This window comes from Chiroxiphia lanceolata, chromosome 12 (genome assembly GCF_009829145.1).
Source record: "Chiroxiphia lanceolata isolate bChiLan1 chromosome 12, bChiLan1.pri, whole genome shotgun sequence".
Taxonomy (NCBI): Eukaryota; Metazoa; Chordata; class Aves; order Passeriformes; family Pipridae; genus Chiroxiphia; species Chiroxiphia lanceolata.
Genome location: NC_045648.1, coordinates 17630836 through 17838578, shown reverse-complemented (window position 1 = coordinate 17838578; position 207743 = coordinate 17630836). Strand labels below are relative to the sequence as shown.

The following is a 207743-nucleotide window of genomic DNA, read 5'->3' as shown; positions in this document are numbered from 1 at the left end:
ACTGAATGTTCTTGTCAGGAGCAAGAAAGCTGCTCTCTGGGGATTTGCTTGTTGCTTCATTTCAGCTGTTCTTTGGTTCCATGGCATGTTCTCAGCACTGACAACACTCCCGTGTAGGAGCACAGTGAATTAAGCAGCTCTGTTTTCCCCTGTCTCTGTCCCAGGGCACTGCCTCTCTTGGCAGTGGCAGAAGCAGCCACTGGCATTTTTTGCTTAGAAAGCACTCTCGATGCACAAATCTCTGCTTATGATGTGCAGAGGGGCCACTACCTCATGTTTGCAGTTGGCTGGACCCATGAAAAGGGCCTGAAGGAAGTGAAGAGGCTAAACCCCATGTATTCAGCATGGATTGCCGGGGAAATATCAGCCTGGCCCTCCCAGAAAGATTTTCCCCTTGGAGAGAAGCCAAAAGGCAGCTTCCCCTGGGGATGCCAGGCACGAGCCAGTGACCTGCATACAGGAATCTTCCTTCAAAGTGTGTGCAGTCTTTGTAGGCACAGCTTCCTAAACCTTGCCATGGTGACAGTTTATGGAAGGATAAAGCCAAGTCAGATAATAACTGGTGTTTTCTTGGCATTGCATTGTAGATCTTAGTGTTGCAGGAAATTAAAAATCACACCCACAGGTACTCGATGTTTCCTGGATGAAGGGTCCTTTCCCCTGGATCTTGCAGGTGGCAGGTCTGGGTCTGGCTGGAGCCCAGAGAGTGGGGACTCTTCAGGAAGGACAGGAACCTTTGGGGTGTGGTAGGAGACTCTCCAAGGTGGGAAGGACACATGGAGAATGGGGTTGCATTGGTGCTGCACTTAAGCAAATCACTGTGTGGATCAGTGGGACTGGAAGAAATGTGTTGAGGAGCCAGTGGACTGATGTACTGTATTAGCAAACCCTAAGGGAAAAGAAAGAGATGGCTAAACCTTGGGAAAAGATGACCTTGATCCACTGCCCTTTAAAGCCACAAAGGCATCTGTTTACTGGAAGAGACAGCTGCCATTTTATGTGGGAGCACTTGAGTCAACATGTGCTAAGAGGTCAGCACATGCTGAGCTCTTCCTGATGCTGTGTTTGGGTGGCTTTAGGCCAGTGTCAGCTCAAAGCCAACTTCCCCCAGGAGGAACCTGCTGTGATTCTCTTGCCCTTGCCCAGAGGGACACTTTTCTCTCCACTTTCTTCCTGAATGCAGCAGAGAACCCTGGTGGCCATCAGGATACCTGATCCCTCCCAGGGGAGTGTTGTCCCTGCTGGGAACACAACAGGACATCCCATTTGCTCCAGCTGTTCCTATACCCTGTAGTCAGGAGCCCTGCATGATCCTGGCATGGACCAGCAGTTTGACCTTTGGGCAGTCTCCGAGGAAAGCAGCATTTTACTGACTGGCCTTAAACTTATATAATATGTGCCATATCACCTCTTCCCTCTCTCTCTGTTCCTTGATACCAGCATGCTGTTTAATCTTGCTCCCTCTCTCTGCATTTCTCCTTCTTCTATAGCTTTGCTTCCGATTCTCCCCCCTCTTCCCATTTTTTTCCCCTCTTCTGTGTCCTGCTGGCCCCGACTCTGCTTACCTGCCAGCCAGCCGTGCTGGGGCCAGCTCCTGGCCTGCCCTCTGTGAGGATTTGTTTTCTTGCCTTGCACCCAAGTGACAGCAGATGAGAGAGTAGGGTGCTGCCACAAGATTTCTGTGCTTGCTTCCATCAGTGCTTCCTGCAGAGTCTGGGCGATTATTATCTCTGTAAATGACTGAAAGAAGTATAGCGATAAAAGGATTAAGCTAGACGTATTTTATTTTATTTATTTATATCTTGCTGCTCCTCCTCCCATCCCCCTTGACAAGCTGTGGAGCATATTGTGCTGCAGCTGTTCCAGGGAGGAGTGGTGACACGGGGACCGAGGGGTTCTGGAGCAGGCAGAGAGCACAGATGGGTGCTTGGGCAGGGGGTGCAAGGGGCTGCTGCAGGAGGCCAATAGACCCCACTGTGAAGGGGCTGGGGATGCAGCGAGGCAGCTTGTTTGCTTTTTTTGTTTCCTCTGAGTTCTTCTTTTCAAATACAGAGCCCATAAAAATGGGGTCATGGAGCTGGACCTGGAGTGGCTCAGAGCCAGAGTTTCAGTGGGTTATGAACCAGGAGGGCAGGCAGTATGTCTCTGGAGAGGAATTGTTGCACAGAAATCCCACAAATTACTGCTTGCCTGAGGCCCCTGAGGGCAAGCCGCAGTGGCACAGCACCGTTCCCATGAGCAGCGCTCGCCAAGCTGTTCCTGCAGCAGATCCCTGCAGATGCTTCTGGAAGCAGGCTATTCCCAGCTGAAGTTTATTTCAGGTCTCCATGTGTGTCTGCTAAATGGCTGACAACCTACAGACTCGTACAGACAACCTGGTCCTGTCTGGGAACTCGCAGAGCCCTGCCTGCATCTGTGGGCTCTCCGATGTCCCTTGTAAGGCTTCCCAGAGTGGGAAGCTGGAGTGACTTCCCGCCCTGCTGGTGGCATCACTGTTGGATGGGGCTTTACCCAAGGTGGGGGCTCAGAGTTATACAAAGCAATTTACTCTGAATGTTCAGGTTTTGGTATTGCACCCCCTCCCAGCTCCTTGGCACGGAGGGAGCAGTACATGATTGCAAACTCTCCTTGGATTGAGCCCTAGAGGAACAAAGCTGGAGATTATATTGCTGGCAAAGACTCCTCTCTAAAGCTCATCTGTACCAAGGCTGTATATGTTCTAGTAAATGTGATGAGCCAGGATCCAGTCTGGTTCTTTGGGGGTGTGATGTGGTATGGTTTGTGCTGATACAACCAAACTTTGGCCTCTCCGATGCAGTTCACTGGTGACAGTCCCTGGCTCATGCCATCCCCTGAACTGCATCCAGGATCATCTGGGAGAGTGCTGGCTGGTGCATGCCAAGGAAGCGTGTCATGGCTTGGATGGCCATGACAGTGCCTGAAGCCTGTGCCCTGGCCCTGGTTTAGTTACCAATATAGATCTCTCCCGAGACACTTTGACGGAGTAAAAGGAGTTTTGCAGACCTACTTGTTGGAGCCAGGCATGTGGGCTTTCTCACTGGCAGCACAGGGTCGTCATGGAGGGAGCAGAAGCAAGGGTGAGGTTGGAAGGAAGTGGGAGAATTTGGATGGAGAGGTAAGAGTGATTTGTGGCATGCAGAGAAGCCTCAGCAAGCAGGAGTGGAGGCAGGAGGACCCTCTCAGTCTTCTCCCTGTAGTCTCAGTGCTGGCATGATTGCACTGCCTGTATCAGTGGGAAGAACTTGGCACCCGCCATCTCGCTGAGTGCTGCATGGAGACAAATCAGCTGCTGTGTTTGTATGACTAAAGAGACCCAGGAGCACAATCGTTCAGGAAGTGAAACAAAAGGATGGCAGCTTTTGGGCCAATACCTTCAGCACTCCCCAGGATATGGGAGCAATTCAGGCAGGTGAAGAAACAGCTAAAACTGTGTGGAACAGCTAAAACTATTGCACATTCCCCTGGCCCCCTGGGACCATGAACTAGCCCTTAAAGGGGCAACAGCTGCACCGAGATATTCCCTTAGGAAATCCTATCCCTGAGGTGGCATCGCAGGTATTTGTCTGGTAGGCGTGTGGGGACAGCAGCACCCCCTGAGCAGCTCTTGCCATTTGTTCTGCCTCGTGCTGCAGCTGCAGAGCAGCTGATGTTCGCTGGGCTGTTGGTGCTTCTGGACCTCGGCCTCCACCTCTGCGCCCAGAGTTAAAGGACCTCTCTGGGTTCATGGTCAGCCGCAGAGGCTGCAGGTGGGACGTGACCTACCAGCTGTCACCTCTGAGAGGCAGCAGAGAGGCTCAAGGCCGGGGTTAATGTGCTGCCTTCGCAGCCTGAGGCCAGACCCACGGGTCTAAGCAGAAGGAACAATTTTGTCTTTTGGGGAGATGAAGCTACATCAGAACAGTCTCCCATGGACTCCTGTCCATCCTCGGAAAATACAAGCTGGGTGAGATGGGCAGCTGTCACGAGAAGGTCACCTGAGGGGTGGACAACTCACAGCCTGACACAACTCCACCTAAACTCAGAGTGATTCCCCTGGACTGACTCTTGCTATGATGGCTTCTCCCCACAAATCCTTGCTGGCATTTGCTTTTCTCTGCTCTGCCATTTCTACCTTGCCTTCCACCAGCGTCCACAACGGGCAGAGCGAGCAGCCCAGCATGGCCCAGTTTAATATTCCACAGATCCTCACACACTGATAAATGAGAACAAGAGAGGGAAGGAGGGGGTGGGAGCCCGGTGCATGGGGGGGATATAAAACCCTGAGCCTGTATTCAGAGCAGCAGAGATAACAATAAGCGAGAATAATAGTCTAACAAGTCGGAAATGTCACACGCGATCTGGTGCCATTAACACAACATGGATCTGAAATATCACATAATTAGTTTTGTGCCTGTTGTTCTGATTCGGAGAGAAAAAATATTAAAGGGAAGAGATTTGGGGAGGGGGGGGGTGTCAGAAAAGGGAGTGCCAGCAAAGTGAACTCATAAAAGGGCGAAGCCTACAGCATCTAGTGTTTTTGGAATAGTATAATAAAGCTCTATCTCCTTGCCCATGTTTGAGGCAGAGATTTTTATCTGGCAGTACGGGATAAAAAGAAATGAGAACTTGAAAAGGGTAGATAAAATTGCGATTGATCTCTCTAGGGCTGCCTTTCCTCCTTTCAGGGAAGCTTGTGGGCCTCATGAATTGCTGCACCACTGAGACACACGATCCCCACCCCTTCCCATGCCACCTTGCTAAAAGATGAAAAAACCCAATGTTTTCAAGACTTCTTTCCCCATCTTTTTATAGCCCAGTGCACAAAGCCCGTGTTTGAAGGCTGTGAAATGACTCAGGAGCTGTTTGTCCCCTGAGAGCAGGCTAATGCATGGGTGTTTGGGGGACCCCCACTGCTGCCAAGGCATGTGAGTCCCCGTGACTTCAGAGAAGCTGCTCAGAACGTTTGGCCTTGCGGGCTGGTGAGTGCTACCAGCTGCTGAGAGCAAAGCTCCTGCCTCTGCCTGCAGAGCCTGCTTCGTGCCGAGGGTGTTTCGTGTCCTTCTGAGGGATACAGGCACTATCAGAAGAGACAGAAATGCCCAGATCTCAGTGGGGTGAGCACTGCTTGGGGACAGTTGTATAAGGATTGGAACACAACTCTTCCTTTTCTCGAAGGTGTTAGGAAAAGGGAAGATTGCAAATATCACAGGAGGCAAACACTGTCAGTCCCTTCCTGCCCTGCAGCCTGTTGGGGTTTAGGAACCTGGTGTACATGCCAAACCCCTGTGAGACTGTGGCTGTGTTAATTGTACACCTGACTTTTAGGTGGCTATATTAGGTGACTATATTAGATGACTAATTAGTCTATTAGGTGACTGTATAATCCTTTTCTTCTGGCAGGAGCTGCCCCTTTCTGCAGGCCCCACATCTCAAACACACTTCTTTGCTGCAAGAGCGCTTGAACTGGTGGAGATTGCAAACTTACCCACCCCTCTTTCCTAGAACAGCTCCAAGGCTAGGTTGGATGGGGCTTAGAGCAACCTGGTCTAGTGGAAGGTGTCCCTGTCCATGGCAGGAGGTTGGAACTAGATGAGCTTTAAGGTCCCTTCCAATCCAAACAGTTCTATTGTTCTATGAACTTGGTATTTTCACCATCAACGTGGTCGTGACAGGGGTGGGAAAGGATTTCTTATGCATGCTTCATTTTAAGCATTCCTCTTTCCCCATGCCAAAAAGCCCTTTAACTCTGGTGCTCAATGGGACATGAACTGTAAACTTGTTGCCTCTTACTCCAATGTGAAAGCTGGAGCTGCTTGTACCAAATCAGGAGTGGATTTTGTTATCTCCTCTAGCAGAGGTGTCCCCTTCTCCATCCCTGGCTGTGCACTGGCTCATGGGAGGTTGATGGGAGCCTCAGTCCTGCTCCTGTAGGCACACACTAATTGTCCATCGCTGCTTTTCCAGGCTGAAGGACCAGAGCTGGATTTGCCAGGTCATTCCAGGGACTGTATTTTGGAGGGCAGATGAGGAGGATGTTTGCTCCTGCTGCTTGCTCTTGTCTTGTCACTGCAGAGCAGCTTCACCCAGGCCCGTGTCCAGCCCCTTTCTCTGGTCTCTCCCAGAGTGGGTGAAGGGAGAGCAGCAGAGATGTGCTAACCACACATTTGAATTACAATGCATAACAAAGCTTTCGGTCATTTGTTTATGCGCCAATTGCTAATCACTTTTAAACATATTCTGGGAAAGAGGTGCTTTCAAACAAAAGCGGGCGTTCCTGTGCCAAAGGCACGGCTCGCTGTGTCCAACTCCTGTCTCTGGAGGATGCCTGTAGGATTGGGATTCAATTAATTCAGCCCCAGCGGATCCATCGCTCTGCACTTTAAGGGCCGGGCGCTGACAGCAGCGTGACAGCAGCGCTGATCTATTGCCCGCTGCTCTGGCCGGTCGGGACAGGAGGCTGCTGTCACCGCGGGGCTGCCACCTCCAGAGTCAAAGCCTTTCCCGCGGAACGAGGGATTTGCACAGGGCTGAAGTGCAGCCGCCTCTAGGCTGACGTGCAGCAGCTATTTAACAGAGATCTGCTCCCTGCATTCACACGGCAAGCGAAAAGTATTCCTGCATTTTGTTAACACCGAGCAGAAGTGATAAATATTAGGACTGGGGAAGAAGCGAGTTTTCCTCTTGACAAGAAAGTCTGTGGTGTCAGTTTTTCTCTCGACTCCGAAATGAATGTTAAAAATTCTGATGAAGCATATGTTCTTCCAAAATTAAACATTTCATTTCTATTTCAGCCTTTGCAGATTGCCAGTATTTTTAAAATACAAACACAATGATTTTGTTTGGAAAAATCATTTTGAACAGGGCATTTTAGACTTATCAAAGTGCTTTGTTTCATTTTTTAAAATGGAAAGGCTATTGAACAGTCTGTGTGACATTAGTATTTTCTGAGATGTGTTGATTTAAATGAATAAAATTGATTATTTTTTTTTTTTTGGTGGTAAGCAATGCTTTGATGAAAAATTTCTAATCTGCTCCAGTAAGATGGGCAAGGCTTGTTTTATATATTGGTCTCCATCCAGAGAGTGAGACATTGACTATTGCAAGAAGTAAAGGGGAGCTTACGTGAGCAATGCTATCAAAAAACCCCTAAATGCATAACCCCTCTGCGTCATACATCAGTGTAAAAAATTAAATTTCTTCTAGAATCTGCAGGGAATTTTATCAGAATGGTGGAAGAAAGAAATAGGCTGCAAGATGATCTTGACAGTGCTAGTTCTCCCATCCATTTTAGTCTGCTTGAGTTCTCAGCAGATCAGCTCAGCCCTGACTCATTATGAAGGTTCAGACAGACCCCTAACATGAAGTCGAGTGTCTGCTGAGAGTGTGGGCCCCAGGGAACTGGGCAAACCTCACCACTTCTGTGAATTTGGAACACCAGGCTGAAATCCAGTCATGCCCCAGGCAGGAGGCTTGGAAAGGAGAGGCAGCTGAAATCAGAGATATGTTAATACCAAAATTTCAGGTGGTAGAAAGGCCAGGGTGGGGGTAGCCCACCAACACAGTCCCTTGCTCAGTCCAGGGATAATTGAAAACAGGTGGCACTGGCAGGGACGATCTCCAAGGAATTCTGATGCCAGGTGAGCATTGCAGCACCTGGAACTGGTAATGAGGCAATAAACCCTGTTGATGGGAGGAGCTGAGGTAGTTGGGGTGCTGGGGAGAGGTGTGCAAGCAAGGAGAAATTTGGGGAGTTCTGGTATGTTATTTCAGCTTCAGGGGGAGAAGCCTCTGGTGAGGCTCCTCCTAAGGCCTTCTGAGAAGGACCATGAATGGTTGATCATTTGAACAGGAGCAGCTTGGAACTGAAGGTATGCTTTGCTGGAAGTGTTTTGGTGGTGGTTGTGGCTGGAGAGGAGGGTTCCCCTAGTCCTCGTTCCTCCCCTCTCTCTCAAGTTGGATTGTGATGGTGGATGGATCCACACTGTCCACCTGTAAGCAGGGGCAGGCTGGTGGTGTTCAGTGAGGGGCTGCCCTGACCTGGTGCCAGGGGACAGGAGCTCCCTGTCCTCAGGGGTGGTTCTGCCTGTGCTTGGCTTCAGAGGGCAAGGAAAGCTTAACTGCCTGGGGCAGTAGGCTGTGGGACTGGCTTCTTCCTGGGCTCAGGGGAGCAAATGTACCTGTTTATCCACATTTGTGGAAGTTATATTACTAACTCCTTCCTGGGAAATGGCCTGCAAATGGTGTGAGTCACAGAATAAAGAGAATATAACAAGTGAGCTTGCTCCCTCTGGCTTGCAGCCCTTTGAGGACTATTCTTCCCCCCTGTAGCTGTGAGGGTTAGAGGCATCCCATCTCCTTCAGTTGATTCAGAAAGTGAGGTTAAGTGCAGAGCCAGAGACTCCAGGACCTGAGGGTATGCAATTCCCTGAACTCATAAAATCATGACTTGGCAAAACTGTGCTAGCTGCAGAGCTGTTCGTGCTCTTAACCTGTATTTCTCCTAAGCCAATTAGGCCGAGTTTCTAGTGAGGGCAATAATGGCTGGGCACACTCTTTTGAACCAATAATGTAGGTGGCTGGAGCAGACGAGTGGCCTGCTAATGAAGGAGCTGCCTGCTAGCCGTGCATAGCTAATGACATTGGCTCCAGCAGTCCATGGCCAGGCAGAACAGAAAATCTATTTCCACCAAGTGCTTCATTACCATCCAGCTACACTGAAATGAGCAGCTTGGTCTGGTGGGGAGAGGGGTCAGCGGTGTGGCTGGGATGTGTCTCTGTGGGGGGAAAGGTAGTTGTGTTTTCCCTCTGTCACTGTGGATCAGCCTTGATGCCTCTCTGGGCATTGCTGCTCTTTCCCCTCCCTGCCTTTGCAGTAATGCTGCTCCAGGGATAGTGTTGGGAGTGAAATGGGTTGGGATACATGCTGTAGGTTATGGTGGAGAGGAGTGCCAAAATCTAGTGGGTTTAGTGCCACAGTTTGGAGGTGAGTGCCTGGTTAGTGTCTGTCACCTCTTCAACCTCTTCTCAGGGGCTAACACCCTTCTGAACTCGGGGAGGGAGCTCTGGAAGCAGGCAAGCCTCAGATGAAAGGTTTATAGTCCCTGTGAAACACTGATTCCTCCAGGATTCATCCTTGTCTGTTGAAGCCAGCACCAAAAATACAGGCAGGCCTGGGCTCTCATGCCTGGGCTGGGTCTGCTGCATCTCTGCCCTGGGAGAAGTGTGTGCCTCCAGAGCTGGGATGCTGTGGTGTAGTGCCCGGGGGGGCACTGCTATCAGGAGCCAGGCTCCAAGCACCTCTGTGCCAAAGCATGAGGGAGGCTGTGTCAGCATCCTCGGAAGGGCTGGGCTTGCTGTGTGCAACTCTGTTTCCTGATGTGTGATGGCAGGGAGGGTGGTAGGTGGGCAGGGTACAAAAATCTGCTGAAAGAATCCTTCCTTTCAACAGACTAAATTCTTCTTGCAGAGCTCCTGTGCATCTCCTCTCCCACTTGAAATTATAAATACATTTTTCAGTGAGTTAGTGAAAAATTCAAGCTTTCTGCTGTAAAGATCCCCATCTTCAAATCAGGCCCTGCAAGATCTATGTGTGGCAGTTGATTTGGCCTCATTGGGTGGCTGTGATTGGTAAAATGTATTGAGATGCCTCCAAGATGCTAAAGAAATATAAATGATTGCTTTTAGGCTAATTTATTACTATTTAGCAGAGAACAAATACATTTTTAAAGGGAAAATGGCAAATTAGAAATCCTATTAAGCAAATTTGCTTACCTAATACTTGGTAACAACTTGGTCTTGGATCCCACAGTTGCTTAAATGCACACACAACCTTACTCAAGTGTGCGGGCCCAAAGAAATCTTAAATCTCTGTGGGATCAAGAGCATGGATATTAAATGCAAAATAATTAAAAATAGAAAAAACCCCACCAAATTAGTCTTTTGCTCTTGGAAAAGACTAGTCTCCTCCTTACTCACTGCCTTTGCTTGGAAAATGAAAATCGATGAGGTCAGTTTTACTTCTGCTTCCAGTCAGTGTCAAATCGTTGGCCTCAACACTGGTTTTAGCAGGAGTGTGGTATTGATCCCACCTCTCATCCAGAGCACTTGACATTGGCAGCAGAAAAACACAGAGGCAATGCCTGTGTGTTGGGTTGGGCGGGCTGTGCTCTCCCTGGGAGATCCTCTGGGGATCCACGGGATACAATGCTGTGCCCTCAGTTAGATAAGGAAGGGTCTGGGGAGCTGGGCACTGCTGTCCACTGCAGATGGGCTGTGCTGCCAAGGGCCAGCTAGCCAGGCCAGCCCAAGGCAGGATTCACTAATGAATGGGCTGCTGGATGGGTACAGTCAACCTTCTTCGGGTGTTTCTTGACTTACCTGCCACACCTGTGCAGCAGCTACAGCTCGTGTTCTGCTCGGTGTGATTCCCACATCTCTGTTGAATGAACTAAAAGGAGAATTTTGGTGAGGCACTGCCACAGTTGTCCAGAGCAGCTGTGTCTGCCACATCCCTGGAAGTGTTCAAGGCCAGGTTGGATGGGGCTTGGAGCAACCTGGGATAGTGGAAGATGTCCCTGCCCATGGCAGGGGGGTGGAATGATATGACCTATAAGGTGCCTTCCAACACAAACCAGTCTGTGATTCTATGATTCTAATTAGTAGAAATCAGTCTTGCTTTTCTTCAAATTGTAGTTTATACTGTGAATCAAAGCAATAATCTTTCTGCACTTCTAGGTTAGAGACTGGTATTTATTTATTTTGTTATCTACAGTTTTTCATGTGTCCTGGTGCAGATAATGGGATGTCCTCTCACCGACAGGGCTTGCAGTTCAATTGACAGGCTGCTTCTTGGGCTGGGGTAAGTGTCTCTGTCCTTCAAAGGACTGGGTGAGGTGTGTTGTGGCAGAGAGAAGCCACAGCCATGGGGCTTCCATACAGGTCTGTGCAGGTATGAGCAGTGCAAAGCTGGAATGAAGCCTCAGTTCCTCAGCTAAAATATTGCTGAGGCTGGTAGTCCTCAGACAGGGAGCATGTATGGAAGTGTTTTGAGCAGGGATGTGTGCCTGGGGTGGTTTGCGGAGGCGGCTTGAGAAGGTCCTACAGGATTCCCTTGGTTCCACTGATGGAGCTGTTTCTGAGGCTTCACTCGATATTTCATCATGTCTGTTTGTAAAACACAGCTCCTGAGAGCTGTACGAGCACAGAGGGCTGTGCAAGCATGTTGTGAGGGCAGGAATGAGCTGCTGGAGGGGCTGGCATGGAAAAGGGTGGTTGTGAGAGGAATTTTAGTGGGCTTTGTGTGGCCGAAAATGGTACTTTCTGGACCTGTGCCCTGGGATTTCTAGTCCATGGTTGGCAAGAGCTCTTGGGATCCAGCTTTTAGGTGATGGCCTAAAACCAAAATGTGTAGAGCCATCCTTATTTCCATTGCTTGGAATATGAAATTGTGGAGTCAGTGTGAATAAGCACTCACCCAAACCAGCCATTTAGGGCAGGGCTGGGCACTCGTGGTCACCAGCACGTTGCTTTTCTCCACGCAAGTCTTATCCCTCACAGATCTTGGTGCTTTGCAGGAGCCTCCCCTCTCCTGGTCCCACTGTGTCTGTCAGTCCAGGTGACAGTCTGTGGTAGGGTCTGTCCTGCCCACGGGGCGTGTGGGGGCTGCTCCCCCAAGACTGGTTGCTGTGAGTCTTCATTAGTGGTTGACTTGATGAGGAAGGCCTGAGGGGAGGCCGGAGGCGATTCTTGCTCCAGGCACCCACTTTTTTGTGCCTGCTCCGTCCATATCTCACATTCGAGATGTTAGTGACTCCTAGTGCATGTTCTGGTTGGAAATGACATGTGCTATAATCCCCATAGCAAAAAATATACTTGTGGATGCGTTCCTGGGAAGAAGTGGTGAGTTCAGATGATGGCTTTCAAAAATCCTTCCTCGCTGTTTGTACAGTGACTTTTTTATTTGTGTGAAAGTACAGCTCCTGTGAGCACCCTAAATTTGAGATGAGTTTGGTAAAAGGTTTTTTTCAGCTGAGAGATGAATTTCTCATAGTCAAAACACTTTGTTTTGGATCTGTGAAGCAGTTTTACATTACTTTTTGTCCAGATTTCCCTGGAATGAATCCTTTCTCTTGGATATGATACAGTTTAGAAAAGTACTTGGATGCTTTGATACAGAAAGGGTTTTTTGGTTGGGAACAGCCTGAGGTGCTTTTGGGAAGGGAAGCATACTCATTCAGCAGTCTAGGATTAATACATCTCTTCCTGCATCCCTCTTAGGTTCCAGCTGGTCACTGCTTTACAATTCCATAGCAGTGGTCATCCAGGCAAGGAAAAGAAATCATGTGAAGTGACCCACTGCAGAGTGTGAGTAACTACCAAAACCAGGGGAATTGGGCCCAGCTTCCTCAGTGTGATCCTTACCCAGCTGCAGAGATGTTGGGAGGCCCCTCATGGCCCTGGTCAGTCTGACTGTACCTTAAATGTCAATGCACTGTGATTAAATTTGATAAAAATCAAACCAGGAGATATTTCAATGCAAAAGTAACACCTTCCAGTGAAAAAGGAATCCTTCTTTCAATCTGTAGCGTGCGACAGCGTTATTGCCTTGTGACTCTTGTGTTGTAGATTATCTGGGCAAATATACTTCAAAACAGGTTTTTTATCTTCTGTGCCGCAGGCAGGTGTTAGCCCTGGTGTGCAGGAGAGCAAAGAGAGCTCTTGTGGGGAAAGGTGGAGCCTGTTGGGGTATCAGTGTCCTCACCAGGCTCGCAGGATGGGTTGTTTTCTGGGATGTGGGAGTGGGGTGGGTGTGAGTCATGCCTTGCCCTTGTCATTCCTTTGTTTCCTGAGCTATGCTCGCTTGTCTTTCCGAGCGCAGGATGTGGCTGGCTTTATTTGGAATGTTACAAGCATCCCCGTCTGAGTTAATTGACCAAGACAAATTTTGTTAAAAAACCTTGACATTAATAATGAGAAATAAGAGCTGGGAGGTAAAACACATGCTCTCTAGACATGCATTAGCAGTACCCCCACCCTTCCAGACTCCTCCTGAGGTACTGTGGCAGAGAGCTTAGGTCAGTTTTAAAATTAACTTCTAGTCCTCGAGGCAGCCTTTAAATAGAGTATTTGAGCTGTGACTATCACCAGTCTTTTTAGGCTGTATAAGGGAGGAGTGGAAGAGCTCAAGCCCAGAGAATTCTGTGACTCTTGGTGACCAATCTAATGATTGATGCTGGGCAGACCCTTCACCTCAAACCCCCAGGTCCTGCAAGCTGAGCTGGGATATGGTGCACTAGCTGGCACCAGGAGTGGGAATACTCCTGAAGCTCTCAGTACAGGGGGAAAGGGAACATCTTCATTTGCTTCTGGAAACGGGCAGAAGCCTGATGTTTGGGATGGCTCCTGCCCAAAGTCGTGGTGCTGTCCTGGCCTCTCTTGGGACGCTGTGCTCCCTCACCTTCTCCTGGTGGTGTGGGCCTTGCAGGTGATCCATCAGCCCCCATCTTTCCTGAAGTGGCAGGACTGCAGCTGCACATCTGATCGATAGCACCCAACCTTGACATGGAATCAGTCACTCGTGGCCAGCTCATTACTGCTGGCTGACCGTTTGCCTGCAGCAGCCTCTTAATAGCCTTGCCCGGCTGCTGCCGAGTCACAACAGGAGTGTTTAGTAGTCTTATTTACATGCAGCATTTCACCAGTCCCTCCTTCCCTTGCTCACAGCTTGCCATCTGCTCCGGAGCCTCGGAGGAGACGGAGGCTGTGGAGTGGGGACAGACGGAGGTTTCAGAGTGGGGACAGAAGCATCGTGCCTGTGCTCTGTCTCTATGGTGACCGAGTGCCTTTCCTCGTAGTGGCTGGGGGGGAAGGGGGAGCTGGTGCCAGGCCTACCCATTTTAGGCCTTCTCTGCTAAAAACCTTTCTTTCTCCAGAAGATTTTGGCATTGTGCTTGGCTTTTATTCTGGCTTTGGAGCTGATTTTAGTTACAGCTATTTTAATCCGCTGTGTTTCAGTCATCTTGTCTCTGTGTTTGCACTCTCCAAGGGGCGGGGAAGGTTCAGGATGCTCTTCCTAGAGAGCAGCTTTAAAATGGCAATTTATTATTTATAAATTGGGGGATTGGAGGTCTGGGAGTGAAGTTCCTGTGAGTCTATTAGCTGGGCAGGTTGTGCCCTGTGTCACTGCAAAATGCTGCTCTCATTTTTATCAGCAGCAAAGTCTTAGACTTGACTCCTGACCTTGGTTGTGAGCCATTAATGATCTCTGAAGGAAGAAATGCACTGACACATGCACTTTGGGGGATATTTGGTACATCTGTTAGCATGCCATTGATTTCCATGAGCAAACTCACGAGTATATAGAAGTTTTTTAAAATAGCTTTTACTTAAACTGGAGTCTGAGTTTCAACCTTGGCCTCTGATTTTCATGCAAAGCAACAATTTCACCCTTGGGAGTGAGGATGAGGATGATGGTGACAAATGTGTGTGTGCAGGCAGCAGGGCTGGAGAAGCAGCTGACCTGGGATGGATGGTCAGCAAGAATGGAATGGGGAAAAGGACTGGAAAGCAGGGGAGGGGGCATTTGAGACAAGTGCTGTTGATTATGTGGCAGTACCAGGGACCTCTCCTCCTCTTCCTCCTCATGCAGTCTCTTACAAGGCAGTGTCACTGGCCAAGGCAGCTGTGGCAGAAAACCCAGGCAGTATTTGTGTGTTTGCTGCTTTGCTGGTGGTTGTGATCCTTGTTTGTGGTACGGGAACCCCCGTCTGTGGCACTGCAGTGGCACAGAACAGAGATGCAGCCCTGCCCTCAAGACTCCTGGCATGGGCACTGAGGGTCAGATTGATGTATGTGCCATCCTGCCAAATGAAGTTGATGTTTTTGTGAATCTTAACTAGTTCACTAAATTACTTCAAGTGATTATCCTGTTTCTTTCCTGATTAGGGAAAAATCTTTAAATACATACAGGGAGGAACCAGCAGTGCTCTGGAATGAGTTGTGTTTAAGATATCTTTACTCTGGTGTGAAAAGATGGGAAGGCTTGCTCCAGGAAGGTTATGGTCAAGGAATGTTTTCTAATCTTGTGTCTGGAACTACTACCTTAGGGCCCTACTTTATTTTCAGTGGTGAGAAAGAAATGAGTGGTTTAATTTCCTTCTTTCAGTGTGTCATGGTTTAACTCCAGCCATCAACCAAACAGTGCAAGCAGTGTTTTGAGTACTGAGGTGCCCTGTCCACTGTGTTTGATGCCAGGAAGGGAGAAGCCCTTTGCCCAGATCTTGAGCTTGGTGGGGATTGGAAACTGGAGAAAGCTGGCAGCCAAGTGTTTTCCTTCTTGTCAGGGTCTGTGCTCAAGCAGCTGGCAGGCTTTCGGAGCTTTGCCTTTATAAAGGATCAGGGGCAGATTTGTCCCTTATGGTGTGGGACAGCACATCTGCACTGCACTCTGTGTGCACAACAGGGACAGGAGGTACCTGACTCAGTGAACTAAGGTTTTCATGCCTGTGCCTTTCCACGTGGAAGTAGATACAGTGTTCCTGGGAAAGCTGGGTCTCTTGGCATGTCTCACAGAATACTGCCAGCCTCTGGGGATAGGGCTGAACCTTGCTGCTTGCCTGGTACAAAGACCAGGCTTGTGCAGGTGCACAAGCTCTCTCTGCAGCTGCAGACCCCGTGGAGTCACCAGTGCTCCCACCAAGGGAGAGGCTGCGGCGTGGTGCTGTGTTAGCTCACAGGATTACAGAGAGGATTATGGAGGAGAGACTCTGAATGCTGAAATCACAGCACTTCAGTCAGCATTTGTGCTTCCCACCAGGGCAGTCAGTTGCTGATGTCTGAGGCACAGCTGTAGGAGGTTGGGCTCAGCACAGCCCCTGCACTCGCCTTGGCCCTTGGGCCTCTTCTGTTACTTGTCTGCCCTGCACTGAAGGACTCTGTCCTCACAGCATTTGCTAAAGAAGGAGAGTTTTGTGTTTCAGGATAAGATTTGTAGGCTTCTGTTTCCCCTCTTGATTTCAAGTGCTGGATATATGGTTTCAGAGGTGAGGACTTTGTGCTGGCTTCTCTTGTGTACAAATGTAGCTCCAGAGACCTGGAGGACAAAGGCAGCCTGCAATGGCTTTGCAAACCAACTTCTATGCAGCACAGACCACCTGTGATGCAACTAAAGATATTTATTGTGTTTCCTTCCAAAAAGTTTCCCCTGTCCAAGCTGGAATTCTCTGTGGGGTGAAATAAAAATAGATCATCTTGACTTGTTGCATCTTGCATAATTTCCTGTATTTTGTTCCCCTTGGAAAGGTTTTTGGGATAATAAAATACTCCTCCTTGTCTGGAAGGATGGCATGAAGATAGGATGGCTGGGCTGGGTGTAGAGAAAGCCAGGCTAAAAACTCCTCTCACTTCCCATGAGGCCAGCTGAAGTTTGGCATCTTCTGGGGGTGCCAGCAACCTGACTGGTGGGCAGAAAATGGATGGAGATGGTTGGAATATACATATTTTTTTTATTCCAGAATCAGAAATTGAACAACCAGGTTATTAGGCTTCTGATCTTTGTGGTTCCAGCAGCTGGGATGGTGCATTTTACCTGTAGGCTGGGCACTCTGGAGCCAGTGGGGCTACACCAACACATGTAACACAGCACTGGGATGTAGTGCTCCTCCTCTGACTGAGGCTGGGAAGGTGTGTGCAGTCCTGGTGGTGCAGGGTGATACACAACATTAGGTCTGAGCAGCTGTCTAGTCCATCTCCTCCTCAGCCAGCCCTGAGCCCCCTCTGCAGCAGGAATCCAGATGCAATCAATCTGGCGCTTTCAAATATTTATAAATCATTGATGGATTTTTTTGAAGTTTGAAGTTGTAGCTTTCATGGAATTTGGTTTGATTAGCTGGAAAGTCAATATTTTCACTGCTCTGTGGCTGAGCAGCATTAATTCCAGCCCAGGCAGCAGCAATAACAGCACTGCAGTGCTAATGGCTCTCTGCCTGCACCGGCTGGCATTTAAGCAGTCTGAGATGAGCTTGGAGCATGAGGATGAACCTTTAGAGAGGTGATAATAATGTAGTACAGCTCATGGTGAAAATTGGCAGAGGCAGGTAGAGAAAAGGCCTATAGCAATGTTTGGGAGTCTGCAAGGTGAGGTGTTGAGGCTGCCTTTCTTCATAAGTCATCTCTTCCAGCACATCCAGACAAGGTGGATTGCTCTGTATCACAGCTCCCATTAACTTGTCTTAAAAGAATAAGGCACCTTCAGCAGAGTGAATCAGAACCTCATGGGACTAGACCTTTATTCTTTTTAGGTGATGTAAATAGGAATTTGATAGGTGAGCCAAGTTATCCTTGTCTTTACAGATGATGGAGGGAAGCCTTAAGAGAACTGTATGAGCTCAGCAGAGGCTCAAACACCATATCTTTGTGTCACTTCATGCCACGATAATCACTGCTTGCAGTGCAGAGCTCACCTCTCTCTTTCATGTCTGTAATACCTGTCCTGTTCCAAATAACCTGTCCCAGTCCTGTTCCAAAGGAACCAAACAACTCCCATGCTAATTTGATATGGCTGAGCAGGCTGACTGAGAATTCATAAACTCTCCACCATTAGCGTGGGCTGCAGACAGAGCTTCCTGTGCTCTGAGGGTGTATAACTGAGATATTTGAGTCATGCATGACAGTGAATGTGTCTGCATCTCTCAGGGTCTGGATATTTCAGTGTCATCCGCGGGGTTAAATGCCTGCAGTGGAAAGTCATGTTCTAGAGTATTTCCTTTAAATTCACATATCGTGGTGCATTTCTGTCAGACCAGGTAGCACAAAGAAACCCAGCTGTTTTTGCGGGAAATCTGTCTGATAACCTGTGCTCCCTGGGCAGTGACAGCACCAGGTGGGATGAGGAGGTTCCAGTGCGGATGGATGGGATCAGCCCTCGGGATCTGCTGGTGCTCTGCGGTGATCCATGTGTCATGCCCAGGACTCCACTCTGGGGAGCAGCCTTAGTTCTGCTGCTGAAGCTGCAGGGCCATGAGGGCCAAGGCCTTGAGCCAGGTTTCTCCTGGATCTCTGGATCAGGAGCTGGGAGGCAGGGGACCAGCTTGGTGTGGGTGTGGTAACGGGATTACAGAGCACTTGGGGTGCAGAGCATATTTTGGATAGAGCTTCTTACATGCTGCAGGGCTGTCATGTTGTTATGGTCTAGCTGAGAGGTGACAAAAGGCATGAATAACTGTGCTGCTGTTCTCAGGCGGGGATGAGCTGACATCCTGGTGTTAATAGTGTGGATCACAGGTGCCCTGACATAGTATCTTAATGGCAGCAAGGGGTGTGAGGAACCTAAGAACTGAACAGACTTGCCAGTGGCACACTAACCCCTGACTTCCAGTGCTCAGGGCCATTTCTGAGGTGAATTTACACAGCCTGTGTCTTCTATTCAGCTCCCAGCTGACCTTGTCTAAATTCTAGGGCACCCTTGTGGCATTGGCATCTGTGTGACTGACAGAAGCGATGACAGTCCTGCTTTAAACTTCAGAGGCTTTTTAGCAGTGTTAATGATGCCCAAGCTCTTCTGAAGGGAAAATGCAATGGCAGGCCTGTGGAGCCTCACCTCACTGCTCCAAGGCTGTCAGATGCTGTGAGCTCTTAGTTTGAAGGAGTGTGTACAGGTGTACCTGTATAGCCCATCCTTCAGGAGAGAAACTGCAGTAAGTGCTGCTGAGAGAGATGGCAGATCCTCACAGATTTATGCTGATTAGAGAGGTGCTAATGCCTTGCTTTTACAGCTTGATCTTCCTCCTGTCTTTTGTGCTGGCTCATAAATACACGCCAGTTCATCCTTTTTGTCTCTTCTCATGACCTTTCTTTAAATTTGGTTAAGTTCCTGATGCATGGGTTGTCTTGCCCCTCACCATGAAGAGACCTGCCTCGGGATGACCCCAAGTCTCACTATAATTCCTGCTGCAACGTTTTATTTCAGACTTTATTTTGGGGGGATAAGACTGCATTCAGTCATGCTCCACAGGGTGCTAAAAGCCTGCGGTCTGGGTGATGCTCTGTGTAATCTCCCTTGTCAATACCCATTGCTCACATCCACACCAGTGGAGAGGATTTTGCCAGCTGACTGGGTGCTTCTGAACCTGAAGTGTGATGCTGACTTTCCTTCCATGACCTGATTCTCCTGCTTTCATTTCAAGTGTTTGCTTCCCATCCTGGGTTCTTAGAGCACATGGTAAAAATATGTCCCTGGGAGATGTAGACAGAGTGAGTGTGGTACAAGGATTCCCTCATTACATGTGAGGGAGGTGTCTCTGCAAAGGCAGCTGTGGGGGGCAATGCCATCTAGTCATCTGCAGTAGCTGTTGGATCATCTTGCCATTAGTCACCTCCATAGGAGCCTGATCAATCCACTGCTACTTCGCACTCTTCCTTGCAATTGGCTGCCAAAGGAAGAGAAATGTCACTTATTTGGAAACTCTGCTTTCTTATTCTGGCAGTGAATGAACTTATCTGGAACATCAGAGTTCCTAAGGCTGCAAGGTCCAGTTCCCCACCAGCTCACATCGAGATAAACCAAATATATGGTCAAAGGGGAAAGCCCTCTCATGTTGAGAATGGCTTCAAGTGTTCTCTTCCCTGCAGGCCACAAATGTAGCTCATTGCAGGGGCTTGACCATGGTTTTCCATAAAAAGAGCCACGTCTGGAGATGCTGGCTCATTATTTTTGCAGGCACCTGTGCTTTGCTTGCTTCTAGTGACAAACTGAACTGGAGATGGGAAGTCCTTGTCTTGTGGAGGGTACAGTGTGAGTTGTCACAGGGGAAGAGGAAGGTTGCTTGACAGCAGAATCAGGTGCAGCTGGTTATGGGGAGAGTCTGAGCAGGCAGTTGAGACAACTTTATGAAACATATATGGTGTGCACAGCAGTGAGATGTAGCATGTGCTTGGCTGTCAGCATTAGCATGATGTGCTGCTGGCACAGGAACGCCTTTCCTGCTGAAAGCAGCTCTCGGAAGAGGCAGTCGATGTGCCAGTTGCAACAAGGTGACAGTGATGCAGTAGATAAAGAGCAGCCTGGGAATGGGAATTCATGTTTTCTGATCCTGTTCAGGGCCTTTGGGCTTGATGCTGATTCTGTTTGCAAGCTGCTAGGAAAGAGATCTCTGAGTAGATGTCTGCCTAATGCAACATGCTGCTAGTCTGTCTTGAACCCTACACAGTACTGTCATAAGGTTAAGAGCAAGAGGCCACAGGTCCTTGTAGCATCAGTAGCCCTTGATAGGCAAGAGTAGTGAAGCGAGTCCCTGAAAACTTGTTCTTTCTATTTGGACACTTGTTCTTGGACAGCTGATTATTCGTGCTGGAGAGAAAAACCTGGCCATTGTATCTGCCTGGGAAAAAAAGAGGATGATTCCTTGAGATACTAGCATCTTTTAGCCCTATTTTCTAAAAGAACCTGCAGTGCTTTCCACCCTCATGCTGCCTGTGAATTTAATAAGTTTCCTTTTTGCTCCTTCATCCGGGCCAGTAGCAGAGGCTCTGAAGATGGTGGGTATGTGACAGGCACCTACAAAATCCTGTTTGTCAACATGCTCTTCCTTTGTAGCAGAGGACACCACTTATACCTGCGCTCTACCCCTCTCTCTGAGCAGTTTTATGCCTGCCTTGTTGCTGCTTCTCTTCAGCCCACATCCTCCTTGCTTGTGGGAACGGCAGACTGGGCAGCACCAAAAGCCTTGCTGGAGTGGAGGTGTCTGACAGGGAGTGCTCTGCTGGAAGCCTCTTGTACAGGCAGGAGATAGATGGGCTTGATGTGATTTGCTCTTGACAAATCCATATTGGCTGCAACTCATCTCCTTGTTATCTCATTGATTTTTGGAGGGCTTGGAATTGGGTCTTCAGGGAAACAGGGCAGTGTGTATGAAGGCACGACAGCTCCCTATCTGCAGTACGTGCCTTGTGTTGTTGGCCACTGTCCCTGAAGTGTCTCTCCTGGACCCCAAATGGCTTGTTGCTCCTCAGCACCCCCGTGGTGATGGGGTGGGTGTTTGTTCACGTCCCCTTGGTGGTGTTTTGTCACACCCTAGTGGCTTGATTGCACGGTGGCCATGGATGTGGTGCTGTCACAGGGGCTTCAGGGGGCTTGCTTTTCACTCTTCTTTTGGAAGAGTGATCTGGGGTTCAGTCCCCCCTTGCTCACAACATCCTGGTTGTCTCCTTGCAGGCAATGACAGCATTCAGTCCCAGATTATCACACACTACAGCAGCCCTTGGGGTGCTGACCAGCTGTGCTGAGTGGAAGGTGAGCTTTTTGTGTTGCTGTAGCAGCAATTACTTTCTCCTGTGTTAAAAATGATGATGCTTCTTTTTCCCTTCTCTCATGATGAGACTTGGCTATGGAAAGGCAGGATGAGATGCCATTTCCTTAGTCCCTTTCCTCTAAGATCTCATAAAAAACATTACAGTGCTGGCATGACAACGCCAGCAAAAATGGCAGCACCAATTCCTGCCTACCTGGAGGAAGGTTTAGCTAAGACAGGTTATTAACTTACTCTTCTGTGGCTGCTATGGGATCATATGTGTGATGCTGGGTGAGATTCTCACAGAGGGGATCTGCTGAAGGGTTGAGAGTCTGAACCTGAAGCCTGGTGCTGGCTCAGGACTGTTGGGGGGGGGTGTGGTTTGAAGGGGATGGGTGCACTTGTAGATGATACTTTTGACAGCTGAGGAGTGGTACCTGCTGGTGGTTGTGCTTTACCAGTCCTGGCCTCTCCAGGTCACAAAGCAGCAGAGGGATGCACAAAGCCAGCTTTGTAATGAGGGTGTTGATAGCAGATGTGCTGACTGGCAGTGGGGCCCATCTCTGAGAGCTGGAAGTGACTGGATCCAGGGGCATGGGGGCAGCAGGACAGAGGAGAAGGTCATTCCTCTGTTCTTTAGAGCCTCAGAACTGCAGCTGAATCTGGGGCAAAACATCTGAGCTGTGCTTGCTTTATTTATGTTTTTTCCTACCCATATCTCTAATCAGAAGCAAATCATGTGCTTGAGTAGAAATTCAAGTGGTTCAGATTCCCCCAGAGAAGGCTGAGGTGACCTGGTAGATTTGCTTTGCAATGGTGCTCAAAAGAAATGTCAGCAGCTTCATTCAGGGTCACTGAAGCTTCTTGTTGTCCACTGTGGGGTCACTTTGTGGATGCTCAGTTCCTGGGCTTGGTCTTCTCATACACTCTGGGTTTTCCTCTCCTCCTTAGTCATTGGAGAGCGAGCAGAAACTCTGCAGCCACTGGGGAAGGAAAGCACTGGAATACTTGAAAAGCAATTAATGTTTGCCAGCACAGATCTAGCAGTGCATTGCTCCTTCCAGTCACATTCCCTGCCTCTGGCCCCCTCACCACCTGCTGCACTTTGTGGGTTTTCCTTTATCAGTTGCTTTTCATTTTCACTTGAGCTGTCGGTGAGAGCTGAAGTAGAAGTTCAGATTAAGTTGCAGCTGAGATGTGCTTTGCTGGGGATTATGGAGCTGGCTGTGTGTGTAGCTGTCAGGTAGGGCAGGAGGAACACAGCTTTTTAGCAGGCTGTGAGCAGGCAGAAGTCTCTGATTTCCAGGGCTGAAAATTGTGCTCCTAGGCTCCAGTCTGCGCTGGTGTAACCAATACCACTTCCTTTATGGAACTGGTTGATTCAGTCTAAATAGGATAGCTGGGCTGTGCTGACTTCCTTGGTGAATTGGAGCTTCTGGGCTAGCCCAGAGAGCTGTCAGCATGGGTGGAGGCTCAGGCAGCACCTGGAGAAAGGGTAAAGTCTGCTCCCACTGGTGCATTTTGGTCTGATGCAGGTTCTAGGTGTAGTAGAGGGAAAACCTGAAGCTTTGACATATATCTCAGCTTTTTTAATTGTTTGGGTGAGCTCAATTTCTGTAATTGCTTCCTTCAGGAAGCTCTCTGGCTGTGCCTGGCGAGGAGATGCATCACCTGAGAATTAAAATGCAACTGCTGTGAGCTGGGAGGCAAAACCAGGCCAGAGCCAGCAGTTGCTGTGGAAGGAGGGCTTGGGCACCAGCAAATGGACATGTAGGGCTGGCCTGAATGTGTGGACTGTACTGAGTTAAAATAACCAACACTGTGCGGCTGTTTCTTTCAAAATGTTAAAAATATCCCACTTCTCCATAAATCCAGGAGATGCAACTGCTATTGCCTAGCACAAGTGTGGATGACTGTCCTCCCTCAGAGCCTGGTGGGAGCTGTAATGCTTGTGCTGAATTGATATTTTAAGGACCCTTACAGAGCAAATTGTCTGAGTCTTTAGTTTGTCAGCTGGGCTGACCCAGGCGGGATGTAAACCAGTGGTTCAGGGTGCTCTGCTCCTTTTGGTGACAGGGTGGTGATCAGATCACACTTATTGCTCTCATGGGGCAGAAGGTCCAGCCCAGGAACTTGTATGTGACTGACATTGCGTATTTTGAGCAGACTGTCGTGTTGTACAAAGGGTCCTCCAGAGGTGTGAGAGAATCCCCCATCCTGGGGACCTGAGGCCCTGCTCTCAGGCTGGGCTAAGGCATCCTACTGTCCCCATCTCTGGAGCTCTCTGGGCTGCAGGGTTGCCCTGCCACGATGCCACAGCACTGGGGTTATGTTGCTGCTGCTGTATAACACGGGCACAAAGAGCACAGCAATGCTGTACCTTCACTCTGTGCACGTTGTGTCAGTGCAGCCTATTGCCAGGTACCAGTGGCATCCTCTCCCTCTGAGCCCTGGCTGATGGAAGCCTGATTTCCATCACGCCACCTCCTGAGCTTTCTTTCCCTGCTGCTCTCATTTCCCTGAGTTTCTCCAGGAGGAATTCAACAAGGAAGCCTGCTGCTGCTGGAAGTACTGCTATTTTCAGAGCTATAATCTCCCACCTTACCTGTTCCGAGCTCCCAGTGTCACAGGCACAGCCTTGTTTGCCACATGCTCCCAACTCGGGGATGCACTTGGCAGGAATGCTGCACAGCTTAGCAGTGGCCAAGGTGATCTCTAATAGCATCTGTGTGTTGTTGAGATAGTGCTTATCTGTTGGGAGGGAGTAAAGGAGCGAGCAGGCCTGACCTCCAGAGCACAAATGAGACTAAAACCTCGTACCTGAATCTCTCAGATGATCTATCAGATCTCCCTCCACCTACAGAAACATGAAAAAAAAAATCAGTAAACGTGATAGCAAGGTACTAGAAGATGCTTGGTGGAGAGATGATTGTACTAATGGAGGGCAGTGAGAGGGAGTGTGGTACTTTCAACCACGAAAGACGCTATAAATTGTGTCCTGTGTGATGATGAGCCACTGTCGCAACATATGGCAGCCAGTGTGGGTTGTGAAGTCTGAGCCCCTCGGCGGGTGCCTACTGCCACCCAAAATGGCTCACAGCCATCTGCTGTGACTACCCCTCCTCCCACCTCCTGCTGTAGGCAAGGCCTGAGCCTGTGATTCCTGCTCGGAGCCTTCCCAGAGCAGCCCCATCGTTCTCTTGGAAGAGTTTGGAAAGCTGTAAACCCAAATGTTTCATGTAAACCCAAATGTTTCATGTAAACCCAAATGTTTCATGTAAACCTTCATGTCAACAGCATGTCCATGTGTTGGAGGTATTACAGATGCTTCCTGCCCTCCTCAGCTGTTTGCTCCCTCTGGAAAGGGATTGGGGTGCTGCAAGAGCAGCAGTCCCAAGAGTTGTGTCCAGGCTGAAATTCCTCAAACAAGGAATGACAGTGAATGTTTGTTTAAAGTTCCCTTCCATCTAATCTCCACAGATGCTAGTGAGATAACAACATTTTTTTTGTGGGGTTACCCAGCAACGAAAAAATATTTGGGTCAAGTTGAGCTGTTTACATTCGTCTTGGTTTATCCATCTTGTAGGGAACGAAACAAGTTTCTTGTTAAGTTTTTCCCTCTTCGTTTTATTTTTATCTTGATGCTTTGTATAAAAAGTGTTCCATGTGAATCATGGATATTATGATTCCAGTCATGATGAAGGCGTTGTGACATCTCTCTGCTGTGGTGCTGGTACATGAGGGATGAGTAAGCTGTGTTCAGTGCAGTGAGACCCAACCTGGTGTCTGTCTCCTGCACTTCCTTGGCCTTCTGCTTTTGAATGGAGAGGCCTCAGTTTGTGAACTAGGGATGGTAATAGGAGTACAATTAAACTCCTACCTTCTAATGAGGTGCCCAGTGCCCCAGAGTTTCACACACGATTCTCCAGTCTCTGTGCTCTCAAGGGACCAGACCTTTTCTTTATGCTCATATTATGTTCTCGTGACTCCTCACTTTCTGATTCAAAGTGAAGGTGTAAATAACAGTGTCCTTCAAAAGTCAGTTTCTGCTTTTTGTATGATCACGAAGTCATGATAAAGAGACTTACTGAAGGATTGGTTGTGCTGGCCCTGGTCTTGTGGAAGGCTTAGTTGTCTGTGGAGATTTATCCACCCTAAAAAGCTTCATTTGATTGAAGATTGTCCCACAGCTATAGAGGAATATCCTATGCCTATCCCAATGAATTGGCCTCTCTGGTCTGTGATTTGGGCTCTGTTGGTCTCATTGAATTAAAATGATGGAGTCTGGAAAGGCAGAAATGATCAACCACCACTGAAGGAGAGCATCCTGCCTGTGAGCCCTCTGCGCTCACCCCTCTCTCCCTTTGGGCCTCTTTGGAAGTGCTGCCATGGGAAAGGAACGGACTGGAGACAGATGATGCTGCACCAGTCCAAGGAAGCATCAGGCCTGGTTGAATAATCTGAAAGCCTTATCTGTAATTAATTTGAGAATGTTCTCCTAACAACCAGGGGCCTGCCCCATGCACAGGGCTCTTGGTGTTGTCACAGGGCTCTGTGTGGATGGCTGCTTCCAGGGATACCTGGGGCTGCCATGGGAGGCCAGTGTGTTGAATGCACATGAATGGAAAGTAGGTCAGCAGTGGGGAGCAGGTCTTTGGGGGCATTAACATTTTGGGGTGTGTGTGTGTGTGTGTGTGTGTGTGTGTGTAAAACTTAGGGAACTAAAAAAACTGCAACCAAAGCTGTGTTTTATCCTCTCCTTCCCAGTGTGTGCTGTGAAGGGAAGAAGGGGTCTTCAGGGACAGCAGGATAGATCCTTCTCTGGAGCAAATCTTTGTAGCTCCGTTGATTTAGCTGGCACTTCACTGATTAATACCAGTTGAGAATCCAAGCTGGAGTGTTCTGTATGCTTGTAAATAATTGAACGCCATGTGAATACAATGATGTAAGGGAGGATGGGAATAAAGCAGAGACTCTGAGAAATTTTAGGTTTTTTGGAACGAGGCTTTTATGTGGAAACATATTGGCATCTTGGCTGCGAGGCACTATGGTTGAGTGTGAGGGGTTTTTCATCGTAATTATAAGGACTAGAGCTGGAGAGCTGTTGAAACTGCGAAAAATGGCAAGCACATGTCAGATGGGGAGAGGGAGGCTGCTGCCAGCTGTTCCCCCCCCTGCTGCCTGACTGGGTTTGATAAATATGCATTATTTTTTAATACTAAAAATGAGTCCTAGTACTGGCAAGGTGCTAAGTTGACAAACCTGAGATTAAAACCCTTGTTATCCAGGGTGAAGTAGCAACAACAGCACAAGCTTCCCCTGTGTGCCGAGGGATCCAGTTAATGTGCTGCTGCCTTGGTGGAGGCCAAGAGATGCAACTTGTGATGATGGTATTTTGTGATGTGGGCTACAGGCTCTTTTTACACACTGGCTGCCAAATCCCTGCCTGTAAGAGTTGGCTTTTGATGGCATGGGTTGGTGGGAGCTGATGTTGACCTGTCCCTCCTCGCTGGTCTGGGAGCAGTTCCCAAATCCATGCCTCTCCTGTTTGCCCCTGTGTAACATGGCCGTTCCAGCCCCTGCTCACAGGGAGATGTGAGGTTAGGAAATCAATTGATATGTTTAAACCCATCTGCATGTGTGATTTAGGGACAAGACACGAGCCAAGTCAGTGGCCAGTGAGCTGGTGACTGCCCTTGGCTGCTAGGCAGGCGCTCCAGGGAGCCTGGATGGAGAACTGCTGATATGTGGATGTGAGCTTCAAAGCTGGAGGCTTCCCAGGAGCTCCCAGGGGAGGAGATGAAGCTGTGAAGTCTGAAAGCAGGCCTTCAGATCATGGATGAGATTCCTAGAGCTGTGTGTTATGCATGATCTGGTCACCTGGCAGAGAGGGACCGTACCTGCCTGCTATCTCCTCACAAACCGGGGAGAGTAAAATGTGGATATTTGGAGAGACTTAGTCATCTTTTTATAGATTAACACCTGAATTCCAGAAAGATCCAGATTTGATTAGAACCTGTGGGCTTGTCTTTTTGCCCATCACAGAGTAGGAATTTATGTCCCTAATTTCTTGTCCCCTTCCTGAGCCAGGGCTGAGGCACCTGTGCAGCACAGAGGCAGGAGCTGGCTCTGCCATTTTGTGTCTCACTCCACTCAGACTGTGTGATGAATTGCTGTATTTTACCTCTTGGAGAGGCTTTAAAATCTTCTTTTCTTTGTCACTGTCTTTAACTCGAAAAAAAAGTCACTCAGGGACGAATGAGGGGTTTGTGCTGAGTGTGGGGCAGTGTAACAGTGGTGACAGGTGCCCTCCATTTCTTGGACAATGGGCACAGTTTCACACCATAAGCCATTTTTATCCAAGGCTTGGACTTTTCTTGCTGTAGTATTTATCAGTTACCTGTTTGCTACATTGCAAATCCCTTTCTTCTGCAAGATACTTTTCTGTGCTGCCAGATCTCTCCTCTGCCAACCTCTCGGTTGGGGCAGCTTGCTGAGAGCCTGCACATACCATGGTTGGCCCCCAACCTTTGCCCAAGAGGGACTCAGGTGGGAATGGAGTAACACAGAGTGTTGAAGTCAAGATTAAGATGTACTGGGTGACAGATACATCCTGAAATCACATGGATGTGTCCCTTAGGACAGTGGTGCAGTGGGAGATGGCAGGAGCAGGAGGGATGGTGCTCTGAGGGCAGAGTGCAGAGCCCTCCAAAACCCCAGGTGTGGCACTCAGGACTGCTGGGGGTCAGGTGCTTTGCCTTGTGTTTTGGGGTGAGGTGACACTTTGCACTGTTCCCTGTAGCATATAGAGAATGCTGTGTAAAACAGCAGTGCTGTCCCAGGCAGGCAAGTGGCAGGAGAGCAGAATTTAGGGGACTGCAGAGATGGCCTGACCTGGAGCTTATCTGAACACTCCCTCCAGGGATAAAACTAAAACCTCTGGGGAAATGTCAAACAGCAGTTGCTAGAGAACACGATGCTGGGAAAAAATTCAACCCTTGCCCCACAGACTCATTCCAAAACATATATTAAAGGTTACCCAGACAACCTTAATACCTCTAGAAATGTGACCTTGAAAACCACCTAGAGAGCAAGGAACTAGCAGATGGTCTCAGCTGCTGGCTGCGAGTGGTGCCCACAGAGTAACGTGCTTTAGCCCTCACTTGGTTTCATTCACTCAACTGGCATCATATTCAGCTCAGAGACTTATTGCCCCTGGGGGGGGTGGTGGTGTTTCTGTTGAGCCACTGATGCAGCATTGAAATATTTATTTCATAAGCAGACACCAGGGAAACTAAATTTCCAAGCAAGCCAGCCCTGTGGGGGTACTCCTGAAAGAACACTTGAAGCAAAAATGTTGAGGTCCATGAAAAGCATTTTTTTGGTGATTATTTTATTGCACTGGGATCCAGGATGCAAAGCTGCCTGTTGCAGGAGTGCCTGCCTTCCTCTGGAAGGCAACAGCTAGTCCCTGGGCCAGGGGCTTGCAATCTAATTTAAATATATGGAAGTGGAACTGGGAAACTAAATTATCCCCACAACATTCCTCAAACAGCAAAGACCTGAATTCTTTCTAGGGACCAGACTGAAACACCTGTGAGAATTCTATGCCTAAAACATTATTGTTTAGGGCATTGCCTTCACAAGGAAGGAAAACAGTAGCAAAATAGCACCACTTTCAAACCCTCCTTTGTCACTTGTGGTTCATCTGCCTCAGGCTTCCCAGAGGTCTGCCCTGTTCTGTGAGCTCCTTTGGGGCTCATCCAGGGTCTGGGAACACCCTGTTTGTGGTCTGTCTTTGTGGCTTCATCAATGAGAATCTCTTAGGAGTCCCTGGGACCAACCCCACATCATCATTCCTCCATGAGAGGGATAATGGGGTCCCTCCACCCAGTTTGGTCTTGTATTAAAAAAACAGGTTAAAGCAGGAGTCAGATTGCAGGGGCTGCTCAGGGCTGACTGATGACAGTGCCATGGACAGCCAGGAGGGCTGAGGTCTGTCCTTGTGCTCTTGCTCATCTCTGAGGCCTTGGCAACCCATTAACCATGGCTTGCTTACTGCTGAGACATGGTGAAAAGGGTTGGAAGCTGTTGGAAAGCAAAGCTGCTATTGAAATAGGCAACTGAAATGCTCAAGTGGTGACTTTTTCATGCCTACATCTTTCAGGGGCATTTGTAAGAGCACTATTTAAATGTAAAAGAAAGAAGAGTGAGATTTCTAATCTATTATTCATTCATGAAACATTATTTCAGTGTAAAATAAAATATTTTCCTTTTCCACCTCATTCTTAATATACTCTCTCCTCTCTTTCTCTCTCCCACCCCCTTCCCTCCACTTCACAGTGCTCCAGGGAACAGTATGTATGAAATTATTTTGTAAAATCCAATAAAAATTTTAATCAGGTCAACATCATGACAGGAAAGGAAAGTGATGGAGCTTTCCTGATGCACTAAAAAAAAAAAAAAAAAGGCATGTAAAGGAAAAAAAAAAGATGTAAACATGCAGTTGTAAAAAGAGGAGCACAGAGCTGCACACCCAGACACCATGCAGTGCCTCCTGCTCATCCTGTCTCCATGGAGCACAGTCTCACTTTCAGCCACACACACGGCAAGTGCATGCACGTGTCTCTCATCCCCTTGCACGTACACCAAACATATTCCAAAGTAGGGAATCATAGGCTATCCTGAGTGGGAAGGCACCCACAAGGATCACTGAAGTCCAAGTCCTGGCCCTGAATAGGACATCCCAACAATCCCACCATGTGCCTGAGAGCGTTGTCCAAACACTCCTTGAGATCTGGCAGCCTTGGGGCTGTGACCACTGCCCTGGGGAACCCACTGCAGTGCCTGACCACTCTCTGGGTGAAAAACCTTTTCCTAATATCCAAACTAAACCTTCCCTGACACAGCTCCAGCTGTTCCCTCGGGTCCTGTTTATGGTCACACAGAGCAGAGATCCGTGCCTTCCCCTCTGCTGCCCTTGTGCTGAAGCTGCAGACCCTGATGAGGTCTGACCTCAAATCTCCTCTTTTCCAGGCTGAACAAACCCAGTGACCTCAGGTACTCCTCATATGGCTTCACCTCTAGACCCTTCACCATCTTTGTCGCCCTCCTTTGGACACTTTCTAATAGCTTTAGGCATGTAAAATTCTTTGGCTAGCACCCTTTAGGAGAGCACCCACCTCTGTCTGGAGGTCTTTGTGGATCCTTAGGCCCATATGTCCCAATATGGTTGGTAAAGCAGAGGGACTGGCTAGTTGTGTGGTGACTCCCTTTTTTAATCCCTGTCTTTCTGATTACCACAGAGGGGAATAAAAAGCCCTGGTAGCACACGGTCATGCTCCGAGGATTTGCATAGTGTATTAAGGCTTGCTAAGATCTCCTTTCTAGCCTGACATTTACAGAAACTGCAGCTGCTGAGGCTCCTCTCCATCTTCCCTCTTTCAGATTAAATGTGAACTTCTAAATCTGCCAGGAGGAGCGGAGGGAAGGGTGGGGAATGTAACTGCCTAGCTCCGACCTTGGTTTGTTGCCATCGTCCGAAACACAGAGCCAGGCCAAGTGATAGGAGTGATTGATGTGTGTGCAGGTCAGAACCCCTGCAGGAGAGGAGCAGACATACCAAGCCCTTAAAGTAATATACTGTTGACTTCAAGGGATTTGCAAGAGCCTCCAGGAGTGAATGCTTGGAATAATGTATTTTTGCCATCGAGTTCCTTGGAAGAGTGCAGGAGGGGCTGGCTGCCCATCACACCCTTCCCCACCAAGGTCAAGGTGGTGGTTGTGGATGAGAATGGAGCTCTGGAGATGAGCACCATCCTCTGAGGAGCCCACCCATGGAGGGGGGAACATAATTCCTGAGATCAACACAGCTGCTGGTAGGGATGCCCATCTCTCCAATGGTGGGACTTCTCCCACGGAGTGCTTCCTTCCTTGGGGAAGCAGGAACCAGTGGAGCAACTGTGGATCCTTGTGCTTTTCTAATTCTGCTGGGACATAGATTTGTCCTGGAGGGCTGGGAATGTTTTTGATACAGTTCAGAGAAGCAGGGATGGGGGCTTTACCTCTTGGGGAGGAGGGTGCCCTATGTTTTCAAGCTGGAGACAATTGAGGTTGAGTGGTGGTTGAGCTTACTGAGAGGGTGGCAGGAGTAGAGCAGTGACTGGCAGGGCCACAAGCTGCCCTAAAAAAGATGAATGAATCCTACCCTGGGGCACAAGGTGCCTGTGGGGACTATCCCCAGCAAGGGTAAATCACAGAAATTTTTCTAGTGACAGCACTGATTTACACCAGGCTTGGAGCATGGAAGTGTTCAAGGCCAGGCTGGACAGGGCTTGGAGCAACCTGGCCTAGTAGAAGGTGGGGAGTTGGAATGAGGTGGTGTTTAAGGTCCTTTACAACCCAAACCAGCCTGTGATTTTATGTGTTGCAATTCATCACCTCAGCTGTCCCCTCTGTGCAGTGGTGTCCCTCTGCATGGGGGTGTCCTGTGCGCCTTGTGGGAACGTGTGGCTGGGCCCACGAGCTGGAGCCTCCACTCTCTGCTGGCAGATGGGTTAAAATAGGAGTTGAAACATTCAGTGCTTTGGAAGGAAAAATAAACTCCTAGGCAAGTGCCAACTGCAGCAGCCATTTTGGCAGAGTACCGTGGTGCAGGGGGATGGGGTGACGGCCTCATGGTCCATGGGAACATCCATAAGTGGAAGCAGCCCTGGCCCAGGCTGTCTGCACTCGCAGCCCACCCAGCAGTGCCCGGGCTGTGTGGTTGGAGGCAGGCAGAAGGCGCCCTGCCCACGGCACACGGGCTGGCACCTCTCCTCCTCCCTGTGATATTTCTTTGCCACCCTCTGAGTACACACGCACACGCATCATACGGCTCTGACGTTATTCTCCTTTGGTTGTTGCGAAGGACTCAAAAATGTCCATTTTAGGTTTTTTGTATTTTGGGAGCCAGACTGAAAAATCTTTTCGTGGTCAGTGACAAGCAGCTTATGGGAAAGAGATGAACAATGCTGCCAGGAATTTCTCTTATTGCTGCCTGTGTTTAAAATATAAAGTTAGAAAGGGAAGGGGGGAAAAAATAAAGTTTTTTAGGCTGAATTCCAGTTGAGTGCTGAGATGATCTCTGCAGCTCTCCCTGTAAGGATGCAGAACTCAGATGGTAGGAGTGGGCATAGAAAGCTTGGCCGGGTACATATCTGATTTGGAGTGAGGCCCTGCTTCCCTGCTGGGAAGTTGCTGATCCTCTCAAAGGGTTTGGTTGTTCCTGGAGCCCAGAAAGAAATGACAAGTGCACCCTGAGGCCAGTGGCTGTGGGAATCTCTTCATGGTGGACCCAGCCAGGCCTCGTGGCTCTTTGCAGAGGGGACCGTGTCCCTCTGATCTTCCCACTGTGGAGATCTGATCAGCTTCCAGGCAGGCTGGTGGGGATGGAGGACTTGGTGAGCACCCTCAGCCACCACTGCTGCCTGCAGCAGGGCTGTCCTGCCTGGCTGTCACCTTTCCCAGAGTTATAGATGTGACTCCGTAGGTCCTACAGGATCAGTGCCTGTACCTGCCTGGCCCCAGCAGCTGGATCTGATTCTGAAGCCCTGTGCTGCTGCCTGCAGGTCTGTGCTGGTTGTGTCCGTAGGCAAAAGCCATGCCCGAAGGTGGGAAGGGAGAGCTGCAGCTCCCTGTAATAGATGGCAAGAGGGACTGATGGCCCAAGTGGTAAATAAATCTTGTGGGCTGGGTGATATAACAAAGCACTTGACCTTTGCCCTGGTGGTTTATTTTGTAATCAGTGCCCGGCGATTGATTTATGGGATAATCAATCTTTCTCCCTTCCTCTGGCCTCGGCGTTGCCTGCGCCATGGTCCTTGCTTCTGAGTGATGACTCCAGGCTACAAACAGCGCCCAGGGATGAGGCTGCCTACCCCTGCCCCCTTCACTTCCCCCTGCCCACCCTGGGAGCAGATGTGCTGTTTACAGCCCCACCTTCCCAATGAATGTTTATTAAGTTGCTCTTTGGCAGGGGCAGTCCTCTCTGCCTTGCCAATCTGCAGCGCTCCTGGTCTGACAATTGGCTTCCCAGCACCTCAGTTTATAACTCCTGCAACAAATTGTCCTGAATGAAAGGCTTTCGTGCCTCGTGATGGATTTCCCTCACATAAATTGAGGCTGTGAGCATCCTTGCTCTTCCCAGGGATGCTCTGCCCTGGGAAGCTGCAGTTGGAGCAGTGAGGCCTGTGTGGGGGTAGAATTCATGCCCAGGAGATGCTCGTTCCTGGTGTGTTTGTAGCATGGCTGTGAGTTCCAGGGCTTCGGGCACAGGGCAAAGCCAAAAGCTGCTCAGTAACGTGCAAGTAACTTCCTCCCCAGCTATAATGCCAAATTTTTCATGTTTGTGTTGTAATTCTTCTTTCTCTTGCACTGGCTCGTGTCTTCTCTACTCGGCACTGTCCTACCTGACACCTGGATGCAGCTGAGCTGTGGGTTGTGGGGGCAGGCAGAGGGGAAGGACCATGGTGTTCCTTGGGACGAGGCTACTGAGGATGGGGGCTACATCCTCCTCTGCCCCCCAGTCAACATGTTCTTGTTGGGCCCTGGTTCCCCTCTGCTGCCTGCCTGAGGGGCTGGCAGGATCCTCACTGCTCTGGTAGCTGCTGTGTGGCCAAGGCTGCCCGAGCGATTGACAGAGACCTTGGAGGGATCTCATAAATATGGTATTGGAAGGAAAGAACAAGTGAGGGAGCTCAGCATGTAGCGGGTCTGTGATGGGGAGCAGGTTCACCCAGTCAGCGATAGCCTGAGGAAGGCATCCAAGTGTCAATTCCAGCAGCACAGTGTCTGTGATAAGCCAGGGAGACACAAGCAGAGGAGGAAAGCTCTGAACCTCACCAGGCTTTACTGGGGCAAAGACAGCAGAGCCAAGGCTCTGAGTTCCTGAAAAGCTCTGGGAAATGCTTCCCAATTTGGATAGCATTAAATTTGGGCTCAGATTTCTATCAGAGGCCCATCCTAGCAATGTGTGCTTACTGGGACCTGCATGTCCCCCACCTGCCCCGAGGATATGATGTCATGTACCTTGCTTTGGGCAACCATGGTGATGTGGTGGTGCCAGGAGAGCTGCCTACGCTGATGGGGACCCATGGGACAGACCAAGGGGAGCTCTGGTAGATATAAAAGTGCTCTGAGCAGGAAGATGCTGGGAAAACAGAGCCCCAGCCCCTTGGAATGTAGGGCCAGCTCTGTGTGTGATTACCTCCACAATCTTGAGGTGATTCTGTGAGGGATGTGGGGCTGGACTGGCTGTGATCATTCTAGTGATGGCACCTTTTCTCTAAGGTGTTTTTAAACATCTCCCTCTTCCTTATGGAACGTCTTTACTTATATCTGTTCTTGCCCTTATCTTATTTAAGTCCATTCCTTCTTGTAATGCATCATCCTTGGTCAGCCTTAAAGGTTGGCAAGCCCTGAGGGAAGAAAGGAAAGAGTTATAACATCTGAGGGACTAAAGGTTTGATTTGGATGCAACCATATTTATTCAGTGGCAAATTACATCTTCAATCAAACCAATGCAAATCAGGCTCCCAGTTCAGTCTATTTGTTTGGACTTAGTGAGTGCAGGGGGATTCATTATTTCTCGTGCTTCCTTCCATCCCACTAAGTTCATTTGCGCATGTACGCACTCGCACTCGCTTGTCTGTAAAACCCTCTTCCCCCAGGGTGATGTGCTGTTGGGAATATGTACCCGATGATCTCTGGGTGTGGGTAGAGCCTGTACCCCTTGGGAAAGCAGGAGAAAAACACCAGTTTGTGCCCTCGATGTGGGCAGTTTGTGCACCAGGATGGTGCACAAGGAGGGGAAGTGCTCCTCAGAGCTGCAATTAGAGCTCTGAATAATTCAGTTTTTCAATGTGGTGTCTGAAGTAGAACAGTTAAAATAATGTCTCTAGGAGACTGACAGTGATCCCTTTCTCTTCATACACACCCCGAGGAAGAAACAAACCATGAAAATCCATTTGATTTGTTTGGGGTCATTTCATTTTGCTTCTTGTTTGTGCATGCTGCTTGCTTCCTCAGTGAAAAGTGTTCTCTTTCAGAAATGTCTAGGAAAAAAAAGTCAGGTCTAAAATTTTCATTTTCGCTTCTTTTTCTGAGGTTTGTCTCCAAATTTGACCTGTACGTCTTTGGGTTGAAACCTGCATTTTAGGGGCGAGAGGTAAGAATTGGAAAGATAAATCCATCGCTTTTATAAACAATTTCCCTTGCCTTCATCCTAGTCTGCCCCGGACATCTCTGTGTTTGTCCCTGGCTGAGCCTGCTGTGAAATCCCTGTAGGTCCCTCTCCTGCACCTCATTCCCTATGAGAGGGCTGGGGACTTGTCCAAGCCCTGAGCTGTGCCATGGGCAAGCCATCCATCCCGTGCTGCGGCCACGCTGAGCTGGAACACGCCGGCTCAGAAGAAGTCTGCAAGGTGTGGGCTGAAGGTGGTAAACTCTTCGAGTCTGGAGGTGCCTTTATGCTGTATGTGTGTCGTGAGGGATTTTTGTTCCTGCTTGCAGCCTCCTGTTATCCTTGCCTACCAAGTCCAATCTGGATTCACTGCACAGAACATTTTGAGCTGAAAACAGCTCAAAGCACCTCCTGGAAATGGTAGGAAAAATTTCCATGCTAAGAATAATGAGCGGTGAGTGCAGAGGATAGATGCGGCGGGAATTCCTTGCTCCTAGAAAGTTGCTCTGAGCCTCCAGAAACCTTGGAGGATTTAATACATGGGTCTGGGTTTGTTGTTTTTGTTCAATCTTGAATTGGGTCAAAAAGCTTTGCATTTTTTTATGGATCCAAAACTGTGCACGGTATTATCTCAGAAACTCTGCAGCTGCTGTGTGCCTGGTGCTTCCCCAGCTGCCAGGGCTGCTCACGTTTTTGGGACTGTCTCCTTGGGGTTGGTGTTGTCTGGCAACGATGCATCTCTCAAAGATAGGTTGAAGCAGTGCCAGGGAGGACGGCAGGGAGGGCTGGAGGCAGGGAGACTCATAACCAGTACAACACACACGAGGCTGAGATGTTTGCCCTGGTGAAGAACCTGCTGGTATGGGCAGGGTGGTGGGTTAGACAAGCCTGGCTTTCATGGATGGGCACAGATCTCCAGCTGCTGGACCCTGGCTCCTCCATCATCCCCAGGTTGTCTCCTGGCAGAAGCAGAGCTGAGAGATTGCAGCCTTTCCCCTGACTGTCAGCAAAACTTACCATGAACACCAGGTCCTGCACACAACCAGCTCTGAGCTGGCCTGTGGCAGCAGAGAAAAGATCTCTCAAGCATCAAATGACTGCCTGTGTTTTCAGAGAGGCACGTGGCCCTTGGTGCCAGCTAGTTGTCCAGATCCCTGGACCCATCTCTCTTTTCCAGGGACCTTGCTTACTTTAGGCAAGAGGAGCTCATTTCCAAGCTCCTTGTCTCTGTCCCAAGTAGCCCAGAAGTTGTTTATCTTTTGTAGATTCTCTGCCTTGTAAATATTTGCATGTAAAGCCAGAGTTATAGGCCATGTTATTTATGTGGAGGAAATGGATATTTAAGGCTTCTCCACTTTGTTGTTGCCCACATTATTTTTGGGAGGCCAGACCCCTTTTTATAGGGGAGCCGCTGCCGTTACCAGGGTTTCGGAGCTGGCTGGTTTAGGGCTTTAGCTCCTGATGCCTCTCATCTGGTGCCTGTGGGAGGCTTGGCTGAGCTTGCAGGTGGGGGTGCAGTGAATTTTTCCATGCACTGCGATTCCCTACCTCTTTCCCCTTTGATCTTCCCTTCCCAGACAGATCTGTTTTTCTTCCCTTCTACCTTAGACCCCATCAGCTCTCACCCACTCCTTTCTTGCCCCCAGTTCCCAAAGCTTTTTGGACATGCTGTCGATGACTGCTGGCTGTTTCTGGTCCTCTGGTTCAAGCACAGGGCTGGCCCTGTGCCCTGCTTTCCCTGATGCTGATAAGCTCTCCTTGGCAACAGCAGAACATTTCCCTCCTCCTGCTCCCTCCTCCCGCAGACCTCTTGGAGACCTGTCCTCCCTTGGCAGCCCAAATCACCTTTCCTGGTTTTCTGTCTACCTCTTCATTTGTCTTGTCCGTCTGAAGATCTTTATCATGCCAGCAGATGATTGGGTTCAGGAACAGCTCCCCAAGCCTTGTCCTCTGCCTGGGCCTGGATCTCAGCATCCATGTGCAAGCACCCCGTGGTTGCCTGAAGGTTACTGCTCCAAGGGCCAGCACGGTGTTGCCTGTGGAGGTGCCTGTGCTGCCCTGCCTCGTTCCCCCGCCTCGGGTTGCTAAGGTACAGCTGAAACTCTCATCTGGAGAGTCATCGTCTCACGGCTCAGTTCCTTCAACATCCTTTTCTCTGGTCTTGACAAATGCAATCTTCTCCCACTCCTGCCTGTTCAGAGCTGCGCTGCAAGGATCATTTTCTGTGCCTGTCATTTTGCTTGTGTCACCCATGCTTTACTTGCTTTTGCTGGTTCCTGCTGGCAAACAGCAGTTACCTGTCTCTGCTCTCCAGCCCTTTCACAGTTTTGTTTGCTGTTAACCTTGTAGTCCCTCTCCACACGTGGTTTCTCACTGTCAGTCAGCCTCCGGTGACAGCCTCTGCCAGCGCTCACCGTGTCTCCCAGCTCTCTGCTTTCTGCTCCAGCACCTCCTGCTCAAAGATCAGCTCCTAGATGCACCCTGCAGAAATGTGTCCCTGCCCTTCATCACTCCTGTGTCAGCCTCTGTGCCAGATTGGTGATGAGGGCTTGGGCACAATGTGGGAACTGCCTGTCTGTCAGGCAGGGACCCTGTTTTCTCCTGCTGGTTCTTCTCAACTTCTGCTTAGGGTGAAGACCTTCAGGGCAGGGCTTTTTCTTAACAGTGGTTGCCTAAAGAAATACAGGTATGTGAGACCCTCTTGGCTCCATGCCTGTGTGATGTGTGATGCCATGCTTTAGGAAAGCAGTGGTGAATTCAAGCTGAATTTGGCAGGCTGGGCGGAGAAGTTATGTCCCTCCAACTTTAGTGAAAAGCGGTGTCTGAATATCATAAAGGGACCTTCTCTGGCACCAGAGATGGAGGCTGGCTTTGCACTGGGTTTGTACAGCTCAGTTCTGATGGGGGGCAGATTGAGCCCCTGCCCCACCTCGCTTGCTGCCTGCTCCATCATGCCTGGAGCTGGCCCAGGGGAGCTTCCCTGGCCCTGAACCTTGCCGGTGAACCTCCCTGGACACCCCAGGGCAACATCTGCTGTTGCAGACCAAGTCTGGCCCTAGACACAACCTGCCTGGACTAATCTAGAGCAGGGACAGGATTGAGGTGATCCTGAGCAGCATGTGGAGCCCCGCTCTTTACTGCAATTGCAGGAGGAAGAGAAAAACGCATCAATGCCTTCATCTGCCCTTATGGATTTTTCCACCATATTTTATAAGCGTTCATTTTTATTTATGTGAGGTTAAAGTCAGTCCAATTTGGAAATCAACTTGTCTAAGGAGCTCCCCTCAGATCCTATTAGTCTCATGTAGTATTTATATTCATTTTTGCTAATGCCATTCACCAGGCTGGCTGTGGTGGCAGCCACAGGAGCTGCTAACCCTCTCCTTGCCAGGCCACTGGGGCCATGAGCCCGGGGGCTGTGGGGATGGCAGGATCTGGCCATGTGGTGAAGCGCTGGGGCTCCCAACTTTCCACCTTCCAACAGCATGGGAGGTCAGTTTGTGACCTCTGCTCCCACATATCCCCCCTTGCTGCACCCAGCATCGCTGGCAGCCCACATATCACTGCAGGCACAGCAGGCACCTCTACCTGGAGATCAGTTGCTGGTTTGGACAGAGAACAGTTAAGAAGTGCTCAGGCTATCCTGCTAATTAGAGAAATTCCTAGAAGAAAATAAAAATAAATGCATTGAGGGCTTTCAAGAGAGAGATAGGATACCTGACTCAGGAAGTCCTTCAGCAGCAGATTGCCAGCGGCTGGAGGAGTGTCCTGGGGATGTATCAGTGCATGCTTGGCTGGCTTTCACACCATCCCCTGGCTTTTGCTGCTGGCCCCTGCCAGAGAGGGTATTGGCAGGATGGACCTCTGCACTGGAGCTGGATAAGCACCATGTCCCTTCCTGAGTTGTCATTTCAGTAACCCAAATCAGCTGCCAGGATTGCAGCATTAAAGTCAGGGTCAGCTGTAAGCACCAAGCAGTAGGTGACAGTGGCTGCCAGCGTGGGATGCATCCCTCCCCTGCATCCCTCCCCTCCATCCCTACCTCTCCATGCAGGTAGCACCACACGCCTCTCCTGAAGCATCCTGGCTGCCCTGTCTCTCCCCTGCCTTTGATTATTTATTGAAGTGGTTTGATACTAGGTGACTGTAATTAAAAGAAGAAAAATATACACAATAAAATGATTTCTAAAATGGTAACATGCTGGATGCAGTCAAGCAAGGAATGTATTAAATATTTATTGCCACTGGTCTGCTGGGGGGGAAATTAAAATTATTTAGCCTGAGAAAAACATTTTAATTATTTAATTTGAGGGGAAACCTCCCCCACAGCCCTCCTTGGTACTAAGCCCCCAACAAATGACAGCATAATGTAAGGTTTGACTAAAACCTGAATGGGATGAAGGCCTGGAGATTGGAACAAGGGATGGGGAGCCATGTGGCTGCCACCTGAGCCAGAGGTCCCCTTGCTGTGCTGCAGTGGGTCTGTGCGTGATCTTGAATCTTGCAGGTGAATTCTTCCTCTCCAGGTGAGGTTCATGCTTGGCAGCAGTCAGCTGGGGGTTTCCTCTGCACATGGGAGCCTGGGAGTTGGACAGGAGTTGCTGGGTGCACCAGTCATGGCAGTGAATGACCCAGCACCTGCAGCAGGAACTCTCTGTGCCCACGGGTTATTCTGACATGCTTTAGTGGGTCAGGAGCCCTGGTGTGTCTGTCCCAGCAGCACAGCTCCACCACACAGGCTCTGCTGGGCTCACCCCACACCAGGCATTTATCCTGTGCGTGGCACAGGGCTGCTTGAATCCCTGGGTCGCATGGCATTTATACACTGCATCCATGAGGCTTTTCCTAGGAGTTTCTGTGCCCCTCTGCAGGAACGGCAGTGGGGCTGGCATCCAATTGGCACCTCCACTTGAGGCTGGAGCAAAGGATCTCCCAGCTGCATATCAAAGACTGAGAAGAGCAAAGCGTGGGGTCTGGCAGCGGCTGATTGTTTGCTGAGAGAGGAGGGGCTGTGATCTTTTCCCTCGTGCCTCCAGACTGACAGTCTCTCATTATTAGCCCCCTGGAAACAGGCACTTTGACTGAAAGAGCCATCCCAGCCTTCACTGTAACAATCAAAGCAGCTCAAGAATAAACATGGCTTGGCAAGAATAAACACAAATTGCAGTGCTTGCTGTGAACAGCGATATCCAAGGGAGCAAACATCAAATGAAGGATTATCCCTGTTTGCAAGGAAGCTCCTCTAGAAAGAGATTGAATAAGGACCATCTGCAGCCCAGAGCAAAGAGGCTACCAGGAGGACCTGCTCATGCCATCAGGAGCTCTCCCCTTTGAAGCTCACATGGCCTCCTTTAGGCACTGTCTGGTTTAACTTCATATGCTCTGTCAGCTGCTGAAGCCCTGAGCTCTTTGCAGCTACCCCCAGCTTGCAGACAGTGTGGGCAAGGCCAGAAAGCACAAGGAGGGGAGTTATGAGGGTCAGAGAGGGTGAGAAGAGCTTCCCTGAGGTGGGCGGGGGGGGGGGGGGCAGGTACTGGACTGCACTGGGGTGGGCACTGGGAAAAACACTGAGCACCTGCAGGAGCCAAAGGAAGATCACATCACCCAAATCCTGTGGGAAGCTCTGCTCTCTGCTCCTGCACTAATACTGCCAGTCTTAGGGTAGGAGCCCTAAAGGCAGCTCTTAATCAGCAACTGGCCCCTCACTGCCCACAGAAGTGAGCACGGGCAAGCTCTCCTCCCCAGACCATCGCCAAGAGGCAGCCCCCATGGCATAAATCAAATTTGGAGGTGCAAAGGTTCCATAAAGAAGCTTATTTTCTGAAGCCAGGTCCCATTATGTTATCTGTCACTTTATTGGGGTTTCTGAGCCATTTATTTTTATGTATATACATCAGAGCTGGTGAGCTGGCATTGGCCTGAGAGTATAAAGCTGACAAGACACAGTAGCACCGTGTGAAACCTGTCAGCGGAGCAGCCGCCTGTGAAATGAACACGAGAGCCAATGCTGATAATTTTATTTATAGGGAATCTTGGGTAGTGCGTGACAGAGCAGTGGGTGCAGTCCCTGGCCATCTGAGAGGGACCAGTACCAGAACCATCACCAGGGATAATGGCTCCAGGCAGCTGGAAATTAGATTTTCTTCTTAAGGAATATCTTAAGCTGCTGAAATACTTTGGTCACCCAGAATCTGTATAAAAGGACAAATTTTCTTTGGGGGTGGAAGGTTTTGCTGGAAGGTTCTGCAACACTTTGCTTTCTGGTGTTGATCATCTTGGTAATTGTTCTCTTAATGTTTTGTTTGCTTCTTTGTGTTTAAAATAAACTCAGATTCAGTGTAAGGATTTGTTCTGAAATGGGAAAACTGAAGTTTCCTTATCTAAAAAAAAAAACACTAGAGCTTTTAAACGTTTTTGAAACTTTTTTTCAGGTTATTTTGCCCCTGGAGCGACATTTTGCCAAACTCAATAGTCTTTACAAAAGCCTAAGTGAATAATTGTTTCTGTCGTGTTCCAGGAGAAAAGTATTGAGATCAGCAATTTTTCCTCTCAGTTGGAAGACACATTTTGGGTGTGAGATAGTTTTACGGGTCATTGAAAACCCCAAAGAATTATTTCTATTGTTATCAGGGTTGATGGTACAAAAAACAGACCCTGCTCTTACCCTGTTGTGACCTTGCTCTTAGTCCTCTGGTTTAGCACAGAGAGGATGTTTGCTGTCATGTTTTTGTCCTTCTGCAGGCAAAAAGTGCTTGGTGCACTTTCAAAAGGCAGTTGGAGGTTGTCAGTGGCCGTGTTGCATGTGGAGGTTGGTGCTCCCTGACTACTCTTGCCAAATTTCCATCCTGCATGAATGCCTTTGGGAATGCACCGTGCCACGTGCCAGCCCCACTGTTGCAGAAAGAGCAGGGCCCCTGCCAGGCTGGTCCTGCCTGAGGTGCATAAAACCTGGGAATGTTCCATTTGGCAGGAATAATAGGTATAATCTTAATTTAGACCTCCAGTCTGTCTTCGTGGTTCATGAGCAGTAGCAATGTGTCATCTTCCTGAAGCCATTCAGGGAAATGCCTCTGAATCAGCTGTGTGTGTCCTGTGGGTGCCCATGGAGAGCTGAAGGCATGGGTTTGATGGTGGCACGTTCCTCCTCAAAGCTACAAGCCCTGACCCATCAGTAGGAAGTTTCTGGTACTGCCGTACTGCCTGCTGAAAAGCAAGTGGTATTATTTTAATTCTCATCTTTCTCTCTAGTTTGTGTGAGGAGCATGTTGCCTTTCCCTGCTTTCACTCAAAGCCTGTTCCACCAGCACACCTCGTGCCAGCCAGCTGCAGGAAAGGCCTCTTCACCCCTCTCCATGAGCAAGACAGGCAGCTCTGCCTGATTGATCTGCTGCCTTCCAGTTTGGATCATTCCTCTGCAGGTCTGTCTCTCACCTGCTTGGGCACTGCTAAATCTTCCCTGGAAGGAACAGCTATTTGTCAAGTGAAATAGGAAAGTCTGAGTCTCGTGTTCCCCAAGGCCACTTAGCAGGGCTCTGGCTGCTCTCTGGACACTCACTTTGCTGTGCTGGTGTGGTACGAGCAAGAAAGAGGGCCAGGGGGCTTTTCTGCCCCTTGTCAGCACCGCTGCCGTGAGCCCTCAGGGCAAGCACTGTCTGTGTCTCGCGTTCCCCAGCCTGGAAAGGTGTAACATGCCTCGGGTTTATCCACCGTGGAGCAACGTCTGTGGTCGCATGCCACCGCCCTGCTCCTTTGTGCTTCCCTGCACCAGCCCCCTTGTTGACGAGGAGTGTAATTGTGCTGCATCATGTCTAATTGGTTTGCTCTGTCGCTCTCCATTTGCTTTCCCTGGCTGCACCCCCCTCTCCCCACCGTCAGCGCGCCGAGCTGCGAGTGTGAGCAGGGCACGAGGCCACTCTCCTGATTGCTGCAGGAAAATAAGGCGCCCGACTTCCTCCTTTCTTCTCCTAAATTCAAATGACAAGAAACAGAGGAAAACAATTTTGCAAACCCTTGGCAGAGGGCCAACGCTGATAAAGAGCCGTAATTAATCTCCCTAGCTTTATTAGAATATCATTACAATTAACTCAGCAATCTTCTGTTGATCAAAGCCATTCTTCCCTGCAGAGCAGAAGAAGCCAGCGTGAGCCTGGATTGTGCAGTGCTTAAAAGCACCTAGAGCCGGATCATTCCTGCCAGCCCAACAGCAGCTCCATCCCTCTGGCTGGCAGCACAAGGGCTGGCAGAGCTGTGGTCACAGACCTCTGTCCTCACAGGGTCTCTTGAGCCACTTGAAGCTTTGATTTTTTTTTTCCCAGCTCCTCTTCTTTGTTGAGCTATTATAGCCCAGATCCTTTGCAGGCACCTGTGAGTCCCTCATTCCCCGTGTAGATGCCTTTGGGTCCAGCCTTCTAAGCACTGACTTGATTCCTTTGTGTGTGTTCACACAGCTCTTAGCATGCCTGCTTCTTCTGCTCAGCTGGAGACAGTGATTGCTGCAATAATTCGGTTAACGGAGGCAGAGCGGGGAAAGAAACCAGGGGAAACATTTGTGGAAGCCCCATCTGAAAGAAAAGAGAGCTGTCAGAATGAAGATCCACAAGCTCTACAGTTCAATAGCCCAAGATGTGTGCTATAGAAAAGCAGAGAAAATAAGCACTGTTAAACTACCCCTTTCCTCTTTTTCAAACTGTTCTTTTAATATTGGGTATTTATCTGTAATTTAAGCCTGTGATTAGTTTTATCAAAAATATAGTTCTGAGGCAGAGATCTTAAAAATGATTAGGTGTCTGTTTGAAAGACAAGAACAGCCCCACTTGTACTGCAGGATAAAGATGTCTGTCTGTTTGCTGCCTTAAGCATCCATCTGTGAGGGCCTTGTGACAGAAGGAACCTCCAGTTCCACACAGATCACAAACCACCCCAGACTTTCAGGGAGCTTCTCATTCTCCTTGGAAGATGCCAGAGCAGAACCCTCTTGTCACTGAGCAAGATGGTTTGTCTGAGGTGATTTTGACTATCTCACAGAGAGAGAGAGAGAGAAACACGGGAATATAAAATGCTGTGGATCTCTTCCCCCATGGTTTGAGGAGCAGGTCACAATGGGCTGGTGAGCTGCTGCAGAGCAGGCAATGTTAAGCTGCCTTGCCAGCCTACCTGGGAGGGGTTGTTACATGAAGGTGTTTGAAGCTCTCACTCTTGTGTTTTGTCCTGAATTCTCATTCTGTTTGAATTGTCAACACCTGTGAGCCCCAGGAGACAGAAAAGAGAAAGAAAAGGCAGGCCCAGGCTTGGGGTCTAATTGACCTTGGCATTGTCCCTTTAAGTGGCCACCTAGGAGAAGGGAGCAGCTGCTCCAGTCCATTTTCGGGTGCAGATCCAGCAGATCCAGCCCTGTCTGTTCTGCCTAGCTTCACCTGGTCTCTGTAAATCCTTAACCCTTCAGAGCTGGAAAAAAGGGAGCTGCACTCGCAGTGTAATTTCATATGCGCAGTGCAGGGTGCACTGAGCAAATGCACCTCTTTGGCAGCAGAGAGCAGGATCCGGGTGTGGCACCCACTGCTACAATTCCAGCTGTGGGCCAGGGGCATGAGTACATTACAAAAGGAAATCAGATGACTTTGAGGAAGAAAGATTTGTTAAGGACTAAAAAAAAAATAAATGGTGCAGATACTGCGTGGCTCAGCAGCTCTATAACCTCGGGTTGCCCGAGACTGGGAGGGATTGCACAGAAGGAGGGTTGCTGGGGTTCCTTGTACTCACCTGGGCTTTCCCTCTGCCTTAGACCCCTGCCTGGGGACATGCTCCTGAGGCTCACGGCCCTGGGGCTGGCTCAGTGTGGCCCTTCTCAGGGTATGGACCTTCCCTGTATCCCAAATCCTCATACAAAAAGCTGAAGATTTTCATCTTCCACAAGCCTGTGTCTTTAGGTATGGGAAGGGAACCTCCTGTGGGTGTCTGAGGAGGAGTTGTGGCTAGATGGGGGTCAGTTTGATGTAGGCTGTCACATTAGGACCCCCTTCCCACTGCTCCTTCCCTGCCACTTTTGTGGCTGGGGATCTGAGGCAATAAAACCCCTGAGAAAAAACTAAATCCTAAAGGCCGTAAGGCCTCTGATGGAAGGGGTTGAGGCTCTATGTGAAGTACCATGGGGTCCATGAGGTCCTTTGGTGGTTGGTCCCTAAGGTGAGAACCTGTCCTTTCCCACTGTGGCCACCAGTATTCCTCACCACAGGGGTGGGCTGAGGGCAGGAGGGGATGCTCAGCATGGAGACCAGGCTCAGAGGGAATAGGAGCTGGAGCAATTCTTCTGCAGGGCCTAAAGTAGGGCTTGTCTGCCCGCGCCCCATCACATTTTCCCTGGGAGGCAGCAGGCACTGCTCCTCCACAAATGGCTGAGGACATTATCAGGCTGCCTCAGATCTCTGGGTGAGACACAGGGGCTGAGTATCAGGTTGCTATTAAATATCGTTAGTAAGTGCCAAAACTGTGTGGACCCCTTCAGGCACAGACAGTGGCTGGAGGAGGAATTGTTCACAGCACGGGGAGATGAGTGAGTGGTGAAGGTCAGAGATGCCTCATTCTGGGCTGCCTCCAACTCTGTCTCCTGCTCATTACCTGGTGGAGGCAGGAGGGAGGGGGATTTCCGCAGTGGGAGGTACAGGATTACAGGGGACCCCTGTGTGTCACCAGGGGCTTCCACATGCTCAGATGGGGAGTGCCCAGCATGGTCTGTGCTTGAGGAAGTAGGACCTGTGCAGCCCCCAAATCCTCCTCCTCTATCACCCTGTCTTTAGGGACTCCAGTATGGGGCAGGGCAGACTCCTGCCCAACACAGTGGAACTGCCCAGGGGAAAGGCTGTTTTGGCCTCTCTTCTACCCAGCAGAGGCAACTGGAAAAGAAGTTTTGCAAATGTTTTTCTTGCTATTTTCAACGCTTGGTTCTAGCTTTCCCCCGAGAGAGATGGAGATGATGATCCGCTGAGCAGGCAGCACCCAAACCTGCAGCACCAGCGTCTCCAGGAATGCTGCCTGCTTGCTTTGGTGCCTGGCAAGCTGTGGAGCTCTGAGGAGGAGCCGGCTTTAGGTGCAGGGACATAAGCCAAAAAACCCAGAAAGCACCTGTCTAAAGGGTGAGATGAAGGCAGAGGCACCTCTGGCGAACATGCCTGGAGTGGGAGCTGAGGGACAGTGAGTCGTGTAATCGTCTGCCTGAAGCAATCGCAGGCCGTCAGCAGAGCGCAGAGACACTCGCTTGCATTTATTTAAGGCAAGATGCCCTAGTTTTGTGCCTTCAGTGGAGTCCCTAATTATTCCTCAATCTTTGTAGTGAGCTAATTAGTTTCGCAGCACTCAAGGCTGGGGAACACTGATAGGCTTGGAAGCACAAGCTGAAGGGATGAGGAGGAGAGGAGGGATAGTGGGAAATGGCTGACTGGCAGAAGGGAATGGCTGGGAACAGGGCAGGGTCTGGAGAGCTGATGGATGACGGTCTGGGAGGATGATGGAGGAGGGAAGAGCCATAATCTCATGTCAGGCAAGGTGCTGGAGTGTGATGATATGGGAAACAGCGATGAAGTAGCAAGCGGTAATTGAGGGGGATGGAGGTGGGGAGGGAGTGAGAGGGATGGCCCATGGGAAAGCACTACAGAGCCCAGTGCAGGGCTCAGGGGGTGGGATCTGCATGGAGGAGTGCACAGCACTGGGTAGAGCAGCAACTGTCCCTTTACATGGACACTTCCTTAGGCAGGTGCCTTTCCCAGGGTGCTGCTGCCCCTCGGGCTTGTAGGACCAGCAGCCTTTCCTCACTGTCCTCTCTCTTTTCTAGCTTAGTGGTGGCACCAAGGAGCTTTGCTGAGAGAGGCCAGCCTGGTCCCCACCACGTGGAGTGTCTGGTGCCCAAGCTGTGTTGCTCAGTGTTCCACCTGATCAGAGCTGCTTCTTTCAGAGAGAGCCACAACAGATAAGGTTGCCTGCACTGATAACCAGGTTCACAATGTTCCCATGTAGGCATTCCACCCTGGCTGGTCTGTGTGCATGGATGCCTCGTTGCTCTGATGACACAGGGCTGTGCTCCAGAGCCCACACTCCCTACATCTGCACCGTGAGCCCCAGGAGCAGAGCTCTCATTCTAGTTCTCACTGTCATGGGGAAGTTCTCAGTGGCCACAAAGTGCAGTGTGTGACAACTCTGAAGTGCCCAGGTGGCCATGGATTTATTAGGATATTATCCTACTAGTGCTGCAAATGGTGTCATCTGTCTTCTAAACTTTGCACTTTATTTCAGGGAGAAAATTTAGTATATCCAGGCAATATGCTGTAGTTTTAGCATATGATAAAGCCCTGCTGGGAAGTGTACTTTTATTGATTTTGTTATTAAAGTGCCACTGGAATAAATTTGCTCATTTGAATGAAATGTCTTATTATCTGGATCGTTACAGGCACATGATGAAACCTCTGGAGAGGCTGGAGCTACCCACTGCCTGGTGATGGGAGCTGAGATGAGGCAGCTGACAGGGACCCACACCTGCCACCCTGTTCACCCCAGGCTGGTCACCCTGAGACCCTCAGCACCTACCTAAATCCACAGGGAAACTCTGCTTAGAAACCTCAGGACGGGAACAAAGCACAGTGGTGGGGGACACTGTGTTTCAGTCAAGGTTTGTATTGTTCCTCTGATCCTTTGCTCAGGTAAGGATGTTGTTTTCAAGAGAATTGAGGGAAAACCTCTTTCACGGGAAAATATTTCTTTAGTACCACCAGTAATGGGGGTGGATTGGGAAATGAACCATTCCACATTACACTGGGACCTGACTGCACAGCCCATGCTTCCCAGTTAAAATTTGAATTGCCTCAAATACTGCGGATTATGGAAAACAAGAAGGCGGCCTAGTAAAATTTATGGGTTTTGATCACAAACTGATAGAATCACAGTAAACCTATCATAACTGTGCAGATACAGATCCAGGAAAAAGAGAGGAAAGCAATAGGCCTATTTTCCTGGGGGAGCCAGGGCAAGGGAGAGGGGGAGCAGGGCTGCTGTCCCAGCCCTGTCCTCCAGGACATTGAACCCCTGCATCTGAAATCCCTTCTCCACTACCACGTCCTGCAAAAACCTGGTAGAAGGCATTGCACTGCCAAGTCCCTGCCCTGTCTCGTGGAAAACCAGCTAGGCAGGGCTGGAGAGCATGTGGGGAGTGAGGAAGGGGGAGATAGGAAAAAGAGGAGGGGGGGAAGGGAGAAAGGAGAAAAGGAATCAAAGCCCAAAGGTCTTTGCCCCTCCATGCCACTGTGCTGCTCACCATGGTGGGAGCATGATGAGACCCCTACCAGGGGAGCAGAGAGAGGCAGAGACTGGGGGAGAAACCTGTGTGTGGAAGGGACTGTGGGAAGCACAGCCGTGGTAGAGAGAGAAGAGCTCTTGATAGAGAGAAATGGCAGGAGAGCAAGGGAGAAGCACAGAAGGCAGAAAATAACAAAAAAAAAAAAAAGAGAGAGTGATAAGGAGGAAAAAAGGGAGGGAGTAAAATATTGGCTTTGAAGGAGAGATAAGAGAGAGAGGGCAGTTAGTGAGAGAAGGAGGAAAATTAAGTGTGATAAGGCCTGATAGAAGCAGGGGAAGGCAGCAAGCCCAGGCAGAGAGCTGGGGAGCTGCAGGCAGAAAACCCAGGGGCTGCAGGCAGGGAGCTGGGGGGCTGCAGGTCTTTTGTGCTGCTCTTATGTGCCTCTGGTGATCCATGGAGAGGAGCTGAGAGGGTACAGGGGTTGATGAGGAGGGTCAGGGAGTTGGTGGGTGTAAATGTCTGTCTCACAGGGTGCTCATAACACTGTTCCTGCCTGGGAGGCAGAGGGGAGAGCTGACACCTGCCAGCCATGGGCCATGGCAGGGGAAGGACCTGGGGAGCTGGTGGGGAGGGAAGGGCCTGGGGCAGGTGATGTTCTCAGGCTGGAAGTGCTGATGAATGCCTAACTCTCCTCCCTGCTGCAGCCCTGCCGCTCATGGAGATCCCCATGGGGCTCCCAGTCTGGGAAGCAGAGGAGGTAAGGCATGTTTGCCCTCCATGCCCTAAACACATCTCTTCCTGCGTTTTTTTGCTACCTCTTTTAAGCTCTTTTATAAAGTGCTTTGTATTTGTCCTTATTCAAAAGAAACAAGTGGAAAGTGCTGTCTGGTTCTGACACAGGGGCCACGGTTCCCTGAAGAACAGTGCTGGAACCCAGCCTCTGCTCTCTCACCTCTGATTAAACTGCAGTAGAAACAGACTGTAAATCTCAGCAAAGGAGAGAAAGAGGGTTTATTCTTTGGACTTGTTTTTTTTCTCATCTTTACCAGCCATGAAAATGGCTGAGCTGAGTTACTGGCCACTCCGAGACGCTTTTCTTCTGCTCCATCCATCTGCTTCAATCACACGGTGACCGGAAAAAAAAATTATCCAGTTCACAAAGCATCAAAGATTTAAAAAATCAGTGTGGGTAACAAAGTGTGTGGCAGGCAGCAGTGCCACAGAGCGTGGGGCACACTTGCTAATGTGGGATTTGAGCTGCAGCTTGGGTGTAGGGCAGCAGTGTGGCCTCATCCAGGAGGATTTTGGGCAGCAGAGGTGGTGGGGCTGGGGAATGTGTGGGGCTGTGTGGCAGGGCTGGGCTGGGAAAAATCCTGAGACGTTCCATGGAAAAGAAATCATTTCCCCCTCCCCTTTTGTTTTTCTCAAGCTTTTTTTGACAGTGAAAGACTTGATTTCCCTCTTTGATTGCTGGGGCCCTGTATTGTACTGCAAATACCTCATTGGACTTGGCTATTAGTATTCCTTTAAATCTATGTGTGTTGGATTAACTGTTTTCATTACAGCATTAAAAGGGATAACTGGAGCCACCTAAGTAAGCAGCTCTTTTGGACAGTGTCCAGGGTCATGGAGACCCCCCCTTCACCTCTTTCCTGTCTCCTGAACCACTGGTTGTCAGTCCTGGTAACCAGGCTCAGACTGAGATTTCTCTTCCCAATGTGCTTGCTCAGCTGTGCTCAGCTTGGCATTGTCCTCTGAGGGCTGAGACCTCCGTGCATCCCTGCCTCTCCTGGGGGAGCACTGCTCCCAGGCTCTGCAGTGGGATCTGCAGTCCCTGGAGCGTGCCTTGCCTTCAACTTCATCCTTTTTGTTTGTACCTTATTTGTCTGTGGTTTCATGTTTAGCTCGCTGAAAATGTTGGTTAAACACTGGTGGGAGGGGAAGCTCATAAAGAGCATTTTGCTTTGGCTATCTTAAAAAGGAAAGCAAAAGCAAAAGGCTTTTAAAAAATGTTTTTGTTTCAAAGTTATAAAGGAAAGCTGGGTTAGAGATGAGAAAAGAACAAATCAATGCTTGTGAAACCTGCTGTGGAGAAAGAAACACAAGATCTTTTGTTTGAAGATGAACAGAAAGCTGAAACCAGCAAAAATTTCCCTCCTCCCCACCTGCACAGATGCTTCAGGTTGGTTCTTCTAGATTGGCACACTGCTGGAAAAAAAGCAAATTCATTCTTTTCTCTGTTGGGGCTCCAGGTTCCTGTTCCTTACATATTACCATCTTGTAGTGACTTTGATCCCTGAAGACTCCTTAGGTGCTTTACAAATCAGGCATGCAAATCTTGGCTCATCTGCCTCAGAGATGCCACCAGGGCTGGGTGAGCCAGGAGGCTGCTGGTCAGTGTGGTGCCACCCTCCCAGTAGCAGCTGGGAAGGATGGGAAGCACCTGCTCATTCAGTAAGGCTTATAAAAGCTTCTAGTGGCCGTATCACCACCATTTGTGGAACCCCAGCTGTGGAACCCCAGTGGCCAATTTAACCCCCATTTCTCCCTCTTCCTTGAGGAGATGAGATGATCTTTGAGGTCCCTTCCAACCCAACCCATTTTATGGTTCTGTGAGACAGCACAGACCTTCCAGACCTCCTGATCCAAGTCCCAGAGCTGAGCAAAGGTGGGTTGCTGCTGATGACCAGACCCCACAGTGATGGGCACACTGGAGCCAGACCAGGGCAGACAGTGTGTTACAGCCTGTGCCTGTTGTCTGGCTCAGCCTGTGTGTCCGTTTATTGACCTATGCAATTTTATTTTTTTTCAGACAAAGTCTCCTGTGAGCCTGGAAGCTGAATTCCCTTCCATGTGCCTGAGGGTGCTTGAGAGTCTGGCTGCCGGCGATCAGGTCCCAAAGCCACCGTGAGAGTCATTGCAGGCAGGTGGGGAGCAGCACTGGAGCTCCTCTGGCCGTGGGGTACCAGGTGCTGGAGACACCTACGGGGGTGCTGCCAATGGAAGTGCTGCCTCCCTGCCCACGGGGACAGCTGCCCAGAGCACAGGAGCCAGCTTGTCCCCTGTTGGAGAGGAGACACCCCGGTACTGCAGGTAAAGGCCAGCAGAAAAACCTCTCCCCATGTAAGGAGCAGATCCCCCAGCCCTGCCCTGGCAAAGCTGGCTCTCAGCCTGGAGGCCACAGGCACAGCCAGCTGCCACCTGCCCTGTGATGGGCTCTGCATCCCTCTCCCAACACAAAGGCCTGGAAAACACAGCCCTGCTCCATTGCTGCTTATGGACATCAGTGTCACAGCCCTGCTCTCTGGGTTCTGGGGACGGGCAGGGGAACTGGCTATAAAACCACAACTGGTCCTTGAGAAGAAAAGTCAAAACTCCTCTTGTTGCCATGCAGGGCCTAGGACATTGCAGGAGGTGCATTTGGTGTTGGTGGGAGACTCACCCTGGCTTGGGGCTGCTCTTGGCAAGGCGTCTGGGAAGTGCCTCTATGGTGAGAAAGTGAGCGCTTGCCAGGTACAGAACTGGACAGATCAAGAAGTCAAGATTTTGCATTCCAACTATCTATAGGAAATAGGGTTTTTTATTATTTCAAGTTTTCATAAAAATCCATAATTATTGAAATCAAAGTTACAGAAGAAAGTTCGTAACTTTTTATTGATTTTATTTCTTTTTACTTTCTTTTTCCCCCCCACCCTGTTGTTTTTCCCCTCTCAGAGTTATATCTGACACTAGAGTCCATCAGACAAAGTCCTTACAAACACAGGAGTCCTGAAGACATCGGATGAATGTTTTCCTGGTATAAAGAAGAAGAGGAGGAGAAAGAAGTGGTGACAGTGTGGGTGCAGTGGGTTTGGACAAGGGGCGGAGGGCATGGTGGAAGGAGAGAGGTCGGTATGTTTGTAGCACTGTTTGTTAATTATTTTTTATTTGTTCATTTTTTTTCTTTAAAAAAACCCAACAAAACAACACCATTATTATTTGCAAATTGTTGCCTGGCTAAATCATTTTCATATTGAACTTGCGCGGCGCGTCGGCAGAGCTGATGCCCGCGTCAGACTTCCGTGGCACGTACTCGATTTCAATATTGTGCTTGGTGTTGCCTTTCCCCCGGCTCCACAGGAAGAGGAGCACCAGACAGAAGAGCACGACACCCAGGAAGGAGATGAAGCCCATGGTGGTGGCGATGATGAGAGTCTTGATGTCAAAGGGGAAAGGCACGGTGGCGCGCGTGCTGTTGGCATCGCTCTCGTTGGGCTGGTTGGAGATGAATGCAAAGGTCTTGTTGGGCTGGTGGGGCCAGTCTGGGGAGTAGCTGCGCACGTGCAGGTGGGCCAGCATGGTGTCGTTGCCACCCGCGTTGCTGGCGATGCATAGGTAGGTGCCATTGTCCTGGATCTGGGCGTAGCGCACCTCCAGCGTGCCGTCAGGGAAGACAGTGAGCCGCCCGTTGGTTTTGGTAGAGATGAGGTGCTTCCGGGGGGAGAGCCACATGATGGTGGGCGGCGGGTCCCCATCTGCCCGGCAGACAAAGTGAACCGTGTGGCCTTCGTCCACGAAGATCTGCTGAGGTTTGCGGTCCCGTATCCGTGCTCGGCGGCAGGTGAAGTAGTTGGGCAGGAGGACATCAGGGAAGTCTTTGAACTCCTTGCCCTGGACAAACTCAGGGGTGGAGCAGGTGGGCTGCTGCTTGTTGAAGTTCAACCTCCATCGCCGCCGGAAAACCCAGAGCAGCCGACAGTCGCAGGCTAAGGGGTTGTTGTCGAGGATGAGCGTCTCCAGGTTGCCCACTGAATGGAAAGCTGACTCCTCCAGGGTGGTCAGCAGGTTCCCTGACACATTCAGGATGCGCAGGTAATTGAGGCCACGGAAGGCGAAGGGCTCGACTGTGGTGAGCTGCCCTCCCACCAGCTGGATCTCCTGGAGCCTGAGCAGGTCGTGGAGCATTGAGCCCTCGATGGTGACGATGGGATTGTAGGACAGGTTCAGGAATCGGAGGTAAACCAAGTGCCTCACTGACACATACGGGATGGACGTCAGGTTGCAGTGGGTGATGGACAAGGAGGTCAGGTTCAACCCGTAGAGGCAGTTGGATGTCATAGTATCCAGGTAGGGCCAGTGTGAGATCTCGAGGACCTTGAGCCGGTACAGCCTCTTGAATGAGTAATCCCGGATGGTGTTGATGTTCAGATGGCGCAGCCGCAGCACAATCAAGCCATGAAGGTGAGACAGTGCCTCCGTGGGGATGGAGGTTAGGTTGCATTTCTCCAGGGTCAGCTGCTCCAGGCTGTTGAGGCCACTGAAGGCCCGGTGGGAGATGTAGACAAGGTCGTTGTCCCCCACCTCCAAAGACTTCAGGTTGTACAAGTCCTGGAACATGTAGTCTAGGAGGATCACAATTTTGTTCTCACTAATGTCTAGCTTGGTAAGGTTGCTGAGTCCAGTAAACACCCCCAAGGGGATCAGCTTGAGTCTGTTACTCCTGAGCCCCAGCGTCCTGAGGTTGAAGAGGTTGTTGAAAGCCCCAGGTTCAATGGCACTGATAATGTTCTCGTTTAGCTCTAGCTCCTCCAGGTGAGGGTAGTTGGCAAATTCATCCTGGTTGAGTGTCTTGATGCGGTTCTTGCCCAAGTCCAGCAGCCTGGTCTCGGTCGGGATCCCTTCTGGCACAACCATGAACCGCTTCCGGTGGCACAGGACAGCGCGCTCCTGGGCAGAGCACTCGCAGCGCGGCGGGCAGCCCGTGGCGGAGCCGGACAGGATGGATCCCAGCATCAGGAGGAGAATCGGCTGCCAGCAGGCCAGGATTGGGCTGCGCATACTCGCCTCCCCAGCTACCATCCTATCTCTCACCTGCAGGTAACAGGGGGGAGAGAAACAGCGAGGTGGACATGAGCAAAAGATGGGCACGGCCACAGCGAAAGGTTTTACTGTCCTGGCGGAGATGACAGTAAGGGGAAAGGCATGGCCAATGCAGAGCAGAGGTTCTAATTTTCCAGCTGAAATCCAGCCCTTTGGCTACAAGACCATCTCCCCACCCCCCGACTTTCCACTTGCTGATTGAACGTGCACAGACTTCTGAGTGGAAAGCCTTGAGGAATCTGTGTCAGACAGCTTCCTTGGCTTCTTAAAAAAAATAATTTAATATGAAACACATCTATCTACATCCTATTTTAAGCTCTTGAAATTATTCCGTTCCCTGTAGATGGAGCCTGAATATAAAGGCTGCTTTGCAAACACAGAGTAGCTGAGCACGGGATGGAACATCTGGGGGAACCCCACTTGGGGTCAGCCATGGCGACACCTCCGTGGGCACTCGCCCCCTTCCTTTGTGCTCCCCCATGGGCAGAGCACCCGCTCTCCATGTGTGCCCTCAGGGCCAGTCCCTTGCCTCCTACCGTGCCAGGCTGCAAGGGCAGACCCACACCATCCCCCCCAAGACACAGCAACTGGTCAGACACTGTCTACAGAGTGCACTGGAGCCTGAACTCAGGTCCAGGGGGGCTGCAGGGCACGGGGAGAGTGCGTGGTCTCAGCTGGGAAAGACCCAGCCTCCTGCTGCCATCCCTGGGGAGGGCTGGGAGACCTCCCCAGGGAGTTCATGGTCTGGGTTGTGCCCCAGCCCAGAGCCCTCCCAGCCCACTGGCAGGCAGAACCAGACACTCCCTGTCACGCTGCCTCTGTTGCATTTATTTCCTTATTCAAGCTATTGTGAGGAATCAAATCACATTAATATTCTATATTAGATCTAAGACTACTCCAGCCCATGTTTATATCTATTGTTATGTTACTCTCTGCACTGCTCCCACTAATGCTATTTATGGCTATCGCTGAACACACCCAATCCATTACTTCCACTGGCTCCATTTGTATCCATCACTGTATATCCTGTACATTACTTTCCCTGCTCAGCACTATTTATGGGGTTGGTACACGTTCTGTGCATTCCTGTTATTGCATCTGCTCATATTCAGCATTTCATACAGATATATGACCCAAGGATAACTTTTGTTCCCCCAAAATTATTCAAAATTTCTTTGCACGATGCAAGGATGGAAGATGATGGACTGGCCATAAAAATGTCCGCCAGCACCATCTGGGAAACCACTAGCCTTGGCACAATGGGCTGTGAGGACCTGGAGTCCCCACAGAAACCCTCTGTGGTTTCCTCCCAGTTCGCTCTCCTACTCCATCCCTTTTCCCCGCTCCCTCTGCAGTGGGGCTGCTCACTTGGGACCACACTGAGCACATCACCTGCAAAGTGAAGAGGTGCAGGGGTGGGAGATGATCCCACCAGCTCCCCTGGCAGTGGTGCTGATGTCCCTCCTGCTGGCCCCAGGCCAGCACGTCCCAGTCCGGTGGAAACATTTTCAGTGGGATTGCTTGGGTCTGGGCCAGGCTGCAAAGAGTCATTTGCTGTGTACTTACAATCCATCATCTCCCATGTCATCACCTCCCTGGTGTTGGGCAGCTGTACAGAGACAAGTGGGGCTGCTGCTACTGTCGAAATGCCACCGGGGTGGGGTTGGGGCCAGGGCCCGCTGTGGGGATGTGCAGGTGCCATGGAGCCAGGATGGCACCCTGTTTGGCACATGGATTGCTCCCTAGCCTCGTGCTGCAGCCCCAGCTGGGGCTGAGCTGCCAGGGGGTCCCTGGGCCTCCTCTCCCTGTGGCTGGGAGCTTCTCGGGGCACTGCTCTTCCACCCGCTTGCAAACGTGCCCTGGCTCCCGCAGCCTCCGTCAGCCCGTGTTCCTCAGAAACCAATTCCTGTTCCTCGCAGCCGTGGTGAGAGAGCCATCAAAGACAGCAAAACACGGCGTGCAAAACAAAATACAGTCTAAGGGGCTTAATTATAGCAGGGCTGAAACCACTCAGCTCATTAGTGTGCCAGGCACTGGCCTTATTTGGCTGTGTGCTGGGCCAAAACCTCTGCTCTGCCTGCACGTGCCACTATGTGCTGGTCCCCGCTGGGCATGGGGAAGGGGGAGAGCTGAATTCTGCCACAGATCCTGCATCCCAAGCTCCCCTGGGCCCAATCCTGTCTCTCCACCAGCAGGAAGGGGATTGCACCTCCGGCACCTTTGGTTCATTGCTGTCATCCCTGCTCCGGCCTCAGCAGAGCCAAGGCTGTGCGGGGTTGATGAGTACAATATAAGCAAAAAGGCGGCGGATGAATGAAGCAGAATCTGTGAGGTGTTACCGAGGAGCACAGCCCGACTGCGCAGAATTAAAGTCTAGACACACCTCACATGTTATTAGTTCTCAGCTAAATTTAAATCTGTGATAAATACAATCCCCGATGAAAACATCCGTAATCTTAATAGCCAGAGTCACAGAAGAGCTCTGGGAGAAAGACAATAAATAAGCTGGAAAATTCTGAGCTAAGATGAGCTTTAAATCACTTCTGGTTCCCATTTACCTCTGCCTGATTTGGAGAGGAATAGTTGTGCCTCAAGGTGAGGTGGATATTAAGAGATGCCCTTCTAAAAATGACTGAAAGTGTGATTTTTATGTGAGCTGTGGGTCAACAGCCCATGTGTGCCTTTACAGCCCCCTGCACTGGGGCTGTAGGTGGGGGCTGCAGCTGCCTTGAATGGGTGACTGTGGGGACAGGGCTTGGTGTCACTGGGGGAGAGGCGGCAGTGGCCCCTCCCAGTTGCCACCTGCAAGAAGGGCTTTCCACAAACCCCTCCCAGTTACTCTGAGGAGGACCCTGAAACATGTCCAAGCACCCCTCCAGGGTGCCAACCGTGGCCCCAGCACGAGCTGCCAGGCAGGAGCAGGCCGTGACCGTGATGCACAGCCCAGCCTGGGAGAGCTGCAGCCCTCTGGCACGAGCACGGCTCTCCTTCCTCACACACAAAAAAAGAATCGATAAAAAAAGCAGCAGCTGCCAGACTCACTGCCTTTGGGCAACGAGCAAACCCAGCACAGAACTCATGCTCAGAGCCATGGCAGCCACTGACCCTTGTCTTCACCACCTGCTGCCCAGGGCTGAGGGCTCCAAAGTACAGTCCCTTCCCCCAGGAAGGTGCTGGACTCAGCCAAGAGGCACAGATGGACGCACTGGAGTGCACTGCCTTGGTGCTAAATACAGCAGGACCTGCTGAGTGTCTCTGGCTGGGCTCAGCACTGGGAGGAAAGATACTATTCTGGGCCCGTGCCTGGAAATGCAGCCCGGGGCTGGGCTGGAGCACTGACATGGGTGGGGTTCGCTCCCTTGAGAGAGGCACAGGCTGCCCTGGTGTGGGAGGAACGGCCCTGGGAAAACCAAAACTGGGTGATGACCCAAAAGGGAGCCCAGGCTTTGCCCCTGGGTGTGCTCCTGAGGATGCCCCAAGGGCTGGGCAGCTGCCTGGCCATGCCCACCACTGTCACCGCTGTCCCTGGGCTGTCCCCTGCTCACCGCCCTCGGAGCAGGGTCGGTGCTCCCCGGCACTGAGCGATCTGCTGCACTGACAGCAAGTGAGCGGCAAAAATGCCTGAGTCAGCTCTAAACCCACCTGGCAGCCATAAATTACCTTGCAGGAGACATTCACCCTTGAACCAGATGCTTCTGAGAGCATCGAGCGACAACAGGCAATTTAGGACAAAGCGAGCCAGATCCCAGCAGGGAGGGGGGAAGCCTGCAGTGTTCTGGGGGCTCAGTGTCCCCACCCTGCCCGTCCCCGCAGGAGCTGACCTGGTGCTCCCAGCTCCACACAGGAGTGAGCCAGACCCCAGCAGTGCTGGGCATCCTCACTGGGCTACGGTGTAGCTGTGGGTCCAGCCATGGGCTCACCCCCATCTCTGCCCTGATGGCTTCATATAAAGCCAATGACACACAACTCTCAGAGTCCATGCTCTCATCTCCTCTACGCTGCTCCAGCTAAATCAAATTTTATTGAACTCGACTACATTTTAGAGATAAAGACTCCAGGTTTACAAATAAATATTTAACAACCTTTCCTGCTGCTAAAAGAGTTTCTTATCCAGACCCCGGGCTCTGCACTAAGTGTTCCTGTAGCTATCTGCAAAGCGGCAAAACAAAGGGAGCAGCTTTAATTTGCCAAACACGTTCGTGCCCATTTCCTCCTCTCTCCATCATTCCCCTGTGTCCAGCGCACATTTATGGGCCCTTTTTATTTGTCTCTCCCTTCTCCTCATCCCATCTGCTCCACCTCCTCCTCTTTTCCCACCCAGTCCCCAGAGTGCAGGCATTGGCAGTAGCTGCCCTTTTCCCGAATGCCCAGGCATGGGCAGCAATGGGTGGGACCACCAGGCAGATCCTGGGATTACTCTGCTCCATCTGGGTGAGAAGAAACCAAAGAGGGAGAGCATAAAGTGAGCCCTGAACGCTGCCAGGGCTGGCTGGTGGGCACAGGGCTGGCTGGTGGGGGCATGAAAACACTGCCACAGCGCAGAGGGTTGTCCTGTGTCCTGGCCTGTCCCCAAATGCTCCAGAAGCAGCACAGGAGGGTGAAAGAATGGGGCAGAAACAGGCAGAAGACGAGAAGGACCTCTCAGGGTGGTGGGGACACACGAGCAAGTCGTGCAAGGCAGAGAACCATGGCTGGTAAGCCAGAGAGGAAACCACCCCCAGCCCCACCAGCTGCCCAGGCTCACTGCTCCCCTCGCCCACAGGAAGGCATAGCTCTCTAGCTGGGAGCTCTTGCTCAGCCTCTTGAAGTATCTGCTTTCAGCTGCTCTGAGGCGGGAGCCTGGAATAGGTGTGCTGCAACCTGATCTGTTCTGGCAGTTGCTTTGAGGCTGGAAAGGAGCATGAAGAAATATTGAAGATGCAAATCCCCTTCCGGCACTGACACTGCCCGGCTGGCACCACATCCCAGACATGGCTGGCCCATGGGACTGCCCTGCAAAGGCATTTCCTCATGGAAACAGGCTCTGCCATCCAAAGCATGGTGTCCCCAGCACCACAGTAAGTCAGGGAGACACCAAGCCAAAGGGAAAGAAGAGCAGGAAAAAAAGAAGGGGATGCCCAGGTGAGGAGAAGGGCTCTAACATGGGCTGAGGGGCTGGGATGCTGTAAAAGGGAATCTTTGGCCCAGCTGTCCACTGGTTTAGCTCTGGGCTCTGGATCTGCCTGATCCCATGGAGGGACTGATATGTATAGCAGGGGGGCAACTGGCAGAGGCCCAGAGGCAACCTGGAGAGTGGCTTTCAGGCTCAGCAGGCGAGTTATTGAAGCAATGGAAAGGAGATCCCCGTTGTCTCTGCAGGATGCTGAAGCTCAGGACAGTTTTTGCTGTTTCTTGCTGTGATCACATCTGTGCAAGAGCTGCTCACCCTCCTCACACCTTTGCTCCTTCGTTTTGAACATCTCTCCTCTCTTGCTGCACATGCTTCAGCGCCCCATCAGCAAAGAAATCATCCTGACAAGGGATCAATAAGTAATTGTGAAGGCAGTTGTGGATGCCGGTGGTGTAAAGCCCTGAGCCAGCACGAGATAAACGGGGAGGATGAGGGTGCAGCACAGTGTGGAGCTGGGGCTCATGGCCAGCCATGCTCCCCTACTCATGGGCAGAGGTGGCTGGGACATGGACTGGCCACTGCTGCCACAGCCACGGCCAGGGGATGGTTCAGTGCTTCCCAGGTCAGGTGAGCCTTGAGGAAGCTCATTTTTCCTGCTTGTGAGCCAGAGAGCAGGTGAGTGTTTGCCAGGGGAATAGCTCCCATGGATTGGCCTTGGGACTCCAGCACCAGAGATTTTAGGGCTGGATCAGCAGGAGAGAGCTGGAGACTGGTGGGTGCTGGGGAGGACATGCACCAGCTAGTTGAATGGGGCTTCTTCTTTTTCTTTCTTTATTTTGGTAAATTTCCTTGGGATTCCCATCTCTGTGGATGTGGGCTGGGTCCCCAGGATGTTTTAGGTGCTCACTGAAGGAACCCAGCTCAGCAGGCACTCTGATCAGTGAGCATTGGGTAAAGGAGGCTCCAGCGTAGCATGAGGGTCTCTAGATGGTTCTTCTTCCCTGTCTGTGAGAAAGGTGAGAAAAGGGGATGGAAAAACCCCAGGCTCTTCTTAGGGCTATGGAAACACTTGCATTGAAGAGGTGAAAGGAAGTCCAATGAGTGTCTGCTGGGGGAGCCGCCAGGTCACAATGACATTGCAAAGGCATCTCCTGTGCTTTGTCCTGATGTGCCCATGACCCAAATGCCTCCTGTGCTTCCTTGAAGCACCCCAAGCAGTCCCAGCACCAGTCAGGGCCCTGCAGAGGGCCCTACCTGGGCAGCAGCAGTGGGTTTGGGGCTGGCACAGCCCAGGCAGGCTGTCCTGCCCGGGAGCTCTGCGTGCCCCCGTGCTGCCACGGTGCTGCTGAATCAGCCGGAGCCCAGCTGCACGGAGCCTGTGCTGGACCCTGTGCCAGTGTCAGGCCAGGACACCACCTGACATGGCACAAAAGCGGCTGCTACAAAGTCACTGCACTGCCAGAGCGCCCCTTCTCTGGGTCAGGAGCAGATGGCAGCGCTGTATGGGCTTGCCCTGATGGCTGGTCTGGTGACAGGGGCTTCCCGCTCCTCCAGCCCCCGCGGATGGTCCCTGGGCTGTGGCCAGTGCCAGTGTCCCGGCTCTGCCAGGCTGAGACACTGCTCCTGCCCACCCACAAACCACACCCGGGGGCACCAGGAAGGGCAAACTGCACCCTCCCACTGCTTCCAGCCCTTCCCCTCCAGCCATCAGCCTCTGCCCAAAGGTGTCCCATGGCTCTGCAGCTCCCCAGAGCTCTGCTCAGTGCCCAGGGCAGGGCTGGGGCACCATCAACTCCAGCAGCAGAAAGCCAGGACCAGAAGCAGAGATGTGGGAACCCCCCACTGCCTCCTGCCCTCTTTTACCCAGGGCTGCCTAAGTAGGATAGCAAATGCCAAACCAGCCCAACACCCTGGTCCCACAAGCCATCAGGGGACAGTGCTGAGGCTTTGGGATGTGACCCCTCTGCCACCAGTCCAAGCCCCTCTGTCCCTACTGCATCCCTGCCACTGCTCAAGGGTGGAAACCCCAGATCAAAGTCCCAAAGGCAAGGGAAAAGCAAGCCCAGGGGCCAGTCACATTCCTTACGTTTAACTGAAGCTCAGACTGTACTTACAGCACAACTTAGCTTTCCAGGCCACATCCCCTGAACGCCCCTACAACCAGTGCAGGATACCAAGTACAAGGGCTGCTCCAGAGCACTGCGTCTTCCCCTGGAAACCTTTGGGACAGTGGCAAGGCAACTTCAAAGGACACACAGCGTCAGCTTTGCTGACCTCAGGGAAACCTGTTGATTTACCTCCCTTTAGGACCCGCCCTGATATTTTTATACTGCTGCCTAAAATAAGCGGCCTTGGAAGCCTTTGAGGGAGGCTGAGTGCAGCCCAGACCAGCGGAGACGGCTCTGGGATCTCCCACTGGTGGGACAAGCAGCACTGGGCACTAAGGCAATGTGTGTGCCATGCTGCCAGGGCACCCAGCCCTGCAAGCACCCGTGGCATCAGCAGAGCTGTCCTCGCTCCATATCCCATGGGGACACAGGGCAGAGGGGCGTGCCAGGCTCACACAGGAGCGTGGCTGTGTCTCAAGGCACTGCCGAGACGGAAGCCCCAGTTCTCTCCATCCACTCCTTCCCACAAGCCAGGTCTCTCTCTTTCTCTCTCTCTCCCTCCCAGTTATTATTAAGTTTTGTTCACATAATCACAAATTTAGTGCCGCAGGAATTTCCAGAGAGAGAGAAGTGGAGAAAAAAGGGAGGCAAAGAAAGCATGAGCGATGGCAAACACGGAGAGAAGATTCCTCTTCCCAGCCTGATTTTCTCTGGGCTGGTTTTACACGTATAATTTCTTTTTCTCTTTCCCCCTTTCTCAATTGTTTGATTTTTGCATTATTTATGGCTTGTCTTCAGGGCCTGTATTTGCTGTTATTGTTTCATTCAACAATAAAATGGATTAGATAAAAACAACAGACTGTGCTGAGGTGCAGCTGAACCCGCCTGTCCTGCAGCCAGCTGAACCCACGGAACCGGGAAGAGCGGGCGAGGGACTGCCAGCCCTTCCCAGCACAAACCCCTGCAGAAAGGGAGGTGCTGAGGGATATGGCCTGAGCAGGATTTGGGCTCCAGGTGCTGCCAGCCCTGCTGATACAAATCCTTGGCAGGTATGGGGCTGTGCAAAGCACAGTCAGTTTAATCCCCAGGAGAAGGGGTGTCGGCGCGCTGGCAGACTCATCCGTGCCTCAGCCCTTTCTGCCTTCCAGCACCCGCTGAGCCTGTGGGCATGGAAAAAAACAGGGATGCCATGGGGATGGAGTGGCTCCCCACTGCCCTCAACAGAGGGGTGGGTTTGCAGTGTTTTGCTCGAGCTGAAACCAATTCTTTCCGCGCCTTCCTCCTCTCTCAGTGCTGTGAATAATAACGTGGAGCCTGCACCCTGAGAACAAAAGTAACCACAGGGAAACACAGTGCATCGGAATGCAATCGGAAATGCAAGGCCGGGGCTTCCATTTCCCTCTACCTTCTCTAAGGCTTCCCATTGAAAAGGATAAACAGACTGAGCACAAATCAGTTTAATGGCAGCACCTAATGGCAGCGCAATTTCATGTTTCCCAGAGCGAATTGCACCTCAGGCCTAAGCAGCAGGCTGGCTCTGTGGGAAGGCCACCACATAGCACAGCCCCAGACAAGTGCTGGGGGTCCCCAGGGCCCCCCTGGACTGGCTGCCCTCAGCAGCAGCACTGAAATAGCTGGTTCACCAGGGCACAAGAGGGGCTGGTGTCCCTCTCCAGCCTTGGGGATGCCCAGGGGCTGTTGCATGCCCAACTCCCAAAAGAAAAGAGGTGTCCCTGTGGGTGTCCCTCATACCCCTGAGGTCCTTGGACCCACTGGGAGCCTGTGGAGCGCTGTGCCTTGCTCTGTGGTACAGCACACAACCCACTGGCCAGGGGAGCCACGGGACAGTCCTCCCCATAATGACCTCGGTGGGGAAAGGCTGGGTTCAGGAATGGGAGGGAGAGGTTTGGCTGCTGGAAGGTAAGAAGCACCTCCAGAGTTCTCAAGCTTCGCTCGCCACCCCCAGGTTGCCTCTGAGGTCTAAATCAGTTGTTTCCCATTTCACACTTGACATCTCAAATCCAAACAAAGAGCTGAAAGAATAGATCACGTCAAAATATTTCTGCTTCTCCCTCCTACGAGAATTCCCCATCAGAGACCAATCCAATTAAGGTGCTGGTTATGAAATTAACCATAATTACTAGAGTGATATTTAATGTTTTGCATTCTGATGAAGAAACAGAATGGAAATGACAAAAAAATAATAATTGTGGGTCCTACTGAGATAACTAAGAGCAATTTAGGCTGGGGAGGGAAAGGGCTGCCAGGGGAACAATGGCTGTGTGGGGTGGCAGGGGCTGGGCTGTGTCATGGACACTCATCTCAGGGACCCCACAGCCTCAAGGGCTGGGCTGGGTGCTCATGGGCACATCCCTTAGGGAGCCATGGCCAGCCTGTCCCCCTGAGCAGGGGTCAGCCCAGCCTGATGGCTGCCACAGGCATTTTGCTATTTGAGCATCCCTTGGACAATGTTAGACCACAGGACCCATGTCCCAGGAGGCACAGCCCAGTCCTGACCCTGTCCCTGCTTCCTGTGGGGACCCTCTGGCTCACCCACAGGACTGTCCCCAGCTCAGGACACAGATCCCAGCCCTGGGACAAAGGACAAAAGTGCTTCAGTGGGTAAAGCTTTTGGCCTCTGCTCCTCTGGAGCCCAGGAGAGGCATGTCCATGTGTGGACACATGTCCACTGCAGGATGCTGAGGCTGACTGGATCACAGAGATAAGTGAATAAAATGATGGAAAAAAACATGCAGGATGGTTAAACAGAACTGTTTCTGTGCTTCACCATGAGAATGATCAAAACCAAGCCAAGCTCCCCAGCCCCTGCAAGAGGGATGCTGACCTGCTGCCCCACCTGATCCATGCTCAGATAGGAGATGCTGTTTGGAAGGGGTACAGGATGTGGAGGGAAAGAGATGGTGGCCAAGATGTTGGCAAGGCCAGAGGGAGGACTGAGATGCTGGTGGGACTCATGGCAGGGCTCCCCCCAACATGGCCATGCTGCTGTCAATGCACCAATACACTCCACACATCCCAGGGCACAGCAGGGCCCAGAGGGTTAGTCACTCCTGATTGCTGCTGCTGAAAGGTGGGAATCACTCAGATCTCGCCTCAGCACATGGTTGCTGGGCTTCTGCTGGGCAATCCCCCCACTGTCCCCCCTTCCCGAGCCAGACAGAGTAACCTGCTGCCCTCAGGGATGGAGGAAGCTGTCCAGGCTAAAGAGGAGATGAGGCTCTTGGAGGCATTTATCATCATTTATTCAATTGCCTGGGTCAAGCTGACAATTAACGCTGCTCAGACACGGCCACCTCTGTGACCTGGCTTTCTCCTGACTCACAGAGACAAGAGGGCAGAGGCCACACTGTGCTGCTGATAGGGAAAGCACTGAGAAGGGGGGACTATGGCTGGTGTTTGTCCCCTACTCCAAGCCAGCCCTGTCCCCAGATATCCCTTTCTCTCTCTGTATCACACATGCCCTGACATTGTCCAACAGGCTGCAGGTTCAAACAGCCACTGACACTGGCTGTGAGTAAGGCATGTACCCAGGAAGGGTCACAGGGAGCTGGGACACATGGCAGAGGCACAGGGACCTCTCTCCCTGCAGCCATTCCCTGCCATAAGCTCCAGTTTTTACTCGTCCGGATGGAGAGAGAGAAAGGGGAAAAAACTGGCTCAGAAGGAAATTGAGGCCGCAGCCTTCTGTTGCTTTCTCCCTTTGTTTTTCTTGGGTTGTTTGATTTGAGTTAAGCATTTGTAGCCCTTTTCTCTCTCATCCCAGCCCTCTCTGCTACCTGATAAGCTCTTCTGGCTCTTTTCCCACCAAAGGCCATCCCTGCTCATGCCAGGATGAACCTTGCTTGGGGTTCAGCAGAGAATGGAGCACAGCTGCTGACTCAGTGCATGGTGTGTGCTGGAAAGACGGGTAAACACTCGCCCTCATCAAGCCATGCCTCAACCTGCACTGCTGGCTGTGCCCTCTGAACCACCAGCAGGGTGGGCACTGGTGAGTGTGGGGACACTGAGTTCACATTAGCCTGGACCAGGGCAGGAGAGTCCATATGAGCCAGTGGCACCACTGACATCCATATCAGGGCCAGCACCGCTCCAGCAGGCAGCTCAAAGGGCCACAAGCCCAAGGGCTGGCAGGTCTCGGCTCAGGTGACACGGAAAAGTGTCTTTCCAGCAGTTTTCACACCTGAAGCTTCACAACAGAGTCAGTGGAGATGTGTTTTCCACATGGACATTCACAGAGATGTGCCCATTTCCAACCCTGCCTTGAGGGGATGGGGTCCCACCTCCAGCCCTGACACTGGTGTCACCCCACAGCTGTCACAGCAGCAGCCAGCAGTCGTCCAACACACCTCATCAAACCCCAGGAGGTTCTGTTGTGTTTTATAATTCAACAACTGTAATTACACTACAATCGTGATGTTATTAGAAAGTGATTTATCAATCCCTGAAATAAAACCTCAAGTTGGAGGATTTTATACTTGTTACGTACACGGAGCAGCACAAACTTCAGCAGCACTACAGTGGCTGTGTTAAGCAGGACACTAAAGGAACCAGAAGTCCTTCAGTGATGCTGTTAACCTTCCAGTGATAGGAAACAGTGGTAATTAGAGGTATCAGAGAGTAATTACGTTACAGGTGTAGAGTAACTGCAGCACATTACAGTGTTACAGCAGTATAGCCATTTGTTTAGTAATTAAGCTCTCCACAAAAAGGCCTGGAAAACCTGATTCTTCCCCAGGAGCTGTAAACTCAGCTCCACTGTCTCCCCCAGTCGCTTCCTGTCCTTCCTGTGAGACCCAGTGAGGGCTGGGGCTGCCTGAGCACTGGTGTGGGCAGGTGCTATCGTGAAAACCATCTGCAGGAAGACGTGGAGGCTTTAGCCCAGGGACACGTTTCTCTCTCAGCCTTGCTCATCAGCTGAGAGCTGCAGAGACCCCCTCTCCTTCATGGCATTCAGTGATCCAGTGATTCAGCCAACGGGATTCAGGAAGGAGCCAGGAGCAGCAGGTGAGAAGGCACCGTCAACCCAGACATCTCAACTCCCTGAGTCCCAGCCCACTCTGCTGGGATGGTCAGAGAGCTGAGTGGGGCTTCAGCAGGAGCCAAGGGCCCAGGGGAATGGACAAGGAGGAAGGTGGAGGAAGAAAGGTTTGGGCAGTGACGCTGGCGTGGGGCTGGGATAGACGCCGTTGGGATGAGCATGGGCTGGGATATCTGGTGATGGGCTGGGAATAACTGCTTTGGGGTAGGGTTGGGCTGGGGTAGCTGCCTTTGGGGTGGGGATGGGCTGGGATAGCTGCCTTTGGGGTGGGGATGGGTTGGGATAGCTGTGGTGAGCTAGGGATGGGCTGGGATAGCTGCTGTGGGGTGGGGATGGGCTGGGATAGCTGCTGTGGGGTGGGGATGGGCTGGGATATCTGCTGTGGGGTGGGGATGGGCTGGGATAGCTGTGGTGAGCTAGGGATGGGCTGGGATAGCTGCTGTGGGGTGGGGATGGGCTGGGCAACCCCAGTACAGCCCATAGAGCCCCCATGCCGGGGGGATGGCGGGAGGCACGGCCACACCGCTGCTTCACAGCCGTCTCCGTCAGGAATGAAGGTCAGGTCAGGGCTGCTGCAAGTGGCAGAGCAGCCAGGAGAGGGTTAAGACTGGCAGGAAGGCTGGGATGGGGCTCTGGAAGGGATATCATTGCAGAGCCGGGCTCTGGAAGGTGGTTCAGAGGAAGGGGAGATGGAGGGAGAAGGACATCCATGGAGTGAGGCTGTTCCTGGGAATCCCTGAACTGCTCTGCCCCATGCTCCCCCCTCGAGCCGAGAACCCGGAGAGCAGCAGGGCTGTCACACCGATCCCCTGCTGCGGGGAGAGTCGCTCGGTGGAAAGGGCGTTTGCTGGGAAGGACCGTGGGTGCCGACTGCTGGGCTGGCAGCTGGGGTAGGGACAGGTGGAGAGAGGCAGCAGAGCCTCAGCGACGCCAGCCAGCCCAAGCAGACCCGATCCGACCAGTGCCCACGCTCACCCACTATCCCTCCCTCCTCATGCAAATCACTTTCACGGCACCAGCACTCCAATTCTTTCTCAGAGGTGGCACATCCAGCACCTGGAGCGAGCCGTGCCTCTACCCTTCACTTGGGCTATTTATACATCCAAGGCGCAAGGTGAAAAATCCAATAACCTACACACGGTATCGGAGAGCAACAAGCTCTGGCACTGCCCGGGAGGGCTCCCAGATCCCTTCTGCCAGTAGGCTCCTGGTCATCCTCGAAATCCACACTTGCCCTGCGAAGCCCCTTTAACATTAACCCCTTTCTTTTTTCTGCCAGACACAAACTGAGGGCTGAGCCCACGCCGGCAGCTTAACCCTGTCCAGCATCTCCAATTCTCTGGGCTGGCTCCTGGCTCTGGGGTGTGGGGCTGAGCCCAGACAGGGGGACCCTTCAGTGCCCCTAGAACCCTCCCGGAGCCTGAGCTATCCGGCAGTAACTCCCCACGGCCCCGACTCACTTAATTCCAGGACTGGGGGGGCAGGTGACGGCCAGGTGAGCCCCTGCCCCGAAAAATATCCCCCCATTCCCCGCCCCACGCCATGGCTCCTGCCTCCAGCCTGGTCGCTCAGGGCTGGAGAGCTCTCCCTGCCCGTCTTTAACCCTTAGTGCCTCTGTCTTGGGGATGGGCAGAAGGACGATTCCTCCTCTTAAGTTAAACCTTGTTGGCAGCGTACATCCAGCTTGAGGCTGATCCCTGCTTCCCAGCCAGTCCTGGCAGGCAGCGCTCTCCCGGCTATCGATACCCTACCTGAACACGGCATCTGCTCCAGGCCGGCCAATTCACCTGGGAACTACTGGGAGAGGAGGGAGATGCTCCCCATCAAGATGCATCCCCAGCCCCTCGCTGGGATCCCGGCCCCGCCTGGCTCGGAGCTCCCGCAGGGGCTGCGCCGAGGCTGCGGGAACGGTGCGGGGGTGCGGGGAAGAGATGGCCAGAAGGAAGTGCTCGGGCAGAGCGGGGCGGGGAGGCGGCAGATCCGCATCGTCGGGGCTGGAGGGCGGCAGCGCCCAGGACACACGGCCTCCCCCGGACCCCTGTACAGTCCCAGGGGCACGCACCAAGTTCCCAGCCCCGCGCCCCCCGCACCGGCGCGGGTCCGGCCCCGGGGCAGCGCCGTCCCGGGGCCACGGAGCCCCCCCGCCTTCCCGCCCCGCCGGTCCCGCCAGCCCCGGTGCCCCGCTCCGGTCCCCCGCCCCGCTTACCCGCATCTCATCCTCGCCGGCGATCTCCTTCGGTCAGAAATGGCATCTCCCCCGGCCCCCCCGCCAAACCTCCACCTGCAGTAGCGCAGCTCCCCCTCTCCGCAGCGACAACACGAGCGGCGGCGCTCCCGGGGCCGGGCCGCCCCCCCGCCCCGCGCCGGGGGGAGGGAGGGAGGGAGGGCCGGGCCGGGCACGGGGCCCCGCCGGGGCCGCCCTAGGGCCGCACGGCCGGCGGCTGCCTGCCCTCCGCGCCCGGGCGGCCGGCGGCGCTGCGGGGCGGCGGCATCGCCCCCGCGGGCGGGCGGCTGGCTCGGCCCGGGCTCCGCACGCCCGCTCCGCCGGCCGGGTCTGCCGCGGCGGGGCCGGGCTGGGCGCTGCCGGCCCCCGCCTCCCCTCCGGGAGGAGCCGCCGGCGGGCGCGGGGCGGTGCGCGGAGCGGCGGGCACGGCAGCGGCGGCCGCGGCCGGTCCCTCCTCCCGCCGCCGCCCCCGCTCCGCGCGGGGGGTGCGGGTCCCCGGGGCTGCGGGGCGGGGGGAGCGAGGCTGGATCCCCCGCAAACCGGAGCCGCTCGGTGCCTGGTGGGCCCCGCAGCCCCCGCCCCACCGCCGGCGGTGCAACCTCGCTGCCCGCAGAGGACGGACCGGCGGAGCACCGCCCGTCACCGTCGCGTCGGTGCCCAGCCCTGCCCGCCGAAGGACGATGCCAGGCTACCCTGGGGATTCCGGAGGGTCCGTCCTACGGCAGCTGCTTCAGCACAGCGTTTTGCTCCTTTTTTTTCAGTGTCCCCTCACCCCGGCACATGAGAGGGAAGAGGCGACACGGAGTGGGGGAACACTTTGAGGACTGATCTGGGACCTGGTGATCCCAAAGGCCCCCGCAGAGGCTCAGTACATGCTGAACTGGTGGCATCTCATTCAGGACTAAGTGCACGACTTCCCAAGTGCTGCCCACCATTTCACCCCTTCCATAATGGACACTCTTTGTCGAGCAGCATTAGATTTGCCCAGCACTGGCTCTTCCAGCTGAGGCTGATTCTCTATCAGTAATGGACACAGACTTTGCTTCTAATGTGCACTTTCCCCTCCTGCTTCCTCTTGGCAGGGCTCTCTTGGGGTGCTTCCTGCTCTGTCCTGCTTCTACCCAGCTGTCCCTGGCTCCCAGCCTAGGTGGACCCAAGGCACGAGCACCAGGACCCTCTGCACTGGCACGAGCTGGGGCCAGGAGTCCCTTCACTGGATCCCATGCACTGCATCCCATGTGCCTTCCCTTGGACAGCTCTTTCAGCCGGTGGGAGCTTTTGAGAAAGGCGCTGGCTTGGCCTCCTTCCACCAACCATTTAGCCATGCCCAGGGGTGGAGATTCCCATGCAGAGCATCCCTCTGGGCAGGCCTCCCTTCCTCCCTCCCGCGAAAGCAGAGCAGTTCGCTTGCCCCAGGCTTCTCCTGTGCGATGGCCGCCCCTGTGGGGAGGCCAGTGGGCAGCACACCGAGCTGAGCCAAATGCCCCACGTGCCTGCTCTGCAGCACAGGGGTGGCCTTCCAAGCTCGTGTCCTTGCAGTGGGTGACAAGCAAGCCCTGGGCAGCACGAGCCCCTCCTGGCACTCAGGCAGAGGCTGCTGCCTCCCTGGAGCCCTGTTATCCTCCTGCTTGGCACAGGCAAGCTTCTGAGAGGAGCAGGAATAAACAAAGGGTGAGCTTGCCAGCTGAGGGCTGAATCACTCCAGCTCTCTGCTCCCGCTCCTGCCCACTCCTAGGCTCCCATAGGTGCAGACCCTGGCTCGGCTGGGAGAGTGGGTGCCCATCAGCTGTGTAGCCCTGCATGGGCTTGGGCATAGGGTCCTTGTGGCACAAAACAGAGGGGGTGAGAATGTGTGTGTGAATGCACACACTCTGCTCCTGCCGTCAAGGAAACACAACCTGGCCCCTCTCAGTGGTCCTCAGACCTTCACTCAGTGTGGATCGATTCCTCTTATTATTACGGCTATGGCAGGGATGCCATCGATGTTAATAGCACTTCACAAATACAGACAAAGCCGGCAATCTGAATGCAGCCAGAAAAAACAAACACAGGAGGACAAAGGACGGGCTAAGAGCCGTTTTTAATGCTTCCCCCCCACCGTTAAAGCCCCACGCAGGGCACAGCATATTCAATAATAACACTCTGGAGTAATTCCTGGCATTGTCTGGTGTGAGAGAGGGGAAATTTCACCTCAGCCCTTCCACAACGACACGGCAAGCACGCCACGCAGGCAGCACTGGTGGCATGTGAGAGCGATGCTATGCGCTGCCTGGAAGCAGGGGGCCTTCCAAGACCGTCTTTCCCATTTCGGCTCTGACGGCCACCCCACCCTGCGAGTGAGGCGAGTGGCAGAGGATGGATTGGGTGTGCAGAAGCAGGGATGAGCTGCTGGGCTAAGATGGCATCCATGCACACCTCTGCTATAGAACAGCCCCGGTTTGCTCTGACAGCTACACTGTACATTTTGGCCAGCAGTGCGGTGAGGCGATGGGGAGCGTGGGGAGTGCAGTGAGAAGAAAGCATCATTTAACAGCCACTCTCCTCGCTGGAGCACCAAGGCCCTTACCCACAGTGCCAGAGTGTAAGAGAAGCCAGTAAAACCAACCTCCCTCGAGGAGCAGCACTGCCATTTGGGCTTTTCTCTCTTTAGCTCTCACCCCACCTCATGGGAAACACTTCCTCACCCCAACAAGCCTCAAGGACACCTCGGACAAAGGCTGATCCTGGCAGCAATGAATCTTGTTGATCTCTGTAGGAGGAACTGCACTGGCCCCTGCTCAGAAGCCCCAAAGGCTCCCATGTTTCTGCATTTACTGACCCGTCATGACCAGTGAGCTTATTGTTAAGGTCCCTGAGGTGTTGTAGCACGGGTGAGAGAGCACTGGGGACAGCCAGAAGCCCACAGCCAAACCTCCCTGGGAGCACCATTCCCTCCTGTCCCCACTGACAGCCAGCAGCTATGTGTAGCTGCCAGCTTTGCAGCAGACATGCTTTTTTTCCCCCTCCCATCACCTTTACTGGCCTCACCCATGCTGTAGAGACCAACTCCAGCTGCTGTGGGTCAAACCCTCAGCTGGGTCAACCTCCATTTTGAGGCATGAAGTGACTCAAAGCGCCCTGGCCCTCCAGGTGTGACTATCCCTTGCTGACCTCCATGTAGCCCCAGAATGCAGAGGACACCGCAGAGCAGCTCAGCTCACAGGCCCTCAATGAACATGTTCCTCTTTAAAACCTGCAGGGAATGGCAAGAACATTTGGGTGTCCATCTGCAAGGGCTTGTCTCTCAGCCAGATGCTCCAGCTCTTTGCCACTGCCATCCTCAGATGAAAACGGGCTGTGGCAGATGGTTCCCTTCTGTTGGCAGGAGGCAGGAGTTTATCCCTGCTCTCAGCTCCCTCCTGGAGAGGCGGCACCTGCACACTGCATGAGGGACCCAGCTTCCCTCCTGGGCAGTGGGGAGTGGACCTGCCCCTTAATGGGGCGAGCTCAGGCATGCTCATCTCCCTTGGTTTCAGTGCACGTGTCCAGGAATCCCACAAAAGGTCCAGAAAGGGCTGAGCTGGCAGGAGGGAGGTGGATTTTAATTACTCCCATTATTATTATTATCGTTCCTTTTCTTTCAGATTTTCACACTTTCGCCGTAACAAGCTGAACTGAGAAAATACATGCAAATGCCAGGCAGAGATAAGATGTACCACACCTTGAAGTACTGCCAGCACTGGCTCTGGGAATGCCAGATCGGCTCTCTGCCCCTCCAGGCTCCTCCCTTTGCCATCAAGGACAGGGGGAGGGTCTGTGCCCACTCTCCCCCTGCGCATCTGGAGAGGAGGGTACTTCACATTTCCCCTACACTCGACCAGAAACCAGCTCCTCGATCCTGCCCAGTAGGATCCTGGATCCCAACCAGTCCTTGGAGAAGGCAGTGTAACCTTCTGGCTGCTTGGGACAGGCATGGATACAGACCTCCCCTGCCCTCCTCAGCGCTGCTGACCTCCATCAGAACCTGTTCCTGAGGATGGCTGTTCCACTGGGCCCCTGCAGATGCAGTCAGGGAGAAATGTGCTCCCAGATCACGTTCTTCCTTGGAGGTGGTGACATTTCAGGGTGTGTGGGGGGAGTGGGACGAAGAGGCAAGGCAGGATATTCTTGCTCCCCCATCCCCACAGCCATCTGGATGTGTGCTGATGCCTCCTCACAGCAGGCTGAGTCAGTCCAGTGGCTTCTCATTATCAGCTGGAGGGAGTCCAAATTCTGCATTGTACGGCTGCTCCTCAGTGAAACTGAGGATCATTATCAAGTATTATCATAATGGTTTCTCTCTCTACTGTATTGTACTTCTCCCTGCCCTGGTCAGCTGATTGATTTGGAGCAGAATGATCCAAAAATCTTTCGATCACCAGCTGTCCCTTTGGGACAGCTGTGGCTGGAGCCACGCAACGTCACCCTTGACATGGGCTGGGGCTGTGCAGGCCACAAAGGGGATCCCACCACTGTCCCCACCACAGCCTCACTTGCTGGAGGCTGCAGGCGTGCAGCTGAGCCCATCTCCAGACGTCTCTGTCCCACAGAAAGTGAGATGAGAGGTAGGAGATGCCATGCTCATGCCTTGCCCATCTCAAATCATGACGTGACCTCCATGATGCTCTGGAGAACAGGCATAAAGCGGAGAAAGAAGCTTTTCTGTAGGCTCCCTCACGCAGGTGCTGCTGAAGATTGGGATGAGCTGTTGGTGCATAGGGGCTGCCCCAGTTCAGCTCACCCAGGTCTCTGCCAGGGCACTGTTTAAGTGACCCGTTTGAGTTCAGGGTGTGGAAATTAGGCCTTACTACACAATGTTCTGCCATGGAGAGAGGCCACAAGTCCTCATGTCAGCCTGATTCTAGTGCTGATAGCTCGACTGCTCTGTCGAGCAGCCCAAACATGTGGCATGAAGGGCTGAGGGAAAAGGCTCCATTAAGTTCTTAAGCTCATTGACACATATACAGAAGGTATTAATAATATCAAACACCTCAGTGTCTATTGTAGCCCACGTCCAGGACATGAAAGATAATTTCTGGGACAAGGAAGTTATGACAGTGACATCTTTTTAACAGCTTGGTGTAAGAATAGGAGCCGCATAACAGGACAAAGAGCAATGATTAAAGATCTTGGCACAAAGGAGAGAGGGCTTGGTGTGCACCATGAGTGCGGAGGACATAAGAGTTGTGTTAAATGCCACACTGAAAAAGCAAAGGCTGCGTTGGGCATGGAGGATGTGAAGGTGATGTGGGAGCCATCCCGCTGGGGCTGACTCACAGATGCTTGGCAACTAACAGGAAGGGGTCAGGGTGCCTGGAGGGGATGAAATGGGCTCCTCACCCTAATGTTGAAAAGAAGTTTGGCCCCTACCTAGTGTGGCAGGCAAAGATGAGCATGGCTTAGCTGGGGCTGCAGCCAGCCCAGCAAGCAGCGCAGGGAAAGGTGATGAAGAAGAGCAGGGGAGGGAGCCAAGCTGCACTGGAGGCTGGGCAGAGATCAGGGAGCAAACACATCAGTCAGGGAAGGGGAAGGCTGGCATGGGGCAGGGCAAGGAGGAAGCTCTGCTCCCTGAAGGCCAGAGCCAGAGAAGCAGGGGCAGCAGACCAAGCACCCGGACACTCTCAGGGTGTAATTATTACTAATACCCTCAGTGTTTCTTTGCACACATACGTGCTCCCCTAATGTACACTGCACATGTAAACAGTCTCCTAGTGACATTTGCATGCCCAATTACATCTGCATATAATTGATTTACATGCACAGTTGGAGAGTGTTTAAAACATTGGAGCCTGCTTTGCTCTTTCCCACGGCCACCTCCCTAAACCCCGGCTGGAGGAAAAGCACCTCATGCTGGGGCCAAACCCTGTCCCAGTCCCGCCCTGCAGCGGTGTGCAGGGAGAGCCCAGCAGTGGCACATGCCGAGTGGGATGGGCTCAGAGCTGTGCCCTCTCCTGCAGCTCTGGCATCGGCAGCGGCCCCAAACCCGACCCCAAACCCAGCCACAGCATTTGCTGTTTGCTCAGCTCCTGTTATAAGTGACTGGCGCCTTTCCAAAAAGGATTAAAAGCAGGGAGTGAGAAACATAAAAGCTCATGTAATTACGTGCAAAAAAAGCCCCTTAATAATTTATAGAGGGAGAGGGTAAATATCTTCATGTGTCATTCAAGTGTAGCTCATTGTCCCGTCTGGCTAATACCCAGCGTGCACGCATCACAGGCTTTATCCAGGAGGCTGTTTTGCCTTTAATACCTTTCATAAATTATTGAATTTATAAAGAGGAAAGCAGGTGTCATGTCACTCCTATAAACAGCTCGTTAGTTAAAACTAACGAAGGTGGGGAGCAAGAGTTTCCTCCTGGTTTGTCTGTCTCCCCTCTCACAGTCTGCTGTCACCTGTGATGCAGCACAGTGCCTGAGCTGGGGCAGGGCAATGGCACTCACCTAAAACAATCTGGCAGCAGACAGTGGCCTGTGGCAACCCCACCCTCTGGCTTTCTGAGACCTGCTTGTGCCCTCCATAGAGGCTTGAGAGGGGTGAGGTTGGAGGTGTGGAGAGCATTCTTGGCTTCATCCCCAGCTTGCCTGCGGCAGCGTCATCACCTTCATGTCACCTGTGCTGCACCTCTGGGTGCAGCAAAGGGACATCAGCTCGTGGGAGTACCTGAGGATGCTCTGAGCACTCTACTGCTGGCAGGAGGGCAAGCGTGAAGGTGGACCCTGAGGGCAGGACAGGCAGGAGGCAGAGATCTCCATGGCAGGAGGATTGAGTACAGGCCAGGAGGGTTCTCTCGTTGCAACACCCACATTTGCCCCATTTCCAGCAGCCCAGGGCCAGGACTCACTGCTCTTGAGTGCAGGGGATGTGGTTTCAGGCTGGCTGGGGGAAGCACAGCATCTCCCTGTTTTTTGCTGAGTGAGGCAGGGTGTGAGAGGCCACCTCTAAAAACAGCAGAGATGTGACTGAGTCAGGCAGCACGTGTCTAGGCAAGGGAGTCAGCCCCAGGACCCACGCACAGGAAAACCAGAGTGCGAGCCACCCACACAGCCTCCGCTGGGCAGCCAGGCCCCCCTGCCAGGCTGTGCCCCACACCCCTGAGCTGCGGGATGGAGCTGCTCGGGGAGCAGCTGGTTCGGAGGCTCTGCTTTTGCTTTCACACCCAGAAGAGAGTCACTGAACCCCCCCACACACCCTCTCCAAATATAATACATATGCATTAAAGAACAGCTACAGAAAGGGGAGCCATCAGAAGTATTTTAAACAGTTTTGAGCTAGTGCCAAATCTGGGTGAATAATCTGCAACGCAAAGGACCCACGTGGAAAACGTTGCCAGGAGTGCCAGCATCCCGACGGGCACAGCACAGAGATGGGGATGCACGGAGCAACCCAAGCTGCAATTGCCAGCAGTGAGGCACGTCTGAGCCACATGATGAATGTTGGCCCCTGAAGAAGACCCAGCAGGGCCTTGCGGGCATGGGAAGAGGGAACTCAAACTATTGATAATCAATTAACTCCTTCAATTACTGCAGCTTAATGAGGTAGCACCAAGTCAGCTCTAATGAACATCAGTTTAATAGAGGCGGTTCCTCGGGCGCTGGTATTTGACTCAATCTTTACAAGGTAGGGAACGCTGCAAAAGTATCAAGCAATTAGTGTCACTTAACGAACATCCACTCCCTGCTCTCTGCAGCACGGGCTGCCCCTGACCCCTGGAGAGCAGAGAGGTCCTGCCCTGAGCCCAGCTGGTCCCTGGTGCAGTGGCCCAGCAGCACTGGGATGGCCTGGGAGGCAGCTCTGCCACCACAGCTCTGTGGGCAGCACAGGGCTCGTTTACCCTGGCAGAGCGCGCGGTTCCTGGGGATGCTGCTGGATGCATTAGTTGCTGTAAGATGAAGCAAACGTCACTGGGCCCAGCTCTTCCCTAGAGGCAGCTATTTTTTGCGTTTTTTTTGGTGATGACAGCGTAAGTGCCAAAACAAATGTCATTGCCCGCTGGCCCCAGTGCCTCCCTAGAAACCTGCTGGGTTCCGTGTAGCACAGGGGAAGCAAGGGGGGAGTGGAGGAGGGATGCTGCTCCCCTCAGCAGAGCAGTGTCCCTAACACGAGCCTGTCACAGGGGAGCTGTGCCAGGACCCCCACTGCACCCCTATGCCACAGCTGCAAGCAGGGCTTGGGGAAGCCCAGTGGAGGAGGGCATGGCTGTCCCTGCTTAGCAGGATACTGCTGATCCAGAGGTGGGGTGGGGACCCCCAGAAAGCCGGGATCCCAGAGGTGCCATTCCTTGGGAAGCACGGTGCTGCACCGTTTTGGGGAGGGTTTACATACTAAGGAGCCTCTGGTGGAGTAAAGACAACCAGACATCTATTTTGGGTCTCAAAGCCAAAGGCTGTATTTCAAATCCACTAATCGGGTGAGAACACATCAAATGTGTGCAGCGTGGAGCTGGCAAGGAGGGGGATCCTCTGGCTCCGAGCAGCACTCCCCACTCCACAGCAAGGGCCCCACGGCAAAGGCCCCTGGCACCCCATCAGCACCTACCAAACAGGGCTTCCAGGGGAAGGGTCCCCTTGCTCTCTTGGTGCTGAACCCCAAAATCCTGCTGCACTGGGTCTGTGCAGAGGGGCCCTTCCAGCATCTAAACCTCCATGGGCAGGGGCTGCTAGGGCCCCGCCTTTACCCAGAGTTGAACTGAGCTGCTGCAGGGGTACCGGTGCCTCAGCCCCACTCCCCACAGACAGAGCAGATGGAGGGCACAGGCTGGCTCCCCGAGCCCAGGTGTGTGGTGCAGGGGCTGCCCGTGCCCACGGATGCTGTGGCAGATGGAGGTGGATGTGTTGCTGCCTGTGCTGCCTGCTGGGACCACACAGGGGCTTGGCCACAGCCTCCCTGCCCTGCTTGAGATTAGGCTGGGAGCACAGTGGGTGGCTCCAAGGGCTCAAATGACAGGACACGTCAGGTAATTCACCCATGTGGATGTATGTGTGTCTGTAAAAGCTCTTGGGTCTGAGAGCAGTTCCCAGGGGCCCAATGTGCATCTACCCTGAGAGTAAATGGTCCTTGATCCAGCCTGAGGAGGGCAAAGGGGGGAGACATTCCTGCTCTCTCATTCCTGCACAGAGCTGGTCTACAGCTCACATGGGAAGAAGGAACCAGGAGACCCACGATCACCAGTGCTGGCCAGGATAAGCCAGAAGGGAAGTGCAAGGCAGAGGATTGGAGGAAGAAGAAGAGACATGGGTAGATAGAGGTAGGGAAGGTAACAGCCCTGCGTGCCTGGTACACCCGTACAAAGAATCTGGGCATCTCAGTTCCCATGAGCAACTCATCTGGGACCAGAGTAATCAGCAACTGCCTCCACCTCTTACCAATCCAACAGCACTAACAGCAGATGCCAACCTTGGAAGTATTGAACCTGGTGCCTAAAAGGATCTGTACAGATTCCCCCTGGTGCTGTCCAGTCTCTGGGTGGGCAGAGGAACGTTTGTCCCCTTCAGTCCTCCCAGTGCCCATTCATCCTGCAGCGTGAAGGGGATACGGGGGGCTAGTCCTGACTGGCCTCCCCCAGACCACTTTGTCACTGTTCATAAGGGCCAGAAAAGGTGCTGAGAGTGAGTCTTGGGCATGTGAAATGCTGGGGGTGGCTGCTGCACCGAGGATACTCACAGAGCTGATTTAATGAAACAGCTACACAGTTCCAGGCACTGAAGATTATTCTTGTTTCTCGTTTCTTTCCTTGTTTGGTTAACTTACTCAAAGACTAACTAAAATTCTTATGATGCTGGAGCAGCATCTTCACAGCGTTTTACAGAGGTGGAAGGGCAGCTTTCATGCTATCCTGGAGCAACTCTGCAGCTGGTTGGGCTTGCCAGGGGAGCAACAAGGGGCTCAGAATCCTGGCAACAGCCACTCTCTTCTCCAAAGCTGGCAGTGCTGTAGAGAAACAGTGCTGTCTGGAGGGCAGCAACGTCAAGGGCTGGCAAGCCCCAGGGTCCCTCCTGCCTTCTGCCCTCTCACATGTTGGCTTTGCAGCTTCTGGGCTCCATTTCACAAGGAGGGCTTGGGGACACAGGGAACTGAACCGAGTGATGGGGGAAGCCTCTGTGCACCTTCTGTTGCTATGTCCTCCTGCCCACGGGTAACTCCCACTGGGGGCGTTGCTCTAGTAAGCTCTGCTTCCTCATCCAGAAGGTCCCGTGGCCATGCCCTGGTCTCCCCACAGTCCACAGACAAGCAACCTCACAGCATCCCTTGTTTCCCCAGGCTGCATCAGCGTGTGTGGCAGAGTCTTCCCCCTTCCCACCCGCTCCTCATCAGCTGGCAAAGCCCCAGTGGTTTCCCTCAGAGAACGTGTGGTGAGACACAGCATGAAACAACTGCAGATAATTAGAGGATTGAATGGGGTATGGGAGCAGAGCAGGGAGCTTGCAACAGCCATAAATAGCTCGTCTTGCCGAGCTGCTTAACTCCTTGCTTGTTCTTGCCAAAGTGCAGACCCCAAAGGGATGGTGCCTGTGCATGAATAGGGGTGGAAAGTTCAGGAGCATATTTTTAAACCATTGAAGCTGTACTCAGGCTGAGTGATACATTATTGTCTCTGTGTGTCACTTGAAATGTCTTATGAATGCAAGGAATAAAAAAAAAAGCACAAATTTGCCTCTCTAAACTCCCACCCCTCTGCTTCTACCCAAATAACGTCAGGCTAGAGCTGACAGGTGAAAGGAAAGCACCACGGGGTAAGGCTGCTTAAAAGCAGCATGAAAAGCTTTTCTCTGGAAGGAGGAGCCCCAGCCTGTGGGGCCAGAGGGCAGCAGGACTGGTGGCAGGCACAGGTACCAGCAGACAGCAGTGTGCCAGAGCCTGCTAGGAAAATACTGGGGTCCCCAAGGAGTCCCCAGGAAGGGCAGTAGGGCTGTGTGCCTAACAGGGACATCCTCCATCTCACATGGGAGCAGGCTTTCCCCAGCCCCTGGGAATACTGGATGTAGGGTCAGTGGCCAAGGGCAGCAAGAAAATAGGGTCAACTAGTCTTGACTATTGCCCCAAAAGAACAAGGGACTACCCCTGCTACTCCACCCTGGGTTGGGGTAGGATGGTATCACCTCAGCTCTGCCTCCCCTGAGCCTCTGGGGCCTCTCTGGGTGGCTGGCACTTGGTGACAGTGACAGTCTACAGTCCCCGGGGCTGGCAGCCAGCCTTAAGCTGTGATTGGAGAAGAGATCCCAAAAAGCCTGACAAACAGCTGGAGCCATGGTGAGATACAGTGGGACAGAGGGAAAAAAACCAGAAACTCACTGGGAAATCATTTCTCTCTTAAATGGGGCTGATGTAATTAAGCAGCACGGGCTTTATGAATGATACCATCTCTGCCTCAAAACACATCATTACCTCTCTCCATTAGAGCAGTGTTTTTAAATACATATTTCCTCTTCCAATGCCTGAGGAGAAGGCTCCGTGGCTGGGATGCCAGGATATGTTGCTAATCACCTCTTATTTCACCTAGTGGCAGGGAAGTGCTTGGTGCTGAGCTCTGGCTCTCCCACACACACACCCCTCTGCTCCAGGTCAGTGCCACACACTCTCCCCTTCCTCTCTTCTCTGCCCCCACCAATACCAGAGTGGGTGATGGTGCTGAATCTGCATCCTCCAGCCCCAGAGGGTTTGAGCCTTCCTGTGCCCAACTTGCCTGGGACACCAGTGCCAGGGGTCACGCCAAACTCCTCCACTCGAGCTACGTAAGCCCTTTACCATACTTGTTTTTCTTGTTTTACAGAACCCGGGGCTCAGGGGGATGAGATATTTCACTGACTGCTGACCCAAGTTGGTTTCCTCCCTCTGGCACCCCCTGCACCCCACAGGGTCTGGGTATTTCTCTCAGGCAGGTATAATTTGGGCATTCTGGTTCCAGACGACTCCCCCAGCCCATGCCACATCTGCCATGAGTGCTCACCGCAACAGATTAGAGAGGCCCGAGCAAGAACGAAGGGCTTTTGTACTAGAAATTGAAAGTTGATGGAGTGTGTCATAGGAAAATGACAACAACCTACTGTACCTCGAAAGACAATTATATTTCCTTCATTGGTAGTGATTGAATTTCTCCATCAGTGACACTACTAACGTCGTTGACACCAACAGCTCTCTTATGGAAAGGCTCTTTCCCAGCTGCACACCTGAATTTCCTTACACCTGCCCTCTCCTCAGCTACCTGCTCTGCTTCTTGTGCTTTGGCAGGACGTGTCAGCTCATGGCCAGTATAGAGACCACCCTCAACTGGGCACACTCTCCCTCCCCATCCCTGTGCTTCTGCAGACCTGTGCCCCCCTCAGCTCTGCTCCTCTGGACTAATTCTGAACATGCCATGGCTGGAAATCACAAAGCTGAATCATGTTGCTTCACTGTGACCAGCCATGCAAGTACATCACAGTGCCAGGGCCCCGCTTGGCATCTCTTTTACAAACTCACACTGGTAAACAGAAGGAGCTGGGACACATGATGACCTTTCCAGAGATGGGAAACAGGGTCAGGCAGCACCCCCAGCTGCTGTGGGATTTGAGCACTGGACAGCCACTAGCACCCCAGAGAGCCTGCTCTGCCTGCAGACCTGGAGCACCATGTCATGGACATTTGTGCTGGTGCTGGACACTGGCCTGGGGAATCTCTGCAGCCATGTCTCACACCAGGGTTAAAGGGACAGCCAAAAGCTCCTCCTCTGAGTGACTTTGGCCTAGAATCTGGAGTAGCATAAGCCCCAAGAGGTGTAGAGTGGGTTCCTGTGTGTGCCCTCCACTGTCTCTTTCCCATTTCACTGCAACCCAGCCTGAGTTTAATGCCTGCTGGCAGAGCATCAGCCTGATTTATTAAGACATACAAACTAATGAATGAGCCACAGCAAAGCACCAGGAGTCTGGTACATCCCATCACACCCACCTGCACTGGGCCAACTGAGCTGTGCAAGGCTCCTCACAAGCCTTGACCTCCTCAGCAAAGACCAAACCCCGAAAACCTGGGGAGCACAGGAGGGTGCCACCACCCCATACACCTTTGGGGGGGACAGTGGTCACAGCTGAGATTACATTCACGCTCTGCAGGGTGAAAATCCCACCTGGAAGGACAGGGAGGACGATGCCACATTGGGATGAGGCTGGCTCAGGCGGGCATGTCACCCCACTCCTCTCTGTGGGTGCCCTGCAAGCTGGGGTTGGGGAATTGCGCATGCTCCTGAGGCTGTCAGAGCCCCATATGTTGTGTGGGCTGAGAGCACATATGTTAGATACACACACATCTACGTGTGCCTGCGTATATATATACACAGACATATATAAGAGAGAGACTATTATAGATACAGATTTACATATATAATCAACACCAGCAATTACTGCAGGATTTTAAGGCGGCAGAATCAGCCCCAGATACCAGAAAACAGCTATCTTTGTCTCGACCCTCTGAGCCTTTGGTTGGGCTCAGATGGTGAATGCCACGTGCCAGACTCCCATGAGGGAAGGGTGCTGGAGGGTGCTGGGGGGAAGCAGGGCTGCCCATCTCCCACGCTTGCACTCTGCACCGTGCCCCAGGAAGGAGCAAAGCATCCTCCCTGGCCGTGCACAGGGCATGCAGGTACCCAAATCCTACAGCTCAGCGGGGAGCTGGGGGGATGCTCCTGCCCGAAGGCAGCCTGCATCCCTGGACAAGCTGGATGAACTGCCCTATCGCTAATGGAGAGAAAAGGCCTCTCAGGGGTAGGGCTAATCTCGTTGTAAGGTGGCTGCCTGAGAAAGGTCAGATGAATTTTGCCTGGACGTGCCTTTTTTTCTCCCTGCTGACTATAAATGTCACCCAGCCAGTGGGCTCCAAGGCAGGTGCCTCTAGAGAGGCCACATGCAGACAGGTGGCATGAATCCAAGTCCGTAGGTGCTGCTCTGGATGAACCCTGGTGCTACACACATCCACAGGTGGCACAGGGAGAGAAGCCCACCTCCAGCTCAGGATTTGAGACCCTGAGATTTCTTTCAGCTACATGGCTCAGCTGGTAAAAAGTTCTGCCCACTTCAGCCTGGTAAGTGAAACTTTTCCACTCATCATCTCCAATAGCCCCCAGCAGCATCACCCAGCTGTAAAGTACTTCAGAGTTGACTCAATGTCACATTTAAGTGCTGGAGGCATCAGAATTCAGGATGCTTTAGAAAGGTTATGTAAACCATTATATCAAATCCTGGGAGAGTTATTAAGGTGAGCGGCAGAGCATGGGAGAAGGGGTGATTATCTCACAGCAGTGCTGTGGAACCACACCAGCAATGGCCAGCAGAAGGATGTAACTCATTCTCCTTACAAGCCTAATTTTGTTTCTCCCTAACGTTTCTTAAAAAAAAAAAAAAAAAAAAAAAAAATCTTTCCACCAAAGAATTCTCTATTCTGGAACATAACTATTTGAGAGAGTCTCCAATTAAGCAGCTAAGGCACTGGGGAGATAAGGAAGTTTGAAAAAGGGGAAAGTTCCTAACTATTGGACAAGCCTTCTATTTCCCCTCCCTTTTTTGGAATGTTGTATTTCAAATTCAGTGCGGTCTATTAACTCCAAATTTATTTTATTCATCTGAACTTGTGCCTTTGAGGACTTGGGGGAGGACTGCATGGTTAATTTTGGAGTTATTTGCTATGGACTCTTGAACCTCTCAGAAGTGCCTGGGCTCCCCAGGGAGGTTCTCCAGTCGGCAGAACTTGTCTTCAAGGACATGAAAGCATCTGCAATTTTTCGGAGTTTGGAATGGACCCAGCCAGACTGAAAGACTTTAAGGAATCCTTAGGAACATCAAATGTATTTTGTAAAGCCCAGAGCTGACCTGCTTGGGTTAAACAATGGTAAGAAGCTTGTGGGCCAACACAACACTGGGAATTGCAGGCCCAAAGCAGCCAGTAGAAGGACCAGTATAAGTCAGGAGCCATTGTACTGAAAATCTTTGGTGCTGGTGGGATAGAGCAGCCAAGACACACTAATTATAACAACATCCCTGATGGACATCCTGCAGCATCCTACCCACAGTGCTCCCACATGGCAATGCTGCCTCCTCCAGAGAAAAGCCACTGAAACCACAGTGAGACAGCTAGAGCTGCCTTGTAGATCTAATCCCATGAGACTTATCCCACAGGATTTACACACCCCATCTCCATGCCAGCAGCCTGCATCCATCTCCAGGTGAGCCACTGGGATGTTGCTACTTTGTGCACCATCACCAGGGTGAAAGGAGGAGAGTATCCTGTTGCAGACTGATCCCTAGCCCACAGCCCCAGTCCAGAAGTGTCCATACTGGAGTCTGGGAAGGGAGGCAGTGCTGCCTGCACACAGGTATGGGGATGGTGTGTGTGCTGGCAGTCCTGGCAGTGCCTCCTGCATGGGACACGTGGGCTCTGCCTCCCCAGCCCCTCACAGAGAGGAAGATAAAGCATCACTGAGCAACTGGGTGAATTCCTGGACCAAACAGGCAGTGGGAACAGCGCCGGGTGTGCAACTAGACAGTTCAGCCCTACAGCTGTGCTGCTGTCACCCCCTCTGGTGGGTTACAACTGCAGTACATGCCACTGGCATTCAAACACTTATTTTCCTTTCTCTATGTGTTCAGTGGTGCGTGATGGTGCCAGTGTCAGACACGGGGGCAGGTAACTTACGGTGGCTCCGGCAGCGTGTGGTCACTGTCCAGGCTGAGCTGCGTGACAGTCCTTTCTAATACCACAGCACTACTCCTCAAATCCTGAAAACGCTGCTATTGAATAAACCCTGGCCGTGGGCTTGGCCCAGCCGTGCCCACAGGAAGCTCTTTGGAGGGTGCTGGGGTGTGTTGTGAGTAGGTGCTGTTATTTGTAGCTCACCCAAACCCATGAAGATGCCACAGAGGGATGGTGTGAAGGAGCATCTAGGCTGGGGTCAGCCTCCACCTGCTCTGTGCACTAAAGGAGCCCCAACTCCTGGGCTACCAGCTGGCACCTTTCACTGATGTTAACATTCATTTAACAAAAATTACAAATACCCCCAACACGGGCTAATTAGCTAATGACATTATTTTGGCCTGATGTGCCACGTAATTAAACAACTAATAAACGCCAAGAGTCCTGTGCTGCTGAGGCTCCTGAGTCAATACCATGCTATTACCATGGTGTAATTGAGTTTACTGAGAACCTCAGCACAGATGTCCCAGAGCCCACATGAGGAATGGTATTGAAATAGCCACCAGAGACCCACCTGCTGGATAAAGGGGAAAGACAAATCTTTTAATCTGTGATACAGCCCAGAGTCACACACGGAGAAGACAAGTTCGTGCTTCACACTGTGGTAATTGCATTTGCTAGAGAGGTGGGTACACACCTCCCAAGAGGGGCTACATGTGCAAGAGCTGCTCTGGCACCACAGGAGGCTTCCAGGGCTCCAGGGAGGTGGGAGTGGGATGAAATGTGGCTTGTCCTCACTTCTGCAGAAATATTTCCAGAAGTCTATTTCTATTTACATTTTTCCATCAAAGAGGAGCATTTTTTGGTGCATTTCTGATGACAGAACCAAAAGGTGCATTGGGGCTACTGAGAGGTCTCAGGCATGGCTCAAAGTTTCCTCCTGCAGCCCTGGCCTTTGGAGACCAAGAGCCCTAAACTAATACTCTGCTGGCAGGCTGAGAATGGGCTTGGAGCTGGATTTGGAGCTGCAAAACTCCCTTCGGATTTTTTTAGTGCTTGTAGGAAAGGAGGAGAGGAGTAGGCTGGCAACCAAGCTCTCATTTGAGTCATTTAGCATCTACAGATGTCTCATTATTATCTGCTGTCCCTGGGGCAGGGAGGGTGATTTTGAGGTCCTCAGAGGTGATTCTGTGATATGGACATGTTGTCAGGCGAATGCAATGAACATATGACCTTTGCACACACACAGACATCGGTCCAGGCTCCTCTCCCGTGTCACCCGGGCTCACTGCAGCGTGCAGACCTTGCTCTCCCCTCCCCGCAGCCCTGCTCCTGAGCCCGTGTCCCCAGATGCACCCCTGCTCCAGCCTGCCCTCCTCCTTCTCCTCACCTCCCTTCTCTGGCAATGCCAGAAAGAGCTTCTTCCTCTCCTGACCACTCTCAGGCAGAGCCTGAAAGCTTCGCCGTGGCATGGCAGCATCTGTCATCCCAAGGCAGAGGCACAAGCCTCTCGCACTGCGCTGCTGTCAGGTCCCTGCATGGCAGCAGTGGGCAAAGCTGAGTCCTGGTGGCAGTCTGCAGGCTCTCTGGCCCTGTGGTGGGAGTCTCCTGGTGACAGTGCAACAGAAGGACAGGGCACTGCAAGGGATGGACATGGGGCTGCATAGCCAGGAGCCAAGGCAGGACTGGGAACCTGCACTCTTCACACGGGGTGGGACAGTGGCTGCAGCTCAGTAGGTCCAGCTCTCATCCAGCACCTCCATTCCACACTGGAAACAGCTAAATGGGGCCCAGATAGAAATGCAGCAGGAGTCTGGGCAGGCAGCCCCATCCCAGGGGTTACAGCCACAGTCGGTGGAGCCTCAGAGCTCCTGGAGAGTTTCTGAGAGTGTGAGCAGGATTGACAGGCTGCAGCTGATGGGCTGGGCAGTGCTGCTCTGAGCAGGGCTCATCCCACAGAGCTCCTCAAGAAAAGGAGTTTGGAGACAGAGTGATGAGAGAGCCCAGAGGGACCACTCAGCCTGTACTCCCAGCTCTTGCTTAGCACAAACCACATCATCCCCCAGGAGCTCTGCAGCAAACCCACAAGGATTCCTCACTTCACACGCTGTCGGTATTTAAAGCAGACGACTTCAGGAGTGCAGTTGGAAGCAGACTAAGCCTTCGTCCCAGTGCGTGAGGAGCACCCCAGGACAGTGGGAGAGGGATGATGGCGGGGGGACAGTGAGAAACAGGGCTACATCAAAAGAGGGGCAAAACCTGTGCTTGCAAGAGGGCAGAGAGCGGGTGCCTGCCAGGACTGTGGCCGCGGGTGGCCCATGCGAGCAGTGCCAGGAGCAGAGGCTGGCAGAACTGCTGGCAACTCTGAGGAAGAGGTGGGTGTGCAAAGGCTCAGCGACGGCAGAGCCACTGCTGACAGTGAGAGGCAGCTCCTGTCGTTAGCGTGAGCCAGGCTCTGCCAACACAAACACCCAGACTGCTGAAAACAAGATGTGCGGTCGTGCGTCTTTGCTGTCAATCAGCAGCATGCAGGGAGCACACTGAAGCTGCTCTGTCTGCAACAGAGAAGGGCTCGTGGGTTGCCTGAAATGTCTCCGTGGTGGCCGTGGGCAGCCCCACCAGGGTCTGGTCAGGGGGGGATGGCTGTACCCAGGTGGCAGGAGTGTTCTCCACCCTCCTGGCTGGTAGGGGAAATCCTCCCAGTTCCCTGGCTGCAGCTCACCCGCTGCCCTCCCATGCCCACAGCTGACATCTGACATCTAACATCTGCTGCTGCTGTGCAAGAGAGAGAGGTGCTTGTGTGGAGAATGATTTCTGCACTCCAGAATTACTCACAGAGCACTCAAAAGCCGTGCTGAGGGCAGGCAGGGTGTACGGGCAGGGACATGACCCCTTCGCCGTGGGGCCACTGCCTGCCACTCACCCCAGGGAGCAGCAGCCACGGGACAGCCTTGTCCCAGTGCTGGCAGAGCAAAGCAGCTCAGCAGCAGCCACGGCTCCTTCCTCACAGGCTGCAGCAACACAAGATGCATGGAGACCTCCCTCCATGGGGTGGACATGGTGGTGTGACTCCAGGGACTCACCTGTGCCAAAAACCAGGGGCTCAGCTCATAGCGGCAAAAGACACCTAGATGCCAAACTGCTGGGATGTCTCCTGGGGAAAACAGGCTGAGAAGAGCAGGTGGAATGCTGGCTGGAAGTTACCACGGGAGCTGCACCCATCACAGGGCAGCACCCAGATCCCTAAGGGACCACCAACCCCCCAAAATGAGGCCTGCCCGTGGCTGAGCTCCAGTTCCTTCCCTCTGAGCCACACTGCTCTGCTTTGCCATGAATGCAAAGTTTAAGTCTCCCCTTTTATCTCTCATTTCTATGCTGACATTTCGAAGGAAATTTGCTTTCCTCCTTGAAGTACGGAAATCTGTATCCAAGAGCACTTGGGCCCAAAAAGCTGAGAAGATAAACATATTTGGACGTGTGATTTCACAGTGGCTACGTTGATAGCTTTCAGAGGTCTGGTCCTGTCCATCAATTACCCGCAATGTGCATCCAGACGTGATACAGGAGAACAAAAACCAACTCATTAGAGGGGAAGAGAGGTGAGTGAACACCAAGACTGGTTAAAGAGAGTGGCTTGCATTTCAAGGAGTAAAGGGAGAGACTTCACCCCTGCTCTTTTCCCCCACTCCGATACAAGGCCACAACATCTGGGAGACACAGCACAAGCCCACCACTGCCCCACAGGGCATGGCCACAGGGCATCACCACGACCCAGAAGGCACCAGCAGAGCTGACTTTTGGGCACGAGACGTGGCATGGAACAGAATCTATAGAAGAGACTTTGAAGTGGAAACGTTTAGAATGGGATTTTTTAAAGATATTCAGGCCCCTCTCTCTCTTCCCTCTGGCCTGCAGGTACTTAGGAACGCTTTGCACATAAAGAATTATTTGTCTAATATATCACGTTAGAATGTGAGATGACATATCCAGGACAGACTTTTGTATAAAGCAGAGTTTTAAAAGCAGAATTTTAGCAGTCCCGGGGGGCTCTGGGGCATATAAAGCATGCGGTGGAACGAGCAATGATTTCTGTTTAGCTCAGGCAAGGATTTTTGCTTGTATTCTCTGTCCCTAGGAAAGACAATTATCATTGGCACCTCTGAGCCCAGTGCAGCCCCAGAGGGAGGTTGCAGAGAGCTGTGACGGGTGATGAGGTCATCCCAGGGGGTTGCAGCAGGGTAGGAACAGGGAGTTAATTCCAACACAGTGCAGACAGGAGCTACAGGCAGGGAGTGATGGAAGTTGGCTCTGGTCCTCAAAACCATTTGCCTCTCTTTTGGCTTCCAAGACTTAAGCACTAACTTGACAGTGGGATTAAACAATAAGAATAATCCCAGCCTCGACCTCATCACTTTTCCCGGGGGATGTGATGGGTGATGCAGGAGAGGCCACCCTGTGCCAAAGGGCTGCACAGTGTGTGGGCAGGGCTGCCTGGCCTCACCTTCCCATCTCTGCTTTGGCATCATCCCATCTATGCCTTGGCAACCCAAACCTGGGGCCAACGTGGCCCTTCAGTGCTTCCCTCTCTGCCAGGTCTCCCCTCCTGCCCCACTGCCTCACCTCACCCTCTCTTTCCCCTTCCACAAAAGGGTGTTATTTCCTCTTTAGCATGCTAATCCTCTCCTGAGTACAAACTGTTGCAGTCTTTAGAGGAACAGGGAAATATTTCTGTTCTGCATATTCCACAGATCATTCTCTGCATGGAAACGGACACTATCATTATTGGTATTTCTCTTTTTAACATCTCAGCTAAGGAAATTCTTTCTCCTATTAACCGTGAGCCTTTCCTAGAGTAAAAATGAGGGGGAGGAGTTGTAAACCAGCCAAACTTCTGCCGTGAATCTCTCTTTCATGCCACCTCGTAGGAAGCCTCTGTTGCACTCAAGGTGGAATTAATTCTATGCTGGGAGGTGGCTTGTGACATGCCCAAAGGCCCCATGTGAGGTGACAGTGCAGACAGAGGCAATGAGTGTGTCCAGGATGCTGTGGCAGGGCAGGGGTGCTCAGCTCCAAGAGCAGGTAGTCTGCACAGCCCTGCTGTGCTCCCAGCTCCTTGGCAGAAGACTCAGATGTTGGCACCTTGCTTGTATACCCCCAGTGAAAGGGGGTCCTGGCCCAATGGCACCTGGGGTTAAAACATTTCAATAGCCAGACCTGCTGGGTGAGGGGACACAGCACTGCCCTTCCAGGCAGATGGGAAGATATTCTCTCTTTCTCTCTCTCTCTCTCTCTCTCTCTCTGTATATATATATATATATTTGTATGTAGAACTGAGTACTAGGGCCAAAACAAGCCCACAAGAGCCCTCCCTCACACCACCAGCCCCCCAGAGCGGGGGCAAAGGCTGCCCTGCTTTAACAACCATGGCACCGACCAGATCAAAACTAATTCATCAGCAAATAGATTAATCAGCTGAGGAGGAATTTAAATGATGCAATCACACACATCCAAGCTCAAATGCCCCAAGGTCAGGCAGTGCCAAATGGTTTTGCCCATTCTGGACCTGTGTGGATTACCCCAGCCAGCGTGGGAATGGATTTACTGGAAAATATCCAGATCCCTGCCAGGGAGGGAGCATTTTGCAGGGATGGCAAGTGCCTGCAGACAGACAGGTGGCTGGTTTAAAGTATTGAGCTTCTCAGGTAGAGGATCATATTACTCTGGAAATGGAGGATCAAATTATTCCATTATTCCCCAGGGAGGGGATTAAATTACCCTGGAATTAGAGGATTAAATTACTCACCAAGGGAGAGGATTGAATTACTTTGTGAGTTGTGGGATTAAAACACTCTGCAGGTGGCAAGCTCAAAATAGACCTTCACACAGAAGGCAGGATTAAATTATTCTATGGCTGGCCAGGGGAAAAAAAAAACCAAAACAGTGTACTCTGGAGGAAGCCATATTAAATTATTTCTGGAGATTAAATTGCTCCACAGGCTTGCTGGATCCCAGTGCTGTGGAGCAGACCATCTGCTTGGGAAGGTGTGCGGATACCCAAGCATGAACAGCCATATGATGGGGTCCCCCTGGTGGTACCCAAGTGCCTCTTGGCACCGTGGTACCTGGCACCTGACAGTTTTAACTATATTTATTCGCATGTCAAGGCTGGGAGCCTGGCAGGGCTGGGCTCTGCTCCCCCGCACCATCCGGGAAATCCGGGGGGATCCCAGGTCACATGGGGAGCACGACTCAGACCCGGGGAACTGAGCCAAGTCTTCATTCGGTTTCTTCAGTGAGGTTTGATCTTATTTTCCTTTTTGCATTGATGACTACAGCACTGAGGAGTCTCTTGAGCAATGACATCACTATGTATGTGGGGCAGGAGATCAAAGCCCTCCCTGCTACCGACCAGGACCAGCTCTCCTCTCCAAGTTCCTTGCTTCCACTCATCACCTCCTCTCCCCTCCCATCCCTGGGCTCAGCTCTCCACTGTGGCATCTCCCACGGGAGCCGGTCAGCAGTGGCTGTGCTGTGCCGGCGCTGTCAGCCCTGACTCGTGCTGCTGTGGTTCCTTCCCTGGTGCCTGTCACTGCCTGTTCCCAGTGACAATGACAAATTGGCATTTGAAACTTGTATTGGTATTTTTTATGCTGATTTCTTTCCGAGGCTCCACTGCTGAGATTTCGAGAAAGAGAATGAGCATTTTAGGATAATCTTACAAGCAGAAAAATTATTACATGTCAAACACCGAATGGGGAGTTTAAAAGGCTCCCAGGTGGGCTGCAGAATTAAATGTTTGGAGGCTTTCTTTCCCCCAGTGAGGTAAGAAATGGCAATGTCACCATAGCAACTGCAGGGCAAATTCTGGGCAGCAGCTCAGTGCATTGTCAGGGTCCCCCCCGCCCACCTGCACAGCCTGTGGGGTGCCCACCCTGCGAGATGCAAGGGGCTGGGATGGCCCCAATCCCACACATCCCAGTCCCGCAGCCAAGGTGTCTCGGGAGCCAGCAGGTTTGCTGGTATCAAATACACCATGGCCAAAAGCTCCCCGAGACCAATGGGATGCAGGCTGTGCTCCTGGTGAAGGACCATCCCAACCACCCCAACCCCTCCTGGTTTCTCTGTCTCACTTGCTCTGGTCTCTTGCACAGGGCTGGATGCTCCCTGCATCCATCCGGCTGCGTGCTTCCAGGGATGGGGGCATCAAGGGATGGAGAGGCAGCTGGGAGCTAACACTCCTGACTTAGAGGGGCTCCAAGGTGCTCCAAGTCATCAGGAAAGAGCAGCTAAAGAGCTCAGCAGTGTGGGCTGGGGTTCCTCGTGTGGGTTGGCTTCACGGCTCCCTTGCCAGACAGGAAAGTTGTCACCTCTCCAGCTGTACAGAGCCTTATCTGCCTCCTGCCTGTCACTGTTTCCATGTTGACTTTATGATGGCTGCGGAAATCAGTGCGAGCAACCAGGGGTTAATTGAGTGTTAGTTAACTCCTGGTGCTCTCACCTGGCCTGCCAGGGTTACAGTAATTAGCACGACCTGAGCTGGCTCATTAACGGGCTTTGCAGAGAGTCACAGGTAGCAGGGGGGTTACACCAGCTTGATTACTTTTCTTCTCCATCAGTACCAACCACTGAGAAAGGATTTGTAGGAGGGAAGCTAGTTTATCTTCAGATGAAGCAAGATACACCCTGGGAACAGGGCTGATCCCATGGGAAGAGACAGGGACACCGTGGGGCGGGTGAGGAGGGCTTGAAGGCAGCCCTACTCTGGGCTGAAAGCTGCCATGGTCCTTAACAGAGCTGCAGTTCAGCTGCAAATGATGATGATGATGATGATGATGATGATGATGAAGGGAAACATTCAGCGGTTACAAAGGGCTGTCATTTTCAAGGGGCTCCAATTCAATTTGTGAACAACACCCAGAAGCTCACAGGCCAACAGCAGCTACCTCCATGGCTCTGACCATGGCAGTCTATCAGGCAGAGGGACAGCAGCTGGGGACCAGCCTGGCATCCAGCTGGTGGCCACAAGGTGAGGAAGGTGGCCCAGTGCTCCACATTTGGTGGCCACCAACACCACTTTTCTTCTTCCCCCATAACACAAGGCTCCACAGGCTCCCTGGGAAGCTGCTTTCCAACTCCTCCTCTGACTGCCTTGGAGCCAGATTTCCCATCTACTGCAAGAATACCCTAAACACTGGGTCCTGTGGGGCACTGAAAGCCATGCTAGATCCAAACTAGATCCATGCAAACCCACTAGATCCACCACTTGGCCCCAGCGTTGCTTCCCAGATCCCATGTCAGTCCCTCTCCTCTCCTGTCCTGAAGCTGCAGACCATGGCAGGGGTTCAGTGACTCCAGGAGGAACTTCCACAAGCAGCACAGGGTGCGTGCAGAGCTGGGAGCCAGCAAGGCCAGCTGCAGACCCAAATCCTGCCTGGCAGAGGCAGGGGGTGATTAAAGCCTCCCTTGCTGGTGACCAGGCTGGCCGAGCCATGCAGGATGGATGCTGCTGTTGAGAGGCAGCAGGGAACGTTCCCCTCGGCATCAGATTTACAGCAAGGCCGTAGATCAATTACCAGCAGCCTCCGACCTTGAAAGCAGTGGCACAGAGGGCTACAGAGCATCTCCCTCCTTCTTCCAGGCAGGAGGGACCCATAGTGGAGGTGATAATCCATGGAGGGGCTCTCAGCAGGAGCCCCACAGTTCCCGGAGGGGATGAACAAACCTAAGTAATGTAGCTCACATGCTACACACACAGTTCTCCCTCTGGCACCCCCATACCCTTGTTTTCCTCCTCCCTCATGCACCCAAACACACAGACAGGCCCCAAACCCTAGGCAGGGGAAGGAATCCAGCTTCTGAGCCTGTTGCAAAGTGACTGACTGAAGGACAGGACACACAAGGAGATGGGGGAGCAGGCAGAGAGAAGCCAGCTTGGCTCTACCTTCCCTGAGCTTGCTGTAGACTCCAATGAAACCTGATTTTTGGAAGGTGGTCAAGCTTCCTGAAGTCCAAGGATATCCCTAGTGAAAAGGAGACAATTTGATTTTTCAAAGACTCATCCTAGGGTGAAACAGTGTCATTTGATTCAGAAAGCAAGCACTAGCCTTGGTGCTAGCAATGGGCAGCTCCTCCTTCCAGGAGCATGGTGGAAACATAAAGATGGGGCATCACCTTGCCTGGATGGTGGGAATGCTGTCCCTCCTCCTAGCTGAAGGAGGGGATGCTGGCACCCAACTCCACTCCCCCTCCTCAACCACTGGGGCCTTAGCTCAGAGGGCTTTTTCTTTTTTCTTCCTCACGGGCAAACAAAGTGGAAAATTAATTCCTTTAGATAGCAAATGAGTTTAATAGAAATGGTGATGGAGTTACACTGTGCCAAGAATGTTAATCTGGTACCTGATGTGGCTGGACTCTCAAGCAGGGCAGTGTGGGAGGACGAAGGTTGCAATTAAGAGCAGAGACATCAGGTCTGTGCCCAGACTGTCCCCAGCTGCTGGTCACACCTTGGCAGGTTCTGGGGGATGCCGAGCAGGATGGGACTCAGATCTCTTTTCCCACCAAGACCCAATACTCTAAGACAAGTGGTCACGGCTTGTTGGTCGTTGCCTGTAATCGGTGAATTTTGTACTGTGAAGTCCAGAAGAGAAGTGAGCTCTTCTGGAGCAGGGGGACACAGGGCAGGCTGGGAACTGGCCCTGGCAGAGCCTTCTCTTGCAAAGCCTGGGGCTCCCGGGTCACCAGGGACAGGATTTTTGTGCAAAGTGGGAAAACCTGCCGTGTGGAGTGCGGCAGCTCTGCCAGCACACAGACAGCTCTGGAGAGCATCCAGATCCACCCCAGGGCAGCCAGGATTTCAATCAAGGTCTTAGTAAACAGAGTTACAGAAAAACAAGACGTGAATGTCCCTGCTTCTGCTGCTCACTGAGAGGTGGCGTGAGGCCAAGCCTGAGCACCGCCCCACGGCTGTGGAGCTGGCCATGGCATTACACATCCCTTGGATTCCCCTTTGGGAGCAGCAGGTTAAACAGAGAATGGGACACACAAGCTGCTGGAGCCACTTGCTGGACCTGCAGCTGCCCTCCCCTCTTAGGCAGACACTGCTGCCTCTGCAAATCTTCACCTGAGCACAACTTCCAGCCTCACCTCTGCCCTGGCACTGATAGATCACCTCAACTCTCTGCTTCTCCTGCAACAGCCTGGTCTTGCTCCAGTCTCAGCCCAGGAGTGGGGACATCAAGGGGGACACCTTTCCATGAAGCTTCTGCCTCCAAGGTGACACGTGTCCGAGTTCAATAAAGCTTTGCAAAGGTGGGCTGGCATTTCTCTGCACATGGCTTTTTTACTCATCCTTTTCATCTGGGTAATTTATTCCCTCTTTCCCCAACACGGCTTTAATTGAGTTCACAGCAGGATCTCGGCACGAGAGCAAAGAACCAAACACCATCAGCTTCCCCAGGCAGGGACCCCACAGAGAGCTACCAGGCGAGTGCTGTGCCTGGCCACATCCCGGCTCCTTGCACCCCACTGTGAATCTCCTGCCTGCCTTGGCAGCCTCCCAGGCAGGGCAGGAGCCAATCAAGCTGCCCAGGCAGTGCAGTTTGGCACAAGCTGGGGCAGGTGACAGATAAACCCGGTGGGTCTCAGTTCCCCCCTCCAGCTCCTGTGACACTGCTCAGGATCAGGCCAAGCACAGTCACACTTGCACAGCCCACCTGCATCACCTCTTTTCCAAGCAGCCCTCCAGGAAGCAGGAGACTGTGGCAGGACACTCCCATGCACTAGGGCATGGAGGAGCAGGAGCTACTGCTGCTTTCCCCTCCACTCAGTCACCAGGAAAAGCCCACGCTTCTGCTGCCAGAGCATATTTGATTTTTCTGCTAACCTGACCTTATTTAGTTCATTATAAGCCCCCAGGACATTGCAACTGTAACTTAAAAGGAAAAAGAAGGAAAAAAAAAAAAAAAGCCTAACAAAAATACAAACCTTTTCTCTGATCAATAGTGCAGGCAACTGGAAAAGGTATAATTCAATTTGTCAGCACACAGTTATTAGTTACTATGATGGAGCCCTTTCTCCCAGCCCTGCTTCCCTTGATGCTCCTGATGCTGCTGTCCCCAGGGTAGGGGAGCAGCCCACTGACAGGGAACCAGGGAAGGGCTGAGATCCACCACAGCCACACAGGAGCTAATGGGACTGTGACCTGTGAGTCGAGGCTCCACTGCACCTGGGAGATGGAAAAGGCAGGGAGAGACAAGTTCATGTACTAAAGGCTCTACCTTGTCCTCCCATCAGCTTTGCAAACTCCCTGCCCTGGGCACACAAAGTGTTTAGGGGTTCCCATCCATCCATCCTCTCCTTGAAATGCCAGTGCTACTGCTCTTCCCAAGGAGGTCAGTCCTGCTCTGCTGCAACACTTGGGGATGTTAATAAAGCCACATCCATCCTCAGCAAGAACTGCCCAGGGGACTATTCCCAGCCTCATGTTCTAAAGCTCCCCACTTCCTTTTCCCAAGGGATGGCAGGGGCAGGAGCACAGCCGAAACAGGAGAGAGAGCCCAGTGTCCCCAAAGGGCTCTGCTGTGGCCAGGGTGAGACCAGCAGGAAGGGAAGCATGCCAGGGCATGCATGACCTCAGAAGGAATCAAGTACCATAGGAAACAAAGGGTCAGAGGCTTTGGGCAGCCTTATCCCATGCCTTCTGTGGCTCTCCATCAGCAGTCTAGGCTGAAATTACCTCCCACTGCTCCTGAGAGTAGTGCGAGTGGAGGGAAAAGATGCACGGCTATGGGTAGCTGAAAATATCAGTGGCTTCTGCATGTGCCAGTCCTCCTTGTCCATCCCTTGGCATGGTGTCTCACAGATCCCTGACATGGTGTCTCACAGATCCCAAGATCCCACCGTGCAGCTGTGTGCCCATCAGTCCCCACTGCACTGCCTGAACCCCTGAGAAAGAGGCACTTGAAGCAACACAGCTCAGCTCCTTCCCCGCTCTCCTCCCCCAACTCCTTCGCCAGGGAAACCTCCAGATATGCATCCAGAGATGTCTCTTTCCATTTGTTGATGTCGACAGGCATATCACACACACATTCATTATTTAATCTACCTTTGAATTGGGCTAAATAGTTCTAACGATAATTACAGAGCATTTGTATTTATAGAAAACCGTCATGCACGATCTGCATCCACACGGATAATGCTGCTGTGATCTATAAATACGGAAGGGATGCTGTGGGAAGGCAGACGATGCTCCCAGTCGCCATGAAATGCAAAATGCACGGATGGCCTAACCACACAGGGAGCTATTACGGCTCTTCTCCTTTGGATCACGCCACAAACAGAGTGATGCACGGCTCAGCAGCCACACGGCATCCTGAGGGAAAGAATGGAGGCAGGGGCAGACCTGCCAGTGGGGCACAGCGGGGCCAGAGCGGTGGCAAACCAGCCCCAGGGATGCAGGATGGGGAGGGGATCAAGGGGAGCAGGAGCAGAGCAAAAAGGGATGTGCTCTCTGCTGCCTGGCACAAAGTCTCAAAGCCCTGGAGGAGGAGCAGAGAGAGAGTTGGGGAGCTGCAGGACGGGGGAGAAGGGAGAGAGGGAGGATTCACTGTTCCTCTCCCCAAAGCAATAAAAGTTTTACAGCAGCGTAGCCAGCTCTTATGATTTTACTGCCAGCATTACAGAGGTAGAGTTTCTCCAAGCCCCAGCCCCTGGAGTCACGTTAAGACACAGGAAGCTTGGCTTTCATTAGAAACCAAGGGGAAAGGAGAGGGGCCCAGCACTCCCCCCGTGCAGCAAGGCTGGAGAATGTGGAAACACCAGGCTCCAACTCCAGGCAGCAAATAAAAGGAAGCCAATATTTTAATATTTGCTTGTTTTTAAAATAACCTTATGCCTCTGGAGTGGAGGTGTGCAGAGAGCAGGGAGTTGGGCAGCCCCACGATTTGGAAGAACGTGTGCGAGGCAGGGTTAGCACTACCTTGGTCAGAGTCTCTGTGCACATCCCTGTGGTCCCTGTCCTTGCCCCACAAGAATTCTTTTGGCATGTCTCAGGCTTTAATTCCCCACTGGCGTGGAGCCCCAGCTCAGGTGTGACGAAGAGACACCCCAAGTGAGCCACGAAGCCATTCCACAGGTGAGCTCATGCTCAAGGAGCGCAGGACCATATGGAATGCTGCCCAGAGCCATGGGATTGGTTCTCTGCCTATCCCCACACATGCACACACACAAATTATGAGTACTTCTATTGCATTAGTGCCTGGAAATTTCATTCCAGTCATATCCCATTCAGTGAGATACTGCACAGATACAGAACAAGCAGCATTTTTTTTTTCCTATAGAGAAAAGCTGGTTTTTTCTGCATATTGGTTTAAAGCAAACACTCCCAGAGGCTGCACACACCTGAGTAATGGCCTGTGACCATGCCAGTGAGGAGGTGAGAGATGTCAGCACAGTGCCTGGGCTCACTGGCTTTGAGATCTCCTTTTCCTGCCCCTGTAATGGACCTACCAAACCCTGCTCTGCAGAGACCTACCAAACCCTCCTCCGCAGGAGGAAGAGTCCAATCTGGCCCCGTGTTTCTTCAGTTTGGGGCTTTACATTGCCTGTTTCCCACTGCTAATTTACAAGCAAATATTTAGCCATCTGGCAGCGCTGTCCAGCAGGCAGCAAAGAGAACTGTTTGGCTTTGCTGCAGAAAGGGTGAAGCTGACATTAAACTTCTTTGCCCAAGTGCTGGGCACCCCCTCCTGACACGGCTTCCACCATTTGGCAAACCTCTCCTCTGCCATCTGCCTGAAGAACTCTCCAAAGGGCACAGAGCCTGCTAAATATAGCCAAGAAGCTCAGCAAACATTTTCAGTCAGTCTGAGAAGACTTCTCCCAAAGTTACATCTTCCCCACCCCATCTCCCTTGCCTGTGACGTCTCAGATATCCTTAAACCACCTCTGCGTTTTTCAGTCCCATTTCCTCTTCGGAGTCTTTCTCTTCCCTATTCCCTTCTCACTACCACTCTTCACCTCTACTTTTACAGTTGATTTCTCCTAACACTTCCCTTCACGCTTGGAGGAGGGCTCTAGATGATGCCAATGCTCCCTTCCCAGCCCACGGATCCCCAGATGCAGAGGGGGAGATCACACAGCCCGTGGGCTGACTCTGCATTTGCTGCTCCACGACCAACTTCTGCATGCAACACCCCTGCTCTCACCCGCTCTTGGCCATGGGGGGCCTTGCTGACAGCTCCCCCACACATGGGGGGCACACCATGTCTGTGTGGGTGACCCTCTCTCTGGTGACCCGCTGGCAGCCGGTGCCAGGCAAAAGGCTGATTTTTCCACTCCTGTGTGAAAATCCACTGCCTCAGTAGCCCACCTTCTGTCTGACATGGAGTACAGGCAGTTCCACAAGCCCCCACCCTCACATCTATTCACAGCTTAGCAGTACCTCACCCCTTTTTCCAGGAAGGCACGAGGCCAGCTGCCTCCTCTCCTGGCCCAATTTTAACCTTTCCCACTAAGAACAGGGACCAGAAACAGTATCCCTCATGGCACCACTGCAAAGAATGAGGAAACCTATTGTAGGGTTGGGCTGAACCACATTTACAGACTTCAGGCAGCTTGATCCCATCATATCTGTTCCTGGGAGAAGGAAGAGCCGTCTACTTGTGTTTTATCACGGCAAACAAACTAAGCACAGAGAAAAGACAAACAAGCACCCAGCATCCTGGGCATGGACAAGCTCAGCATGAAGACAGCCTTGCTGCTGTAGGGGGCTGTTAACAGCGTAGTTTCCTCCTTAGGAGAGTAGAGAAAGGGAAAAAAAACAGAGGGGAAAAAACCACATGAAAACAAACCCCCTTTAACAACAAATTCTCATGTTCAGTCAGATGTAAAAGACAGAAGAAGGGGGGGGGAGAGAGAGAGAGAGAGAGAGGGTGAGAGAGGAAAGGAGAGACAATAGAAGACAGATTACTATTTCCTCTTCAAATATTTATTTTCAGGTCTGCCTTGGAGTGCTGTTTATTGAGATATAGAGCCTTACTGTGCTGCAGCTCGTAAGCTCCTGCTGCACATGTTCACAGTACTGCACAGCTGGAGCCACTGGGAATTCCCATGAGCCCAGTGCCAGACCCCACAGAGGGCAGCTCTCCTTTGGGTCCCCTCACCCCCAGGCATCCCACCACACTCTCCAGTTCTCCATTCTGAGCCCAGCATCAGGCATCTGAGGACTTTACCTCCTCCAGGTGCTGTGCTGGACTCTACCTGGGACCTCAGAACACACAGTTCAGCTCCAATCCTTGCTTTCTGGCCAAGACACAAGACAGCCTTGGAGCTGGGGCCCTGAACAGCACTCCTAGATAATCTGAACTCCCTCAGTACTTGCCCCGGTGCCCTCAGGGCAGCAGAGGTGGCCTACATGGAGATGGGAGATTCTTCAGCCAGCTATGCAGGTAAGCTGAAAATAGTGACCAAGCAAGGTGGTAGGGAGCACCAGCCTGCTGGAAGTGACATATCTTGGAGGAGAGCCAGAGCTGACATCCTGATCACAGACAGCAATTAAGAAATTAAGCTGTCAGAGAGGCTTTTTGGGAGGGGTGAGTGTCTGTGGTTTGGTCAGATGCCAGAGCAGGTCAGTAACATTTGTCCTCCTCGCTGCAGAGATCCTCCTCCATCCCTGATCCCAGCACAGTGGCACAGCTCCCTCCTCCCAGCACCACACACCACAGAGGAGGCACAGTGGCACAGAGGGAGAACACTGGGACTCTGCAAGGCAGGGACAGCAGGGAGTGGGGTTGGACAGAAACTACCTGGAGAACTTAGACCTGGCAAAAGCATCTTCACCTGCCCCTGAACTACGACCCCTAGCTATAGCACATCCCTTCTGCAGGGAAGGATGGGAACCTTCAGCAATGCTCCTGGAGCAGATACCAGGGGCCATTCCCCATGTGTCCTGTGTCCTCTGGGCAAGAGAAATACTGGGGACAAGGACAGCCATGCCCAGGGTATGCTCCCATGGGCCACACAGTGCTGCATGTGGTGCATCCAGATCAGTCCTCGGAGTGAATAGCAAAAGCACACCATCCATTATCTGAACCACTGCCATCCTCCAAATGATGGAGTCTGTGGGTCATGGGAAAAGTCATTCACTCAGCTAGAATCCCTGATTATTCCCATCTCCTGCACAGCTCAGCTTCACATACCAGGTACCAGAAACCAGGACAGCCACAGAGCACCTGCTCTGCAACAAGCTCACAGGCTCTTGCTGGCCACTAAATTACATGTCTTGAAACCGAAAAAACTGTGTTTCCTTCTCTAAAAGACTGTGCTGGGAACCCCATGGAGAGAACCACGGTGTCACACACCTGAGTGGGATGGACTCACCCCCACACCTCTCCTGAAGCAGCACACACAGCTCTGGCACCGCAAGCACTGTGTCCTCCTCCCCACCTTGTCTCTCAGTGGTATTCCTCTTGCACCCTCCCACCCCAGCCTCATGTGCCCATGTGTGCACTTGCACGCCTGCAGCCACACACAGACAGCTTCCTCTCCGTGCTGGGCCTAAGAAATATTGATTTCTTTCCCCCCTGCAATATTTCGCTTGGCTGAGCAGATTTAGAATTGAAGAGTCAGACTCTGCCTAGAGACCAGAACCATATTTAATTCCACGGTTTAAGAAGCCCCGGAGCAGGTTATTCTTATTTTAAACTACCAGTGCATTTAAAAGCAAGTGACATTTCGGGGGATGGGGTGGGAGATGACTGGTGCCCTCTGCCTCGGTCTAGCCAGCACTGGGAAGAGATTTGCAGCTCCACTGCCACTGCACCCCTACAGCCCCATCAGCTGCTCTGCCCGCACTGGTGAGAGGTGGTGGCAAGCTCACCAGCAAAGCTCAGGAGACCTGCTTCCATGTCTTTCTAACCAAGGAGAAATGAGAGGAATAAGAGAAAGAGGAAAGGCAAGGTGTGAAAACCTCTGATGAAAATTGCTCAGTGCATTGAGGTTTTGGGGATTCATATTGCCTGTTCCTGTACCAGGCTCTGCTCATGGAGCCAAGCCCTCAGTAAGGAGCAATTTGCAGACAGAGAACAAAGACGTGGTGCCTTGGCCAGAGGATGATCTGTCACAGTGCCTGATCATGGAGCAGTGCTGCTGGAGGGCAGAGCTGTACACATCCACCTCCTAGAAAAGCTGCTGTAAGTCAGGACAACCACTGCTCTCCAGAGCTCTCAATAGCACAGCCTCAGCAGAAGTTTCCAGAGGAGGTGCAACAGATTTTTAAGGGAGAAGGGGGGAAATATGATAGCAAAGGCTTGTCCAAAATATCTGTGAACCTCTGCCAGGTCCAAGCAGATGGGCAGAGCATGTCTGCTACCCAACACAGCAGCAGAGAAAAGCCAAGTGTCCCCAGGATGAAGGGTCCAGCTCAACTGGATGGGGTCCAGGTGAGATAAGCCTTGACAAAAAAATGGGTGAAGGTGTGCTGGAAAACAGGAAAGGAAACACAGGTCCCTACACACTGCTCACCTCCCCATACCTAAGGGCTCACTGCATAGGTTTGGCTCCACTGCTGTCACCCTGCCCTGACTAAGGTGGTCTGAGCACACAAACATCCACTGTCCCCTCTGCCCTTATCTCCAGGTCCCTGCCATGCTCAGCCACCCAGTCATCCCCAGTGGCCCTGCAACATGCCCACAGAGTGACAGGCAAAGAGATGCTCTTCACAGCCTCTAAATAATGAAGATGAAGATACCAGCTGCCAGACACCTCAAGGGCGCTCTGGTACGTGTGTGTCCATGTGTACACACGTGTCACTGAACAGAAAGGCATTACTGACATGACTGAGTGCTGCTCCCTGGGCTCCCACCGTAGGCTGCAGCGAGCTCCTGGGGCTGCTCCTGCTCGTGCTGGGAAGGCAGAGAACCAGAGAGAGCCGTTCCTCTGGCTGTGAGACGAGCCTAGCAGGACTGTGGTTTGCACTCCTGGGAGCTACAATTCAGCAGGAGCCATGATTCACAGCAGGGCGAGCTGCGGGCTCCCAGGGGCCGGGCCTGAAGGCAGCGCTGGGGGCTGCGGTGGGGGCTCAGGACAGCTGTGGTGCAGGGAGATGGAGCACCAACCACAGCAGCCATGCATTAGCTCTCTGTGGTCAGCTGTGACACAACACGTCCTTAGCTGCGGCATTGTGTTTTGACTGAAGCAGACAGGCAGGAGAATGAAAATGGATCCTTTTATGTAAGCTCCCACACGCGCTGTAACAGCTTCTTGACATCTTTGCCCAGCTCTGCTCCTTGCTGGCGTTCATGTAGAGGGCAAGCTGAGATTGCAGAGGGATTGCAAACTGCTCCCAGCCCTGAAAGCATCCAGTTGGGCAGTGGGGTGACACCCCACAGGGAGACAAGCAGAGTGTGCCCTGCTCAGGAACATGACAAGAAGCCTGATAGCGTGGTTTGGATCTGGTGCTCAGCTGGCCAGTGCTAAAGGCTGTGGGTTATCAGTGCCACAGGGCTCCCCAACACAAAGGGGAGCTTGAACTCAAGGTCATCTACCTGGATAATACCAGGCACAGGCAGCTCCAGCAAGACTTGGTGACTTAAGTAAATAACAGGGCCAGGGCTGCTGTGAGTTTGGATCCAAGGAGGTCACATAGGCAGGCTGTGTAGTGACCCACCGTGCCTGGGGAAAGGTCTGAGTGAAGAGAAGACAGCCAAGACACAGAACAGGAGGAATGGAAGAGCACAATTAGCTGTGGTAAAAGCCAAGGCTGTGAAAGAACTTACCACTAGTGTAATTCTTACCGCAATTATTATTTTTTTATATTTTTGACAATTCAGTGAGAATTAGCTTAAGAGAAGAAAACATTTTCTGTTAAATGTTGGTGAATCTAAAACATAGACAAGCACAATGACATTTTGCTTTACACCTGGACATTTCCAAGGATTTACCTCGTTCTTTAAAACAAAAACTTTTCAACCAGAGTTTTCTTTCTAAAGGAAAGTAGCAATTACTTCATAGAGAAAACAGCACAATGAAACCCTGGGACGTTTTCCTTTTTTTTGGGTGTTTTTCAAACAAACAATTCATCAGAACAGAGGCAAGTCTGCAAATTCTCCCTGTGCTGTTGAAGGTGCACTTTTCTCAACAAGAGCCATCAGAACAAGAAGCAGATTCTGCAGTAGTGTGGCCAGCAGGATCAGGACAATGACTGTGCTCCTGCACTGGGCACTGGTGAGGCCACACCTAGAACCCTGGGTCCAGTTTTGGGCCCCTCACAACAAGAAAGACATTGAGGTGCTGGAACATGTTCAGAGAAGGGCAGCAGAGCTGGGGGAGCGTCTGGAGCACGTGTCTGATGAGGAGCAGCTGGCAGAGTGGGGGGGATTCAGCCTGAAAGGAGGCTCAGGGGGGACCTTATTCTCTCTACAACTACCTGACAGGAGGTTATGGACAGGTGGGGGTTGATAGGATGAGAATAAAGTTGTACCAGGGGATGTTTAGATTGGAAATCAGGGAAAATTTCTTGAGCTAAAAGGGTTGTCAGTCTGCCCAGGGAATTGGTGGAGTCATCGGGCCTGGAACTACTTAAAAGACACGTAGATGTGGCACTTGGGGACATGGTTTAGTGGTGGGCTTGGCAGTGCTGGGTTAGTGGTTGGACTCGATCTTAGAGGTATTTTCCAGCCTAAACAATTCTATATCTTGTCTTGATCTGCTGAGGCCGGCTGATGTCACCAGAGCTTTGGCACATGGGCACAGCTGGGGTACCCCTCCTCCATTCCCAATCCACCCAGAGGACCAGCACAGGCAATAAATACCCATAATGAAACAGCTTTAAAGAACAAAGAGTATATAAGGGCAAAGTTGGAATGAATTAAAAGTAAATATGTAAAAATAACAAAAAACCGTTGCAATTAACTAAACTGTTAAACGAATAAAAAGGTATTAAATAAAGTTTCCCGAATGTCAAGTTGACACAGTTTTTTTTACGTTCAGGCAAGGAAATGAGTCCCTTGAGTAAATCTCCCCACTCCAGGGCTGGGCATTAAGGGCGTTCTGGTGGAAGCTGCAGGCCAAGGTCCCTTTGATCTGGGCTGCTGGATGCAGCGCACATCTCCCAGCCCTGGCTGCCCCACTCCTGCATCCGCACCACGGGGATGGCACAGCAGGGCCAAAGCCTGGGCTCTTTGCAGAGAGGAGAGCTGAGCCTCTCCAGCACCATCCAAATGCCACCAGTGGGTCTTTTTATCAGGGTGCCTTTGCATCCTGCCTTGCCATCTCTCCTCCAAGTACGGCAAAGCAGCGGAGCTGCTCCCGTCACACCTCCACTTTCACCTCTCCCACAGGCACCAGCAGCAATTTTCCCTCTCTGGGGAAAGCGGCTTCCTTAAGTAGCATGTTACCTGTCACAGGCTCTTCCCTCAGCGCCTCCTGAAGCAAGTGAAACCTTTCTTTTTGGGAACGAGGGGAATGCTCCCTCCTGTGGCAAACAATGCCAGCCCTGCTCCCCAGTATGAGGACCCCCAAAGGGGGCCTGGCGCTCTCACTCCCCAGACCTACAGAGCAAACATCCAGCTGCTCAGAAGCACCAGGCAGGCCGGTGACAATATTTCATGCCTGCAAGGTCATTTATGGGAGATAACTATGGATCCAGAGATGTGTATTGTACGTATTTCTGGAATTCTCTTGCGCTTTGTAATAAATATATAACCCACGAACTTAACCAGTGCGGTACCAACAAACCTATCAAAGGAAGCAATTTATCTCAGACAATTGCCTGAACTGCCTCCGACGTCGCTGTCTCGCCACCGACAGTAAGAGTCTCTTAAGCGTCCTGAAATTGTAGTGCGAGCTCCCCAGTGCTCTCACCTCCACCTTCCCTCCTCTCCCTCGAGCTCCTTCGCGTGTTTCTCCAGCAAAACACTCTCTTACGCAAATAAACAGACAGGGAGGCACAAAAGGCATTTTGCCTAGGATTTCAGCACAGCCACGTATTTCTCATTCAAATATTCAGCTGTATCCTTCAGAGATCAAAAGCACAGCACCGCAACGAGGCGAAGCACGAACATCCCAAGCCAATAGCTCAAACTTCCCTTTCATTCCTGTTCTGTCTGAGAAAGCAGATGAGAAATCCATCACCCCCACCACAGTGGCTTCCAGGTGTCACAGACCCAGGATCCCTGTGTGCACAGGTACAGCTCTGTCACATCACCCATCTCCACACCGAGCCCTGCTCTGCCAGAGACTACATTAATGGCCATTAAAGCCTTTATGAGTGATGCCTGTACAACCACCAGGTGATCCAGATGCTGTGAGGTCACCAGAGAGGTGCAAGCTGCGGCTGGCACATCCTAGACCAACTAGAGAAAGCCTGCTGCTCCCAGAAACCTGGAGTGGGGTCTGGCCCAAGGAACGGTCACCACATGCTCCACCAGTGCTCCACCAGCACTCAGAGAAGCCACGGCTCACTACACAGGCAGGAAGAAGGTGCAGCCACGCTGCTTCTCTGGTGAGCAGCATCCTCCAGTGCTGGAGCATCCCTGCCACTTTCACACATTGGAGCTATATAGGGAGGATGAATGGATGAAGCAGTGCAACCCTGCCCCAGAACACATCCACAAGCCCCCCCCTGCACCCCTATGCTTCAGCCAGAGACCACATCTGCCAGCCTGTACTGCACCACAGGCTCAGGTTTGTTAAGAGGGACCAGCTTTCCTGCATAGCCACCTCCATGACTCCAGCCCTCCTTCCACCCCAAACAGCCTTCCCCCACGGGGACGTGCTGGGGCAACAGGGCTGAGCCCCAACAGCTGTCTGGTCCTCTCCCCACCTCAGTGAGGACAGCGCTCAGCAGGATCCATGGGCTTTGGCACATTTACTGTATAATATATGAACTCATACCAGTTTTATAAGCCCCTTCTGGCTCAAATCACATTGTAATTCTGAACAGTCTTAAACTCATTTAAATCCTAATAAAAACACTGCCCTGCATTTGCATTTGCTGCTCGTGTGTCCCTGCAGCTCCTGTGGAATTGATAATGCTTGGGATGCTGCACACTGGAAACCATCCCTCACAGGAGTGGTCTGGATGCACACTTAATAGGACAATTGAAAACACAGATGCAGGAAACGGACCTCCAGACTGACCCAGGATAATTCACAGAGCAATTGCACGTCAGAGCTTTCACACAGGAGAGCAGCAGCACCAGTGCTGAAACCTCTGCCCCACCTCCTCCGGGATCCCAGAGGAGATCCAGGCCAGGCACAAGGCACCTGCAGAGAGCATCTCAAGGGGGTTTAAAAGAGAATGGGGAATGACTAATTAAGAGCCAGCAAACAACAAGGTTGGGTGCTGTGGGAAGCTCTTGCATAAACGGCACAGGTGCCCTGGGGCAGGCAGGGACAGACTCGAGCACCTGCCCTGCTTTCCCACGTATCTTGGTGTGCTGGTGACATGGAGGGGTTGCTGCCACAGCTTGGAGGCCGCGGGGAAGGCACTGGGACTGCATCTCAGTGCATCCTCCACCCCTAGAGGCCACTTGCACGAAGTTCCAGTCTTGCCCTTCCCTCCCAAATGCTGACAAGCAGGATGTGCTCCAGCTGTGCCAGAGGATGCAGCAAGGGGCTGGCTGATGGTGGACCCAAGAGCCCCAGCTCCCAATTACCAAGCTCATACAGCTCTCCCACCCCACCACAGGCATAGCAGGCCCTGCTCATGGTCTCCCTTCCCCAGCTCTGCTGCCCCACTGCTCCCTGCAGTATCCGTGCACCCCCTTCACAGCCTCTTGCCTCTCCTCCAGGTTCAGCCCTGCCCCATTCGCATCCCTCCACCCCACTCACCCTCCTTGGCACTTGTCCAGCGCTTTATGCCTGGTTGGTTTTGGTGATGACATTAATAGGCTCCCCTGAAACACTGAGATTATGAGCTATACCCTTCCAGCTACAGAAATACTAATTATTACTGAGATAAATGGAAATATCAATAATGAAAGTCAATATTATTGCCTTCTTTGTTCCTGTTTGTTTTATTTGCAGATGAAAGGACCACTCAGGCCATCTCCCCAGGATGTGGCCAGGAGCTGGAACAGCTCCTCTTGGCAGGCTCATCCAGAGCTGTGCTACGATAAGAAATCATACTGCACACATGCTTGCAAAGGGCTCTCTAAATCAGCAGCTCTCCAAAGCAGGCATTGTCTTTGATTGATTCATAAAACTGGAGCTGCCTCCATTCCCCACTCCAGAACCAGGCGAGGGAGGATCTAGGGGAGGGGAAAGGTGTAGTGTGGGTGGAAGTGATTAATTGTGGAACATGGCACAGCACTGGGAACGCTCCACAGCTTGGCTGGGTTCGATGCTCACGCCTTCATCCTCCTCACCCAGTGGTTTACCCACTGAGATGGGAACCAAGGACCCCTCACAGGCTCTGACAGGGATTCCTGGGCAAGTCCCACGGCCCTGCTGTGGCAGGGTGAGCACTTACAACATCAACATTGCCTCCATCAGCAAGTCTGCTCCCTCTGCGTGCTCTGAGTCAGCCTTGCTGATTTTGGTGACAAGAGACCTTTTTTATTAAGCCCTATTAGCCTCGCAGAGCTAACAGAGCTGAGAGCGAGCGAATGAGTTGCTAATTTTGGATTGTGTTTAACAGCCTTGGGAGAGACTTCCTGGAGCAGCCCCTCTCTACAGGCAAGACATGGGCTTCCCATGGCCCTGACCCACCACTGGATTCCCCACAGCCATGGGAGGCAGGACAGAGGCAGGAGGGGGCTGTGGGGTGCACCAGGGACATTTTTATTGTTCTGAGTACACCCTAATACATCACTAAATTGCCTCCATTCCCTTCCAAGCCCTCAGTCCACCACTAGTTCCCATTCATGGGAACAAGCCAGCCCTCTGACTCCCAACTCACCCATCTCCAAGCATCAATGCAGGGATCACCTCCCAGCCCCTCTGTGCTAAGCAGGACAAACACTCCTGCTGCCTCTCTCCAAGTGCAATGAGACCAGGAGAACTGGAAGCCTTGCAGGAGTAATTATAACAGTTTTAAAAAAGGCAGTCAGCCCATCCTGAGTATTTCACGGACTGTAATTTTTTTCAAAAAAAGCTTTTTTTTAAAGCCCCTCCCTGCCCCTTGGTGCATGTCAGGGTGCAATTAAGCAGAAAGTATCAGTGCATAAACCTAAAGAAACAAACTGCCACGCACACCCAGCTCTGCTCTCCCTTCTTCCCTGTTGTTAACATTGATGTGACATCCCAAAGCTGTGTGTGCATGGTACAATCTCCCATCCTAAGATGGGGAAGAGCTGGCTCAACTGCTAGAAAACCTCAAAAGCCTCCCCATCTCACTAACACAGTGCCCAGGTTCCTGTGACAAATAGTCCCTGATGGCCCCCACCAAAGCTCACAGGTACTGAAAGGCCCAGAACATCAAGGCACCCCTCATGAGATCCCACCACTTGACTCTGCAGAGCTGCTGGACCATGGTGGTGGCTTCCAGGTTTGCCCCACAGGCCAGCAGATGCACTCGTGGTGCCACCCTTGGGTGGCACAGCCTGGTTCCCTGCCTGGCTTGGTAGTCATTTGCACAATTAATATTTTTAACAATTAATATTTTTAAAACTAAAAATCTCTTAGTAGTTTTGTCAGCCCTCAGAGTGAGATGTTTGGAAAGAAACCTGGTTTAATCCAGAGAGCCAGGTAGAAACCAGGTAAGGCATGGAATAGAAATTTAGGGCTTTTACTTGGCAATGCTGAGGTGAAGAAAGCAGCCTTCTAAAGGAGGCCACGGACACCTCTCCCTCTGGGACATTCCTTCCTCCAGCCTGGTTCTTTCTCAGCTCTTCCAGCCACCCTGTTTAACCACAGCATTTGGGCCAGCTGAAGACAAGAGTGGCCCTGGAGTCCCCACTGTCCCTCACACCTTTCCTGGGGACAGCCCCAACACTGCTGACACCCCTACAGGAGACCTCCCCTCCTGGGAATACCAGCCTTTTGAAGTAACCTTGATGCTGAAAATTGGCTTTTCAATAGTGAAAATCCAAGACACTCCACAGGGTCTTAGTGGAAACCCTTCTGCAAGTTTCTGTCCACATCATTAGAGCTAACAACACGGGAGAGGGCAGGGAAGATTTTTGTGGAGAGCTTATGGCACACGCATTCAGAGAGGAAGAGAAACATCCCTCAGAAACCACAGCAGTTCAAAGACCTGCTCAGTTTAAACACTGAAAATTCATGCTTTAAAAATCCACTCAGGCTCAGCCCTGCCTCAGAACTAAATAAAGCCTCTGACCACATCATCCAGCCCCAAGGTTTGCAGGCTCCTTGGGGAGAGGGCTTATGTGCCTACTGGATGCTCAGGCTGAGATCCCTGCTCCCAGCAGCACATCATGCTTCCCTCCAAGACATGTATAGAGCCTTGGGAAGGCAGGGGAGAAACAGAGAGGATAAACAGGCCCTGGAGAGGGTGGGAACCTGCCTTTTCTCCCTGGAGCCTGGTGCTTCAGTAAGCACTGTGAGGTATTTGTGTAAGTTCCTCGTGTTCTGGCCTTCTAAATAAACTTTGGAATTCTTTCCACTGCCTTGGCATTTCTGGGGATACCTGCATATCTTACTTTACACTACTCCATTATCCTAAATTCCCTAGGAAATAACTTCTCCTTTTCTCAAAGGAAAAAGCAGAAGAAAAAACCCAAACCGCCTCATTTTCCAAATACTGTTCTTAGGAAAAATCTTCAGTTTTTGCAAATAGCACTCTGGAAGAAAATGCACGAATCCAAACACGGACCAGATGGCTCTCAGTACTTGTATTTTCAGGGAGGACTTTAACCAGCAGGATCATTTCCCAGCAGAATTTTGGTTTAATAAAAGATCGCTAAGAATAAACGCTCTTCAGGGCTTGCTGTTGAAAAGGTGTTTTGACAGAAAACTGCTATTTCCATGGTCTCTCCACTTGCTCTGTCAGCCCTGGCACAGTGGGAGCTCCTCTGACCAAGCATCCTTCACACACAGCTTTTCCCATAGTCCAGTCCACACAGAGCACCTGTGGGAGCAGGGAGAGACGGGTGTCTGGGCTCATTCCTGCTTATTATAAAATGGGAAACAGCAACAAGAAGCTAGAAATACCTCTCTGTGAGGCTGGAAATGCCTCCCCACAGGCTCCTCTCACGTAGGAACGGGAGGCAAGGTAAGGACAGGTCCCTTTTTTTGCATGCATCAGGTTGAGCCTATGCAGCCTGCTCTTTCCTTTGAGCAAAGAACACAACATAAAAGGGAAATTATGTATCTGAGTGTGAAAGACACTTCTGGCTCACTGTTTTGATTCCCTTTTCTCTGGACCAGGTTTGGGACACTGCCTCTGGGCAGTCCCAAGTGAGCCCCTGCACTCTCCCCCAGGTAGAAGGGTTGGTCCCAGTGGCACCACTCCTGCTGAGCAGAGATCCCAGCACACTCCATCTCCTACCACCTTGGACAGGATCCAGTTTCAGCAATTCCTCCATCAGCTCCATCATATAGAATCATAGAATCAACCAGGTTGGAAAAGACCTCCAAGATCATCAAGTCCAACCCTTGATCCAACCCCACTGTGGTTCCCAGCCCATGGCACTGATGCCACATCCAGTCTCACCTTAAACATCTCCAGGGAGGATGAATCCACCCCCTCCCTGGGCAGCCCATTCCAGTGTCTGATCACTCTCTCTGTAAAAAATTTCTTCCTAATGTCCAGCCTAAACCTCCCTGGCACAGTTTAAGACCGTGCTCTCTTGCCCTACTGCTGGTTCCTGGGAGAAGAGACCAACCCCCATCCGGCTACACCCTCCTGTCAGGGAGTTGTAGAGAGTGAGGAGGTCTCCCCTGAGCCTCCTCTTCTCCAGGCTGGACAACCCCAGCTCCCTCAGCCTCTCCTCACAGGACTTGCGCTGGAGATGCTTGAATCATCCTGATTTTTTTTTTTTTTTAATTAGGAAACCAAATTCTGCTCTTCACTGAGAGATCCTTTTTATTCTCTCTCAAGGACTGACACGCTGGGAAATTGCCTCAACCCAGTCAGCTCTGATGTTTGCTGTCTCACGCATCGCCTGCATCGAGCTCCCAGATTTCAGGTGAGGATGTGGATGTACAGCACAAGCCAAAACCTGCTCCTGTCTCTTTTAACTGTCCCGGCAAGAGCACTGGGAAGAGGCTGAGCCGGTGGAGAGCACGCAGGAGCTGTGCAACAGTAATAGAGACATCCCCAAAACCATCACTTTTTGGGAATCCTCTGGCCTGCCCTCTCCTGGAAGATGAAACCACTCCTGCCCAGCATCCCCAAGCAGCATCTGACTGTCCATGCTGGATCACTCCATGAGAGCAGTGTTTGCCTCTCACCGATGTAACACGAGTTGGAGCAAACCCACCTAAGCAGAGCCACATGATCCCATCACAAAACCCTTTCTCAAAAGTACCACCATTCAAATAATAATTTTAGATACCTCTCCCCCCAGTAATACACTCCCCTGTACAGGCATGATGGATTGAACATTTCTTGCTTGCCCCAGATACCACCCGAAAGCAGCATTGCCTTACTCCCAGGAGGGCTGGGAAGCAACTCTGGACTAAGAGGGAGGGAAAGGGCATATTTACCACACACCAATGAATCCAGTCCAGTCCTGGATTCAGCATGACAGAGTGTCATGCCCAGTAATACACCAACACACCAAGCTTGTGTGTCACCTACCTGGGTCAGATGAAGGCAGGATGCTGGGGGATCGGATGCCAGGGGCACACTGGGCTTTGGCCTCTCCTCTGCTTTCCACTCATGCACTGTAGGAGAAATGATACCAAAATCAGGGCTTTAAACCTGGCATTTGAGAGATGAGCAGGAGAGAAATTAAAAAGCTGTGAATGCTTTTCCCCTCTCCCTCCCAAAACTGAGCTCAGGCGAGCTTAATCTTCATCTGAGCTGATATTTAAAAGTTATAAATCAGGCTGCAACAGACAGAAAAACACAACTACCAAAATTCAATAGTCCTGCTGCTGAAAGGCCCAAAATGAACTGTTTAACAGAGCCATTTTCCCACAGAAATAGAGCAGGTCTGTACTTAGTAGAGCATTGATCTGCTGACAGCTACCAGGACAGATTTGGGCCAGAGCACTTGGGAATTGTTTGCAGTGATCTCTCAAGAAGCACATGCATGCAAAGCCCCTTGGAAAAACACTGTTTTAAGACCATGCTGTAGCTGCCTATGAGGTCAGATAGCACTCACTGCCTGACACAGGCTTGCACTGCCCTCCATAAGTCTACCTAGGCAGCTCAGTCCCTGGCTGCATCCCTGTATCCCAACCAAATGCTTCACACAGGACAGGAAGTGCAAAACATCACCAAAATGGAGAGCTGCAAAAGGGTCTCACAGCTCAGGACCCCAGCAATGAGGCACGAGGCTCTGACTGGGGGACACTGCATCCCAGAGACCCAGGGGTTTTGAGGGTTCTCCCATAGATGTTCTGGGATTTGGAGATGCTGTGCTACAGCCAGAATCAGCCCAAAACACTGCCCAGAGCAAAGCACTGTCACAACTCCCTGGGGGCAACAGGTTGGGCCTTGAGAGATGCCAGGACCTTTGGTCCAGCCACGGGGTGCAGGGGCTGCCAGCACCAGAGTGCCCAAAGTGACCTCAGGCTCACCTCCCCACTGCTGCCACAGCCAAGGGACGTGCTGGGAAGGGGTGAGTACAGGTACCACAGCTGCAACTCTCCTGCCAGGTGTGGAAAGAAGTGTCCCTCAGTCACCTCCTCTGCTGCCAGAAACCATTTCCCATCACAATTTTTGCTGTTTCAGGAGATGAGGTCAAAGCAGGGGGATGTACTCCTCCTTTCTGAGAATAAAAAGTAGTTTCTCTGAAGCCTGAGTAGATCCACAAGCCAGGGGCACAGAGGAGCCTCAGGAGGCTCCTCCACTGCTGGAGGAGCTCCAGTCCCACATGGGACTCTGTCTGCCCTTCCCAGCACAGGGACACAGCTTTGGACTGGCCAGGAGCCTCTTGTCTACCCACTAGCTTTCCTGAAGCAGTTACCACCCAAAATAACCCAAGAAAAGCAAAAGCATCTCATTTCCAGAGGTGTTGAGTGCCCTTGGCACTCATTGGCTTCAAACCCAGACACTCCCTGCCCCAGCCCTTGGCTAATTCTCACCATAACAGGGTACCCACAGCAGCAGCAGCAGCAGCAGAGAAGCTGATGACTTGGCAGACACATGGGACAGAGAGGGCACAGGTAAGGAGTGACCACCCCTCATGCACATAACTCCTGCAGAGACAGGATCTATAACACCAATTAATGGTTCATTGGGGTTTTTTGGGAGGGGGGTTATTCCTGTTGTTGACTACATCCCCTTATTAACTCACACATTAGCAGATCTCACAGTGACCCCCAAAGCTACCCAAAATAAACCTGTGTCAAAAATAGGAGCACACCAATGCCTCTGCTTTTGGGGAACAGAACCTGCCCAATCATGCTTCAAAGGACATCTGAAGTCTGAACATTGCTCAAGAGCCTGCAGAAAGCATTGGAAAAATGGGAAATTACTTATTTGGTTTACTTTTTGCATCCACACATCACGTATTTTTAAAAGACTAAAAACATGTTTATGAGTTTAACATATTTAAATGGATCAAAATCTGTTCAGCAAGGAAGGAAAACAACTCTCCCACCGAAAACTTCTTGTGGGCTGGGACCTGCTTTTCAATCTTCCACCTACAGCAAGGATTTCAAATCCCTTTTTAAACTGAAAGGCTGCTAGTGGGGGCAGATCTGGGAGAGGACCTGGTGGGGAGCTCTGGCACCGCTCTCCTCCATCATTGCCACAAGCATCCCTTACCTAGAGTCACTCAGGGACACCTGGGCCAGGGGTCAACTGGGAACAGGGCATCTGTGCGTGGGGAGAGCACCCAGAGAAGATAAAACGAGAAGCTTTCCTTCCTCCTCCTCCTCCATCAGCAGCTTTCCATGAGGAGGATCAATGCAGCCCACTGTAACTGCACCGTTGTTCCATTTTTAATTAATGAAAGAAAAAACTAATCATTGAATTAAACTTCTCATTACTCCAGCTGAATACCCACTAAGTAAATTTAATTACTGTATGAATTGGGTTTCTCCCTGCCTGTTTCATTAGCTACTGATAAAGATGGAGGGAGGGGGCAAGAGAGGGAGAAATGAAAACAGAGAAAGAGAACGGAAGATGGGAATACTAAATGCAAACCCAGAAGTCCATGATTCAGGAGGCTTTGGGGGCTTCCAGTAAGGGCCTGGGGAGAGACCCTCCCACACCAGGCTGGAGGGATTTCCTGTGGGATAAAACCATAGGGACAAGGTCCTACCACCCTCTCCAGCATTACCAGCCATGGCCACCTGTAAAACAGCCAACAGAGGTTTGGGCACAACCATCTCCCCTCCAAACAAGGGCAGACATCGATTTCAGATCCTCACCAACCCCTGATCCCTTCTGATCTCACGTACCTCTGAACAGCTGATTTTTTCCTCTGCAACAAAGGCAACAGCCCTACAATGCTTCAGCAGGGAGCCAGTGCTGACAGAAGCATGGGACCACACGAAAGCAGATATCAAACACCTGCTGTCCCACCACGCTCCCAGACACCTGCCTGGAACGCTGTGTTTGAAGCCTTCCTGCTGGAGTGGGAGTCCTGCATGCCCATGCTGCAGGAGCCAGGGTGTGCCAGCAGCGTGCTCCTCCTCGGAATTTGGTGGAGGATGCCTTCCTGCAGCCCCCTGTGTTGTGCTGCACAGATTGTTTATGGCATGATTTTGGGGTTCTCCTACGGTGACTTAGCCCTCCACTCCTCCTTCCTGACAAAGGGCATGAAGCATCACAGGGCAGGTACAGCCCCACGCCAGCGAGTCCAGCAGCCCCCACTAAACACACCTCCCTTTCAACACATGCCTCCGCATGCGGCAGTTCTGTGTGACTGGATAAGGTCACATCTGGGACAGACTGGGGGTGGAGAGGGTGTAGCAAATGAAAAGCACAGCTTCTTTCTCTAATTAGGTAGTTTCAGCTGAGCTGTGTGGTGGAAGGGCTACCCCGGCGCTCACAGTGATGGGATTTGGCAAGGGTGGTCAGATCATCTCCTCTTTGCCATTCAGGGGCCAAGAGGAGCCTATGCAGCTTCTTCTGCAGCCCCAGAGGAGGGCCTTGCTCACTACAAGGTGCTTTCCCTCTGCACTGGCAGCTTGTGCCCCTCACAGTGCCCCACTGCTGCTCTTCTGCAAGTCGTGGTGCTTCAGGGAGGTGGGGTTCTCCCTCATTCCCATCACTTCACTACATCTGACCCCAAACCAAGCTGACACATCTGAGCTCATCCCTTCATGCTCTGGCCACACAAACCACCCTTGCCCCTTGCTTCCCCAGTCCTTTCCCCTGCTCTCCTCCCTCCCCAGGGTGGTTCCTCCTGTGCAGAGAGCTGAAAAACCTTCTGGGCAGACCAGAAGCTCCCTTCAGTATCACATTTACCTCCTCAAGATGGACTTTCTCAAACACCAGGTGGAGAAAACAGATAACAGGCACAGATGCTGCTCTGCAGGGAGAAAATGGCACTGGGTGAGAGCTGCCACGCACCTCTGGCACCCAGCAGCATGCCTAGAAACCAGTGGCCACCACCACAGCCCTGGGAGGAGCCAGGTGGGCTCAGTGCAGCAGGCTCTCCTCTCCAGAACAAGCTTTCTGGCATAGCTAAAATTAGTTCCCACAGTCTCCTGCCATCACCAAAGTCATCAGTACAACATGTTCTGCCACCATGAGCTCTTCCCAAGCTCCCACTCAAAACCCCCCAACACTGTGTAGTATGTCCCCCACAGCTCCCACATGCTTGTCTTTTGTTTCGGTGGCCAAACTGAGCAAAGAAAGTAATGCAGGGTGACCAAAGTAATTTTTTTTTTTCTTTGCCAAATTTTGAAGCCCCAGTAATAATCTGGGGCTGAATGAAACATTTTGTTTGGGCTGAAGTGTAGCTTTAATTTTGTTTGTAGGTGGCTTCCCCCCCACGCTGAAAAAAAAAAAAAAAAAAAACCTAGAAAAAATTCAAACTGAAATGTCATCTCGAAACAGATGGCTGAAAGGTTTCATTTTGAAAATGTCAAAAAAAAAAAAAATCAAACTTTTCAGTGTTTCACTTTTTTTTTTTCCTCAGCCAAAGCCACTTGCTAAATACAACCTGAATTTGTGAGCCGAGCCTGTTGACTGAAACCTGAATTTTTTGGTGCAGAAGCTGTTCCTTCAGAGCCTGTGTGTGGACCCCATGCTGTGACCCCACTGCAGCCAGGGATTGCACGTGGAGCTAATGGGAACACAAACTTGGAGCACGCCCTTCTCCAGTGAAGTGTCCTGGGGAAGGAAAGCCAAAGCCCAGGGACTTACCGTGGCAGCAGAGCTCTGCAGCTTCCTTCGGGGTGCTGGAGAGGCGTCCCGGTCAGCGGGGGCAGAGGGGGGTGCTGTGGCCCCGGGTGGGAAGGACAGAGTGGTCCTGCCTGTCTCATGGGACCCAACACGAGCAGGGGGGCACCTGGCTCAGCCTCAGACACACAGCCCTGCAAGACAGGAGGAGAGGGACGGTGTGAAGAGGTGCTGAGTGACTTCTGAGATCATCTCCAGAAAGGATTGCTCACTCTCACCCACGGCCATGGATCATTGCAGCCAGCCCAGCCCATGGCAGAATGGACAGGCAGCCATCCAGGAACCATCCCTTGCTCCAGGAGGGGTGATGTTCATCCCAGAGCCGGTCAAAACCAGATCCCAGGGATGAGGTCTAACCACCAGCTGGGAACTCATCGGACCTTACTGACAGCAAATCCCACAGCCTTTCTCCCATGCCCTGAGGAGGGGAATGGTCCTAGGTGCCAGACCCCACCACTGTCAGGACCACTGCCAGTAACTCCATCCCCACACAAAGGTGCCAAGGTGACAACGTGATGCTGGAGGGCAACAAGCCCGCTGAACCACACCCACAAGGCTCCCACTTCCAGCAAGCAGGAATCAGGTTTTGACTGCCAAGTTCACAGTCTAAGAGTTTTCAAGCACAAGCAAATTCCAGCAGCTCTAAATTCTGCCTTGAATTTGGGGCCTCGACACACAGGAAGGGAATGGAAATATTTTAAACGTGCTTTACATTTGCTATTGATTCCCAAAGAGTGACAGGATTCTCAGGTCACACTGGCATAAGCAAAGGAGGCCAGATTCAGGTGTGTACTCTCAAAAAAAACACCCCCAAACTTTAATCCAACACAAAATCACAGTTGTAAAATCTAGTTTATGATCCACACACAGGAAGCTGGGTAAGGAAATCCCACGCCACAAAGCCTTATGAAAGCAGGAGTTGACATCTAGACCCAAAATCCAACAGTCAGGTACAGAGTTCAGGGTAGAAACTTGTAGGTTCATTTTCTTTTCCCTTTCACCTCTAGTTCAGCTCGGGGACAGCAGCACAGAGATGCAGCAGGACCACCACTCTTCCACTATGATCACAAACCACAAAATGCCGAGGCTGGAGTCAGAAAACCTGTTTGTGTGAGATCACAAGCCCAATTGCTCGCTGAAAGAGGATTAGATGAAGCTTAGACTAAGCATCTCAACAGTATCAACCCGTAAGAAGATGCTCAGCCGTTTCCACTGCTAAGGTAACGTGCAGACGGATTTATCCACTGAGAGAGAAAATCTTACTTCTGAGGACCTTCCTCACCATGGGGAGGGGTATTTTCTGGGTCCTTAGCTCCATGTCCACAGGGGGCAGGAGCCTGCCGGATGGACTCACATGGAACAAGAGGCAGACTGGCTCCAAACTCAAACCTCCTCCCAGGTTCAGGGGGCGGCAATCGGAAATTAAGCCCATCTGTTCCTAAAAACACTGCGCTAGCAGAGAGGTGAGGACGCCGAAAATCTGAGCTCCAAAGAAATTAAAAGCATAAAGAGACAGAGCTGCCTGTCAGGGGAGGGAGGCTCTGACTCAGACTCACCACTGCAATGAGTTTGGAGATCTCAGCCCAGACCTCAGCTAAATCTCTTGAGCAAGAAAGGTGCTGCAGCACCACGTGGGTCCCCCTGCACTAGCCTACCCTGGCAAAGGGTGAGATGAGGCAGCTGGGGAGCCCCAAACCTCATGGATAAACTGCAGACAAGGGAAGATAAGATTGTATATCGGGAAGAAATTCTTCCCTGTGGAGGTGGTGAGGCCCTGGCACAGGTTGCCCAGAGAAGCTGTGGCTGCCCCATCCCTGGAAATGTCCAAGGCCAGGTTGGATGGGGCTTGAAGCAACCCGGGAGAGTGGAAGTTCCAACCCTCACAGCAGGGGTTGCAACGAGATGTTCTTGAAAGTCCCAAAACATTCTGTGATTCTATGAAGGGAAACTGAGGCAGGCCAGGAGTGTGAGGAGCTACCACAGCCAAACTCACCAGCAGTGATCCCAGCCTGGCAAACTGGCCTTGTCACGTGGAACAGGCACAAAAGAGTATTAAGTGATCAGTCAGCATCAAAGCAGTCAGTTTTCATGTATTTAAAAGTAACATTTCCTTTTTTCCCCCCTCCAAGCCCACTTGCCATTTTAAGAGTCTCCTCATTTCTTTTCTACCCAGTCTAAACCAACTCTGCTGTCAAGCCCAAATGTTCACTTTGCATTTCTGCCACATTCACTCAAACAATTTCAAACCAAATCTCCACATTTTCCCCTTCTCCCTTGAAGGAATGATGCTAAACCAGGAAATCAATCTTTTGCCCAGTCCTGCTAAAAGCCAGGACAGCAGGGTGTTGGCTGGGAGCAGAGGCATGAGAAGTAGCAGCCAGGTGGGATTCAAAAGTGCTGCCTCCAAAGAACCTCTTGCTTCCAGGACATTCAAAAAAGCAAATTTTTACAGATCCTTTATCCCCAAGAGACAGAAATAAAAAGGGAGTGGAATAGGATTAGGCCTGGGGAGACAGAGGGATATTTTAGGACGGGTCCTGAGCACTGATCAAGTTACCCGGGGTCACAACAGAGAAGGAGGCAAGTGATGATTCCTCCAGCATCAGAAACAGGCCAGGAATACCTGGTCCCTCATGTTTGCAAGTAGTAGAAACTCAGATTTAGCAAGAGTATTTATGAGTATTGAGAGGAAAAAAACCATGCCACAGGGAATAACAGGGCTTTCTTGTGGCTGGCAGCTGAATGGAATAAATCTATCCACTGGGTACAAATTGTTTAAGCAAAAAATCCCTCTCAACTGGAATATTTTGTAAGAAAAATAGCAACAAAAAAGGAAACAGAACTCTGAACCCTCATAATTTCTCTCCTCAAGGTCAGAGCTGTTATTCTTTTTTTGTGAAGGAGAGAAAAAAAACACCTTTCACCAGGAAGTTTAGCCAAAAGAATTGAAACATTTAGGATGTGAATGCATTACTGCCTGGACTGACCTGCCCAGTTGGACTAGACTAAATCTTTCTATTTTACAGGGATTTATCTTTCAAAAGCAAGTGGGGAGAAGGTTGAGGCACGCAGGATAAAGAAGACATCAGCCACTGGGACGACAGCAGTCAAGGAGAGCAAGTCAGAGCTCACAATGTAGAGCCTCTCCAGCCATTATGCAGAGGCTGTGCTAAGGTTGCTGCTTTAGTGCACTGCAGGCACTAAATTAAGGGGACATTTACAACCCACAATGCAGAGAAGCAGCTGTTAAAGGTGGCCATGGTGAGTGACTTCACCTCTGGGTGAAAGGCTCTGTGAAAGAAATCTCAGACATAAGGGACCAAGATGGGGAAACAAGTCCTTCCTTCCACCCACTGCCCTGCCAGGCAATGCCAGGGCATCTCTGGGTACCTGGGGCAAGTGGAGACCAGTAGCAGCCCCCTCTGCTCAGTGTCAGCCAGGGTCTGAGACTGCCTTGTTTGGATGGGCTGCAAAGCCCACAAGATACTGAAGCTTAGTCCAATTATCAGAGCCATCGTGCCACAAACTGCATCATCTCACCCAGGACAGCACTCCAAGGGATCTGCTCCCCAAATATGAAGTTCCACCAGACCAAGCCTTGCCCAGGCTCTGCATGACAGAGACCAATAAGGCAGTTGTCTACAGCATCAAATAACTTTCCATCCTGGTGACAAAACAAGTCTTGGTGCCTGCTCGGCCTTTTTCACTAAACTTGATGGCCAAGCAGGCTGCAGCTGCCAAAAAGTGAGTGACACATAGTGACAACTCCTGTGTGGCTCCTCCTGGGAGCAGCCAGCACTGCTCCCTTCCTCCTCCCACTCACACTCCCAGCCCAGCTCACCGGGGCTTTTCACCCAGCATTGTTCCTTCCTCCTCCTCCCTCCATCCTCAGCAAGAACAGCCCATTTCAGCACAGGCCAAAACCCAGCGTGCCTGCACAGACGAGCCAGCCCTGCCCTGTGTTTCCCCATTTCCCTGGTCCTGTGGCAGTGCTCAGCCTGTTTCCTGATGGAAGTCACCAGGAGTTTTTCCTTGCAGGTCCAGGGATGTACTGTGTTGTGCTCAGCCATGCAGAGAAGGGGATGGCTCTTGGCAGGAGCTGGCACAGACCTGTTCCTATCCAAGGCACAGTGCCCAGAGGCAGTCACCTCCTGAAAGTGGCCAGGGGAAGGGGAAGCAAGGTGACAGCAGAGATGCTCCAGCCAACACACAGGCGAGACAGGAAGGAAAGGATTAACTGTGCTCCAGGAGGGTGCACTGGGTGTGGATCCCCAGGGCACAGCACACTATGCCAACCAGCACAAACCTTGGCTTGAGTCAAGAATTCCATGTGCTGCATTGAGAGCTCAGCTGTGGAGGGGCTGTGACTGGGGGGGCACTTCTGCCCAAGCAGAGGGAGTGGCAGTAATGGGTGGGAGTGCATCCCTGAACATGATCACAATCCTGCAGGGTGCTGGGCTTCAGGGAGATCAGCCCACTGGAAAGCATAACTGGCATCATGCTGACATCCCTGCAGCTCATAGATCCTTTTAAGAAAGGTAACTCAATGAATTTACACCTAATTCCCTCCAAATTCAGTGTGTTTCCTGCCTGTGGGAATTTACAGCAACTACAACCACCTCCTGTTTGCTTGGAGGTACCATGTGTTGAGAGATCTGAGCACTCAGTCACTGGGACCAGCCCAGGCAGCATCCGTGATCCCTCGTGCAAACAAACACCACACGTGACACCCTATGCAGGCCCAGGCACTCTGGGACACCCCTACTCAAAGGATTGCTCCAAACACCCCAGCTAGGAACAGATGGGAGCCTTGTGGAGACCTCTCCTACCTGCCAGCAGAGCCAAGACCCTGCAGCACCCACATCTTTGGGAACCACACACCTGAGTGCACCCAGAGTTGCTGCACTTGACAAAAGAATCAGACAAGGACAAAATCTGGTCTCTGTTGCAGAACAGGTCAGACCAGTGAATCACAAATCTACTCCTTGGTCTTTAAACATGCAACAGGTGGAATTCACAGGTCTTGAATTCCTCTGATAGAGGAGCCTGGAGGGCTGCCCAGAGCAAGGGATCCTGCCATCTCAGCCCAAAGTCTATAGGTGAGCACATCAGAGGGTGGGGATCTGATGAGCCACAGGGAAGCCAAAGTCACAGCCAATGCCAGTTACAGGAATAGAATTGGCTCAGACTGAGCAAATGTAACTTTCCATCACTTTGCAATCAGCCATCCATCCCAGAGGCCAGCTGGCTGCCATGTCAGAGCACCTCCCATCCATTTCAACTGTCCTGAGAACACTGATGCTTCAAAAGACAAGCTCAAGAAGGCTTGGGAGACTTATTATCCAAAGCCAGGTAGCTGGACTTGACCCAAATCTTAGGCAAGTGATTAGAATGACTGGCATTTTTTTGGAAAGCAAACTGCTGTGCTGTACCTGCCATCCATCTTTAGAAAACTATTAACTGCACAATCACCGAACCAAACACACCTGTAAGGCTACACCAGTGCTTGCAGACTGATGAAGCTCATCCTCACCTGCAGCTCTGGGACCAGCCACCTCTGCAGGCTCCAAAAATGGGGTGCTTTGACCAAGGTGCTCTTCTTGAGCACTGTGGTAGCACACCCAGACAGCCCTCGCTGCAGGATCAGGGATGGGATACTCAGTCATGGGGATGAGTGTTGAACTGCTGGACTGGGATGACTTTCACCCTGTGGGTGCTGTGATGACTGTTCTGGCTGGGAACAGATTGTCACAAAACTGCCTTTGCTGAAGATCTGGAGTCAGGTCCTGTCCAGACCCCTCTGCTCTGAGGGGACTCAGTAACACCACCAGCCAGCAAGGAATCATTCCTCCCCTTTGACTCCATGTGCCAAAAATGTTCTGTTTTCTTTCAGAGCAAAGGACACTAAAGGCAGCAGCATTTCCAGGTGAGCAGAGCACAAGAGCAGCTACTGAATGACACCAACCACATCCCAGCCTCTGCCCAGAGCAGTTCCCAACCCCACATCTCCTACCAGTGCTAGATCAGGAGCAGGGGATCTCAGCCCAGCCTTCCTGCATGCCAGGACAGGAGCGCATCCCATTCTCTTCTGGGTTCAACACCAGAAACCCAAACGCAGCTGTTTCAGCTTTGAAACCTGAACTCAACCCCAAAATTACAGATTAAGGGAATGAAGAGAAGGATAAGCCCTGTTTGATGAACGAGAACAGACCCAGCAAGCCCATACCTACTTGCTGCAGTTTGACCATGTCAACCCAAGAACTGGCAACCCAGGATTTACAGGCTGAGGACATTGTGTGGACTCAGGATTATTTTGCACGTCTTTGCCCCTGGATAGTCCATTATCCAGGAACCTCCAAGGAACTGAGGGAGGTCGTACATTTTTATGTCCTGCACATCATCAATGTGTACCAAATGCTCAGCTGGGGCACCAGCACAGGAGCTGCCAAACTTGCTGCACCAAGAAGTTGAACTGTGCTTAGATGGGGATCCCAAACAGGGTAAAAATCTGCATTTAATACCTATTATCCTAACATCTCCCCATCTGTCCACTTCCCTCACATGCCTGTAACTGCAGTGTGCCAGGGCTGCCTGATATCAATGGCACTTTAATTTCATCATTCCCAACTTATTTAGAGCAATTAGGAGGCAATGAGCACATGCCGGGGGCCAGGATACACTTGAATGGCGTCCAAGGGTTACCGCAGTATCACAGGAGACCTTCAGATGGAATTATCAGCCTGCGAAAAAAACTTAAATAAAAAGAAAGGTGGTCCCCAGAGGGAGGATGAGATTCCTTTTGGTCCTATAGGTACCTTTTTAATTTGAAATCAACTGACAGAATTATAAAGAGATGATATTCCTCATTTAATTAGTGAAGAGACAGCATCTCGGGTTGGTAGATGGAGATAGATGCTTTGCCTGAGTATCTGGCTGGAGATAGAATCAGGGGAGCAAGGCAGGGATTCCCATGAGGGCAACTGCCTAATCCCACTTCAGGCAAGCAGGTTTTGCTGTTGACTTTTCTGGGTGAAGAGGTGAAACCCAAGCCATTTCGGAAACCTTAGCCAGAAAGGCAAAGCAAAAAGCAAGCTGCTTCTCCCCAGTGATTTCTGACGGGTGGTAGGAGCAGCACACAAAGCCAGCGCCACTAAGCAAGTTACCAAAAAAAAAGCCAAGCAGCCTGGCTTTGCAGCATCCCCATTTCATAGAAGGCAGGTGAGGTACCACAGGAGGGGACAGCTCCTCACTTCTGATTTAGCCACATGCCCACACTCCTCCTGCACAGGCTCTTTAAATGCCTCCTGCGTGAGGAAAGCAGTGGCCTATTTTTTTCTGAGCAGCTCAGTGCAGCCTCCACCTTGGAGCGCAGCATACACAGGTCTTATTTAGGATGCTTCAGACACATCCAGAGGGACTTTGGGAACAGTCTGTGGAAAGAGAAGACTGAGTGGGCAACCTGAGTCACTTCATTGCTTACAGAAGTGTATACAAGCATCTTCCATTTGAACAAAACTCGGCACAGCTCCGTTGGCTCTGGGGACCAGAGGAAAGTGAATCTTCTCCATCCAGCACACTGCAAGAGTGCAGAATGACTGCACACCACCTCTCTCATTCCAGGCTTACAGAAGGAAGGATCATCCCCCACAGCTACGATCCAAACCTCTGATCCTGGCAATTCCTCTACAGCACAGGGGGAGCTGGGAGCTGCTCTGATCTGCTCTGATGGGTGAGGGCTGCAGAGATCAGCTTCCTCCCAAGGAGGAGAAAGCAGAGCAAGACATGTGAGGGGAGAGGTGTGTGCAGATGCCCTGGAGAGATATTATTACAGTTGGCTGCAAAACTCAGCTCTGAACTCCATGCCAAAGACCCTGACTCATGCAGACAAATCAACCCAGCACCATCCACCACACACGGGGAGAAGGAGATAAGCATGGGAATAACTGGAGACCCCAGTTCAAAACATACACCTTTACCTTGAGTCCTGTCCTCGAGGAAGTTGCTTTAAGCTGACTTTAAGCAGTGGGCCTCTGCAGAGATCTCCATATGCTGAGACTGAGAAGGACTGCAGTGAGTCAAAGCCATGCCCTGCCACGGGGGGCCCCTCATGTTACTTTTCTTCACCAATGTTGCTAAAAGGTGCTGTTTCAACCCTGAAAGCTCAAAGCTCTGCTCACCTACACAGAACCACAGCCTGGGTCACACAGGTGAAGGACAGGTGTGCTCTGTCCTTCCAATGAACCTCTATCCTCATCTAGGACATGAGAGCAGCTGTGGGCTCATTTGCCCTCCCTTTCTCACTTTTCTGCACAGGCTGGTCACAACAGCACCACACAACATCAGCTCTGCAGTGTCTGCCTGTTTAGACACCCCGAGTCAGCTCAGAAAGAAGCCCTACTCATTAGAACTGCAAGATGCTAAAGGCTTCTTGCAGCTTGCACTGGCCTCACCCCTCAGTGACCAACAGTACTCCAACCTCTCTCCATCAGGGCATTCGTTTCCCATGGGATAAAGCCACAGAGTGACATCCAGCACAGGCAATGTTATCTCACAGCATGCTGTCAGCAACCACATGTACAGCAGCTCCCTGGGGCAGCAGGGAGGGGGGTTCATGGGAATCTTTTGAAAGTGCCAAAATATGAACTGCTAATAAGATGTGTTTTCAAATATCACCATGCTATGATCTATTGATCTCACACCAGAAACTTGACTTTTTCTGTATAATATTAATTTATGTCACTTACACATGCTGGGAGCAGCAGATAGAATGAGTGCCATTACAACTAAAATTAAGTATTGCAGCAATGAAGTGCCAGGGGCTCAAAACGTGGTGCTGAGGAGCCAATCCAGAATAACAGCAGCTCTACAACGTGCAGGGAGCACCCATCAACATGTAAGCTCGAGCAGTGCTGTTGTGTGAGACAGGGGCCCAGGGATCACTACAGAATAAGCTCTGCTCTCAGGGTGGCCTCCCTACCCAGGAACAGCCTGGAAGAAGCAGACTTGGGCACAGCTAGGAACATGAGACAAGTCCTGTCCTGAATCAGGGTTCTGCCAGGCAAGAAAGTGTTTCCAGCTCCATCCAATACACCACTAAGGCCTGGTGACACCTTTTAGACTGGCTTAAGCCCTACAGAGCACCTGCATCTCCTCCCAGAGGTGATCCCAAACCCAAGAGCCTGATTCTGGTAGGAGTTCTAGAAACAAGTTGTCTAGCAGAGGGTTTGCACAAAAGCTGAAAATGCTCCAATGGGACTTTGGCCAAATATTTTTGCTCCCTTTTAAAACAAGGCAAATCCACAGTCACTTCCAATGATCCCATTGCCTGTTTTACACTGAGTGCTAACAGAGACAAGTTGTCTCCTTTAGATCACTATATAATGACTGAGAGCATCAAGTGGGGAAGATGATGGGCTTGGAGAGGAAGAATATCCTTCCTGTGCTCCATTTCAGCTGCCGACGGGCATGCCAGAGCCCTTTGAACAGCATTACATTAGTGCTACACAAAAGCAATAAAGCCCTAAAACACCCCATGACATATTTACTGAACTACATGTCACACAGACTGTCCCCAGGACACCACATGAACACTTGAAATAGCAAAGCCAAGGGCTGTAAAAAGCACCAGGTTGGACACACATTCGCAGTGCCCACAGTTGGGTCAGGGCACATGCAGGAGGTGGGCACACAGGAACACAGCTATGGGGAGCCCACAGAATAATCCAACCATCACATTTAACCAAAGAAAGCAGCACGAAGCACTGTCTCCCCCGCCAGAAACTTGGGCAAAGCCCAATTGCTGAGCACAATCTGCAGGGGAATCAGTATTCAGATGAGGAGTGCAGTGTCCAGGGTGAGACCTGCTGCTGTGCCAGCACACAGCCCTGACTGCTGCCTGCCTGGCACCAACACACACTTCCCCTCTGTCCCTCTGGTTTCACTCCCAGAACTTAAATTTTCACTGTTAAGCTCAATGAATTGTCATTTCCAAATGCCTCCTGCCCACAGGAAAGGGAGCTGCACAAAGTGCTGTTTGATGTTTCCCAGTAACCAACCATTGTGGCACAGGGCTGTCACGGAGCTTTCAGTGGTACATTGTCATGACCATTTTCATGGGGTGAAATGGTGTGATGGGTTTTAAAAGACCTTTTTCTCTCTCTGCTCCCAGCACCTGGCAGGCCTACAGCATATTTCCATAGCCAGGCATATGGTGAGATCACTGGGCCCTGCTCTGCCACCACAAAGGCCATCAGATGCACTTTGGAGAGGTGAGATCCTCACCAGCCGGTGGCCTGTGGAAGAGGGCGAGCTGACAGATGTGCTGGGGCAGAGAACTAGAAGGGGTCAGAAAAGGGGGGATCTCCCCTCTGTGCTAACACTGGAGAAACAGAGTCAGTTTGGGAACTTTTGGATGCAGGTCTTCCCCTGCCCTCATAAGGATAGGTTTGCTAAATCAGCACAGCTTTGCACGAGAGCTTTGCCCTTGTGGCTTTTCTGTGCCCCTCCTCCTTGCTAACATCTGACTTGGAATGCAGCCCCAGCTCCTGGATATCACAGATGCAATCAGAGCCCTTGCACTCAGCAGTACTCCCCAGAAGGTCTGTGGTCCCTGTATGTCACTGCTGTGACACCTGGGGCACAGATCCAGAGCACGACACCCAAACAACCTCAACCGTGTCCCTACTGGCCCCGCTCTCTGCTGCTGGGATCCTGGCAGGAACCTGCTGGCAGTGCCTGACCACAGACCCATCTCTCTCTCCACACAGATGAAAGCAAAGCCCATGTTCTGAAGGCTCCTTCTGTAGAAGGACTTCTCCAACATGGCTGTGCCAAACCACAGAGGTGTTGGCACACCTGCAAAGCTCACCCCTGCCTCAAGAGCATGAGCAATCCAGCCACCACCAAGCTGCAAGCCCACAGTCCCTGCCCCTGGGCACATACCCAGGGGCTGGCAGCCAGAGATGCAGCGCCCGAGAAGTTTTGTGAGTTATTGTGTCCCACCAAACAGCTCTGACCTTTTCAATATTCCATATTTTTATTGGCTGCCCATTTCCCCTCAATCCCCACAGGCTCGTTAGACAGTGAGCAGCCCCGAAAGCAGCTCTGCAGCCAATGCTGTCGCACAACACTGAAAAGGTCAGAGACATTGAGGCTGAGCAGAGCCCTCTCCAGAGGGTGGTTATAGCAGGATGGGAACATTCCTCGGCCAACACAGGCTGCAGACTAGGATCTGCTTCCCAGCTACCCTCTGGAGGGAGAGCTGCTGCTGAGGGGTCCCTGTGGTGGCAGAGTCCTGCACCACAGCTCCCAAACAGACCAGCTGGTGCTGCAAGAGGACCTGCCCCCCCGGTACAGATTCCACAATAAAAACACCACATCCCAAGAAAGCACAAGCCAGGGCTGTGCTCCTACACCACAGGGGCCAGCACAGGAGGGAGGCTGCAGAAATGGCCATGACTGGTGTCACAGGGAGCCCCGAGCCTGCTACTCAGGTAGGGGAGAGGACCAAGATAATTTCCCAGAGCATCTGGCACAGTGGGGTAGAGAACACAACTACTCGAAGTGATTATAACCCATCCTTAGTAGATATAACCAGAAAAGAGGAGACTGACTGAGTCCAAGCCTCCCCTGAGGCATTCAGGGGAGTGAAAGGAAAAATCATCCCTGCTAGCAGGCTGTGGGGCAGGCAGGCAAGCACAGCATGCAGGAGCAGGGACAGCACTGCTGCTTCACTCACAGCCTTGTCAGCAGCTCCAGGCCAGCTAAGCCATCTTACATGAAACAGAGCATGACTCCTGCTCCTCATAATGCTGGCACTCCCTCTGCCTGCTCCAGAGGGCAGTGAGGCAGGGGTAAGCCCCAGGAGTTAACCTGTCTCTCAAACACAGGCTTCAACACCAGAAGCTCCCCTAATACAGTGTCAAAACTCACTGAGTGGCTTCAGAAACACATCCCCTGGAGCACAAGGGTGCAGTGATGGCTGGCTGCCCTTTCAGGGAAGGCAGGCCAGGAGCAGAGGGTGCCCTCCTTGATGGAGCAGAAGCCCATGGCTCCAAAAAGAGCAGGCAGAGGTAGATATTGCAGCCAGGTCCATCCACAGCAGCAAACCAGGTCCAGAAGTCCGCAGGCTGGAGCACAAGGAGACATCCACCCATGCTGGAGCTCAAAAAAACAGAGTGGGACAGCCCTGAGCTTAAATATGGCTCTGAGCAGTGGTGGGGAGGGTGGGGGGCAGGTGCTGGTGATTAGGGCAATAAGGGCTGTTAGCAATCAGTTTGACTCAGGGCAGCTGTGCTCCCAGTGTCCACCCTCCCTCCTGAGCTTCTTTGTCAATAGGAAAACACACCCAAAAAAGACCCCAACCCAGAGACAGAAATAGTAAAAGAGAGAAATAAAGAAGCAACAGCCAAAAACACCCCAGGAGAGAGGAGGAAGGAAGGGGCAGAGCCACCTGGTGGGGGCAAGGGTGGGGGAGCCCCATGGGATGAACACCAAGGCTAACACTGCAACAGCTCCTTCCCAAGAAAGGGAATATATCACAGCTCTGGCTACACATACTCAGATTTTTCCAAAGTAATGTAAGATTTTTATTTTTTTCTTTTCAAAAACTGGATCCGTGCAAAGGAGTGCCTTGACATTAGTGACAGATGGGAGATGGAAAAATTTTTGTTTGGAAAAAAAAAACATTTTCATTTGAGTCACGTGCATGCAGAAAGGAAAAAACTTAACCCCTCCGGGCCCCCTCCAGGGATGAGCTGTACCATGGCAGCAAAGAGCCAAATCCTAACAGGCTGTAGAGATGGACCTCTGCCCTTCAGGTCAGTAGAAGCCACAACTGGAAGGAGCAGAGACAGGGGTTTGCCCTACAAAAAGGGTGGTTTATATCCTCACTGGAAGGCAGTGCAGGCAAACTGGCATTCAGCCCTCCCTGTTACATCAGACGGCTTTGCTCGGGAAAGGTGTCATCCTGCAGCTGTGGCAGTGCCGTGTCCCAGGAGCCACATCATCACCTTCACAGCTCCACTTGGCCAAGCCCAGCTCTGAGTGCAGGGACCACAGCAGCCCTTGAGCAGCATCCACCACGTGTTATCTGTGCAGGGCCGGGCTCTGCCAGAGATCTGCTCAGACTGCACAGACGAGGAGCATCAGGGATGAGTCCTGGGGGAGATGAGCTTCACCTCGGAAAGCAGAGCCACGTGAGGAGCTGTGTTTGCCCAGCAAAGACGTGGAGTAGGGAGGAGTGAGGGGCAGGAGGAGGGCTGGGATGAGGACCGGTGCAGGGGAGGGAATTACAGAGTATTTGCCCTTGTGGCAAAACCACTGGAGATGATCTCCCACCGCTCCTGTTTTGACAGCCCAAACGCACTTGCTCTCACAATATCTCAGTCTCGTTAAAGGTAATTACAGTTCTTCCTGTGTAATGAGATGGTTTTTAAAGGCCATTCAAAAGAAATTTTCTATAATGAGGTTAAGGGTTTTATGGTGTTATACATCAAGGGAGCTGGTAATTGGTCGGATCCAGGCAGCATCCTGAAGCAGGGAGATAGGAGGTTCTGTGGATAATAGGCTAGCACGGAGTGCAGAGTCTCCAAAATGTTCTGCAGAGGAGGGAGAATAAAAGTGAAGGAAGAAGGAAAAATAAAAAGGAGAAGGCAGAGTCAGATGCTTCCAGCTCCAGCAGGACTATGGTGGCTTCTTATATCTTGCTTTGGGTAGGTTTTGAGGAGCTTCATGAGAGAAGAAGGACCAGTATGTGTGTTTCCTGGGTGGGAAATGCCACTCTGGTGGTCGGCACAGGGTGGCATCCAGCTTGGTCCTGGGCAGGCAGCAGGGAGAGGGTAGGCAGGGACCGCCTGCATGACATGGCATGGCTGTGAGATCTGGCTGATCCAGACTTGCAGCCACCCCCGCCCTCTCCATCTGGAGAGAGGAAGAGCAGAAGGCTTTGCCTGTGCAGGGATGTCCCTGCTGCACATGGAACATGGCTGCAGTGGGCTGGATGCCATGTGGGTGAGGCAGAGCTCCTGCCTCTTACTTCCCTCCAACAAATCCCAGGTCCCCCTCTCAAGCTGCACAGGAAAAGCCCCAGCAGACCTGTCACCCAGCCCTCAGATCGAAACCTTTCCCTGCTGGATCTCTCCTTGGCTATTATTGCTGTTGCTGCTGCTTCCGCTCCCTCCTCTTGCCTGTGCTCTTCCAGGGCCGCCCAGCAGCAGGATCATTATTCCGGAGCATTTAGCGGCAGCTCCCCGGCGTTGCTGCCGAGGGCCTGCAGCATTGCTCCATATTTAGAAGCAGCTGATGGTGGCTCAGACACTGCTGTGGGTGAACAGGGAGCCGAGCTGGAAGAGCGGCTATTTTCGTGCCACCCCCAGCCCCCAAGCCTCAGGCACTGGCAACTCCATAGCAAATCTCCTTCCCTTGGGATCTCCAGCCCACTTGTTCGTGCTGGAGTGGCATCGGAGAGACAAGTACCTGAACTCTGGGCAGCTTAAGTGCTCCTCTGATTGAAAAATCAGCCTGTAAACGCATGGAGGTTCACCCACCACTTGTGCTGGCGACACTGAAGGAGTCAGACAAGTGTGCTGGAGATGGAGGGGAGGATGCTCTTCATATCACTGCCATCTCCCCTGTGAGGACTGCTGGTTAGGGGGAATGACTAAACCCCAGATTACATGAAAACATAAATTTTCCCTCAGCACACCAGTTCAACTTCATCAAAAGATGTTTGAGTGGAGAGTTGGTTTTTTTCTTTTAGTTTTCCCAAGGGTTATCTGCCCATACATCCGCTTTAGAGTCCATAACTTGCTCATAGCCAAGCCCGAGATCTTGATTTCATGTCTCAGTGGGGCAGGGGAATTGACTTCCCAAGGCACAGACTGGCTCCAGGACTTGTGGTGCTGGAGTTGAAGTCCCTTAAAAACCTGGCACAGCTGAAGGTGGGAATTTGTGGGCAAATCCTGCAAAATCCTGAGCAGATGCAACTTCATACTGCTGCACCGGGAATTCCGTGTGCTTAGGGGCTGGGTGAGGTGTAACCACCCAGGGTCTCTCCTCCTCTTCCTCCAGCAGGCCCGGATTCAGCTCACTTAGGAGGCTAATGAGGATGTCAGGCTGCTGCCCTGCGGATCCAACCCTTCTACAAAAGAGATGCTGGTCAGCTGAACTCCCAAAGGTCTCTCCTGAAACTCTTTCAAGAGATCCTGGCAGGGCAGGCTCTTGGCTGGAGGAACTGCCCTAGGAGACAGATCCCTAATTTTGTTCCATAACCTCATTCCAATTTCAACTTCCCAGTGCTTTTTTCCCCTACAGAAAATGGCACAAAACCTGCTGGACCCTCACGAAGCAGTTTCTAATGTCTGGAACTCCCAGGTCCTTCTTGGTTGAGGCCACCAGCAGAGGTTGGAGCAGGAGAACCTCTGATGACCTTGTTAGCAGAGGCAGTGGATGTGTGTAACAAAGGCCCATGTCTCATTTCCAAGGTGAAAATCCCATGTTTGAGCATCCTATAAACTCTGTCTGAAAAATGAGAGCAGGAAATATCTCCCAAGCTTTGGTTTCAAACCACACTTAAGTGCATTTTGCAGATGCCACCAGTCACTGGGTAACATACATTACTCACCTTATTCTGCCTGAGGAGTTGCATTTAATATCCTGCCTGTTTATGTTTTCTAAAGACCAATTAAATATTAAATGCATTTATCGAGGTTTAACACTGCAGTGAGAGCAACAGCACAGATGCCAGTGATGCCAGTACTTGTGGTTTCAGTGAGGAGGTGCAAGGGGAGTCAAGGAGCTGCTCTGCCCTGTGCAGAGCCCAGCAGGGACACGAGTGGCCCACGGGACTCAGGCACCCATAGGGACTCAGGCACCCAGGGGACTCTGGCACCATTTTCAGCTCCAGGTCTCTGCACAGAGAGCTGGAAAAGTCCGAGAGGCACCCATTCTCAGCACGTGTCCCCACCCAGGGTGTGAAAGCACCTTGTCATGTACCAAAATCTTGCTCCGCTCCGCTCTGGAAACCTGAAATCACAGGCACTGCCTGAATAGAGCCGGTTTGGGAATTTGTCAACTCACTGTGTTTTCAGCAGTAAATACCAGTTTGTTGAAATTCAAAGCCTCCCAAAAAAGGATCCATTGTGACAAATTACCCACTTCACAAAAATCCTGGAAAAAGGCTCAGAAGGTCAAAATGTCCCATTTTTGACACATTTGAAATGAAAGAAAAATCAATTTTTAGGCTAATAAATCTAAGGTAATTTATAGTTTGCAAAAAAGAACTAGAAATGAAAAGCAACTACCAAGATGAAAGTATATAAAAAAATCTTATTCAGTGGAATCAAAAGTAGGTTTTTTTCCTTTTAGTGCTATTGGAATTTTACATCTCTGCTCCTGTTGCTGGTGGGAACTTACTTCTTCTCTGCCTCAGGAATTGCAGGGTTGGGGAGTTGCTTCCTGAGCCAGTTCTCTCACAGGACCTCAGGTGGATTATTGATATTATTGCCATTACAACAGAAGCTCTGCTGCCAAGGAGGCTGCAGGTGAGCCTGTCTGCAGACATCCAGATCTCCCCTGCTTTGAGTGCCAGCCCTGCCACGGTGGGGGAGTGAGGAAGACCCACCAGATCCACTGTCACTGTCACAATGTGCTGATGGCACAACACAGGGCAGGATGCTGGTTACAGCCACAGAGCAGGCTTGCCAAGAGGAAGGTCCCATGGAGCCCTGGCTGGTCCCATACTCCCCACTCAGTGGGCAGATGGACAGACAGCGAGCCTTTGGAAGCAGAGGAGGTGATGGGGCTGAGAAGGGAGCAGATAACAGGAATGCTTTCCTTGCTCTCCCTCTCCCCCTCAGCCCGGTTAGGTGCTGTGTCCCCCCAGATCTGCAGCATCAGACACTCATATCCCACACCTCACTCTTAGGCAGCATAAAACCTACAGGCTTGGAAAAAAAGGTATCCTGGTCCATATGCCAGCCCTCTGTCACCATTTGATGCAAATGGCTTCGTCGTGGCTCTCCCAGCAAGGGCCCTGGGCCACCACTGGTGTCCCCCTGCTTTGGGGTGAGCTATGCTGGGGCTGTTTGGGGCTGGGGAGCAGGAGTGCAGGTGGGCAGGTGCTTTGCAATAGGCATCTGTACAGAGATAAAGGCAGCAGAAAGGGAAAATATGCTGATAGAAATAAAGGAGGCTGAGATAATGAAGCAACAGCCAACATTTCCCACGATGAGTAATAGGCAGGCAGATCAAACAGGCAGCCTGTTAGGGGTATATTGAAAGAGGGAGCCATCCCATCCCTCCCTCTCCCTGCCTGCTTCTCTCTCCCCCCTCCCTTGCCCTGCTCCCTCTGCATAAATCTTTCAACCAGAATAATATCTCTCTTCATAAGGAGAGAAAGAATTAAATATTTCACAAGACTGCAGTCAATCTTGCAGGGCCCTTCTGTTGACATTTCAAACATATATTTGACATTGCTTTCTCATTCCCTCCTGGTGGAGAGAAGAGCTCTGCAGAAAACCCTCTGCAGGGAGGGGACACTGTGGGCTGTTCCAGCCACACTAATGGGCAACAAGATGGAGGGAGAAGTCCTCTGCCACCCTGCATACCCTCCTTTTATCTCTCCGCTGCTTCCTTCTCCCTCCCTCTCCCTCCCCAGCTTCCCAGAGCATGGGCAGCCCCTTTCCTCTGTTTTGTCCCTTTCTTCCAGCAAAAGTTGAACTATCTCCTAGTTGTGCCCAAGGTAGAACTTAAAGCTGCCATCTCACCAGTGCTGGGGGTTTGATAAAGCTCCATCCTGGAAGAATACCAGCCCCTCTGCTGTGTGTCACCCATAACAGCTCTTCAGCTCTTCCCTCCTGGGGACAAGGCAGAGGTCACATGGGGAAGAGGATATAGGCTGGGGTTTCATTCTGCTGCCACCCTCTACGTGTCAGGTGGACACTGCAATCTGGAAGGAGGGTGATACGAGACTTTCTCCCCCAAAAACTACATCCTCTGCCACCAGACAGAAGGCAGCTTGGGCAGTGTGAAGGCAGTGTGAAGCAGCAGCATTAGCTGCAGGGTCTGCTTGCTCCATGAGAGGAGCCAAAGTTGCCTTGCCAGCCCACTGGGAAACATGGTCACACTGATGGGAAACTGCTAGGAGAGCCCTGGAGCTGTGCCATTCCCCAGAGTCCTTGGGAGTCTGACTCACAGCTGGAGTACCAAAAGGTGGGGAACCCTCACCCCAGTGCAAGAAATAAGGGAGAGGAAAGGTGGAGGGACATTCCTTTTTCAGCACCAGCATATCCAAGCGCCTCTAAAACGTGTAAACTGTCTTCAATAGCTTCCTGGATGCCAGAAACCCCAGCTGCTCTCTGAGCTGCTTCCAAAATCTCCAGTGTCGCTCTCACGTGCCAGGAGGCAAAAACCTGCAGCACGCTGAGCACTCAGAGCAGGGCTGGATGGGGCTGGGTGGCACATTCCCACCAGCAGGGTGCAAGGACCCTGTGTCCAAGCTGTCACCCCATTAGTGCTTCTCTGGAAACTGCCCCCAGCCACAGCAGCCCCTTGGTGTCCTCTCCCAGCCTGCTTGAGAGAGAGGGGAAAACGGCAATAGCATCACAGTGCTGCTTCTGTGGCACCTCCAAACAAGGGGATGAGGACAAGGAGCCACTTTGCAGCAGAGACACGAGGTGATGTTTCCAGAGCAGAAGGAAGACCACATGTCACCCCCAAAGTCCCACCTCTGACCTAAGGCCTCCACTGCTTTTTCCATTCCTTCCACTAACATGAGCCTCACGGTGACCCTGTTGCCTGGGGAAACTGGGAGAATCAGAAGTAGTTACAAGGAGGGACCCTGACTGCTTTTATGTCCCACATCACATCCCCAGGGCCCCAGGATGCAGCTCAATGGCTAATGGTGCCTGCAGGCAGGTTACTGCTCTACAGACACAGCAGCAAATCGCTGCAGACCGGAGGGAGAAGGAAGGTTCGAAGTTCTTTGGAAAAGCTGGATGGATTTGCAGAGCCTTCTCCTGTCTAATGAGATTTTACAAATTGTTTCTAAGGTCCTACAACTCCTCCAGTGTGTAGGTTGAACAAATACCTTTCTTCTTTTGAAGTTCTGTATTTAAAGATACATTTAATCTCCCTGTTAAAGTATTTCTCAATTCCTAGTAAAATTACAGAAATCAGATTTTCATCTAGTTCTACCGCTCTGACTCAAACTCTTGCTGTAACCTTCTTCAGATCAGCAGAGACTGATGTTTGCAGATCAAAAGGAAAGATTTATGATCACAAGTGTTTCCCCTAGAAACACCCATGACCCTCACAAGCTCACATAATGAGATCCACCAACTCCAAGACAAAGCCAGGCAATTCCAGGCTGGAAAGAAGATACCATTTGTTCAGAGCAAAGTAAACGGAGTAACAAAGCTGTTGACTGAAGAGCACGATCTTCTGCCCCACAGGACCTTTCAGCCCAACGCAGAGTTGCTGAAAGCAAAGGTCTTGCCCTGGGGATGCTGCAGGGACCCTGGGTGGAGCAGTGGGATCGGGATCCCCCAGCCCAGCTGCCGGGGACTGCGGGGCCAACATGGGCACCACAGAGGACCAAAGCCTGGTGGAAGCCCTGCAGCAAAGCACCGTGAGGGAGGGTGAGCTGAGATATCACATTGATTTCTGCTGGCATTAAAGCTCCAGGAAGAGAAAAATACCTTACGCTGCAAGGAAGTATTCTGCAGTGAGGCGTTCATGTGCCAGTTCCCTTCCCTGCTAATTTTTGCTTTGTCAAAGCCACTGGAAAGTATTTCTTATGACTGACAAAGCAGTGGGATTTATGAATAGGCAAATTAAGAATAAAGAGGGAAGAAATAAGTCTGTTGATAAAAAAGCTGAATAATTCAGTTGAGGATCAGTTACTTGAGTCGATTCCCCCAGAATTTGAATGAAATAATTTTTACTTAAAGTAACTTTGTCTTTTGGTTTAAAACCCTGCCAGCCGGAAAGCAACACATTTGCATTTTGCTTTCCAATACATAAACTGAGACTTCATTTTGTAGGCTTTCTTGTTGAATAATCTGCTCTAATTTAATTGGAATTTGAATCCTATAAAAAGCATTTTCTACTTAGTTTTCTACTGATCTTAGGTATTGAGATTTTGTGATTTGAAAAAGCAATACGTCTGTGTGTGCTGATGGTTATCATCCTCAAAGGAGCTTCATTGTTTCTGCATTTTCTGCTGAATAATCTGTTGAATCTAAAATGCAGTTTTGACTTAGCTCCTTATTGATATTTTTATTTTAAAATGTTATGATATGAAGAGCAATTTGTTTGTATTTTCTGCTGGGAAGTGTTTTCTGTTGAGGAATAGGAGGGCTGATTCTGTCAATGTTTGCAGGAATAACTAAGTCAACAGAATTACTCACACAATTAGCTTTACCTGGCCCTAATGGCTAGATATTGTGACATTTAAAATGCAGGTGGGTGTCTATGGGGCAAGTGAGGAGGGTGCAGACACCTCATCTTCCTCAGCTTCTCTATCCATCCTTAGGTACCTAAGTACCTAAGATAATTGGATTCAATGATACTTGGAGATCCCTTCCAACTCAGGATACTCTGTGATGTTCTATAACACCTTTATAACTCCAGCCCAAAGTTCATAATTCTATAAGAAATGGGACAGGTTGGAAAAAATAAGTGACATTAAAGTTTGGTTCTGTTTCTGGATGCCCAGGCAAAGCCACTCCCTCCTGCCTGGCTTGGAGCAAACAATCCCAGGGCACGGGGACACCCCAGCATTGAACTTAAGGCCAGGACCCAGACACACCACAACTGAAACCAAGGAAATGGAGACACCAAAATCCCTCTGCAGGTCTGGGACAAAGGCCTGCATGGGAAAACCAGTCCTGTCTTATCTGTCAGCCTCACTGAGCTAGGCCCTGCATGTTACCTCTGCCATGGCTTGTAGTGCCTAATCACTACCAGTCCACGTACAGCCTGGCACATCCTTTAATCACAGCAGCAATCATAAGGAATTAAAATAAATTTATACATGTAATAATCACTCAGCCCTGAGTTATCAATAATACAAGAGCAGCCTGGGAGAGAGCAGGTGGGTGAACGAATCTGTACCCCGTTCCTGCTCCGCAACAGCTGATCAGAATTCCCAGCAGCAGGCAAGCACCGCTGCCCGAGCGGTGGCAGCTTGCTGTTTGGAAAGAAAATGGACAGCAGGAGGGCTGGGGGGAATATAGCATTTCATTCTGTGCATCAACAGAAATGGATTAATATAAGACAGGGATCCACTGAGCAACGGATGGGTAAAATATCACCGTGAGGACAGGAAAGCTACATTGACCGTGAAATAATTCCAAAGGGCAATATCATAATTTTGATATCCCTTCTGTCCCCTGGGTGTTATTTCGCCACTCCTGTCATCAAAACAATGCTTACAGACCAAATTCACTGCCATGGAGACTTGCAGACTGATTCTCACAGCCAGGCTGTCACACTGATGGGTATGCAGGGGGTCCCTGCTGCTCCCCTGTGTGGGCTGGGATACCAAGGACACCGTGGCCTCAGCAGGCACTGGAGATGTGCAGGTCTGTGTGTGGGTGAAGGGCACCGGCTGGATTAGCCAGATGCTAAGGGCACTGTGGCACAACCTTCAGCGGGGGAAGAAAAAACAGGTTGGACTCTCTTAAAAGCAGCAGCCACAAATCCCCCTGACCTCGGCGGGAGCGGGACGGCCGTTCTGCAGGGCACAATTTGCTTTCCAGAGTTTAGGAGTTCGATGCCAACCGTTCATACATGTGTAATCCCCCACTTAACTCCAGGTAACTCAGAGGCCTTAGCAGGAGGAGCCCGGCATGCACGCAGATCTCATCAGATGTGAATCCACGAAAGGTCTGTGCTGAGCCCTCTGATGGGCACCTTGTCGGTGCTGCGGCAGTGAAATCTCCCTCCAAAGCCATCCTGAGAGCCCCTAAGCTCATGGGGCTGCTTGTTTGCCTCATGTTTACTTTTCTATCACCTGCTTTGCAAACCAGGGCTGTGAGTTGCAGGGGGTAGGGGAGGAGACCCTCTCCCTGCCCTACGGGTGCCTGCCATGTCCAGCCACCATGCCATGGCCCATCCTGACATAACCCAGCAGCACCCCAAGGTCTCTCCAAGCATGAACAACCAACCCTTGGGCATAAATAATCATGCTGGCAGCACACATTCAGCGTGCACCCCTGGCACACACGTGTGCACACCCATCTCTAAGACACGGTAGCAGAAAGCCCACGTTCCAGACTTCAGTCAATAAGCAGATGGCTCCCCAGCACTATCATTTTACAACATTAGGGCTTCTGCTCTGTTCATGCAGTAAACATTTTCTGGCTTACTCCACGAGAAAAGGTGGCAACCATGGCTTTGCAAAATTCTATATTTCCTACATTATGTGTTCATCAAATGCTTTTGGGGTGGAGAGAGGGAAAAGCACTTTTATTTTTGATTTACATCCTGCAGGACACAGATTTTTTCCCCAGATCCCAGTGGGTTTTTGCTTCTTGTTTACCTCCTTCCAGATTGTTATAGCTCTGTGACTCTTTGTGGTGAACCAAAAGATGGAAGGCTGTTATGCAGACATCAAGGGGTTGCAATTGCATGCTGGTAAACATGAGAGCAAGAGGGATTTCTGATGGTATTAGAAACCACAAGATATCTGCAGATGTAAGTGTTCCTGGAGGCAGTGGGTCTAGCTGTTAGTAGAGCAATTAGACCTGGTGTTATTCCCATTCCTGCTGCGCCCCATGAGTCACCACAGAGGAGGGGACGGTACCCGTGTCCCACCCACCTGTCAGTGGCAGCTCCATGGCACATGTGGGTCCCTGTATCCCACTCTCCAGCTAAGCCACTGCCCAATTCCACCTGGGCCTTACAAGCTGGGAAAAGGGGGAAGGAAATGATGTAGAGGATATGGCACAGTGCCTTGCTTTACATGCACTGCAATTACCGTGCTGGCATTTTCCCTGTGCTCGGGATAAAAATGTCAATAAGGAACAAGTTACTAAACCAGAAAGAGGGTGGAAACGGCAAGAGCTCATGCAGGCTCAAGGGCCTTGGCACCACTGCAAACCCATTCCTGTGGTCCCTGAGCTCTGGGGTACAGAAACAGAGCTTGCTGCCCCAGCCTTCCCTCTGTGGCTATGGCCAAGGCTGGTCCCTCTCTTCAGCACCATGAGATCAACCCACCTCAGGCTCCCCAATCTGACAAGGCACTGGAATACTGCGGCAAGGAGCCCAAGGGATGGTCAGGGACTGGAGTACACAGTGTACAAGAAGTTGGGTTGTCAGCCCCCAGACGGACCTTACTGCCCTCCTCTGCTCCTCCTGCAATCCTGAGGCTGCCCCACTAAATGAAAATGTATTTTTCTCTTTTAATGAGACCTTTCTGTCCTTTTTATTTGCCTTTTCCTTCCCAAGCCTTTCCTTGGTTCCCTGCTGAGCTTGCTGCCTCCACCAGCACTTCCAGAGACCCTGTCAGGGAATGACGTTTCCAAAGGAAGCAACGCAATTCCATACTGTTGCTCAGCCTCAGGGTTCCTGCATCCAACAAAGCTCTTGGCAAAGGGCACCCCCAGCACTGTGAATGCTGGAGGAGACCCAACCATGTCACAGGGTGCAGGAAGAGGATGGCAAGAGCAGAGGGATGCTAACAGCCAGACATGGGTATGTTTGCTAACACACAGCCCAATAGGTGGGACAAAGGCTGAGGCTGACAGGCAGGAAACTGGGTGCCCACAGCCTCTGGAAGTAACTACAGCCCAGCCCAAGGAGCCAGAACAAGCAGGGCACCCATGGCACCCTCCTGACTGTGGATAGTGAAATGGTCCCAAAGGCACCTCTGCTCTCCTGCCCCTACAGTGCCTCCCCCTCCTTATTTTCAATTATCAAAGCAAAAGAACACACACACAAAGGAAAACAGAACAAAACAAAACAAACAAAAAAAACCACACAAAAGACAACAACACACAAAAAAAAAAAAAGGGAAGAAGAAAAACAAAACAACAACAAAAAAACTACCAAAAAAAGAAATTAATTAATGATTCATGCTGGAGCCTTGGCAAACCTCGCTCTGCATAAGTTCAAAGCAGGAACAATAAGTATTTGGCAAAGAGGAGGGAGTGGGCTCGTGCTTGGCAGCGTATGGTGCAGAGTGCTGGCAGCATCGCTCCCATCGCGGTGCCCGACACCGCAGGGGCCACGGGAGCGGCACCACCGAGCTGCTCCAGCCAACTGTCACATCCTGCCCAAGGGATCAGCCACAACCCAACTGTGAATAAACGGGCACAGAGGCCTAGGAGGAGCACACCACTGCTGCCAGCGCTGGCTGTGCGCGCCCCGCCTGCCGTGTGCTGCACCCTCTGCCCCACGTGCTCACACACGTGTGCCCCCCTGAAAACCTGGGCCTGAGCCACTCCAACCCTGCATCTGGTAGAATTAGGATAATGAGAGATCTTTAATGCAATTAGTAGATGTCATGGGACATGGTCTTGTGAGTCTAGAGCAAATGAGGCTTGGATAATTGGTGTTGAAACACATATATCAGGGAGATGATTTTTTTCCCCCCTGCCAGAGCTGAAGGCTGGAACACGCTGTCAACTGATCCCGTACAAATGCGTTTGGCTATTCGCTGGCGGCAGCTTCCAAAGTTCTAGTGTGGGGCCTCTGCCAGGCAGGCCTGCAATCCTAGCAGCAGAGAAGCTGTCATTTGATTGTTAAAAGAACTGCCTGGAAAGTGGCTTTATCCCTACATGCATGCACAACACCCACACACATGCTCAAGTGCATGCGAGCAGCCAACAGGCACTGGCAGTGGCACCATTCTGGTTGCCCTGAGCTCTGCTTGCAGCTCCACTTTCCTTCTGCTCAAGTGGAAGTTCACTGTGGGTGTAAGGGTGGCCTTAATCTGTGGCACACCCAGCCCTGTTAGGGTCGAAGTGGGAGCAGAGTGGTCTGACTGCCCCGCGACAGGGGAGAGGGATGCACTGCATGCCTTCCTATCAGAGGGATCTGCCATCTCCCAGCACTTTCCCCAGCAATGGGCTCTCACCAGTACAGGACACCTCCACCCCTCGATGGTCAGGTCAAAGCCATAAATAAATCTACTTATATGTTGTCTCAGCAGCACTTCCAAATACCAGACTAGCACAGATGCTGCTTTCCCAGATAGCCAAACCTGCTCTGGGGCATTTGCAGGGCACATGTAATCAAAAAGTCATGAATTTTCAGAAAATGCAATAGCTGGTCTGTGCAAGGTTCCTAAATTAAGAATTTTGCTTTGCACTGAACTCAGTGAATCAAAATCACCTGCAGAACAGGACTTGGGAAAAACCCAAGCCCTTGCATTTTGCTGGGAAATATTCAGGAATTTTGCCACAGTAAGGGAAAAAGTATTTCATTTCTCAAGCACAAACCGTAATAAAATGTTAAATACAACCTGGATATTAAATTAAAACATAAAAGTCAAAACACATCAAATCAAAGAGACACATTTGAATTTCCTGGACACTGTCAACAGATGGAAGCCAGAATGATTTGCTTCAATACTCTCCCACCTGAATTTTGGTTTCATGGCTACACGCCGATCCTGATAAAGCAGTCTGATAAAAAATGTATTTTCCAATGGAAAATTTTATCCCTGATACCCTCTGCCTGCATTTCCAGAGCATCTGAGGGATGATGCAGGGGATGGAGATGGTGTCCCTCCAGGACAGGTCCCCAGTAGAGAGGGGACCAGCCTTGAGATGCTGCCCTGTACTTGGCTTGTGCAGGACCAGGGGAAATTGATCCAGTCTATGCTCCTCAATGAACGGGAAAGCATTCCCATGGGTTATTAAGCATTTGTATGGGTTTGGAAACCATAACCGTGTCAATATAATTATGGATAAACACAAGGCAGGCCGTTGGAGTGCAACAGAGCACGAGGCTGGAAGAAGGGTGCTGTTCCCTCCTCCACCCTCTCCCAGCACTCACTGGGAATCATGGAGATGGCAACAGGCGGCCTGAACCATCAGCTGTGCACCAGAGCACCTCTGCCAACCAGCCCTGGGCAGTCCTGCCTTGCCAAAAGCAAGCTGGGTACCAGGCTGCCCCAAGGCAAGCACTGTGAGTGCTCCCTAGGGAAAAGTCACTTCTGACAGCAAAAGTGGGAATCAAACCCTGGCTGAGCCACTGATTCTTACACTCCTGGTTCTTACTGGGCACCTGAAGCGCAGCCCCTGCCCCTGCAGATGTATCTGTGGGGCTCCAGCCCCCAGAAGCAAACCCACAGCATCAGAGAGACACCTTTTTTGAAAAACAAAGGTGGGGAATAGCAAGCCCATGGCCTTGGTCTGTTGCTGTGCAGCCCTGCATTCCTGTGGCAGAGGAAGGGCACCAGGAGCAGTGCCTGGCTCACAGAGCATTTCATGAGGGTTCAGCACTTCATTAGGCAGCCATGGAGCCCCGTGAAACCCCACTCTCCCCTCTGGGGCAGCAGTGCCAAGGGCACCAGGCTGGTGCCAGGGGGCAGAGAGACCAGAGTGTCTCTCCCACGGCTGGTGGGGGACCAGGGCATGGGGGTGCCAAGCCCTCTGGCCTTGCAGGGCTCACCACATGACACTGGCATGTTCAGCCCCCACGTGCTGCTGGCCCAGGGGTCCCCCTGCCTGGCCTGCCTGCACCCCTGCCCACCATACAGCAGCACAGTCCCACGGCTGCCTGTGGGGAGCAGAGACCGGAGCTAGCTGCTTTCTGCAAGGCAGGGCTTCCCCCTGGCACTGGGCACCCCACATTAGTATAGCCCATGGACGCAGCCTGGCTCCAGATGCAGAGCAGACGAGGCTAATGCATGCAACATCTTCAAGTCAGAAGTGAAAGAGCAGCTGAGAGGCAGCTCTGTGGCCATCTGCCAGGTGATGCAAGCAGTGCTTTCATAATTCAACAGGCAATAAAGTACCAGAGCAAGGTAAGAGCAAGGTAAGGCCAGTAGCCTGTCTCAGGGAAGGCATCTTGAGAGCAGGGGGACCACCTGAATCCTCAAGTCCCCAGGTATGTATGTGCAGAGGGGAAGCACAGATGCCCTGTGAGCACCCTGCAGAACTCACTGCAGGATTGGGTAAAAGCAGGTGCTTCTTTATAGGGTTAGATAGTATTGAGATGAATGAGAACAGGAAATATAGTTGGAGTAATGAGGGCAGCAGTGTGGAAAGTCCTCAGCCCTTAGGGGCTAGGCTGAATAGCTGGAAAGAAGATTTACCTAAGATCTGCCACTCTCTGTCAGACTCATAGTGCAGAGCACGTACTCCTGCACTGGGGATTCATCAGCTCCAGCTGCCAGTGAAAGGGAGATGGGATGCCTTCCTGAGGGGTTCCTCCAGTTCTTCCACAAGTCGTCAGGTTCCAGAGCACTTGTGCAAGCAGCAGAGAAGAGGCTTTCTCTGGATGTCAGAGTGCAGTTAGAGGTCCTGGATTTTGCGGCATCATAAAACCACGAAGACGGCACTTGGATGTCCCACCCTGAGGAGCTTGGGTCTCACTGGGTGATTTGCCAGACTTGTCCACTGTGCTCCCCAATTCTCTACAGGCTGCCTTGCTAATCTCCAGCTCTGCTGACCCAACGGGATGTTGGGACCAGTGATGACAGAAGGGGAAAGAAGGTGGCAGCTGGAAACCAAAACTTAAGATATATCCAGAAACTATCACTTAAGATATAGCCCAGCATAGGAACCCCAAAGGCCTGACATTCCCCAGCCAAAGGGTGTTCAGAGCTGGCACTGGCAGTTCTGCTGCCTGGGGAGATGGGAAGCACCAGGAGAGCCCGGGCGGCACAAGGAGAGTTAACTTGCAGCCATGGGAGCAGAAAATGAGGTTCCAGTTATTAGCTGATTTATTGGTCTGTCCTCAATTGGCACTCAGGACTCAGAAGAAAATGTTCCACTCCAAAGCATTAAGCATCTTCAAAGAGCAAAAGCATTAAAAATTGAAATCATAAAATAGACATGTAAATATAGCAGAGGTAAACGGGGCAGCGAAGAGAAGAGCAGAGCAAAGCCAACCCCAGCCAAGCCTGCAGGGCAGAGAAAGGGCTGTGCCAGGGGGCTGGAGCCATGCTGGGGTGGCTGCAGCCCCCCAGGTTGGGGGGACAACCTGTGGGGAATCTCTGGATGGCTTCCCTGAGTGACTGCCCTGCTTGCTGAGCTCTGCAGGGTGCAACCACACAAGAGAACAGAGCTGACTTGCTGCATGCACGTGGGAGCCTCGCCCCACGGCCCCTCACCACCCTCCACTGGCCTATACTTGATACTCTAAAGCATGTAGGGGTTTGTACTCCCCTTTTCCCCCATGAATCCTTCCCAAAACCTCTTCAGCTGTGGCAAGAGACAAGGAGCAGGGCTGCCTGCCAGCAGTTCACCCGGGTCAAGCGAACCCCGTGAAGTCACCCAGCCACCCCACCCTATGTCAGGAGTCACAGCTGGATGGCAAACTAATGCTGTCACCTCTTTGGGCAAGGGCAGTTTGTCACATGCAGTATTTCACAGAGTAGGGGACAAAAGCTCTCACTTTCCTCCTCTTCTACAAGAGCAGGGCAGAACAGGCCCAAAGTCCTCTGAGCCCCTCTGGCCAGCTGTCTGCAAGGCAACATGATGGTGCCACCCTTCCCAAAGCACCTGCCAAAGGAGAGGGCTCAGCAGCAGTCCTTGAGCCTGGGGATGGGCTGCTGCAGGGGCCCTTCCCAGGCATAGAGGAAGGGAAGGGACCTGAGGTAAATCACTACCCCAGTGTACGAGTCCCTTGCTGGGCTTGGGAAGTTTAAGTGGGAGCTGAGAACCACTTCACATGTTGCTCCAGCACCTGGCCCAGTGTAAGGCACCATCTGCCAGCAGGGATGGCAAGCCAAGGGACAGATGTGGAAAAAGGAAAAAGAGGGGAGGGAAGGAAGGACACAAAACCTCCTTGCCACAGTGGGAACATGCATCTCCCTGGGGGACTGGCATTTGGAGACGAGTGTGTGGCAATCCCATTCCCCTTAGGAGCAGCAAGTAATGTACTGGGCTGCCTGTTGACTGTATTTTCAGAGCTACCTGCAGAGATACCAAGCCCTTCCCATTGCTTCACGGGAGGGTGGTAGATGCTCAGCCCCTCTCCAACCCACATCAGACTGCGCTCAGGGGCTTTGCACCTCCACGCAGAAGAAGTGAACCCCCACAAGAACCAGCAAACCAGCCAAGAGACAAAACACCGACGGTCACGCTAACCTTTCAAACCTCTGGAAGCACAACCATCTTCTTGGTAAAGGTCTCTGGTGAGGAGTTGGGAAATCACCCTGTCCTCCAGAGTCCTGGAGTCCCTGAAGGGTCCCATCCCACTTGTAGTTCAGCAAGAGGGACCACCACCACTGCCCCTGACCACGCTCTGGCACAAATTCAGCTCTCTTGGCACCCATACCTGTTTTTCCTCTACACACAATTTTTTCCTTAATTGGGAGCTTGTTAATTATCCCAATACTTTGCAGAGGAAATAAACAGCAATTAGAGAAATAAGCGGTATTTTTATTCCCTGGCACTCTTCGCAGAGCTCCCTGACGCCTCCCATCCACGGCTCCCACATGGGCACATGCTGCTGCCTGCTCCGGCATCGCTGCCCGACTGCTCTCCTCCGTCTGTTCCCCGCGAGCAGGGCACTGCGGTGGTGGGCTGCCTTGCCCTCCCCCGGGGAGGAAGCGTTACTGTGTGAAAGCAGCAGGCTGTCCCGCTGTAATCTGTTCTAAAAGTCATAAATTGCTGAGAAAAGCCAGTTTTCCTGCACAACAGAAGGTTAGCGTGTTTAAAGAGAGCACTGGAACTGTTTTTATTAATCAGAACCGCTATAAAGAAAGCATTTTAATTAACATAATTATCCTGTTTGAGAGAAGCAGCCCGTACCTCACAGATACTTTTCAAACTAAAGACGGGGGCTGTCACAGTCAGTCATAATTAAGCAAAATGAGCCAGTTTTCCTTGCTCCATATCTGCCTCCTCCCAGCCACACATTTTCCCTTTCCTTCAAGGCGAGCAGAGACAACATCATGCCATGGGGTGGCAGAGCAGGTCCCCATCCCTGCCTCCAGCGTGGACCAGTCAGGCTTAAGTTCCATCCTAGCCAGGAGGACTGGACTGTCCAACTCTGAGCTGCAAACAGTCAACCTGGAAGATGGAGGTGGCTATAAAAAAACCCCACAAGATCTGTACGACTTCGTTTGCGGCACAGTCTCACAGTCAACAGCTAAAAGAGTTATTCTTATTGAAAAAGACAAAAAGAAAAAGCATAAAAAGCCTGGCACTGAGCCACCCCCCAGCACAGAGAGAGGAGCAGGTAAGGGTAATAAAATCTGGCATGGGCAGGCAGCTGTGTAAGGCATCATGTGGGTTTGTCTGAGCATCCCAGACAAATCCTGGAGGGCAGCGAGTTGACCACCAGCTGCAGCCTTCACCAGCAGCCCTCCTCCTCCTGCCTGAGGCACGAGGCTCCACCACATGCCTTAGGCAGCATCTTTCATGCTTTCTCCTGACACAGTAACAGGCTCAGTAGCTACCTTGACACGTCCCTGCCTGCTCTTCGCCCCCGACACCGACGTCCCCCTTCTAAAGGGCAAGATGGGGCACACAAGCCACACAAAGCAACCAGGCATCAGCTCCAGCCCCGCCATTCTCTGCTTCAGCCGAGACCTCCTGTACCACCAAGGTGTCCTGGAGCAGGACACACACCTAGGGCTGAAGGCAGCACCTTCAGCAACCAGCCAAAGTCCCTTCATGGTAGCACCACACAATATTTTAACAGGTATTTTAAAAGATGTTCTGCTATTTTGCAGAATGTGCAGTATAATACTGTTAACAATCCGTGTTTTTAATTTAAATCTCCTTAATTTACAAGAGATGACTCTGAGTTGATGGGTCTGCCCTGAAATGGCACACCACTGGAGATGCTCATGCCATGTCTTTAATTCACACCCAGTGTCACCTCAAAAGGACCAAAGTCACTGCGCCGAGCTCACGGCCCCACGGCCCCATGGACTGCAGGGCCAAGAGCACCCATCCTGCCCATACAGCACTCAGTGCTGGGTGTCACCACCCAAGGGCAGCCCACGCTCCCTCACGGCCACTCAACTGCTATCTGCAGGTAGAACAAGAGAAAAATTTGAAAAGAGGTACTTTCAGATTTTATTTTTTTTGCATGGTTTCCTTAAGAAAACAAGTCTTGTGCCATCGCGTGCTCCAAGTGTTGTAAGTCTCCCCTAATTACTCTCCAATTCATCAGTCAAATTCAGCAGTGTGTGAGTGACAGCTGGAAATCTCAAAGTTATTAAATTCCTGGAGGTTTCATGGAAATAGGCAGGCAGATAGAGTGGAGAGGCCTTCCCTGGCTCAGCTGAGCCAGGCTGCAGCACGAGCCTGGGTCTTTTGAGGCACCAGAGGATCCAGACTGGAGAAAGGAATAGCACAAAAGCCCTGATGATGCAGGGAAAAGGCTGCACCAGGGGATGTAGCGTGCTAGATATTGAAATCAGTCAATCTTCAGGTATTAGCCCCTGGAAAAGCAGCCTTCAGTAATGCTGAGTGGCACATTAACAACCTGTTTTCAAACAGGAAACACAATTTTCATGGGAAATTCAGGTTTTCTTGGTGGAGAAATTAAAATATTCAGAAAAGAAAACATCAAAGACACTTTTCTTCTTTGGTACAACACAAACTGACACATTTCAGGTGACTAAAAAGACATCTGGGACCCACCATGGAAAGTCTAGAAGCATCTTCAGCATCTTTGCTGGGCAGGGGTCAGAACTTATGACAGCCTGCTCCAGATGTCCCAGGAGAGCTGGACAGGGACATGGACAAAAGGAGAGCACAGGGTGGAGGTAGCAGGCAAAGCCTTGGGCTTGCTGCTGTGAAAGGCTTTGTGTGGCACACAGGAGGGTTTTATTGCAGGCTATGAAGCACCTGCTTAGAGATAATCTCAAGACCTACTTGTAAGACCAAGTAAAAATACCTCTCCTGGTTCTGGATTGTGAGAGCTGAGAAGGAGGGTTCCAAAATTGGGTTCTCTCCCCGCCCATGTGGAGGATGGGGTTGTGACACCACAGAGAAGCTGTTTGTAGGTCTCCATTCTCAGGCTACCAGGCAGGCAGCCTCACCCTCCCTCAGACAGGGCATCTGCCTTTCCCAGCTCCCAATCCCTAGTATAAATAGGACTCCTTGATGGAAGTGTTGGGGTTGGTGGAATTGCATGGTGCTGCACGGCATTGCATGGCATGGAACAACAGCTCTTCCAGCCACATCCCCTCCCTCTGTGGCCCCATTGCTGGTCAGGCAGCACTCACAGCCCTAGAGGAGCCTTCCTCCCTGAGCCCGCTCACACGCTCCTCTCATCACAAGCCCAAGCTGCAGCAAGATGAAGCGGCACTCACAAACTCCTTAGAAGGGAGATGTTAATGAGTACTGAGTAGAGGGTGAGAAAAGCCCTTAGCTCTGTTGCCAGAGCTGATGAACATCCCCCAGCCGCAGAGCCCCGCTCAGGCACACGGCACGTGGGGAGAGCAGGACCCTGAACTGTCACCCCACAGCTTGGGGCAGGAAGGGACAACGTCCATCAAAGCCTCACTGATTCCTTTGCTTAACCTCAAAAAAACACCTCCTGCAAGCTGATGGGGCCATGGGGTTCTGGAATCGCAGGTCCTGCCGGGATGGGACACTCCACACCTGAGGAGGAGCAGGAGGCCACGCCACGCCACGCCTGCCCGCATCGGCGAGCGGTTTATGCTTGGGTTGCATAAATAAGTCACACGCCAGGTTTTATATTGGGAACTCAGTTCTGAGCTTGTGTAACTCTGATTTATTTATTTATTTATTTTTTTATGCAGCCAGGAAATTGCCATATAAAGCGTATGTACAAAAATAACGATTTTCCTCAGCTAACCGGCCACGTGAGCGGGGCCGTTTGCGTGGCCCTGCCCCTCGGTCCCCACGTACACTGCCTGACACATTTTTTTACGGTGACAGACTGCCCTTTGGGGAAAATGTGATTTAATTTTTAGTATAACCTTAAAAAAGGAGACTAGCAAAGCAGCTCTCCCATAAATTTTGTAAGTGACATTTATTTCTCTGCGCATTATCACTAGTGATGGACAAATGTGGAATATAGGGGTTTGGTTCAGAGGAGCAGCCATCTTCTCACTGCCAGCTCCAGTGGGATGAGGCAGCTGTACTTGGGCTCGCCTCAGGCACTGCCTGGAAAATCTCCAGGTGCTGAGCCCTCTTCTCCCTTCAAGACCTCAACACAAAATGTAGCCCCTATGTGCCTGGGGCTCTGGGTACTCCTTTTGGAGACCCCATCTCTAAGGAAGCTCCCACTTCCTTGCCCATGGGCCAGGTATGAGCAGTAACACAGTAAAGTTTCCCACTGGCTCAGCCCATAAAGGCATCTCTGGCATGCTCAGATTCCTGCCAAGGTAAGATGGAGTTTGCTTTAAGAACACAATAGATCTTCCTGGTCACCGAGGCAAGTTCCCTGCTACCTAAGCCTGCCAAGTCTCAATTTGAATCCATATGAAAAATCTCAGCAGCTGGGTTTTTAATTACAGGGACTAGAAATCAGGATCTGTGGAGTCACACCAGGTTTTCATGGTGGCTCAAGCAAACACAAACCATGCCGAAACACCACACAAACCATGCTGAACCCCCTTCAAACCATGCCATATCCCCAAAGGCTGAGCTTGGAGGAGAACAGGTGGGTGCTTCACAGCACAGCCCTCTCCAAAACATGGGTGCAGGGGTTTTGCACTGCTGGGTGCCAGGGTCAAATACTGTCATATGTGCCTGGCCAGAGGAAAATGCAAGGTGCCACTAAATCCATTATATCCATATGGATTCTGGCAGAGACAGAGGGACAGGAGATGTCCGATTTACTACCCTGGGGCTGGACTAGACCAAAAGAAACACAATTCCTTGGCACTGATAAAAGATCGGAGGAGCAGAGAACAGAGGATTGTTAATGGATAGGGAAGTCTGGTGTGATTTGTGGCACAGCTATTTGTACCTAGGAAAAAGCAGGCAGCAAATTTGCCAGTGTCATGCCCTGCCATGTCAAGTCCTTAAGTGTTGCCCTGGCTTCTGGTACACAGGGATCTGCAGAGACAGTTCGTCTGAATTTCTAGAGAGCAGGTCATATCAGAAACTAGAAGACTTGGGCACCTCCACTGCAAAGTGTTTCAAAGTAGCCACAACTGGCTTTCCCCAGTCTCTGACAGAGGCTAGAGACTGTAAGAAGCCTTTTCATTGGGCAGACAAGCGTTTCCCTCTGCTGAGGTGGCTCAGCATCCCTGGAGCATCCCATGTGCTCCTGAGGATACTTCTTTCTGCCTTTCCTGGAGCGGTGCTTGGGCTCCCTTCTGGCCAAGTGGATGTAAATGCTGAGCAGAGGCAGCAACAGCTGCCCAGGCCTGACTCCGGCAGCAGGTGCTGCCCTGTCCCAGCACCAGCAGCAGCCCAGCCACCTCTGTGAGACCGATGACTGACCCTCACTCCTCCTCCTCACACAACCCAAGCCAAAGACATCTTTTGGAGTTGCCCAACATTGCTGTCCTCTGCTGCCAGACTCCCAAGGAGTGCTGCCTGCTGCCTACCAGTCTCTCTCAACAGGCACTTTGGCAACCCAAGCTATTATTTCCCAGGCTGTTGAATTAGTTCTTGCACTGGCATCACCAGGCGCCTCCGAATTCCCACATCACGTCTCAGTTGTTCCCCAGCTCTTTCCTGGCATCTCCACTCAACAGCGGCATAAGCCAGTCATGTTTTGGCAAAGGGGTGCCTACAAAGCCCCAGCTGTAGCCCTGACTTAAAAAAATACAAGCACGTGAAAAGAATAAGGCAGCCTGGTGAAGTAGGCAGCCTCAACAAGGCTGAGCAATGCTGACCACTGGGACCCATCCCCAGGGTTAGGGGTGGCACCCATAGAAGCCCTTTCCTCCTCTGCAGCAGTGGCTTGCTGTGAACATGCAACCGAGCCAAGAGAACAGTAATTCTTTCTCTGCATCATACCCCATAGGCCCAGGAGGACTAGAAATGAGGATGAACATCAGGGCAGACATGTCTCCCGCTCACAGCCATGCACACATCTGCCTCTCCCAAGAGCTTGGAGTCACAAGCACAGCCCAAAAATCTGCTCTAACACATGTGGGTAAGCAGGGAACAAAACCCCCTGGTCGGCCCAGAAGGCTGAAGGGTCTGAGGAGGAGGCTCAGAGATGCTCAGACTGAGCTTTCCATCCTCTCTTGCTCAGCTGACCACAACTGCTGGTGCCTGACAGCCAGAGACCCTGTGGCATCTTCACAGGTGCATGTTGAAGGAGACCAAAACACCCTTTCTCCCTCCCCAAAATGCCATGTTTATCTGAACACCAGCTTGTGGCAGATCTAAGGGAGTCCATTCCCTTTTGAGTTAAGATTTAAAGTTTTAACAAAAGCAACTCAGTGTTTTTGTCTAGGAAAGCTGTTGGGAGCACCAGCAACTCAATTTCTACTGATAAAAACCTCTTTTCTCTAAAAACATGAGACCATAAAACATGGGCAACACAGAGCCTCAGATTGCAAAGGACAACAGCTTTCCTGCGTTTCTGCTGGGCCACAAGGAAAAATCCCCACGTCTGACAACATCTGCAAAGAGTTGTGAAACCCTCAGAGACCATCAGGCAGAGCAGGTTCCCAGCCTCTTCCACCAGCTGGGAGCACAGTGAAAGATGCCATCAGTCACTGTATGGGGCATTTACCTTGTGCTTTGCTTTGCTGTCCGTTATTTTGCATGCTCAGGAAGTACCTGCCACGTTGTCAGCAGCCCCCTGTGAGTTCCAGGAGAGCAGCCCCAGCGGATCTCTTCCAAGGTGCTCCCATCGACTACAGGGGGAGAGCAATCAGGGAGCAGACAAGGAACACACGGCTTTCCCATTGTGGAGAGACTGCTGGGATTTGTTGGAAGGCATCCAATTAGTTAACAAGCACTCCAGAGCTGAGTCTGGTCTGGAATCAGCAATTAATTACCACAAGGCAAGTGAGAGTGAATATATCGGAGGAACCTGCATCTGTCCTAGAGATGGACCTAGGACAAGAGGGTGTGCCCAGCAAACCTGCACTGAAATGGAGAGGAGCAGCTGGCAATGAGCAAGCAGGATGATGTGGCTCCCGAAAAGATGCACAACACTAGGAGTGAACACCACAGCTGGCCCCCGTCCCAGATGTCCACTACCAGGAACTGGCACTGCTTAGAGCCCCCAGTTCTGGAGCTGGTCTTCCACATCAATCCCAGCCTGTCACAGGCAGCACATGTGCTGTGGGCACACAGAGGGTGAACACTTTATTTCTGATGAGCAGTGATGGAGTAATTAAGCGAACAAGACACATCAGCTTGGCTGGGCGCCTCCTGCTTCCACCCTCCGCAAACACCACGGTTTTGGAAATCCTGGAATAATTCCCTCATATTCATTTTCCTCATTAGTCTTCTGCTCTGGGTTCCTGAGCATGCTCCAGTGCAGGAGGGCACATCAGCTTCCAGGTCCACGGTGGCTCAGAGGAGCTGGGCTGTCACCAGCAGCATCAGCCCTCCTGGATGCAAGAAGTCTCCCACCAGGGTTCTTCTCATTGAAAATCAATGTCTGGGCACTGGGAAGAAGGAGAATACCTCCTTCCAAGACATTCACAGCCAAGCCTCGCAGCTCCTCGTTACCATCCGCCTCTCCGGAGCGTGTCCCCGTGCAGCAGGAGCTGCGGAGCAGCTCTGCATCCAGCCCCTGTAATAAATTAGCCAGGGATTCGGGCATTTCGGCACAGCTGCCTCATCCTCTGCCAGCATGACAATGTGATTAATTTTGGGTGCGGATGAAGCTCATTTATCAGAGGCACGTGATGGCCGCGCAGGCCGCAGGGCCGTGTGGGGAGCCCCAGGGTGCGGGGCAGAGCGGGAGCAGAGGCAAAAGGCAGGAGGCAGGGAGGGAGAGTGAGGGGCCAAGCCTGGGGCATCTCTCAGGAAGGCTGTTTGCCACGTCGGCTCATGATTAAGCATGCTGGGGAAGAAGAGCCCGTGCAGGAAGAGAGCTTTTATCTCTGCTAACACACATGGCTGCATCTGGGGAGAGGTGTGCAACGGGAGGGGTGTAAGAGGATCGGGGAGAAGAAGCCATGAGCTGATTACCATGCTTCAGGAGAGGCAATTCTACCCCCACAGCCACTTCTCCCCCCACTGCCCCCTCGTCCAGGCCATTTTCCACTTTCCCCTCTTTCCTGAGGACTGACAGGTGCCGTTCTCCCTGTCCCCACTCTGCAGCCACAGACACTTGCTCTTTGCTGCTGGCAGAAGCGTGGCCAGAGCTGCTCCTGCAGGAATTGTCTGTGAAGACAGAGCTGTTATGTTCACTTCCCGATGTAATACAGCCCTGACAGAGAAAAATCACTTGGTCAGTTCATCCACCCATTGGTTGGAGTTTTGCCATGTGCTGGAGTAGCACCCAGCACAGCAGTGCTGCTTGCTCAACATGGCACAGCTCTCCTGAGGGCCTGAGCTGCTTCCAGCTGAGGCTGCCAAGGTCACAAGCAAAGCATCACAGATCAGGAGTCTCTCCACAGTTTTGGAGTGAGGAATAGCTTTTGTGGTGAGCTCATGCCACGCCAGATGCCCTCCAGTGAGATGGATGCACAGGGAGAGGACATCAGGGCAGTCCCCCAGGCACCAGGATTCACAACCTCCATTTGCCCCTTGCCATGGTTGGATACACTCCAGACAGTGGTGTTCCCACCCCAGAACAGGTCTATCTCGGAGCAAGGCCATGCCAGCAGCACCCAAAACCCTGAGATCACCATAACAACCCTCCCTTTGAGAATTTTAGGCCCCAGCTAGCGAACCATTTGCTGCTGAAGAAAAGAAAAACCCTCAAGTTCAACGGGGCCATGCAACTCGGGACAGTGGTGGCCAATCCTTGAGCACGACTGGTGTCGACGCCTTCCATGGGGCTGAATTATCAACCCAACAGGTGGCATCAAACAGAGAAGCTGCTTTTTTGATAAATACATATTTTTTAAAGAGAACATGTGAAGAGGACAGAGGTGAAGATGACACAATACATGGCAGCTGTGCTGACTGCAAGACAGTCCTGCTAATTTATCCCAGCACAGAAGCAGGACCCTTTCTGCTGGGTTAAAGGTAAGGATAGAAAACCCATGGGGATTTTAGAAGTGTGAAAACATCAAACACTGGATGGCACAGAGACTGAAGCCCAAGAAAGACCAGAAATTTTATCCTTTTACCCACTGAGTCCCTCAGAAGAAAGTCAGCCAGGTGGCTGGTGGCAGAGAGAGTGGCCTGAGAGGAGCCCATTCCTGGAAAGGTTACAGGTAACGACACCAGCTCGCAACCAGGACTGCAACCTCTGACTTTTACATTTCCTCCAGCTCCTAAATGCTCCTCTAAGCCTGGCTCCTCTGCAAAGGTCCCCAGGCAGGCTGTGCTCTCCTTCCACCCATCACTTCACCTTTTTGTTGTTCCAAAGGACCCCGAATCCCACCCAAGTGGCAGAGCCCTCCCGGCTTTTATTGCAATCATTGTGCCAATCACTCAGTTGAAGTTTTCAATTCCCATCTGACAAAGTTTACCCAGGAAGGATTAAAGATGCCCACACAGTTTCCCTTTGTGGATCACGGAAAGGCAGTGATAAATGTATTTCAGCCTATTTTTACACAGTGGGGAAATAATCCGTGCTGGGGTGCAGCGTGCTGGGAGCTGGCTCCTTGAGAGAGGCTCACTCAGGCTCTTACACCTGCCTGGGGAGCAGTGATGGTGCCTGGCCTCACTGTTCCACCAGCACCACACAACGCTTTCACACTGGCACGCACTCAGCAAGGAGAAAGGGATTGCACTTACCAGAGCCGAAATCCTACAAGGACCTGCTGGCAAGGCAAGGAACCTGGAAAGGAAGAGAAAGAGGGATGTGGTTCAATGGGTTGGCTTTGGACACCAGCAGGTGGTTTAAGAGGGTGACTGGGGAGTGTTGGTGGGGCCCAGGCCTGCAGGGGTGGGATGGGGCAGGTTGTCCCACGGCAGCACCCTCAGACAGGGCTGTGCCACTGTGAGCAGGAAGGAAGTGACCTGCCCTTGCATTGCACCAGGACCATCTAAATTAGTCAGGGACACCTAAATTCACCCAGCCCGGCTCCCCAGGCTCTCCAGGTGATCAGCTGGCACTGGGGGTGCCACAAACCTGCCGCACACAGTGGGAACTCACCAGGGGATTAAGGAGCCATTCGCTGCTCCCATCCTGGTATGAACACAGGGCTGCCCCATCAATGTTCTCCTCTCATCAGCTCCTGGAGCACACCGTGCAAATCTGTGCTAAGGAGTCACAACAATGCACCTGGGAAACCATAAATATCTGTGAAAAATCTCTCCATAAATCCACATGAAGGGGAATTTACTGCGCTTTCTTTAGAGATTTCTCCGGGTGTTCCCTATTAAACCACTGTGCTCGTTTGCATAAGTATTCCTCAGACAGTAAAGTCTTCCCTGCCATCAGTTATCAGCTCTGCAAACAGAAGCAGCACCAGGCATGGGACATACAAACACCCAGTTGTAAAGACGAGGGACTGGCTCCTCACCTTGAAAAGAAATAAAGGATAGTAATTGCTTAGTGTAACCACAGCACACTCCCAGCAAAGACAGGGTGAACTGGTAGCCCTGAGATGTACAGAACATCTGGGAAAAGGGAAACAGGCCAAAAACCTCTTGGTGTGCTCTCAGGGTGTGCCATACAATGGCAATGCTATGGCAGGAACGAGGATTTTTCACACCATTGGGGAAAAAAGTATCAAAAGGAGAAGAAATTCACAACTGCTGGAATCAGCCCAGCCACCCCAAAGAAATTGCTATAATACATTGTCCAGCCCATACCAAGGCCACTATAGAAATTAGAGAAGGAAATACTTTAGCTGACATAGCAGCAATGAGTACACTTCTAGTGATAATACATAGTTACCAGGCCTCCCCAACACGAAATGATGACCCAGGGCCTTATTAAAAGAGGTAATAATACCCAGTCCAGATGCCTGCTGGTCTCATCTGATGGATGGTTGACCCAACACAACATATATGTGCAGAAGGGTGTTGAAAATAAGAGAAATATGCTTAATGGTATCAGCCCATGGCTCTGGAAATACAGGTACCTGATATACAACCTGGAGATGTAATTTTAATTAACGTGTTCTCACGGAAATTCAAATTGGAACCCAAGTGCTAAGGGCCAAATACCATCTTACTGTGTCCCTATTTTGCAAATAAATTTTTAGGAAAAGAAAGTTGGATACACCATTCTGACATCAAGTAGGTGGTAACTGGCCAGCCAGCTGACGAATGACTGACTCCTGGAAAAACTCTCACATCAACCTAGAGTGGAGTGGGACATCTCACTACTCTTGGTATTAATGACTCTGTTACTGCCACAGCATGGCCAAGGATAAAAATGATGGATGATGCGGATTAGTGGAAAGTTAAAAAAATCCAGAAGGAAGACAGTTTTCCTAGATTACATAGGAACAAGGTTCCCAATTCCTGAAACACCTAATGGGAAGGCTCTCACTTTCAGTTCTCAGTCAGATAAGGTTTATAATTTAGCCTTGACAGAGGGAAGCAGTAGGGACAGGTCTCATTGCCTCAGTAATATAACTTGCTGCTCAACACTTAATACCAGTTGTTACAAGATGACAGATAATAGTTTAAAAAGTAATAGTAAAGGTTAATGTCACTTGTGGAAGTGTTGACCCAGGACTCACTACCCTTTCTCTGCTCAGCCCCCTTCAAAGCAAACAAAAAGGGATGCAACTGGTTCTACAGGGACAGGATTTGGAGTCCTAAATGGTATAGATGTTGAAGTACTCCTAAATAAACTAAGTGCAACAAGTGATTTAAGCAAATTAGAACACCCATTGTGATCCTCTCTGTTAGTACTGGGGACTAATCAATGGCTCTTATCTAATAGATTGCCTCAGTGGGAGAAAATTAATAAGAGAGACCACCAGCTGATTGTAGAGACACTTGGATTGGTCCAGGGCAATCTTTCACCAACTCTTAGCTGTATCCACACTCAACTGTGGATGCACTCTACAGTGGCACAGGAGGGTGCTTACATGAGGGTAGGCAAAGAAGGCACCTTACCCACAAAGATCTAAAAAGCAATTTGGACAATACAACTCAGTTTGAAAGAGAATTTCAATCCTCGTGGTATTTGGACAGTTATGACCCCATAAAAATAAGGTCACAGTTTCTGCCTCAGTAGTATAATGCTTCAGTATACACCATATACCCGATTGTTGTTTCAAATCACAATGGGATCATACTCCTTCCAACAGAACATAAACTATGGATAACACAAAGCAGACACATATGGCTAATAGTTGGTGTTGATGGGAACAACAAGGATTCATTTGTAAAAGTAACGCCATTAAAGCCCAAGACATGTCTTGACACTGAGCAAAATATTTGTCATTTTTGAAACAAATGTCAATGAAACCCCTAAAACTACATTTATATATATTGGAAAAGGATGTGTTTTCTTAAGGACCCTTTGTGGTTTTATTTTTGTAGGTGATATTACTGTACATGCAAGTAATCATTCAAATATTTGAATTTGTAACTTTACTAGAATTATAGAGTATGGTTTTAATTATACAGCTCCTGTTACATCCCACCAGTTGTTACAGTCTAATTATACACTAGTTAAAGACTTGTTACCTATTTTGACTGGAGTTAATCTTAATGCTGGTAAGGAAATTATCACAACGTGGTGACTTACATGAACTATTAAAACATACATGAATTGATGGAAAAAAAATTCTAACCACTGCACACCATAGCGTGGACAAAATATGGTGCGTGCTTGAAAGAGGAAAAAGAGATGGAGAACAGTGGTGGGAAACTCTCCTAGGGTGGTCATCTGCAGCCAGAGGAATTTATAACCTCCTGCTCCACCCAGTGGTAATCGTACTAGCTTTAAGTCTGTTAGGTTTGGTGCTTGTAATCATTTTGTAGATACGATTATGCAAACTGATCATGCTTTTTGAAAGGCTTTGCAAGCCTTGCTAAATGTATTAGCAGGAATGCTTAAGAAAAACAAAGGGAGGACTGTAAAGAAATAAAGGATACTAATTGCTTAGCATAACTTCCTTAGTGTTAGTAGCTAGATGTGCTGAAGCTTTAGGCCCCATTTTCATCAGATGTCACCCTGTGCAGCTCATGCAAGGCTGCCTGGAGAGCATGTTGTGTTTCAGCTGTGACATTTCTCTGCATGTTGAACATATCCCTATCATGGCTTCCATGTACTTCTGCAGAGATGGGTGGGAGACAGGAGAAAATGAATAACACGTTTCCTTCCAGCACGAAATTGTGAGCGTGTCCTCCTCTGAGTGCAATTTGTGTGTATATGACTCCTGTAGTCTGGCTAATACTGCTATGGATACTGGAGATTAAAGGATTTGGGGCTGTAAAATCTATTTCACCCACCCAGGCCTGAGAAAGGGAATGTGAGCAGGGAAAAGGTCTTGCAGAAAACGCTGTATGAAGCAGGGTCTGGCCTGCAGGTGACCATCCCACCATGTCCCCTTGCTGCTGGGGACCTCCCCCAGGCAGGTCTCAGCTTTGAGCAGCAGGGACATGAAGGAGGGCGAATGCAGATGTCAGGACCAAAGCCCCTGCAGCCACACCCCCAGGGCTGATCCCTCACCAGTGGCTCCCAAACCCAGCATGCCACCATCAGGATGCTCCTGACCCTATGCCAAGCACTGCTGTCACATTCCCAGAGCACAGAGCCCTCCCTGGTGTGGCATGGCGAGGGTGCAGTGGACACAGTGAAAGCCTTAAATGGTCACAGTGCTGCTGCTCAGAGTGCTCTCCAGGCCTGGGAGAAGAGCTGTTGTCTCCGAGTCAGAGAGCTAATAACAACACCAGAAAATTCAGAAAATTTCTGCTTTGGCTGAGGCAATGGTCTCTCTCTCTGCCCCGTGGAGAGGAAAGCTGCAATGCTTCCCACTGGGCTGGACTGTGCTTCCAGCCCCCAGCCCTGCTGCACCCTGGCTCCTCATTAGGGACTTGCCCTGGGATTGCAGGGTGAACCAATGGGGGAAGTACCCTGCCCTAGAGCAAGAAGCTGGGTAGCAAACTTCTTTGCAGCCCTCAAATCTAAGGAAGTCTCAAAAATAACTCTCCTATAGAGTCAGAATCCTTCCCAGCTCAGAGCAGGCACAGCCACCATTCCTGCCCAGAGGGGAAGCCGTGGCAATCTCCCTCCAGCTCCTCCAAGACAGTGTAATATGAAGCAGAGCAAATACTGAGTTGTTCTGAGAGCATTGAGGAGAGAAGCAGAGCAAGGAGATGGCTTTAACCCTAATGTTATGAGCTCAGACACAGCCTTATAGATCCCCAAGTAGCAGAGGAGCTATCTCCACTTTGATCCAGATTTGATTCAAAATGGAGCATCTCCCTCAGCATCACCCGCAGGGCAGCAGCAAAGCAACCTCATTTTCCTCTGCTTTATCCCTTTTGCCACCCACTGTGTGCCTGAGGCCTCAGAGCCAGAAACCCCGGCTCCCTGCACTCCTTGGTCATGATGTGCTGGGGCAGCCCCCAGCTGCGGGTGCATCCCCCTCCTTAGGCACCCCTGAGGCTGGCACTGCCTGCCCTGCCCTGCCCTGCCCTGCCCAGCTCAGTGTAGCCGTGGCACGGGGGATGGTCCCTCCCTGCACTGGGGTGGGGATGAGCCAGCACAGAGACAGGGAAATGAGAACCTGCCGGGGCATAATGCCAATTCACCGCCCATTAACTTCCCACAAATCCTCCACTCCACAGCCTATCTTCCTCTGCCGCGTCCTCTCGCTCCCCCTCCTCCTCCTCCTCCTCCCAGGCTAATGGTCTTTTTGCATGTGAAGACAAACTGCGTAGGTACCCTTGGCTGTGCTTGGGAGCCCTTCTATGGCAGTGTCTCTGGGAAGGTCTGATAGGAGACATCCCCGGCACCCCTTGGGCACCCTCCTGGCACCCATGGGCGATGGGACTGCCCCACACAGCACAGCTCACTGCCAAATGTTCTCCTGCTCTAGTGGATTGAATGTCAGACTCTGAACATTAACTTTTATGGCGTAATATACCCAGCACCAACCCACATTGCCAAGAGACACCCCAAAGCTATGACCAGATCTGGATGGGAATGATTGTTTAAACACCCCACAGAGTCCTGTGCATACGGGATAGATTTGCTGTCACTTCTTGTAAAATTAGGGAGGGATAAAACCAAACAGCTGAGCAGCAATGTCTGCTGGGCAGAGCGGGAGCAACACCAGTGTGGCTCAAGGGCTTCAGCTAAAAAGGGAGCTCCAGAATAAACACCAGCAAAGCCTCACCATGAGGCATCTTTGCTTACAGCTCCTGCATGAAGAGCAGATTTGACCTGCAAGCCCTCCTGACCCGCGGAAGCCCGGCAGAGCATCAGCTGGGTTTGCATCAGCACTTTCTGCAAGCAGCCACATTTCAGTGGTCCTTCGACACAGGGCAGAAGGGGCAGGGAGCTCCCCTGGGAGGTTCAGTGAAGTTCCTCAGATAAGAACAGATGAAAAGCACTGACAATGTAGCTCAGCCTGGGCTGCCCTCCCTGCCGAGGCGCTCACTGCACTGCCTGCCACGCAGGAATTCAGTGGCCATCTGCAACACAGAGGCAACAGCAACCCTGAGACTGCCCAGAAGCAGCTTAAGATCATTCCATGTCCCCTCGTTCCCCTCGACCCAAGCTATCCCTTTCCCACCTTCTTTGCCTGGGAGCTACACCCATGGGCCAGCAGCAGTGGCTTTGCAGAGGAGATAGTTTTCACCTGCTCAGCAGAGAGCACATATTTTACCTGACAAACTGAGCTCAGCCCAAACCTTAGTTTTCCACCAGAAGATGTTTGCACAAGAAATTTGCATCCAGTCCTTTCCATCGAGAGGCACAGCTTCTCACATGAGGTAGGGGTTTAGAATACAGAGTGTTCCTCAAGGCAGCAGACAAATGCTGGACCAGAGTTAGTGGCTGGAGGCTGAATCTAGACAAACAGACTAAAATAAGGCCCAATTGTGACTGTCACAAGGACTGTTGCAGCTGCTAAGTTAGGAGCAAGAGGAATACTCAGCCTTCAGCTATCTCAAGGGAAAGAGAGGCTGTTCCTCCAAAGGAGGTGCCATAAGGATGCGTACAAGCAACTTTCAAGAGATGTAAGTGGAGTACAACTGTGAAGGAGCTGGCTTCCACCAGTGCTACAGAGCTGTAACATGATGCTCTGGGATGGCACCAGCCTTTTCTCTAGACAGCAGATCACATCCCTCTCTGGCAGTGCTGAGGCTTGTAAGATGGGAAAGAAAAAGCATTCCTAAGCCCAGCTAACCCACCTATGAGAGCTCATAGCATGATCACATCAGTAACCATAACCCCTGAAGCACCTCCCAGCCCTCACAAAATTCCCCTTCATTGCGGCTCCCACCTTTTATCTTTAAAAACCACAACAGGCAAGCTTAAAAAAAACATGACAAATAATCCAAGGAAAAGAATACAACAGCCTTTGAAACCCCATCCTACAGTTGAAAGGGAGGGATGGAGGCAAGGCAAGAAAGAGTGTAAAGCCTCATTACCATCAGAAATCCTCTCTCCCTGCCCTTACCTCCCTGCTCATTTCCATATCACAGGGGACACAATATCTTTCTTCTCTTGAAAAACATCCCATTTTTGCAGAGACCGGCTGTCCCTACTCCCAGCACTGGCTTATGGAGCTGGGGAACAAAAGCAGGCTCACACCTGCCCTGACAGGCAGTGCCTGTGTGTGAGTTTCCAGGCCCTTATCAGCCTCTCGGGAGCAGTTTTTACCATTATTATTATTAGTCTACTTTATCTCTTTTTTTTTTCTTCTTAGCTTCAAGATCCTTTAGTCAGTCAAATTATACTCAGAGTAACAGAAGTAGCAGAAAATAAAGCATTATAAGGGGTTCAGGAAGTTATTTTCATCTCAAGGAGCACGTAAGAAAGGTTGACAAGTCTTCATTCTGCTCTTACTGGATAATCTGTAGGTTCCTAGATGATATGGGGAAAAAATTAAATGCATCAGAAGAAATTACAGGAAGAAGTAAAACTCAGGTCTCTGCATAAATTGAAGTAATATGCAGCTTGGCTGACAGAGGAGGGTGAAATGTCAGTGCCAGGAAGGAAAAGGGTGGCCACAGCATCCAGACAGGGCTGGGCCAAGGGTGCTGGGTGCAGGGCAGAAGGGTCACTCAGCCCCCTCCAGCAGGTCTTTCCTCCTGCTAAGTGGACCTGTCACATCCTTCCAGTCCAGGGCATCACTGGGCAAAGCAGCTCAGCAAAGGGGAAGCAAAGCAGCTCAGACATCAGTCAGCGTCCTGCACACTGCCCCGGGTCGCTGGGTTTGTCCTGCTCCTGTCTGGGTGCTCCGAGCAAAGCTAAAAGCATCAAGCCGGGCACGGCAAAATTCTTCTGCCAAGACTTCAGGCTCTTGCATTTACACACATAGTGTGGGGCCCTGGGAGCTCCCAGCATCCACCCAGCAAGCACGGAATGCATGGCTGGGAGCAGAGCCAGGGTGCTGAGGAAGGGGCCAGGACCACAGGGCGATGCACAGAGGGGAGAGCAGATGAGGAACCATCTTCCCCCGCCGCTGGCCTTTGGGGGTTAGAGATGGACGCAGACAGTACTGAATTGCCAAGGGACGCAGGTACCAGCTGCAGGTCGGCACAAGGCAGTTCTGAATAGCACAAAAAAAGGTGCACAAAGGCATTTGCGGCGTGGGACAGCCTTCCCCCCAGCAGTTGTGCTGAGAGCAAGGGAATGGGATCCCCCTCCCCACAGCGAGGGCAGGGGGGTCCGGGGCAGCCCCCTCCCGATGTGGCAGGGCAGCCAGCCCGATGTCTCTCCAGCTGTTCGGCGGCTGAGCCACGTGGTGCCGAGGCGGTGCTGTCACCGGTGATTGATGGCACGGTTCAGGAGGAAATAAATTCCCAGGCTTTCGCAGGAGGTGAACTGGGGGGTGTATCCATCTTCAAGATGCTTAATGAATGTGCCACAGCCCGCGGAGTGGCAGCAGATACATCTCTGCAGCCAGCACTCCCCACGCTGTTCCTAGCGAGGTTCAGGCACAATTTAACAGCTTCTTATTGATTTTATTTGTTTCCCAGGCCCTGGCAGTGTCTAGATTGCCCCAGTCCAACAAGAGCCCCACAGTCACAGTGGGGACCCACACTTGATTTTCCCATTCTACCCCTCATCCCTGGAAGGGGCAATGCAACATCACCATCCCCAGAGCAACCCTGGGGACAAAATCTGATGTTTGGCCAGAAAAGATGCAGTTTTAGGTTTTTTGAAACATATTAAGGCTCACATGAGATCTAGCTCCAAAAAAAACCCCATGATACAGTATTACTAGAGCATGGTGAGCACTGACACAGCACTGGGGGAAATGCTGCCCCACGCTGCCCTGGCACCAGGCTTGGGGTTGTACCTTTGGAACTCAAAGCAAAATAAGGACCTTACCAAAGACACCCTCGCAAGATGGACTTTGGAAAGTCCTAGCTTTTATGTAGCATAGAAGACCTCAATTTTCAAGGCAAGAAAAATGGCAATCAGCAGTTCTGGCATGTGGCGTGGCTTTGTTTTTCCCTCTTTCCCTTAGGGCATTAAAAAAAGGAAAAAGAAAGCAAAGCAGCAAAGAACAGCAGAGACCCAGCTGACCTTTCTGGCTAAGAGACCTTGTCTGAATCACTGGATGGTAACAATGAATGAAATGCCAGTGCCCTGCCTTATAAATACCAGCTTCCTCTTGGGGTGAAATGCCAGCTTTCGAACATGGAAAAGCTGCAAAGAAAATGTCACCCTCGCCAAAGTGTGAAATGCCAGCCTGCTGCAAGATCCTGGCCCCATGCACAGGGAGACAGGCAGGCTAATGCCTGCTGCTGGGTCCCCAACCTCCTCCCGTTGGGGGCCTTCTCCAAAGCTCCATAGCATGAAGGGGACAGGACTTCAATGTGGGACAGCCAGAGCCTCAGTCCTCCAGCACTACCTTCAGCATCACAGCAGTGAGCTACTCAGAAAAGCTTCCTTGGGGATTTGGGTTTTTTTCTTCCCTTTTCCAGTGGCTATGAGTTGGTGTGGCCAGTGAGACAAATAAATCATGTTTAAAGAACGGTTCAGACAAGCCAAAACAGTTATTTCCAGTTTCCCCAGTGAAATGAAAAAAAACAATTGAGCATAAAGAGATTTTGCCATCTAAAAAAGTTTATCACAAGCCAAACTCCTAGTTCCCAGTGAGCACTGTTGTCGCTGGGTTTAATCCTATTTATTAAACACAGGAAACCATCCAACATACTGCCCACGTGTCAAGAAATGCTTCCCGTGAAGCTGGTGATATTTGTAACATCTCCCATACCCTTCCCAGGGCCGAGTTTGGCTTAATCCAAAGCCGTGTTCTCCAGAAGCTCATCCTTACTTTTCCCTCCACCTGGCATCCTCCTGCCTCAGCTTCCTGGTACCAAAGCCCCATCACCAAACCTGTGCCAGCTCAGGGCAGCACAGCAGAAGGGACAACCTGGGGACCCTAGGGCCATCCCTGGGAACTGTAGGGCTGCAGAAATGTAACTAAACCTTCCTACCTGATAAAATTACGTCGGGAAATGAATGAAGTTGCTTTTTGTCATCTGAGAATTGGAGCTGTTCTCTTTCCCCACACCCACGTCTTTTTTTTTTTTTTTTTTCCCCGTAAATGTGTGAAATAATTTTACCACCCTTTTTTTTTTTTTTGCCTTTCGGTTACTCCTTCTCCCCTCAGATCTCGCCCTTCCTAGCATTTGAAAATAGCTCATGAAAAGGAGGAGGAAGGAGGGGAATGAAAGGAAGTGTGTGGGGATGCAAGATGGAAGGGAAGAGAAGGGAAAAATACACGAAGAGTGAAAAATACATGTTTTTCAAAGCAAATAAGAATGGCTGCTTCAACTCCAGCACCCATTCTGGGAAAGGGCTACTCATCTGGCAAGTTTTTTTTAAGACTATTTGCATCCTGTCATTTGTTAGGCAACACCTAGGAAGAAAGTGGCACAGCATGCCTGCCTGCACCTGCCTGTACCTCATATGCAGGCAGCTGTCCCAGCTGAGTGCTGGACTGCAGCAAGAAAACGTGACCTTCCAGGGACCCACGTATTGTTTATGGTTAGAGCTGCTCGGGAACCCTGTAAATGGATGTTTTTCCTTGCAAAACACTTGCAGCTGGGACTGAAATGGTTGGGAAAACCACCTCAGGTTTGATAACCTGCTGACAGAGCAGCAGCACGGCCCCAGGCTGCTGCTCAGCCCCATAAGACCCAACAGCACGGCACAGGGAAGGGGCTCAGACGCCTCGGGCCTCAGAGGGGCTGGGGGCTGAAGGGTTTTTTTTCTCCAGTTGGCAACAGGCTGGTAACCAGGCTGCTCCTGGCTTGCAAGCAAGGCAAGCCATTAGCACTGGAGTAGCTCCAGGGGTGGGTTTGTGCCCGACCCCTCTCCCTGCCTGCCAAGTGAGAGATCTCCACAGGAAATGGTTTTAATGCATCAGCCTCCATGTGCATCGAGTCCAGGGCTTTCCCCCAAGTGCTTCTCTGTAATGGATTTAATCCTTGACCCGGAGAGATGCTGCCCTCACAGAAGTCCCCAGGGAATCAGAATTCTGGTTCCTCCACAGCTTTCCTGCAAGGGAAAGGCAGCCAAGGGTGGGCAGCCCCAGCAGCATCACACCCCTAATGCAAACCTTCTCTAGCCTTGGCAGTGGTGGGGCTGCTGGCACAGGAAGACGGATGCTCAGTGCTAGGGGAGGCATCCAGTGCAATCTTCCCCTCCCACATCCCTCATCTCCATTTGATATCTCCTCTTTCCCTGCATGGCATCTTCCCCTCACCTGCTCCTGTCCTCTGGGCAGTGGTTCTGGGGCCAAAGGGATGCTTTCCAGACTTTTTCTTTAAAAAACCCTAACAACCTAATTCATTGCAAAGCAGCCACTTCATGTCTGACATGGAGGGGATTTGGGAATTTATGTTAGCAGCAGCACAGAGGGGAATCCATGGCTGGAGCAGCAGCGGGAAGGCTGGCAGCCCCAGGCATTGCCAGCACGGCTGCTGTCAGAGCCCTGGGGAGCCACCCCCCGAGCAGCACAGCTCTGCAGGGATGCACAGACACAGTGCCAAGTCCAAAGGAAGCTTCCCATCCCAATCAGAAGCATGGCAAGCACTCCTTGCCTCGACAGCATCAGAAGCCAAGAAGGGAACTACACCTCATCCTGTGCCACACCTACCCCGGGAAAGCTGGCTTGGGGTGAGCCTCAGAGAAGTGGCAACACATCAAGGAGAGCCTGGCTGCCCTGGGCCGGGTTCAGGCCAAGCAAGAGCATCCCCACACCTGCCACGAGTGAAGGTAGGAGTCTCTACCACTGCTTGCAGCTCCCTCAGTAGCTTGGGAGGGAGGAGTTCACCAAGTCTGATAGGCAGTGATGCCCCAACCCAACAGTCTGCAGGAGCTGAACAGGACCACCTTGAGATGGCAGTGGGACACTGAACATTGCTCCAGCCGAACACCCAAGCCCAGCAATCTGCTTCTTTCCTTAGGGGATGTCACCCTGCAATGCTCTCTCTTCCCACCCTCCCACAAGGACACTCATTTTTTCCAGCTGAGCTGAGGAACAAAAAAATCATCACCCACTCCAAGTAGGTGGGTTGTCAGCGGCCAAGGGAAAGATGCACTGTGTTTGGCGATGGTCCACGGAGCCAACTCAACAAAGACAGATGATAGGCAGTGAAGCCACCCTTTCCAATAATATCACTGCGTGGCACACGGATCACTCTTGCTTCAGAGATCTCCAAGGGCCTACTGTGAACTTCACAATACCCCTGTTTCCAGCACACAGGAATGCTGCTTGCAAAGCTAATAATTTTCTAGGGTGTCTTCATTAGCCTTTAAACACTCTGCTTCTGGCCTCCTGCATTACCACCAAAGGCCCTGGGCCACATCCTGCTCTCGTGTACAGCAGTGTAAATGTGTGTATTCACACCTGAAATCACATTATGGATGTTACACCAGTGTACAAACATGCTCTCAGATGCTCACAGGCGCATTGCTCCCTTCACCTCCAAGGTGACAACAAGCCTGCGAGACCCCCACCCCACCTCATCAATGTAACCTGGGTCTGACACAGTTCCTCCTGCACAACCCCACTTTTAACTCCAGCAGTTTGCATGAAATCCCTCCTCCCCTGAGCTCAACACGAGGCATTTCAGCTACTGAGCCTCAAAATCAGAAGCAGCACCTTCAACTGCCCGTCCCTTCATGCCACGAACCAACAGGCAAACACTGAAATACACCTTAATCCTCACTTGCAGAAGAGCCTCTTTCCAGAGCAGCAAAATTATTTTATTATAGGAGAAGTCTAACTAGGGACAATGCTGAAAGCCCTTACAAGCCATGTGCAAATAACCACATGTTAACAGCCAGGCAGATGGCAGAGCAGGCCAGAGCAACACAGGCTTCAACTGAAAACACCAGCTCTGCCCAAGGTATGGCCAGTACTGGGCTTTCCACGTGTCCAGAGTCCCCCATCCTCCTTCCTGCTTCCCAGAACCTGCCAGTGCAGTCCCTTCATGTTTTAACCTGCTCTGGGGCTCTGCAGCTCTCCCCTAGTCCAGCCCTGAGAGTCCACACTCCTCTGCACACATGTGACAGCATCAAAAAACCTTCTCAGGTTTCAACACAGAGTCCCCACAAGTGTTTTAGCTTGGCCGAACCAGATTTTTCCCAAGAAATGATGTCTTGATGGATGTTTTCCAGCCAGCTAGAAAGGCTCACAGTGCCTGCCAGCACTTGCACTGCTGGGGTGTTCCCCAGGGGTCTGGACCAGACCTGGCATAAAGCAGCATCTACCCTGGCTGGGAGGTGACTGGCTGCAAAGCTGGCAGCTCAGTCTTACAAAGCCAGGCCAGACATGGGGTTTCCACACTCCACAGCTCCCAGTCCTTCCACACCTCTCACTTGGGATGTAAGGTGGCAGGGAAGCGCAACAGCCCAGGATGAGCCCAGCTCTCCCACTGCCACCAGGCTTGGATGCGGGGCTGATTATAGGGATTAAAAACCAGAACAGCAGCAAGCAGCAGGAGGGATGTGCTGGCAGGGGCCAGGCTCACTGGCCTGCAGGATGCCATGGGGGGATCTTGAAAGTAAAGAAAGATCTGAGCGGGCATCGCCGCCTGGCTCCCTCTCTAACGAGGGACAGAAACAACTCACAGTCAGCAAAGAGCTTCCAGATGAAAGCAGCTCCATTCCTGGGATCTTGTTATTATTTCACAGATGTTTCTCACATACCTTTTCTTTATTGTTATTTTTGTAAGGTCACGCATTGCTCTGGATAAACGGGGCCTCTGTGGCGGCAGGAAAGGCAAGACAGCTCCTGGGGGCTGCCCATGGCACTGGCAGGGCCAGCACTGCCCAAACACACAAACTCCATCTCTGAGGATGCTAAAATGTATCAAGCAGCAGGCTTTGGCAGCAAATACCCTGCACAGGACCTCAGCCCGTGTAACCAGCCCCTTCTGCTCCTCACCAGCAGGATGGGCTTTTCAATGGCTGGTTTCTCTGGGGAATTGCTGAAAAATCCCAGTGTGAAAAGCACTAGCAAAGAGCAAACTATTGTGACCCAGCCTTTACCTCTGCCTCCAGGCAGGATTGCCATAAAACAATCTGAAATCCAGGCTGAGGAGATCCTGCCTGGTCTGCCCCAAATCTGGCAGGGAAAAAAAAAAAAAATCCTCCCTCCTTGAAAAGCTAAAGCTACTAAATGGCAGCCAGTCACAGATCTGCCTGTCTTTGCAAAGCCCTGAGTGGAATGGCCTCAGCCAGGATCACTGGGCAAAGGGACCATGCAGGAATGGGTTGTCCTCCTGCCCTAAGCTGGGCACCCAGCCTGGTCCTTGGCCTCTCCCAAACCCTTACTGAGCTTTTAGCACAACAGCTGAGTAGCAAGAGAAGACTGAAAGGTGGAAAGGAAAAGGATTAAAAATAGATTCCAGTTTTGTTTCAAATATTGTAAAATAAAAGGTCCTGCAGCAACCATTGTGGAACCAAAAAGCACACCCGCATCTTGGGCCGCAAGACAGCTCAACACAGCAGATGTATTTTTCATTAAAAGACTATTTAATATTGCAGGTTCCTGCTGAAGACCTGCTTTCTTGACTCTGGCTGATTGCTGGGGAACAACTGCTTTCCCCTCCCTTGCCTGGTGGAGCAGGGCTTTGCTCCCACAGCCCCGAGCATCCCCTTCTGCACAGTGTCCCTGCCTTGATGTCTCCAGGAGCATCTCTGTCCCCCACCAGCATCCCCTTGCACACACTCAGCACTAGTGAGAAAGCCCCATATCCAGACAAGGTGAGTGGTACGGTGCCATCAACCTGGCAAGTGAAGGGAAACGAGAAACAAATTATCAGGCATTAATAAAAAAGAAAAATTAAGGGCAAGAACGGTCCCAACTGCACAAGCCCAACAGCTGGCAGTAAAGGGAATTCATTTCCCCCTAAGGAGAGACAACTACACTTTGTTAACTCAAATTTTTGCATTTATCACCTTTGCACCACCTCTGTCTGCCTCATCACCATCAGGCCATGATAATGTATGAGAAATAGTAATTTATTGCCCAGCATCTCACTCAGCAAAGACACATGGTACTGTGGGAATGGATTTACCCCACGCCCAGCTCCCAGCACAATAAGGCTAATTTGGACACACTGTTGAGCCAAACCCTCCTTTCTCCTCTCTCCTCCTTTTATTTTATTTTAAGGCTTTAAGGTGTGGGGCTCTGCTTCTCTGCCCATGATGCTCCCCTTGGGTACCCACCCCAGGTGCTGGCACCCAGTGGGGCTGCACTGGAGCACCTGGTCCTGCCAGCACATGCTCATGGCATTTTTGGGCTCCAAAAAGCAGCACAGGAGCCACCGACACAGGGGGATATCAGCAGCAGGGGCTCGAAGCAGGCAATAGCCTCTCTCGGGCCCCTTCGTGTTGGCTTTGGTGTCCCCTATGTTTCCCCAACACGCTGTATTTGATTGGAATTGTATGCAAAGAGCTGGCTCTGCCTCCCACGCAGCTGTTGACTGTGCAGCAGGGCTCTGTTTGTTCGAGATTTGCTTTGCAAGAGGGGAGGAGGGAGCAGCAGGCAGCTCTGTAAGGAGGTATGTTGCTGGATCCTGCCATTTTTAAAAATTAAAGGAATTGCAACGAATTAATTCTTAATTAATTAACAGAGACTTCAAGACTGAGAGATGCAGAATGCAGAGGAGAAGAAAAAAGGCAAAAATCCCTGGTTGCTGGACACATTTCTTCTGGTAGAAAAGCTTTTTAGGAGATTAAAAAATTCATGTTCAGACGATTTTTGCAGGAGGCAGGCAGAACTGGCTGGAGCCCAAGTGGTGCCACCCCCTTGGGTGCTGCCATGGGTGCAGCCCCCAGCCTGCCTGCTCCTGGTCCTCCAGCCCAGGGCCCAGCCCATCCCTCGCAGAGGGACATTGCCTGCAATCAAAGGAGTGGCGCCGGAGCCAGCCGCCCACAAAAGTCCCTGGGGCTTGCCCGCTTGCTGGAAGAGGAAATATCAAACCTGTCTGGAAATCAAACAGCAGAGTTGGAACAGAGGGAAGAAAAGAAACACAGGAAACTAAACCTAAGCTGACACCCTTTGTAATTGAAAACACCCAATGTGGAGAATCATCGCTCGGGGGGCAACATGCTCTCTCAGAGGCACGCAATGGAAATCCAAAGTGACTCCGACCCTGCAGCAGCTTCCCCAGACACTGCTGGCCATCAGAGAGAGCCCAAGATGATGATTTCCACTGCTCTCAGCTGCAGGATTCTGGCGACAAGCTCTGAGGCATGCAGATGTAGTGTGTGATTAAAATCCTGTCTGCTGGGGACACGAAGGACATTGAGCTCGTGCCAGGAGGAGTGGAGCCCGTGGGCTCTCCCACCACCAGCAGCGGCAAGGCAAACACCTCCCTGGGGAAAAAGAGACTGACCACTGGAAGAAATCTTCCCTACGGTTACCAAAAAAGCCCTGATGGAGACCAAGCCTCACGTGCCAGCCTTACAATGCTGTCCTGTCTGCCTCCTGGCTGGCAGCAATGAGCAACGACCCAGGGAACCTCCCGGTTAGCCCAGAGCAGCCACCAGCTATGCACAGAGGAAAGCCAGCCAAAAACCCAAGGGTGCACATTCCATGGCTCAGTATCACCTCATTTGAAAGCGTTATATTATCCTGAACTTTAATAAAAGCCATGTAAAGAAAAATAATAATAATAGCTGTTCAAATGGGAAACGGGATGCCATTTCTCTGCTCACCTCTGCAGTGGCCTCTTGCTGACCTCCAAGCTGAAGCCATACTTTAAAAATATTCACCATAAAAACCATAGGAACTGCAAAGCACAGGTAACAGAATGCGTTTGCAATCCAACTGGGAAGGCCAAGGCAGGTAGAAACAGAAAGTGAGGAAGAAGGGGACTGGGCACATGCTGGATGCTCACATCCCCAGAGGCTCCCCTGCCCCAGTCTGGGGCCACCACTTCTGGACCTGAGCAATGTGGCATCCCTGGAGCACACAGGGCACCAACAGGGACCTCCCAAGCCCACAAAGGAAAAGGATGGGAGCTTTTACACACGGCATGAGATTTTCCACCCTGACCTGCTCACAACATGCACCTGGAGGGTTTGCTGCCAGGCTGGACCCAAGCACAAAGAGATGGCTGCAGGGGAGGCGTTCTCAGCCACCGTCCCCAGGCCACCACTGCTGTTCTGGAGCCACCACCACAGCTCCATCCCCGCGCATCCACAGCCACCACTGCAGCGTGGGCAGGGATGGGAGACGCACTGCGGGCGGGCAGCCATGGGAGCTGGCGCCTCATCCTCCCTACCCAGCTCCGTCCCAAGCAAGACAGTGGAATTAAGCACAAGTTATAATTAAGACTGGATGTTTGAAGAGAAACATAATCTCCGTTCCGTGGGATTCGCCGGCACAACAGTAATTAACGTCTCATTAACATTCGCCTAATTAAGCAGTTTATGAAAGTGGATAGATTTGCATACTGCTCCACTTCAGCTTCTGTGCATCCAGCTACATCCAGGCACCAGAGTTAACCCTTCCAGGGCATTCCCAACCAAATTCCCAACACTGCAAGACTTCCCAGCCTCTCCCTGTGAGGACATGAGCTGCTGTGGCTGCACATCTCACTGCACAGTGCTACCCAACACTGGGTAAAAAACATCTTGCCATCGCCTCCCTGCTAGCCAAACATCTCCTCTCCATTACCTCTTTTCCAGAGAAACCCACCCTAAGCCTTTCCAACTTTTTCCATTGGTTTTCTGTTTTTAAAACCCTCAGCTGGTTTCAATGCTTTCCCTCAGATTCTCAACACATTCATCAGGAGGCAAAAAAAGATCTGTAAGAGTTTCTGAAGATGGGGAGAAATGTCTTCTAAAACATTTTGAGCTATACTCGCTCCCAAATGTTCTTCAATGTTTAAAAACAACGACTTCAAGATTAAAGAGATGCTCCAAATTCTGAACACCAGTTTAAAAGCAGGATGCAACAGGATGTCTCAGCAGCTTCCAAAAGGGTTTTGCCATAGGGACTATGTTCCCTCTCTTTTAGAGTCTTCCCCTTGTTGGAAGGAAAGGCAAACCAGCAAACACAGTGACAGCATTCAGCTGATGTCCTGTCCTTCTTGGGGGCAGCAGGACAACATTCCCAGATGGATCCTGGAGCAGCCCATCAAATAAGATGCATCACACATGCAACCCCTTCACGGTAAGTCACTTGAAGTGCTGGACATAACATTTTCTGCTGCTAATACCGGCTTTCTCTTCTGGTGTTGGATTAGTAAAGCTGCTGCATCCATCACACACTTAAAAAGACCACGTGCAAACCTGCCTCCCCCCAGAGCATCTCCTGAGGGGGAAAAATGAGCTCTCTAGTTAGTGGTTAGCTTCGAGATGAGATGCAACTTTGCAGCAAATACAGTGGGAGAGAAAAATTCATGACACAGCCTTTCATTGAAAATCAATAAAGCCCAGACCTGCCTGTGATGTACGCACTCAATTTTTTCCCTGCTTGGCTCGCTGCGTCTTCACCACCAGCCCTCTTGGATCAGACCAGGTCCTTGCTGGAGGACACAGTGTCCCTGCCCACCTCTACAGGCTGGGTCGTGGTCCTGATGCCACCAGAGCCATGTCAGCGTGGGGTCGTCACCTCTCTGAGCCTGGCAGTCCCATGCCCTGGCTGCAGCAAGCCATGCTCCTGTATCTGTGATCCAGTCCCACAGCATCCCTCCCCACAGCGTGGCCAGGAGCAGAAGCCCAGCCATGTTCTGTGGCAAGGGCCATTCCAAAGTTTCCTTCCATCTCACAACAGGTTCCTACAGCTACAGCAAAGTGCTGCGCCAGGGCAGTGCTCCAGATTTGCAATTGGAACATCTCTGTCTTGGAAGAACATCTTAATTTTCCCCTGTCCCCAGCAGCCAAGAAACCTTCCTGGAAGTGGTGATAACCTGAGCCATCCTCCTGAGCCAAGCTGGGACATCCTCCAGCCCCACCTGAGCCCTACCCACAGGATCCCCATCATTCATTCTGTCCTGTCCCCTCTTCCTCTCTGAGGGAGGCTTTGAGAGCCCTGTGAGGCACACAAAAACCCTGCAGATTTAGGTGTTAAACTCTGCCTTTAACCATTTTTCTTCCTCCCCAAATCTCCCTGACGATGCAGAAAGCACTCTCAGAAAGAGGAGGGTCATGCCGTCCCTGAGCTTTGCCCACCCCCAGCTAATGGGAGACCCCAAAATTCTGGGGAGATGGAGAAGAGGCTGCTCCCTCCTGATGCTGGAGTTGCATCTTAGGGCATGTCTCCTTCCTCCAAATCCACACTTGAGCCAGGAGGCCAGCTGAGGGATGCAGGCAGGAGGCAGACAGGGGAGATGCAGCACAGCATCCCCTCCCACTCTGTCCTCCCTCCAGCTCTGCCTCTCCCCTTGCACGGATCCCACACTGCCGCCCTCACCCCGAGCCACCACTGGACAGAGGCAAAGAGCCCAGGCGCAAGAGAAAGGAGCTGATGCCAACCCAGCCCCGTGGCTTCCTTTGACATGGGGTGGCTATGCCTGGCTGTGAGCAGAGCAGCTGAGGGGGTGCTTGGGGAGAGGTGGGTGCCCCGCTGTGCTGGGGGCTCGTGCCAGGCTCTGCAGCACAGCCTGACCTACTTTCTCCAGCAGCACAGTCACACCAGCCGCAGCGGCAGCACAGGGCTTCTTCTCTCCTCTACCACATACAGACGCCTTCTTACAAACAGGCAGTGGGATCGTGGCAGGGTCCGTTCTGTACCACCATCTCACAGCACTGGCTGTCCTCTCCCTCACCTCCAGCCAATCGTGCTGCCTTTGAATGGGTGCCCTCCTTTCACTACCCTTCCCTGAAAAATTCACGGCACATCTCAGCCAAGGGGAGGATTTATTGATTGTCTTATCTGTGTCTAATCCCAGCCGGAGCGCCGCGATAAACGAAGATGGCTAAATAAAATGCCTTCCTGCAAGGTCTCTGTGTCAAAAGCATCTCGTTGCTAGCAGGGTGCAAAGTGGGGAGCAGCCCCCCAGACCCACCCATGCACGGAAGAGAGTAGCCCACAGTGGCAAAGGCCATGAAAGAAAGAGTAATGTGCTGTGCTGTGAACACCCATCTGAAGCTGAGGGCAGGGGTGGGGGACAAACCAAACCCCAACCACTCCATCTAAATCAATGGTAAGGAGTTTAAACGCTGTTTCACTGCAGTTCAGGGAGCCCTAATTCCAGGCATGACCTGAATCTCTTTAAAAAGAGAAGGGAGGGGAGGAAGGCAGGCAAGGAGGGGAGGAAAGCCAGAAATGCCAGGGATGCTAATTTGTCCCTGTTTCCTCTCTGTAGAACAGCATCTGGGACAAAAAGCGCCTGCTAAAGAGAAGGGACCCCCACAGAGCAGAGATCCAGAGGCACATGCTGGCAGCAATCCCTGTTACCCAGCCTGAACTGGAAATGCTCGATGCAGGAGTGGGCAGGATGACAGATGCTGCTGTCTTTGCAGGAAGAACCTGGGGTGCAACAGGCCCCCTCCTTGGCACCAACAAGCCGGCCCACCCCAACACGAGGAGGGAGCAGGGGAGCTCAGCCCAGACGCAGCGTGGCCATATCCAGGTCAGCTGGTGAGCCTGCTAGAAAGCACGGGCTCGAGCTATTAAAAGCACAAGCAAGATGCTGGGAGTATCCTAGAGCGGCAAGGAAGAGGCTGGGATGGCCCTGCCCTCTCAGTGAGCAGTGCCAAGGTGGCGATGGGCTGCACAGGATCACAGTGGCCACACGGGACTGTGAGCAAGCACCCTTCTCCCTGGGATTTCTAAAGTAATGATCCATGAGACAGCACTGACTAAGAGTTACTGCTGGTTTTCCAAAGGGAGATGGGGTGTGGAGGAAGGGGGACTGAGATTGCCAAGGCAGGGCTGGCAGCTGGAGAGAGGCAGTTTGGCACTTGCAGCCCTGACCAAGGAGGTGGAGGAGGAACCACCATCTCCTGCACCCTGCTGGTCTGTGGTACCAAGTGGCAGTGCTCCTTCAGCAGGGGAGCACCACCCAGGGACCTTACTCTGTGTGGAAGTAGACATCCTGGGTGCACTGGAATGGGGACAAGCCCACTGGCCTGACAATCCTGTCATCTCCGTCAGTCTTTTTCCATACGACGCACATGCACATGGCCAAGAGCCTTTCCCCCAGCTCTCAGCACAGCCCCAAATTCACTACAGCCAATGCAGAGAGGCAGGGTTACACCGGGCTTTGATCCCAAGCTGTTCCCACCCTGCTGCCCTCCTGCCAACCTGTGTCATGACGTGCCCCCATTCTCCCAAGGAGAACCAGACATTGGGTGATGGGGGGCAAAAGGCTGGGATGCCTGTTCCCCACTCCCCACCCCGTGCCCCCTGACGGGACCTGTGCGGGCGGCAGTCACTGCAGCCCTCCCCCCTCAGCCACGATTTCGGTAGAGCCTGGCAGGGTGCACAGGGAGCTGTCAGGGCACTTCGTGACTCATACAGTCACTTCTCCCTTCAAGCCAAAAAAAGAAAATAAATTTTTTTTAAAAAAAAAGAGGGAACCCGGCAAACATTTGAAAAACTGGAGATAAACAGAGGAAAGAGGATAGGGAGGCAGCTAATGAGGTCCCTGGCCCCAGTGTGAGGCGTAAGGAGAGCACAGATGCTTCTTGGCCGGCAGCGATCCCACCCGTCAGACACAAGAAGCACACAAGGGACAGCACTGCCCGGCAAAGCCCCGGCACTCCCGGCGGGGACCTGCGAGGAAGCTGCTGGGGGCCGTCCCCAGCGCGGCAGAGCAGCCAGCCTTGTGGCCAGGACTCCCGGCAGCCCTTAGGCAGCGTCTGTACAGCCACGGTAGCACAGGGATGGCAGGATACCCTGGCTCCGTGGAAATCTTACTGAGCTGCAATGAGCAGACTGGGATCTTTCCCAGATTTAGTTTTCTCCCCCTGCTCTCTGAAACACCCATGAACTTAGAAATGCTCATCTGCGAGGAAGCCAGAACCACCAGCCTGATGCCATGCAGCCCCCCCAGTTTTCCCATGGCTTAGCCACCCCCTGCCCTAAGGACTGAAAAAGGAAAAAAAGCCAAAAAACCCTTGATTCTTTTAGTTAAAACCAAATGTGTCACCTCAGTAACAAATTGGCCTGCCTGCCTGGCAGAAATAGCTCTGTTAAAATATATATCCATGTTACTCTTTTTGAGTTGCCTTTCCCAAATGAGTTCAAGAATGGGGAGGTTTTAAAGTCCCTGTGGACAGCGAGTCTTTCTGCTCCCTTCCCTGCACCCAGCAAGGTAATTATCTGCCAGGAGCCAGGCTGTGCCATGGCTAGTTACACCGCTAATTAGCAGAAACCCCCTGGGTTTATCCCCATCCCTCTCTGCCTTCCTCCTCCCCCTCCTCCTCCTCGCCCCGGGGCACACAGCAGAGCATCTTGTGTTTAGCACCACAGCTAGGAGAGCTTTGTTCTCCTCCCTTGGGGGCCAGAGGTGCAAAGGTAGCCCTGCCCACCCAAGGGATAAGGGACAGAAGGACCCCAGAAACTTATCCATTGCCAAGAGGACACTCCTTGCTGCGAGGCTACCAGGTGGATGAGGACACAGTGGGGTGCACTACTTCTGCTGGTACCAAGAGACTTACAAAGTGCATAATTTAGAGTCTGCTTCGGCATCTTCTGGAAGGACGCCTAGGAAGCAGAGGCTTCCCAAGAAGTCTTCTCTTCCCAAAATGAAAGGAAAAAAGCTCTGAGCTTGGAGACATTTAGCTCTCCACGCCTGGACTTCTCTACTTTTTCCTCCTCACGAGTTTCCCAGTCTCCTCGCTGCCAGCTGCTGCCACCAGGCAAGAGTCACATTTAAATAAGCCACCAGCTTTGTTAGAGCAGAAGGGTGCAGTGCAAGATGCCCAGTGCCAGGGTGACCGTGTGCTGAGCAGCACGGGAGGCAGCACAGCGGAGTGCTGGGGCGATGCCCCTCTGGCACGTGACACGCCGGGAGGAGCATCCCCCGGTGCCTGGCCCAGTGAGATGGGAGGGAGCCATCAGAACCCAGATACCCTGCAAGGATGGCTTCAGGCTGCCAGGATGTCATGCCAGCATCCTCCTCTCCAGCAGCTCTCAATGCAGATGGGCACGTTCCCCATCCTTGTATCGCAGAGCACAGACCGACTCAGTAATCAGAGGAATGCGGAAGGCAGCTCAGGCTCTCCAGATTTATGCTCATTCCTTCCTGATGCTCCAGTGCAAGACCTCCAAGGGCCCATGTCACCAGGAGCAGAGACCTTGGATCTCGAGGGAGCAGCAACAGCAAGAGCCGGGGCTACTTTCAGCATGTAAGCTGGGCACCCAGCACCGAAACCTCCCAACCTTCACAGCCCGAAGCTACTTATCCAAAGCTATACCAGGACTCAGAAATGAACACCGGATCATCATTCCAGAGGATCTAAGATTTTGCTGGACTGTACACATAGGCTGTCCTCCACAGGTTCCCCTCTTGGGCTGGATATCTCACCCTGCCCCAGGGAGCCCAGGGTAGGGCTGAAATAGCCTTCAGCCATCCAGCACAAGCTCAGGGCTTGCATGTTCCCAGCATCAATCCCTGTTCACTGCCTGCTTTTTTCAGCTTCCCCAGGAGCTGCAGAAGGGGATGAAGCTGGTCCTGCGTTCCAGGGCTGCCCCAGAGAAAGAAATCAGTGGGGCACCTCCTGCTATTAATGGGCAGGATCCCAGGCAGCCCCTGGAAACACTGAAGGTAGGATGAGCACATTCCCATCACCATAAGGAAGACAGATCTATCCCCCCACTAACCCCCATCTTACTGCATGGCTCTGGGGACCCCAAAGGTTGGGAGCTCCTCAGAGGCTGCACCACCCCAGATGGACAGGAGGAACAGGGACTCACCCGGGCACCATTCCTGGGTAACTCAAGCTCCTCTTCCCATTCCCCCCACTCAACCAAGAGCGAGATCAGCCTGCAAGCAGCCGCAAGGCAAGTCAGCACCACGAGGCTCCACGCTCACCTGTGCTCTGCCCCTCCAGAGAGCGGCTTGGAGCTGCTCAGCCTTTGCAACAAACTCCCTTCTGCAGCACGACATCAGCCTTTGGGTGCTGCCTGCCCCTTCCACGCGCTGGCTGCTCTGCCTGCCTTGGGGATTTTTTTCCTTCTTCCCCCCCACCCCCCACCCTGGAGCGTTTTGAACGTGCAGATGCCCCAGCTTCTTAAAATTCAGCCTGGGGGCGTGGGAAGTGTTTTGGAACATGCCCAAGCTGTCTGCTCCGTGCGTGCGCGCTGCTAAAAACGATCCACCTACTGCCCCCATCTCCTGCACCACTTGTCAGTGCCGCCGTGCCTTTCCAAAGATAAGCAAGCTTACACACGCAGCCAGGGAGCAAAGCCCCGGGAGCAATCCCATTGGGGCGGGGGGGGGGGGGGGAATTTCTTGGCTCAAGCACCAAGTAAACTTTTCATGTAGCAGCTGAGAAGGAGCAGGCTGCCAGGTTGGATGGGGCCCTGAGCAACCAAGTCTAGTGGAAGGTGTCCCTGTCCATGGTAGGGCGAGTGAAAAGAGATGATCTTTAAGGTCCTTCCAACACAAACCATTCCATGTTTCTGTGAGGGACAGCCCTGAGAACAATGCCCTTGAGCCAGCGCTGCCTCCATTACCTCTGCATTACAGCAAGGATGGAGCATCACTGCTGTCCCAGGGAGAAAATATGAATAAAACCAATTCACTTGCTATCAAAGGATGCAGCAGCAGGACTGAAGGTGAACACAGCCCCCTTCATTATAATGGGGGTGTCATAGTGATGGGCTGAGCTATGAACACGTATTTAGGGTAACCAGCTCGGCAGCCTGCCCAACAGCTGAGCATCCATGTGGTAGCACAGTCCAAGGGAGCATAGTAACACATCTCCTCCCAAGCAATTCCCAAGGGCTGCACCAACAAATAATCGAGCTACAGAGATTTGACAAATTAACCTGTAAAACACTGCTGGCAAAGCCCAGCTTGTCTAAGACACTGGCAGGCAGTTCTCAGTGGGGCACCCAACCAAGGTAACAGACCAACACACACCAGTTCAAAATCTGGCTCCAGCAGCAATGTTTAAAAAAAAAAAAGTGTATAAACCACTGAGATTGAGATTTGGTCAGGAGAGATGGGCTAAGCCCTCCTGCCACATGCATGGTGTACAATGAAGGCTCCAGGTCCCCGGGGGACAAGGACAGCAGGGCCAGCTCCAGCCCAACAGCCTGGCTCTGGATTCAAACACAAGCTGCTCAGAATTAGTGACAAGGTTGCTTTTCCTTTTGCTTTTAAATCCCTCTGGCAATCTGGCCTTCAAGTGCTCATCAATCCATTCAGGACCATCTTCCCCCCTCCCCTCCCCACCACATCACTTCTCTGCAAATTTGAGTGAAATTGATATTTTCCTATCAGAAACATGAAATTTCAAACACACAGAACATTAGATTTGAAAGCTGCCTTTTTTTGGGAAGGTGCCTGTCTCTTTGTTCACAAAAGGACTCATTTTTCCTGGAAAAGGGCCCAGATTTTGAGTGAAAGATCAATAACATGCAGAAAACTGGTGCTTTTATTTAATTTTGCCATGATACCAGAAAGAAAAGAAGGAATTCAAGGCCGAGACTGAATGACTTCAAAATATTTTGCATTTGTTTACCCCAGTGCGATGCTGGAGCATCTATTCAGAGGAGCTCAATGGGAAGGATACAGTCTTTGGGGCTCCCTTAGAGCATCCCTTTTTCACCTGCTGGTATCCCACTGGGGACAGCATCCCTGGCACCACTCCAGCCCAAACCCAATCCTTTTTAGGAGGAATCATTAGGGATTTAATTCTGCGTCCTTTGCCCTGCCTTGTCCAAGGAGCTCCCTCACCGAAATGTTCAAGGATGACCCTCTGCCCACAGTAATTATGGGGAGGAGTGAATCAAACTTTTATTGCAATTACATCCTGGATGGGGGGAATAAAGGGGAAAAAAAAAAAATCCACCATGAAGACACAGCATTCAAGATGCATGCAACAGTCATGACATGCTGCATCCTCCCCGATCCATATGGGGGAAAACTAACACTTTGGCAAATTTATGAAGATGTGTGAAAGTGATTACATTCCTGAAAATATCTCAAGTGGAACGGCCTACCTGGCATATTTTGTTAGTCATGAAACACGCTCCTTCCACCGACTGCAGTTTGTGGCTTCCCATCTGCTTAAATACTTTAAATACTGAAACTTTCTTCTTTTTTTTCCCCAAGCTGAAATAGCATGCCAGCAGCATAGTGCTGACTCAGGGGCACGGGACGAGGACATGCTCCCCACTAGCAAAGGGACACAGAGGATGCCACACCAAAGGGCAAGAGAGCACAGGATTCACCATGTGGGTGAAAAGTCCCACCCCCGGCTAAGAAATGCAAGAGGTCAGCCTGTGTTCATTAATTAACTGAACTAACTGAATTAGTGTCCAGCAAGGGAGCACCAAGTGCAAACCAAAAGAATATTATTTTGGGTCAAGCGTGGACACGAAAAGGAAAAGGTTAGTGGAAAGAAACAGCTCTGGTTGGCCATTTTCATTTGATTTGGCCAGGAATAAAAGGCAACAATTGTAAAGTTTACAAGTCACCACTGCCAAGCCCAGATTTTAGCAAGGTGGGATTATGGGCACTTGTTCCAGGGCAGTCACCACCCTGATCCTGGCAATTCCTGCATTTGTGGGGAAGGATGCCCCTTTTGTCCTGGGGGAGCTGGGGAGAAGGCTCCAAGGCACCAGGGCTCACTAAACGTGGAGATACCATTAGCACCCTTCCAGGGGGACCCAGGGCTGCTTCCCCCCTGCCCTCTCCTGCTTTTAAGTTAATTTTAAAGCCCTGGCTGGAGTTTCTCCAGCTGCAGTGACTGTGAGAGGGGTGGGCATGCAGAGGGATGCAGCCAGAGCTCAGCACTGGCAGTAGGTGCAAAGAAAACCCGGCTAAGACTCACAAACTCAAAGGAGATGGCCAAGGGGGAGCCACAGCAGCAGAGAAACATCCCCCCCAAAACAGGTATGTGCAAGCCCATTCCCACCAGGGAGGTGCCCTTAGATGTGCTTGAGGAAAGTGAGGCACCGGCACAGGTTGCCCAGAGAAGCTATGGATGCCCTATCCCTGGAAGTGTTCAAGCCAGGCTGGATGGAGCTCTGAGCATCCTGGTCTCGTGGAAGGTGTCCCTGCCCAAAGCAGGGGGTTGGGACTGGATGAGCTCTGAGGTCCCTTCCAACCCAGATTATTCTGTAGTTCTGTGATCACGATCTAGGATCGTAGCACCCCGTACCCTGAGAAAACTCGGGATATCAGCACCACCCAAAGATTTACCCACAGAGGGACTGTTTTGAGCCATTGAAGCAGTTATCTACTGGCTGCATGAGGAAATGGCAGTTGCATCCCTCGAAGCACCAGCGTGCAGTACTCACAGCACAACCACAGTGCAATTACTCTTTGCCTGATTATGGAGGACGATCAAAGTACAGGGAGCATCTCGGCCGAATGCCTCCTCCCCAGGGCGCGTGGGCTGTGCTGCAGAAACCCCAGCTATAGATACACATAAAGCGGAGCAGAGACCAGTGGAACATGATGAACGTTTTCCCAAATGGCAGTGCAAAGCTGAATATTAGGTGATGTATGGCAGATTTCCTCTGAGTGAAAATCTCTCCTACCGTGGTGGTGGGTTTTCACAGCTCATTTGGCTTTTCATTTGCTGAACGGCTTTGTGCTGTTTTCCCTTGCAGGACGAGGCCTCATCATTTGTGTTTTCTAACAGTTTTTTTTTTCTTCCTCCTAGGAGAAAACCATCTCTCCTTCTGCTCTCCATGAGCCTAATTCCAATCTCCAGCTGGTGTACAAGAGTTTTGGAGTTACTCTCACTTCTCAGGGGGATAAATCACCTTGGAGGGCAGGGGCTTTTGTTCAAGGCCCAATACCTGGAGGAGGTTTCCCCTTCCAAATGCAGACAGTTCCTGAGAGAAATAATCTCACTGGAAATAATCCAGTGCAAAGAGGGTCTATTCCATCTTTTTAGAGGCTCTTTCTTACTGATAATTGATGAGTTCAGAGCTACCAATATCCATTATAGGTTTTATTTTATTTCTTGTTAGAAAATAAAAAGGCACTGCCTCAGAAGAGTAAAACCAGCCACAGAGACTGGAGACTGACAAGAGCTGCCTAGCAGACAGTGAGTGAAAATGCTCTGACAAGATGAAATGTTTTTTATTTCATTGAAATCACTCCCTTTCCGAATGACTAATATGCAGCTATCGCACCATGGATATTTCCAGAGTGATGAGATGTTTTTAAAATATCTCACTGTGCCTCAAAATATCTCACTCTGGCTCAATAGATCATCCAAAACACCACCCACAGAAATCATAAATAAATAGATACTACAGTGCTGTAAAAGAGCAGACTGGCCAGGGTCAGGGCAGCATCCTTCATCGGCGAGTCAACGAGGCCACTGAACCCCTCCCCCTGGCACGTGGCTCCTGCAGCCAGGTTTTTTGGAGATGGAGACACCAAGTCCTTGTAACTGGAGCTGGACACCTCCTACTCTCCCACACCTTTGCAAAGCCATCCTGTACAGCTCCTTGATAACACAGATCTCTTCTTGAATGAGCAAATTGGATATAAGAGGTACAGTGGACTCCATGGTACGAGCAGCCACCTGCACTCACCAGCACAGTGGCCACCAAGAAGACCCACGGGGCACCCCTGGAAATCCACGTACCCCCTTGGGCACTACGCAACTGCTTCAAACCTCAAGTAGCAGCAACGAGAAACATTCCATCCTACTTCCTTCCCCTAAACACATCGCTCCCTATTGGCAAGCCAAGAGGGTGGGGAAAGGGACACCCACACCCCACGAACAGCTGGCGCTGGGTGATGTGTCAGCGGGGGCACATCACCTCACCCTGGCTGGCAGCACCCACTGCAGAGCCACGAAGCTCCTGCTCTCGAGACAAAGTCCCCAAGGGATTTCTATGGAATGGTTGCAACACTGCCCCCCAGGCAGCTGGTTTTTCACACATTTCGAGGCACTTGCTCCAGGCTCAAAGAGAAAAACAAGCAGAAAAATGGCAAAAAGAAATCACAGAGCACAGCTGACTTGTCTTGCATGTGCTCCAACCACTCTGTGTGGGGAGAGGGCTCATGCCAGAGACTCATGCAGTTCTCCTCCCTGCAGGGAAGAGACCAGAGTCCCATCTCAGGTTTGGATCTGGATGCAAGGACAACTCTGCTTGGTAACACAAACAAAACTCCCAGACAGTCAGAGTGCAGACATACGCTAAAAGCTCCCAGAATCCTGGTACCCACAGCTTAGATCCAGCCCAAAGAAAGCACCCGAAATCTCAGCCTAGCTCAGCCCCAGCTCACCCTGCAGGAGCTGAGTCTTCTTTTTCTCTTCCCTAGGAATCAGGCAACACTCTTTGTTTTGCTGATTGAAGGGAAAGAGAGCAAATCATTTTGAGGAACTGAAAATGGGCTCCTTTGCTTTTCTCAGCAAGATAAAAAAATGGTTCAGATCACCCAGGCTGCGCTGTTCCCAAGTTGTTTCCTCTTCAGAGGCATTTACTGGAGTGCATTTTGAAACTTTGGGAGATAAAGCAGCTTTTCAGAACAGGAGTCAAAATACATCCTTTGGAAACCACAGACAAGTTGATGCTTCTCGTCTTTTTTTTCAAAAGCTACTTGTCCAGCACAGCAGGAATTGGTGGTTTCCCTGGGTTCAGGGAAGGAAAACACCTTGCCATAGAAATTCAATCCTACTACTGGGGGACATGGGGAACCCAGCAGCAGGATGCTGCAGCAATGTCCATTGGTGCCAAACACCCTTCACAAAGCTCTGCCAGCTCTAGTCCTTCCTGGCAACCTCTGCTTGGCTTTTCCCTACAATTTCCCTTCTTCTCACTGGGAACAGGCAGCACTGAGGGGCTGGAGAGAGATGACAGAGATGCTGCAAAGGCAGGGGGGAGAAAGACAAGGCCCTGCATTTCCAATGAAGATAGCTGCAACATCTGTCCTCAGCCACAAATGTATTCACCCACACAGACACACTCATCAGATGAGGCTCTAAAATATTTACTGCCCAAATATCAATCCTCATAAAGCGAGGCAGCCATTTGGGCTCGGGGAGGGGGAAGGAGATGGGGCAGGTTGTCAATAATGTCATAACCACGGGCAATTTTATGTATCTCTGGAAATGGCCGAGGAACACGCAGCTTGACAGATGTGCAAACGGGTAATGCAGGCTTCCTAGTTATGGGCATGAGGATGTCAAGAGGAATAGATGAGCAGTAATTCAAAGTTATATTGGGCTTAGAGAAGTACATGGGCATCGTAATGAATGCGGGATTGGCACCAGGGTGGAGGGAGGGCTGAGGGAGGGCGAGGAGGAAGCGGCACGCTGGCCTGGGAATGCAGCCCCTGTGATGCTCTGGGGACAGGGGATCAGGGTGGATATTTGGTGGGCAGGGCCACACTGCCATGGGGTGTTACTGCAACGAGGGGAGTGTCAGCCTGCCTGTTGCTTCCTGATGCTGGACCAATCTCCAGGCTATTTCTTACTCCTTCCCAGCTACATTTGTACACAAACCTCTCCCGCCATTGTGCCACCTTTCCTTTTCCTTGCTGTGAAACTCAAAGTTTTGGCCAAATACTTGTATTTTTCACCAAGAACAGTAAAAAAAAACCCCGATCAAGAAACCAAATTAAGCTTCAAGTTTAGTCTCAGCAGAACTACAGCTTTTTCTTGCTTTCATCTCCAGACTAAAAAACAACCCTAATGCCGCAGCAAGGGCCACCGCCGCCCCCAGTGCTGCCTCCCAGGCACAGGCACTGCTCACACCTATGACTAGTGCCTCGCCCGGCATTTCCCCATCCCACCTCGGCTGTTTTTTTAAAAAGCAGCATCACGCAGACGCTCACTACACCTCCAGCCGCACGCTGCCGCCCCCTGTGCACGCTCCCGCCCCAAACCCGTGAATGCCAGCGGCACGACGGACCACGGAGGCTGGCCAGCTTCCAGCACGAGGGGCTGGAAATAAAGGAAAACCAAATTAACCAGGAATGAACGATGCTGGGACACGCTCCTCCTTGGGCGTTTGCCTTGTCGGAGGAGTGCTGCAGCACGTTGCAAAAGAGGAGCACCGGCTGGTCCCAGCTGACCTCTCTTAGGCAGCCTAGTACAGCACGCACAGACATCTGAGCTCCGCACATTTTTTTCCCTGAGATTCACGTCCTTCAGCATTTCTGGCAGTGAAATTCCCACTCTCCCACGTCCTGCGATGCTCTTCGAAAGGACACAGTCATTGGCTGCAGCGGCAGAGCCAAGCACACCCTTCCTCCCTCTCAGCTCCCGCAGAGAAGTTCATCGTTTTTCCACACCCCGGTGCTTTCAGAGTGGGGGGGAATTACTCATGAAGCCAAGCAGGCACCTCGCACACCAGCAATCCCCATAAAGGTGATTTTTCCTGTGGAAAAATCCATGAATCACTGTAAAAGTCAGTCTGGCTCAAACCAAGACACACTGCTCACCATTGTTTATTAAAAAGAATTAATCACCAATCTTTTTTCCTGGCTGATTTTATAAAATATGACTTATCCCAACCACTCACTACTAAGTTATTACAACATCCAGCTGCAAACATCCCCTATGTGTGTTCTGGGAGCTTTCCCCATGCCTCAGGGAGTGCCAAAGGGTTTTGTTAGGTCAAATGACTGATGACCAAATAAGCTTGAATTTCGAAGAAATATTTTCTACAAGTCTCAGGCTGCAGATTTTCACTCCTAGGAGACACTTCTGGCACTGTCTGTTACTGCAGACCTGTTGCACAGTGAACAATCCCATTGGATTATTCTGAGGAGCCCTGGGGTGTTGAAGCCCTGGGCAAAGGGTGACACCAGGAGGAGGCAGAGGCACAGGCAGAGTAGGAGTGTGACACACAGAAGAGCTCCTCTGTCTTCCATAAAAGACACTCATAGCCACCATCCCAACCAAGCCAAGTGCAGGTAGGTGCCAGGAAGGGGAGGCAGGGGCTGGCATCACTCTGCATGGGCACAGCTGCTCTGACCCAGTGAGACAACCAAGAGGGAACAAACCCATAATGAAAAAAAAAATCTCTTTTTCTTTCCAAAAAACATCCTTGCTATTATTTAACTTCTTTCTCCTGGCGGTACCATCCTGTGCACAAGAGCTCAGCCATGACACAGCGTAAGAGCAGCAACTTCAATGCCTACACGTGTGATAGCAGAAAAGAAAGATAATTGCCCTTCTAACAGCAGCAGTAACTTATCTTGGGGAAACCTCTCCTGCTAATGAGGCTGTTACGTTCAGAAATTCAGTGAGAGTTGAGAGGGCTGGTGCTGCTGCCAGCCTATGGTGGGTGCAGCAGAGGTCAGGCAGGTATGGGAAAACCAGACCAGGAGCCCACCACTGTGGTCCCAACCTCACCACTTTGCAGTTTACTGGAGTTCATTTTTTCAGTGCTAGCACTGTACTAGTAAGTTGGCTCTAATTTATTTCTCCTCTAGAAAGAAAAAAAAAAAAAAAATCCCACAACATCAGCTATTGTCTCCCCTGCCTCCTCTTGCCTTTGGCTACGTGCTGGTTTCAAGTATCTCCCCGTAGAGCCACACCTGCCATCCAATCCTAGGCTTCTGCAAAGGATTTTCTGCGTCAGTGCCCACAACCTTGCAGTTCCTGGAGACCCCGTGGCTGGCACTGCTGGGGGCAATTGGGGACAAGCCTCTGTGTTGATGAGTGCCAGCTGCTGAGCAGGGCACTCGGGCTGCGGCGGCTGGAGGCAGAGTGTGCTCACCTGGAAAGGCAGACGTCCTCCCATCCCTTGCAGAGCTGCTTTGAGAAAGGAGCTCCTGGCTTTTTTGCTTGGAGTTTAACACCACCATACTCCCTGGTCTATCCCGTAGCAGAGGCAGAAGTGAGCCAGCTTTGCAGGAGAACCAGCTTTCAGGGAAAATGCTTGGAAGGTGGCAGTTGCAGCCATATGGGACTCCACCTCCCCTTCTGCAGGAGCCCATGGGACAGTGCCTGCAGTGCGTGCTCTGGCACAGCCTGTCAGTGCCCAGCACATCCCAGGCAGAGCCACCACACCCCAGCACCAGCCTCACTCCTCATTGCCATGCCAGGCACATGCATCCCAGCAACACAGGGCTCCTCTTCCTGCATGCAATCCGTGCACCCAAGTGGCGGCAGCTGAAAGGCTTGGAAAAGCGGAGCAAGACTAGAGAAAGGGAGGGAGGGAGGGAGGCCCAAAGCCACAGCTGAGCACAGCACAGCAGCTCGGGCTGCAAAGCTAAGGCTGGCAGCATTGCTCCAGTTACCCACATGACCTTGAGAGCCCTGGACAAGCTGCAGGGAGGAAAGGGAAAACCTCCAGTGGCAGCTCTGCATGCTGCTGGGGACAGGGGAAGTCAGGCAGGGGACAGTGGGGTGAGTGCCATTTGGGATGTGCCACCCCAGTGATGGAGCTCGCCAGATGGACCAGGCTGGTTTTGACTCTGTCTCAGCCCCAAAAACGCAGCTCACAACACCCAGACATTCTTTGGACAACATTTTAGTGGGTCTTGGGCTTTGTTCCCATGTGAGCTGATGTGTAGAAACAGGGGAACACCTCATGTCACTCCTCTTGGACCCAGCAGCTCTTGCACAGGGCAGCAGGAGCGGGAATGGCCTCTGCCTGTGCTCCCCAGAGGGAAGGCAGCCAGCCCCACTCTGCCATGCAGGAAACGCTGCCAGCACACAGGCAAGCTCCCAGGATCACAGCCCGTGTATCTTGAGAGCTCAGAATAAATATTTAAAGGTGGAGGGAAAAAAAAAACCTACTCGTCTCTGCGAGCAAGTTCCCTGTCTTTGCACTGGGATTTGAGACAGAGACAGACAGAAAAATGACAAAGGAGACACAGGTTTCAGCAAATCATGGGCGCATCAGAAGCAATGGCTTTCAGATGCTGGCTTTGCTGCAAGACAAATTCCCTCCTGGTCATATGCCTGACAGCCTCAACAGCCCTCAGGGACTGCAGGTCTGCTTTCCCTGCAGACACATGGGGCTGCAGGGAGTCCACCTCCATACACCCCTCCATCCCAGCCAGTGACTGGAGCCAAGGCATTATCCAAATCCCTTTCTAAGCCACTTAAAGCTGGTCCTGCCCCATGGGGACATGTGACCCCTCCTTGCACTGTCCTGCAAGCATGTACAAGGAGATAGGCTCTGCATCAGGGTGTTGGACAAATGTTCACAAATCCCTGTCCTCACAGTAGGGCTCTGCCAGAGGAGCAAACCAGGGCTCGAGTTTTATCCATGCCTCACATGAGTGATGGCTGGGGGGAAGGACGGGTGGTGACAGCTTCATTCAGCTCCCAACCAGCCCTGTGCTGGGCCATCGCTCAGAGGTGGTGGCCGGAGCAGCCACAGAGAACGAGATGTTCTGTATCACAAGGCTGTCCTTAGGATGCTTTTATTTCCAGAGAGAGCTCATTAGCTCTGGCTGTGCAAGAGTTCAGGGGTTTTTTTTCTCCTGTTACCAATAGCTGGAAAACTCCACTGAATAATATCTCTGAGCATGGGTGGAAAAGAAGAGAGGGCACAGTGGGGAGAGCAGCAACTAAACCAGAGATAATCAAAGCTGCTGCTGCAGCCTCACATCACTTACGATCTCCATTTCATTTGAATTTCCCAGCCAGAGTGGTTTCTGCTCACTCAGCCCCACTCACCATAGTGCCAGGGCTGCAGGACTTGGCTCTACTCTGCTCCAAGGAGGAAGGAGCTGGAGGGGAGAGTTTGAGATGGCAGGGAACTGGACACAAGGCAGCCTGCTGGATCAGATGGGATGCCAGGAGCTAAAGGGAATTGCACATGCACTAGGCAAGGAGGAAGACTGTCTCTGGCACAGCCACAGACAGGGTTTATTTAATACAGGCACATCCTACCCAGGTGGGCACTCAGGGATGCTCCAGCAGTGATGCCTTGCTGGGATTGGTCTGGAGCAGCCACCTCCTTACCAAGCCCTGATGCTCCTCTCCCATTGCCTCAGGTGCTGCAGAAGATGCAGCCAAGTAATCAGTACCAACAGCAGGAGATAAGCCACCTTCCCAGATAGGATCACAAGCCCCATTATCTCCTTAACCCTTATGCATTCACTTATCCATCCCAGATCTATTCCTCCTTATCTAAATTCTCCTTCTGTTCTTTCCTGTCTCTCACCATGGTTGGTCTCACAGCATCAAGGCCCCTCCAGAAGCAAGGGAGGCAGCAGGAGAGCCTGATGCCCTGGGCAGCCACTCACCACAGCTAATGGGATAGACTCCAATTGACTGGCCCTGGCAATTTAAAGTTAATAAAATGTTAAAAGCAGCCCTATAAATCACTCATGCAGGAAGTGACCTGGACAGGAAGCCTAACGAGTTAGCAGAGGTTTTATTTAAAAGCCATTTGTCTGAGAAGTGCAACACAAAGAGTCAAATAACTCTTAGGAAAACAGTAATGATGGAGCTACCGGGAGGATTAGAGCTGGCTGGATATTTACAGCAAGGATGTCAGCCTTCCCAGTCTGAACTGGCCTCGGCTTCCCAGCTGGAGCATCCCAGCTGATCCCAGCTCCAGACCTGCAGGTAGGGAGCTCCCAAAGGAAATTAGGACAAGCCAGATCACAGCTCTGACTTACATTTTTAACTTGCTGGGTCCATTGTGACCTTCTCATAGACCTCTCAAGACAGGAGTCTCATGCCCATGCCCACCGTGCAATAGGCTGGTGACACCCTCACCTCCCTCCAGGCCCCAGCTCCCCTGCACCACAGATCACACAGAGAGAAGCTGAGATGCTCATATGCTACTGCACACAGCTGACACCTCTGTTTGCACCGAGAAGCAAAGGGCCCCTAAGATCTCAAAACCCAAAGTCATCCCAGAAATCAGGTTCTTGGTTTCTAAACCCGATTTCCACTCTTCAGCCATGAATACTGATTTTGCATGCATGAGGATGGCAGTTGGCCCTGCCATCAGCCTCAGCCCCTGCTCACTCCCCACAAGCTGAGCTTTACTTCTTTAACCTTAAAAAATTCCTGTTGCCAAGTGCAAGGAGCAGATGAGGGTGTTTCACTGGGACAGGGACTCAGCCCCCTCCCAAACACCGTTCTCCAGCCTCCCCTTGCTTCCCCACCACAGGAAGCCTCCAAAATACCCCAAAGGCCTTTTACAGTGGGAGGAAAGGCAGTGCGTGCTTGGGAAGCCTCCAGAGCATCGTTAAGAGGCAAATTATAGACAATTATCCTCAGAAGTACATCAGGGAAGCAGAGGCAGTCACAAGGCACCAGTCCCACCCAAGCCCAGCTCCTTGCAGCAGCACAGGAGTCTCTAAAACTACGAGCAAATTCAGACGGGATACAATCTGCAAGCAACAGGTTTCACCAGGAGCTACCTCACCTTCAAAATCACCTTTCAATTGCAAGAGAAGGGCAGATGAGGGGAAGAGGAGCAGGTAGGAGGCGCGACAGACACAAGAAACAACCTGATTTCGCTTGCATTTGCCCACCCCTTGCTTTTCGTGGACATCCTTACCTTGGGAGGGATGCTGGAGGCTGGGTGTGGGCGCAGCCGGTTCTTTCTCCTCGTCAGCAACGAGCACCTTCCAGGGGAGCAGGGAAGCCTAACAGTGCCAGAGGGCTGCGGCCGGGAGGCTGCTCCGGCGGGTCTGCGGGTGCTGAGGGCAGCTCATGGCTCCCGGGCACAGGGGGCTGTGGATGAGAAGGCACAGAAGATGTCAAGCTTGGAACTCCTGGCTTTGAGCACACACCGAGCAAACCCAACCCCACGGCACGTTTGACTTGAAAGCTAAGAAAGCGCAGAACTTCATATATTGATATTTTTCTGTCTTGCTCTTATTTCTCCTCCTCCCCGTCATCAAGGAAAGAAGAAGAGTCCAGTGGGATCTGCTTAGATCTGGACGCAAGGTGCAGATGCTTGAAGAGATCCAGCACCCCCTGAGGGGCTCCTGCCAGGCACAGGGTGATTTTTGGGAGCAGTTCCCAGGGGGTGTTACTGTGCTTCCAGCATCACTGGTGGGGAGGGGGAGAAGGCACAAGGTTACCTGTGCAAGCAGCCTCCTGCCCACACTGAAGCACACAGCCATGGATGCACAAGGGAAGGACCCCCCACCTGCATGAGCCCAGCCAGGGGTCTCACAAGGCCAGGGGAGCTCTCGCCACTGCTCACAAGTCAAGGGGTTCCACTGGCACCTCGGAAATGCTAAGAGAAAGCAGGTCCTTGACCTGCTGATCTGCAATCACTCCTCCTGACTTCAACACTGATGGAGAAGCGCGGCCCTGTCCTGATGGAGGAGGTGCCACCTTCACCTTCGAGTGCAGCACTCTCCTCTGCAGCACGGGTTTGACTTAATACATTTATTTATCAGTGAGGTCCCCAAGGCAGAGCTCACATCCTTTTTTTGCTTCTCAAACAGTTTTGAGCAGTGTTTAACAAATTAATAATAAAGTGATGGCGCCTTGAAAAATAGACTCTCTTGTCCTCAGAAAAGGGGCCATATCTCCCAATTACTCCAAAGGGCACCACTTCAGACCTCGCTGAGCAAATGGCATTTAGGTGCAGCCACCTTTTAATGGGGCTGATGTGATCCTGCTATGGCTGCAGTCAAGTGTATCTTCAGCTATCCCCATGCTGCACAGCGAGAGGGCAGAGAGAAGGACGGACGGAAGCAAGTTAAAGAATATCTGTTAGCTCAAGTATTTTTTAGCAGCCGTCCCCAACCTGAGGTCTGCCATCCTATCCAAAGTTGCCAGCTAACGCTCAGCGTCTCTCAGTCATGAGAAGTATTCACTGGGCTTGCGGCGGAGCCTGGCAAATATTTGCCAAGGATTCTTCCAAATCTCCAAGCGCACCATGAGCTTGCTGCAAATTTGTTTGCTGATCATGGTCCTTGAGCTAATTTGAAAATGGAGAGCAAAGAATAAGGCTGCTGTACAGCGTAGGGGAAGGCGAGCAAGGATGATCCTTTTCCATAGGGAAGACAACTCCTCGGACCCTAATGAGGGTTTGGTAATTAACAGCTGCAGCACTGGAGCCCAGCAGGGTCTAACACCCAGCTCCTGATGCTGATTGTGGCTGAGGGAAGTGATCTCTCAGCAAAGGCAGCACCAGGGAATGGAAGGACAATGCTGGGGATGGCAATAGCATCCCCTCCGAGGTATACAGGCAGTGATGTCCCCAGCCCAAGCTCTCTATGTGGCATGTTGCAAAGAAGTGCTGGGAAAGCATCCTCTCCCCTTCCCTGCTCCCTCTCCAAAGAGGTTCTGATCACAGTTTCTCCCGTGGCTTCTCCTCTGATTTTGGCACCTTACCAAGTATCTAGCCCAGGCCAAGCACACTGCTAATTAGCTGCGGTAATTAATCACAGTTTTCATTGTTTATTCTTTTGTTCTCACACAAACAGCCGTGCTGCCTGGTGTGGGAAGCTGCCATGGTGTTCACGGAGCACCAGCACAGCTTATGGAACTGACCCTGGGGAATGGGGGGCACTCCAGATGGAGCCCAGACAGAACCCAGCCCTAGTCCTGCCAGGAAGCAAGCTAAAAGCCCAAGCCATCAGTTCTGGGCTGAAACAGTGCAAGATTCACAAAGCCACTCACTCTTCCAGCCTGGAATTGCTCATGCCAGTACGGCTCAGACCGTACTTTTGGAACTCCCAGGTGGCCAGGAGCTGCTGGTGGGTCATTTAGTCCATTCCCTCTTTGGGAGCTGGGATTTACTGTGCCTAAAACGTGCCCAATGGCTACGGTCAAGCCTGGCCTCTGACATCTCCAGCAAAGCCTTCCTTGGCAGCTTACTGAGGCTGCTGCCACCACTGTCGGGGGTGTGGAGGGGGCTGCAGCACCCGTGTCACCATCCTCAGTCCCTCCTGCGGCCGCCAGTGCCTCTCTCCAGCCACGGGGATGGTCACTCTCCCAGATCCCCCCCCCAGGGAGACACCCCAGGCTTGCTCCCAGGAGCGGGCACAGCAGCCGGAGCTGGCACACGGCCCCGGCACAGAGACAGCCATCCCCCTCTCCCTCCACCCCCCCATCCCCGCTCCCGGCTAATCCTGCCGCGCACCGAAATCCTGCCTTTGTGCTCAGCAGATACACTGCCTGAGCATTAGGCACCCGCCGATCCCAAGCTAATCTCCGGAAAGCTCCCTCACCCAGGGGGGTTCCCATTCCCTGGGGCAGCCCTGGTGCCCCAGAGGCATGGGGGGGACAGGAGGATACCCCGGCTGTGGCTCCTCGCCAGCACTGGCAGGCTGTGCCCAGGGATGAACCCAACAGACTGCTCTGCTTGCTCTCTCTTGTTAGGGATTTTTTTAACCAGGTATTTTTTGGAAAGAAAAAAAAAGAAAGAGAAAGAAAAAAGACACCGAGGGGAGAGGAAAGAACGGTTAGTCCAAGGGAGCCAGTGTTGTTAAATACAGAGAAATCCAAGTCTGGAGTCCGACAGAGGCCAAGGTTTCCGGGCTTTGACACAGCTGACAAGCTGGAGCACAATGAGAAAATACGCACACAGAAATAGCCAGGCACGATAAAGGATTTACTGCTCCTTTCACAGAAAACAAAAGAATAGGCTTAAGCACTCCACTTAGGAGTGGTAAAAAAAAAAAAAAAAAAAAAGATAACAACCAGATCTGCAGGAAGAATATTTGAGTACAGGATTACCAGGAGGTGAAATAAAACCAGATCCTGCCTGTCCTGGGTGCAGCAGGCCAGCAGCATCCCCAGGGAGCCTCTCCCTAACCCAGCAGCATCTTGCAGTAAGCACACACACAACATGCCAGGTCCCACCTCAGAGCCACCCAGTTAGTCCCCTCCTGCCCTGCCCTGGGTCAGAGCATCCCATCACAGCCCAAATCCTGGCACAGCCAGCTGCCATGCCAACATCTGCACTCTCTCCCCTCTGGAGCATTTCTCCTGGGCTGATTCTGCCGGTGGGATCACCCTCTTCGCTCAAATCCCTCTTCAGGGTCCACCACCCCAGTTCCAACCACCCCAGCTAATGAGGCTGAGGCTCCCTGCCTTTCAGACACGCTTTTCCATGATTCAAGGCTCTTGGCTGCCATCTCTTTCATGAGGAAGCCATCACAGAGCACCTCTTGGAACCTCAGCTGGGGAGGCCTGATGGAAGGAGAGCTAGGGCTGGCAGGGGCTTGGGAAAAAGCTCCCTCCCACCATCCCTCCAGGTTTGTCCTCATTGAAGAGAGAAGTTTGCAGTTCCCTGTAAGTTTCTTCCAACTTGTGATGAAAGAGAAACTCTTTGGAGAACAGACAGGAACCCAGCTTCCCTGATGAAAGTACTGCAGTGGGATTTTTTGGGTTTATTTTCTTTTGAGAAGCGCCAGCCGGAACAGAGCTTTGCAACCAGGCAGGCAGAAGGTCTTACCCTTTCCATGGCAGGAGACCAAGTCTCCCAGCTGGAAACAGGACAGAACTCACTCCTGGTCCTGCCAGGAAGTGAGTTAAAAGCCAAAGTCATCAATTCTGGGCTGAAACAGTGCAAGATTCACAAACCCACTCAATCCTGCAGCCTAGAATTGCTTATGCCAGAGCAGCTCAGATTATTTCTGAAACTCCCAGGTGGCCAGGAACTGCTGGTGGGTCATTTAGTCCATTCCCTCTTTGGGAACTGAGATTTACTGTGCCTAAAGCAGGCCCAATGGCTACAGTCAGGCCTGGCCTCCAATATCTCCAGTGAAGCCAATTCTACAACCTTACTTGGCAGCTGATGCGCTGTTTAATTGCCCTGATAGTTATGCATTGAGGTTTTTTTTTGTAAAAAGCAGATGATTTCTCAGCAGAAATAATACTTGGGAAAGCTTTCTCTCTGGCAAACTCTCTCTATTGTTCATCTCTTTCACATAAAACGTTCCTAATGAAGAGGGAAAGCAGGATCTTGGCTTCTTTCAAAACAATCTGAAATATTATATTAAAAACATGCACTGAGTGTTGACATATTTAGTGCGTTGCTTTATAAAGGAAATTGCCCGAGCTCATTCAGAGCTTGACACCATTAAGACAGCACAAAATTACGTGACTGGGAGGATACTGCTGCAAGAAGTCCCACTTTGGGGAAGTATGGAGCACCTCAGAGCAGCCAGACAGCCTTGACTCCATCTTAGTGGGAACTGGAAGCCACCTGCATCACCTCCAAAGAGGGGTGCACAAGCACTCAACACGCTAATGAGACAACTACAGCAGGTTTCAGATGCATGAATCCTCCCTGCCCAAACCCTCAGCTCCTCATCTAGACATCTCCAAAGATCCAAGACTGGGAGGACATGGTGCATACCATGGCAGGCTCTCACAGGCCATGGGAGCAAAGCTCATCATCTCCCTCAACACACCAAGCCAAATCCCTTGGAAATGGGAAGCTGGCTGCAGTGGCCAGCCAGGTTTCTCTCCCCACCTGACATGGGCAAGGTCCCTACAGAGCATCCGTCCTCTCCCGCAGCGTCTTTGAAGTGCTCTGGGCTCTGCTGCAAGAGGATTTTCCAGACATTAAACTGATGCTCAGAAAACAAACAGATATAGAAAAAGCTTTCATTACAAGGCTGGTTCGTGTCCAAGAGCAGCCCAGGGGCGTGCTAAGATAGGCAACAGCCTCTCACCAGAGGCCCAGTGTGAGGTATGGCTCTCTGTGGACTCGTGGTCCATGCCAGTTCCACATTTGCTTTGCAGGAGCAGGGGCAGGAGGAACGAGCAGTTTTATGGCACATTGGCTCTACTCCAGGGACCAAAAGCTTTGATGCTGACAAAGCTGCTGCAGCCTCTCCTGCTGTGCCCAGACAAGACATTTTTGGGTGCTTCTGGAGATGTTGCTGGCCTCAGTAGGGATGTCCCAGGGGTGATGACCAGCATCCTCCCTCCCTGATGCTTGTGAGGGTGGTGGTCCTTGGCAGGGGAGGGATCAGATGTTCCCCTCCAAGCAGAAGGCCAACACCTTATGGGGTCCCAGCACAGGGCAAGGAATGCTGCAGCTATAGCTGTGCACAAAGCACATTCAGGTGCATTCTATGATTTTATGATTTACTTGTGACCTAATTCCATCTGCAGGGTGGGTAGTGGGTACAAGAGCCTTGTTCCCCAGGATAGGTTGGTGCAGAACCAAAGACAACTGCTGCCCCACGCCAGAATGCAACTAAAACCCCCTCATGCAGGACACAGACCTTCAGAAGACCTGGTGTGCCTCAGCCTTCAAATCAGGACCCCAAGCCCTGCAAGAAGGTCCAGCAACACCTCACTTCCACACTCTCCAGACCCCCTTGGGTTTATCAGCACCAGTGTGCAGACAGGCTCCCTGGAGCAAGATCCACTGGGCACTGCACATCACAACAGACCAGAGAGACCTGGGATTCCTCCTCATTTACAGTCCCCTCCAGCCACAGCCTTCAACATGGCCGAGGAAGGCAAGGCAAGACAAGGCCTACAGAGAAAAGATTATTTCTCTCAGATTCCAATTTATTTTCCATCATTAGTGCTTTTGAAAGCCCAGCACATCCTGCAAACAGAAAGAGCATGTTAAACATGCAGGTGGTAGAGCTGCAAAACCACGGTGAGCACGTGCCTGACACAGGTACCCATCCTGCCAGGGAGACACAGCACCAGCACAGCCACGGGAAGGGCTTTGGTTACAGTGAGCATCACCCTTGCCCAGCAGAAGCTGTGGCTGAAGCCTGTTATCCCCCACACAGAGGTCCCCACCACGAGCCACTTGAGCTCCTGGAAAAACAGGAGCATCGTTCCAGAAAGCAGAGGCACCACAGCCCTGGTGCAGAGCATTGCACAGTGGCGGAGAGAAAGCAGGGCTGGGGGAGAGTGACTTGCATGAAGGATGAGAAGAGCTGGAGTCTTCTGTAATGGAGAGAAAATTGCTTTCACCAACTATCTGCAGTTTTAAAGCAATTACATTTGGGGGGAAGCCGAGAGCATGTCTGAGCACTGTACATGCGGCGGGCGCATTTTGAAATGCAAGAACCGAGTGAGGAAAAAATAGAAAAAGAAAATGCCTCTAAAAAAATAATATTTGATGCAGTAGGTACGGAGAGGATAAAATATTTATAACTCAGGGACGGGATGATTATGGGAGGCAGGCAAACGTGTTCTCTCCTCTGTGGTGACCAGTGACAGAACCCGAGGGAATGTCCTGAAGTTGTGCCGGGGGAGGTTTAGGTTGGATATTAGAAAAAGGTTCTTCACCCAGAGGGTGACTGGGTGCTGGAACAGGCTCCCCAGGGAAGTGGTCACAGCACCAAGCCTGACAGAGTTCAAGAAGCGTTTGGATGATACTTTCAGGCACATGGTGTGACATTTGAGGATGGTCCTGAGCGGGGCCAGAAGTTGGACTCAGTGATCCTTGTGGGTCCCTTCCAACTCAGAATATTCTGTGATCCTGTGATCCCAGCAATGGGACAACTGAGAGGAGTTGGGGCAGCGTGCTCCCACCGATGGTCCCCTTCCTTCTGAGCATGGGACCCCCATGGGCTTAAACACCCTTGGGAACACACTGCCTGCCCTCAGCCAAAATACAGACCTGCCCTAATATTTCCACTTACAGAGCTGCAGACTGACCCAAAACCCAGTAAGCACCCCAGCACCTACCAGTTAAAGCCTTTCCAGAACCAGATTCAGACTGGGGGGCAGCAGCTCGATTTGGCCACAGATGAGAAGCTCCTTCAAGCTGAAAGAAATACTCCTGATCTCCTCCCTGGCAAGCCGTCACCCTTCACCACCATCCTTCCCCTCTAATCTGCTGGAATTAGTAAGGATCCCAGGCCATAAGCACATCTTCTCTAATGACCAAGGTGGCAGAGGCCGAGCTGCACTGATCCCCAGAGCTGCTGCACTGACTGCTGCCGGCACTGCTCAGACATCCAATTTATCAGGCAGATCCCCCTTTTGCTTTCTGGCCACGCATCTTCCCCTTGTCTTTATCTGCTCTGGGGACAAGTGTGGGAAGTGGAGAAGTGGCATCCAGGGCTGCTGGTGACAGAGTCTCTTTTCAAAGGATGCTGTTTCGCTGTTATTACCAACTCTCACCAAGTGGAATTGAGACATGAAGTAGATTTGTGCCCAAGATAATGGCGTTTATTAGACAAGCTATTGAGGAGAAAACAAAAGCTAACAGTGGAGAGCCACTAAGAGCAATGCCTAAAGAGAATCCATCATGAATACAAAGAGAAGCAGTGTTAATAGTTGGTGCTTCCCATCAATGATTTGAAATCTCAAGCAGTCCCTTAAGGACTCTGGAAGAGTGAAGGTTAGTGTCGCCCAGTAAGAAGTGACAAACAGCACCAAGGTGTCCAAATAAAGCAGCATTCAACCCCTTCTACTATGGTCAAACATGGCTGAGCACCCCTGTCCCACAGTGGCAGCCCCCAGCTCACCTACGACCCTTCTCCTCACCTTTATCAGCATCACATAATATCCACACAACACAATACCTATACTATACATACACACAGATGCTCAGGAGGACTGCTCTGACCCCAGTCACTGCACCCCACATCCGGACCACAGCAGGACAGGGAAGAAGGAGAGTTTCATCTCTGCACCCTCCTGGAGCAACCAGGGCCCTTTTGATAAAGCTCCATGGGGAATGCCTTGAAAATCATGGATTCATCTAGATTTTCCTATTGGAGACCACCTCCTTCTCTCCTCACCAAAGGAGACATACTCCTGCAAAATCTTCCAGTGAAAAAAATGCATTTTTTATGGGAATAAGAGTCTTCCGTGGGATCTTCACTTGCATGCTGGTTCACTGCCAGCCAGCCCAAGCCCCTGGTGAGATTAGCTGGAGCCTGGCACAGAGCTCACACCCCGAGGCACAGCAGAGATCTTTGGGAAAACACAACAGAGATCACAGCTGCTAAACAGCAGCTCGTCTGGGTCCTTGGCGATTTCTTTTTTCCAGTTTCCAGCCCAGACAAACAATATAGGAAGCCCCCAAATCCCCAGCCTTGAGACCAGCCCAAGGGACAGTTAATTTCACACCCAGACCTCTTCTTCCTCTCCATTGCTGGAAGGGTGCTCAAGGGCCAGGCTGGGGCAAGAGCCAGCAGCAGAGGGTGACGTGGAGGAGGGTGAGCCAGGTAGGAGCATGAGGGCATCCATGCAGCCCAGAAGCTCCCGAGAAATTTATTGCTTGTGACACGCTGTCAAAGTGAGGCGCGTCTCATTAGTCAGAACCGAAGCAAATGAGAGGGCTCCTTAGCCAATTAAAAATTAAATAAATAAACCAAGGATGCTACGTGGTGCTCACTGCCTCCCCTTCGGCCCCTCCGGGAGTGGGAAACCAAGGCAAGATGTAGCACAGATCTGAGTCACAGCTTCTCCCCTTCCCAAGATGGTGAATCCCGCACTTCCAGCGAGCGGAGCAGCCAGCGACCACCACACACACAGATGGAAAAACAACAAGCTTGAGGAGCCACACCTGACACTTTGGGAGTTGGAAAAGGAAAGATTTCCCTTCACAGCCCCTGGAGCGTTTTGTTTCCCAGCTCTTGAAACAGAGCTCATTGACTCTCCTGAATGGCACTCTCAGCTAAAAAAAAATCTATTTTTAACAGCTTTTCTTTTTAAAATGACGTGGGTTTCCTTTGTGGGTTAAGCTGAGCTGGCACATGACTTTTTTGTCTTTTTTTTTTTTTTTCTCCAAGATTTATCAGCCATCGGTGCAGAGGGCATTACAACTCTTCTTCAGCCTGGCAGCAATGCCTAACCTCCAAAGTTTTACACTGCCCTCCACCCCAACCTCCTTGCAGCATCAATGAGGGGGAAAGGCCATCCCAGACCCCACCAAACACAGGTGAAGGGACCATTTTGAGCAGGTAACTGTGGGCAAAGCTCAGTTTCCCCATTACCAGCCAGCTTGAAATTTTACAAGATCACAGAGGTGCCTGTTAGCAACAAACATCCCAGCTCACCACAAACAGGCACCGGAGGAAGCTGGGAGCTGCTGATGGAGTCGTGGGTGTTGGATGGATCGGTCAAAGCATCTGAGGAGAAAACAGGTCTCACTTCACAGAGGAGGCACCCCAAGAAGAGCCCTCTCTCCTCCATCCATACAGCATTCAGTGAGAGAGGGGACAACCCAAAGGGAGATATCCCTGCCCAGGGCACACAGGGACAGCCTTTTTCCCAAAACACTCCCAAAACGGACTCCTTAAAAAACAGTATGGACCTGAAACGCGAGCCCAGCCCAGAAACATTTCCCAAATCAAACAATAAACAAGGAGCCATTGGAGGTTTCCCTTACACTGCAGCTCCTGATTAATCCTCATAGTAAACACAAAGGAAAAACCCCACAGATAGCTGGATGTTATCTGTTTAAAGGCACAAATTGATGTTAAAAGTAGTTAAAGAAGCCCAAGCAGAGGCACGGCAGGTTTGGGAGCAGGAGGGGAGTGTGGAGAAGGCCATGGGCTCTGGTGAGGGAGGGAAGAACAGCAGGATTTGTGCCAGCCATGCCCAGCAGCCCTTAACCCACTGGAGCCTTCCTGCATGCCTTGCAGGGTCTGTCACCCTGGCAGGAGGGGGTGCCCCCTCACCACCCCTGATACACCTCAGCCCGAGCAAGCTCTTCCCTCCTAGTGGACTCTGAGGCCAGGTGGGTTGGTTGGGGTGCAGGACACAGGCTCTGGGGGAATGGTCAGGCAGCAAAACCACAATTCCTCATATGGAAAAAGGCCAGGACACCGAAACTAACCCCCTGCACCCAGGGACTAACACTACACAAGGCTGGTTTAATGAGAAATGGACATTTGAGGCTTAACAGCTCTTGCTGGCAGATTCCCCCCTCTTCCCACTGATGCTGTTTCTCATACAGTGCACCCAGCTAATTAATTACAGAGCACAATCCAATCAGTCAGGCCATCCTATTGCAGTTAAAGGCATTTAAGAGATAATGCCATGAAACTCCAGATGGACTGGCCTGACCCCAGACTCCAACACCACTGAGGTGCTCGGGAGATGCTGCCACTCCAGCTGACATCCCTGATCCAAACACTGTGGAAAAAGCCTTCAGAGTCCCTGTGGGTTGGGTTTCTGAGTCCCTGCTGACTTTCCCAAGAGATGTGCTGTCCTGGTTCACTGGCTGCTGCCCACAGAGTACACACCAGCCTGGCTCAACACAAGTGCAGGCGAGGCAGACACCACCTGCCCTACTTCTGCCAGCTCCAAGTTTGCTCTTGGGATGGCAGAAGGACAGATCTGAAGGCCAGATGCCAGCCCATCTTCTCCCCACTGCTCCCAACACATGCCCCACGTACAATGAGCTTCAGCAGTGGTTGCCTCGAGGTGTCCTGCACCACTGATGTTGATGTGCCAGGGCAGCCTGATCCCTTCACATCTCACCATACAACTCCCCCTCTCCACTGCTCTCCCAGGTATGAAGAGAGGATGGCCTCTGCTCACCAGCAGCATGGACTGGCCTCACTGGAGATGGGCTTTGGTGGCAAGTGGAGGTAGGAGAGTGGCTAAAGCAACGGGATGCTGTACAAGCAGCCCCTTTATGGTTATTACTGTAGGCAGTGATGTGCTGATCTCCATATGGGATGTTCTTAGCTTTGCAGGGATGGCTTAAATCTCCTCCCTGTGCTAAAAGTGTGGGAGTTCTCCCTCCTTAGCACTTCAGTTATTGGTTGAAGTTATCAGATCCCTTTAACAAAGGTGTGGGCTTGCATTAACTTATCCCATTTGGTCCTGAATCAGCCACTGTCCCTTGCACAACCCCAGCAAGGGGTTCATTTAGTGGGTGCCTTTGGTACCACAAGCAGCCTTTTTTCCTTAATCACACCCATCTGAAGCCCAACCCCATCCAGGTATGGCTGGGACCCCTGCTGATTCCCAAGCCCCTTGCTGCAATGGTATTAAAGGAAAAACCCACGGTGCCAGATCCCGAGCATCTCCACAAGGACTCAGTGCGGGTATGATGCTCTGTGCCAGCTGCACTTCCAGCTGCCTCATGTTTGATGATGAAAGTGGATGATTCTGTGATTTACTGATCCTGCCCTTGGTTGGTTTTCCTGCCCAGAGTGAGCATAAGCTCTTGGATTTGCAAACATTTTGAGGATTCTGGGCTTAATTTTTTTTTCCCTTCTTATTGTGTGCATGTCAAAAGCTCTTACACCTTGATCCAAAGCCCAAAGTCAAGGTGGGGGATATACATAAAGCCTAAATATGCTCCTGTCACAGGTGGCACCAAAAGACTGTTGCAACTGAAGTGAGTGAGGGTTCTGCTCTCACTTGGTCCAGCCCATTTCCTGGATGTTTAACCTCCAAGGAAAAGTGAGGAGGAGACTCTGCTCCTCAATCATATCCCCAAAATGCCTTTGTCAGACACTCAGGCACAGCTAACCACAACGAGAGACAGAAAGCCTCCTCTCAGAGATGTCCTCCCTCAAGTCACCCCTGCCCAGATACCCAGCTCTCCTGCATCAGGAGCATCCAAGCAGGCCACAGCAGTGAGCACCAGGAGCATCCACAAGGTTTGCACCCAAACAACAGCCTACAAGTTTCACTAATGCAGATTTGCAAAGGAGGGATGCGACTTTGGCAGGACCAGAGCACAGCTACAAGCAAATGGCAGCGTTCACCAAGCACAAGTGGGAAGGAGACAGTGACAAAATGATGTTTAATAACTGGGTCTTCCTGAAAACACCATCTCTGCGCGTCTACAAAACTCACCATCTTACAAAGATGTTTACTGAATGTCCTCTTACGGCGTTAGAGAAAGATGCCAGAGATTAGCACAAGGGGCTAGAACATGATCAGTATAGATGAGACAGGACTGACCCCAGACCTCTAACACCAACTGCTGTTTTAATGCTGACAGGAACTGCACAAGGGCTGGCTTATTACACCCAGCACTGAAATGAAGTACAGCTAAGTCATTATCTTGGACCCTAAAACAATGAACATAACTACAATAACACAACACCATGACTTCACCCAGAAAAGCAGCAGCACTAGGTCCTCATACCACATCCCCTCCAACAAGCCAGCAGGGATGGGGGCAGTATTTCTTTACAACCTATGTCCCATGGTCCCCTGGGAATGAGGACAAAGAAGAGCTCAGCAAATCTGGATGAACAATAAAATATTATGTCCTTTTTCATCCCACTGGAGGGTCCCAGACCAGGATGGTACAGGGTCTGGACAGAGAGAGGCCTCATTTTGTGGTAGCAATATGGCCATGGTGCAACGCCACAGCTGGAGGAGATTCTGCTCTCTGATCCAAATCCGGCTCCAGGGGCCAACAACCATGGTGCAGACAGGACAGGAGATGAGGAGACAGATGCATCCCATTACTGCAGACCAGGCAGGGTTGGGGACATTCTCCATGGAAGCCGAACTCCCAGCCATTTAGAGAGGGAAGAGGCTTTTCCCCATGGAGTCAAAGAACTGAAACTCTTCAACTGATTATCTTGAGAGTTCCTGTAAACCATTTCAGGGATTTTGGCAGGAGGAGAGAGGAGAAGCTGTTTGATAATCCCTGAGGCCATCTCACTGTACATGCCTAAAAACCAGCTCCAGAGTGCCCTGATTCTGGAGTAATTCCCTCATTTTTTGCTCCTGGATGCCCCATGAAGCAGGGGCATGTCTCCTAATGGCCCCACAAGGACTCTCTTGGGAATTGACTGAAAAGCTGAACAGAAACAAAGCGAGGCTGCAAACTCATCAGCTCCTCAGAGGATGGCACCGACTTGAGATTGTGCTCTCAGCCCAGACCACCCACTCTGCTCTGAGCCCCCGAAACAGTGCACCGGAGAAAGTTCTTAGCCTTCGACATCCATCTTCCCTTCCAACAGCTGCAGCACCAGCATCACTGCTGGAGCCTGCACCATCCCATTTTCTGTACCCTGATATGAACCTTTCCAATTAAACCACTGAACTGTTCCCAGCTCAGCCTCCCATGCATGAAAACGTCCTGTTATTTCGCACCTGCCAAGAGCTGTGTCCCAGCAGATCTATCTCGAACTGACACTTGAGGATAATTAAACCTCTCTCTCTCTCTCTCCTCTGTTAGCAGCACAGCAGATTAAAGGAGAACCCTGGGTCCCTCTGGTTGCTGTTGCAGTGGGTTGCTCCTACACAAGTCAAGGAACTGAGATAAGACTCAGTTTCTCAACAGAGACATGGGCAAGGGAGCAGGGGGCCAGCCTGGCAATTTTCCCTAATTTAGCAGGGGAGTTGAGCAAGATGTAAGAGGCACACAAGCAGCTTCCCTAGCCAGGCAGATCATCTGGTGAACAAAGAGCTGGAAACCAAGTGTCTGGGATCAAATTGAACCCCTGTTGTTCTTAAACCTGGGGTATCATCCATGATGGAGCTGTCAGTCCTTAGTGATACAGCTGTGGTATCCAGGTACCCTTCTCATCTCCTCTAGCTCAAGCACAAGCAAGGATTGGCTCCCATTGCCCCCCCAACCACTGGCAGTACAGGGTGCCAGGTGCCCCAAAGTTGGCCAGTTTCAGGGAGCAGGTGGCAAGATGGGAACCTGTCACCCTATGCTGCCCTCTGCCCATCTCCCACGCCAGCTGCCTGAGGTTACTGGATGCATCCAACCTCACAGCCGAGCTTCGATCGGGGCGGTTTTGAGGTTGGCGCTGAGCATCTGCCATTACTCCGAGCTGGGCCTCCAGTCCCTCGAGCAGTGGGGGGCCCCAGAGCACGGTGAACCCACCTCTGCCTGCCCCAGCTCTTTGCTCCAGGGAGCCCTTCGCTCCGCGGGGGAACCCTTCCCTCATCCCAGCCCCGCTGCGGGGTGACCAAGTGCCACTTGCTGAGTGACGCGCTGCAGAGCCGCAGGACCGCAGGGACCACGGGTGTCCCCCCTGCCTCCGGGAAGATGGATTTTCTCTCCCCCCAGCCCCATCCCGGTGCCCCCGATCCCCTCCGCCGCCGTTACCTCCGCGGGCTTGGGCGGCGGCCGGGAGGGACGCGCCGCGCTGCAGCTGGGTTCGACTCCCCGGGGCTCGGCGCATCCTCTGCCGCTCGGGAGGGCTCGGCCGGGCTCCCTCGTCCCGCTCCCCGCCGCTCTTCGCCTTCCTCCGCGTTCCTCTCCCGCTCACCCGCATACCCCGGGGCTGGCGGCTGCTGCCGGGCTCCGCTCGCCGCCGCGGCGCCCGGTACCTCCCGCAGCAGCCGCCGCCGTACCGAGGCGCCGCGCCCCCCGCCCGCCTCCGCCTCCTCCCCGTTCTCGACCCCGGGATTGCTTTAAAGGGAGAGCGCCTGCATAGCCAGCACGGGGACAACGTGTTGTTTGACATCCCTTCCAAGATGCGCCGCACCCCTCCTGGCTCACCATCACCCCCTCGGGCTCCCTGGAGTGCTGGGTGTGCGATGACGATAAGTCCCAACAGCTGGATGCACTGATGGCCCTCGCCCTCTCGGCAGGCCCCCTTTTAGTGAGCACATTCATTCATTCATCCATAAAATCCTTATCCCACTGGCTTGGTTTGCCTTACCCCTTTTCCAGGGCTGCAGGAAGCGGAGCCACCAAAGGCTCGGCACGCCAGACCCTGTCCAGGAGAGAGCTGCGAGCCCCTTTCCCAAAGCTGACACCCTGCCACGCTTCTGCTTCAGATATCATCAGCTGTTTTCATTTTCTCCTGCCAATATTATCCTCATCCTTATTCAAGAGGGAGCCGAGGCTTACAGGTCT

The 207743-nt window shown here is 51.6% G+C and overlaps 1 protein-coding gene across 5 annotated transcripts; it reads right to left on the bottom strand.

Moving 5' to 3' along the window:
* Positions 1–52346: 52346 nt before the first annotated feature.
* On the bottom strand, positions 52347–207227 carry LINGO1 (leucine rich repeat and Ig domain containing 1). Of its 5 annotated transcripts, none has more exons than XM_032700316.1 (6): positions 206988–207201; positions 192600–192775; positions 156190–156232; positions 117209–117378; positions 112517–112602; positions 52347–54634 (listed from the first exon to the last, which is right to left on the bottom strand). In XM_032700316.1, the coding sequence occupies exon 6, from the start codon at positions 54620–54622 to the stop codon at positions 52781–52783; it is 1842 nt and encodes a 613-aa protein (XP_032556207.1). In that variant the 5' UTR covers positions 54623–54634; positions 112517–112602; positions 117209–117378; positions 156190–156232; positions 192600–192775; positions 206988–207201; the 3' UTR covers positions 52347–52780. The 5 variants fall into 5 exon arrangements, 4 of the variants coding, with proteins under 4 accessions (XP_032556207.1, XP_032556208.1, XP_032556206.1 ...); XR_004359293.1 differs by lacking the exon at positions 52347–54634 and adding an exon at positions 110587–110842 and having other exon boundaries at positions 206988–207227; XM_032700317.1 differs by lacking the exons at positions 192600–192775; positions 206988–207201 and adding an exon at positions 179889–180125.
* Positions 207228–207743: the final 516 nt, after the last annotated feature.